The sequence below is a fragment of the Poecilia mexicana genome, unplaced genomic scaffold, assembly GCF_051168715.1.
Source record: "Poecilia mexicana isolate PSO_F unplaced genomic scaffold, ASM5116871v1 scaffold_4, whole genome shotgun sequence".
NCBI lineage: Eukaryota > Metazoa > Chordata > Actinopteri > Cyprinodontiformes > Poeciliidae > Poecilia > Poecilia mexicana.
Window position 1 is genome coordinate 19977349 of NW_028263373.1, and position 288358 is coordinate 20265706.

The 288358-nt window shown below is 37.0% G+C and overlaps 12 protein-coding genes and 1 long non-coding RNA gene across 16 annotated transcripts in view; 7 read left to right on the forward strand and 6 right to left on the reverse strand.

Annotated features, from left to right (window-relative positions):
- The first annotated feature begins 654 nt into the window (after positions 1–654).
- Positions 655–4024, forward strand: serpinb1 (serpin peptidase inhibitor, clade B (ovalbumin), member 1). The gene is made up of 7 exons (XM_014981192.2): positions 655–945; positions 1812–1994; positions 2536–2673; positions 2758–2875; positions 2979–3121; positions 3230–3397; positions 3507–4024. The coding sequence occupies exons 1-7, from the start codon at positions 826–828 to the stop codon at positions 3909–3911; spliced, it is 1275 nt and encodes a 424-aa protein (XP_014836678.2). The 5' UTR covers positions 655–825; the 3' UTR covers positions 3912–4024.
- A 754-nt stretch (positions 4025–4778) lies between these two features.
- Positions 4779–9276, forward strand: LOC106914415 (GDP-L-fucose synthase). 3 transcript variants are annotated; one of them, XM_014981190.2, is made up of 10 exons: positions 4779–4855; positions 5853–6004; positions 6102–6216; positions 6745–6873; positions 6966–7039; positions 7130–7263; positions 7367–7498; positions 7570–7649; positions 8059–8158; positions 8246–9276. In XM_014981190.2, the coding sequence occupies exons 2-10, from the start codon at positions 5877–5879 to the stop codon at positions 8299–8301; spliced, it is 948 nt and encodes a 315-aa protein (XP_014836676.1). In that variant the 5' UTR covers positions 4779–4855; positions 5853–5876; the 3' UTR covers positions 8302–9276. The 3 variants fall into 3 exon arrangements, with proteins under 3 accessions (XP_014836676.1, XP_014836677.1, XP_087861188.1); XM_014981191.2 differs by lacking the exon at positions 4779–4855 and adding an exon at positions 5092–5236; XM_088005062.1 differs by lacking the exon at positions 4779–4855 and having other exon boundaries at positions 5872–6004; positions 6083–6216.
- A 401-nt stretch (positions 9277–9677) lies between these two features.
- Positions 9678–15709, reverse strand: bmb (brambleberry). 2 transcript variants are annotated; one of them, XM_014981189.2, is made up of 13 exons: positions 15598–15709; positions 13671–13918; positions 13161–13289; positions 12880–13065; positions 12566–12788; positions 12220–12336; positions 11951–12130; positions 11310–11516; positions 11091–11229; positions 10846–10907; positions 10639–10766; positions 10426–10547; positions 9678–9837 (listed from the first exon to the last, which is right to left on the reverse strand). In XM_014981189.2, exons 2-13 carry the CDS (start codon positions 13914–13916, stop codon positions 9693–9695), a joined length of 1884 nt encoding a protein of 627 aa, XP_014836675.2. In that variant the 5' UTR covers positions 13917–13918; positions 15598–15709; the 3' UTR covers positions 9678–9692. The 2 variants fall into 2 exon arrangements, with proteins under 2 accessions (XP_014836675.2, XP_014836674.2); XM_014981188.2 differs by having other exon boundaries at positions 11289–11516.
- Positions 15710–16327: 618 nt separating this feature from the next.
- LOC106914413 (THAP domain-containing protein 6) lies at positions 16328–18647 on the forward strand. The gene is made up of 4 exons (XM_014981186.2): positions 16328–16467; positions 16701–16893; positions 17017–17124; positions 17650–18647. The coding sequence occupies exons 1-4, from the start codon at positions 16388–16390 to the stop codon at positions 17872–17874; spliced, it is 606 nt and encodes a 201-aa protein (XP_014836672.2). The 5' UTR covers positions 16328–16387; the 3' UTR covers positions 17875–18647.
- Positions 18648–20881: 2234 nt separating this feature from the next.
- pycr3 (pyrroline-5-carboxylate reductase 3) lies at positions 20882–25612 on the forward strand. Its single transcript, XM_088005064.1, has 7 exons — positions 20882–21109; positions 22115–22202; positions 22281–22345; positions 22619–22798; positions 22901–23113; positions 23306–23398; positions 23497–25612. The coding sequence occupies exons 2-7, from the start codon at positions 22121–22123 to the stop codon at positions 23677–23679; spliced, it is 816 nt and encodes a 271-aa protein (XP_087861190.1). The 5' UTR covers positions 20882–21109; positions 22115–22120; the 3' UTR covers positions 23680–25612.
- A 3870-nt stretch (positions 25613–29482) lies between these two features.
- Positions 29483–36439, forward strand: eef1db (eukaryotic translation elongation factor 1 delta b (guanine nucleotide exchange protein)). Its single transcript, XM_014981174.2, has 9 exons — positions 29483–30762; positions 31141–31258; positions 31666–31737; positions 32688–32750; positions 33027–33120; positions 33860–33972; positions 34040–34249; positions 34350–34544; positions 35924–36439. The coding sequence occupies exons 1-9, from the start codon at positions 29498–29500 to the stop codon at positions 35960–35962; spliced, it is 2169 nt and encodes a 722-aa protein (XP_014836660.2). The 5' UTR covers positions 29483–29497; the 3' UTR covers positions 35963–36439.
- A 5493-nt stretch (positions 36440–41932) lies between these two features.
- nos1apa (nitric oxide synthase 1 (neuronal) adaptor protein a) lies at positions 41933–189540 on the reverse strand. The gene is made up of 13 exons (XM_088005063.1): positions 189041–189540; positions 188640–188711; positions 140401–140493; positions 138149–138207; positions 117410–117518; positions 106433–106568; positions 100431–100603; positions 87719–87880; positions 74214–74379; positions 70836–71012; positions 51836–52032; positions 51606–51730; positions 41933–48279 (listed from the first exon to the last, which is right to left on the reverse strand). The coding sequence occupies exons 1-13, from the start codon at positions 189143–189145 to the stop codon at positions 47640–47642; spliced, it is 2214 nt and encodes a 737-aa protein (XP_087861189.1). The 5' UTR covers positions 189146–189540; the 3' UTR covers positions 41933–47639.
- A 7488-nt stretch (positions 189541–197028) lies between these two features.
- Positions 197029–201983, reverse strand: LOC106904549 (fetuin-B-like). The gene is made up of 7 exons (XM_014968940.2): positions 201668–201983; positions 201154–201267; positions 200399–200477; positions 199428–199594; positions 199063–199176; positions 197789–197923; positions 197029–197477 (listed from the first exon to the last, which is right to left on the reverse strand). The coding sequence occupies exons 1-7, from the start codon at positions 201863–201865 to the stop codon at positions 197211–197213; spliced, it is 1074 nt and encodes a 357-aa protein (XP_014824426.2). The 5' UTR covers positions 201866–201983; the 3' UTR covers positions 197029–197210.
- A 2855-nt stretch (positions 201984–204838) lies between these two features.
- fetub (fetuin B) lies at positions 204839–208659 on the reverse strand. Its single transcript, XM_014968944.2, has 7 exons — positions 208376–208659; positions 208088–208201; positions 207026–207113; positions 206697–206863; positions 206350–206463; positions 206132–206218; positions 204839–206015 (listed from the first exon to the last, which is right to left on the reverse strand). Exons 1-7 carry the CDS (start codon positions 208577–208579, stop codon positions 205002–205004), a joined length of 1788 nt encoding a protein of 595 aa, XP_014824430.2. The 5' UTR covers positions 208580–208659; the 3' UTR covers positions 204839–205001.
- A 32940-nt stretch (positions 208660–241599) lies between these two features.
- rgs4 (regulator of G protein signaling 4) lies at positions 241600–248014 on the forward strand. Its single transcript, XM_014968943.2, has 5 exons — positions 241600–241803; positions 242055–242162; positions 243523–243587; positions 245469–245632; positions 246242–248014. The coding sequence occupies exons 1-5, from the start codon at positions 241760–241762 to the stop codon at positions 246476–246478; spliced, it is 618 nt and encodes a 205-aa protein (XP_014824429.1). The 5' UTR covers positions 241600–241759; the 3' UTR covers positions 246479–248014.
- An 11981-nt stretch (positions 248015–259995) lies between these two features.
- LOC106904551 (regulator of G protein signaling 5-like) lies at positions 259996–267828 on the reverse strand. The gene is made up of 5 exons (XM_014968942.2): positions 267672–267828; positions 267110–267223; positions 265877–265938; positions 262653–262819; positions 259996–262481 (listed from the first exon to the last, which is right to left on the reverse strand). The coding sequence occupies exons 1-5, from the start codon at positions 267713–267715 to the stop codon at positions 262317–262319; spliced, it is 552 nt and encodes a 183-aa protein (XP_014824428.1). The 5' UTR covers positions 267716–267828; the 3' UTR covers positions 259996–262316.
- A 17743-nt stretch (positions 267829–285571) lies between these two features.
- rgs16 (regulator of G protein signaling 16) lies at positions 285572–287932 on the reverse strand. Its single transcript, XM_014968947.2, has 5 exons — positions 287274–287932; positions 286964–287047; positions 286790–286851; positions 286472–286638; positions 285572–286382 (listed from the first exon to the last, which is right to left on the reverse strand). Exons 1-5 carry the CDS (start codon positions 287315–287317, stop codon positions 286167–286169), a joined length of 573 nt encoding a protein of 190 aa, XP_014824433.1. The 5' UTR covers positions 287318–287932; the 3' UTR covers positions 285572–286166.
- LOC148159973 (uncharacterized) overlaps positions 286987–288358 on the forward strand; it is a 5628-nt gene continuing 4256 nt past the window's right edge. Inside the window, exon 1 of the long non-coding RNA XR_015762693.1 lies at positions 286987–287069. This is a non-coding gene — a long non-coding RNA (uncharacterized LOC148159973). The remainder of the gene's footprint in view (positions 287070–288358) is intronic.

Genomic DNA, 288358 nt, shown 5'->3' on the forward strand with positions numbered 1-288358 from the left:
CTCATTATGTGTACAACTGTTGGCGTATACTCCAATAAGCAGTTGCTGGAGCATCCAACATTCTGGTGTTAGACTTATCACAACTTTGTTACATTTTAAGTATATAGAAGGCAAGGTGCTTATACTATGAAACCGCCAAACACTGGAATATACTCTTTATTGCAGGTGCTTTTAAACTCAATGCTTAAAGGTCCAAATATGACCATCATGGTATGAGATGGTGCTGGATGCCCTCATTAAACGATTCCAAAAACAGGCCACTGTTACGCCTGCATAGTGCTAGATGCCATCTGCCACCACTGAACATCATGCTAAACCACATTGCGATCTCAATTACCAGGTGCTGGTAATGATGGTTCCTCTGGTGACTGCTGACCTAATATTGCTTTAACAAACTGTCAAGATATTCACTCTGTAATGAAATGCCAACTCTGTGCCATTTTAGACTACACCTACATAATAATTACACACCTATATACTGCACCAACATCATTATTGTGAGCTATAGCAAGTGTCTTTGTGAGACGGGATTTCACTGTGTTGTTTGTAAGGCAAACAAATCAGCATTTTCACCATCTTCTACTTGCAAAAAAAAAACAAAAAAACGACGTCTCTCATTTGGGAGTGGAGCCGAACAAGGTCCACTACTTGTGACGCAGCGTATCAACACAAACCTCATTTGGCACAGCTGGCTGCTGTTTCTTCTCTCCACACGACAATAAAGCCGAATGTTTTTGTCACTCGGTGAATCGCGCAGTCACGCGTTCCACCCAAACAGGGGCGGACTGTAAGTCTACTCTCTCCCCTGATAAAAACGGGAGTCCTATGATCGGCCGTGGTTCAGCGGAAACGAACGTCGGTGTCAGGGGGATTTTTGGATGTCTTTTGCTTTTCCTTTCACTTTCAAGTTTGAGCGACACCAGCTTGCAACAAGCCCGAGAAAAGGTACATATACTTAAACAAAAAAATTAAATAAAAATAACTCGTGTAACTCTGAAATTTATTTCGGGGACGCTCAAAATTAGCGTCTGTAGGTTCATTTCCGGGTGGGTACAATACCACGTTGTATTGCACAAAGTGGTATTGTAGTATTTGTGGTATTTCCGGGTGGGTACATTGACATTTTCGATTAAGCAGCGTTACATTAAGAGGTCTTAATACAAGCCCTCGTAGTCTGTGGGAGTGTTAGTGGAACATATGGGTTTAATGTAACGCACAATTGCTGCTCCGCCCACTTTACAGCTATATGATGTGCGAACGTTCTTGTCCTGCTCATTTTTGAGTCTTAGTTTATGAAATCCTTTACAGTTGTCCTAAAATACTTGTTCAAGTTGTTTCCAGGACATTTATATATTTCTTATATTTTTAATGGATGTTTTACTAATTTTATACGTAAACCAACTTGATGTAAATTGAGTTGGTCAATTTTAAGGTCTTTGTAATTATGGGTAAATTTAAGAATGGGGAAAAAAATATTAGATTTTTCAAGTTTATTTCCCTCATTCAGTTTGTATCAAACAAATGTAAACTGAAATTGTTTAATTTCTATTTTAATAATGACATCTTTTAGTTGGAAAACTTTAGACATCTTTGAAATTTGCTAACAAAACTGAAGTATTTATTCAATTTAAGTGTTTTGTTTTTTAATATGCTGAAAGTGAAAAGTTACAAAAGAACAATTTTCTTGCCTTTTAGCCTCTGGACACTTAATGAAAAAACATTGAATATATTTCCTTGTGCTTTTGTTGTTTGTGGGTGCAACAGGCAATAAAATGACTTGATTTCAATTCACTTGACTTCCTCTCTCCTAGCAAAGCCCAACATCATCAGCCATGGCGGTCACCAGCAACGCAGATTTTGCCCTGGGATTGTTCCGCACTCTGAGCCAAGCAAATCCGGCCAGGAACATCTTTGTCTCTCCTCTGAGCATCAGCTCTGCAATGGCAATGGTCTATTTAGGTGCTAAGGGAGACACTGCAACTCAGATGGCAAAGGTCAGCGCACCGTCAACTCATCACATGATAGTCCTCTGCAGCTTCTGTCTTTGTCAGTGGCTTTTGAAACACTTTATGCAGAGGGTTTTAAAATACAGTCAACCCCTCCCTATGTCCTATAAGCATTTGTAAGTTCAGACAGTTATCACCAGTATTACACCAGTTGTGTATCTAAGGTACAAACCGACAGGTGTGTCCTGGGTGAGGCCCTTACTTCATGGAATGAACCTGTACTTTGACCTCATTTAATAACCCTTGGAACAAGCTACGCATTGTTCGTAAAAGAGCTGAACGTTGTAAAAATAACGGCAGAACAGCTGAAGTTTTTGTACTCAGTTCCTCTGAAAAACTCCCTCCTGTCAGAAAGTACATTTAAGTCAGATTAATGGCCTTTGTGTTTGCCAAGCAATTTTTTTTTTTGCACATCCTTATATAGATCTAGATGGAGATATTAGACATCTTTTTGCTACTATAGCTGCTTAACCCTCCTTTTTTTGTTGTCTTGCATTAAGTTTCATTTTCCTCTCCTCATTTCCCTCAGGCCCTCTCATTCACTAGCGGTGAAGGCGTCCATGCAGATTTCCAAAACCTAAACGCCGACATAAACTCCCCGTCTGCATCATACATCCTGAAGGTGGCCAACCGTCTTTATGGAGAGACCACGTCTAATTTTCTCCCTGTGAGTTTGCATACATCTGCTCATCAAACTGATTTTAAAATGTGGCAAAATGAAATTGATTAAGCAATAATCCAATATCTGCAGAAATTCTTAGAAGACACACGAAAGTTCTACCAGGCAGACCTGAAGGCTGTCAATTTCATCGGAAACCCAGAGGACTGCAGAGCTGAGATCAACACCTGGGTGGAGGAGAAGACAGAAAGTAGGAATATTATGATTGTAAAACAGTGAATACTGAGATTTAGTCTCTTGGCTTAGGTGACAGTGCTGGATTGTGTTTTGTCTTTTTTTTTTTTTTTTTTTAGACAAGATAAAAGATCTTCTGAAGCCAGGAACTGTTAACGGCATGACGAGACTAGCTCTGGTGAATGCCATCTACTTTAAAGGAAGCTGGATGAGTCGTTTTAATTCAGCCAACACCAAGGAGATGCCCTTTAAAGTCAGCCTGGTAAGGTGATTTTGGATGAAGTAGATACTGTGACAGATGTAGAGCAAAGTTTCTTCAACAACAAGTGCTCTGAAAAATAATTGCCGTTTTCTGTTTCTTGTGTGTCAGAATGAGACCAAAACAGTCCAGATGATGTACCAGATGAAGAAGCTGCCCTTCAACTATATCCCTGATTTGGGACTGCAGATCCTGGAGCTTCCATATGTGGAACAGGAGCTCAGCATGTTCATCCTGCTGCCAGAGTTATCTACAGATGGCTCAGACCCTTTGCTGAAGGTACACACCCAGAAATAAAACACTGACGAAAACCTAAATGTAGTTTTCAAGCTGCAACTCTAATAGCTAGAGAATGAACAATGTAGTCACCAGATTTACTCCTTTGCAGCTGGAAAATGAGCTGACGCCAGAGAGGCTGGATGAATGGACCAACAGGGCAAACATGGACATCCAAACAGAAATCATCGTCCACCTGCCAAAGTTCAAGCTGGAGGAGGATTACGAACTCAAGGAACATCTGTCCAAGATGGGCATGACGGATGTGTTCTGCGCTGGCAAAGCTGACCTGACGGGCATGAACGAAGACGGGGGCCTCTTCTTGTCTACGGTGGCCCACAAGGCCTTTGTGGATGTGAACGAAGAGGGCACAGAAGCTGCTGCAGCCACAGCTGGCATGGTGTCTTTTTGCATGTTGAGGGAGGAGCACTTCCGAGCAGATCACCCCTTCCTCTTCTTCATCAGGCACAACAAGACCAAGTCCATACTCTTCTTTGGCAGGTTCTCATCTCCTTAAGAGAACTGATGTAATGAATTTGATGCTAAAATAAAAGCTGAAAAAGTTGCCATTTACTTAATCAAATAATCCTTTGTTAACTTTAAGTAATTACAATAAAAACATAGAAATGACACTGTGCTAAACTGTGATTCTTTCAAGAAATGTTTCACATTATTTTGTTTAAATGTTTTTATATAAAGCAAAGTTGAATTGAGTCAAGCAGAACCGAAACTGTTTCATTCAGAAATTTGAAGCCGTTTCTTCTGAACAGATCAAAAGTCATAATTAGGTTTCAGATTTATTAAATAATCAAAAGTAAACCAAATATTAACTGGGGTGACCGACGGAGGTAGCTAGAGCCGAGCCAAATGAAAATACTGCTTCAGCGACAAGATGGATACAAGAGCACGCATTTTTTTTAATCCACCAGAGGGCAGCAATATAAAGTAAATGTTGACCAAGGTTCTTTACAGTTAACTGTTAAACCCATTATTGGATGTGCTAGTACACATCTTCAGTGACATAACTCCGTATTTCTAGTCTTTTAATAACTATGCCATCACTAAGGTGAACAGTAGATCCTGGCTTGGCAACAAATGCAGTGGCCTGGAGGAACCTAATCTATTGATCTACTACAGCCATGTGGAGGATCCATGGTGGCCTAGAACTGTGTATGTTAAACTAAACCGGTAACTCCTTTATTACTGCTTCTATCAAAACTTTTTACACTCCAGATGCTTAAACTTGATATTATGAGGCAATTCCACCACAACTCAAAGACTTCGACTTTTGCTTGCAGGCAGAGAGCAGCACAATCTGCAGATAAAACCTCGATAGGTAAATTTCTAATTTCAAAAGAAACATTTATTTTGAAGTTACAAACCGGCAGTGAACATTCACGTTGAATTTCGTAGCTTGACACTGAAAGGTGACTTCCTGTTAGGCGTGTTGTTGGCTAACAGGTAAGAAACTGGTATTTTACGCAATAATTTAACTAACAATTAATGCTATTTTACCTCACGGAGTTGAAATCTGTAGAAACAAGACCGATAATACTTTGTTTCATACATTAGGTTTTAATTGTCTAAATTTCTTGGTAATTCATTGCAAAGGAATTAGCTGTGTGCAAGTTTTTGGCTAGCAAGCACAACTTTGGTAAGATCCTGTCTGTCTGGTTTTACTTGTCAGAAATGTACCTTAAACACTACTGACGTGTACAGTACTCTCATTTCTGTAGAGATTAGCAAGGTTATTTTTAACTTTCGGATCACAGTGGTATGATACAAAATATACATTAAGTTAGATTTTTTTTAACTGGATTTTAGAAATAACATATTGACATTGTAAGTGATGAGATTTATACCTAAACTTCCTATCTATCTACCCGTAGACAAGTCTGTGTGTCATTTCGATTTTGTTGTCCGGTTTCTAAAGGTTTAGGTATCTTTCTAATCACGTTGTTTTCTTTTCATTAATTTGTGATTCCCTCGTCATAAAGCTGGAGGACGATTGAGTATTACCTGACATGACGGATATGTTGAATTATGATAAACTGAGAAATGAACCAGCTTTATTTTTATTTACTTTTGTCCCCTTGAATGAACTCTGAGGCAAAGTAAGGGAATAAGAAATAAGCAACCAAGTGCCAAAATCATAAAAGGGAAATAACCTTTTCCAATTCCCAATTTCAATGTTTTTTTGTTGCGTTTCTGATCTACATTTGTGGCTTTGCATTACTTTTAGCATTATTGGTTGTTCCATCTGACATTGAAATAACGATTTTTGGTCTTGTTTTTCCCTCTTTGGTGTACTTTACTGAATTAAGCCTTTTTTTATTTTTGGCACTGGTGTTCTTGGGAATTGATTTTGATTTAAATATCCTAACCCATTTTAGTAAGGTTATACCATCTCTGATAATTATTCATGTGATGTTTCTTTGGTGTCTTCTTGTTTGCTTAGATAAACTACCAGTGTACTGGTCAGATGAAGGTGTTGGTCACAGGGGGCTCTGGATTGGTGGGGAGAGCCATACGTCACGTTATAGAAGAAGAAGGGGGAGCCAAAAAAGGAGAAGAATGGATATTTCTGTCCTCCAAAGATGCAAACCTAATGTGAGAATCATTACCTTGTAATGTCTTGTACAGCTTCAAATTTTTTTCTTCTTTTAAAACAGTCCACATGCATTTCAGTGTGCTTCTGGTTTCACAGGAACAAAGAGGAAACACAGGCTGTTTTTGAAAAACATCGGCCCACCCATGTCATCCATCTGGCTGCTATGGTGGGAGGTCTTTTCAAGAACATGAAGCACAACTTGGACTTCTGGGTAGGACACACAATTGATGACTGAAAAATGACTAACCTTCATAAAGGATGCATCATCAACAGCATTAAGCTAAAACAAATTATGGCTCTGCTCAAAATCCATCAAGTACTAATTGACAGAACACTTGTAAAATTTGATAATCCTCAGATTTAATGCCAATATGTTCTCAGTGAGCCAATACACAACACTTTATAACAAAAAAAAAAAAACATCTAGCAAAATCAAAAACTTTACAATGTTTCAAAACCAAACAATTTAAGAAAATAGTTAGTGATCAGAATTGTTTGGGGTACATCCTGCTAAGCACTTAGCTCTATGACTGCATACGCCATGGCAACAAAGCAGCAACAACGTCCAGAACAATTTTATTTAAACAGTTTGCTTCCTCACTGGTTGCCTCTCTGTTACTAGTGTCTTTAATTTTTGCACAGATTCATGCACCTTTTTAATCTATGTTCCACAGGGTTATCACAGAATGGTTCTTGTCTTTTTGCTTCCAAACTTGAACTATCAATATCTGTCATGCAGAGGAACAACATCTACATCAACGATAATGTTCTGCAGGCGGCACATGAGGTCGGGACTGTTAAGGTTGTTTCCTGTCTATCCACCTGCATTTTCCCCGATAAAACAACATATCCTATTGACGAGACCATGGTAAAAGCTCCCTCTGATCCATAATGTTAGAATAAATAATGGATTTTGGATTTTTTTCAATGGTGACCACATGTTCTTCTGTCTGCAACCAGATCCATAACGGCCCTCCTCATGAGTCCAACTTTGGTTATGCCTATGCCAAAAGGATGATTGATGTTCACAACAGGTCAGTTTTTGGTGCCGTTTTGTAACAACAACCCCACTTCTTTAATAGATAAATTGGGTCTGATTTTCAGTTTATGTGTACATCCCCCAGGGCTTATTACCAGCAACATGGCCGATGCTACACAGCCGTGATTCCCACAAATGTGTTTGGTCCTCATGACAACTTCAGCATCGAGGACGGTCACGTGCTGCCAGGGCTCATACATAAGGCATACATCGCTCAAAGTAAGTCTACTTTTTAGGAGAGTGAGGGCTCAGTGTTTTGGAGTTTGGAGGTGAAAGTTGAGGGCAGAGACTGAAATTTTGGTGGGATTTTTTTTTTGGCCAGAGGAGGGGAAGCCCCTGGTGGTCTGGGGCTCAGGCTCTCCTAGAAGACAGTTCATCTACTCTTTGGACTTGGCTCGTCTTTTTCTCTGGGTCCTGAGGGAGTATCCAGAGGTCGACCCAATCATTCTTTCTGGTGAGTTTCAATGCATGACATGAATTTAAATGGTTAACAGTGACGTTTACTAATTTGCTGTTTGGTTGCAGTTGGGGAAGAAGATGAGGTCTCCATTAAAGAAGCCGCAGAGGCAGTTGTTGAGTCGTTGAGCTTTAAAGGAGAAGTAGTGGTATCCTTTCAATTAAAGTAATCTGCTTCTGAAAATTCTAATTTACAGTAGGTAGTGATTCTGCATGTAAAATAGGACAATTTAAAGAAAAAAAACAGTGTAACAGCCTGATTTCATATGTTTAACATCCTGTAATGTAGCAGACACCTGAAGGTGAATGATATATTGATTGTTCAAAATCTTATCTAGTAATGACAAAATAATGTTTCATTGTGGTAAAACACAGTGGTGTTTAGTAAGTAGTAGTGTAATTTTCAGCCTCGTTTGATTTCCGCAACAAGTTTTTTTTCTAATACTGATATTTTAAATGTTCAATGATATATACTACTGACATATCAATGGGTTAAACATTGTGATTTTTTTGTACATGACTCAATAACTTCCAATTTCTTTGACTCATAATATCCAGTATGACACCAGTAAAGCAGATGGTCAGTTTAAAAAGACTGCCAGTAATGCAAAACTACGTCAGTACCTGCCAGACTTCAAATTCACACCCTTCAGACAAGGTAAGATCATATTCTTCTGTTTTGCATGCATTTGCTAAAGTCAGTAACTGTGTGTCATGACAGATGTCTTCTTGTTTTCACTTGTAGCTTTAAAAGAAACATGCGATTGGTTTGTTGCCAATTATGACACCGCCCGGAAGTAAGACGACCCCTGAACCGGTTGGGATCAAAGCTGTACATTGAATGACCGTTTCTGTAAAAAAAACAAAACTGGTGGGGTCAACAGTGGAGTGTTACAGGACACTAGATCATGTGCAGAAAGTAGTGAGCTAATAGTTATGTCTGATAATCATTAAAAAGCTTTGTAGTTTTAAGTTAAGAGACACCAGGACCAAACTGTAACATGACGTTTTAGATGCTTCCTTCCCGTTTTGTTGATTTCAGTTGCAGCTTTTCGTTTTCTTGAAATGACATTTGTCATTTTCATCTTTTTGTTTTTCCAATGGGTTTGGGTTTGTATTTTACAATAGTTATATTCCTTTCCTTATTCAAAGAAATGCAGTAAAGCATGAAAAAAAAAAAAAAAAAAAAAAAAAAAAAAAAAACACTGAAAGTTCCCTAAACATTGATGGAGCACATATCAAAGGCCATAACTGCTTGTGATAAAATTACATTCTGGTAGATTTTAGGAAGATTTTCTAATTTCTGTTCTGGTTCTGAAGAGCATTTTGCTGATGTTCACAGGCACCAGAACGATACATAATATCAAGCCAAGCTGTGGTTGTGTAAAATGTAATGGTGAATAGAAACAGCTGAAAGTTTCACTTTTATAAACATAAGTCAGGGTTTTACTTTCAGGGGTGGGACTTTACAAACATTGTAGCTGTCATTGTTACTCATAGCATAGAGCCTTATTCACACTTTTTCACAATTCTTGCAAAGGATTATTTTTGGTTCAGGATATTGTATACTCTTCTCCTGGCTTCAGTGAAGGTCACCCACTTCTGCTGCATAGGTTCTTTGAGAAAAATCAAGATTACTCACTTTGCTAGAAGTTCCAGATGAAACGTCAACCATATAAAAAAAGAAGCGTTCCACTTTAGAATCGGGAGCTTTTTGTAAAAGTTTCAGATTGTTTTTTTGTTTTTTTTAGAAAAATAAAGGTGGATTGATTTACATTTTGTATTTTGAGTTTATTTCCCCCCCCACTTCTCATCTTTTAAAATTTAATAGTTCCTCGTTACGTAGGTGGTGACAAACAGTGCTAGAATCGGTTAATATAAATGTTACAGGATGACCTTACTTTGTGAATGATAAAACAGTTTATGAAAAAAGACAAGATTTTCAATGTGTGGTTGTTTGAATTTATTAAATACTTATTAAATATTGACAAATGGTTTAAATATGCACTGCCTGCAACCTTTTAATTTCAGAAAATACATCAGTGAGAAATAATAATAAAAAAAAGCAGGTAAAAATTCAATTTCTAGTGACAAATATTTAAAATTTCTACAGATTTAGTGTAGTAAAAAAAAAAAAAAACTGTTGTAAACAGTTTTTGGAGCAGCGGCTCCAGTTAAAAACATAAAATGTATCAACATTCAACATGTTGGGAGTGAACATAAGAACTGTGTCCCCCCTCATGAACGCGGCAGAACTCCTGTCCTGGAACTGCCTTCTTCTTACAGGCTTTCCCTGCTTTTGTGATTCCATTACACAGGAAACGGCCCGACAAAGAGCTGCCACAGAAATCAGAGAGGGGAATGAGGCCATTCTCAGACTTTACTGGGTTACCGTAAACAAACTAAACATTTTATGTAGTATTACATCAGTAGTCATGGCAATGTTTGGCACGGTTGTGAAAATTATTCCTTAAAATTTATGAGCATTTCTTTTTCATGCAAGTACAAAAAAACTGTGGAGCCATGTCTATGTGTTTACAGTGCCAAATACCATAATTAGTATTCAGCATTGTGCAGTACTTGTTTAGAGTAAAACTAGGTTTAAAATGAACATATCTATAAAAGGAAAATATATCATTTTACATTAGATTTTAGGATGAAGACATTTGTCTTTTAAGACCTGTAGTGTTCTGTAATAGTAAAAAAAGAATTTGTCTGACGGATCTTGTGATGATTTACTCCATGAATATTTAATTGTCAGTGTTAGTGTTTTTCTTCAATATTAGGAGAAGAGCTATGTAAACACTCCAGCATTTAAAATCCCTAAAATAATTTAGAATGTGACTATTCTAGACTGACCAGCATGTTTAAAGTAAAAAAAAGAAAACATTTCCAGAATTTGAGAAGAATATTCAAAACACTAACCTGTTAGTGATAATTGATGGAGTAGGACTTGCACTTCTAGAGTCTCTGCCAAAATCATGAGACTCATTCGCTGAATCAAAAACTCCTCCCATGATTTTTTGAGGGATGTCATCAACTAGAGCCTGTAATGCAATAAGAATGGGTCAAATGATGACTCATGAAATGCTGAACTTTGTTACCTTTAGACAGAAAATGATAAGTTAATAAGCTCACCTTTGAAAAAAGTTCGTGGGATATCAGCCTGGGAGTGGACTGATTCGGTGTTCTAAATGTTGGTAGGAAGTTGGGCTCTGGAACGGATCTCCTTTTAGGGGGACATACTGCTGATATGCCAAGTTCACCTGAAAACAAAAAAGAGCAATTAAAGTTAATCCATTACAGTGAATATTTTCTACCGAACTTCAGGTTTCATTTTTCTACCTGATAAAAAGCTGTCATGATTCAACAAGTTGTCTCGCTCAAATAAGTCGCTTTTTTCACATCTGAAAGTCGAGATTAAAATTTACAACATGAAGAATTTAGAGGCGCAGTAATTCATTAACATAAGATTTGAAATGCAAAGTACAAATTTTAAGTGATCTGTAGCTTTTTGTGAAAATTAACTTTATTCAAATAGCATTTTGTACTTTTTCCAAAAGCTTCAGATAAAGGTGAAATATACAAACCTTTCTGGTGTAGATGATGGTGGACCCAACATCGTGTGCTTCTTAGGCTCCATGACATTGGATGGACCAAGCAGCGATGATGGAACTGGCTCTTCTTTGCTTGGCACACAAGCCCAAAGACGAGTCACAAACCAGTGACCTACAGAGACAAAGGATACCGTTATAAATATATTTGGACGCCTCATATTTGACTTGTACCTGGTCTGATGAAGCTAATACCCAGGGAAAGAGTCAGCAGCAGCACAGTGAGGCTGGTGAGGTGCAGCGCCGGCTGCTGGTTGACCTCAGCCACTGCATTCAGGGGAACCATGAGCAGCAACATGACTCTGGAGAAACCCGGACAGTGCAGGAACGTCAGAAGGACTGCACACAATACGAAGTAGGCCGTGTGTGCAACACAAGTCCACATAGCAGTCAGACTTAAACCTGCACAAAGAAGAAACCCAAAACTTTTATGCAAACATTTAGCAATTTCAAAATAAATCCTTCGACCTTCACTTTGCTCTGGTAATTCAAAGCTGGTATAAAGCATTAAAAGAAAGATTTCTACACTTTGAATTTTAAATCAATTTCTTTAATGAGTCTCCAATAAGAATCACTCAACTGAGGGGAAAATATATTCCAGTGGAAAATCTCAGAAGAACTTTGATTATTTTACTTTTAATTTATTCTCTTTTTGGTGGAAAAACCAAACAATATAACAAGTCAGTGATGTATAATTATGGAATTATACATCAAATACATCAAAGTATAATTCCACAATCCAATTCTTTACAGTCAAAACATTACATATTTCCTCTGATTCAAATTTCTTATCTTATACTAGTAGACATGAGTGAAGTTTAATTTGCCAAACTCACCTGCCCAGCCCAGGTAGCTTTGAATCATGTGAAGCCTCTCCTCTATCCGAACCTCCATGTTGTCCAGATACTGCAGCATGACTCCCAGTGTGCTGTTCATGCGCTCCAGTTTGTTCATCAGGTCAGTGTAGTATTGGGAGGTCTGGTCCTGGTACTGCAGAAACTCAGACATGCTGTGGTCTGTCGATTCACAGCAGCAGATACTTAGAAATCGATGCAGCTCAGTCGTTTACTGTGATTAGAAAAATGGTGTGAAGTTGATCAGATACCAATTTTCTGGTAGATATCCTGAGCTTGGTGCCTGACCTCTGCAAGGTCATCAGTGATTGCTTTGTGGCCATCTTGGACCTCTGAGCTTTGGATCTGCAGATGTTCGCTCACGTTTTCTAACATAAAAGAAAACTATTTGAAACTGGTCCTTTCAACTAACATGAAGTTAAATCCCTTTGTCATTCAACAGGCTGCATGGGTGATTTATAGGGATGAAAAGATAACTACAAGTGTTTGATTCTTCAGTGTTTTCTCATAGCATAGAGTGGTTTAGCACAAACTACTGGTAGTTTTGCCAGATTGAGTTCACTGTAATTAGCTTATAAAACACACCAAGCCTCTCACCCATTCTTTTAGTGATTCCCTGAATGAGTTGGGCTACCAGCTCCTGTCCAGAGGCAATGAGGGCCTTTTCCTGACCAAGACGTTCCAGGTTTTCTCTCAGTGAACCTTCCAACTGCTCCTGGCCCTCATGCAGTTTGCCCTGTTGAGCCTGGAGGGCGCTATGGCCCTCCAGCAGCTTGTGGAGAGAAGCTGAAGTCAGTTCCTTCAGCTCCAGCTGTCCAACCTGCATCAAAACAGCATAAGAAACTCAGGATCTGGCATCCCGAAGCAAAGAGTAGAAATGTTAGCTTAAATTAAGAAACCCAAAACTCAACCTTCAGGTCTTTCATTGCATCTAACTGGCTTGTTGCCGTGGAGATGAGAGAATTGACCGTAAGCTCTGCTCGGCGGCGAAACAGCTGCTGGCGAGCTGCGTAGCAAACTGAGCGTGCTCTGTTGCTCACTATGTGGTAGGCATTCCAGGTGTCCGGGTCCATATCTGCTGTGCATTCTTTAATGGTCTGAAACAACAAAAACGCCGTTACAAAACTTTCTAAGCTGTTCTATGGGGAAAGAAAACTTTTTGTAAAAAATAAATCTCATTTCACAATATTACCATTTCCTGAGTGCATGGGAAGGACCGGCGCCCTTCGATCTCCGCCTGGCAGTTAAACAGTTCCACTCCGAGCTTGGCAAGATTTTCCTCAGAGAGGCTTTCACAACTTGCCCTCAAACGAGCAACCACCTGCAGACATGTCCAGTGCTTCAATACGTTTTTCCTTCCTCTTATTCGTTTAATCAAGTTAAATTCCGAGTCTTTGGAATCTGTTTCACATTTTTGCGTCATTCCCAAATAAACATGTAAATCATTTCTTTAATCATGCAGATCTTTCTGTATTTTGGAGGTGTGTTTAAGAAAGTTACTGGTAATAATAGTGAATCAGGTCAGGTTGCAATTTACAAGGGATTAAAAAACAGACTCAATCCTTTGTATAATAATGAGATGGGCCAGTCTATTTATTGAGGGGTTTTTTGTGCATCACCCTTGTTCCTCTCCAAACAATTTCCTTTTCTTACAAGAAAAGCAATTTTCTGAAAATTAACTATGGAGGAAATCCATGTTTACCCTGTAGTGGCAGCTGTCCAAAGGGCTCAACTCCAGCTGCTTCGCCTCAGCCAGAAACTTCTCGTCTGAAGTCACCATTTCAAACTGAGCATCCTTCGCCAGGATCGCTGGAGCTACGGGAGGGGGAGCTGCCGCAGGGGGAGGCTGCGGGGTCCTCAACCATTCAAAGAGCCCGCTGACTGCAGGCCAGGCCAGCATGCAGACCGTAACCAGCAGGAGCAGACGGTGGATCAGAAGGTGGCCCATATCTGGATCACAACATGGATAGAGAGATTTAAACTGCATTTTTGTTCGTAGATTCAAATGTCTTGTGGCTTTATGGACCTCTTACTTTATTTAGCAGTCATTCAAAGAAATTAAATTGTCTAATCTGACTAGAGATTTTCTTGTATTAAACAAAATCTTTATTAATCATGCGATATTCACTCTAACAGTATTTATTTTTTAACAAATTAACTTGATCTATTAATGTGATGCAGATTAAATAAATTTTAAAAAATGTAATTGTCATATGAGGAATGGTAACTGAACAAACTCACAGGACAATCTATAATACTTAATAATCCCACATAGTTTCTTATTTTTAATTAAGCAATTACTCTGGGCTAGCTGCAACAGTGTATTGCATCACACCGCCCCAAAGGCATGCTGCACCTCAGAAACTACTTTAGGTCCTGAGGTTGGAGCATGCCTCAGACAAAGCAGGAAATGCATTTAGAGTCCTCTCTGTAATGCTGGCATTGGAAACACCACATACTTTGGCTACTATTATGCATGAAAATGGTAATAAGGTAAACTTGCTAATCAGCTTTAAAAAGATGTAGGAGTACTACATATGCCTTGGTTACAAGGATAGCAGGTTAGGCTGGAAACTTAATACTGACACTTTAAACAAAACACAAAATACTCTGCAGTGAAAGAAATTGCATAACCTCCAAGTGGAGTATGTTTGATTTATAGACCACGTGGTTCACTAGAGGAACAAATTTAGATTTTAAAAATAGTTTGATTCAGCTAAACCCAAAAATATTTTACAATAAAACATTCTGTGACAGACAACATTTATGAAAACTAAAAAAAAAAAAGTAAAATGTACAATGTACATTTGAAAGCCAACTGATTTACACTCTAGCTGACAGCTAGGCCACAGCTGTCATGCAGCTTTTAGGCAGGTAAGGTAATTTTATTTATATAGCACATTTTTAGCAACAAAGCAAATCAAAGTGCTTTACATGAATTAAAATACAAACAAAATAACAAACCAAAGGAAAAAGCAAAAGAATAAAGATAAATAATGTTGATAATCCATTCCAGTTCTGGGTTGCTGGGTAGTTTTTCTGGATTCTAAATTTGTTCTAATCCCCGTTCTGGGTTGCTAAAGTAAAAGTGAATAGGTATCACGATAGTTTAAACTCATGAATCAAAATATGCCAATTTGACATAAAATGAGGCGTTTTCTATACTAAAATTATCTCAGTGTTGATTATTGACTGTAGATGGCGACAGAGACGGATCAATCATTATGAAAGTAACGTCTGAAGAATGGAAGACAGCTTTCTAAATGCATTTTCTCTTCCTGCTAATTGATTCTAAAGAGTAAAAGCTTTTGTAGTAGCCGAGATTAAATAAATAATAAAAAAAAACTTAATTTGGTTGCTTATTAAGACCAAAGGTAGGAGGCTTGCCCAGGCATGTCTGCTCACTAAGAAGCACCAACTATACACTGATTTACAAATATATTTTCTAATATTTTTTTAGCAAACCCTTTTGTGTAACCATATAACAACAAGCATCTAAAAATCACAGTGCTTATTTTCTTGATAATTTATACAAACAATAAAAAATATATTGCCTTATCGTTCATTTGAAAGAAAGGATAATGTGAAAAAAATAAAACGAACATACGCTTAAAGAACATGCAAAGTACCTTATCTGAGTTTGAAGGAAACTCCTGCAGAAAAAAAGCCACCACTCTGGAGAGCCCACGGGCAATAACAGCTGATGGAGATAATGGCTAAATTTGCTCCACGGTCAGGCAACCAATCATATTTGTCGCATTTTTCAACGATGCCTTTATGGGTGCGCTCAATTTGTTTTTCGGCATAAACAAATTGCCGTGTGTCAGACGACGCTCGTTGCACCGCCCGACCTTCTCGGCAGGGCGGATAGATGAAATCAAACAAACTCACAAGTCAAATGGAAACAAATGATCCGTTCTGAAGATCCATTCACTGGATCCCCACTGTTCATTTGTCTAGAGTGAAACAGCGCCTCGTCCAACGCAGTGTGTCGCTTGCTCAGTTTTTTCAAGCTAAGCTAATGTTGTATCAAGCAACAGAAAAAACATACGCCCCAGTACCCATTACTTCAGACTTCGGAACAAAACACAATTGAACTCCATATAAAGTAGTCAGAAGGAATGATTGCAAAAGAGGAAGTGATAGGGAGGAAGAGGAATGTTTTATTCCACTTTAAGAAAAACAGAAGACATGAGAAGCTAAGATAATGAGGCCCAATAAGCATAAAAGAAATTGATGCGAGTAAATGTTGTTACACATTCGTGTACAGTAGGTGGCGGTATGCACCTTGAAGTTGTTTTACGATCCTTCATAATAGAAAAGAAGAAGAACGCACTCCAAGCTAGTTGGTGGCGGTAATGCACAACAGCGTCCGCCATCTTCTATGTGGCAGCAGAGCGATCGGAGCACCAGAGAAAGATGCCTCACTCATGTTCTGCATGGAATTGTACTAACCGCTTTTCATCACAAACAAGATCCATTGGCATAACCTTTCACAGGTAAGAATGGAAAGTGTATTAATGCTTGTGTTTGTTCATTACAAAGTCATTTTACATACAGATTTTCCTGATTTTGTGTTCAATACTGTTCATCACGGACGTAATACTGTGATATCCCTCGGTGAAATCAGTCTCCAAACAACCAAAGAAAGTATATATTTTTAGTAAATTCGACCGAAGTAGGTACTCTGATTATTGTGATTTACTTATCAAACGTTTGTCATACTATGTAGGTTTCCAAAAGACAGTGATCTAAGAAAGAGATGGGAAACAGCTCTCAGAAGAAAAGGGTTTTCTGCTAGCTTGTCCTCCATGCTCTGCAGTGAGCATTTCAGACCAGAAGATTTTGACAGGACAGGTCAGACAGTCAGGATCAGAACTGGAGCTGTTCCTTCAGTCTTCCATTTCCCAGCTCATCTCCACAAGGTCGGTGCTTCTAGAATGCCAAGATTCAGTGCCACACCATCCTGGAAACAGTATTTTCCCTTTTTGGATATGCTTGAATGTACTTGTTAGATAATTTTTGTTATCTTTTATCATTGGCTTTAGCATGTGTTTACCAGGACATCTAAGACCTCAAAGAAGGCAGAGGAGACCCTGTCACTAGACTGCTCCCAACTTGTTCAAGAGGCTGAGCCAGTGTCTGTGGCCACAAATGTGAGTAAATACATGATGACTTTGTCTTAACCAGCTGTTAGCATTATCCTGTGTATATGAAAACCTCTGCTCACTCCCACCTGCTCACAACACCTCCACTCTGTCATTTTTTATACAGACTCGCATGCACACAGCCAGCCCCAGGCATCAGCAAATTAAGCAGCTGCATGTCTTCTTCATCCCCCATAATAAAAGCTTGAATTCCAACAGAGACCATAGTTCTAAATTTTTATTTGTTTATTGATAATGAGAATGCTATTAAACTTGATTTTTCATTTTAATCATGAAGAGGATTTTTAATTAAATTTAATTTTAAATTTAAACTTGAGCCCCTCTCCCAGATTCGACTAAATATATATTGAAACGCTATTAGTGATGCTGATGTTCTTAACAATGCATCATATTCTTCTTAAAACTCCATACCATGACGAAACAGCCATGAACAAACGGTGAAGCATGTCATTATGGAGCATCCTTCAAACACATGCACATATATTAACAATATTCACATCTTTGTTGTTATAGGATCACTCCTATGCTCTGCCTTCATCCAATGATGATCTGAGGGCCAGACTCAGGGAAGCCTTGGCTAGGGTGGAGAGTCTGGAAAGGGAGAGGAGGAATGCAAAGGACAGAGAGAAGAGGGCAAAGAAAACTGTGAGTGGTCTTTTGGAGGATCTCAGGATGAAGAAACTAATTAATGAAGATTTGAAAGAGCAGCTCGATCTATACTCAGGTATAAACAAATAATTTCTTTTTTGGATTTTTAACTGTTTTAGATATTGGTTTTGTAGTTGCATTTAAGAATAAGATAAAAACAGACAGTTGTAATGCTGGGGAGGAAGCTGCTGGTGAGGGAGTGGAGGGGTCCATCTATCCCCTCTCTTACCCATTGGTTTAGCTCCCTGGGGCAGCTTGCTGCCTTAGAGGGATTATCTTATAGACTGTTAAATAGGGCTGAGGAGTACAACAGGAAGTGGTCCTGCTACTTCTAATATATGGGTTAAATGGTATTTCCAGCTCAGATGTAATTAGACAAGACTTATGGTAATGTTGTAATTATCTAAATGCATCAGGGTATAGGGCATTGTTATTTTATGTATGTCAATTTTCAGTTGATGTTTATGTGCCTTATCATTTTTTTTATTATTTATATATATATATATATATTTTATTTTATTTTTTTTTTTTCTTTTATTATTATTATTATTGCTTCAAATAATTTCTGTTAACTGTATTGGCCTCAAGAATCCACAAAGACTAACCATTGTTTAGCTGATGCTAAATTGTGACATCCTAAGTGTGGAATTATGGTATATTTTTCTGTTGGAAAATCAATAAAGTTCAAGTCATGAAAAAAAGATTATGTAAAAAAAACTAATAAAAAATAAATAAATAAAATCAACAATCATTAACCTACCAATAAACTCTGTAAGTGATGGAAAAAATATAAAGGAAACCAAGAATAAACTATCAAAATCCTAGTTGATAAAGAAATAAAGCACAAATCGCTCCATCAGTGACTTACTAATTTGCCTGTGCTAATTGAATTTCAGATCTTGTTCGCCAAATTCTTAAAAAGCTGTCCTGTGATGTGTGCTGTGGTAGTTTGGTTACTGATGCTGCACCTGGATCATTTGATCAGAGCTATCACTTGCTCACATTAAAAAACAAAGGAGGATTGATGACTCCTTCTGAGGGCACAGTAAGGGTGGTCAGATCAGCTGAGCGTTTCATTTGTTAGACAAGGTCAGAACAAGTTGTCAAAGTAGCCTTGATCTGTCAGTTCATTCTTGCAGAGATTGAGTCTCATAAGACCCATTTCAGGCAAGATGTTTGTCCACAATCTTCACACAGAAACCCAACTTCAGAAATTCAATATACTCCCTCTCAGATCAATTTCACAAGACACAGGCAGGGGGTACCTTAAAGTCTCATGTATGCATGTTTTCTTTGGTCCTTAATTTGGTTCAGTTATGTCTTGAGCAGTAAGGTTAATTTTCTCCTCTTTTCTGCTGAAGAACTATATATATATATATATATATATATATATATATATATATATATATATATATGTGTGTGTCTGTCTGGATCTGGAAGTCCCACAGAGCTAAGATCCTGTGGCACTTCCAGATCCAGACAGACAAGATGGTAATGGCGAACCAACCGGACATTGTGGTGGTGGATAAAGAACAGAGGAAAGCCGTTGTGGTGGATGTAGCAATACCAAGTGACCACAACATCAGGAAAAAGGAGCATGAGAAACTGGAGAAATACCAGGGCCTCAGAGAGGAACTGGAGAAGGCCTGGAAGGTGAAGACCACAGTGGTGCCTGTGGCCCTAGGGGCAGTCACCCCCAAACTGGAGCAGTGGCTAAAACAAATCCCAGGAACAACATCAGACATCTCAGTCCAGAAATGTGCAGTTCTAGGCACAGCCAAGATACTGCGCAGAACCCTCAAGCTCCCAGGCCTCTGGTAGAGGACCCGAGCTCAGAGGATGAAAGAGAGAGAGAGACCACCTGCGAAGGTTGAGAAGGGAATTATTTATGTATTTTTTTTAGATATACTTTTTGTATATATATAGATAATTTTTTTTATAAACTATTACTTATATATTTTTATTCTTCATATATATATATATATATATATATATATATATATATATATATATATATATATATATTGTTAAGGAAGAAATTCCAAAATAGGTTAACTTTGGAAAAAGTTTGGCTCTCTCTCTTCCTCTGGATCCCAGGTCCTCTCGGCGGGCCACGTGTAGCCACAAGGAAAACAACAATGCGTGTTGACGTCACAGAATTACAGAGTTTAATAAACTTACACCAGAAACTGCAGAACAACGGAGACATACATTCATTTACCTGACATAAATGGAAAAGAAGGAAAGAAAGAAAAGCAAAGACGTGCAAAGACATCTTTGGAGAATTGCAAGAGCAAATCTGATTCGTTACTTCTGTGTAGAAAGTTTTATCCTCTTGTATTTAATTTATTCAAATAAGGCGTATCTTTGCTCATCCAACCAGGAGCTATCTCTGACCCTCTCTCAAGCCAGAAACCCCTGCCGTGTTTACAGCCTTTCACAGATGAGTGTGAAAAGCTACAACTTCCACTGTATTGTTTTCCCACAGACAAAAGGCAGTTCAAACGATCCTAGCAAACCATCTGCTGTAACTACAGGTAAAATAACGGTCAATAGGCCAGAATAAGTTACTGATTTAAAACCACAATTTAGGCCATTTGAATCAAGACATGTTAAGTTTTAAAACTAGCTTATTTTAAATTTATTTTCTCAACAATATATATATATATATATATATATATATATATATATATATATATATATATATATATATATATATATATATATAATTTAATATATTGACGATATCTGTGTGTTTATATATGTTCATAGATGTTAATTACTGTGAATATAAAGACGATTTATCAGAATCAATTGTATCATGGGTTGACATTTATTTTCTTTATTCAGAAATTACAATTAAAATATGATACAATGTTGTCTTTTTTGATTGTTTAATTTCCAAGTATATGAACGTTTATATGCGAGTGAGTCGATGACGAACATTAGCTAAAAATACTTCGTAGAACGGCACTTTCTGAAGTTCGGTCCATTCACTCGAATTACTTTCACATAAGCCACATTCAATATGGCGGACGCTGTTACGTATCGCAGCAACGGGCTGACCCGCTCCATGAGGCGTCTACGTGTTCATGTCTATGTTGCCAACCACCAAAAAGCCGTTAGAAGAAGAAGAGACGCTGAACGAATCCCAGGACGAGTGAGTCAAAGAGAAAAAGTTGTATCTGGAGCCAATTTAGATGCGTTCGACATACAGTTGCATGGTGCAACATTTGCAAAGAAAAATTCTCAACCAAAGTCGGCTTTCACAGGAAGTATTCTTCGACATTTAAGACTTAAACATCCGACTGTTAAGCAGCAAGCGGTAATACAGGACCCTGCTCCCTTGACTCGGATTTGACAGCTCGATGAAATGATTTGCTTCAGTTCGTTCACTCGTATGATTCGAATTATTCACGAACGGTTGGTTCACGTGTTTCTTTTATTTAAACGAGCTAAACACATTTGTATGATTTCTAATCTAATTAAAACAAATTATCTCTCGCTGTCCTTAGATGCAGAAAGATTTACTGTCAGTGTATTACAGGGATTTGTCGGAATTGCTTGTTTAGATTATCGGGGTAGCAGTGCAGCGCTGGAGCATCATCAAGTCTGCAGAGTTTGCTCCTCCTAACTAGCCGCGTTAGCACATTGTTATTAGCAATATAGCCGAGTGAAGCTTCATTAGACCGACTTGGCTAGCACGAAGAAACAGAACTAGGAGGTAGAAACTAGATTAGTGACTGAAACTCTCAAGAGCATTACAACCAACTTCTTTGAGTTGGCACCAAAGCAGGGTGCCATCCCAGGATATGTGGGCTATTCGTCACAAATTTGGTGATGACTTTGTAGGTTTCTGGACTGCACAACACCTTGATCAAGAAACCAGCTTGAGATGGTCTGAGCTTTATAACATGGTGCATTATCCTGCTGGAAGTATCATGCAGAAAATGGGTATAATGTGGCCATAAAGTAACGGATTGCATCAAAATCCATTACTCATTTGGCAAGAGTCGCAAACTGTGCCAAGATAATATTCCCCCACACCATTGTACAACCACCCCTTCTACCTTTGATACCTGATAGATTGCATTTTTGCTTTCATGCATGTCTAATTCTGACTGTATTATCTGAATGTTTAAGCTCAAATCAAAGTTTTTCCAATTTGTTATGTCCCAGTTTGGGTGAGCCTAAGGGTAAATGATAGCCTCACTTTCCCTTTCTTAGCTGCTATGTATGTAGGGCCTTATACAAAGCATCACCTTTTTTAACAGGGGAGATAATATGACATTTTCTGGCTGCAATATTGGTTTATCTGCATTTTCCTCAGATCAAAATGAACCCGGACGCACAACAGAGGATCGGCTTTATTGGTGCAGGAAACATGGCTTTTGGCATTGCAAAGGGGATGTTGTCAGGTTAGTGTAGACTGACTTGTTGAAATACTGAAACAATATTTGAGTGTTAATCTTCATGGTCATTTTTTTGTATTGCAGGAAATGTTCTACCTGCAAACATCAAAGTTAGTGCACCATCCTCTACAAATTTAGGACGATTCCAGGTATTTATTTATTTCTGTAATTTATTTGTAAGGTAACTCAAGACGATGAGCAGCAACATTGAGGACATGCTACTGTTTCTAAGTTTGGTTTAGTTTTGCTCTATGTTTTCACCTGCAAACCAGCTGCTGTGATGAATTCCTGCAGATCTGAACAGAGAAAAGCTTAATCAGTTATTCCAGCACACCTAACTCAGATTCTGAGTATTTTATCTGTCAGTTGTATGGATAATTGTGCTTGATAAATCTGTTGTTGAACTGGTAAAATGTTTTCAGGAACTTGGCATTTCTGTGACACACTCCAACACTGATGTGGTCTGTGGGTCAGACGTGGTGTTTGTCGCCGTCAAGCCTCATATGATTCCACGTGTTCTCGTTGAAGTCTCTCAGCACATCACAAAGAAACAGATAATCGTGTCGGTTGCCGCCGGAGTGACGCTAGCTATGTTGGAGGAGGTGAGGGCCACAGCCGCTGTAACAGGTTTTCACTATACAGGTTTGATCTGTCTGGGTATCAAATATCTTGAATCTTTTTTTTTATTTATTTTTTATTTCAAGCTCCTCCCAGAAAACTCGATTGTCATCAGGCTGATGCCTAACCTTCCCTGTCTGGTTCAAGAGGGGGCCCTCTTGTTTGCACTGGGCACCAAGGCAAAAGGGGAGGATGGCGCTCTACTTCTCAGCTTGTTGCATTGCTGTGGTTTGGTGGAGGAGGTGCCTGAAGCCTGGATCGATGTCCACACAGGGCTGAGCGGGAGCGGAGTCGCTTTTGTAAGTCTCAGTGTGTCTTCATATCTACACACTATGAATTATATAATTTTTTACACAAGCTTTTGCCAATGTCCCACAAGACACCAGCTTACGTATCCATCATGTTAAATTTTCTTTGCCATTATTTATTCATTTATTTTGTTTGTTTTTTGCTGGGTTATTTATTTATTTATTTATTCATTTTTTGTCTAGGTGTATCTTTTTGCAGAAGCGCTGGCAGAAGGAGCTGTTAAAATGGGCATGCCAAGTGCTCTGGCTCACAGCATCGCATCCCAAACTGTTCTGGTGAGTCGTACAATATCTGCACTTTTGTTTTCCAAAAATGCTCTTGACTAGAAACCCATGTCCAAATTTAGTGTTTGATTATTTGTCATTTGCTGCAGGGTGCTGGGAAATTGCTACGCGACTCTGGGAAACATCCAGCTCAGCTTCGGGCTGAGGTCTGCACCCCGGGTGGAACAACCATCTACGGGCTTCACACACTGGAGCAAGGAGGCGTGAGGGCGTCTGTCATGAGTGCGGTGGAATCGGCCACTCAGAGAGCAAGGGAGCTTGGGAAAAAATAGGCAGCAGGAAGGGTCCGTGTGACAGTATACCTTTTTAAGAACTACATCTTGAACTTTAACCATGGAAAGTCTTAAAAATAAGATGGCTGTTTTTTTATTATTTATTTTTTTTATATTTCATAACTTGGTATTGTGAGAATTAAAAAAAAGATCATAATCTTGATTAAAAAAAAAAACACATCTTACACCTTTGTTGGATCTTTCAAAGGATGGGCTTATGTTTCACTTTGTGTGATGGTAAATAAAAGGAAATCTGTTGGATCACAAGTTTAATGTCTGCATTAACATGCAGAATAATCCTTCCCATGAGGGTAGATATGCATAATGAGATGTTTATAAATAAATAATATTGTGATAGAGAATAAATATATTTGCCTTACTGTTTTTCTAGATTGCTATGCGCTTGTAAGGTTGTGTTAGAGATGGTGGATGAATTAGCAGTACTCGCATAGCTCAGTCCCCGGCTAGTGAAACGGTCAGAGGTAATTTGATCCACGCAAACCATTGAATGGTATGTTGGCCTACATGCCAGCCTGCTACATGAAACGAGCACATGTAAAGTAAAAATATGAACCATTTTAAATTTACCTGCTCCTTGCAAACAGTTATTTACATACAGAGATAATGTTGTTCACCAAATGTTTAAAATTTGTAATATTTAATTGAAAATATCATAGTGAAAAATATAGAAAAAAAGGAAAAAGAAATGTAGCTTGAATCTTGCTGTCCAGTCATCCCTTTCCTGAAATATTGAATTACTCCAAACAGGAATCTGTTTTTAATTACGTTTCTTTTTCTTCCCAGTCATGATACAAAAGAAAGCACAATTCATGTATGTGTGCAAAAGCCATGAGAAAATCTGTCAAGAAATCAACCACTTTGTTCCTACATAGATGTATGCAGATATAAAGATTCAGCAGCTTATACAAACTACAGTTTTCACTGGAAGGTTTGACTCAGGATGCTGCATCTTCCTGTTAATCTGCCGATTTGTGAAGATAAGATGTGAATGTGTGTCCAGGGAATTGTTGTGTTAGTATTTAAAAAGAGGTCAAAACAGTTAGGGTAGTGTAATGATTTATTGTAAATTAATTTTAACTGGGCTTCACTATTGCCTTGTAGCAAGAAGGTACTGAGTTTGAATCTTAGCCTGGGGTCTTTCTGAGTGGAGTTTGCCTTGTCTTTCTGTGCATCCTCCATGGGTTTTCTTCAGGTACTCTCTCTTCCACCTACAGTCCATAACTGGTAGGTTAATTGGTGGCTATAAAGTTCTCAATAAAAGGTATGCATGTGTTTACAAGATTGTGTGTCTCTGCGTTGCCCTGTGATGGACTGGTGAGCTGTCCAGGGTACACCACATATCATCCAGTGATTGCAGGAGTTAGGCAGCATGGTTGGATAGATAATTGTAATTCCATAAATATATTTCATACTTTTAATAGGTTCCAAATATGATGACAGCCTTTGCACTGCCCAACACTCAATCTTTCTAGCAGAGACCCTAGGCGGACTGGTCCCCCAGGTTGGAAATCACTTATATTAAGTGATTTATGAGTTGAAAAATACTGTCTAATGCTTTCAATAATCTATCAGGGGCGCCATATTTGAGGGAGAGGGCACAAAAAAGGAAAAACAACTTTTTTATATATATATATAAATAGAACAAATATTTTAGGGCCCCTGGCAACTAAAATTCCCGGCGGCGTCCCTGGTGTCAGTAGTTGTTTTTGGATCAATTCAACCTGAGCATGTGGAGATATCAATGATTCACAAACATACCTCCCCCTTCCTCCAATTTCACACAAACGCTGCTGCTCCTTGCTTCTTCCTCCTCTTCCTCTTCTTCCTTCCCGTTGTCACTCACTCGGCTGGAGAAACACGCGTTTTACCCACCGGCCTGCGGCTACACCGAAAAAAAGACAAAAACACAACAGTAAGTAACGATGACGCTGACTGACAGACAGGGTTCCAGTGTGGGGAATGCTGTCAGAACTTGTTAACTGGACACTACTGGGTATTTATGAGGAAGAATAGTCGGTTATCGAAACTGATGTTAGCCAAGGCTAGCAGGTTGCTAGCTGGCACGCCTTCCGAATACCGGCTTGAATGGCCGCTGGTCCAGTTTTATGTTCTTCTCTAAATGTCGGTATTGACATGAGAAAACGGGTATGTTTTATGACTTGAATTATTGTTTGAGTGGGAGACAATAACCATTAATCATCAGTGTTCACATCGACTTGACACTCAAAAAAATATGGCTAATGTTGAGGTTAGCAAGACGCATGATGATAGCCCTGATGAGGCTCTTTACTGCAGCAGAGGACAGACCTTTGTTCGTTTTGTAGGTACATATGTGTTTCAGTTTATAAAACACGTTACATGTGCATCGGAATGGGTGTAATTCGGGTCAAAGCGCAATGTTGAGCTTTTACTTAAAAAATGTGGCTTAGAGCTGCTGAAAATCCAAAATTCAGTTTCTCTGAAAACTTGAAATTTACAAATGTTATTTGCTGCACAATCATGGTGAGTGAAGACTCCTTACTTCACAGTTGAGTAAGAGATGGTTATCACTCTTAACGTTATTGCCAAGATCATTCATGGCAAGTTTAGTGGAAGGAAGAAGGCGCTCAAGGAGCAGTGATAACCTTGATAGGAATGGAAAGGAGAACTGATTTAAGTATTTTGGGAAGATTCATAAGATGTCTACTGCACTTGGAGTCAGCATATCAATAATTGGTATACAGATGTATTCAGGACATACCCAATGTTTTAGAGGATTTTGTGTGTTGATAATCAAGATGCTGATTTCATCTACCAGCAGGGGTTAGCACCTGCCCATACTACTGATTTATTGACCATGCTGAATAATGACTGCTGGCTGTTTAATTTGTCAGCATTTTACCCAAATCCCACGGGAAATTGATATAGAATTGTCAAGAGGAAAACAGGCCAAAGATATAGATAAGTTGAAGGCCAACAAGCTTCCTGTATTCATCAGCAGTTCCACATGCTGATTGCCTCTGTATCATGCTACATTGGTGAAGCTATTCATGCAAAGGGATCTCTGACAAAGTATTGCATATATATACTGTACACAGACATACTTTGTAGGCCAAAGTCATCTTTATGTTTTTGAGAAATGTAATTTTGGGTTTTCATTAGCTCTAAGCCATATTCATCAAAATAAACATTTGAAATGCATCACTGTATTTAATGACTCGCTGCATTTAACATTTGAAATTTCTATTCTAATTCATTGAAATGTGTGTGTACACAGATGGACATTAATATTAAATGTGTCTTATACCAACATTTTATAAGGTGTTGAAATTCCTCCTTTTTCCCACCTTTTATCTTTTAATTGCTCAATTGCTGCTTCTTAGTAATCGGTGGCACAAGTGAAGTGCAAATATAATGAGTTGTTTCTTGGTTATGTTAATATATGCACTTCTGAACATAACATCTAACAAATGCTAATGGAGAGTATTAGTCAAGGTAGGCATATCATAAACAGGAATTACTCGTTTTGCACTGGTAAGTAATTGCAGCCGGTTCCAAATTAACTTGTCTGTTTGTTGAAACTCTGTTACACCCTAAACCTGCTGCTAAACATAAAGTTCCCAGCAAGAACAAAACAATGTTTGCTGATTAATACAAATACAGCTGGACATGACATTCGTAGCCCGAGTCAAGACATTATGTTCCTAAATATATTCCTGGAACTAGATTTTTGTAATGAACACCGTTTCAGATATCTTCTACAAGATCTCACAATGTTCAAATTTTATGAGGTTGACTATCTAATGAGGCCTAGCCAGTAGGGAGTTGTGAAGAATAAATCATGAGAGAGCGGCGATCAAGACCTGAACGATATGCAAGCACTAGAAAGTTCAGATGCCGAAGGAGGCAGAAAGCATTGCTTCAAAGACCGATGGCTGGACGTCTAGAGTACGTCGAGCTACATCACAATCACAGCTTGTCCAACTTAAAATGGTAAATGTTGTATTGCAGACCATACACAGTAGAAGCACTCTCTTAAGGTTTGAAGTGAATCAAAAAATCAGAAAAATACATCAGTTTGTATTTTTTGAAAAATTTATAAAAATGCCTAATAAAAGTCTGTGCAGCATACATTTGATGTGTGAAATTTTCTTGAAAGTAATATCTTCTCACGTTCTTATGAACTCGATATCGAGATACCCCTAATAACTCTTTCTTTCAACTGAATGGTATATGTGGATAATCTGAAAGTAACAGATTTTGGCTTGAGCATGACTTTAGCTTTAGCTTTAGTTTTTTTTTTTTTTTTTTTTTACACATTTGCATGCCATATATTTGTTATTAAATTTACAAGGTGGTGATTGTTAAATTTCTCTTTCACTTGCTTGCGGTTAACTGGATGAAAAGAACGTGTTGAGAGGTTCACTTTGTTTAATAGCTTGACAGCTACAACTTTACCGAGGAAGGTGAGTTAAGAACATAAAAATCATATGTGAAACTCCTGAACTTTCCAAAAGGGAATTACTGTTGGCTCCATATTAATGTTGTGTAAGTGAGTAAATGCCTAATTTTATTGTATATTATAAAACAGCATGACTTGCATAATATATAATTTATTACATGAACTTGCATGAACATTGTTCTTTGGATGCCCTTATATCTCTATTTACATTGTTCATATAATAACCTCTACAGTACCAGCAAGTGGATATAGCTTGCAATTCTAAACCTCATGCAGTGTACTGTAATAGTGTCCAGGCCCTATGGACTCTTCCACATTTTATGATGTTTTAACCACATGCCGCTGTGTGTTTTATTGCGATTTTATGTGATAGACCAACCACTAAAATAGTGCAGAATTGTGAGTAGAAGAAAGTTTTTTTTTTTCTTTTTTTTTTCCCCAATAGGACCAACTTTTGCTCCGGTATTAGCAGCAATGTCTCTTCTAGTTTTGCAATTTTAGGTTTTTCTTCTGCTTTCAGGCTCAGTGAGATTGAATGAAGAATGTTATCATTAATCTTCAAGTCTTTCCACTGATTCAAAATAGAATGAAGTTTTAAACTTGGACTGGGCCGTGATGACTTCTAAACCAGGTCTTACAATGTAAAATCCTGGGTGCTGCTGTTCTGCAACTTTCAGATGTCCTTTTGCTACAACAAACCTAGTTCAAACAAATGAGTCATTAGCAGGACACTGCAACTTGGGTACATGCTGCAGAGTTGCAGGACACTAGCCCACAAGGACTGAAGTTCAGTCTTCTGATATAAACTCTTCTGCTGGCTGTATATTTAGTGGTGGTGTCCTGCCTCAATTTCCACCTTTCTGGAGTCTTTTTTTTTTTTTTAGATTTGCTTTGTATGTGGCTTTAACGCTGTTCTCATCAGCTTTGATCAGATTCTTTCATTGCTGAAGAAAAGCAATTCCACAGAATGATGCTGTAACCAAAAATCTCAGTAAAATACACTGACGTTTGTGGTTTTAAAGTGACGATGTGGGAAGGTTCTAGGAGTAGTCACCCTTTGCATGTTAACTCTCCACTTTTTGAACTGAGTTATTATAGTGCTCTGTGATTGCTTACTGCCATAATTCGGATCTGCCAATTCATACCTAAAATGAACACATTAGTCTGCATGCTGCTTGTTTTTTGTTTGGACTTGCCTGTGGATTGTTTCTAGTTTGCGTATACTTCCGTTACATTGGAAAATATGCCATTGATGATCTGTCGCCTAAAAATGAACCTTTCTTTGTCTTCCTGCCTTTGTAACTAACCCAAAAGCTTGTACCTGTTATTCTCTTTTTGTCCTACAATTGCTCTAAGATGTCCAAGAAGATCTCCCAGTGCTCTGTTAAGGACCAATCGGAGCATGATCAGCCTCCCAGCCAAAGTCAGTTGGATCAAACCAACGGGGGCTGCAAGAAAAAGAGAGAACCAGGCCAGAGAAATGGAGAGACAACCTCTTCTTCTCCAGAGAGTGGTAGCTTGAATGGAAACGGAAAGCGCAGTGGGAAAAGCCGTCGCCGGAAGAAACGCTCATCTAATCCCGGGAGCCACCATGAGGGAAAGACGGATGAAGTGAAAAACAAAGAGAAGCCTGACGAACACACCAGCCAGTCGCCTGAGCAACCGGCTGCATTGATGGGCTTGCAATCGGAATGTGGCAGTGTGTGGTTTGAACGCAACATCTACGAACAAGCTGAGAGCCTCTACCAGTGCTGGCTAGTGAGCTCCGCTAACTGGATCTCCAAGCCCAACCGTTCACATCAGTCCTCAGGGAAACGTTCAAGCAATCCATCCACCGTGGCTCCATCTTCCTCTGGACCGGCTTGTCACCATGTTGATCAGGTGGCTTGCCACCACATAGTGGAGGAAGTATGGGTCAACAAGACGACTTTCGACCAAGCAGAGCGGCGCTTTGTTGAGGGATCTGCTCCCCCATCAGCTCCTAACTCCCTTGACCTCTCACCTCCAACTAACTGCTCCGGTGCCTCCAGAACACCCGATGAAGGGTATCAGTCTCAAGCCCCGACTCCAGCAACCCCTGTTGTCCAACAAGCAGCTGGTACGCCGGCTTCTCGACAATCGATTAACGGGCTGCCACGCATTCCAGTCGAGCTACTGAGAGAAGTGTGGCTCGACAAACCTGCGTACGATCGTGCCGAAGCAGCCTTTTACCAGAACCTGTATGCTAACAATTCCTCCAAGAGGCAAATCTGCACCCCCACCACCAGAGGAAGTGACCACCCTCAAAGCCTTATGGAAGAGGAAGAGGAGGAGGACAGTGAGGACATGGCAGAAGAAGAGAAACCACTGATCCTGCAGTGTAAAGCAGAAGTCTTTCATGCCCTTCACCCGATTCAGGAGGAAGAAGAGCCAGCCGAGTCCCTTGAGACCGAAGAACCTTCTGGAGTGTGCTTCTTCCTTCACCCGGACAGCGAGCTGGTGTGGCTGGACAAGTGGCGGTACGATGCTGCAGAGAACCGTTTTCAAAGCCGTGGTTTGGATAAAGTCTGTGCGGCGAAGAAGAATCGGAGGCCGGAGGCAGAAAAGTCATCAGCGTCCTCCAAGATGCCTAAAAGGGACAAGTATGACCAAACCGGGGGAATGGAACCGCTCCAGATGTTTCAGTTCATCGTTCATTACTTTTCATTATAATATTCCCGCCTTTCAAATTCTTTTTTTCTTCTTTCACCTTGTTTCTTTCATTCCTTCTAGATCATGTATTCATTTCTAATTGTTTTATTCTTTCTTTTCCTGAGTTCGACCAGAATTGTTTTTTCTCCCACCATCTTCCTTTCAACATTTGTAGAGTTGTACTTGGGGTGTCTGGTTGTATGGAAGCAATATAAAATGTTTGAGTTCATACTTGATACATTCTAAATCATAAGTTTAATGTAGTTGTTCATTTTCTTATCCCCTGACATTTTTTCCCCTACATTCCTTTTTTTTTCTCTTTTTCTTAGAAAAATGAGCTCAGTGGACTTCTTGGCTCAGGAGAAGATATGGTTTGAGAAGCCTCGTTATGATGAGGCGGAAAGACGCTTTTATGAGCGAATGAACGGCTCATTGCAAAACATACAGGTAATCCACTCAGACTGTTGATTTAGGTTTTTTTTAATCAATTTTCTATCTTTCCAACATCTCGTACGTCCTAAAGCTACAATTCTACCGTCCAGCCATTATAAAATGGTGATTGGGTGTTGCACAACGTTACAATTAAGTTCATTGCTAAATCATTATAATGCAAAACTCGTGAGTACAGAAAAAAGTCAATCAGGTTGTGAAGAAGCAGAGTGTAAAGACGGAGCAGATTTGCTTTTATTTTAAGATACGTGTTGAGATGAAGACAATAGGTGCAGAAGCATTAAAGTTTAAAGTGGCACTTTCATCGTGAAACTGGCTTTAAAAGTGCACATCCAGCTCAGGTCTTTTTGTGTCTATCTTTTCAAAGTAAACGATTCTCAAATATTTCCTTGTTTTCATTGTAGGATGTTGGAGCTAATGCCATCCTGCAGGACATTGCTCGAGCTCGGGAGAACATCCAGAAATCTCTAGCCGGGGTAAGAACTGAGACAATTCCTAAGCTAAAACATTGAACCGGTCTGCCTTTGCAGTCATCACTTTTGAATGAAACAAATAAACCAGCCTTGTTGTTTGTTGTCAATGGTAAACTGTGCTCCCGTATTTATATTCATCAAATTTAAGAACAAAACGTATTCATGGAAATATTTTAGATGTATATCCAGCTTTACTACTTGTAAAAGTTTAACATGTCCTACATCAAGGTGGCAGTAATACCCTAATATGTATTGCTTCCAGTTTCAAAATGATGAAAAACAAACAAAATGTTTGGAGTTGAGTACAGAAAGACACAGAGCAGATGAGAAAATACTCAGATGACGAGAGGAAATGTGCAGAGCTTACTGCCTCTGAAGGACAGATTGGATTTGACTCATGAAGCGTTTTCAAGGAGTTCCCAGGAGGCTTGGCTATTGGCTGCATTAGTAAGGGAAAGTTCATGGTCATCTGACTGCCGGCTGTATCAAGAAAGAAACACTTCCAACTCCAAGCCTTTATCTGGCAGAGTTTTGCAGAAGAGCAACTTTTCAGTCATTTGGTTTGAAAACAATCTGCTGAGGATTCTGCAGCAGCATGTCTCATTCAGCCAGACTGTTGCTGTAAAACTGGTCTGAAAAGGACCAAAGTGTGCTGAAAATAAACTTATTTTTAACATTTGTGATGACCATCTGATGATTGTCTATACCTCTGAGAAAAGTTGTTTCTTTGTCTGAGCAGATGTGAAAGGATAGGATTTGTTGATGGATTTCTCTGTTCCCTGCATGAACTGTTTTCTTATTCCAACTTGAAGTTTGGTTTTCCTTTGCTTTTAGACTCCCTCTCCTCATTGTTCTGTTTTTTTTATGTAGCTCATGCAACTTCCCTCTGCCTCATTTCCATTTCCCTGCCCTGATTTCTTTCCTTGTTCCACCCTGCACTCCCCTCCTCCAAGCTGAAGAATACGCTGAGTAACAAAGGGTCTTCCCAAGCTTCCCTGACCCAACTGTCTCATCCTGTAAGTTTCTGAGTCTTGCATGTCGCTGGAAGCATCTGCTGCTGCTCTCAGCAGGTAGTCTGAGCAAGCAAAATTTGATCAATCTGATTGCAAATTCAGTTTGTGGATGACTTGCAAAGTGGTAGCACCTGCTTATCAGTGTTGTTTTTCTGCCTGTTTCCATACATACCCTGTTTCTCTCCAGTCTTTGTTTTGCAAAAGAGGCTGTCATGTTGAATAACTTTTGTTTGAATAGTAACACATTTCTCTTTTTTTTTTAATGTTGTACCTCTGCAGAACTCCAGCAGCAGCAACAGCGGTGCAGGTGATCAGGGAGAAATCATTTCTCGCATCAAAAGCCTCGAGTTAGAGAATCAGAGTTTACACAAAGGTTGGTTGTCATCCACAGTCATCAGTTTGCAGTTTCTTGTCTTTAATACTTGGAACCTTTTATGTTGCTACTTGTATAACTCTAGGGTTTATGCTGAATTAGGATTTGAGTCGCCACAATGAAAGCTAATTTCTTTTACAGAAAATATGTTCTTTAAAAGAAGATCAGCCATATATTTTAGAATCTGAAGACTTGTCATTTCATAATATATTTACCACAAATGACAAAATATATATATTTATATATCCAACCGACGAGCACACTTTGGAAGGCCCTGTTTAAATTTCTTCAGAAATGTTCTTGTTAATAAATAAAAAGTTTTTAACAAAGCCCTTTTAAGAGTTTTTGTGGCCTCTATACCTTAATTAGATCAGGATTTTAAATGGAACCTGTAGTTCTAAAACTGGTTTAGAATAAAATAATAAAAACATTAAAATTCCTTTTACAATGTTTCACAGTCTGGTTCTTTTAAAAGCTAAATGACAAGCAATATGACATTTCTTTTGACATAAGAACTAATTTTGCGAAACTTTGGTAATAAGAGTGATTAATAATATTTCAGCATGATATTTATGATTTTAACATCCCTACTTATTTATAGAGAATATCTGATGTTTGTCAGTGCAAAGAAAGGATATGTCGATTTTGCTTTTTTTTTTTTCCTTAATTTTTTTCATTATACATTTAACATTATCTAGATTATATTTGCATAATTCCATAACTGGGATCTTGTTTTCAGTGGTAGACAACCTACGAGCAGCGCTCTCCAAACTGGAATGTCGAGTTGCTGTTCTTGAGAAACGTCCAGCATCAGTGACCCCGGCTCTTGCTGCCTCCGTCCCCTTCACAAATGTGAGTGGATGCTGAACGTTTGGTGATCTGTCATCAAAAAGTGCAAGTTCTCACTTAATTTCTCCAGGGCACTGCGGTCCAGCAGAAGGCCAGTGCCCCAGTTAAACAGGAGGAAGAAGACGACGACGATGATGACGACGACATCGACCTGTTCGGTAGTGACGAAGACGAAGAAGCAGAGAAACTTAAAGAGCAGAGATTGAAGGAATATGCAGAGAAGAAGGCAAAAAAACCTGCTATCATCGCCAAGTCCTCCATATTACTGGATGTTAAGCCTGTAAGATTTTCTAAACTTCCCACCCTAAAATGCTCTTTATTTATAAAACACAGGCCAACTTCATGTTCTGTTTAACTTTGTTCTTTCCTGCTCGCCGTAGTGGGACGATGAGACGGACATGGCGAAGCTGGAGGAGTGCGTTCGCTCGGTGCAGGCAGACGGCTTGCTATGGGGAACATCTAAACTGGTTCCTGTGGGTTACGGCATCAAGAAGCTCCAGATCGCATGCGTGGTGGAGGACGACAAGGTGGGAACGGATTTGTTGGAGGAAGAGATCACCAAGTTTGAAGACTATGTAAGTACATGGATTTATTTTGCTACCAGTACTGTGTTTCAGTTCAGCTTACTTTCTAAACAGGTCTCAGGGCCAGGTAATGGTGACCCTCTATCCATTTAATCCATCTATAACGTGAAATTAAGTCTTTCATTTGGGGAGATTTCACCATATTAATTTTCAGTTAGAATATTTAACACCTGTAGTTTAAAATCGGTCAATGTTTTCTGTATATTTCTGTTGGGTTGTCAGAGTTGAAATGGGCACTAATGAATCTTTCTTCACAAATTTGTCTCCAACTTGACTGAGCAGAATGATGAGCTGCGGTAAACATTTTCTAACCTAATTACTATAAACAGAAAGTTTCATAAGTTTCTGTGACCAAATCTGTCGCTGTGAATGTTTCAGTAAGGTTCATGCAACAGTTCAGTTTGGACAGATTCTTTTAATTCAACGTAAAGCCAGAAAAAAAAGACATTTACTCAGGTTTACCATCGCAAAGCTAAAAATTGTTCGGTCTTCTCCACCAACACATTTTGAATTAAGATCAATATGGTGACCTTGCATTTTAAGGTGACGGCTTAGCTAATCCCAAGATTAGACATTTTGGGATCACAAAGCTGACTCGGCTCGTTAAGTCAGTGCCAAATTCAGACTGAATCTCTGCATAAACCGTGTTGCTAACTGTCTTTAAAATAAAAATTATTTCAGGAGTAAATCCAAAGTTGCCTTTAATTTCAAATACAATATTTATCTCCGGTGCATTAAACTTTATTTGTTACCAGAAGGCTTGTAGGATGATTTTAAAACTGAAATCAGCAATTATTTTTGCATTTTGAGTCGTGGATGACGCAAAGAGCAAACTTCCACATTTTTTATTAAGTTTACAGTTTTGATTGGTTCCATGTTTGCAGACAAGGCGCTTAAAGATGTTGCAGAAGGGTTTCCAGAAATATAGCTGAGACTAGCTGTAAATGTCATCAGTTTACTTTTTTTTTTTTTTTTGTCAATAGGCGTAAATGGATATTTCAAGATCTATGCACCTATCCCAGAGCCTGATAGCAATTTTAACCTTAAAATTTAAATCTTAACTTTAGCTCTAATGCTCATTTTGGTTTTTCATGAGTTGAATGTAAGAAAAATCTACTTTTCCACTGAACAGAATTGAAAGTATTATGGTATGGCGTTTTACTTTAATAGTAACTGAGTCAGCTTCATTCTTTCAGTAGATTCTGTAATTAATACTGTTCAGTTACTAGTGGAAATTTGAAACAAGTCAATACAATCAGCTGTATTAGTCCAGTGCTGCCATCATGTGGCCAAAATATCAAGTTTATCTATAAGCAATCTCTGCAGTTCACTGAATTGTTTTTTTTTCTTTGCTTTCCTGCTTGTTTCAGGTTCAGAGTGTGGATGTAGCAGCTTTCAACAAAATCTGATTCAGCAGCAGCTCTTCATCACTCCCCGTTTCTCTGCTGATTGTGACAACGGTTGACAATAAAGCAATTCTTGCACTGACGTTATTGTGTTATGGTAACGTAAGCAAATCAACAACTAATATTCCATTATAGCGTATATGAGCAGCACTCCAATCTAATGTCAACTATTTAAACTGAATACTAAAAGTTCTGATCCTGCTACTCTGAGTAACCTGGGTTTACACTGCCAGGTACAATGATTTACACTTGATTATTAGAACAATGTTTGAATATTGAAATCAGTTACTTTTTCCAACTATAATCTTTGTTATATCAATCTTCAGAAATTATGTTTCTTTATATAACCTATGTTTCCTCAAACTGTTTTGGTAAATTTTATTCTTATTCGAACTGATCAACTGAAAACACTCATGAATGCACCATGTCATCAATGGTTTACGGTTCAGAAAGACAATAAAACTTAATTTATAGAATCCATGTTTTTTGTTGCCACATGCATTTAATTGAAGAAAATTTGAAGGACTAAAATTAGTTTAGGTTTACTTTAACGTTTACTTATGGGCTACAGAGTATAGGAGAGATTAATCTGAAACTAAACTTACGGATAGTTCATTTCTCAAAAGCAAATATTCATGCCAAAGTGTCAAAATGAAAGGTCTCTGGCACCATCATTTATGAACAAAATAATAAAAGTGCTTTGTCATGGTTTCAGCTTTAAATATTAGAAAATTTGTGCTATTTAAATTGCAACAATCCCATGATTTTTACCTACTGGTTTTATTTTACAAGTTTGACACTCACCTCTGCCGTCTGCCTTTTGCTGCATGAGGTTACTGCTTTTCACTGAAACACTGAACACACCTAGAATGAAAAATAGACACATGACTGACTTACAGGAGACACTTTGGGGAAAAGTACCTGAATTGTAGAAGGAACTGCAGAGTTTAGTCAAGTTATAAACCGGTTGCTTCACTGAGGCCTGATGAGCCGCTTTATGACACTCCAGGAAGTCCATCGGCTCCTGTTGCTCTGGCCCTCCACTGTAGGAAAGGCTACACATTCTAGCTAAATGCTTTATGCATTTATTGATTTTGAGGTGAATGAGTCTAAAAGCATCAGCAAAAAATGTATTTTCCATTCAAGGATCACAAACTGGCATCTCAAAGCTTCCGGAGCATCTTGGTGTCTGCCACAGGAGGCGTCTCTGCACTGTGGGGAGCTGCAGACCCTCTGTTCATCCCAGTTCTGCATCTCATCTATATATATATGTGGTGACATGAGTACATATGCTGAAAATTAACCCGTCACGTTTTAAATAAACATAAAGCTTGAGCACACTCCTGTCTACTGCAGCAGATGCTGTTAAAGCAGAACATGCGTTGCTATATTAATATTCTGACAAAATCTCTTGAGCTTGACTACTCAGCAGCAGAAGAATGTAATCCACCAACCTGACGTTTGGCGTTTTTCTGTGGAAAGGTGTGCCTATGTGAGCTGGAGGAACAGGAAACACTGGAAGCTGAGTTTGACACCTGCTGGTGAAATACAGAACTGCATGGATATGCTGGAGCAGGCTTTAGAGCTCAAGTTTCACAGAGTTGAGGAGAAAAAGATTGCACATATAGCCACAAAACAGAGTTATTAAGAATATCTATTCTTCCATTTGGGGATAATATATTCCATAAGACCCCTGATTTGCATGTTTTCTTCTCCCATGAACAATTTATGGATAAGAGGAAACCATATGAAGCAATCATTCAAATCTCTCTGACCTGAGGAAATAAAACCACTTGGGTTTTAAGGACATTGAAGCCTTTATAGACTAATGTCCCTTCAGTTAACAGACTGCCTGCCAAATTTTTCCTTCATTCTAAATTCATTCTTATTCAGAGAAGGTTTATTGACTCCGTGTTCCCATAAAGAAGACAGTTTCAGGTCCCTGAAAGTCTGAGGCGGCGCGCTGACAGCAGCAAGAACCTGGAGGTGAGAACATGATGGAGGTAGATCATCACATTACTTCAGCCAAGTAAACAAAATATGCCGAAACGAGAGCCAACTGGGCACTTTTGCTGTTAGAGAGAGAAGCAATTGCAGTTATTGACGTCATCTATCTTCAGACAAAGAACGGGAAGAGCAGAGGGAAATGAAGTGTGGTCAGGGATGTGGATGTGAGGATTCCTGCACCTCAACTGGATCTGAATGAATACATTTTTTTCCACCAATTCTCACATGAATATACCAGTGTGTCTATGTTATGTTAGGTGCATTTTCTTAAAATTCAAACACAGAACGATATCAAATGTATTTTTTTGTTCAAACTCCTATTTCCAACAGTATAAGAAGCAGTTCTACCTTTGAGATTAATACTGACTGCTGTTCAGCAGCCTCACTGTACCAAAGCGGAGCCACAAAACAGCACCGTAAAATACGACCATCTAATTTATGCATTTTTTTTATATTGTTAAAAACAAAAAAAATCTTAAATGGATGCTGCTTTGACCTCTAGTTCACTTTATTCATCATTGAGCGTTTACTGACTTAAAACTGAGGACACTCTGACTGCTATTCGCCTGTTTGTCTCTTTTGTTGGGTGTTTTCCAACTTGCTGTGGTTGGTTGTTGTCGCATTTTTTGTTCTCTTGCCAGACTTTCAATGGTTCTCATCGTTTTGGTCTGAAAGCAAAATGAATCCCTGCAAGAGCAGGGATTAATGATGATTTGAATCCAGATTCTTCTTCCATCTAATTTTTTATTTATTTTTTTCAATAAATCTCACTCTACATACCGACCAAGAGACTGGGATTTCTCTCTCTTCCTGTAAGTCTATGGATAAATGTTCAAAATTTGGCTAAAATCCTTTAAATTTGTTATTTTTGCATTGCACTGACATATTTGGACTGATGGAACACAAAGAATGTTAAATATCAAACTAAATCAAAAACCCTACCCAGTTATGCACACCTATCAAATCAATAAGTGCATGTGGTGATAAAAATAATCAGGATTATTGCAATTTGCAAACAAAACGGCCTCAAAACATAGTAAATTATATAATTAATCTAGATGGTAAGGAAACTGTGCAGAACAGCAAAATTCCTCAAAGGATCCTACAAGACATGAGTTTCTGAAAATCATTTTTAAACAGTAAACGTCAACATATTTAACAATGTATACCAAAGATAGCCACAAGAGGGCGGGCTTGGCTTAGTATATGAAAATTTATTTGCAAATTGACGATTCAAAAAGAATAAATTACTGTGGAAAGATAAAAAACAAAATATTAGGCAAGTACTCACTTGCTCCAGGTAATAGAATACAGAAATAGAAATAAAACAGAAAATATGAATATATTCAAAGTTTGACAGTTATAATCTGGTGGAAGATTTTTTTAGCTGCTCATTTTTTTTCAATCAATAGATTAGTCCACTGGAAAAAACTGAAGTACATCATAGGCATGTTGTGTGGCACTGTTTTTGTTGATAAGCGGTAGCAGCTGATTAGATTAAGGTTTTCCTTGCTGGTTGTCAATGTTTTAGGAATTTGTGGTGCACACCCGAGTGACTTTGTGTTGTCTTAATCTGTCCGTACAAACAGACAGAAACACGGAACAGCAAGTTCTCCCCACGCAGATCAATAAACCTGATAATAACTCAATCCTGCCAACTGGCATTGATTAATGTGCTGGCAGACATGCAGGTCGAGATTGCTGTGAGATAGATGAAAAACCACTTATCTGTGCCCTTGTTTTCTTCAGTAATACAACTACAGGATCAAAATTTATTCACAGGATAGAACCCAAGTGAGAATAGAGTGGGCTTGCAAACCTATAGCGGGGGTTAGTTTGTTTTGGACACCAGATTAAATGTCAAGGATTAGTTAGTGTTAAATTTCATGTAGCAACGGCATCACTCGTAGCTCTCTTGCATCAGAACATGTCCGAAGAGATGAGTTTGATTTTCTGAAAGGCTGAACTGCTGTGATGTTTTTAAAATACCCAACAGCATAAAATTCCCACAGACTAACAATGTGGCACAAGAATTAAAAAGGAAAAACAACAATCATGTTATGATTTACATCTACGTTTGCTGAATCTTAAAATGTTTTTTTGTCAACTCCTGTTGAAACTTTCAACATTTTTGCATATACAAATAGTTTTTGTGCATGAAAACTTTTAATTCGCAATGAACGCTAGTGCTTCCTGTTTGCACTACAGAGCTCTTGTTTGTATGAATTATCCCGGAAAATAATTTCAAGACAAACAAAGTTGAATAAACATTGGCTTTTCAGCTAATACTTGATATTCATTATGCATAGAGGCCCAGATTCCTTTTGTAGAGAATCAATATTTGCATCATGTTTGAGTCATTAAACAAGAGACAAGACCTGATTGGTTGTTTACAGCTCTAATGTTGCAGGGAGGTAAATAAAGCTTCTCATCTTGCAATCATCTCCATCCCTTCTTCACACCCCCGTAGGGCTTCAAACTCATTTCGGCAGAGTAAGAGGGCCAGCGACATGTGCCAAGAGGAAGAGCGGGATTTCCACGAATTAGGACAAACAGATGAATTAAACATCAGGACACTGTCGGTTTCTGAATCTCTTCGCGAGTTTGAAAAGAAAAGAAAAGAAACAAAATGGAGACGCATCAGACAAGGAGCAATCTGTGTTAAAGACTGGCAGAGTTTGGAGCACAGAGATACTTGGTCATAACAGGAAATGTGCAAGCGGAGTTGATGTTCCTAAAATTACAGATTTTGGTAACATAAATGAGATCATAATAAATTGTTACAAAACCTTTCCCTGGTATAATGTGACAAATGTCACAATTTCACTTAGCAGGTGGGAAAAAAATTGCAATAACCCAGTTACATAAGTACCTACTACTACTTTTAAATTCAGTTTTTTAGCATTGAGTCTAAGTATTGGATTCTCATATTTGTGGCAATATTAACCAACCTTGCACAAGATCTGTACTTTTGTCAAAATATGAGAGCAGTTTCTTCACAGCATTCTGTAGAAGATTCTGAGCAGGTCAGTCAAAAACCTTTCCTCTGGTTAAGCAGCTCTGTTGAGCACAAGGTTTACCCCAACCAACAGAGCCCAACATCTGGGTGCAAGACGCTGGCAGGCAAAATGGACATGGAATGCCATAATAATTGACGGGAACAGTGTACAAGAGTTTCTGTGCGGAGTATCGGTTAGAGGTTCCCCGATCAAAATAGGAGGCACCAGTGAGAGGGGTGGGGAACAGAAGAAAAAGACTTCCACGATAAACGGGTGATCATTAACAAACCAGGTATCGAAACCAAAAAGAGGACACTCAGGGTAGGAACAATTCAAGAACCTGAGAAAAAAAAAAAACTTAAAGCTCAAAGACAAATTAGAGAAGTTGGGGAGAGTGAAGGCCTCAGAGGAATAAGGAGTGGTAAGATAAAAGTTGAAGTTAATTAAGTAAATAACGTTTTTTGCTCTTGGACATGCTGATAGATAATAACAGTTTCTGGTCTGTTTTTGAGATTGTGTGATATTTTATGAGCATCACATAAAACTTTTGTCTGCCATCTGTTCTGTGACCTGGTTGCAGTTCGGTGTGACATCTGGGTTTCAGAAATGCAGCACAGCTACTGGCTGAGTTTCATGGCGTGAGAAGGAAGATGGCTGTATAAATGTCTAAATAAATGTCTGGAGAAAATTGTTATCTTGGACGGCTGAGCTTTATTTCTGGTTGATCAGATTTACTGTAAATAATGGCAGAACTCAGAAAAAAAATCAAAGATGAAATTAAATCAAAAGGTGCTTTGATAAAGTTTTTGTTTAAGGATGTAGATACTTTCGCAATCAGATCATGCTAACTATTTTATCGTTTTGTACTCCTTTGTTTTTCTAAGTGAATTGAATAGGATTTAAAAGAATATGAGGAAAAAAATAATAATTTGATGTTAAAAAGGACACAAGCAGATAAGACAATGACTTCAGGGTTAAATCAAAATTTATAAGATTACAGTGATTTTAGGAAATTATTACGTCTCCTCTTAAAACAAGTATAGTAGGAAAATACAAGGTAGAAATCATTCAGTTTCATCTTTTGCTTGATAAAAAAAAAATTAGCAACAGTTTAAAGATAAAACATCTGAAGCTTCCTTTAGACATTCAACAGTCCCTTGGTATTAAAAAGTCCATGTGTTACACCGAGCGTCCTTCATTCATCAATAAAAACTGGAATTATGCAGATTGGCTTTGCAGAGACAAAAACATAACATTTCAACATAAACATAAAGTAAATAGCTAAATAAAAACTACATTCTATAACTCCTTCATTTGTTGTTAGGAAAAAAAACTTTTGGTAAAATTTGTACATTACTGTAACTTCAACAAAAATGATAAAGTTAGTGGTTTACAGACTAAAACAAAATGCAGAATGCTTGATGTCTTCAAAGAATTTACTATTTCCAAAGAGGAAATAGAGTTCAGGTCTTCTAAACAGCTACATAGTGTCTTTTTGCCCTCATCTTTAGTTGATTATGTTAGTGTGTTATTTGTGCTAAAGTCATCTTAAATTAGACAAGAAAATTACAATATATATATATATATATATATATATATATATATATATATATATATATATATATATATATATGGGCATAAAAACATACTGCAACACAAACATCAGACAATCATTTTGGTAATTTTATAAAAAGAGAATCAAGCATAACAGCAATCTTGTGATATCATAACAAACTTGATTATTTTTTTAAATACGGACTCTTACATGTTTTAAACGTAGCTCAATGTTTAAAAATGGTTTTTAAGGTCAAGAAGAGGAAATGCAAGCATTCCAGAAAGGTACTTTTAAAAAAAAAAAAAAAAAAAAAAAAAAGCTCTCACTAAAATCAGGCTTCGGGCTCCGTCTCTAATTGCTACTCAGAGAATTCACAAACACTATAGTATTCTGCTTATCGTGTTTTTATAGATGTTCTGTGGATATGCTCATTATGTACATTATCCAGCTATTATTTGCAAAATCAACTAATCTTTGCTTATTTTTCAACATATTGGTTACAGACTTTCTTGTAATTTCTTGTCTTCAAAAAGGCCTCTCCAGGATTTCATTTGTTTTTGCTCTTTCACTCTAATCATTTTCATGCTAATCAGTTTCTCTTCCTTGTCTATGGCAGTGTTTTGTGCATTTTGAGGCTAAAATAATAATAATAGATAATAATAATAGATGTGGAAGTTGAACTCCCTAACCCACAGGTGGTGAGGCAGTAAAAAGGTTCCCACACAAGTTATGTTTCTAAACTATCATCCTTGTCCAGATGCATCTGTTCAAATGTGTCGAGGCTTTTAAGATCTAAGATTGCAACTGATTTGGATTTTTTTAAGTGTTTGAGGTTTAATATCAATGTGTTCCAGGTATTTAAAGCAGCAGAAGTATGTCACATAATTGTAATTGTGAAATGCAAACCCATGAAAGTTTGGGAAAGTTCATGTACTGTAAATGTGTGTGGGTTGGCTGGTTTTCAGTCAGTAAATTCAGACAGAATGTTATGAATTTATTTTGATTACCTACCATTATGTTGAAATTATGAAAATCTAAATTGTCATATAGATTTAAACTTGTTTTTTTTTTTTTTTTAAAAGTTTAGTCATAAAATGAAGTCATAGTAAGATGACAAGGTGTTAGCTTGACCTGCCACAACAGTTTATTTCTCTTATTATCTCAATAAAACATAGCTTAAGTTTGTTGAGATTATAATTTAATCAACTTATCTGAAGAAAATTAAATCTCAAACTGGTTTTGTTAGGATCATAGTTGATCTTGAAATATAAAGGCTAAAATTCAAATTAGGGTGATGCGGTCTACTGGCTTAAGATGGAAAAAAAAAACTGATCCTAGACTGATGTATTACTAAATTTTAAATGACAATTATTATTATTATTATTCAAAAATACTTTCACATGTCAAAATAATGAAATAGTCAACTCCTGATCTTGAAATGGTGCAGCCATTATTGCCGTCCATACATTTATTATAAATAAAAAAACATATCTAAGTATGGAAAGATGCGTCTCCATACTCAGTTATATTTTTTCACTCTTATGCAGATTCTAAACATGCTAATAGTAAATTGTATAATTATCAACAATGCACTGAAACCCTGAGTGACTTTATACTTCCCTTAACCTTCAGGATGGAGCTTGTGATGCAAACCAGATTTAACTGGTTAGCTACTCCCCACAATGAGTTTTTTCCACGAAGCTAAAATAGATATGACTAAGCAGACAGACTCACTGTGAGGTGGAGATACTGACTGGATGTTACCACGAACTTGATAACATGCAAAATCACTCTAATTGGAGATATCTTAGCTGTTGGTGTCATGTATAATCCAAAGTGGAAGAGGGAGAAGTTGAAGACAAAAAATTATTGAAAAAAAAAAAAAAAGATCCATGACAACCGAAATTGATCAAAGTTTTAAATTCGGTTAAATGATAGGAAGCAATTTTGTATTTATGGCAGGCCTCTGGTAAGAGAAAGCCCTGTCAACACACCACTGGGTTATCGCTTGATATTAGCAGCCTTATTCAGTCTGCATCATTTATTGGTCATGGTTAATAGGCTAATGTCGACTGAAAAAGAAGTAAAAGTTCAAATAATTATTGTTAGGAAAACCTTCAGAAGCCTAGAAACTACAGATCAAAGCCACTTCAAATATTACAAGAAAGTTTGTCTTATTCTGCAATTAAAAAAATAAGGTACTTATTAAGACTTGTGCATGTAGTGCATCCCTACAGGTAATGGTCAGAAACCTGGATATGGTATCTGCATATCCAAAGACTCAGTTCCCCGTAACTTTAAAGCTCTTTTTTTTTTTAGATATGTATAAAAATATCTCTCTTTTTTTTGGAGTGCTTTCTACTCAAACATCTGCAGCTCTGAGTAATTTCCCTGAAAAAAAAAAAAAGAAAAAAAAGGAACATGATTCAGAACCGCAGAGGAGGAGGAGGCCTCAGCTGCTTGGTTACACAGTTCAGTGCCTCAGACACATTCAGAAAAAAAAAAAAAAAAGAAAAAAAAACTGAGACAAAGCTAGCTTTTTTCCTCATAAGTACGAGCTACACATTCCTCTCATTCTCAGCTGGTGCTGCTTTTGGTCTCAGCTTCTTCTGGGAAATTCATGGTATTCTACACTTTAGTTCTCTGCTAAAAAAAAAAAAACAAAACAAAACAAAAAAAAAACAGAAATATATCCAGGGTGTTATACAAACATGCCTCACAACCCAGAAGCAGAAATCTGCAGAACATCTTCAGAATGCAAGGTTAGAAAATTACAGGTTTCTACTTCTTAGTGCTTGATTTGTGTTAAAGTAACCACGGCAACCAGACCCCGATTTACCTGCTCTGACAAACAGATGTGAATTAAGGCTTAATAATTTCTCTCAATGCCAGCTTACGTGTAACAAGCACCTGAGTCAGCATCTGTCTTTTGAAGAATAAAGACACGGACGTCATCTACAAAAAAATGGTTGAAATGTTCACACTTTGGCTTTCATCTTTTTAAGCAACAACAAAAAAATACTCCCCCATATTATTGCTTTTTTACTCCTCTGACAAGTAAAAAAAAAAAAGTGATAAAACAACCTCTCTGACTGAGCTGCTAATTTCCGTCTTTGGTCTGTCACTTTAGGATCCGCTTGAATAAAAAAAAAAAACAAAACACCTCTTTCATCCCTTCCTGTTGACAGCTCATTACTTTGCCCTCTCTTTAACTCAGAAACCCCTCATCACTTTTCTAAAAACTCTCCATTCAAACGTCTTTCAGTCCCGTCTCCATCTGTAGGGTGATGGAATATGAAGTCACGCACATTTTCAGGTCCGAGCAGGGAAACAACCTCTCATCGTTTGTTTCTGGAGAGAGGCACACCAAGCTGATCCGTTTCGCATTAAAGTATTAGCGGCTCATTCATTTATTGGGTGTGGAAGGAAGAAAACAGATTTATAGTCTGAACAGATGTTTAGTCGCTCCAGCTAATATGTGGAACAACCTGTTTTTGCACATCCTGGCTGCACAGACCGGCAATTACTTCAATATACGCTCATTCCTTGGCCTTTAGTTCCAGTATGGCAGCATATTTTAGCTCATACGGTCAAACATGTCAAATTTGTTTTGGTCCTAAAAATAGTCATCTTATTTATGTTATATTTTATATTTTAAGGCATTGGTGATTTAATACTGTTTTTAAATGATGAGTGAGATTTCTATAGAACTTCACGTATTCAGTCTGGTTTGTGGCAGAATCCAGGAACAAAACACAACAAGTTTTGATTAAAATTCCTCTCAGTGCTGGATCCATTAGAGCTGTGGCGTCCAAAATGTTTTCCATGTGGGCCAAAAGCGCCTGGTTGAAAATATCAGAAGGTTTTTACAGGAAAAAAGGCAAAATGTTTTATTGTGAAATTAGAACATTTTACCTGCTTAGCATTAAAACAAACACACAATATTTTACTGAAAACAAATCAAATTTTGCAAGTTTGCCCTGCTCAAGAAAAGGTTGATAATTTCTAGATTTTTTTTTCAATTGTCTTTGTCTAAAAAAAAAAAAAATCATAATTTGTATCATTGTTCAATGGTGGACATGGGCTACACACAATCATTCCGAGGGCCTCAAAATGGCCCTCGGAATGAGGGCAACACTTTGGACAGCCCCGTTGCAGGCAAAAACGGGCATCTTGATTTGCACAAGTTTTGAAAATAACTAATTCTGTGTCACTGATCAATTTCTGAGAAAAGCCAACTTCAGCACAGAACTCGTACAAAAAGCTTCTTTTGGAGAGTTAAATCATCCTGAAGTGAAGTTAAAAAACTTGGATTCAGAAACGATTGTTTTTTATGAACTGGAGGTTGCAGTCCTGCTGTGACAGCGATATTCACCCTACCTTCTCAAACTCAAACACATTCTTTTAAGCCTTTAATTCTCACTTCCTGCTTGGTTTTTCTGAGCATCTTTTCCAGAATGCTATAAACAACTGCGCAGGAAAATAAAACAACCTTTACCATGTAGTTTAAAATTACAAAATGTAAAATATATATTTCTATTTAACATATATACTTTTTGCAGTTTTTATCTGGCTTTAATGCAGCAGCTTAGTAACACACTTAAAAAATACAGCCTTTTATGCATAAAAAAAATGGTGTGGTTTTCAAGGATTGTAAGGTTTTGTTCATATCTATAAATCTTTAACCCATCTAAAGGCAATGTCGCCACACTAAATACATTCATTAATACGCAATCAGGTTGTCATTAAATTGTTAAAGCAGACAGGAAACCTTTAAAGGCTAAAGCTACAAAAAAATTGTTTTTTTTTTTTACTTAATTATTTTTAAAACTGAAACTGCAATAAAATAAAGGCCCTTGTTTTTTTTTTCTGTTATTTTTGCATCATGAGCCAGAAATGATGGCAAACAGCCAGCCTTTTACTGTGTACTTTTATGCATAAATATATATTTTATGTAGTCTGACCTCAAACCAGTGACAAAACTGTTTAAAATGCTGATATAAAGTTTGGAAAGCAGCAGGTCTTCAAGCATGCCTTGCTTGTGAAAAGCATCTCTTCCCTTTGTCCTAAACTAATGCAGGGTGGGTGATACATTTAAAAGCCACAGTAAAAATTTGAGTTACTCGAAGGACAGCAGGTCTGGGTGAGGCTCGGCCTCCTCAGTGCCTCCTCCTGAGTCTTTACTGCAGGGGGCGCCGTTACCAAGCAGGACCTCCTCCCCAAGGCTGATGCGGCAGGATGCCTTGCCCAAAATCGGAGAGGAGGCGAGCCTGGAGTCTGGCGAGGATGCCCTCTGCCAGACGTCGCAGGGTTTGGCTCGGGACTCCAGAGGAGGATCCTTGTTGATGAGGTCTGGCACAGAGAGCTGAAGCTGGTGCCGACGTTCCTCCTCACCTCCTTCTGAGCTCCCTTTTTCTTCCTCCCCTTCTTTGACTTCATCAGTCGTGGATTTGGTCTCCTCTGTCTCTGAATCGGCTTTGTTCTCCACCGGACTGGGCCGCCCTGTGATTTCTGTTGACCTCTCCTCCTGCTCCTCACTGCCTCCTGGTAGCTTTTCCTCACTCTTCCTCCCCTCGTTGGGGCCCTGAGATGTTTCGTCAGGGGAGGGCAGGAAGGGGGGAGAATCTGCCGGCTCTGGCGAGGCGACCACAGGGTCAGAGGAGATCATCATGTCCTGGGTCGTCTTCAGAGCTCGAGGGACGCGCTTCTTTCCTGTTGGCGGCGGTGGGTCGAGACGAGGAAAGGAGTCAAACATGTGGCTGGAAAAGAGGAGAGGGAAGAAGGGATTGATCTCAGGAGCTAATGGACCAGGTTTTACTACAAAAGCTGAAACTGTTAAAATATAATACAATTATTTACTGCTGTAGAATATCCAGTACAGGTTTCAAGTTTTAATCTGGTGCCCTCTTTTACTCTTTACTGTAGGCCTGAAGCCTCTAAAAAATATGGAAAATGTGAGAATAGGAAAAACCCCATCACGCCTGAATAAAAGCAACATTCCTTTTACCTTTACATTGAATTACAACCATTTAAAGCTTTTGCGTTGCTTCAGTGCAGCTGACTGAAAACACAAATCCTGCCCTACGATTAAGACTTTAAACCTCCTTCTGCCTGCAAATGACAGCATGTTGGGTGACGGAGGAGTTGGAACAAACCGACTGCTTTCACTTTACACCAACATTCTGATGATTAGTATCACAGATAATCAAAGCTCAGAGTATTCAGCAAACTAAATTAACGTAATAAAGAGGCTATGCACCTCTGACGAATAAAATAAATCTCATAGGAGTTGAAGGTTCAGACACCTGCAAACCTTAGCAACATGAAGTCAATTAGCGCTCTCCATGTACACATTTTTTAACCAAATTTTCCAACCATTTTCTTTGCACTCTCTCTGTTCCTTTTCCATAGTAAAAACTCCCTTCCCTATACTTTTGTGTTATCACGTTAAATCATTTCTCGATCAGCCACCAGCTGGTCGCAGCACATGGCTGCTCATCCCGACCGTCCCGGATCCGGTTCTGCTGCTGGACGTTTCTTGCGAGGTTTGAGGGAGTGGCTCCTCTCCACCGTCTCGAGACGTCACCTACAAACTGTTCTGGAGCAGAACAGCGAGAGCAACACACCCTCTGCTTTCATCAAGGACACGAGTCCTCCGTCACACAGTCAATATCAGGACTACAAAGAGGAAGATGCTGCTGCTGCTGCTGCCGCCACACATCATTTGCAGCAGTTCTGTTCGTCACCATAACGATTCATTTTCAAGTAAATGTGTGATAGAGGAGTTAGAACAGTCAGAAGCTGATGATTTTGCCCATTTATCACCACAGTTGAAATGACAGATTCTGCAGTGACATTTTCTCCTGACCAGCTTGTTCCAGCCACTGAGACATTTTCCACCTACTTTGACAAAGTTTGAAACCGAAGTCTGCAATGTAAATTTTACTCACGGCCTGCTGTAGGGACTTGCATGAATATAGTAAATAATATCTACCTGCCTCATTATTAAGATTTTTATTTGTTTTAATTAGAGACTATCTGTCTTTTTTTTTCTTTTAAATAAAAGTTGACAGGTCTAAATGGGAATAACAGCCATCGTACATTGGATTACAGTGTAATGTAATCTGTTCAGATAATACAGACATTATTTAAATCATAAATTTCATTAGAATTATTGAAATGGTTTATCATAGTAATTCAGAAAAATACGTAACAACAAAAATAGCCCTGGTACATAATAGTTTAGATTAGAGCACCTGAAATATTTTCTTACAGGTAGCAAAGTTGAAGTAGCAGAGGATGAAATGGGGATATGAGCTGGAAAACTCAAACAGCAGGAACTGATAGCAAACAAACAAAGCAGACACTTGCGCTCTGTTTACGCTTTTCGAGTCTCATTTATCAAAAACCTGGAATACATTTGGGCTCAGAAATGGTAGGAGGACAAGTTCCATGTGTGATTTATGAAACCATGTGTCTTTTGGCCAATCCCAGTTTCCAAACAAACAGGCGTTGATACGTTTGGCAGCAAGAAACGATTGTCAGTTACAATCAATGAACCCCTTAATTCACTGTTGCAGTGGCACTGCCCACAAACCATTTGAAAAATATACAAATAAAAGAGCAGAAAACACATTTTCAAAGAGCAATTCAGCAGACACACTAAAAGTCAACCAGTAATGTCATTCTTCACACGAATAAAGCAAATATTGTGATTTATCTGATACTACTTGCTGAAAACAAGTCTTGTAATAGACGTGCTGTCTCCCTCTGACTCATAGCAGTGCATCATGCAATAGAGCACCAAATTAAACCTGACTATCCAGTACAGTATTGCTCAAACAGGCCAAAATGACTTGCTTATTATTAGGCATGTAGAAATAAATCCTGCATCGAGTCCAAGGCCAACCCATCATTCCTTCAATACCCCAAAGGTGTCATTCCACAGGAGTCCATGAGCTTTAACTCAAATCTCCCACTGTTCAAAAACCTCAACGTGAAGAACAGCTGTGCTGATATCGGAGGTCGGATTTCCTCTCTCAAAAAGGGTTTCAGATTTTGGCATTGTGCCATAATGACAATCCTTGAAAGGTAAAATTGAACTAATAATTATTGATCACTCTGCACAAAAGTCTCTGTGCCATCCATGAAAAACTCACTCCTGTGAACGATTACAAGAATAAGCTCAGTCACTGCTAGTTATAAAAATTTGGTAATTCAAAAGCTAAAAGGAGATTTTTTTCTCTCTCTCTTTTGCGTTGTTCTCCATCTTAGCAAATTATTTGGCAAATCATACAACTGTAATGTTGTTTGGTCAAATCAATTAGGTTTGTTGATCCCAGCTAACTTAAAATACCCATGTAGTGCACAATCTTGCACTGCAGTAATATTTCTCAAACAGCTGCATCACAAATCCACACAGAGGATCTAAAACCAGATATGGGATTTCAGCAAATTCTACTCTGAAACATAACTTTAAGTGTTTTGAATTGAGGACACTCTTCTTTCAGCACTGTGCTCCTTTGATAAATATTACAGGAAACAAATAAGTCCATAAAAATATGTATATTAAAAAAAAAGAAGCTTTTTTTGGTTGTTTTTAAGCACCCAGAAGTATCAAAAATGTATTAACTAATAGATCACTAGAAAATTTCATTCCTAGCCTGGCGGGAGTTCTTCACCTTGTGGCAGAGGGAGCTGTACTTACCAACCTTTTGCCTGAAACAGATACAGGATAAATATGATCAATTTTAGAAGCTAAGTGTCCGAATATTGTCCTCTTATTACCAGCAATAAGCACAGTCACATCTGCGCGATTCCTCCTGTTTTTGCTCTGAATATGGTAGTTTGAGTGCTAACATCAGTGCTTGCTTTTAATTCACTGTTGGACTGAACCTTTGCTGGAAGTTTGTGATGCAATTCACCTGCCGTAAGAAATCATACAGCTGCTCATCTGCTAAATCTTACATCATACATGGGTAGCTGTCTACATTTTACACAATGAAACATAAACAAGTCCTCTATCATATATATAAATATAAATTGAATTGATACAAGTGATGACAATTTTTATGAGTGAATGCACCTGCTGGCAGAACTGTGGCCAAGTTTGTCCATGCAGCTCCAAACTGCGCCAACATTCTTGTTGACCTCAGTGACGCCGATGTCTCCAAGGTGGCTCGGCTCCTTTCTTCTCAGCAGGTCGTTGACCTTAGGGAAAAGAAAATTCTCAGCTTTGAAGGGAGATAAGCTATCTGGGTATTTTTTGACAACCCACAGAGGTTATTGTTACAAATCAGCTTATGATGCACTGACCTTTGCCCCAACTGCCTTGCCCAGGTTAATGGCATTTTTCAGCCTTTGCTGTCCTCCAGAGGATGGGGAGTCGATGAAGGTGGAGCCAGAATTGGAATTAGCTGATGCTGAGAGGGATCGGGTGGAGTGCTGACCTGCTCTGGCGGTCTGAGGGCTCTGCTTCTGGGCAATGGAGTTCTCAAACAAACTCTGATCAACTGGACAAGAAGCAAACAAAAGAGAGTGTTATAAAAATCGCCACATAAACTTAAACAGAACAAGAAAAAGTGTTTTAGAAAAAGGAGGTACAGAAAAGTTGCAAACTTTTAAAACAGTAAATGATGTAGATGAGGTTCCAAAAGAAATGAAAATGTTTTTTTCCCCATATTCCTCTGCATTAAGAATAATTAGATTCAGTAAATTATTTTAAGGTTCTTACACATTTTTATGTAATATTGCAATTATCTTTTAAAAAGTGTACAGAGTTCTAGAGCAATTTCATTTTCAAAGGTTTTGAATGCAGAATCTGCAAAACCACAAATTCAAGAGATTGCTAGATGGAAGGATGGATGTGCAAACTCAGCAAACAGGACATGGATTAAAATAGAAATATGCAAATTGATCCGTTTTTTGACCTGAAAAGAATTATCCTATTTATTATCTTTTCATTATTTTCAGGGCTTCTCAGAAAAAGTAGGAACCCATTTCTTGAATTCAGGCTACTTTTTATTGTTTGAGCTTATTGGGGGACTGAAAACTCTCTGGCTGTTGAGACTCAGCTGTGGTTAAAGCAAACTGATATTGCATCATCAAAGTAAGATTCAATTTTGTTCTGCAAAACTGAATTTAGCATGTGGGATTTAAACGATAAAGGCAATAGCGCCACTATACCGAGTGAGGAAAGGATGATTAATAAACAACATGTTAGATTACTGCAGTGGAACACAAAAGAAGCAGACAGTAGTAGCAATCATGCATGAATGAGTCAGAATGCAGACTCAGAAACAGCAAAACAGAAAGAAATTCAGTTCAGCTCAGACCACCAAATATCTTACCTCTGGGAGAGAAATATTTCTCGGGAAGCATTTAACGAGACAGAGAAGCATTAGATTTCAGATCAGTTTACCCCATAAATGTGCACATTACTCCACTGTTTCTGCTTGGGAATGAAAATGTTGCTCATCCAAAACTCCTCTAAACACAAATAAATGGAGGAAAAACACCGAAACGAATTCAAAATTAAAGGCTAACCTTGACACCTCTTTGCACTCAAATCTTCCATTTGCTGTTCCAATCAAGATATCTAGAAGGGCCCATTAGCCAGACGCTCGAGGATGTCTGACCCTTTAGTAGAAATCAATGTGATGTAAAGTCCATTAACTTCAAGGAAATAGAAAGGGATATGAAAAGGGAAAGGGAAAAAAAAAAGAATTTCTACAAACATGCAGCTACCAAGAAAGGACTGTAAATAAAATTCTGTAGAACAGAGTGAGTCCGCCATTAAAATCTGAAACACATCTGTAATGAGTGACATGAGGTAGTCGACTGACTAGTTGTCTGGTGAAACCCCATTTGTAGGAGATTACACTATAAAAGAAAAATGGCAAGACAAAAAAATTCATTCCACACATTTTCTGATCTGGTGCAAGTCGAGCAATCGACAGATTTGAGCTTATTTAGGTTTTTTTCTTTTTTCTACAGCAAAGACTGCAAACTTTTATTACAAAATAGTTGAGGGTTCTTTCAAAGTGACTTGCAGCTGTTTTGTTTGCAGATGAAACGGGCTTCATGTTCATATGTTTAATCTTTGCAGCTTCATCTTTTAGTCTCTTTATATCAGCTCCACTCAGTATGTCACCTGATGAGCAAACATCAGCAGAAGAGACCAGTCGTCTAACAGAAAAACTTAAGATTTTTTGCTTCTTTGGGGTAATATATTGCACTTTTTGTCTATTTCATTGTATTTAACCAATTTTTTTTTAGATTTAATGGTGGAATGAGGGTAATAAAAATTAACACATCAGTTCATGTTATTGATAGTTATATTGAATGTTCTATCACACAAAATTGTTACAGCTACTTGATTGGAACCTTGGGAGTTTTCCAGTCAAGGTTTGGTTAATTTAAATATTTTGTTATGCAGTAAACAGGAACAAGTCTTTGCTCCTGGAAAAAGCTCCAAACACACTGATTCCATCCAGAAATAAAGCTCCAACTTTAACTCGAGACTTAATGGCTGGCTGGAATAATTTATTTATATTTAACTGCTGATTCATCTTTTACCCATGTAAGTCAGCATTTATTTATTTACTGCACTTCACTTCATGTTGGCCATTCCTTCAGTTATTTATTTCCAACAATGTACATATTTATCTATTTACTAACTTACTGTTGAGCATCTGAATACAAATTGAATTATTCCAACAGGAATTTTTTATCTTGAAAAAACTATTCCCATATCCAAAATAATGGAAATCCTAGACATTCATTTTCAGAGGACAATTCATTATTAGTAGGGCAGTCAAGAAATATTCTTATTTGAAAAAAAAGAACAAATTTATATATATATATATATATATATATATATATATATATATATATATATATATATATATATATATATATATATATATATATGAGGTTCCTATCTAAATACATGTTCATTAAATTATATTATAACTCTGAATTTTAACATTCTGCAGCTTTTCTCTGAACCACTTCCTGCTTCAGCTATTTGGAAACTACTTGAAATTTCTTTGCCTGATTCATTTACATACAAATAGTGTCTTATCACTATTTATGTCCAATTCTCTGCTGGACTGTCCCTGAACCTTCACTGAAGGGTACGGTTTCCCAAGAATGAATGCAAATCTGATGTTTGCTTAAGACTACTTATTGTTCTGCATTCCAATGTCAGTATTCCCCAACTACAGCCACAGAGAAGTAATAGAAATGTTACACGAGTTAGCTGAGCAAATGCAAGTTTTATTTTTTTTTTATATTTTAGTTATGCTAAATCATCTTCGGTTGAATCGTCATTTCCTGATTTTTCTGTTTGATTAACATCAGTTTGATGCAGTGATGAGCAGATATTTGCCTTACTAAATTGAAACCACGTCTGATATTTATTCATGTAGGAACAACACCCAAGTACAGTCTGAGATGATTTTCAAGGGGGAAAAATGAACTTGAATAAATAAAAAAATAAAAATGACAAAGAGGCATATTCAAACACAGGAATGCTTAATTAATGGAAGACTACTTAATTTCCATTTTAAGAAATCAAAAGTAGTCTTCCACCTTGGCACAATGAGTCATGCTTTTGGTGTGTTTTTACATGCAAATACAACAGTTATGTAGTTTGTAGAGTAGCTGACTTAGCCAAATTTTAATAATGTAACATTCTGCAGAGTAAGTCTGCTTCTTAATAAAACAGACCATTACCATTTACTGAGGATCTTCTGCTAAATTAGGTGACGATTGGACCCCCATCACACTGTTTAAGGCTGCTATGTTCTGGGAAATAAAAAATATAATTAATGGGCACACACAGTACATTTGTCTCCCACTTTATTGTTGGCATCCTGAATATCAGCACAGCTTCTGCTTTACAAATATGCTGCTATTTCAGCAACGTAATTGCAATTACTAAACTGGGGCTGTTTAACAGGTGATTTGTTTGATTTGCCACTCATTGTGCTCAGGCGTACGACCATCAGTAACATTTACCAGGCAAATTAATTTCAAAAAACAAATTATTCACATCCTTGTAATTAGAGATGGCACAATCTTGTGTGCTGCAGCTTCTCTGTGGTTTGTGCAGATGAAAAAGGAAGCCCTCATTTTTTTCTTTTTGACAAAAGCATAAAAGAAAATAAAATGTAATTAACACCATGCACTGCTATTTAAAGTCTTAATTTTGTGCTATCCACCACTTCTATCCGTTAATCAAGTTTTTTTGTTGTGCAAGTTCTAGTTGAATGAACTCTGAAAACCTAATCAAAAAAGAAGAAAAAAGATTAAAAATATATTCACAAGTAAAATTGTGAAAGCATGTTAATTTCAACAATAAACAGCATTGCAATAACCGTGGCCACTTTTCAGAAGCCAAGTGGGACCGTGGCCATCTGAAGGGAAAGTCAAGGATCACAACATAGACAAAACTGACATGCATATACTGTGTAAACTTCAAGCACACACACCGAAAAGGAGCATAGATGATTAAAGAAGATGAAAATCAATAGAAATTTGAGATGCACAGAGAAATCCACTGGTAATAACATTCACTAGATTATATACTTCATTGGTGCCCCCAGTCAGTGAATGCACCACACCTAAGTGCTAAAAGTATTGGCAGCCAACAACAATCCTCTTGAGTTCCTGTTGTTATGGAGTGAAGAACACTCAGTAATTCTCATCATCAGTGAGGTGTGTGCAAATAAATTCAGGGAAAGCACAAAACCTTGTAAAGGCTCCTAGAAAAGAAGCTGTATCACTCAAACATGCTTGAGATCCTTCAGGCTGCCATAAGAGAGAGTGAAACATCAGCACAGAATAGGAAATTCAATGTCCTCCAGCAAAGTTGTTCTATTTTATCTTTTAAAGAGATTAAATCTGTCTGTCATGGAATGTTATTACGCGTAGGGATCTACTTACTCTACAGGAAGTGCAGACATAGACTGATGTTTAAAGCTTTATTTCCATCACAGTGTTTGTGACACTATCAAAATACTTTAATTTTGTCTGAAGGAAAACTTCAAATGGTCTGACATGTTGATTGACCTGCCTCTCCTCTATTCTTACAAATATATTGTTAAAAACAACTCTTGGAAGCCACAAACTGCAGATTGCCTGTTGACAATTTGCAAGGGCTTTTTTTTTTTTTTTTTTAACAATCAGTAAGAGATTGTTACTGATTGGCTGGCTGCTGCATCGCAGACTCTTGAACATTTTTATTTGTCTAGGTACAGAAAGCATAAAGGGTGCAGTAGGTATCTTAAATACAAAAAAAAAATAAAAATTTAAATATTCGTTAAAACTGTCACTACTGTTGTCACAGTATAAGATGAGACAGATCATCTGGGAAAAAAATCAAGGTCATCTGCTTCCTCCCTGTGGGCCTACTGCTATCTGTGGTAAATACCAATTTATTTAGAAAATAAGAGACAATACAAGAGAGAAAAAAACGAGAAATCCAAACTAACTACAAGTGAAATCAGCAGGGCAGACATCTGCAACATCGGCCCCTTAGACATCAGCCACAGAATCTCTTGGTGTTTCTCTAGCAGGATTTATGCAGAATGATCACAAATGAGCACCAAAAAAATAAAGTTGCATATCTTTGAAAACCTGCTTTTTGAAAAGAAACATCCTTTTACAGGAACTTTCTTGATGTTTCTTCAGCCAAAATTTGTAATGTAGCTGTAACTGCAAACATGCATGTCTGCTTGTTCGGATCTGATGGGAATTGGCCTTAATGGGCTACATGTCACAAACCTCTGATGGAGTTCAAACTGCTGACTGTGCTGCTGAGGGGTGCAAAACAACAACTACAACTAATTTCCTGGTGTTTCCAATACATCTCTGTTTACCTTTTGCACTCCCTTAGAAAGCACAAAGCAACAGCAATAGTACTGGAGCACTGAAATGTGCATTAACACAGATGTTAAGAATAATGCTTACAAATGGAAAAGAAGGTGGAATGAAAAGAAATCCAAACGTCTGCAGAGATTATTTTCTAAAACGATGTAGTTATTTTTGTGCTCTATGCACGAGTTGTTCTTTAAACTACAACTAGGACTAGGAGCTCTCCATATGCCACAATCTGCATTCATTTGCATTCGTTCTTTTCAAATGGCTGCTGATTAATAAGACAATAGTGAGATTACTAGTGGAGACGGCAAGATGTAGAGCGTAAACATGCAATCACTTACATCCTTATGTCATCATGTTCTTTCATAACATAAAATTTTGTCGCACGGAGAAGCAGGTCAAGGCGAGAATGAGAGCAGCAAAGTGAGACATTTAGGTCCACACAAAAAGTGTTTACCAAGGAGAGCAGAGTCTTTCGTAGGAACCAGACTGAATCCATTGTGAGGATAACGCAATCATCTGCAACACTGCAGAAAATTGTTAGCCTTCTCCAAAAGTAAAAGTGAAATGGGATTTTTTTCAGTGTTGGTCATTTGTAACATTAAAATGTTACTGTAATAGCTACTCAAATGAAGAGCTGCATAGCAACCCAATGGAAAAACAGAAGAGACTAACAATCTCTTTGGAAAAGCAAAGAGATTAACAATAAAAGCAAATATTTTATGTTTGTTACTGTTTATTTAAATGTACCTTTTCTCAACAGATCACATGTAAAAAACAACTTCCAATCACTTTACTAATTAACAGCTTTACATTTTCCTGCTTTGTTAATTTCCAAACCCCCGCCAACTCCCCCCCCCCAAAAGGTATCATTTGGCTTTGGAGAATCATAAAACTTTTATGTGTTTTTTGGCGTAAGTGCATCAATGTCTGACCTGACTCTTCCCGAAAACAAAAAGTGAAAGCAATCAGACAGTCTGGGGGAAAAGATGAGACGACGGCACATGGCACCCAGATGAAAATGTAAGCAGCGATCGCTGCGCTGAGAGGATAAGCGACCTGAAACACGCTCACTTGAACACAAACACCATAATCTTCAGGCCAGACAGGGTCATTATCGCTGCGGTATTCAATTACAGCTCTCACTGGGCTTCATTAGGATGCACGTGTGTCCTGTGAATCTGAGTGAGGAAAATATTAAACCACAAGTCAGGCCAATCTTACCTTAGGGCCTGTTGGAGGGTTTAGGGAGGGGGGGAAATAAAATTTCAAGCTCTTCCCTCTTGAAGATGCTCAGAGGATCTGCTCATCAATTTTTCACTCGGTTTCATTATGACATGAATGATTAAAGTGAGTGGGTGTGGGTCTGCCTCAGACTGATTAGCAACTAAAAAACAGGATTAATGGAAAATATCTCTGATCGACCTTACTGAACCCTGACCGACAGTTTGCTCTTGGCATAACATCTCTGTTTTTGTTCGATTTATCTTCCATCTACAGTTCAAACGTATAAAAACACCTTCATTAATTGTTTGTTGAGATGCCTCAGAGTAAACGGCACCTTGACCTGAACAAGCTTCTGACAAGATTCTGTCGTAATATTTAAGCCCTTTCCAGAACTCTGAAGAGGGAGGTTTTCATCTCATCTCATTTAGTTTTCTGGTTTACATTCTATATGCATGGATTGTCCACAAATTCTAAAATCAGAAAATGTGAAAAATGCTTAAAAAGCCAGGCGCTCTTCAGGAAGCAAATCAGTTTAAATGAACTCCACCACTTCTAATAAGCAAATTGGTCAAAAATCAAATCATGTGCAGCAGAAGCTCGCTGACGGGAAAAACAAGGGTGTGATTTCTCTGCAATATGCTAAGAGTCTTTTGTATAAACACTTTTGTAGAATATGTCTGTACATAATTGAGCCTCTATGTGTAACTTTGAACCAGAGTAGGTCAGAGAAATTCCTTTTTAAATTCAAACTTTAGCATGTGTACTGAAATACATCACTCGATCCGCCCCAAAAAAACAGAACATACAAAAACAAAGAAGCAAACAAAAATAAAGATGGAGATGAACAGAAATCAAGGCCCATGATGAGAATGTATCAACTTATTGCTTGAAGACTGATGTCTCTGTTTGCGAACAAATGTTTCAAATTTTAGAAGCCACAGTTAGGAGACATTAAAGTAAGCCATGAAAAAAAAGACATACAAGCCCTTAAATTAATTGACTTTTTTATGTTCACATAAACCTATCATTTGACAAATACAATCTTCTTAAAGTGCAGTCTCTTACTGTGACGATATTCACACAACAACTGGAGAGAGGGGTTCATAATCACAGCTTTTTAATATGAATCAGTTAAGCAGAAAAAAAAAGGTCTGCACTTTCCACGGGAAAGCTGCAGTGAAAAGGAGCCCCAAGTGTGAGTTAAACAGGGCGTCCTTAGACTGCAGACACAGTATGAATCCAAAAGAGACGGAGCAAGATCATTATCAGTGAGACACGCACAGCTTGCCACACCGCAGCATACTTCAGGTAGCACCTAAAGTCTCAGGAAGGTGGAAATGATTCCTTCGCTTCAACAATAGAAATGGCAAAAACTGATCTAGATCAACTTCTCATCTTGCTGCGGTTTGACCGGACAGCTGAGCAAAGCAGCCGCGACACAACACCCACCGCTCTCTAATTACAGAGGGAAAATGTTCATTTTTTTTTCTTTACTGCTTCCTTTCACTTACAGAGACATAATGGTGGGATATACGCTGCACACTTGAAAATAAAATTAGTAACACGGACATTTACTGGAACATGGTCTCACATGTGTGGAGAAATTAAATGCCCTGATTTAGAACAAAAGCCATGGAGATATAAATATACCTCAGAGTATAGTCAAATAATAATGAACATAGATCTTAGGAATAAGAAAAAATAAATACTGTATACGACGGTAGTGTTGAATCTAGCCAGACATGTTTAAGTGCTACCAGTCTGCTATATATCTATGCCACCAGATCAATAATTAACTCAGTCTTTTGCTAAATCACCTTCTGTCTGACCAGACAACTCCCTCCGGGGGTGAGGGCGAGGACAAATGTAGCAATAAAAAAAAAAAAAAGGTTTTAATTAAAACATGCAAACATTGTCCCAGGTTTTACAGCTTGAGTTTGCTCTTATCTGCTTCTATTTCTATCCGTTTTAGAGATTTTGACTCCTGCTCATATGAGCAGCTGCAAGAGATGAAAACAGCCATGGGGTTTCTGCAGGGGTGAATGAACGATCTCAAGATTTGTTGAATTGTAACTTTCATTTGATCTCAACATCACACAGACACAGAGGGGTTGGTATGCGCTCCTTCCAAAATGTATTTTCACAAAAAAATAAAATAAAATTAAAAAATTAAAGGCAGAAATTACTTCTGATATTATATGTAATGAATATTTGTGCTGGATCTTCACAGGCAGCAAAGTTCCTTTGAAAATAACAGTTACATCATACAGACTGAGTCTTACACACATGTGGAACACATGGTACCACAAAGGACAAAACTATTGGCAAGTCTTTTAACTCTTTATTACAAAATCTTCTTTTATGTTCAAGACTTTGTAAAAACCTTTGAAGCATGAATACCAATAAACCATATAAATAAAAGACTACAGCACTGTGCATTATGCATTTCAATTATTTATGCCATATAAAAATGAGCTGGATTGTTATGTGCAGTTATTAACTTTAGATCTCACAATAAAAAAAATAAAATAAAATAAAAACATTTGTAAAGCTTAGCTTTTAAAGGAAATTATTAGTAATTACCATCAACACGTGATGCTTTTAACTTTTTGGTGAAAAGTAATTTGAAGGTTGTCAACAAAAATCTCATATTTGGTGAAATCTTGCATCACACATTTATCAGTATTGTATTTTGTTGTTTTTTTTTTCTTTTAAAAGAAACTTAACAGCTTTTGAAAAGGTGACACTCCCCTAACTATCTACTTTGACAGAGATGCCAAAAACTTGAAGCCCAAACATGGCAAATTAAAATATACAATCTGACAATTTTTTATTCCATTGGCATCAACAAATTCAAAGTCATGCAAAAGAAACATGGCAAAACAAAGAAAGGAAAGCTGGCTCTTAAAACAGATGTGGCATACGTAAACACCTTCAGTTAATCATCTTTGCATGCTGGCCATTCACATCCTGAGCTCCACATGTGGCAGATTATGACTCAAGCTACTCTGTCATACAAAACAGGTGTCAGTTCTGCATCACAGCAACATCAAAAGCAGATTGCAACTGCACATGGAGCGAACACAGAGCAGAAATCTACACAGAGACATGCGGCACTGCTGAATATTTCACAAATGTAAAGAATCAAGTGTCATCTGACTGAGCAATACGTTGAAAGTATGGGTGGTGGAGGGAACATTCCCTTACATGAGGAGAATAAAAAGACAAAACATCCAGAAAACACAACTGTCTCTAGGTTAAGACTAATCTGTCCATACTCATCACATCAATCTAAGTAGCTTCTGACAAAGTTCTACCTCTTATCGTTAATGCTGAGGTCAGAGGGTTAATTACTTGCCTGTTTTGAGCACTTTATGCCTTCTGCTCTTCTAGCACAGACAGAGCCATTAATTCCAAGGCTTTAATGGTTTAATGTGATTGTTTGTTTACATGTGACCCACTGACTCCTCGTGCATCTCACAGCCATATTCCACATTATCGCAGCTAACTTAGTTGACGGCCTTTCAAACAGAAATAAATTCTTGTGGAGGCTCCTCCAGCCATTTCTCAGTGCTAATTCTTTGCTTTTTCTCCCCAGCAAACTTATTCTGTAATATTGGTTTAAAATACTCGTTTGGTAATAAAGGTGCACACATTTGGTAAACAGCGCTTATGTTTGTTCAGATCATTAACAGTATTCATTTATGTTTTGCTGAGAATTAAAGAACTGGCCGGGGGAGAGGACTTTTTGTGATGTCACAGCAGGAAGTGGAGGAACCCATCAGGTTGCTGGAAGACGTGGACATGACTCTGAATAAGCTACCAAGATAAAGTCTTATTATTAGAAACATTTTTGTGTTATTATCTTTTAGTTTTTGCATTTGTGTTGCAGTTATAATTTGTTGGCTTAAGTTAGTCCCCTTGGTTTACCCATTGTTTGGTTTGAACTCCTCTTCCCTCGTTTCAGGACAGCCATTGTGTGCAAATTCCCTGTTGTGTTCATTGTGAAGAGATCAGTTTTTTGGGTCCTTTCTTGTAAATTATTTCTATATTTGCTTTTATTGGACTGTTGTTGACTATTGTCTTAACATAAATGGATAATATTTTTATACTTATGTCCTCGTTCCTATGACCAAGCTAATGACAACAAATGCTAACACTCTTTTGCACAAAGAACCTCCACAATTCTGTTTGTGCTTTCGTGACTCTATGCTGAAACCTTGAATCAAACAGTTATGACTTACTCTAAACACATTACCTGATATGTAAGCAATCTACGGTAAACAAAACGGCAACAGATGCTCTGATCTATTTATAATAATGTCAGTCATTTTAAATGTGCTATTGTGAAAACGTGAGTTGTTGTTTCTATACTAGATTGGAGTAAATAGTTCCAGTAATTCAACTGCATCACTAGAATATTGAATCAACAGCTACGTAATGCTCCTGTACTTTGAAAGAGGAGGTAGAGAAAATTATTTTAGACAACCTTACCACTAGATGTCACCAGTACCAGTTGCTGTCTCCTTTAAGCATTTGACCACAATCTAATGGTTTTTCTGAGCTGTTGAATTAGTGTGCTGACAATTTAAAGGACTAGATTGTATTCATAAGCTCCAGAAGTTGTGGGTGTGTGCATCAGCTGGTGACAGACTGGACTGTATATTGATCTACAGTGCCCCTTTGCTGTCCAAGTCTTTAAACTCACTTTCAAACAACATGTGTCTGTGATGGAGAAATCAATGCAAGTCACCAACCCCAGTTCTACTCTGCTGGACAAGTTGGCAGAGTAGCTTTCAGTGGCAAACAACTTCTACATGCAGTTATGGCTGAGTGAAAGAAGAGTTTGAGATATTTGAGGAATTTTAATAATACCAAAAAGAATGCCTTTTGCAGTCTATTTTATTTTTATTTTTCATTTTTAGGATGTAAAAGCCAACATAGTTTCTAAGCTCGTCAACTACCATTTACTACTTTCTTGCTTTTCTGACAATATTATACACGATGTTGTGTACATTATTGTGTGCAATTGAATGTACACAATATGCATATTAAAGGGTTAATGAATAACATGATTAATGATTAAAGCTAATAGATTAACTAATAACACAATTAGCTCCTCTCTGTTATAATCAGTTTTAGCTTGAGTGGACCATATGTATCCCACGAAAAGATTGGTTAGTATTTTCTGACAGGCTGCTCTCGTAAGTCTGTTTTCCACAAGCATGATACAAAGTAATTACTATCTCCCCATCTGTCAAGGTGAAAGGCTGAGGGCTATACCTTTTTCCACAGTCACAAAACATGAATCACAAATGCATGAAGAAGCACAAGAGGCTGCATTAAAAATAAAAAAGGAAGTCTGACATTTTGGAGAGGTCAGAGGAAAAGTTGAGTTCAGAAGATAAGAAGAGAGTACGGTAAAGGTGACCCACAAGTTAAAGAAATACAGATATGATGAAATGAAAAAAGGCAAAGACAAAAATAAATTTTGCCCCTGAGGGTGCAGAGTCAGAGCAGAACACAGCCTCTTTGAATATGAAAATGTATATATCATGAGTGAAGAAATGCAGAAAGAAATGTTGGTGGCACTTTCTATTACAGCTAGGTAATAAAAAGTTGGATAGTAGTTTCAGGACATTTCCTAGAATCCGATTGCATTGGATCATTGGTTTGCCGCATTATGACAGGCAGCAGTCACACAGATGCAAAATATACCTTTAGTAGCTTTTTTGGGTGTTTTTAAAGATCTTCTTTATTCAATAATAACCGTTCCGTACCATCACATGTCTACATACTTTTAAAATGTGTTTGATCACAAAATGTTCTATCAAAAGTTTGAATTATTCAAGTAATAATTGAAAAAAAAAATGAACTCATGAAATACTAGAGTTGCAGTATGCATTGTGTAAATTTTTAGATGTTCGTTGAAATAATTCAAGTAACCTAAATGCTTTAATAACATTCAGAAAGACTGCCTTTCTCAGAACTCTAATTGCCTTATGTTCAGTCAGTGAGAACAGCCTTGACTTGAATGAATTGGAATCTACGTCTCCATTTGAAAAAAAAAAAACTCACATAGGGCAAAATGCGTTGGGAGCTTTAAATTAAATAAATTGAAACCTAAGACATTGGCAAGGAAAAAAAACAAAACAAAAAAAAAAAACAAGATGGGTGAGGAAGATGAAGAGAAAATAAAAGATGATGAAGAAGAGACTGAAGCATAAAGGTCGTTCTTTGCACTTTTCATACTTGGAACTGCCTGTCCCTAGTGAGTCCGAGTAATTTATGGGAAATTAATTTATATGTACGAAATGTGGCCTGTAAAACGATGATCCTGAACTTTTATGTCCTCCATCTGATTTCAATCAGGAATCTTTACTGTGCATCACTCTCCATCTGTCTCCCTTTAATGCAGGGGTGTCAAAGTCAAATGGACGGAGGGCCAAATAAAAAATTTAGCTACAAGCCGAGGGCCGGACTGATCGAATGTTCATTGAAATTTTTTTAAATGACGCATATAGTCTAGTGAACCTAATTGAACCTACTGAAAACCTAACAAATATATTCCAATATGATCAGATAAATAAAGCAATATTTTCTTATGGCTCTGTCAGTAATCTTTAATTTTCAACAGACACAACTGAAATATTTTTAAAATATAATTGGATTGAAATACAATAAAATAAAGTGCAAAAATCTATTAATCCACATATGTCAGAGTCAAGGCATTTAGATGTGTCGCCAGCGAATTACGGTACTGCAAATTTAGATGTGTCGCTGGCGACACATCTAAATTTGCAGTACCGTAATTCCGCCACACGTAGCGCTAAGTGGAAAAATTCCAACGGTTTCTGAAAGGGGAGACGTTGCACTTTCCAGCAAGTATCGGGTTAATACGGTAACTTCGCAGCTGCAGCTGCAGAGAATGTAATTAATCCGGGGGGCACTCGTTTAATAGACGGTATATTTCGGCAATAACTTGGTGGATATTGAAAGTTCCGGTTGTTATGGATACATGGGTAAGTACATCATCTCACAGAACATTTAAAGAACTACTTACAGTTCAGACGTTGTGCCGGCTTGCTGCGGTCTGCGGGCCGGTTCTAATAATAAATCAAGATCATCCCAGGGGCCGCAAAAAAACTTCTCGCGGGCCGGATGTGTCCCGCGGGCCTTGACTCTGACATATGTGCTTTAATGTCTTGTCATGACTTTTATAAAGATGTAAGGGTATCCAAGCAGATCAGCTGGCAGCTCAGACAATATTATTTTTCTTGATTCACAAAGAAGAGAAATCAGAAAACTATGACATAAAATCCTTTTAACTTGTAGCATATTTTACTCTTCTGTTGGTATCAGTTTGTTTCAATTACATTTGAGTCAGAGCACACTTGAAACTCATTGGCTCACCTGCGAGGAATGTGTAAGAATCCAAAAACAATGAATCCCTCCAAATTGCAGTAGCTGAATGTAAAAAAACAACAACTCATTTTTAATCAAATTAATTCAGTGATGAAAACAATAATATTAATGTATTTTGGCTGTGGAAGAAGACAAAGACAAGGTTTGTGTCCAAAGAACTATTTCTATGTTCATATTTCCATATGTGCAGATTTTTTGTTTTCCAAAAGACCCGGCGAAAACCTGCTTTCTTTTTCTGGACACCGTATTTTATTTAAAACAACCAGGTATATCAAAAGGTTTATGATGTCAGGCTCTCTCAGAACTTGACAAAATGTAATGTCTGTTAATGGCTTCACAATTGGAAGAGATATTTCTGATGATTTTATGTCTTCATGATGTAAAGCACTGTGAATCGCTGAAATACACAAATAAACTTTATTGAAAAATTTTGGCTTTTGGAAGAGAAAGAGGCCCACAGAATGACAGATCCTCCACTACACTTAACCAAATTCATCTTTTGTTTCATGCTAGATCCACTTGGACAGATTTTTGCTGAAATCTTAATCGTATTCTCAATGATTACAACGCAATGCAGTTAAAATCTCAGCAGCATTCATCAAGCTTCACACATGGGGCATTTATTAAGGTAGCAAAGAAAAAAGGCCTTTTTTGCACCGTCTCCCCGACAACAGGTTGACAGGTAGACAGCATTCACTTGGTTGTGGTTACCAAGAGATTTTGTGGACACTTGGTAACCACTTTGAACTATTTGCTACATTTCTCACTCAGCTCTGGAGTTACTTGAGAAACTTTTTTCCCCCAGGTCTCTTTCATCAAAGTTTTACTCCAGAAAAACAAGAGCAATTATAACTTATAAAACTAGAACTTACGAGAACTATAACTTAAAAGTATAAAGTTTAAGATGTTTCAGCATTTACTTCATAAGGAGTGGTAGGGACACATGTGATTCTTTCCAAACACCAACTATTTTTTTTTTTTAACAGGAATTATTTCTTTACGTGAGATTCTGTCATTGGGTTAAATGTTTATTGTAATGGTTTTTGCATAGTTTTGTCAGGAGTGCCAGTACGTGGGGAAAGAGCTGCATTACCAACTTTGTACAATTTTATATACAACAAAATCTCTTTCATTCCCAAATAAGAACAGATTCAAAAGGCAAGCAGTTACATAGAGCTCAATTCACTGGTTGGTTTGATCACATCAGGCTAAAGCTCTGTGAAAGAGACGCTGAGCGCTTAGAGATTTGGCCCGACCCCGTTTTAAGTCTCAGATGAGTTATTGCCAAAAACTGTAATATTGCTCAGATAAACCAAAGTGCAAAATGAAAACTTGTTAGCTTTCAGCATGAATCGAAATTAATACTTTAATATAGCATTGTGCCCTTAGGCTTTACCCAGAGCTGGATATAAATAAATGAGACAACTCTTAGCTTCAATCTGTGAGCAACTATTGTGAAGTTTTGTGTTTGTGTTCAATGGAGGAAACAAACAAGCAGTGTTCCTTTAGATCTAACTAATCCCAGCTTTACATAAATTACAAAAGAAAGGAAATAGCGGACAATTGAAATGGGTAGAATCTGTGGAGAGAGAAAGAGGGGCAGACAAAAAGGCAAGTACAGAGGTTGGTGTGGGATGATGCAGAAAACTGGATACAGATACACATCTCTATTGAAAAGCAACCAGCAATTATAAACTGGGTAACAGCGACTCCACTTCCTCAAATTGCAGACGGCAGCAAAGATCATCAATAAATTGGAGCCAAGAGTTGGCAATTTCATGACAAAATTAGTTGCTTTCCACTTCATCAAGAGATACAAGTTCTTCAGCCTCACATCCTGCTTCACCTACTCCCTGGGCTAATTGGGTTCCCCCCTGATCTAACCTGACAAAATGTTGTGAAGGTAAATACCAAGCCCAGAGTATCATGTTAGGATATAATTTGATTTCACATAGGATCATTGCCTATTCAAAAACAGATAGAAGAAAATAAATGCACACAGGGACTCTCATTTTAAAGTTTTATCTGCTAAAAATAAATAAATAAAATAAAATTCAAAGCTCAGCTCCTGAATCAGGAAGCATGTCAGTGTGTCTGATGAGTTTTGAGAGTAATTAAAAAGGGAGGCACAGAAAAGGAAGGTGAGACTATGTTAGATTTTAGCAAACAGACGTATATGCTTGAGTTTGCAAAACTATTTACTCTCTCAGGCTATTTGCTCTCTCAATATTTCAGTTTGCTCTTTTTAAACAGTGTTTCCTGCAAATAGATTTGTGTCTTAGGAGTCTCTTATTTTTGTTTCTAGTTATAATATGTTTGTGCACTTCCAGGATATTTATATCCTACATTTTAGATGTTTCAGATTTTAGGGGAACTCTGAGTGAACCTCGCCTGTACAGAGATGACGAACCGCTGCAGTAGAAGCATGACTCAGTCTAACTCTTTTGTTGAAAATGTATGCATTAGAGTTAATGTACCGACTCCAGTAAAAAAAAAAGAAAAAAAAAGAAAAAAAGAAAAAAAGACTGTTTTCTCCTACGCAGGACTCAAGTTAGTCTGACCAGATGTCTGCCTACAGCTTTCAAACATTGCTTTATCTTAATATAATGCTTTTTTTTTTCTCATTTTTGTATCCTTAGGCCGTTTTAAGATGATGAATGTTTTTGACAAGCCAACATATAATGTAAGCCTGTCTCTTTGGTCACGTCTCCATCAAATTTAAGTTTTTCTTATTTCAGCGAAAACCAAAGAAAGTAGCGACCTAATAGTAACATAACCACATTTTCTAAAGATCCAGTGGTTTTAAGATTGCTATAATTGGACAACTGGGAACTTAAGACAGATTCTCAAAGAGAATCTGAAAAGCACAGTGATACTGCAAAACACCCAAGAGCTCCATCCCAGAATCTGCATGCCACAGTTAGCATGTTCAACTTTGACATTTTATGACATGACAATTATGACAAGGCTAGACGAGAATGCCAAAATGTGAAAGCTTTGAAAAAGAAAAGGTGTCCTCTCTAGATGAATGTGGCAGCAAAATTTCTGTCTGAATCAGCCACAAGATTTCTTGAAAAATGTTCTATGAACAGATTGCATACAACAAAGTGAAGATATTTAGTAAAGCGACACAGCACCATGTTAGGAAGAAAACCCAGTAGAGCATTTCGACACAAACACCACAAAGTGTCGAGCACAGTGGCAGTGGGTCGATGAGTTGGGCGTTCTTTGGAAACACGAACAGGCCATCTTGAAGCTGCTAAAAATGCCACAAAATTAGAAAAGCAAAGCATTGCTTTTATGCCATAAATAGTAAGTTATTATATTTCCAAGAGTGATGAATTTCTAATAAAAGAATTGCCAGAGATGTGAAGAGCTTTGCTAAAGTAGCAAACATGCTAAAGCATACAAAGGGTGTCGACATTTTGATTACAAATTAGGTGTTTGTCAAAAATCTTACTTGTTGAACTATTAAGTATTGGTGCAATAATAGTACACGTTCTCCTGTTTATGGAATCCTATGTCCAACTGAGAAAAAAACAGATCTGCTGCTGGTGCTTGGAAGATCTGGCAGCCTCACTTCTGTCCTACTGTTCCAGGGCAACTCTGGCTTTCCACAATCAGCATGTGAATGTGTGCATGAATCGATAAATACCTTACTGCAGAATAAAGCGCAAGATAAAGTGCTGTACAAACACAGGACATTTGCCATTTACCATTTTGGGTGTTGAGTAGAAAAGACGATGCTTTGCTTCAAACCAGTTACAGTAGCAGTGTGCTTGAGGTACTTAACATTTTTTAATCACACAATTTACTTTAAATTTGTGCAACCTTTAGACTGACGTTCTGACATTTTACATTTGTAAAAGCAACCAGCTCTATTGTTCTTTACTATCAATAGTTTCAATTGTTCTTTTACTCTATTCTTCGTTGACAGAAGGTATGTTCAGCTGACACATTCTGCAGACCAAATCACTGTGCTACATCAAGACAGTAAGAAATATTTAATTTGATTTATTTCAATGATAGAAATGACATATCAAGATGAACCTAACTAATAGTTTTGCATAACATGTAATGTCGGATGACCTATTTCAATTTTATGAATGTCACAGTGGTATGAATGCTACATTTAAAATTGAAAATAAAAGAGAAGAAAATGAATTTAGAAGCTGAACAAACTGAAACATCAAAAACACAATCTGTAACTGGAAAACTGTTATTCATTATAAGTACATGAGGTATAACTATATGAATCTCATATAAATAGTTGTGCGCACCTGACAGAGGTTAGTCCACAAAATGTTAGCCGTACAGAAATTTGAAGTGAGTAAGACAGGAATAGAGGAGTTTTCATCAAAACAGGAAAAGTCTCAAATGGCTATTTCATCTCCCAGGCAGTCAGGAGCTCCCTGTTTGTTGAGAGCATTGAGCAGTCTCAACGTCTCCCCATCTGTTCCCCAGCCAAAGATCTCCATCTCCTCATCCTCATCCTCATCGTCCTCCCCCTCGTCTTCCCCGTCATCGCTGTCGTCTGAGTTCGACTCGTACTCTGAAGCGATACCTGACTCGCGAAACCTGGTGAACTCCAGGCAGTCCAAAGATTTCACTTCTCTGGATAAGATGCTCGCTGGAGTGTTAGGCACATCTCGACCTTGAGTCACTGGCTTGTTAGGCTTGAGAGACGGGGGAGGCGAAGGGAGTCGAGGAGGTGGAGGCCCCGGCGGTCCCGGGAGGAAACGGAAACACTCCAGTTTGAGTAGACATTGGTCCCTACCTAGTGGGCTTCCCAGAGTCCCGTTGGTAGAGGAAAAGGCGTTGCTGGTTCCGTCACCAGTGCCGAGTGCAGAGAGGTTGATGTCCGACACCTCGGATTTGGGTGTGGTAGCGTCGCAGATCACTGGAGGTACCGTGGAGCGGAAGGTGATCTCCAACAAACTGTCCTGAGAGCCCACTGGAGAAAAGAGGCAAGTGCAGAAGATGGATATTAGGTGATCAAGTAATGACTTGATTGGTTGATTCACGTTGTTCTCCCATCAGTCATCTTCTCAAAAGACAACTGTATGTCATAAAGACAAAAATGAATTGCTGGAAACAGAGCGATATAAATTCTAACAACATAAATCAGAGGAGTCTCTTACACAGCAAGAAAGGTCAGTTGTGGCCTTCAGTATTTCATCATCATCATGTGGCGCTCTGAAGTATTTTGTGTCACTGTTTAGAAGCACACAGTACTGACATGAAGCAGGAAGTGGCTCTAAGGAAATTGTCCATGTTTTCAGGTTCAAATTTAAAGTTCAATCATACATTAGAACAGTGCTTACAAAGTTTCCAACTCTTGTTTCTTAACCAAAACTGAGATTGGCTTGCTAAATTATATATATAGTCTGTGTCTCACAAGAGGATTCACTTGTCTGCCTACATAATACAAACAGTTGAGAAGCACCCCATTCTTTATCCATGGGGTTTCTTATGATATCAGGCCAAATCATTTTAAGCTTTAACTGCTTGAAATCCTATGAGAAGGCTTTCCACAATGGTTAGTAGTGTGTTGTAATGAGATTTTTTTTCTTGCCATTCTTTCAGAAATATATTTGTGAGGTCAGGCACTGATGTTTGAGTAGAAAACCTGGCTCTCACACCAAACTTTGTAGTTGAAAGAATGTGATTAGGAAAGTATTATTCTCCAGTTAAAGTCAGAAACCCAGATTTGTCCATGTAACTGTATCATGTATCTACATGATCCTAGACTTATGTAGACTCTTGGGTCATTTCAACCAACATTTTGTAGTATAATTTGTGAATTAAACATTGGCAGCAGCGCCTCAATTATGGAAACCCATTTCACCGAGATCTCTATGCAGAACTCTTGAGCAAATCAGAAGGTTATGTACAGTTTGGAGATCTCTAGTTATTGTTGCGTTCGTGACCTCTGTCCACTCTGTGGCTGGGCTTCTACTGGAGCTGCTCTGTGTTTTTCAAGGCCTTTTGCTTTGAAAAACACAGGGTTGCTGCCATTCCCAGTCACCTCCACTGTGTTACAATGCCATGTATTTGACATAAGTGGACTTAATGTTGAGCTGGCATAATATCACAGCATTCAGATTGAAATTACTGAGCTCCTGAGTGTCCAATTCTTTTACAAAAGTTTGTAGAGGCAGTTTGCATGTCTATGTACTGAATTTATCATGGCAGTAATTGAAGCATATGCCACAAAACTGAAAAACAACTCTTTAAAAGATGGTCTAAATCTTTTAAATGCTTCAAGTTCTGATTTCTGTTAAAGAGAGCGCCATTTAAAACTAAATGATGTTACCTGATTGTACATAGTTTGAATAGACCTCTCATCTTGGTCAAGCTGCCCTTCGATTTCAGCAAAATGATTAATAATGTTGATTTAGATTAGTGCAATTTCAGCTCATCACTGTCAATACACCAAAAGTAAAATGGGTTGCACTATCATGGCAAGATGTGCCCATCTTTAATTTAAATGGTTAACTTGCATTAGCTGTACTAGATCTAAAAACGTTCCACGTACAGGATTGGACTTTGAGAGCTCTTGAGTAGTAAATGTGGAAGATTAGTTTCCAGCACCTATCTCTTCCATTTTTTGTATCAGAAAAAAAAAAAATAAAAAAAAAAAAAATGTAAGCATGTCTGCGGAAAGTTTTCAAGTGTGAACAGAGAAGCATATTAAAAAGTCCAACTTGCCTAGGGAGTAATAAGCAAAGCTTCACGTTTGAAATATTTGCTGAAAAGATTAAAGATTGTTTCCTGCAGAGTGACATTTGGAGGGCAGACTGGGCTGTGGTGTTGCTGAGAAGATTGTCTGTCTGAATAGTCAAAGAAGAGGCTTTAAAATGCACAAAGCTGCGAGGAGAGGCATTGGAGAGGACAGAGGGGGGTCTGCGACAGCTGAACATCAGTAGGACGTGTGTTGAGTCTGAAAAAAAATTAGAAAGCTAAGAGTCCAATAGCAAAACATACTCAACTCTCTTACCATGAATAGCAGCAGCTTCACAAAGGAAGAGAGTTTGAGTACTGCCATCTTTCTGAGCACCAACAGAAAGATGACTAAATACGTATTCACTCGTGGTTTTTTAATCCTACATTTAATGCGCTTGATTGTTAGTAGAATTTCTACAACTGTGGCCAACTTTATATTGTGACTTGGTCCAAAGCTAATCTCTACTCTAAGCCCTTTATGCACTCTGCAACTGGGCTGCTGAATATGGACAATGCCTAAAGGTTTTGTTGTTATTTGTTTGGGGTCTTTTGGAACATTTCTCTCTAGCATGTTTCATGAATCTTCAGTTTTGACTGAGCAGAATAACCTTAGATAAAAGACTCATCTTGTGAAAGCATCATTCAAATGTATTACAGTACGGCAGGGTTAATGGAGACAAACCAAATGACTGCGATTTTTGAATGAACCGAAAGAAAAGAGAACCTAATTTCCGTGCCCACGATTGTGCAGATACTTATACTAATCGCAATAAATTTGAATATCTTTTTGTTTTCATTAGTGAAGATTAATGCTTGACTGCTGTCAATAAGCATGCATAAATTTGACAGTTATAAAGTTTTTCAATATTGTAACATTGATATTTTAGCTAAAGGCTTACCAGTGTGTTTTCTCTCTTATTGATGTTGCAGCTACTGGCTGTCTTTTGAAAAATAGGATTCATGGAAAATCCGTATCTACTCTAGTATCTTGAAGGACTAATGACAACATAATGTAAAATTTGCCAGCTGAATCCGCCCAGTAGGATCGGCTTGAGGTTTCTGCTGACATTCACACGCAGCCTGGATTAATGTGACCGCACTGTCTGCACGTGGTGGCAGAGACAATAACTCTACCAGCCCGAGGGGCTACTAAAAGAAGTTTATATCTCTGTGTGTAAGGGAAACTTAAGAGATTCAGGAGGATTCGTCGTAGGGAGAAACATGTGACCCAGGGACAGACTGAGGAAGAGGTCAGACTGGGAAGAAGTAGCCAGATGTAGGGAGGAGGGTAGCTTACATGTCAAGGTGGGTTTCTATCCTGCTTAACATACATTTGATGACCATGCCTGACTTATCAACAACTAACTTATCAACTCTAATCCACTGTAAGCGCATAAGATCAGACATAAATAATGAGATATTAACTTACTGGAATTTGGTCCAACCATCTTGGATTCTAGCTCCTGGATTTGTTTAACCAGCAGGGAGATGTGCTGCAGCAGGTCTTTGTTCTGGAGCAGCAGCTGATGGACTCGAGCCTGGGCCTCCAGCCGAGCCGTGGCCTCGGCGCTCAGCTGGTCCTTCAGGAGATGGACCTTCATTGATGGATGAAAGGGAGTGAGATTGGGGGACAGGTAGTAGAAATGAAACAGAGAGAGAAAATGGGTTGATCAGACAAGCGTTGTTACAGAAATCCGTTTGACATAGCCAGGACATAAACTACTAAATGTGAAGTCCAGCGCCACACCAAGCCTAGGACTCTGCTGAGGATTTAGCTTTAAAAACTTGGCTGAGTCTGATTAACAGGAGAGAATGATTGATCCTCTGCAGTACTTAAACTGCACTGAATTTAATCAAAGCAGTTTGGAGCTAATGTCACAAAACCATCTGAGTTCTCTCGCAGCCAGAATCGAAGAGATCAATCGGTGATAATCCAGTGGGGACTACAGAGGTAGAATCATCGCTCAAGATCAAGATCAAGAGCACAATACCTGGAGTGGAAGAAGTTCTACATTTGAGAAACATTTGCACTTAGAAGAGGGCTAAAATTACTGAAAAAACCAAAAAGAACATACTAAGCTTTTGTTAGGGGATCATGCCAGGTAAAACACATTTATCTGTGCTACCCTCAAAAATTTACATAGTATTACCAGAGCAGGGGTGTCATGTCTATCTTAAAAAGTCTTGAACACCCGGCTCTTAAGAGTGGATCTCCTCATTGTGCACTTTTCTTTATGTCTGCACTCTACAGTACTTTTACGATGGGAGAACCTGACTGGTGGTGTACCTTCTAAGTAGTTGATCGTTAACACTGATTTAATTAGGTTTTTACATCCTTATTTGGCATTTGCTTTGGATAGAAAAGCATCAGACAAATGCATAAATATTACAAGCAAATGTGTGGGGTTTGCCTAACAGTTTTGTGACTTAGGGTTTTAGGTGGTAAACATTCCTGCTGGCATATAACAAATGATGAAAATGTGGAGAAGCACATCCATCCATTGTAAAGGGTAGTCCAAACTGTGAGCCTGCTTTTCACCCAGAAGCCCTGGAAATTTTGCAAAAGGCCAGAAGATCATAATAGAAATAGAAATAAAACTGTGGCATAAAAATATAACCCACAGACATAAAACCTGTGGTTTGAGGAGAGCAGAATGAAGTGATCCCTTTCGCTCCATGCCAAACTTATAAAACGGTACATGAGCAGAATAAATGGGTAAGGGGCTTACACAAACTGTAACAGCAGGGCAGCTAATAAGCGTGTTGTGGCTTTGTGAAAAAAAAAAAAAAAAAAAAAACATTTTTCCCAAATAATATGACTGTTTTCTGGACTGTATTAATGTGTTTAAATTAAAGGTTAATTCTTTTGCATTTTGGAGAGCTATATTATTTCAGTGCAGTTTGCATCTTTTATTTGGACAGTTTTGGGCATGTGAACTAAATATTTTATTAGAGTATTAATTTGAAACTGAATATTTTAAAAGGCTCATCTCTATGTGTAGAATATAATATCTTATATCAGCTATACACTTGTTATTGCTAGTGCAGATACAGACTTACTAATGATGAAGAGTGAAGTCAAAAATGATATTGCAGTAATTGATTAGGAGATGTAAACAGCTTAATTATGTTCTCTTTAACATCCTGTTTTTATCTATAAAAAATATGCAGTGAGTATTGAATTTCCTCTCAAATGCTCAAAGGTCTAAAATGTTGAACGACTGCAGAGGATTTGAAGGAGATTCTCGTAATGTGAAAATCGGGGAGACAAGATGCCAGATGCAAAAAAGACAAGTGACACATACAGCAGCCAACCCACTGCTTGATGCAACGTGATGTGCACACAACTAATCTTGACTGTTAGGTACATTTTTGAACTCTTTTTGATTAGATTAAAACTAACTTCAGCATTCAAATAAAAAATGTAATAGACTGTCCAAAGATGTAAGATCTTTGTGCTGAAATTATTGTGCCACTATAAAATGTTCAAAGAGCACTCATGGTGCTCGAGTGACAGCTCTGATCCTCATGTAACCTTAATGTCATAGTCTGCTGTGGTTTGCCAGATTAAAGCAGACTCCATTTCAATTTAGGTATGAAAGGCTACACAATGAATCATTTATTTAAAAACTGAGGCAGGGGAGACGGACACCCTTCAGTTGTTGCACACAAAATTACAAATACACACTCGTATTTGGTTCCTGCGTGAGCAGCGACTACCTTGTTTTCACAAATGTTTGCAGCACCACCTCACATTCTAACTAGACACCTTTGCAGTCATGTAACTGCTTTCAAAAAGTTCAAAGGAGAAAATCTCAAAAGTCTGTAATCTGAGAGAAGTTTAAAAGAGGCTCAGCATTCAAGAAGGCCACTTATTAATGATTTTCTGACAGAAGAGGCGGCGTACTTCTCAATGATTTGATTTGGATTAACCTTGGAGCTTGGTCACGGCCCAGCAAAGCTTCAAACACTAGTAGACTAGGATGCAATGAGTAAATGAGGCAAAAATAGGGGAAATATTTCCAGAGATCCATGTCACGAAGAAAAAACATCTAATTTTAGGCTGTAAAAGTCAGGAAGGGCTCATTACTTTTAATATTACCTTGTTTCCTGATTTTCTAATAGATTCTTGTCAGTAAGACATTTTATGTGCTGCTTTGAATGTAAAAATGACTAAATCATAACTAAGCCTGGCTGAAGAGAAACCCACCAATACTTATGTGAAGAGCAGACAGGTGCGGCAAATCAAGGCTTCTCATGTAGAGATACAAGTCATTGAAAAGCATAATGATTCCCTGTTTTTTTCCTCATTTCAGCACAAAGTGGTAACATGCAGCTGGTTACCGTGGCAGCACGAAGGCTCTTTGCTCCTGACGTCAAGGGTAACAAATATCAAATAAGAAGACAGCAAAAAAAAAAAAAAAAAAAAATCAACTACACAACAAAGTATTTGAAAATGGAACAATACACCAAGGACAGCCCAATATTCTGAAATGCTGCTGTGCTCTGAAACGTGGAGGATGGGCTTAAGAATTTGGCTTGTTCTGAGAAACACCGAAATAGCTGTAAAATGATCATGAAAATAATTTTTGATTCATTCAATCACTTGGTGCGCTGGCTGTTTACTGAATAACCTGCCACATTTTAAGTACACCTGCTACCAGGTTGGACACTTTTAAAATCAGACTTACCTCATAATTTGATGTGGCATAAATTTAATATTCCATCAAAGCCATTTCTAAGAAATCTTGTTCCGTAGACATCAAGGAGTTACTGCATATCTGGTGCAGACTTTGGAGGACATTGCAGCACTATGAATAAGTTGTAATGCTTTGGAGCATAGGTGCATTTATCCTGTCAGAAATAGCCATCATAAGATGGATAAATAAATTATGGGCATAATCAGCCACATTATGCCCATTTCTCTTCTTCTCCATTCTGATACTTGTTTTAACTTCTGAAAGTCATGTTTGCCACATCTCAAAAAATATATTGCTGAGAATAAATAGTTCTGTTTCTTCCTCTGTCTCTTAGCTATTTGTATGCTTGTATATATACATACATGCACTCACATCGAGCATGCACGTGCAAAGCTAAGGTTAAAGGATACATCCTCAAAACTAGGGTTAAAGTAAATGACACATTAGGGAGCGCCCTCTTAGGGACATAGCTTAGATAGGGGCTAACAAAGAGAAGTACAAACTGCTGCTTGATGCTGTTTTGTTCTGTTAACCCATCAGGATTAGCATGAACAAATGGACCAGCTGTATTTTAGTCTTAATTAATGGAATTCATGAATTCAACTCACTGACTCTTCTTCATCCTCATACATCAAGAACCTAATGGAAAAAAGGATAATTCTCCACAATATCAATGTTTAACTGCCAAGTGATTGTTAACACAAATGGAGAAAAGACTAACCGATTTAATATAGAGACTGGTGTATAAACATTCTATGATCAATATTATGAAGACTTTAGTCTGTACACACACAGATACTTTGATGATCTCCCATTGTTACACAGGCTTTATTTTCCCAGTTAACTCGCCTACTGCAGCTTCAACGCTTCTGGATAAGCTGTCCACAAGGTTTACGAGTGTGTTTACGTGAAATTTGACCATTCTTTCAGGGGGGAATTTATGACTTCAGGCAGCGATGATGGATGAGAATGTCTGGCTCACAGTTTTGGCTCCAATTCATCACATATGTTCTCTACTGAGTTGTGGTTGAGGGCTCTGTGCAGACTATTCATGCTATTCCACACCAAGCTCATCCTTATGGACATTTCTTTATGCACTTATGTGGAGTCATGTTGGTACTGTCCCTCAACTGTAAAATGAAATTTCCAAAAATATTTTAACAATTACGCCATCTGCGTGCAATTAATCTAGACATTGTGTTTCACTGTGAATTGAGCTAATGGTATAAATTAACTTTTCAATAACATTCTGATTCATTGAGTAAGTCTGTATGGATCCAGCACTGAGAGTTTCTTTCACTGGGATTGAGCCCCAGAGGACCAACCTCAACACTATGTTTCCCTCTCTGGCACTTGGCACAATTCAGTCAGACTGGAACTGTTTTCCTGGCAACTGTCAAACCCTGCCTGATTCATCCGAATGATTAACAGAAAGAGAAACATGATTGTTCACTCCAGAGAACACTGTTCTGCTTTAGAGTCAAGTGGAGATGTGCTTTACACTCATTCGTCCAATGCTTTTCATTAAACTTGGTGAGCTACGATTTGGGGATCCAGCTGCTCAACCATGAAAAGCCCGGTCCTTGAAGCTGTTGGCATCACAATACACACACAAATGTGTTCAAACCCTCTTTAAGATATTAAAGTAAACGTAGAAATGATTTTTTTTTAACTTAAGCACTTTAGTAATACATCTTAATAGTATTAAACCATTTACGAAGACAATATAGAGGAAGGTGCAAAACGTATGCAGCTCTTGTGAGTAATGGTATTTCTTAATTTTAATTTTTTTTTTTTTTACCAAACAAAATATTTGCCTCAAATCTTTTGATTTTGGGTTCCTTTAGTAATATTTTCTCTCACTTTCCTTTTTCCATTTCTTTTCTGCTGTCCCACATTTCACTTGTCTGAGTGATTTTTTTCTTATAAATCCATGTTGCTCTACTCCTTGTTTAACAAGGAGCCATTCTGATGCAGATGTAGGGGACAGACTCAAAATTCGCAGCTGAGGGAGAAAATGATCTGCTTTTATTAATTCTACAGTTCGCAACAAAAAAACAAGGAGTGACCTTTGTAGAATTCATTTGTAAAGAGCGACACCCCAGTGATAACAAGGCTGGCGCGGACAGGACCCCATCTTAGATGATAAAGAGAGAAGCTTTGCTAAGGACATCAGTCTCTGCTCTGTTTTTCATACATAATCTGCTGTGTATGTTTTGTAGTCATCCCTGTGGTTAATGCCTGCAGTGACTACAATTGAGACATTGATTGATTCTTGGTAGAAACGTGAGTAAACAATGCTACAATCGATAAAAAAATATATATTTATTTTAAGAGTCTTGCCTATGTTTTAATGTGAGGATAGCACAATGTCTTATAAGTGAAGAAGCCAACCAAAATCAGACGTCAAAACAAGATAAAGCACAGGAAACTTCTAATTATTGTCGCTTCGGGTTGTAATTAGATTTAGTCAACCCACTGTGTCTTAATGCATCACAGTTTCCTTTTTATGTGCTTTGTATTTTCATTATTGCTCCAGGAAATAACATTAAGCACAAACATGAAGCATGAGTAACATTTTCTTACAGAATTACCCTTTTATCCCCAGTGTATTTAGATAACATACTATGGCAATAATTGAAATTTTTTACTAATTGTCAGTAGTAAAGTTTTATATTGCTCAGGACAACATTAGCTGAATCAGCAGACAATTAACCAATTCAGTGGTTGGAAAAATATCATCAAGTCAGCACAGCAGAAAGTACAAACTCTGAAAACTTTCTACTTTCTAGAGTGTCACAGTTTGAAGACATTTTGCAGCCACAGGACTTAACCATCTTACAATCAAAAGAATCCACAATAAAATAAACTGAGTGTCAGACGGTGTTTGAGGCCAACACAGCTTATTTGTGTAACATGGATAATGGATGAACAAAACACCACAGTGAGCAACAAAACAAACCAAAACAAAACAAAATACAGAGGGTTAAGTTCAAACATAAAAACTCCTGCATGGCCTATATCAAAACTCACATGTAGGCAATTTCCTGCTCATTTGGAAACAAATTCCTTTCAAGCTGAAGCTGAGAAAATGACCTCTTTAACTAAAAACAAAAAGTACAGACAAAGTGCCAATTACAAAGGTGAATGACTTTTGTTTCACCATGATTGTTTCCAATAATGAACTTTCTGCAACCCGTAACCGTCTGTTCTCTTATCAGTGTCCTAAAATTAAAGAAGCTTGGAGCACCTGAAACAAGTCGTTAAAGCTCTAATTAGGGAGCGCTTTCATCAGTTTCACTGTTGAAAGACTATTTCCCAAGAGACCAGTACCAAGGACGGTTTTTGTATTCCTAATACATCATTTTCTTTTCAAAAGCTGGGAAATTGTCTATTAAGCCTCTTCTCTCACTGTCAACAAAAAAATATATAAAAGAAAAACTGACCTCTACTTAAGTTCATTTAATTAAGATTCAAGGATTTATTCTATTCACATTTGGTCAAAAAAAAAGGCATAATGATGTTTAAGTTTGTTGTTGAAATAATTTCAATGAAATAATAAAGTAAAATGTTATGCAAAAGTATGCAAAATTCATATTTTGCAAATTTTTCATTGCTTCTAAAAATTGCTCATTGCATAAATAAAACCATCCAGTTGATTTTTGGCAATAAGCTAATATTTTTTGGTGTCTGGATCCAGCTTGGGTTACCTAACACCCCACGCTGAGCTCCATAAAGTTTGGTCAGCTGTTTATTATGTTTTTTCCCACTGTATGCGCTGTACAATGGCTGCTGGAAAAGACAAGTGTTTTGTTGACTTACCATCCAGAAACCACTTTATGCATTCTTGTTGATTGTGCATGTGGCTACAGAGCAATAGTTTTCAAAGATGTATGGTTGTATAATTTGCACAAGTTTGCAGCCATTTTTATGTGTAAGTGTAAATATTTAGTGGGGGCTGTGGCCAGTAGTAGCTTTTTTGGATTTGAAGTAACAAGAGGCCCTAAAGCAACTAATTGTGAAAGGCGCTCAAAATAGGAAGAACTGAACAGACTAGGATCTCATTATCTAAGAAAGATTTTGTGGAAAAAGTGTAATGAGTTTTCTATAGCCCATAGCCCTATCATAGTCTATTCAGTGAATCATGACAGGTCACATTTAAAACCAGTTTTCATTATCTAGCACTTTAAATCACATAAACCAAAGTGCAAGCCCTTTTCTGAGAACTCTGAGGAGCAAGAGTCTTGAATGAGCAAAGCATAGGAAGTCATTTATAGCGAGCACATTCTGCAAAACACAGATTAAAAAATAAATAAATAAATAAATAAAAGAAAATTTTATAAGCTACCAGATGAGAAGGATTTTTAACTAACAACAGTTCCTTATCAGACAAAACAGAAACACAACGACAGAGTACAAGGGATTAGGATTGGTTGTGTGTTATGACTCAACAGGCTGAGGATGCACTCCTCGTACAGGATTACCAGCACTGCTTTGCTTGCCCATGCCAGCTCTCTTTGATCTCAAAACGTTTGAAAACCCTCCAACAGCCGCTTCTCCTGTATTTCTGTCAATTTGGAGGAAAAGCTTGATGGGAAAATTGTCATTTTGCTCTCATGACATGGAAACCATTAGGAATGTGCTTACAGAGCAACTGAGATATATGGAATATCTACACAAGGTGTGTTGGAGAAACAGTTAATGAAATGGAGAAGAAAATTGATTGGACCTTTAATCTTCTAACTGAATATAGCACTGCATTACAGTGGCTTACAAAAGTGATCATGTCCATTTTATAGATTTGACCAAGTGGAAGAATAAACAAATGCCTACCATATCTTTCTCATAGTTTGTCTTGCCAGACAAGGTAAGTAGAGTACACAAATTGTGGAAGTATTCAGCCCTGTCTGAGTTAATACCAATCAGTATGTTTGAATAAGCGGGCTCAACAGATGGAGAGCTAGCGTTGCTCATCACCCTTTATTCCCCATCTCCACTTTCAAACATGATGGCTTGAACTATTTTACAGAGAAATTTTGAATATTAAAATTCAGTCTATGGAAGCACAATGCTGGGAGCAAAAACTTCCAAAAAGTCAGCTGCAATTACATTTAAAGATATTTCTACAAAGGACCGCATCTCTAATTCTGTTGAAAGACGAAAGGACTTCTGCAACTTTTGTAGCGCTACCTGGAGAACTTTTAAGAATAGCCATTAGTGAATACGGCAGTTCTAAACTTTCCTGAAGCCGAAACGGAGGGCCTGGAAATCCTCGCTGTGTCCTCGTGCATTGCGGATGTTCCATTTGAAGCAACCTCTGGTAAACTTCAGGTTTACCCTGCAGGGAGCTAAGCCGAGCCATGGCACCGCTGACTCTTCCAGAGAGTCTCCAACTGCACATCCAACTAACTTGGTTTGCTGTACCGCCCCTTGGACATAATTTTAAATCCACTTGGGGTTGATCATCTAACAGTGAGGTCAAGTGTCCTGGCTGAGATAAGTTAGTTAAATAAGATGACTTAACCAACATTTTTAATGTTGATTTAAAGCTTCTCGTTGAAGAGTCATTGACTGAATGCTCTGTTAATGTTGCCATGTGCTTGAAACAATTTGTATCCAGCGGAGTTTAAACAACATTGATTTCTGCTTCTCTCTCTCCTTTTCGTGTTCCTCTCACACAGTCACTTTGTTGTCATACAGTAAACATGAAGAATATCAGAGGAAGAGAATACTGTCAATGTAATGTATGTCCAACTATGTAATACGATTTGCTGTGAAGATAGAGGGTGCAATAAGTTAAACACTCAGAAAGAAATATGTGATTTGGAAGTTATTTGGTACAGATGCAGACCAGAGATGTATATGTAAACAATTTCATGTGCAAGGAGCTGGCACATCCAGAATAGAGACCAGAGGGGAGGAATGATCAAGAGTCAAGCCAAGTACGATATGCTATTACTGGGGCATTTGACACCTAGTCCAAACTGTGAGTGAAAGGTATTATCATACATATCTCCGACAGTATCATGAGCTCTTGAAAGAGTTGGATATGATTCTGCATGAGGTTGAAGGACAAGTAAAAAAAATATATAAAAGCGAGAAAATGAGACAGAGTGAATTTCTGAAAATGTGAACTAAGACATGAGCTCCATCATGCAGCGACAGAGCAGCAGCTGCACTGCCAGCTTTCATCATCAAACAGGTAACCATCACACCCCCTCAATTTCACTACTTCATTAAAGATCTCAATTTCCACTCATCTCCAAGTGAGCTGTGGTTAGGGCTGGCCATCTCACTAATTTACTTCCATTTACTGTGACCTCTGCCCAGGCTCCTCATCGGGTCTCAACAACAAAAATTATTCCAGTTTTCCTCTCAGAGCCATAAAATCAGAGGCAGTTTCAGCAACTGAGGGTGTCCACAGTGAAAATAGCCCCCTCAACACCTCTTATGATAATTCGTTTCATAATGAGCGAGCAGAAAACACTCTTCCTTTTTATTTTCATACAGCACTTTGCAGCTGGTGAGATTAATAAGCCAAGATTTGTAAGGCAAAAACCGGAGACAAATGTGAAGGAGGTTATAGATGCAATGATTTGCATAGTGCATAAACAGGCTTACTGATGTAAATTGTGAAAATGTTCATTCATTTAAACATCTTAAAAGGTAAAAATCCTTTAAAAAAAAAAAAAAAGTGGTAAAAAGCTGAATCAGAAGACAAATGCACAAATAAGTTATTTATTCATCCCTCTGTAGAATTTGGTCACAGACTTTAAGTCAATGGATGGAGCAGGGATACATGTATGACTCTCTGGAAACCTCTCTGGGATCAAAAGCGCCAAGCTATGAGGGAGTCTTTTGGATCTTTTAATCTGAAAACAGGATTTGTATCGTTTCTCTGTTTAACTGACATCTTTCTGTCCAAAGAAATCACAGATGACTCGTGGTTTTCTTCTTGTGTAATACAGTTTCTTGTCATATTTCCAGAGCCACAGGAAAACATTTCTTTTTTACAGAAAACTACATCGATATTATTGCCCAAGATAAATCAAATCAAAGTACCTAAATGAATAAAGGATTCAGTCAGAAATGATGTTTTAGAAAAAGCTGTTTTAACCTGAGTAAATTTAGAAACAAAAATCTGTTTTACAAGCATATTGGAAACCTCATGATAGTGTCTCATTGCATTAGAAAAAAAAGGTGTCTGTGCACTTTCTCTTAAACAGATGACGTGAAGAAATCTTATTTGACATAAAATAATTTTTTTGTCTTATTTATTACAATTCTTTGAAGTTGTTTTGTTATGATTATATAAGTCGCTAGAGCCACCGTCTCTGTAAAATCAGAGGAGACTTGGTGTTTAAGATCTATAAATTATAAATTAAAGGAACATCAGTCTACAGTGTTTTCTGTGACAAGCCGAGAAAAAAAAAAAAAATCTGAAAACCCAGCAGATCCAACCCCATCTTCCTGACATAAAACTAACACACACTTCAGGGAAACATGTTTTCAGGGGGAGCAGTTTGAACTTCATACGTTTTAGTTCTTCAGAAAACAAATAAACAAGAAAATCCCAAAAGCACAAAAACTCGTGCTTTATGTGCAGTATATGTGTTCCTTCTTTCTTTGCATCTATAATGCAGACAAAGTGTGAATACATTTATAGGGATGGATCTCTGCTTCTTTGTTGTTGCTGACGCAAAGAAGTCAATGGTAACTTTACTCTGACATGTTAGGAACGGTTTGTCTACCAGAGACTATGTGGACCCCGGATGTTTTAGAGCCTAGACAAACAGCTGTGGATTTGGCTTTGTTCGCCTCCAAATGTGGAGGCAAACACTTCGGTGTTGTGTGCATCCAAAGTAAATTCACCTGTCTGAAGACATCTGCTGCACACGCTTTATACCTGAAAATTCTGGATGTCTGGGAGGTTCTGCAGCTTGGTTTTGTGTCTGAACTGGCTCTTAAGGAAAGATGACAAGTTTAAAAATGTACTGAGCTAAAATGGATGCAGTTGAAAGTGAGATGAAAAGAGTCTAACCCAGTGATCCTCAAAACAGGTGCAACCCACCTCAATCCAAAAAAAAAAGTAGTACACAAATATAAAAATATTTGACAGACTCAGGGGGGGGGTTGAACATTTTTCATGAATCCTTGTAATAATGGGACTAACCTTCAAGATTTCATGCTTGGTCTTTTTTTTTTCTTTTAGGAAATAGTAATTGAGCAACAGACTGGAATTTTGGTTAAAAATATGTCTATAATAAAAAAAGCATTGCTATGTTTGAAACAAAGTGCTGTATTTTAGTAAAAAAGAAAATAAAGCGACTGTTTAGATTGTATAAAAATGTTCACTTTACACATGATGTTAATCTATAGAGTGAGACGAGGACAACAGCAGTTGGAGATGAAAATGTCAAAGTCCAAAGAATAGAATACACTACAATAAATGGGCTTCTTTTTATCAACTCCAACAAATTAACACATTTTTACACAAGTAGTCCGTATCCTTCTCAACACACTATTAAAGAGGACCGTTCACTTAACAGCTTAGGTGGAAAAAAAATGAACGGAGAGGTGAGCTACGAGCTCCATTCGTTCTTCATACTCCAAGTCAGCGCTACTGACTTGATGTATGGTTTACTTGAATAAAGCAGATTACAGACAATTCTGATCTGAGGATCCCACACCTATATAAGCCATTGATTACTGTCTGCCAGGGTATACGTGCTACTTCTTTAAAAGTAGATACAAATGAATACATGGCCTCACAATGAACCATTGTGTTCATCTATGTAAAGAGGACATTTGCAGCAGACTATTAACATTTACTTCTTTTCTCTCCCACATGGTTTATTCTAACGTTATAAATTATCATAAAATAATAGAGAAATAATATATTATGTAATATTCACCTTCCTAAAATAATGGAGTAAGTTAAAAGTGATTTTTTTTTTTTGCCTAAAACATCTCTTGGAAGGAAAGAAGTGGTGACTTTTTGGCCAAAATAAATTTTCACAAAAAATTACGTAGGCCATTATTTCTGGAAGGTGACAATATGTAAAAAAAAAAAAAAAAAAAAAAAAAAAAGTAGGGTTATTGCTTACATACCACTGTTAATATCCAACTTTTGGTTCATATCATAGATGTCAACTTTACACCTTTAAAGCTAGATATCCATGTATGAGAGATCAAAGTTTATAGGTAGAAGCCTATAAACTTCATTCCTTTTTAAAATTTAGTTTAATTGAGTAAAGTGGACAGCGAAGATGTTCTAAGCAGCAGATCACATTACAGACTCATCCATTTGCTAAATGACATGAGATCCGAGGTCGGCCTCAACCACCTCAAAATCATGCACACATTTAACCTATTTAAAGGGAAGTGAAGCACTTCGCCTCATGTGCCAAAACTCTGACTCATTAAAAAAATTTACACGGGTATCGCTGCCAGTGGACAGCAACCTCTGGCTTCTTCTCTCTTATAATTAATGACATTTATGTATTGCTCTGCTCACACCAGACTTGTGAGCTATCAGCTGTGGCAGCAGTTTGTTCACAGCCAGTCAGGTAAGAAGCTCAACAACTTCAGCGTGAGCAGGCCGCTTAAGAGCGCCTGAATCCGTTTAGGCGTGAAGCAGAAGTTTCTTAGCCTTAAGGTTTTTTAGATGCAGAATACACGCTCTGTCACTGTGGGAGTTGATTCGACTCATGAATCAAAAAGCAGTTTATTCACCCTTGTTTCAACTGTAGATGCTCAAGCTGTAAAATCTGTCAACTCCTCAGTACACTTCAGTCTTCTTTCCATTTCAATTACTTATAGTATCATGCTGTAGAAGTATCTTAGCAATCATAAAAATAAACATTTAAATAATTATACATTTCCCCAACTTCCCTCAATATCAAAGGTGCAATATGCAGAAACTCAAGTGTGTTCAAATTGCTAATAAGGCTTCTTTCATGTTTGTACAGCTCATGTGCACCACAAGACTGAGTCTTGTGGTGAAATGAAGTCATATCTGAAATTTCTCTGAAATGTCTCTTTTTGTTAGTTTTAAAATCTAGCTTTACAAACGTGCTTTGTATAGCAAAGTAAAAGGTTCTTTTACTTTCTTCTAAAGTAAAACAACCTTTCTTATTTTACTGTAGAAGAAAGGTTGTCATGACTCCTCTTGCAAACCTGCTCATAGTGACCACGTCTAGATTTTTAGAGGAATGCACATAAATAACCGCACCTGTGCTACAGCGACGTGAGTCTGCTGCTGCTGCTGCTGAAGCTGCTGCTGGAGCAGCTGGATCTGGTGGTGGACAGACAATGGAGCCCCAGGAGGCAGCGTGCCCGACGCTGGGAGCAGCATCCTGGGACTGGACATCAGAAGAGAAGGCTCCTCCAAAACCTGAGAGCAGGAAGAAGCCAAACACATGTCATTTCTACCATTAAAAACAATAAAAAAAAAACATCAGGGTCTAGTATGAAAAAGCATTTTTTTAATGGCTGCTTTTTACACCGTTTCCACAGACTTCTTATACCTGATAATGTGCACGTTTGTGTGGTATCATCTGCTATGCACACCGTATTTATCTAGTAGCATCTAGGGATTTAAGGTGCTGCAAAAATCAGATTTTCTGTCCATGTAATCTTTGCGTTTACACTGAACTGAAATGTGTGATAAATGTTGAGGTAGAAAAATTGTCTAAAGAAAGAAAACTTGTCTAAAGATTCTATTTAAATGATTAAACTGGTTCTTTTTTGTTTCCCTCGACATTAAGAGTTTTTTCATGCTTTAGAGGTTGGAGGTAAGAGATCTAATAAAAAGCAGTTAACGGGACAAATTTTACCAAGTGGGGAATATAAAAAAGCTACATACTGACAGTAATTTCTTAAATAACGAGTGGCTAAATGAGCTTCATAACAAAAACATGCTTGCAAAAAGTTTCACTTGAGAATGCCTCTAGGTAAAATAACAAAGCAAGTGATTAATGAATCAATAAAAAGGACATGCAACAGGATCACCAAAATACCTTACAAAACAAAAAAAAAATGACTTGGAAATGTTGAGATGCTGATTAGCTGCTGCAGTGTGGATCAGTGGAACACAGAGAATTGAGATGAGGATCACAGAAATGCTTCACTCCGGTAATAATGAGCAGTGGGACTCAGTTCTCATCCACTGAAAGGTGTTTTCCTAACTGTCGTAAATATTTCATTAAAAGTCCAACATTGTGCTTTTTCCATCACTCAACCTGTCAAAAATCATTTTTAGTTTCACAAATCTTTTGCTTTAATCACACCATAGCAAGAGCAAATTGTTATCCTAGAGGGTATCTACAGAATACAAGCCTCAGAACAGGGAATATTACTAAATAAATACAATTTAAATCACTGGTGCTTTAATTGCCTACCAAATAAGGACAGGCGCTTTATCTTCCTATGGACACAATTAGTTTTAAAATTTTACACAACCAAAATAAAATTCAAGGGATTTCAAGCATAGAATGGCATTAAGCCATTTAATTAATTCTTCCATATTTAATGTCATGTATTTTGTACAATTCAGTTGAAAAACAATTGAAAGTATTGATGTGCACACTCTTGCACTAAGACTCCATTAGACCACATTTCATTCAATGTCTGGTCATTGCAGAATGTTGGTTATGCTTTTACTTGTGTTTTTTTTTCTTTTCATAAGCAGTCAATTCTGCAGACTTTATTGCACGTTGCTGAATGAACCTCAAAGTCCCAATCCCTAATAAGGAAAGAACAGGTGCGTCAAAGTGACTGGAACTGTGACTCTGGCTAGAGTCAGCATAACAACTCGACACCTGATTATATTAAACCTTGGTCTGCCTTAAGGAACCTGCGAGAAGCCACATTAGCATCTGTCGCTCCTTAAGCACCTTCTGGCAACACGGCGTCAGTCATCTGCGCACACACATAAAACACACACTTGCACACAAGGAGCCAGACAGACTCTGCAGGAGATGGGTAAATGACTGATGGCCTGTCAGAGATGGCTCTTTCAGGTTAGTAGAGGCTAATTATCCGTCCTGACAGACTGCTTGGAGACATGATGAAGGGAACAGCACAACAGGATAAAGTCTTTGTTCTGCGAGTGGACACCAATCCATTATAACAATAAAACTACAAGTTGAGTACCACATAGCTTCCTGTGACTGCTACCAATACAGGTATAGAACTCAAGGGTGGATCCTGATTGGCTGGATATCCTTTTAGTTCAAACTCTTCACACCAGATTTAGACAGTCCTGAGACCATTCAGAAATAGCTTGAATGAAAATTGTGAGGCTACTATAATGTTATAGTCCCAACCAACTAGGTTTTTCACTGTTTGCAATCCAAATCATATTTCCACAAAGCCACTCTTACGGGAATCATGTTTGCACAAAGATGTTTCTTTAAGCTACTCAGAATTTCCCCTTATGTGTGTGAAGTTTCTGCACCTCTGCTATAAGAGCTGCATACCATCAACCCCATGATAACTGTAACTTTAGCAGGTGAAATCAGATCATTCCAGTAGTTTTTATTTATATTTGTGAGCCAATCAAACCGAGGCTCTAAAGCCTGAAGTTATTTTGTTATGAGTACCACTCTTAAAAATCATGTATTGAAAATTTTAAGGTCAAATTGCTTGTAACAATGTAGCCTAAAAACTTTTCTACTCCTCCAAGTCTTGCAGAAACTAACACAGCCGAGCCTGCGTGCTGTTTGCAGTTGAGCAGAGCCCTTCCAAGCTGAAACTCTCATTCCACTGCTGAGTGAGGTCCATATCATTTCTGACCTATGTGTAAAGTGCCTGGGGGTGGCACGGTACGCATTGATTTGTTTGTTGCGGCTGCTCAGTGGGATCCTTTTGTATGCATCTGTAGAGCAAAGCTAGAATGGCCAATCTAGCAAAACATTCTCAAATAACCAGGCTGGACAGGTTTGCACTAGACCGATAAAATCATTTCATTACATAGGAGCTGGATGGGCGAAACACCGTAGTTAACGGCAATCACCTTTTTCCATACAAGTAGTTATAATAATTAGATTTGTTTTTTTCATTTGACTTTTAAAACTTAAAAAAAGTTTCTTCTAAGTCTTTGCAAATCTCTTTCAATTGAGTTCTTGTGAACTGATTCATTACATCAGATCTTGAGGTTTCCCCAAAAGAACGCAGCAGTGTAGCTGGATTATGTTGTCAAAATCCCCTGTCAGAGATTTAAATATTCTTACAGATCAGTGTGTATGTGCGAATGACGGCTATAGATCTGTCCTTGGATCAAATAAAACGTTTGTGTTAAATTAAGTCTTTAAAACCCTTTTTCTTTCCTCTGAGTTACCATGAGATTCCTGAGCCACATCTTGAGTGTGAAATAAAGGATGTTAAACAGGATTACAGCTGTGATGTCGAAGTTGACAGTGGTATAAGATAAACTAAGATTTAGTAAGTGGAAATGTGAGTCACATGAGTCAGCACTCAATAACAGAACTAAGTTATGACATGTTTGACTTTTAAGCGTTATGGGCACAGAAACAAATGCCATTTTAAGTAGTAAGAGGAATAAACACAGACATAAACGCAGTGTCAGTGAAAGTAGTACAGGATGATACAAAACAGATGGAAAATAAACACCTTCACACTCCTCCACTTTACTATGCTTCTATAAAGGCAACATCAGAACATTCTGTTGGTTTTATAGAAGCAACAAAATGAACTAGAAATGTAGCCATCTACCTGTAAAAGAGCAAGCCAGTTTGACAACTGTTTCCATATGCTTTATGAAAGAGATGCAATTACTAAAGCCAAAATTCATCATCCAGGCCAGAGGAGAAAGTTCAAACTTGGACTTAACACAATGGATCATCTGAGGTCTTGGGAAACTCAGACAAAACAATCCCAGGTCCAATTTTTACAATGCAGTAAAGGCTGCAAAAAATTTTAATAAAGCAAACTATCATAATCCCACTAACAACTTATTTTTACTCCACATATATTTACCTTTAGTATTCAGTATGTAAATGTGTGCGCGAATGAGTAATTGGCTGAATGCAGTGTAAAGTGGTTTGGGGTCCCCCTGAAAAGATTTCTAACATTTAGCATTACTATGTTTTTATGTTGTTCAAACAATATTTAAGTGAAAAAGAAAACAATAAAAAAAACAGTGCAGCATTAATCTCTCAAAAAGTTGTTCCAAATCAAACAGAACTGGTATGGACTTAGAGGAAATTAAATTGGATTCCAGTTGTTTCCATTCTTGTTAGCAAACAATCACAATGTAAACAATAGTAAATGAACGGGGAACTCCAAGTGTAACAATACACTTCTGGTTTCATTCACAATTCAGATGTCTACTACATTTAACCAGTCAAATTGTCTTCTTCTCCGAACAAACTACTAAGTTATTTTATACCAATCATTGTGAATCTGGATTCTAATATAATAAAGAAAATATCCAACATAGTAGCATTTTTTCCCCAAACCGATTAACCCTAGTTGAAATATGTTGGCTTACATGTAATTATCAAACTTTCTTGAGCCAACTGCCATAACTCCTAAAGTACCAATTATTCCAGAAACTGCATCAAGCTTGTGGTGCATAAAAAAAATGTTTATTAGAAGCAATGATTTAGACATTTCCTTTGATCATGGGAGGAAAAAAATAAATACTTAACAAGGAAAAAAACTGAAGACAAGCAGTGATGCACACCCAAAAGCAGGAAGTGAGAAGTTGTGCATACAGAACAGCTTCTCCCTCTGTGTTTTATATTTGCTGTTTGAAATGAGAACCAACGATGAAACTCCTCTGGAGCATTTCCTAATGTTGTTTACCAGGTAAAAGCTAATCAGGGAAGAGATGCAAGTCAAATTTCAAACTGAGAATTGAATTTAAATAAAGTCTGAACACCACCAACATTCCTCATAATACGTCTCCCATTCTGCTATTAGCATACAATTCCCAGAAATGCAGTACATATACCGAGACTCACTATTTCCAGGTCACAGGAATCTTTATTCATTTTATTAGATTGTTTATGTAAGAAAGGGGTGAGAAGGAAAGGTAAATAAAGATAGATGATGAGGAGGCCTAAAGGAAGTCGTTATTCCTCCTCCCACAGCCGCGATTACACTAGCTGCTCCCTGACTGTCAAACAGCCTGCTTCTTCCCACGCACACTCACAAACACACAGGCTAGAAGAGAAACTTGTCAAGTTCTGGGTTTTCTCACTGACGACAGCCTTGGGTAGAGATTTACAACTTTATCAAGGGCTCTTAAGAAACAGCATGCCGTTTCATTCTATATTGCCTTCAGTAACTTTATAACAAACCATTAAACATTGAAGTTAATGAATTGGAACACAAAACCGAAGATCGTTCTTGAGTTAAAACATGTATTTAACACCTTTTCTAAGATTTCTTGTTTCCAAGAATAAATAAGTGTTCCAGATTTCTGTTTTTTTTTGTTTTTTTCCAAAAACAGCAAGACAAGCAAACATTGTAAACTAGATTTCTTGTGGGTTTAAGACTACATTAAAATTCAGAGCCACTATTTTTTGATGCAGCTAAATAATAAAATAAAACATAGAATAGAAATACAAATAAAACATTAAAAATGTTCCCTATTGAGGGTTGATTTAATTGTGTTTCCACTTCAACTTTTTTCTTCTTTGTTTGTATATGTAGTTCTGTATTTAAAGTACTGCATACTGTTTTTTAGTGTATTAAAGAGTCATATTACATCTGTGATGTTAAATACCATACTTTATTAAAGTCAAGCCAATAAGTCTAATAAAGGTAGATGTATGTTGGTTTTCATAAGTCAGTAAATAGTTACCGGAAAATATCACATTTTTCCCAAATCTGGAGTCAGACCAATAATGCAGGTGTTAGCTGTGGTGAAGGATGTGAGATTCTGTCCTTTAAATCATTGTTAACGTGCATTATAATATGAACACCTGAAAAACTAAAATATCTGAAAGAAAAATTGTGTCTTACCTCAGAACCTAAATAGATAAATTGTTCAATCAAATTTGGAGTTTAGGTTCAACATTCCAGCTGATATTGTGAAATGCATGGAGTTGCTTGCTTTCCTTCTCTTTACTTACAATTCACCACAAATTTGAATTTTAAATATGTTTTGTTGTGTCTTTAAGTTGTGCCTCAAGTTCAAATAACATTGTCAGGGTTCTTTCTACCACTGCGGTATGTGATGGCGCCATAATCTCTGTTCAGAAATTTACGCTGGCTCTTGATCCCAACAACACCACATTCAATAAATTCCACATATGGCAACATCTAAAACTGAATGTGTTTGGAGAAGCATGTCTAATGTTTGCAGACACTCATTTTAGTGACTTGACAGTGATTTGTAAATTGTATTTGACTAGAACTATCAAAGACAACTTTAGGGAGTGGTCCATCAGAAAGCACAGGCTTCAGTTCATTTTACATATAGTCAGAATAGGATTTCAGAGAGGCTTTACAGCTGAATCTAAATACAAATATTTCAATTCTCCTTTTAGGTTTGCTGGTTTGTCAAAGCCTAATTTTCCTCTCTCCAGGTGACCGCCATGAATGATCTCCTGCTGATGAAAAAAAAAGCAGCTCAGAGGGCAGTGGTACTTTTCAGAAAAGGGTTTTTCATTTCATTTCCATTTTCAATCTGAAGAGACCAGCATCAGGTGGTCATTTTCTGAAAATGCAGAGTCTCAAACGTTGAAGCTGCACAGGAAACATCTTTCTGCCTAATAGACACCTCACTAGTATTTAAATGGCACTTACATTTGAATTATAATTTGCATAAGGTGCTGTGAGGAATACTGGGTAAATTTAAGCTGTCTAAAAAATAGTGAAAAAACAGCAAGGATGCAATTTAGTACATTTGAATAAAAATATTGTTCTAAAATCTATGGCACAAAAAAGGCCAATTATAAAGAAAATATGGCCTTAATAACAATTCAGATCAGGCTGGATGAAATTTAAAATCTCAGTGAGCATATTAGTGTTTGTGATAAACAGAAGTGTCTCTATACTTGAATGATAACCAATACACACTGACGGTTTGCTCTTTTGGCTACAAATCAGAAGTAAAAAGTGTTAAGGAGAAAAAAAAAACTCTTCATGTATCAAAATTCACAAGATAACATTCTTTCACTTTTGTTAAGTGTTAACATAAGAACATCCACAAAGGGAAAGGCTAAGACAGGTCAGCCTTACTGGGATGAAATGAAACAGGCATATGAGCAAATTTCTAGGTACTGTATAAAGTGTTCATGGACTACAAACCCTTCAAGGATGAGGAATGCAGAACTTTGTACAACAGATGAGTATTTGTCACCTGACCTTGTGAGTCCTTGGGAGTGGGCAGGCTTTGGTTTTATAACACCGTTACAAGTCTGCAAACACAAACATGCACATGCATCCACATACACACACCTAGAAATAAAGTCTACAAATTAAAAGGGTATCAGAACAAACTTCCTAAGGTGCTGGTGCCAGCAATAAAAAAGGCTCAAAAGACAGTTTCATAAAACCCCACTGAGTTTGTAGTCTTAGGAGCTGAGGGGCTGCTTTTTTTATTAGCTGCTTGAGTATTGAAAAGATAAGTCTTTGTCTGACAAGACTGAAGGGGGTGGGGAGGACACACATCTTTCTGAGTTTAGGAATGAGGAGTAAATGCAGCTTTTGCTCCGAAATAAAAGGGCAGAGCATCTGAGGGAGACTTTACCAGTAAAGACTTCTGTCCGTCAAACGGAAATGCAAACAATGGCTTGCACACCACTGTTAAAATGATGGATGTCTGGGATTGAGATTTTATATTTGTATATTTGTAAATAAACAAGGGAAATGCTTTTTTTTTAAAACTCATATCTCAAGTGCTTCTTCAATCCATGCAACCTGAGAATTTCACATCTCTATCTCCTCAGTCAACTCCTCCAGCCATTTACAGGGACTTTGATACGTTTCCAAACCTGCCCTGAAGCACGATCTTTACAGCGTAACCTGGGTGTGCCCCCAGGCCGTAGTACCTGGCCTCTGTGTATTTAAAAAGATGCCAAAGCCAAAGCAAAGTTGCATTTTTCAGCAATGTTCACCACAGCACCAAGATGACTGCATTAATTTAAAGTGGTTATATTAATCTGTACTATCACCTAAAACCTCTGACTTTCCAACAAGTATTAAAACCGGTCAAATCAAACGCTGACGGAGGTTTACGAGCTTTTGCAGGGGAATGCTTGTTCATTAATCTTGCTGATGGTAGGTCTAAATCCATCAAGGCACACTAATGATGGGATGGGAGGAAAAGACGAGGAAAGGGTGCTGTGAGTCGGGGGCTGCCAGCCTGTAGCACTACACTCGTAGATCAGAGAGCTTACACCTGCCTGACAGAAGCTTAAAATGGGCCAGAGGCAAAACCTTGCAAAGGCTTTTGTTGTACAGTCTCACTTTAAATGCAAGAACACTTGCCTTCTGTTTTCTCAGTCACACTGAAGGCAAACAGCCACTTTCATTCAAGGTACATTGCTATTCCCTAAAGGTATCCCAAGATCCTGAGTGACCACTTGGTCCTTATTTGTGAGACATCATGGCAGAAGTAACAGTATTCACCTTAAAAGCAGGACACTCTCTTGATAAACCAAATGTGTATCAATTGTGAGTGATTTTCAATTTAAAGGGGCAGTTTTATGTGTTTTCCAGCCCCGTAAAATCATTGTATAGTACAAACAACAATGTTACCTTCAGTTATGTCAAATGTGACTTACAAGAAATTTGACTTCCCAATCTAATGCCTTGAAATTGGGCCTCTGTCAAAAAGTCCTGCTCTTCCCAACAGTAGGCCTTCATAAAATCATTGCTCATCTATTAACCCTTTAACAATGTTTTTACCAGTGTTGCACTGAGAAGTAGCTCGTATAATGAGCTCAACAGATGCACAGCTCCACCAGGTGTATGCTAATTGCTCCCAGCTACTCTGAAGGAGTTAAAGGTGGGGGTCGCAGGTATTTGACCTACTTGACCCTTACCTTAATCCCCCCAAAATGTGGACAGTCATTTAAATTGTAAGGTGGAGAGATAGGGCACAGTTATAGAGACTAGTGGCAATGTGGGATTTGACCAGAAACGATTATGTTGTTTTATTTTGTTGGTAACATGTCAGGGATTACAAAATTGTTTCTGCTTCAAAATTAGGTTAACATTTTGTGTAATGTGGTGTTTTTTTGTGTCTGCACAGTGCTCACTTATTAAAGTAATCAATAAGCATGTGTCTCTTGCCAGAATAAAAAGGTGTAATGTGTAAACTATCTCTAATCTTTGACTTTTGGCTTTCCAATTTGTCTTGAAGTCATACTGTTCCTGATCCCAAAGGTGATCACATCGGGAAAAAATAAAAAAACACCTTGACTCAATCTATGGACAGGACGTGAAAGGTAGGATTGATGTGCGCTCTCCAAGTCCCCTGGGACTGTTTGAACGTGGGCCGCTGAGGGATTTGTCAGTCTAATGGGAGCTGACAGGAAGAGAATGAACTTTAACACTCGCAGGCTGCTTTCCCTTTCATGAGCTTCCACAGAGCCCCTGCAGTGAATCGAATCCCTCTCCTCACAGCTGAAAACGCATACAAATGGCTGCTAATGCAAAGGCACAGCATACGTGCAAGCACCCACGTCTTATTCACAAATACATTTCTCCACTTGCCCTGGCTTATTTCTATTTAATCGGTCAAGGTGACAATGTATTAAAGAAAATAAATCTGAAACCCTACATATGGTGCATGTACAGGCGCAAGACAAAGCATCACATACAGACACATGACTCCAGTGGTGACCTGAGAGTGCAGGTCAGTGCAGAGGGCTCATTTTCACAGTATGTTGCTTTTAATCAAGAGCTATAAGGAAAAAAGTCTCATTACAGTAGAGTTATTATCAGAGGTTGATAAACAGCTGAAGAGATTCGTGTTGAGAGTGAGTTGGGATTCAAATTAGGTTCTGATTTTTTCTTCCGAAACCCTTCCATTTAGAAAAAAAACATGTACAGTAGTACATAAAAGTATTCATATCGCCTGAAACTTTTATTTACATTTTCTTCTGTTATTCATTAATATTCCACAGAGAATATTAATGTACTACTTGCCATACCTAGTACATAGCATGAAGTGGAATAAAAATAACCCGACTTAAAACTTAACAGCTCCCCTGAATCAATACATTACCATACTGTATTTACATAGCCCTTTAAGAACAAGACATGGCCAGCCAAAGTACTGTACAGCAGAAACATAAAAACACAAGGAGAACAATAAATATCACAAAGTCAGTTACCGATATCTGTCAATACTTTGTAGAAAAAGCTTTCACTGCAATTACAGCAGCAAATATGGGGAAAGTCCAACCAGCTCAGCACATCTGGAGGCTGACAGTTTTGCCACTTCTTTGCAAATGACCTTAAACTCAGTCACAGTGATTCTCAACTGGGCTTAGGTATGAGGTTTGGCTTTCATTTAAACTATTTCATTTTAGCTCTGGCTATCTTGTATAGCTGAAAGGTGATCATCTGCACACAGATCAATTAGATCATGAAATTAACATGCTCAGCCTGCAAAATCACTTTTCTTATTTGCATATTTGTATTTTTGTCAATATATTTTGATGATTTATATTTAAAATAAATATTTTAGGATTTAAAAAAAAACCTGCAATGACACAAACACCAATTTCCCAAATGTATTTTTTTCCAGCTAAAGTCAGGAAAACAAATGAAGCACAGACAGTCCTCTTATAGTGAACTGGTGCAAAATTCTCAAGGCATAGAGTAGCATAATATATTCATCACACATTGCTGTCCTCCCACTCCCACCTTGATCAAAAACACAAATCCCTACTGCTGAACTACAGTAGTAAACAAACCAAGTAAACAAAAGTTACTATGCTGCTTTGCCAACTGAAACCACACAGTTGTGTTTATAAACCACCTGACAGTGCACAACACATTTTCCTAGTTTTAAATAGAAGCCTGTGAAGAGCTCCCAAAGGTCTGAGAGCAGACAGTCTGACGGAGCTGTATCAAATCTCTTACACCACGCGGCCACACAAATACAAACACACACACTGGATTACTTTTCTTGGCTTAGATGCCAACACGCTGCAGATAGCCGCTGAAAAGCGAGAGCTATTTCTGCAGACGTGCCACACGCATACACAGAAATGGCTTTAACTGGATTAAACTGTGGTTTATTACAGGCATGTATCGTCTTATCACCAATCAGCGTAGGAATCTGCAGATTAAGTTCCTTTCCTATTTCATAAAAACTGCTCATCCAAACTACTTAAAGTGGGTTGCTGTGCTGCTGAGAAGTAATGGGCTGTGTCTTCTTTGAAATTCACTTATGGGTTTCTCCTGTTGGAGTAAATGTTGTTTTCTCCTGGGTTTTCAGAAATGTGCAATATTGTCATAAGCATTCTTTCATTTTTGTTAACGTATGAGCTCGGGTTATATCCAAATGTTAATGCTTCAGTTCTTCTGGGAAGGCATCTCCCAATGTTGATTATTTCTTCTAAAAGTGGATTTGCAAGAATGGACGAAACAGCTTGGCTCACATTTTCCATTCTAATTTATTCCAAACATGTTCTATCAAGCTGAATTCAGTACTCTGTCCAGGTAAGTCAGGTTTTTCTACACCAAAAATCAGTCATTTGTATCTTTATGGACCTTGCTCTCATGTGCGTTCATAATGTAACAAGGAGTGTCCATCCCCTGATTGTTTCCATGGAGTTAAGAACAGCACATTTACAAGTTTGCTCTTTCTGCAATTGCAGGACTTAGCCAGATTCCTGAGCTGCATCCCCTCTGCACCAAACTTTTAACTTGACAAAATGCTGTCATGAAATCCTGTTATCCTGCCAACAGCTAAATCAAGAATTGTCAGGCAGTGAGACATGATTCATCACTCTAGAAAACATGCCTTCAATGCCCTCAAGTGCAGTGATGCTTTGCGCCACTGCATCCTAAGCTTTGCATTGCATTTGGTGATGCAAGGCTGGAAAGCCTCATTAAAACGGATGCCTGCAGCTGTGACATACACCCGCATTAATATTTGGTTAAACATCTCATAGCATGTTGTCTCTCAAGCCAATACTTTGTGTAGACATTAACAGGTTTCTGGCTGGACTTTTTAAACTGTTTTTATTGCAGAACTTGCTGAGTTTATTTGTGGTGGATATTTTCTTGGCTTTCAGGCATTGCCTAAAAATATGGTTGTGCTTAGGGCTATTGTAAAATGTATCTAATCTGATATATCAATTGTAAAACCAGTTCTCCTTAGATCCTAGTATGATAAGCAAATAACTTAGCATTCAGTAAATAATTTTGCATGTTTTTGGTAACACCATTTCCTTGCAAAAAGCCGTATGCTTTTGAAAAGCGTGTTTATTTCTGTTTAGATTGTGACACAATTGAAGGAAAATTAATTTGTTAGTTTAAGGAACAGAGTTCAGTTGTCCCCTTAGAAAATGTGCCAGAGTCCATCTGCCAAAAATCCAGACCTTCATGGCCAGAGGAGGCAGAGCTTGAGCTTTTTGCCCACAAGAATAAGTCTTCTTTCAATTTCCTCAACTTTATATCATAACAGCAGATAAAAGGGTGAAACCTTGGCAAAAAATACTGTTTTTTGTCAAGGTTTCAACTTCTGAAACTATGCCATTTTCAGTATCATGTGTGGCATTTGAAAAAACTTTAACAACATCTACTTGTAATCTGGACATGCATAAAATATCTGTATAATAAAATTATAGAAAATTATCTCTTTTTTTTTAAACAACTTTTACAACTTTAAGATTCCTTTTATCAAAAAACTGACTCCCTATATAAACACACTGTGTGATTTTGTGGCAATTGCGTCTGCCCTGAGGCACATTATCCCCAATTGAACATCTGCAGGTGTGATTTACCTTATTTTCTGACTGGGTTAAGTCAGGTGTCTTGGCAGTGGCATCGAGATCTGTCACTCCTCTGTTGAGGTTCAGGTCCTCGGCCGTCGGCACCTGGACCACGTCTTCGGCATCAATGTCCGTTTCCTCCGCGACGCTCGCTGGAGCCTTCTCTGCACCTGTTAGCTCGCGAGCTGGGCCGAGGAAAGTACACACACATACAGGTGGATAAGCACGCACGCCTACACACACGCATGGAGGCATGAGCATGTAAACACACGCACACATGGGTACACACACATAAATGCTAGTAAGAAACATCATTGATACCGGAACAAACACATACTGAAAGTGAAGAGTCTAACAAAAGTTTTCCAGAATTGGAGTATCTTAGAAACTGCTGCGTACACTCATCCCACCACATCAATGTAAATCTCCATAAGCAATGTTTTAAGTGACAACAATCCAGATTCTTTATGTCTCCTTTCATTTGTTTCCACAACTGAGAATACTACTCAGATTTTTTGATCCTTGACTGGTTGCAAAGACTGAAGCTGGATTGTACTTTGTACTGTAAAAGTTCTTCTGTTTTAGGCAGCTTTACCACGATGATACAATAGTCCTCTTTCAAACAATACATTGGAGAATTTGTTAAGTTCAGTGAGACGTCCCCAAAATTAAAATTAGCAAAATTAGCACCTTGTGCTTTCAAAGTTCCATCTTACAAAACCATAAAAAAAACAATAATTTCTTAAACCTATGATGTATTTGTTAGTCTATTTGCTGTTTGATTTGCAGTTGTCTCTCAAACTGAGCTTTAGGTCCATTACTTCAAAACATGCATGCTTCTGACTCCCAAAATAAAAGCAACACTAACAATCAATGGTTGAAGAGGAAATATTGTGCATGAGTCAATAAACCACAAACAACCTCAATGAACATGACACTAATGTTGTAGTGTGAAAACTAATGATTTAACTCTAGTAACAAATAAAATATCAAAATGTACTGAAATAAATGATTTCTAAAAAAATATATATTTTAATTTCAATAATGGAGATCATCCCAAGAGCATAGATGTCAACCCAGCTTGATGTTCCTGATCCTAACTTCAGCAAACACCTTTCTAGGTGGGTCTGTCATGGCACACTGACATTTTTTTATTTTTTTTTTTATTTTTTTAAACTCTCACATAGTTTCATCAAAGTAAAAAAAAGAGGGTGATTTGGAGTGAGAAGCAGCTTTATCAGCAGCAACACTGTTTTCAGAAAATGTCTGATTCGTTTAGTTTCCTTCTTTTCAATAATCCAGGCAAATACAGTGTAAGTTATTTTTTAAATAGCTTAAACCTGATCATGTAGTGGAGTTTGTGTTTAGCTCTCCGATCCACATTTATGTCTTTGCCTCCAGCTACAACAACCATCCACTATTTTCACCCTCCTTCTTTCCCACTGATCCTCTACTTCCTTTTTAAAATGACCACTTCAGTCCTCCCCCTCTACTTAAACCTAATTTCCAACAATTTGACAAGCAGCTACAGACTTCCCTCAAAATCATTTCATTCTTGATAACCTGCTCCCAGCTACGCTCTTCTCTTTCTCCATTATCCCACCCCGACCCCCACTCTTTTTTCATCAACCCTGCTATCAGTGTTGCGCTCTGCTGCCTGTCTCTGTGCTATCTGTTGCTGACATGATTGCCTGCTGTTGTCTGAATTTTCCGGCTCAATTTTGCCTCTAGTCCACCAACACATTCATTACATTGACAGAAGAGCTTATTTTAGGTGTTATTTGGAGAAATAGTTATTTATTCAAAGCTCGCTGATGAAAAGTTAATACAAATATGAGTGTTGATACTTTATAAAGTAATACAGAATTGTTATTTGACTCTCCACTCTCCACTGGCCCTGCATAAATGCTCAGGAGGAGGAATTGCTGCAAAGTCAAAACTTCAACCAATGAACTGAATTTGACTCCTTTGTCTAATAACTATGACCAAATCGGAATATATGTATTTGACTTAGAATCTGTCCATATTACTGTATTGAACTGACAATATATGAATTGGATTTGTTTGTCTTTTACAGTTGTTAGAAGCAACATTTGTTATCTGTGAATGAATTGCATGGAATTGAACAATAATGTAGGCAATTTTGTGCACTTTCCCCACAACTGCCCCACATTGTCCTGCGACCTTTTCTATCCCAATTCAATTGAAAGCTGAAGATGGTAATGTGCAAAAGGAAAGGTAATTTACATAAATGCAAATATATTTTTAAATATGTATCTAGTGGAGTGTAGTACTCTTTCCACAGCGTAGTTGGGACTTTAACATGGCACAAGCGTATAAACACCTTGATTCTCTACAGGATTTAAGAACAATTTATTTTAGGATTAAATAATTAGGAGTAGACGGGAAGTCACACATTCACATTATTTATAGTGCTGTAAGGACAAGCCAGTAAGCTGGCCCTCTAGTTGGAGAAAACCAAACTTGTTCTTTTAAACAACCAGTTAAGAATTGAATCCAGTTCCAGCACAAGTTAAGAAATGGGACTGCCTTAGTGAAAAGAAAAAAAGAAAAGAAAAAAGAATGGAGTGTACAGTAATAAAGAAAAAAGTTAACACTACAAAATGACTTTTGGCTTAGAACTACTTAAGTGGGGTGTAATATCACATTCTTGTCGTAGAGCTAATATATTGTCTTTCTTCATTCTCATAATTGAGTTTTAAGACTTTAATTAAATGTCTTGTTCTCAAAGCAAAAATTACAATGTCAAGTATCATAAAAAATAGGACATAAATTTTCATTAATACTGATGGCAATGTTTAGCATTTCCAATTTTGTGTTCTTTTCTTTGAAAAGTTAAATAAGATTGTATTGTTACCCGGGATTCTGTCTGTGCTATTGTTCTCGAATGCTTCCTCTGACAATGAAATTTAATCTACTTTCTCCACCGCTCCCTGCTGCTCAACCCAGTTTTCCATCCCCTCTTCTCTTTAATCAACTTTTACGTTTCTTCTCTTTTTACCCAGGCCCGGTTCCTTGCAAAATGCATTTCTTCTTCCTCTTCCCCTTTTTTTAAAATTCTCTAATCCGCCATCTTCCACTTTTCTATCCCCTCTCCTTTTATTGCTGAGATAATTAGTTCTCCAGATAAGCTCATTGGCTGTGCACGACGGCTCTTGTGCTATTTCACGCAACCAGTCCGCCAGTGTGAGAGAGAGCATATGTAAAAGAACTCTCTCTGTATGCATGTGGGGTCCTCTTACATCTGTGTGGATGTACAATCAAAACCAGTGGGTGATCTCTGGGCTCATCAGCATGTGAAATATGAGCTTCCCTCTGGCGGGTTTGGGGTTCTGAAGATAACACATTGGGACTCTGCTCTATAATAACTGGAACGGCTGCGGTTAAAGAGTTTGTGGACTTTTTCTTCTGCTAAATCTCCATGTCCGTTCTCTCAGAACTCATTCAGAGCCGCATGCCGCGGGGCTCCAGGGAAAGCCCGTCATGTCCAGGAAGTCAGCAGCAGATAAGGAGAACTCAGCCCATCAGTATTATTGTACAGTAAAATAATTTGTAACATTGACCCCAGTGTTACCCTCCTCTGCATGTCGCGATTAGATACTTCTATGTCAGCATCAAAGCATTTGGATCCAGATTATAATGCATATTGTTTTCTCTGGGCTGATAGCAACATGGGGGTACATAATCATTAGTCAAACAAATGAGTTGGTGTTCTGAAGAAATCAAGAAGCTAGTAAAGCACTGAGACATATCTGGCCAAACAAAAGACAACTTCTTTTCAGCAACAAAGATTTAAAAATATGTCACATGACCACCAGAGGCAGCCCAGAATGGCAAACCTGCTTAGCTGTGGAGATGAAGAATACATTGGAAAATGATGAGTTACTGGTTCCTGCCTCTAAGCAAATAGCAAATAGCAAAGTGCTAAAATTAGTCATGATAATTTAAGTAACTAAATTCAGTTTACTTTTCCAGCACAAATCCACAATCCTCATCTCATCAACTTTACAACATAAGTGCATCCAATCCGTTTTTGCTATACAAATTTAGTCTAAATTTATTAAAAATCAGTTTAATCAAACACAATACAACCATATAGTGGCTCCATAACATATCATGGATATGTCATCATCGTTATCCTCCTCATCATCATTACAATATCAGTTTGTGTAATAGTCACATTACAAAGAACTGCTTAGAGAGTATAATAATTGCTGGTTAATATACTCAAAGTGTTCTGAACATTGTTTTTGCAAGCCAAGACCAGACAAGAACACCGACTAAAACTAGAGCCTTAAAAAGGAAGTGGGGAAGTGTGGGTCTTTGGAATCATTAGACGTCGAGGTAGAGCAGACTAACATGGTCTCTAGGGTAAATACACACAGACTTCTATGTAAGTAAATGTCTACTGAAAAAAGTTTTTGTGGCATAGACTTAGGAAACTGCATTAAAAACTGTGAAAGATTTTGAAATTTGAATTGTTTTAAAGAGGCATACATACATTATTGAACTGCTCCCCCCTCAGACAAGCTGTTAGTTCGACTCTTCCGTCAAAACCAATCTCTGTTTATCCAGACTGAGCTGCCTCTGATCACTGACTAGTGCAGGTAGGCTTGTTTCAACATCTTCAGAAAGCTAATTCAAAAAGCAGACCCTCTGAAATATTACTCTGAGAAATACACTTCACCTTTGAATCTTGGATTATTTGATGCAACTGCAGCATAAAAGTAAGACTGATTTTAGATGAGTTACTTTCACTCTGGAAATAAATGAAAAAGTTGGTGTGGAGTTTAGAAAAAAAAAATCTGAATTGTGCAGAGAATTAACTGTATACTGTTGCAAGCAAATGGGTCCGTGTATATTCAGGCAGTTCGTTTTTCCGTTTGAAACAAACAAAAAAAAGCACTTGCTTTTCCATTTTTTGCTGTTTAAACTGAAATGAAAGATGGGACAGCAAACCTTTGACTGATTTTGTGCAAAAACCGAAAGTAGAAAAATGTGATAATGAGCGTTCGATTTGATTGTTTTTTATGAGTCAAGTGGTCTGAGTGAAAAGTTCTCTGCTTACGCTGTGGCCGTGTCACACATAGTGTTACACACTGTCTATATACAAACTATAGACATACAATCTTGATAGTTTCATGCTATATACTGTAGTATTTTTTTGCAAACTGTAAGTCAGTTTAAGTTGTGCTCCTGTGAGGGACAATTAATACCAGTCACCCACGACAAAGAAAGGTTAGCCTGAGTTTTTATACTACAATGAGAGAAGAAACTTCCTTCCTCCTGAAAATGTCTATGTTTTTAGGGCAGCATCTCTTGCACTGTCAGACCTTTGATGAAGAGGAAAAGACATGATAGAAACAGAGCCACTTTATACCGAGGCAGGGTGCTCAGGGTCAGAAGTTCTTATCGGAAGTGATGAATGGTACGGATAAACAGACTAGCTGGTGCCAGAGCTTCTGACCGGCTCATATCCCAAATGAGCTGATGACCTCAGCCAGCTTGTTTCCTCCTCAAGGTTAAGGTGCAACAATGAAATTTACCATTTCTTTCTTAGAATGCTGTTAACACTAGATTAGATGTAATTTACTCATGTTACAGTCTAAAATGTCAGGCTTTAATTTTTATAACAAATGTTTACTAGGTTTGGAGAAAATGACAACATACCAGTCTTTGTATGACAGACTTGAGAAACATGAGATGTCTCTCATTCTTACCATGACTTTACTTCAAGGTGCTTCTGCAATTGCATGTACGCCTTTCAACAACTTTGATTAAAGCAGCACTAACCCTGAACTCTGTAGCTCTTTTGTACCTCCTTTATTTTTTATGAGAAACAACTGAACAGGCAGTATCACCGCTTCTTTATACCTTGAAGCAGGTAATAAAAAAGTCAAAGCAGCATTAAAAAACACAATGAGTATCTTTGCTGTGCAAGTGATGCAAATTGACCTTTGAATGTGTGTGTTGTGTGTGTTGTGTGTTTGTACCAGAGGAATCGCCACCATTTTTTTCACCGTTGCAGTCCGCCTTTCCATCTGCATTTTGCTGTGTATGCTGTAGACTCAGTTTATGACAAACCTCAAACGCCTGGCCAACTGTCCGGACGATGCGCATGGCCTGACTCTGGTTGGGGAATGAGAAAGAAGAAAAAGCAAAAGAAAATAAGTTGGGACTTTCACAACAGAAAAAAACAAACCTGCTTAATTTTAAAGACTGTGCTTTGATGCATGTAGGAACTCAAACTGAGCAATAAACAGAGAGACGTTTATTGCTTTTCTCTGTGATTTGGTCTTGGTAAAATCACAAGATTTTACCAATCTTGTGATTGGTAAAATCACAAGATTGGTAAAATCTTGTGTAAAATCTTGGTAAAATCTTATCAAAATTTGGTAAGACCAAATCTTGGTCTTACCAAGACCAAGATTTGGTCTTGGTAAGCCAAGACCAAATCACAACTGGTAGCACCGATGGATCTAAAAACTGTGGTTTGATCAACACTCTTAATGATAAAGGCTGTTAGTCAAAGAAGCGGATTATTCATTTATATGCTGTCTACATTTGCATACATTTGGTTCCATGTAGTGTTGCAGAAATTCTTTAAATGGAGACTACAGTTTTTTTTTTTGTTTTTTTTTGCTGATCAACTGCATGAGACCATGCCTTTAAATACAGCCAGTTACTCACATGGTCCTTCTTATAAATACTTAAACTTTTGAAGCAGCGTAAAGAACATACTTTCATTTCACAGTCTAGCCATGAAAAAAGAATGAAGAGAAGCAGCCAAACATTTGTCATTCATCTTGGCCAATTTCTGGTTCCATATCTCATAAAAGGTTTTTCAAAATGTCAGGTTTTCAAGCGATTTTTAGCTACAGGTCATATTGCTCCAGCAGTACAAAGCACTGTGATTCGGTATTGTCTACAAAAAGAACTAGCTGCCCTGTGTGACGGGCTAAACAGGATGGGGACAAAGCCAATTAAGGCAAACTAAGATCTTTGTCTAAACCATCCCTAAGCCAGTGGCATAGGTTTCTGTGTACAAAATCAAAAGTTTTAAAAAAACATTCATTAATATCAAAGTAACATTTAATATACAGAAAGATATATTTCTCTATTTATGTTGCAGAATATCTTAATTTCACAAGTCTAGACACAGTGAGCCTCATTTCCATCAGGATCAGACACTAGATTCCTCCTGGATCACCTTGTGTTCAGGAATCTGTTGTGGATTCTGTATCATTAGGTCAGATAATATCACTTTATGATATTCCACACAGAAAGATTGTTTGCGTTTACATTTTAATCTCTAAAATGTCACAGTGCGTTTTGATGGAGTTGTTTCTTTACCCACAGATGCACTGATTTGGCTGTGTTTGCTTGTGTCTCACTTTTCTAGCTGATGCCCTGCTTTAAATTCACATGCCATGTAAAAAAAAAAAAAAAAGAAGGGATGATATCCATTTGGTATCAGGTTTCCCCCTTTACTTGTTTGTTCTTGTACAGCGGAAAAGAAAAGGACATTATTTTATTTTTAGGCACTGAGCCCAGTCAACAAACTCCATTTATCCTCAGATTCAACACAAACTAAAAGTCAAGCAAAATGTATAGGAAAATACATAAGTTTGCTGCTAACTTTAAAGCAAGCTTAAATGTTGCCCCATGCAGTGTAAAGGACACACGTGGCTGTGCAACCCCAGGCTCTGTATCAGATGTGGAAATTTAAGCTGGCTTTTCCAACATCAAGGTTTTGGGATGCAGCTTCAGGCCGAGGATACATTCAGCATAAAGTCATAGCACTTGATCTCCATGCCCTCTCTTGCAAAATATAGGCAAGTTTAGGTAGAATTGCAGAATATCCATTTGTCCAGAAGGTGTTTAGAACAAGATGATCAGAGATTAATCAGCTCTGAAAATATATTTTTTTTCCAAAACATATTTCTGATTTATTTTTTGAAATTCATTTTTAAACAGGTAATGTATACATTAACTGTAAGTGATACCACACACACACCGACAGCATGAAGAACTGGGGACTGTTTTAGAGAGAAAATAAGCTTGGAAAATACTTACTATATTCATATATGATAAGACTAAAAGTACATATGATTTGAATGATATTTTTGGAGTGTGGGCACCACCAGATAATACATATATATTTCAACACCCAGATCTATATCTAGAACTGATGTAAAATATGTTCCGAGGATGGAGATGCTAAAACTAGAGTGCAAACCTTTGAAACCAAAGCATTATCCTTTACAACACTTTAGCTGTGCCAGAAGCATTGTGCAAGCTCCAGATGGTTTATGTGCTCCTTTGGGAAAAGGGAATGATGAATTAAAGCGGTGAAGCTTAATTGTGATAAAAGTATGCACACGCGTATCTGTGTCTCTGGAAGAAAGAGTAGATTTGACCTTTGCATTTGTCCCTAAATTACTGCGCTATGTTGACAGCACACAGTGGAATCAGAAAAAAGAGATTGCAGTCAGTGATAAAAGTTTTACTTTACACCTCTGGTTAAATATATTTTAATGGGTCCCTTTATCATGGGGCAAAGGATCAACAGCTCAGAACATTTGTTAGACAATGCAGCTCTGAATTGCTGTGACAAAACTTTATTATAACATCTACAAACTGCTTAGGCTGCTCTGCCAAAGGTATAAATCCAAATCCTGAGCTGACAGTATTATTAATACTTTTTTCACAGCTTGCTGGCCAATTAAAGCACTACATAGTGTAATTAATATACCAATATACCAAAACCTTGAATTACCCCTGACGTGTCCAATGAAACCTTGCTAGAATGTTCCCAGTGTTGTCAATGTTGAAAGGACACTGGCTCACAAATCACTCATCTTTTATAGTCAGTTAATTTTTGATGAAGACAGTTGTCCCCTTTCTAAACATTTCTTCCCTGGGCTGGTTTTCTCAGTGATATCTAGTTTTGGCAGCTGACAGAACCACTAAGTGATTTGTCACTCACATGCAAAGTCTCTTTGCTCCGCTGCAAAGATGTGTAATAGTTTTTATGCCGGACATCTGTCACTATGTCTTTTTCTCTCTGCCTATTACTTTTCCTCTGTCAGCGAGACTGAATAAATGTACCTTCCCTCTATCTCTGTTATTTTATCTCCCTTTACTCTATACATCAAGCTGGCAGCAAGCTCGATTCTCACAGCGATGAATTCTCTCAAACTATAGGACAGGGCCTCGTCAGAGGTGTGTTGCATTATTTATCCTGAAAAATCCACCAAGGTTTAGTCTTGGAATAAACAAAGAGAAGGGGACAAAAGGGAACACAATGCAATCCAGGACAAAGGCAGGGAAAACAAAGGGAGAGGGGAAAGGGATTCACCTCTGATTAAAGACATTGCCATATTTTTCTGCACCAATGATGAGCTGATTCATTCACCTTCTCTATCCAATGTGGAATTAATTACACTTTTTTAAAAATAATTGTATTAAGGATCTAATCAGTTAACAGTTAAACACTAATTCATTCACTGTTTTGTAATAATAACCTTGATCAAATACAGAATATACATTAAGATTTCAATTTAAAATCAAAAATTAGACGGCAAAATAAGGGTTAAGGTCTTTAATTTATCTGCAGAAAGGTTAAGGATAGATATTAAAATATAGATCAACTTGAGCAGAAGGAAAGTCTTAAGGAGATTGTTGTATGGAGTCATGCTGACAAATAAATGTGGCAACATATTGATATATTTACTGGCTTACTTCCCAGCCTCTCTCAATATTACAACTCTTGTTATATTTTTAAGCCAATGGGAGCTCAAAAGAGCTAAATTGCAAAAACTTAAATCCAGTCCTTACAGAAAAAAGACTGCAGTTATGACAGGTAACAGCAAATTAGCCTTAGAGAGAGAGATAGGGGGTAAAAAAGAAAGATAATTTAACTGAGAAATTGTTAATCAATAAAAAGCGCTGAGAGGCCACTAAATTCTATCATCTTAACTGGGCTGTATCAGAATAAGACCCTGTACTGTGATTATATCTGGAAAAAAAACCTACTCACTTTCTGGTTTGTCAGTTTTTTTTGGTTTTTTGTTTTGGCCTAGCTTGATGCAATATGATAACTGGGGGGCTTAGCCTGTATTTTACAGAGACACAGCTATGGCAGTGTTCCAGATCTCATTGAAAGCCTTTATTTGCTTTGGATTAGGAGAGGTCAGCCAGAGGGCTGTTGTTCAAACTGCTTTGGTTAAACTAAACTCGTATACCACATACAACAAGGAACATCTTCCAACAGTCCTAAAACCATTAACTTTTTATATCCAACTACAGAAGCATCTCTCACCGCAGCTCCAAAATGTACCACCCCGAGCTTTCCTCATGCTTTGTGGTCGCTTCAGTTCTGAGATGTCTCATCATACTTTCATTCGGTTTGTAACCATTCCTGCCAGTGGTGACAAGGTTTTGGCTCTGCTATGTGGAAACATCTGTGGAAAATACCCACAGAGGTTTCTTTTCATCATGCAACTCTGTCATGAACTTTTCAAGAAAATGCAAAGATAAGGGTCTGCGGGTATGTCCAGAAATCATTTGGTGAATATCATGGAAGAAAAGTTGGGCTGAATTTGCATGGCATAGAATTTGCTGCAGAAAGACACCATGTGAGGTTCAATAGGAATGGGGACCATCAAGTTTGTACTACATGTGCACCATAGACTGAGAGTGTCTTTAATAGAGTGATACACTGTGAAAAGAATGTGACAAAGACATGCAAATTCCTTGAGCTTTTTCTCATTTTGCCTTATTGTGTCGACAAATTGCAGCATATTTTATTGTTGTTTCATGTTGTTTCAGACCTCTTGTCTACGTTATGGTATGAGAGTATATTTTTTGAAACTCTTAACTATTAAAAATTTTAAATGTGTGGTGTGTATTTGTGTTCAGTGCTCTTTACACCGATATGATTACATCAAATCTTGTGGAAACAATTACCATAAAAAGTCACCTAATTATAGAATAAATTCAACTGTTATGTGAAGGAGTCAGAGGTTTCTTAGAGAATATCTATGAACAAACAAGATTATGAAGACTTTGGAAAACAGCAAGTAAGTCCTGGAAGAAGTTGTGGAGGGGAAGATGAGCTGGGTAACAATTTCCTAAACTTTGAGCAGAGAAAATGCCTGCTACTGAAACTTCATGTGTAAGTGCCGTACATGAGCGTGATCAACAGCGCTAAGCTCCTCCCCCTGCCTCTGATTGTGACCGAATGGTGCATTTCTGCAGATGACAGTACAACCACAGGGGAGAGGCAGAGAAAATGTATTTTTTCCAAAAGTTATCTGACTCATACAATGTTGTCAGGACAGTTTAATTTTTAACTTTTTTTTTTTTTACAGCCAGAAACTAGATAACCTATTGTCTCACAGAATTCCAATAAAATCAATTAAACATTAGTGTAAGGCTACCACTACGGTCATGCAGTTTTAAAAATATCCTGGACTCTTCCCTCTTGTTCAATAAGAGGACAGGTGCAAATGTTTCAGGAGTAAAATATATTATATTCTAATTTGTATCTGAAAGGAAAGCACAAAGTCAACAGTCTTTCAGCAAAAGCTCTGGTCTTTCTGTCTGGTATAATGATGGGAATGTTTAAAATGGAGGTGGGCAGCATCATTTCAGTGGAGTGGTTTGCTGGTTTGGAATTTTGGGGATCAATAACTTGATCCATCCATAGTTTATACACTCTTGTCCTTTGAGAGTTTCAGGAGAGATGGGGTTAATGTTACAGGACTATTTTTTTTTAATTGCCCACCGAGAAATCTTTGGGTTGCAATATATTGGGATTTTAATGAAAATATAGAAACATTTTTGCTGAAACTATAGGACTTTGACAAATATTTTTTCATTCCATATACAAGTTCTCTGAATAGAACCGAGTTGCACCAAAACAAAACACTGGAGCTGAACCCAAAGAAAATGTGTCACATGTCACTAGTGTGTCTGCATTTGGGAGTTTTCTGTGATCTGTTTTATGTGCAACACACTTATTCAAACAAGCTGTGCTCCACAATGTGCCTCTGTTTGTTCTGCTTTGCTGGCCTGATTTTAGAGAGATATTGATGACTAGATGCATTGATGTATGTTTTTATCTTTTTTTTTCAAAACCTCTTTCTCTTTCTTACTGTTTATTCAACGTCACATGCTGTTCTTATTTTTTTTTCTTTAATTATATAAAGCACCTTGAAATGCCCTGCTGCTGAAATGTGCTATACAAATAAAATTTGATTGATTGATTGATAGAATCATGATTTGTGATAAACCGGAGGCAGCTCAAATTGAGGTTGCTCTTGGCTGATTTATGATTAAACTGCTATGTGAAAACACAGTTTCAAGGTTGTTTTTACCCTGAAAAGTAACAATTATTTGAGTTTGCATTTGACAAGATGATTGGTTTCACACCTGTTCTTATTTCTGATGACAATATTGGTGTAAGAATAATGAAGGTTGTTTTTAACCTGTTTTTGTTTTGTTTTTGTTTTTTTTAGCTTGCATGGGTTAATTTGGCACTCATTCATTCTTCGTCCATATTTGGTCTCTAGAAACAGATGTGCAGAGTTCCCTCTACTTATCAGCTGGTAAGGCTCTTAAATCCCTGAAAAAATATTAAATACTCAAACATGAGTGACCTTTAGGATTTTCAGGTAAGCAGTGAAGAGACTTTCAACTCCTAATTCACTAAGAAAATGCTTAGACTGCAGTGCAGATTTATCTTGTCCTGCCTTGGCAGCTTCGTCCTGCAGGGGCAAAAAAACAGAAGCTCCAAGGGTGCCTTGGCTCGATAACAAAAGGAGATGATCCTCTTTTGCCCTCAGGGTTGCTAGGAAGAGTCTGTATGGAGCAGGCTTATTCAAGAACAATGCATTGATGCTCAATTGGGTTGGGATATGGGGAGTTCAGAGACTTTGTCAATAACCAACTCTCTGTGTTTGTGCTGCTTTTTTATTGATTCTTTATGTTAATAATTTTTTTTATCCCATTAAATTTGCAAACAAATTTGCTTTTCTATAATATCAATATATTTCAATTATCTTTTTGTGTAATCTCCATTTTTTTCTCATAAAATATCACCCTAAGTCCTATGTAACGTACAAGTGCAAGTGTCTTTTTAGCAAATTGGGTAAATTAATGCAATCTTGTGATTTTAGCAGCAGGATCCCTGCTTATGCTCTGGTAAACAGAAGGCATGTGCTTATCAAAATACTTGTTGCATAAGCTGAATTTGGATATTTTAATCACTGTAGCTATGGTCAAAGCTAGGCATGATGTTGTGTGTTCTCTCTATGCTTCTTTTGTTCTTCTCTCATCTCCCTCTTTCCCTTTAAACTTTATCCACACAGAGTCTCACAGAGTTTTATATCAAGTGAAGCAACATCGCTAAAGTTGTAATGCTTACTTTCTCAGTACCATACTGCTGAACAGGACATTTTAAAAACATGAATACATATAAAATAATAATAATAATAATAATAATAATAATAATAATAATAATAAAAACTATCTGAGACAGGGAAACTAATCTTCAGGGATGCATGGGTAGTGGGGAGGTCTTTTGGAAAATTAAATCTAGAACTGACCTGATCCTTTCATTTCTGAAATGTGAAGTTCAGAATTGCCATAAATGCCAGAATGCCAACAGGGATCACAGACAATCTTAACCTTATAAAATATCAAATACTATCCTGAAAAGTTCACTTTCATAAACCGCCGGTACGAAGTCCCATCACCCAGACTGAGAAACTCTGCTCTGACCCCTTGTTTGGAACTCCACCTCTGACTCTGTTCTGAGCTCAAACTCCCTCTGCAGGAGAAAAAGCACTACAGTGCACAACCACACGCAGGCAGTGACCTTTCAGCAATGGAAGAATTGAGTATTTGGATGAATACTTTACTGCTCTATAACTAGCACTTCAATTCTGAATAATAGAGGCCAGCCCATTCATTAGATTCTATTAAAGTGTTAATGAGAAGCGATGGGGGGTGAATGAGAGAGCATTGGGGAGAAGGAGAGGAAGAATTTCACACAGGCCCAGTAAAAGTGCTATTGTGATTTAAATCAGATACCCTTCTACCTGGCAGAAGGAAATACATTTTTCTAAGTCTTCTACTTAACTGCTTCGTAACTGTAATCGACAATTATCCACTCAGAACACACTCATGCAACGTTGACTGTTACTGGAATGAGAGTAAATGCATGAATGTATGTACAGCTATGATTATAAGTCAATTCTGTGGTGCTGAAATAAATTGGACCAGTGCAAAAACTGTTGCTAATTTAACTTAACTCAGATTTTATCAAACTTCTTAAAAATAATTACATAAATCTGTACTTGAACAGAACCCTATAACAGATTATTAGGGCCACTGCAGATAAAAGAAAAAAAAAAAAAAATGAAGCATGGAGGAATACATTTCTACCAAAATATGCAGAATTTTGAGATTAATTTAACACACTAAAAAATTTAAAAAATGCATATTCTCTGATGTCAAAAAGTTATAAATTAGCAAGTAAAATAATGCAGCTTTACACAACAAAATACATAGATTCATTATATTAATTGTGGCATATTTTTGATACTGAAAAGTCAGAAAAAAAATATTATATATATTACGATGTCAGATATTTGTAAAAAAAATAAAAAAAGTGACAGACCAAGGTGATCAATTAAAAGGTACACGTCTGGAAAAGTATTATTTGGTGCACATAGGCACCAGTAACAGAATGAAGTCTCCCAAGAACAGGCTCACCATGAACAAGATTCACAATACACACCAGAGATGATGGGAGAGAAGCTACTGCACGGCTGCATCAAATAATAATATTATTTGTACAGCTCTATACAAAATCAATATCTCCTAAGGCTTATGGACAGAATTGTATAAAAAAAAAAAGATTGAAAGAAGTTAAAATAGAAACATTCTATAAAAGACTGAAATGCTTTACTAAAAATACAGATTTTTGGTTCTTTCTAAAAGCTGTGGCATTAGACAGATGAGCAACAGCGGCACAGAAAACTCATGTTGAGCTCAGTTGGGATCTCAACACTTGAAGAAATTTGGGGTGAGTGGAGCGGAGTGAGAGGGTTGTGGTTTGTGGGTTGAGAAGTTCTTTGAGTTACAGAGGGACATTTCCATATGGGCATTCATGAGTGAGGAGAGAGATTTTGAAATCAATCCTGAAGGAGATGCAAAGCCGGTGCAATTGTTTTGCAATCTCACTAAGATAGCTGTAAGGTTTTGGACATATTGAAGACTCTGAAGACTCTTTCTAGAGATTCCTAGAAGCAGTGATTTACAACAGTCCAGTCTGCACTTGGGAGATGTCGTTCTGGTATACAAAAAGACGCTTTGGAAAATAGTATCCAGATGTGCATCCCCTACATTTTTCACCACAACCAATTTATCAATCCATCGTCTGTCGTCAGGGTCAATGGCGGGCTGGTGGCCATATATTGTGGTCAATGTGAGATGTGGGACACACCCTGGATGTGTAGCCAGTGCATCACACATTGTATTGTTAATACAATCAACAATTTTCAAACAAACAAAAATAAATAAATTTGCTGTAAATCTTCACCGTTCAAAGTTAATTTGTCTGTAATCTTTGACACAAATTCACACTGACAGTTTCTTTAACATATGGCTTCAAAATCCTGGCTACCCAGCAGACATTTGGTATGTGACACTTTCCATTTTTCTGCTCAGACTGTGAAACTGCATGCGTGCGTGTGTGTGTGTAGGGGTGTGTATGTGTGTGTCTGTGCCCGGATGCTTATGGGTCAATGTCAGTCTGTATGGAAGAGATAATGAGGCAGTGTGTGCTTCACCCAGCTAACCCCTGGATTTAACTGACAAGTCCTCCGAAATTGGCTGCAGAAGTGGAAAACTGGGAGAGCATTGTCTAACTATGTGTTGTTTGTTCTTAGCAGTATTTTTTTTTTTTTTGCTGTAATTTAACCCAAAGGACTCAAAAATATTTTTCTCAGACCTGAGCAATGACAGCTTCACATCGAAAACAGGAATTACAGCTGCTTCAACTAAGTATGTCTTTGTATGGGATGTCACAACTTGACAGAGACTGAGGAATTGCTTTCAACTCTATTGCACTTACACACCAAGAAAATACTGAAAATAACACTCTACTATCTAATTATTTCCGGCATACAGCAGCAAAAAAGCTTGAAATGAAAGACATGACTGAAAAAAGAAAACTAAATTCTTTCACAAAACAGAAAAATATCAACTAAGGATAGCCAGTGATTACAGTATGTTATCTAATCTATATTTTTACTTTAGACTAATTAAATAAATCTGATAATAAGGTTGGGCGATTGGATGATTTTATTGACCATCGACTACAGGCTGCACCCTTCTATGGTTGTTTTTTAAGAGCATTTTTTTATTTTATTTTTTTTAACTTTCTTAATTACCATAATAACAGTGCTAGATTGAAGCCAAATTATAGGCATTTTCAGCACAAATCATTGCTGATAGTTGCTTCATACTGAGCAGCGTGGTGACGGCCATTTTCACAGTTTTTTTTTTTTTTTTTTTTTTTTTTTCCCCAACATCTGGACAATTTTAGATCAGAAAAAATCTGGACTGCCTTATCCAAGATCCAATCCAGATAATTTAAGAAAATAGCCTGAGTGATCATACTAGTATTTTGCAACAGTTGAAAAGTAGGCATATCAGTGGTTTGATAACTGTCTCAACCATGCCCAGTTGAAAAACATTGTGCAGACTCCATTTAGAAAGATTTAGCTGTGAAAACAGCACTAGTAACATCTAATTTGATATACAGCATACAGATTTCCATTTGCATTGATAAAACCTCATTGATTTAGCAAATTTAATCTATATTTTCATCAAATGAAAATGGTAAACTGGTAAAACTCATGTTTTTGGCAAACTTATGGAAGGGTGTGTCTCACCTTCTTCTTGGACTTGAACACATTACAGCGGAAAACATTGCTCTGACCATCTCTGGCAATGTAGCTGAAGATCTTCAAATCTTGTGAGTCATGAGAAACGTAGAATATTCTAAACAAACAAAAAAAAACAGCAAAATGTGAAGTAGTTAAGAATGGATGTACAAAAAAAACCCAACAAATCAAGGCAGCTCTTTAAAAACATATTTTGTGGTAAGGAGAAATGAGGTGAGAGCGGTCTGATACATTTTTTTAATGTACAACTTGTTTCTTTTTGTAAGAAACAAACATGTTAAGATGTTACTTAATTTGGTGGAGTGGTTATTTGAATACATCCGAAAGACAATTTTTATTGCTTTTTGTTCAGCCAGGAACAGGAAGTTCACAAAAACAAAAATAAAGTGTAAACATAACCGAGGTTTAGGTGCAAAAACGTTCTGCTGGTGGGGAAAGATTACAGAAACCAGTTGTGAAGAGATAAATAACATCCTGCAGAGCATGTAAACACAAGAAGAGAGAAGTCGGAAAAAAGAGGGAAAGGCAAAAAAAACAAAACAAAAAAAACCAATAAATAATAACCTGCAGGAGGAAGAAGTGTGTATGTATTGGGATCCGCACATACTAATTCATGACAGACTATCGCTGGAAAAAATAAAACATGAAAGGGAGAAGAAAATGTTGAATGTATGCAATAATAATAATCTAAGAGACTGTGAATATGAGGCTGTTTTTATTTTAACTTAAAAATATACAAAAGAAAAAGAAAATCCCAACAACCTTCTGATGCTTTACATGACACCAGCCACAATTTTAGAAGCTTAAAGGTCTTTGTACACAACTCAGACCTCTTTTTGAAACTCCCAAGCAACGTGAAACTAATTTGCATGCTCTCCACCCTTCTGTGAGATGCGCGAGACCGGATGAATATTTTATTTTGTTTTTGAGCACTATGTAATATGATGGTCTTGTGCAAAGCCCAACATTGGCTCCATGGCTAATTGATAAAGAAAACAAAAACAAAACAAACAAAAAAAAATTCTTAGTTGTTTGCCAAAACCTTAAAACCTTATAAACAGACATCTCCCCACAGGGATGCTCATTAAATAATGCATCCAGAAGTGCACTGGCCTCATCTTTAATTATCCCAAATAAAGGCCAATCGTTAATGTAAAAACCACAACCTAGCAATAATGGTTTCAATCCCTACCCCCAAAACCACGGCTTAACTCTTAATCAACTTGGATGTAAGTACATACATGTATTTTTTTCCCAAAACCTCAGTTCAATAACTTAGAAAGGTGACACCAATGTGCAGCATAGAATATAACACCGTGTAAAATCTAACATCTGCTTGGGTTTACTTAGTACTCTAGTGATTCTTGATCCTTGACTAAGATTATACTTAATATGTGCTTTCAGAGGTCTTCCATCTATTAACGCCCTAAGGAAACAGGTTTTTTTTTTTGTATTGATTTCAAACATTAGTCCCATTTATTGGAATCTTTGCATGTGTTTTCAATCTCTCAAACACAAAATTTTAGCTTTATTCAAGGGATTCTTTTCAGTTTACTCTTAAATATTCTTCAAATCCAACTGAAACTGAAAGTCCCAGTTTCAAAATTTTGAGCGTGATGCATATTGTCACTAAAGTATAAAATTTTACTGTGTATGTCCCAACTGTCCCCTGAAGGATACCACAATTAAAAAAAGCACACATTTGCAGTCTGAAAGCAGGATTTCATGTCTCTTGTTCTCATTTTTTTTTATATTTGTGCTTACATTTTCAGTGTGAAAAAAACAAAACAAATGGCAATAATAAACTTTTTGTTATTCTTATTGTATTCTCTTGGAGGACTTGGCGAGAGCCTTCAGTAAACCAATCTGCGACTCTATCCAGATTCTTAATAGGCTGCTTATTCCTTTAACTTACTGACTGTTCTTAATTGCTCTATAAAGCCCCACTAGAAAATTCATATGGATCCTTAAAAGCTATTTATTATGTCTTGATATGTTTACATATTTTATGTGCAAACTAAGCACATTGATTAAACTACAACGTCCTTGTTTATATTGCTATTACCGTCTGTGACTTGATTCTGATTAGGTTTTCTTATTGTTCTTTTTATTACAGTGAATCTGAATATCAACTTACTGTAGAGAGTATGAAACACATGAGGCAGAACAGCTTTGTAATTGGGTAATTAGAGTCATAATAAAGGACCTAGTATAGGATGGCTTGAGTAATTTATCACACTGAGACAATGAAAAACCAGACAAGAGTAAAAAAAAAAAGAAAAAAAAAAGAGGGGGGTTACACAAATAAATACATGCCTCTGGCAAAATGCACATCTAGCTGTTTGGCCATGAGCATGTTGCTTTTTGTGCATGAGATTATGTACTTTTAATCAGGATACTCATCTGTTCACCCAGTGACATTTCTGTGGTATTTATTTGGGTGTATTTCCTGGAAGCCAGACTGGCTGAGGCTGCGTCGTATGGATGGTGTTCTTCGTCAACACAGCTTAGCAGATGGTCAAATGCCAGACACGGCTCACTGCTGTGACTCATTCAATCACGCATACAAACACCACTGAACCAAAGAACCGGTACCTGATTTTTCTTTCTGAGTGATGCTGTCTAAAGGCTGTTCAAAGAGCTGTTCAAATATATTAATCTTGTGGTCCTCCAGTTTATTTGAGCAGAAGCGAGTTAGGACTGTGGTCTGTTGTCATTACTGGGGGTTCTGTTATAACCCTAAACTTCTCTTTGACAATTATTTCTGACCTTTAAAACCACTGTGTGACAGCCCTTTGTTTACACTGTAAATAAATATTCTGTCATATCACATTTTTTGGATTATGGGCAAGCAGATTTTTTTTTTTTTAAATTCAGTGTGATGTTGATCAACAAACTCAGTTTTCTTTTGCAGATGTCAGCAACAAAAAAACATCAGTGTCCAAAACGGGTTTTTTTTTCTGTCAAACAGAGCGAGACTGAATGTGAGAAATCCCAAAAACGACAGTGAGTGAGTCTGTAATAGCTTAGAAACATAAACTACAAGGACCTTACTTGCTTTGTTTTAACCTGCTGGTTTCACATCCTGTCTTTATTATAAATATGTGGCTGCAGTGTAACACGAATCTGAATGATCTATTAGTTTGAAAACTGTAACAATGATTAAAAGCCCCAATGAAAACTACTTACTGATTCAACAAGCATAATCAGGCCTGTTTTCCAGCACACACACAGATAGTGAGAGAGTAAATAAATTAAATAAAACTTCAAAATGTTCTACCTAAGACGCTGACTAAATTAGAACTGTCACATTTGTTTGGATGAAAATGATTTTTTCTTTCAAACAAAACTTTCAGAAATCCTAAAAAACACTGAAGGATAATGATGGCCAAGTCAAAGCCAGCAGATGGCAATGAAGTGAAAGAAAACTAATTCTTAAAACAGGCCTATTTTTTTTATTATCTTGATCTAGACCTTGCCCATTGTGAGGCATGTACTTACAACTATAACCTACTACTTCTGAATGGCCATGTGTGATACAACTCAAGACTATGACCAACGAGACACATACAAGAGAGAAAGCCAGTGAGTTTCCTTCAAGTTGCAGTTTACCCATATCATCATAAAATATCCATAGAAAAGTTTTGCCCAGATTTTTTACAAATAATGCAAAGTTATGCTTCTTGTCAGTCAAAAGCTGAGCATCTCTTAAGTTTCAAAATGGCACAATTCTGCATTTCCCGGAATCGCTGTTTACCTTAGGAAAGAATGTAGTCGTAGTACTTTTTATTCATTGCTCACATTAATTAGAGTTTCTAAGCACTTGTAAGTAGAACTCAATGTCTTCCTGTTATCTTGGGATATAGCTATGAAATTATGCAGATGCCCATTTTATTTAGCTATTTTGCCACTGGAGAATCTTGTCTTTGTGTCACCACAGACATTGAGCTGGGAGGTTGTAAGTGGCCTGTACTTGTATAGCGTCCTAAATCTCTTCACACTTTATTCAGTCATTCACACATTCATGAACATATTCGCACACAGATGATAGCAAGGCACTACATTGCAGCTGCCCTGGGCCAAAGTTGCCATGCACGGGCATGACCTGGTTCACTCACTGGCAACCCACCAACTACAGGACAAATCAGTGAAAAATCTCGAGCTGGTTTCTTTTCCTCAACCTTGTTGGAATACATGACGTAAAAGACTCCTTGTTGTACCATGGGATTGTTGATGGGTCTTAAAAGGTAATGCTCCAAAACCAATTCTCAAATCTATAAAGAATTTTTTCAAAACAAATAATTTATGGCCATCTCAGTTCTTCACCTAAATCTGACATAAAACCTGTTGGGTATCCATCAGAAGAGTGCCTTATTGCTATAGATTATGCAAATAGAAATAAAAATGCACCCTCTATATGTTTCAACCATAGTAAATGCTTTAAAAAAAACTGAGCTACTATATAATTGGTATAGTCTGGTACAAATTACTATCAGCAGCAAAATTAATATTTATGTCAACAGAAATGTTTTTGAAACATAAGCCTCTTTATAAACTCACAATTTCATTATAACACAGAATAGAAAATGTTCTTACCTATAAACAACTTACTGAAACAGATTCTATGGACATTAATGAATTACGGAGGAACAGAAAACTAAATTGCATGAATAGCTTTAAGGTTTATGCTAACAATCACAAACAGAATACTAACACAACCTTATAAACAATCATTGCTATCCAATGCTGGAATACTGACCATTACAGTACAGATAGATTTTAACCTTTTTATCTGTTTTGTGGCCTTCACTTAAATCCTGCACAGTGAGTCAACAGGATAAAAGGAAATTCTCTGCTTTTTCTAAAGCTGGGGACATGCTCTTGTGATCTGCCCAACTCTTGGTTACTGTGGAAAAGTCTCAGAAAGATACAAAGCAACATTACTGGCTGTCAGACTGCTGAAGCGCAGCTGAGAGTGAGTAAAAGTGAGCTTAACTGGCTGGCTTAGCTGACAAATCCCTCAGTGGAACACAGATGACGGCAGAGATACATCTTTATCCACCGTCTCTCGGAGGAACAGCTGCCAAACATCCAGGTGAAGACACATCAAACAGATAGCAGCTTTGAAAAAGAGAGGTAGTCCTGACATAAATGCTGGTTAAAAGTGAAAATAAATCAAACTGCAAATACTGCTGGCAGCAAACTTCTTCATCTTGAACTTAAAGGGGTAGTCTGCCTTGTTTTCAGTCGTGCTGTCCTCTCTTGAGGATATGTCACTATTTGCTGTTGCTGACAAAAATCACACAAGAAAATGTCAAATAAAAAAACATAGTTGATTGAGGAAAAGTTTCACAATTCAACCTTGAAAAGTATTCTGTGAATTAAAGAATATGGGGTCAACTTGAACACCTTTCTGCTAAATATAATTCTTATACTAAATGGGATAAACAAATCAATAAGTTTTTTATTTTATTTTAGATCATTCAGATATTGAGGAAAAAATCTAAAAATATCAGATTTGAATCTTTGGCTCTGAGAAACATTAAAAGCAAATGATTTCACAGGAATCAATTATTCGTTTTTGTAATATTTACAGTCAAACACAATTGAATGTCTTACAGAATAGATGAAAAGGTCAAGACTCTTCATCTGTAGGTGAGGACTTGAGCAATTATTCACAACTCTGATTGGCTTTTTTGAGCAATTTAATTAACATTTCATGAACCCTAAAAGGCCAACTTATTGACTAAAGGTTTTTAAATGTCGAACTTTTCTTTTCAGCATTGCTTGACTGTGTAGAATGAAAATAATTCTGACCAACAGTAAACATTGTGGAAGGAAAAGTAGATTAAAAGTCATGCATAATATAAACATGCTGTTAAATTTAATTAAATATGTTTTTTTTTTCCTGCTTAGTGTGTATTAACAGCAAATCTGAAGGATGATTACAATTAAAACATTACATGTGCACAGTGTCTCCAAAATATGTAGAAATTATTATTTGAAATTTGGTTTTGCACAACCGGAAAGCTGGTACTTTGGGCAAAGTTGGAGGCATAGGAATTTAGTTTCTGAATCTAAGACAAGGGACTTGAATAAGGAATGCATGGGTTTGATCCCTTATTCTGTTTTCACGAGTTAACATTACCTCTAGTTTCTTCAATCAAATTGTATTTCTGAGTTTATTGCTCCAAAAAGCAGACATCTATTGATGTATTTTTAGCACATTTAGTCACTGTCCTTGTCTAAGGAAATTGTGTATCTTCTCTGCCTTTTCAACAAAGTATTGTTTGAAAGTGGAACAATAGATATTGTCAAATCATGGACACTGTTTGACAGACAGCACTGTCAGACTGTAACAACTGTATTTTACAGATTACTCAATCTGTGAAAATCATTATTCAAAAAATAAACAAACTGAATATTTTATGATTTTTTTTTTATTTAATTGATTTACTGTCGATACTAGCTTTGGATAGATTGTATTTGTGTCAGGACTGGGGCATTTTGCACTGAAAATCAATGAATGACGTTCATGTCTATGGATTCAAATTCCGAGAAGTTGCATAAAAGGGAGCAAACCATTCAAAATAGGTATGCTAATGATGGAAATGAGACATTTTCATACATTTATTTAAGATACACAAGAAAGGAAACCGAAGGGCACAAAATTATCAGATTTGGTTTGAATAATTGCTATTAAAGAATTGTGCACAAGATCTGACAAGCAGAATGAAAGAAGACATAAAAATCTGACCATAATTCACAAAAAGAACAGACGATTCTAACTTGAAGTGAACCAGAGCAGCCATTTAACGGAAAAGGGAGCAATAAGGCAGAGTATGCGTGGGTGAAGTACACCTAAAGGAAAATACTTATTTGGAGATCCTCCATGAACTGTGAGAGAATCAGAGAGGGGAACACAATAAGATTCAGTGAGTTTAAGTGTTGAGGTGGGAGCAGGAAAAAAAAACAATCTAACTAGGTCATATTAAACTCACTGAAGTCTCAGTAACACAAAACCAACAGACCAGCCAGCTTCTGCTGTACAAATGTAAAGCACCTCAGCCTGGCACTGAGTAACTATTAACAGACAGTGAAACGCCGGATTAACCAGATTCTCAATGACTGCACACTCGTTCACACTCTTAACAGCTAACCATGGTAATAAGCCCTTCCTGTTAACAGGCTGAATCCATCGCGCAGGAGGCCTGCGATAGGATGTTTGAGTAATGAAGTGGGGTTGCTGCAGAATGCCTCGATCATTTTTCCTCCGATAAATTGCTGCCCGTGAAAACACAGGAGCTATAAATCAAAAGCAAAGAGGCAACACACACATACACACACATCATCACCAGTGGCACAGTTACTTACGATCGATACAATATTGCGCCTGTGCCAGATCAGACTTTAGATGTCTGTGTTTGCCTGTTGCAGCACGAGCATCATGTTCGGGCATGAAATCTGAACTGAACGGTATTAAATATCTCTCCACATTAAACGTCCTCCTATTGGAAATCATTGAAAGCTTCAGTTTCTGCAACATGAAACATGTGGAACTACAGCATAGTGTCACCCTGAAAGCACAGGAGAATCTCGTCTCAGAGCCATGAAAGCATCCCATTTTGGTTGAAGTAGAGAGGCTCTTTAATTGTTTGAGTCTGGTGGAAACTGCTTACCATTTTATTATATGGTGCGAGTAATATTTTGAGGCATAAACCATAGCATGAGTGATCAGAAAATATTTCTATATTTATATAAGCCTTGTGGCTTGTCACCATCCACTGTGGCAAATTCCAGTCTCACTTTTTTATGCTGTGCTTTCAATATTGGTGTCCTCCTTGGTCATCTCCCATGAAGTCCACTTTGGCTCAAGCAATGGCCGATGTACCTTGACCTTGGAGTGCATCTTTAATTTCTTTGGATTTTCTTCTGGTTTCTATGGTTGCCATTTGTATTGTCCTTCTCTTCAATTTGTTATCATTTTTCCTTCTGTGGCCTAAAATTCTGAATAATATGTGCAATTGTAGTCAAAGGAGCATCATGCTGCTTGGGGATGACCTTACAGCCTATACCTTTACATACCTCTATATAATTTTCTTTCCAATTCTCCTGGAACACCTCGCTTCTTCACTTCCTGTGGTCCATGTTCAGTGTGGTCCACACCATGTCACCACACAGCCTAGTGACAAGTCACCCTTTAAATAGGCACACTGACTGATTGCAAGCTTAAAAACACCTTAGTTTAACATGTCCCCGTGGTTTAATTAGTTTCAATCTTTTCTAAAGGTACCATCATTTTTATTCATGTCAGTTTCATTTGTTTACTTCTTAAAATGATTCTGCTGAGCCACGTTTCAAAAGAAATAGGCTAATTTTCAGTAAGTTATCATTATGTTATCATAACACTTGGAATATAAAATGAATGTATAAACAGTCCCTTCCTATATTAATACTGTGTATGCACATGTGATGATTCAGTCACAATATATTGTACAGATCTAGTGTTTTAACACTTGAACACTCAGAATCACTGTTCTCTGAGAAAAAAAAAAACAAGTAATTCTGAACAGACACAAAGCTCCACACCTCTTCCTCTACATTTTATTCCTCAGCCCAGTTAACGGCCCTGAACCTAAAATGCTGTCCAGAGCAGGATGCATCTGACACAGATGTAACCTAACCACACAGTACAGACAGAGCAGTATTTTGATTAAAGAGACAAAGTGGCAGAAGTACAGGTTCATTATCAGAAAAGATGTTGTGTCAGCTCAAACTCTGCTTGCCAACATAAAGAAAAGCATGGAAATTTTATTGCACAGACTTGGCAAATCTGAACAGGCTTAATCATGGAGCAGACAGCTGGATGATTAAATTCATTTAAGTCAAGGAGAAAGGTTAGCAGCTCAGCTTTATTTTAATATAAGAATCTTGCAATCTTCACTAAAATAACACATAAATGCCTGTGCCTGGATAAAAGCACATTCTGAGCTCTCGCATGTGAAATGAGGTCATTAAAGTTATATTTCTTCTGTACAAAAGACTGAATGAAACTTTGAAACACAAACCACAAAACTGTTCAAGAATGGAGGTAATTATTTATGCTGGTGTTTTTCCTCAACGGAGCTACAGGAGTGACTGCGGTGGATCTCAACTTCCCATTTCTATGCATGAGTTTAAGAGAACGGGAACAACAGTCTCTAGTTGATAGATGAGCACTGTGCTTAAGAATGCTAATTTTACAAACACATAACATGACCTGTATTTAATCCATGTTTAAAATCAATTTCATTGTAAAATGGAAGAATAAAAGACATGTACCGTTGTCTTTTTCTAGGCCAAATCTCCTAGAAAAAGTGAAGTAAGGGAAGAATAAATCATACTTAACTGGATTAGTCACATTTAGCTGGTGCTCACTAGGAAATACTGACCCCATTCAGTTTAGAAGAAGCACAAATCAAAGAGTCAAAGTGAAGACTCTGCTCACAGCACAGAAAAGAAAAAAGCAGCACTTTAAGGCTGAAATAGCCTTATCTTGAACAAAGATTAGTTTCATGGAATATGCATGTATATTTATCAGGAATACTGTAAGTTACGTTGAGGAGCTGCAACAGTAAAAGAAGAGAACTTGTCAAGCAAAGTTTGAAATTTATGTTTACCAGCATATTTCAAATCTAGATGCCCTCCAAAAACATTTAATGTTGTCTGTCATCAATCATTGCTTTCTGTCTCTGTGCTGGTTACTTAATGTTAATATTTTTTTTCCATGCTAAACGGAAAAATCAGTCATCATGTTAAACAAATAGTGTCTTTTTAATAAAAAAAAATAAAAACTTCTACAACTGATTGATTTGTTGGAATTATGAAACTTTGTTTTATTTCCAAAGAAAGAAAAGAAAAGAAAACAAGTGGTGCTGGTTTATTTTGATAGCAGGAGAAATTCTGAATCCAAAATACATAAAGTGATTATGGTATAATTCTCATTTGTGCATCAAGTATATAGTTTGAACCTTAATCTTATTTTTTACTGAACTCAACAAGATCAAACTGGTAGGAGATTTTAGTTTTAATACATTTCCTAGAAAGGAATTTTCAATATTCAACCTGCCAATCACAAGTCATACAAAACTCACCGACTAGAGATCATGTGCACCACAGAATTTAAGAATAGACAGGTTCTCTGAAGGTCACCAGATCAAATGTGTGGCAGGAGTTTTAATCCAAAAAAAAAAACAGGACTGATGAAACAGAATGGTGCAACTGTCTTTCTTTTCAGAAGAGCAGAGAAATGAAAGGCAGAAAGAAGAAAAACAAATCTTATAAAACATCAGTTGAATACGGGAAAACAAACGGAAGAAGCAACAAGCCATGAATAAGAGAAACAAAGCTGATGTGGAGCTTATACATAAGATCACAGGGAGAGAAGCGGATAAATCTGTTGACATTCCTGCAGAGTGTGCTCCAGTAACAACTCCAACCTCTACCAGGATCTGAGAAGAACAAGACAAAAACATGCAAAAAAAAACCTTCCCTGAATGTGAAAACATGAGTATTGAGGTGTTTTTATGGTAATATCAGCTTTTATTATTAATCTCCTAACCAAAACCCCCAATATGAAGTAAAAAACCTTGGTTATCATGGGTATTTACTCTAAATAATTTCAAAACCTAATGAGTTTAGAACAGAAAGAAACATTAGATAGCTGCACTGCAAATACACATTGCTGTGAAAATGTCTTGGTGACGTCAAACTGCAGCACAGTTTAGATTTCTCATTATCATTGCTCTCTTATCTTCCCGAGCTAAAGGAGAACTTAAGCAAACTCCTTCACAACATTTTAGATCTCCTCTTTCACTACGTAAGCTCTCCTTTCTTATTGAATACAGGGGATGTCAGTGATTTAAAAAATAAAATTAAATCTTTATAAGGGAAAGAATAATAATTTAAAAAGACTAATAAAACAGTACACATTTGTGTCCTTCTACACCTTAAATATTTTCTTAAATATTTTCTCAATTTCGGTATACAGAAAGGTCAGTCTCTGTTAGTAACTCAATTGTAAAATCTAAAACAAAGTCAGGGGTGTATTCTAAGTGTCTCTTTCTGTTTATTTGCTGATAAGTCTCTGTACATTTGAATCATATATAAGATGAAGCAAAAATAAATACAGCAATGTTAGTCCAATAAAAAAGTCTCCCCACGTGGTGTTCAGCATGCACAGTCAATACTTGGTTGAGGCTCCTTCTGCATGAATTACTGCATCCACGGCATTACATGGAGATGATCAGCTCAGGGCTTTCCAGAGTGGTTAAGGAAGCCAAAGGTGCAGATGAACTAAAGTAGGCTTTAGTTCATCTGCATTATTGGGTTTTGGTATTTTTCATTTTCCCACCAATTTCTGGGATCAACCTTCCAGAATGAAAAGTAAAAAAAAGTAAATAAATAAGTAGACTTTGGACAACTAAGCAACAATCCAGTCATTCAACCATTTATACATTTAATGTTTTATTAAATTTCCGGCCCAGGATTTGGTCTGAAATCCTCTTGAGGTTGCAGCAACACTCATCCCTGTTGCTGATGCACCTCTGTTTTTTGTTCAACAACCTTTTCTTTCCACACAACTTTCCACTATTACAGTTGGATACAGCAGAGAGCAGCCAGCTTATTTAGCAATTATGTTTTAGTATTAAAATATTTTTAATGACTTCTCTTATGCAATATAATTATTTTAAATTAGCCTTCAGCCATAAAAATCAATGTGAATAGAAATTAACGGTTGAAAAATCTCACTGTGTGAAAAAAAAAATCTATATCATATCAGGCTTCCTATTAAGTTGGAAGGAAAAAAAAAATGTCCAACGTTTTCCTTAGTGCTCAGTAGTGCTTTTAAGTTTCATCACTACTGAAATGAATTAACTTTTTAATGGCATTCTAATTAACTAGACCTGAAATTCTCTGAATTTACTTTGTATTTTTGATTAGAGAAGAGGACTAAAGCAGAGCTGCTCAATACCTAATCTGAATTAAACCTAAAATTGAAAAAAAATAAATAAATAAATAAATAAATAAAAACAAAATAAAACAAGGGTTTGTAATACTAAATTCAACTCTTGGTAGTCTCCAGCCACAAATACCTTTTGCAGCTTGCTCAGATGTTGCACAGCTTTCCATCCCTAGCCTGGATTCCCTCCCTTTGTTTTTCTGTCTGGAACAAGTATGATACCATCAGCCTATTCTCCTGGTGAGTTGGGCTTCCACATCTCTGCATTCAGCTCTGCTTGGCTTCTCTCAGCTAATCTAAGCTTTATTCCCTCCAGCTTTCAATCTTACATCAGTTGCCCAGCGTTTGGTATTGCAAAAACACAATCTCAAATCAGAAGCCAAACTTCTAGTCTCAAGTTCTAGAGTCAGTTTCACATTCTGAAACCAAACACTTTAATATTACTGTTTTGTTTTTTTTACGTTCTTGCATGATTATTGTTTCAATCAACACCATCAGAATAAATATATATAGAGTATAAAAAATGAGTTCAAGCATGTTTTCCATTTCAAAATATATAATTTTTCAGATTACAGTTTCAAAAACATTCAAATTTCAATTCAATAATTTTCTGTCCATTTCACATGTTATTTTTTTAATTTCTTTTATTTTAGTGTTTTTTGTTCATGGTTTTATTACAATCTTGAAACAAAAATGATTAAGCAGAGAAGGGGACTGTGTTTTTTAAAAAAATATATATTTTTCTTGCAAGTTAGATCAGCTCTACTTCAAATCTTGAAACATATTTGGCAAATCTGAAATTAATTATCCTAAAGATTATTTAAATAACAGTTTCTAAATATTTTGTACCTTTATTACATCAGTCCACACTGAACACTGCCAAAACATGACATTTTTAATTTTAATTAAGAGATTGGTGCAATAACTACTTGTATGTGTGCTTGTGTATTATTTGTCCATCTGCATTTATTACAAACTGAGCGACAATCTTTAATGTTATGTTATTTAGACATGAAAACTAATTGATTGAGTTTCAGTAATTTGACAAACACTGAAGGTGTAATGTGAAAATTCAAAGACACCACAAATCAATTGAATATATAAAAAAACACTGCACAAAGTCCAAGAAACTTTTTTTTTTCTTTTTATATTACACCCTCCATTACTTATCAAGCCTTTCCAGTTGTGACCTTTCCATTAAGACTGAAATGTTTCTTTAATTGGCAAAAGATTGATAATGTGTGTTGAATTTTCATTTCAACTGATGCAAACAAACAAGAAACCAGCGTCCTTCACCCAGCACCCTTCCTTCTAAAGACAAGCAACCAAAACACATTCTTGCTGATTAGTGTCCAAGTTGGCTCCAAACACAAATGCTATTCAGCTGCCGCACCCAGTTTCATTCAGGAGAATGTGATGCTGTTGCTAATACAGACTCACGAGCCAAGGTCACCCAAACTCTCACACGTGAATGCAGACAGAATGCCCAGAGGCAACAGAGAGCAATCAGTGGGCACAGAGGAAGGAAACACTCTTTGAAAACTATCCGTTGTCATTTACATTGAATTGAGAGCTGCTGCTGCAAACTACAAAAAATTGGAGTCTTGTGGTAGAAATAAGTGCTTCTATACTTTAAATCTTTGGCTGGCTGTAGTCAGGGAAATGATCGTTACCCAATGTCATTGTTGTCATGTTATGTCAATTCATATGAATTTTCTTTCTAGTCCTTTACCTGAAGCTAAGCCTTAACCCTTAAGAGTAACTGTAAATATTTCTATTTTTAATCCTCGTGGGGACATGCACTCCTCACAGGTACAGAAATACAAAACAAACGTATACATACACACACTGTAATTATGGCCTTTAGCAGCTGAGTGCCTTTCAAATGACCACTTATTCAGTTCCTGGTTTGTACAGTATTTTTTATCCACTCTTCTCACTTTAACAACCCACTCAGGGTCACACGATGTTTTTAATTTATTATATTGTATTAAATTTTGTTGAGGTAATTTTACATGATCAAATGATGATTATTTAATCTTTATCTTATTACAGATACAATGTTTTAATTGTAAAGCAAGCATTTAAGGAGGAATACATTGTTTTATTGGTGACTATATATATATATATATATATATATATATATATATAAAACCACCTTTTGCTTTCCAGATCTTAATCAGTTAGTTACAGTGTACTGATGTTAGGTCACGCAGAAAGGGCTGAGCTATTTACATGTTGATGTTAGAAGTAATCTTTAATTTTCAGATGCATGCTTTGCAACAAAGGATCAAGCGTACATGAAGGAACACTATGTAATTGCATCTTAGGCAAGGAAATTTTATACTTACAAAGGAATTGAAATGTTTGTTTATTTGCATTTCTAATGTTCTATAAAAAAGGCTTAAGTGGTCAAAAGAAAAAAAAAATCTGCACAATGTGCTTTTTAAAAGATTAAAAAGCACATTCTAGATATGATGAGTAATTCTGATTGGTCATCAGAATAACTGACAGAATAATCAATTACTGGTTAATTGCAGTCCTACTTGCAAACATGTTGGACATTTGGGTAACATTACGTTTATCTCTGTCAGGCAAACAAAAGCAGATGCCAACTCTAAAATGTCACAGTAATAATCATCACTGTTTTTATGCTGCGATAAAAGCTCTATTGTTTTTCTTCGTGATGATTGTTTTTGTTGAGCCTCCATTACATTGTATTTTGGATGAGTACTTTCCTGTCATGCTTTTTTTTCTACCATTCTCAATCTAAACAAGAAAGCAGAAAGATTTTGAAATTAGCCATTTATGAATAAAATTGTCTAGTTTATGTTCAAATAAAGGAAGAAATAACTGATATTAATTTTAATTCAACCTACTTACCCATATTACCTAATGTACCTGAAAGTCTACTTCTTCCTGCACTGTGCTTCAACAAACTTACACAGAGAAATCAGTTATATTGAAATGTTGGTTTGTTTGTCGTTCCTCTAACCTTTGTAAGTTTGTTGAAAAAGTTTAAAGAAGCTAAGAGAAAGCAACTTTTGGTACTGAGTTCATATATTATTGATTAATTTAAAGGGACTACTTTTTAAAGCTTTGCACTACTCAAAATAATACATAGACCTTTTATACTTTTTTCTGGTGTATAAATCTATCAGAAGGAAAAAAAAAAAACTTTTATATACATATATTGCTCCTGATTTCCATTACACTAAAATTGTGGATACAAAAACTGCTTGATTGTTTCTGTGTGCATTAGGGGAATAGAGCTATCAGATGGTATCATTGAAGGGTGTTTCAGTTCAGTGGAAATCTCTTGCTCTTTCCTTCTCTCCCCTCCCCCAGAGATTTACTTCAGTACAGTTAATACGCTAAAAGATTTCATCAAATGTAGCCCGATTAGGCTGTGATCTAAAAGTACAAAAGGCTGAGCTTCAGCTAAGACAGAGACTGTATTAGGTAATACTGCGTCAGGAAAATCTTCATGGTGTGCATTTGTGTGTAATAAGTTCAAATATCAAAGCAAAATGTGCTTGTGTGTGTGTGCATACTTTACATCAGAACATGTTTCAAATATCAGATAATCAGGGAGTTTCTGACATACACACAAACAGAAGTTTGACTCTAATTGGCTGGGTGTGAATTTCTCTCTGGAAGGTTTGAAGTAAGAAGGAAGGGGCAGAGCTGAGCAGTTTTAGGACAGACTGTTCACAGGCGGCGAGGGCGGGCGGCTTCATGGAGGCTGACGGCAATTACCACAGCTGAAGCCCAGGGAAGTTACAACCAGGACTGACATGTACACACACATAACGAAAAAACCGTCCAACCTTTCCCTGGTTTTTACTTTCCATCCAAAACAGTCACTTCCTAATTCTGTTCTAAAATGTTATATCTAGGATTTATAGTGATTACAAGTGATAGTCGATAGACTGTGGGGCTTCATACAAAAATAAGTTCAGCGATGTCAGTTAAAAATCTGACATCGCTGAACCTTGGTCTCAAACCCAACAGAAAAGAAGATAGCCATAAACATTTTATATCCAGTCCTTTTCGTTCGAATCGCTTCAGGGTTTTTGTTTTTCTTTTACCATGCCCTCCACATTTGTTGATACCTCGAGGGAAAATGTGTAAAAACCCTGTAAAAAAAAACAACTAACTTGTTTTTTATATATTGCTGTAATATGATATTTACGTCAAATACATACATTTTGTGGACAGGACTGGACTTGGGTAAATGGGATGTTGGGGATGTTATTACTGGCTATGGAGGTTCTGTATCACCAGAACAAGAGCTGTCTTTATTCTTGTCTAAAATTTAAGTTTGTTGCCAGTGCAGTGACTACATAATTCTTTGCCATGATGGTTGGGAGCAGCAGCTACACTGTGGGAAATAAGATTCAAATCTATCTTTTCATCTCCTGCTCTATCTTACCATAGCTCATGAAAAAAAGACAACAATATTATTTAACTCCTCTACTTGAGGAAGTAAATCAAGATAGACAGATATGTGCAGCTAAGAAGTCAAGGACACATCTATTCTCTCATGCTGAATCTCATCTTTAAAACAAATTACAGCTCATCTGCAACAGGTCTCATGTCTAATTTCAGGAGATCACATCAAGCACTCAGCTGAAAACAATATGCAAACAAATTGTGTGAAACCAATTTAGATACATAACATCGCCATACACCGAAGGTCTCACTTTCATCAGTTAGGGTCTTTGCTTATGATTTAACTTTAAGAGAAGGATTGAGCTAAAAAAAAAACAAAAAAAACAACACATTTAAATCTGATTATGATGTGACATGACATTAAACAAACTTTATGCACATGATGTGCCTTAATGATGTGATTTAAATATAGCATTAGATTAATAAACACATTTTAGAGAAACTGCAACTTTTCTCTATAAATGCATTGTTTTAGCTTGAAGGGTTTTATTATTTAATTTAAAAGATTTTGTTCAGAAAAAAAAAAAATGAAATCCGACAGTCAGCACGGCATAGGATGATATGAAAGTGCTCTGATTAAACAGCCGTTTTTGTGTGACTGACAGCCAAAACTATCTAACATGCTGGTTTAGAGTGCAGCACAAAGCAGACAATGGACAAAGCCAGTAAAAAGATCATTCTATTATATTGTATTACATAAGCAATGATGAATGCTACAAATCTAAAAAGAGAGCTTTAGTCACTTCTAGAAGAGGAAACTCATGTGACCTCAATACCATTTCCATGTTCCCAAAATCATCATCGAGCATGATTTATTTTGCTTATTTAACATGGCAGCCAAAGATTTAATCATGTCTATCTGTTAGAAAAGCAATTGCAAGCAACTGTCCACAGTAGTTTCAGTATGCACATCAACCGGAATATAAAGCCACCTTTTAAAAGGAAATCTCCACAGTAGCTCTTCCTGATTTTTTACTCTGAAATTCCAATATAGTTTCTCCGGATCCCCCAATTATCTGATATTTAATACCAGGATGATGGACAAAAATCTGCTTCTGAAGACTCTTGGCTTTAAATATCAGCTTTGTATTTTTTTAAGAATTACCAGCCAATTATCAGACTACATCTATCGGTGTTGGAAGGGCTTAAACTGAACAATAGATCTTACTGAACATGATGGTAGTGCCACCCACATACCAGCAAGCTTTTTCTTTTTCTTTTTTCATATGAAGTGATGGACAGATTCAGTGTCAGGCAGCTTTCAGCTTTAGAAAAAGAAAAAGAAAGAAAAAAAAGAATATTTAGAAAAAGAAATATGCTAAGCATTTAGGAAACCCTCACAAATAATTCAGATTTAAAGCATCCAGCTCTTCAGCAACTGGAAAAAAAACAACAGTCCCTCACAGGAGTGTTTAAAACCACCCAGGGTCTTTGAAATGCATTTTTTCCCTCACATTCATAAAAATAAACACAAATGAATATTTATCAGATTAGCCTTTTGAAACATATTATTCATACTTTGAGCCAAAAGGTTTAATTTACACAATGTTTTATAAAAATGACCCTATGAAGCCTTCTAATTAATTCACAGCCTTTATATGGCCGTATCTCCCTTTTACAATGAGGGGTCAGCATTTGAAATTAAGCTCTGAAACACACCACTCAATACCACACACAGGAAATGCAATATTTACACAACAGCCTGAATGGATCTAAGTTTGAAAAAGGTTGTTTCATTGCTTAACTTGTACACATGAAAACATGGGTGTCCAACGTCAGTCGTCCTTGCGTGTTTTAGTTCTCTTCTTGGTGCAACTCAGCTGAATCAGTTGACGGCTCATTAGCAGTCCTCTGCAGAAGACTGCTGAGGAGGTGGTTACTGCTAGGGCGTTGAAGCAGGAAGGAAACTAAAACATGCAGGTTACGGACATGTTAGGACCAACTTTGGACACCCTGTATTAAGAGTTGGTGCATCTGACAATTCTCAAACTAAATGCAAGGAAAGATCTGCTCCTGAAATCGCACTGCTGAGTAAATGGCACATTAGGAGTGATGTGTTTACTCCGTAGATAAATTAAACAGTATTAAGGCTTCTAGAAGAGAATCTGTAAATCACAGCTATGGTAAAATGCGTCACATTTTCAAAGATCAGCACTTTTTACAAAAGTTCATCCTTGACATATAATTATATTAACAGACTAATAAATAAAAGACTAATATTCCCCCGTCAACATTTTGCTTTATCCAATATGCAAAAAAAAAAAAAAAAAAGGAAAGCTAATATGCAATAAATGAGTCAAACTGGTTAAAGTGATGACAGAAATTTGACAGGAAGAGGTCAAAGTCATCATGAACCTGTCATGGAATTGCAGTTACAAAAATGAATGCAATAGCAGACAATTCAGGCTTCATGGTGCCCTCTGTCCATACAAATCTACTCATTCATCCATCAAGACCGTTGTTATTAAACTCCATTGTAGAGAATTTTTTAAACTTGGACAAACTAAAGACAATCCAACTCATGTCAGCCTTGGAAATATGTAAATGTCTTCAAGCCACTAAAGAATGACTTTAGAGGTCAATATTGAAAGAATAAGGGAATAGTGGAGACAATCATCCTGTAACTCACTCAAACAGATCTCAGGACATGTCAGACTCACTTTAACAAGAAACAGTGACTGATGGATACGGCATACCCATCACACGCCGCCTCACTCTCTCTGTCCCTGCACTTGTCCACCTCTTTTTAGAGAACTTTGTTACTGTAATAGTGAAAGAGGGAGAAAAAATGTAAGAAAAATGTGTGGCGCAAGTCACAGTGTCTCCAACCAAACAAAACTCCCAAGTTCAGAGATGTTCACTCAGACAGCAGGGCTGAATCCATCTTTCTGACAGAATCATTTCCAAAAGCCCCAACCCCCAACGGGCTCCCGGATGCGCTTCAGAGCTGTACCGGCTGGGAGGGGTGTGTCAGTGTGCGCGAATGCAGAATTTAAAGTGTGGCACAAACAGGTTTCAACTTTATTCTTTCATCTCTATGGAATATAAACAGTATTTACTGCTTTAATCGTACACTTCCGTCCTTCCATCAAAACCAGAAAGGTCACAACGTCTTTGAGTTGGACATGCTAAAACACCCATCAGTCATTTTTATATAAATATATAAGCATAGATCCATCATAAACTGCGTCTTGGGACGGTGAAACTTTATGCTTGTGTGTATTGACAGACAACAGAGAGCTGATTTAAAGGTCAACACCCCTGCAGCAAATGAATTGAATTAACTCAAGATTATGGCTACAGCCATAGCCTTGAGTTATGAGGACAGCCTGCAGGCATGTCAGGCTAATGGATATGCCCTCCTACTACATAAACACGCTTGTAATTAAATTCTCATGACATGTTTCCACTAAGTGTACCTGCTCATCTATCTCTCGATCAGTCTGAACTCAGTACATGGGCTGCGTTGTTAATGCAACTTTAACACCTCCACAAACTTTTGAATACAGATTTTAACATTTTCAATCAAACATTCATTTCATATGCAGCTTGCAGATAATGTTGGAGTTGTGCAATAGCCGTTTACATAAGTGAGACACACGGCATCTGAGAAAGGCTAACTGTTTTCTGTCAGATGTCTGACAAAATATGACTTTACCCCGATAAAAGGATTCAACAAATTGCAGAACTCATGCAGAGAAAAATTTGGAAGTGAGACAATAAGTCAAAGGAAAGGAAATACAGAATTAAAACATTGTGGAAAAGTCTAATGTAAATAAAAAAAAGCTACAATTTTCAGTCAATGAGTTCCATCAGATGAAAGGTTTTAGTACGTTTATCTGCAACAAATCGGAGCTTGCTAAACACATTTTCTGAACATTTTCATATTTGTATTTTTTTTTATTTCTATATGTTGTAGTGATGTGGTATTTTTCAGTGCCTTAGTCAAAACACACACCCACAAAATGTATTGTGTTGCGTACAATCTCCTCCACAATCTTGAGTGCTTCAATAAAACATTGTTCTAAGAGATCAGTAAAAGTGAACATCAAAGAGCCACCATATCTTTGTTTCTCCAAAATGTCAAAAGGTAGGTGTGAAAAAACGCCTACATTTTTGAACCAGCACAGAATGTTTAATCAAGTTCAGATAAAATTCCTTTGGGGAAGGAAAGCAAAAGAACTGCCGCTGTTTGGAAAAGCTTTTAAAAACTCCACTTATTAGATGAGGTTAATTTAACGTTATGCTAGCAGACACTCAGGTAATCTTACCTGTAAATTGGATCCTGCATTACAATCAACTTGCTCTCATCCCAGGTCCACTCTTTCTTCTGTAAGCAAACCAGAAGCTTCATTTAGGCCTAATTCTAAAACCTTTTTCACATTTTATCACAGTATAAGGTAGCACACTCTTCTAAAATGAAATTTTTAAATGATAATGTGCATTTTTACCCTTTGCATTCACCTCCTGGCTTCTTTCTGAATAATAATCTATTTGGTTGGGCTGTCAGAGTAGACGGACGGTCATGTGCTTGTGTGTTTGCAGTTGTGATGCATTTCATTTTTAAAAACTTTTATCATTGTTCTTTAGTTTCACAAGTATGCAATGCTTACAAAATAAAGTAGATAGTACTTGGTAAATGTAATGTGAAAAAAATAAAAATAAGGGTAGCATGAGTCGCAGGGACAAATGCAAAGACGCGCCCCTAATTACATGTAATAGAAGAAAACCAGTGTAAATAAAGAAATATACTTAAGAAGAGTTGATGTGTGCTTTTCATTATTATTTTTTATTTGCGCATTTGATTAAATCCACCTTTCAGTTTAAGGTCACAATCAAAATGTCAACCCACAGGGACACAGGAATTATTCATATTGATTTCTGTCTCCACAGAGAGCTTTGTTGACTTGAGTCATTCAATAGCTCTCATCCACAACCCGTCAGTCCTCCTGCCATCCTCTGAGATGTAAATAGCTCACTGGCTGGAATGTGACATTTCAGATTTTAGAAGGCAAAAGAGCAGGTTATGGGAAATCATCTATTAATGGCTTTAATTTGTATTTTTTGTTTGGTTTGTTTTTTTTCTTCACATTTTGCACGTTTTTTTTTAATACCTACCAGATCGTTTTACCAGATATTTTTTTGACATTTAAAAAAAAAGTGAAAATTAACTGAGTATTAAAATTATATAATGTAATTTTTATGATTTTTCCAAACACTGTAAACTTTGTGTGGTGTGCTGAAAGCAATTGTTCCAACTCATTAGATGACAATAAGCACCACCACTCCTGTTTCCTTTAGGTTTATTGGCATCTCTGAACTCCTTCAGCTCCTTTCATTTCCGCTCTTTCACTAATTTCAACGAAGAGCTTAAACAAAACATTAATCATTCAGTCTATAATAAAAGGAATTCAGTAAATGCTGCTCCTCAAAAACGGCAGCCCAGCTGATAGTAACCGTGGACGAGACATCGTGCACAAATCCAGCAACGTCTCCCAACTTCAGTGTAGGTGCTTTTTTTTTTTCAGTTCTCTTTAATTGGGGAAGAAATTCTGAGCTGCATATTTTGTTAATGATGTCTTTATTTATATTTGTCAAAATACTGAACAAGATCAATATTAGAGATTGAAGTTTTGTCCCATTCCTTTAGACAGAAAGTCTATACAAATTGCTAGACAACCTTGTTCAGACATACTTCCTCAGCTCTACTCACTGATTTGTGGGATTGAATAAAGGATAAGTCCATAATTCTGCTCAGTCTGTTTCTGTCCCTGTATGTGCTAAAATTTTGAATAAATAGTGTGTGATTAAATACTTATTCAAATGGGTAATACATATTTTACAAAGTTTTTAAATGTCTAAGGATAGACGTGCTCAAAGTTATGTTTTTGTAACAAACATCAGAAGACGTAGACATTAGAAACTGTCCGACTCAGGGCTGCCGGTGGATTAAAAATATGAAATTAATTATACTCGTTTTCTATGCTCTCTGTTGTTATAGACAAGTTGTACGCCTGCTATTTACCCATCTATGCCCCATGTTTGACTGATTAGATGCCTGCAAGTATTAATTATCAGACACATGCAGACATCTAATCAGCCCAAATCATTTTTTTCTGTATTTTGTTGTAATCAAATTTGCATAATTAATTAAATTAAAACAGGACAAATTCCTAAATCATACATACTCTTAATAACTACTACTCAATTTGAAGTTATAATCATAAGGATTATATTCCAACTGAAGGGTTCAAGAGAAAAAAAAAACTTGCAGATAAATAAAATGTTTGTATATATGGTAGGGTTAAGGTAAAGACAAGAAGTGGTCTTCAAATATATATATATACAGTAGTGGTGTTGCTGAAGTTCTGATTTTTTGGAATTTAAAAGGCCACCACTTCATGTTAATAGAATCCAACAAAAAACAGAGCAACATTCACTGATCCACGCAGATGTTAATTGAATTATCTCTTGCTTTCAATGGACAAAAGCAAAAGAGAGGGACAAAAATAAAATCACTCACCTTTTTCTTTTTTCTCAAGGTAACCTTGACTCCGTCTGTTGACACAACGATGTGAACTTTCTTCTTCTTGATGTTTTTCACCTTAAACTCATACTGCAAAAACAAACAGATGGATGGAAGATAGTCAGGTTGGTTCAGCTAAATAATGACAAAACGAGCAAGCAAATGAACAGAGTCCATTTTATTCAAGGTAACTTTGTGTAGCACAATTAAGCAACAAGGCAATTAAAGATGATTGGCATGATAAAAACATAAAACAAACAAACAGCATTAAATTGCAGTGACATAAAGAAAAAAGTAAAGTTAGAATACAGACTAAAATTAATGTTTCAGTTGATATTAATCAAAGGCAACTCAAAAAAAGTTGTAACTTTTGTAGTAATATAATTATATACCAGGGAAGTAACTGAAAATATCAGAAAATCTAAACACAAAGCTAACCAATGCCAAATTATTATGTGGCTACATAATAAATTTAAGGTACGTTTGTGTTCTTCATTGATGATGAATTCAATCAACCCATTTCATAAATACAAAAGAAAGGTGTATATATTTTTGTCTTTCAGTCCATCAACCCTAGCTACTAATCTTCATTCACACTGCTTTGTGTGTTCACTTTGTGTATTACATATTGATTTTATTTTATTATTGGTTTTCTCTTTCTCTTTCCAAAAAAATGTTCTGTTCTTATAAAAGCAGTATTACACAATGCTTTATGTTTGAAGGTTTGTCTTAATAATAACTGCTGCTCTACAGAGAACAGATTCAGTTTTAAATATGTGCCACATTTAAACACGGAAAATAGAAGTAAACAAAAAAAATTGTACACAGCATGTTCAGTTTTTAGGACAAATGGACATTTTGTCGCAAAGTGTCAAACAGTGATTTTATGTCTGTCTGCGGATATATTGAGGATTATGGACGTGATAAGAGGGTACAAAATAACTCAGTGGCTTGTTAGCGCTGCTTAAGATGGAGCACAATAAGCTTGAACATCACAGTGAAGCAGCCCAATCAACTCCTTGCTGTGTTTGCTGGGAAAGTCCTGACTGCTACAGTTATGAGAATCAAGGTGTGTTTGTATGCGGCTCTGCCTGGATGTTTCAACCATTTCCAGAAGTGAAAAGAACAGAAGGAAAATATTCTATTTTCAGGTTCATGTACCTGATATAAGGTGCTTTTGGGAGGCAGTAATATTTTCACAGTTCTCATATGCTTTTACAGCATTGAAATTGTAAAATCATATAAAAACAACAATTGATATTTACTGGTAATGTATGTAAATTACACCCAGATCTTTGTGCTGCACTCCAGCTAGCTGTGTTGCACAGACTGCATGGAAACAACAATGTGTGCTGAAGGATGGTTGCAACTTTGGTGTAAAAAATACATTTAAAAAACATTTTAAATAACCTGACATGCCAAGCTGATGTGTTTACACTCTGGAAATTATGTGGATACTGCTGTCCTTTGCTTCTAGTTATGTCTGCCTGATATTTTTGTACTTAAAAGGTTATCTCTTGCCTGCAATGTGTCAGTAAGATGTACTGATTGATGGCGTCTGAAGAACTACTTGTACCTAGCGTACATACCAGCAAATTAAAGTAACAGTGTTTTCTTTAGATGCTTGTCTTTGAATTTTTAAAATAGTTTCATGTCTGGAATTTTCTTCAGTCGTGTGAAGAAACACAGCACTATGCACTTATATTTTCTGTAATATCTTGTCAGTATGAGAGATTTGTCACAGCAATTTCTGATTCTCCAATTTTAATCTACAAAGATGTTCTTATGACTTTGATACCTAGTCTAATGAACGTGTCGGCATATGCTGCAATGATGATTGTGCTGCATAAACATGTTTTAAATGCCTGATAGGCTGCATGAATGACCTCCACTGAAATGATTACAGAAGCAATTTAAAAAAATACATCACACAACATTTGACTGGTTAAGTGTGTGCGCCATAATACAAGAGAGAGCACTTATGTCTAATAAGCCGTCTATTCCTCACTGAACAGGCAATATCCCTGGATCCATACCGACCATCGCACAGTCTCCCTGGTGCCTTCGGCTTCCACCGCAATAACACAGCAGAGATGTGATTTGTATTGCAACTGCTGCAACACTTGGGGAAAGCGCAAATATTCATTTCACAACGACGGGGGTTCATTCCAATGGGGTTTGCCCCTCAAACGTAGCACCTGAGTAACAGGCAGGGTGCTCAGAATTTTTAATGAGCCATGAAGATGGATTGCAACACAGTCCAGATCCATATCTACAGCATGGCTCATAGATGGGGAGCTGTTGCTGCCTAAATACGTCACTGCTGATGGTGAAAAAAGAAGAAACGAAATGGGCTGCTGGTCATTATAGAAACGAGTTTTGCTAAAAAGTGCAAAAATGTGAAGGCCCATAAATGCCCTACCATGAAAGATTATCAACGTTTGTGCAAACAAACGGAAATTAATGGTGTAAAGGAATAAGCTCATCCATCAAGCTAACAAGTCAACAGCTGCAGTTCCTGTCCTTGGACCACGTATTGTAATTGTGGATTCTTGAGAGTCTATTTCCTGTTTCCATAAATGAGGCTTCATTTTGGAACCCTCAGTGATCATCCCACGTCCCAATGGGGTCTTTTGGTAAAAGCTCCAACCTGCAGTTCTGTTTATTACCGCAACTCATTGAGAGAAATAAAGGTTCATGACTCCGAGGACAAATTCACATGGGAATGAAGACACAAGCAAGAAAGCCAGCAGACAACTGAGATCATTTTACAACAAGACAGAATGAATAGTGTCTATTTCTGTTTCTCCATCTGTTTAGCTTTTGTTGTAATATTTCATTAAAGTAATCAAAACGTATGTGAAGGACTTGTGTCATAAAAATACTCAAATCTCATGAAAGGCGCTTAAATTGAACGTTACTGTCTGAAAACTTTGAATTACACTCCATTCCAATATAATTTCGATCCTGTCCCTGCCTGGCCTGTTTCAACCCTGATATATGAGAGATTTTGATTCATGCTCAAGCCACAATAAATCTAAGTTTCCTCCAGTGGGTGTATATCATTTATAAATACACTTTTCCTTAACCCCAACTCCAGTCTTCCAACAACCAACTTTCAGATCTAGTCCTGATCAAACGCATCTAAACCAATGGATATCTCTGTCACACTTGGAGCAGTGATGTATTTAAAAGTTGCACCACAGTAATTGTATTTCCTTGTTTTTGAAATCTTCAACTTTATGCATGACTTTTTGTGCTATCATGTATGATCCAGTCCTGCAAAAATTCATAAAATTCTGTGCCACTCAAAAAAATGCAGGGATGATCTTCACACCCTGGTTACAAACCACAAAAATAAATAAATAAAAAAATCAGGTCACATATTCGTTGCAGCTGAGCGATTTCTTCGTGTGGCTCATGAGCACCACAAGAACAATCATGGAATTTGCATCCCGTTTCTCGCACTAAATCATTACACCTACATGTCTACTTCTACTCCTTATCCTTCAAGCAAAAAACAGAGGGGAAAAGAAAGGGAAAAAAGACAAGAAAACACATTTTTCATCTTGAATTAACCATCTAACTGATGTGGTTCAACAATTCTGTCCCAATGCAGTAATCCTCCTGAGTACAGTGCAGACTGTAACTCCGGACCTCATAAATACAATAAAATACACTGAGTCAATTTGTTCAAAACTGGTGCATTTTAACCATCAAGGTTTTCCCCTGACCAATCATGAGCACACATCTATCTCAATGACATCCTCTCTAGATGGAGGGAATGGGAAAAAGAGGAGCTGTAAAAAGAATGAGGAGAATGTGATGAAAGGAGACGAAGGAAGACAAAGAGAATGCCGAGGAGGAATAGCCTAAGGTAGATGGAATATGAAGCTTAATTAAAGCTCAGATCATTAAGTTCACTATTATGCCAATTCAAATTCTTAAAAGTGTATACTGTTGCACTGCTGCTCAATGAGATGAAAACCACAAGCTGTTAACCTCTGCAGAGAATCCTCTGCTCAAAATGTAGAGCATGGAGAATATTTCACAGAAGGAGCTTGGGAAACATGTTCAAGCTGCATACAATAACTGAAGGGTGGGTCATTTTGTTTGATTAGTTTGTATTGCTTGAAGAAATGGCATCCATGCAGAAACAAAGAGACCTTTTTTTTTAATTGTAGATTAATGCTACATGTCTAATAATATGAACAGAATTCAATTTAAAGCTTCATAAAACCCAACTTAAATTGTTTTATTTGAATTTTATTTAAATTTACACCAGGTTGATATTGAGATTTGGTCAAAATACACCACAAAAAGTTTGTCTTTATAAACTAAGTCCAGCTTTCTTTTTTTTTTCTTTGTATTGGCTCAATACACAACAAATTGCAATGACTTCATGAATGTTGTGAACCATTTCAGGGCAACTGAAAGCTTTCAAACAGACAAGACAAAATAGCTGTTGAAAGATTAGGGCATAGGGTTATTAGACGTTACCCAGGGAAAAACTTCAAATGGCATGAAGAAGCAAAAACCACACCACAATCGAAGCAGTTAGTGTACAAATTGGGCCACTAGTACAATAATAAAGCTTTCTGTCTCTATTTTTCACCTCAGGAAGAAACTGAACGACTCCTGGAGAGAGAAGAGGCACATTTTTAAACTCTTTTACCCCCTGCTTCACTACAACCTTTATAGAGATGCTTTCTTGTTTTGCTGTTGTTGCCAGCTACTTCTATGTTCCTCAGTTTATCTTTCATGTTCAAAACAAGTCTATCCCTATGACAAAAAGTTATAATGCTAGCTGTGTGTGCTATGTGTTTATCAGGATGCTGACATTCAGAAGCACTTTCAATGATCACTTTACATCTACAGAGAAGAAAAACACATTTAGAGTCACAAAATATCAATTTCACTGATCTTTTCAGCACTAGTGCTATATTCACCTTAGATTTGCAGTCTGGGTCATATCTATCCAGTTTCTTTATTTCTGCTGCACAAAATCAAACCATGCAACAACAATATACCTTTGAGTATTGCAACAATAATAATTTAATTCAATATTTTTTTTTCTATTTTCTGTTATCATTATCTACATAAACTGCAATATGTACAGTTACAATGTTCTTCTGATTGGTTTAGCTTTAACTTCTAACATTACACAACTTTTATCAGGCCACCGAATAAACCTATAATGTTTATTCAAATAAATCACTCACAATCAAAGCAACATTGTGGGTATTTTTTTTTAGATACACATATTTGATATATGTTGTTAAAATTTACTGCACCACTACTCTTATTTTTTTGTTAACCCAATATTTAATCAATATTTTCTTATGAAATCACATTCTTTTACTGCAAGGAGAAGAAGTCAATGGACTGAAATCAGTTACAGGATATTCTCACAAAGGCCATTGCTGTGCAATAAAGACCTGCCTCTGTATCTGTTGATTAAATCCATTTTCCACGATGTACGAAGGAAGCTCATATATCTTTTCCGCCATCTCATGTATCTCTCTCTCGCCAAAGAGAAACTTTCAACATTTTCTCTTAATTTCATATGGTCAACTTGAACTGAAGTTTGTCTTTTTATCATCCGTCTTGAGATTTCATTTTAAATGCTGCACATTCCAGTGAGTCCTTGCTAATTTGCCCTGCCTGACCACTCAGTCATTCTTAACACTTGTTCCCTGGCCCATATATACAGATACAAATATGATGAAGTGGCTGGCTCCTCCTGTCACATTCTCGCTTGATCATACACTTCCTATTTTCTCTCTTGCTCCTTACACACTCCTCACCTCCTCTTATCTTTTCTTTACACATCTCTCCTTCCCTCCCCTCTTCCCATTTCCTCCACAGGCCGCTGGCTGATTCAATCTCAGGCAAGGTTGTTTATAAAAGGCATTTCATTTTCCAAAACCATTTGTGTTCAAGATGCTATAGGACCCATCAAGTTTCATCAATCTTAGTAATGCAGTTCTGTCATGGAATCAAAAACAAAATTTTCTCCTAAATGTATAGAGTGGTTTTGTCAAACATGAATGCGCACACATTAATGTAATAATCACATATGAATTCGCAATCTAACAACAAAGGTAATCATGAGTTAAAACTATTTTAACTACACTATGGCAATGCAAAACATTTTCTTCCAAATATTGGCATAGATAAAATAACATGCTTTTACATTTTATGTTTTTTTACACCAAGTTAAGAGCTAGTTATTTTTCTTTTAAAATGATGTGAAATGAGCAACAAAACCTATCTTAAATCTGCGATTAAAATTTAGCGGTACGCAGAAATAACTTGTAAATTAAAGTCTAATCATATCAAGTCTTCACTCAACCAAAGGAAGTTATAAACTTCAAAACTAAAACAATTATTTATCTGCATATGACAAAAATCCTGTGATTAAACAGAACACATTTGAGGATTCTGCCCACACAGGACAGGCGTTATGTGAATACATATTCACTCAGTAGAGGTTTTTATTGTTTTGATATTGAACACAACCTTTGAGGAGTGCCAAATGTTTTTTTCAGGAATCATGTAGCAAAGCAAAATAAATATCATATTTATTATTATCAGATGTGGGCATTAAGAACAGTTAGAGTTCATTCAATGTTCCAAATACAATATCATCATCCAGAAGATGAATTCCCTTGAGGTTAGATATAATATATATCTGACCAAATATTGCATCCAATCAATTGCTTATTGCAGTAATGAACACACTGATATTGTGAGGACAACTTGAATTCAATATATTACTCAGCTCTTTGTCAGAAACTTTGAAAAAAAAAAAAAAGATTGTTTGGTAAAAATCCAAAAGACAAAAATGTATTTTCATGCCGTCAGCACTTCAAAACAAAGAGGCATGAAATCTTCTCAACTAACCAAATAAAATGAAAGAAACCTTTTGGGTGAGGAAAAAAAACAAAACAAAACAAAAAAAAAAACTTGTGTCGCCAAGAAAAAGAATTCCAGCAGTTGTTTGATGAAAAGGTTCCACACATTCACTTGAAAACAAATGCTCAGCCTGAATCAGCAAATGAATGAAACCATGCACACACAGACATGCAGCTGATTTCTGCAGTTTTGGGGAAACTTTCGATCTTGCAAAATATAAGAAAAGGTCTCGTGAAAGAAAGAAATTGCACCTTTTATTGCTTCAGGGGCATGATGCAAAGAACTACAGGGATTTGCTGCTGTAAGCTCCTCTAAGCTTGTTCAGTCAGTTCTGAGTTTGACGTATTGTAGCTGCCATTTGTTGTGTTGCTCGGCATCAGCATGTGTTCATCAAAACTACGCACAGCTGGCAAAGAAGATTTCTGAGATCCTGCTTCAAAAAAAAAAAAAGGAAAAAAAATTCAGACTTGATGAATTATAATACTGTCTAGACATGTTCACCACATAATGCAATCCAGAGAGAGGAAAAAAATGTTTAACTGGTGACTTCTGAGGTTTTAAAAGCATTTTTCTAATACTGTGCTACTTTCCAATAGGCTTCTTGTCTCCAAACTTTTCACCTGACGTGTGATGGAGCTCTGTTCTTCTTCTGGATCTGTGCCCATGTTGGATGGATACATACAAACCTCTAAAGTGACATATGCTCATTACGACTTCTAAGGACTAATGTGTCTCTTTTTCCCTTTTACTCGGGTCATTCTTGTCTACAAATTAGACCAATTCTAGACTATAGATACTCTGATGAGTCCATTTCTACTTCTTCAATGATTTATTTTTCAAAGACAAATGGGGGCTGCTAATGCGTCCCATTTGTCAAAAAGATTAGTTTGTTTTCATGCTTAACGATTTCATTTCATCAACACATCTAAGACAAAACACAATCAGAGTGGATAACCAATAGTTTTGAAGCTGCTTTGACATTATGAAATTATACATCCTTATTCATTTTAAAAATATCAAACCTTACAAAATCTAATATTTCTCCAAATCAGTAGTGATACATTACCAATGCATTTCTTGATACTGGGCACAAGATAAGAGAGCTAAGTAATGAACTTGTAATTCTAAAGATAACTGTCCATAAGTCTTACTATTGCCTCTGATTTCCAACTTTTTTTTTATACATAAACCTTTCAATTTTTTGCAAACATCCAAGTTTTGCCATAAGCACAACTAATTTTGAAAAATGCACTCCAGGATAACACAAATAAATTCAGGTAAAATAGATTAGGATGTAAATTAGATAAATTGACAAATTAGATGTCAATTTATATTAAAAATAACTGACACTTTGTTGAATATGCCAGGGAGAATTAGGGCAGCTCTGAAGGCAAAAGGGATTCCAACCTGGTGTACCTATTAAAGAGGCCAGTGTGGATTATATACATCTATCCTCAGAATAGCTGAATATTGTGCTTGAACATAAGCCTTCTTACACAATCAACAAAAAAGGATGAATGCCGCCCATTGCCTTGAAACTGTCAAAAAACAGTATGGCTTGAATGGCTTCCAGCTGGACGTCCTGCCTTTTAGACCTCAGGTTATACGAAAGAAGACATGTTTAGGCCACAGAACGGACAGTTGCCCTTGTCATGCACTGAAGATAACGAATGGCTGACTTACACACTGTGTGGCATGAAAAGGTAACCGTCTGATCCTGTCTCCTGATCTTCTAGTTCCTGTGCTATTTCTGTCAATAAATGTGAAATCTTAAGTAAACTGTCTTTATTCCTTTGACCTTTAAAGGAAGATGAACCCTGCCAAAGACAAGACTTTGAATTCAAAGGCTTCAGAAATCTACAGAGGCTGCTTGGGACCATAGATGATGTTGAAAAACTTCAAAAAGAGAAAGAAGATCTTCATTTTTTTTTTTTTTTTTTTATGCACAGGTGGCAGCTAGTATGTTCAACCAAAAACAAATCCCTTTAAAATGCTAACAGGTAATGACAACGAAACATATAAAAAGACAGTGAATAACAGTCTGTGAATTCTGATTATAAGATGTGGATGCATGGAAATGGACTTCCTCCATCAAGACTCTCCTCCTTATCTTTTCCTTTTATGATTACCTACCGTTACAATCAAATGTTACATTTATCTAAAGTTTAGACGGATGACTTTATTTTTTATTTTTTTAGTTTCCGAGACACAGAAACAAAATATGAGTAAATCCTAATCAGCAGGTCAAACCTAAAAGAAAAAAAAAGAGAAAAAATCTTAATAATAACCTTTATTTAACCAGATAAAACCCGTGAGATGCAATCACTTTTTAAATCTCTTTGAGTTCTCTCTCTGGTTTAATGCACCTGAATCAAATGAAGGCTCATTAGATGGCCTAAGAAGAACATTGATATGCTGAAAAGGTTGTTACTACCACCAGGGAGAGAATTAAAACTTGCAGGATGCCGACCCCTGAGGACCGATTTTGGGCACCACTGAATTAAGCTGATATTTTTCACCACTATAGCACACTCAGAGATTGCATAAAGAGCATTCAGCTTTCATCAAAATATGGTCAGACAATCTTTATAGCATATTATGAATGTTCATTTCTCATCCTGATACACAATGCCCATAAAAAAAATCAGGGGTGCCCCATAGGGAATACGAGATAACAGGAGTTTGTTTCACAAAATGCCTTCAGCACTTTTCACACTTAGATCCTCATACAAAGCAAGATAGTATGTATGTATGGATGCATGTATGAAAGTGCAGCTTTAGTACTTCAGTCTTTCATATTTCTTGCAAATAAATGGAAGAACAACCACAGCAGAAAGTGTTTTAATTTAAAAGGACATGTAATTACAGGAGGTCAGTCAGAACAAAAACTGTATTCTCCTTAATTACATATTAAGGAGCGTCTACTTGTGATCATAGAACCCAGGAGAGGTGTTAATTAGTCTAAAGATTAAATTAAAAGACATTTATAGATCAACTTTTTCTGATCACTCTAGTCTCTGAAATTTCAATGGGTTTTGTTCAATCTTTCATAATAATAAAAAAAAGGAAAAAATGCCACACAAGTTCAACAAAAGCAGAGTTACTGTAACTGTTGAACCGATGATCACCCGGTCCTCAGGGAGCGATATTGCCATTTGAGGAAGTCATGGATGGATACTGCATCAACACCGAGTTTTCTCTCCTCATTGTTGTTCATTTCAAATTACTGCACAGCTCTACACATTTCAATGCAAAGCTTCTCCAAGACTTAGCCATAAGCCTCCCCTAATCAAACCTCCAGAGAATGATGCCTAAAGCAAAAACAAAACACACACTGAGTTTTCTTAGCTTTGCAACAACTCTTGCATCGCAGCTCTATTCTCATTAAAACAGAAAATGCATGTAAAGAAACACAATTACAAACATGATGCAAAATAAAGCAAGAGGGCAGACAACTAATTACAAAGAGGAGCCTCTGCTGACAGTCTTGGCTAGAATTCAATCACAGCGTGAGGGGAGTTCGTTCTGACTGACTGTCGTAATACAAACTGATAGATGACAGAGAAAAGGATTATATGTCCTCACAGCTTTAATTGGCAGTTTAATTAACTCAACCGCAGAATATATGGCAGACAGTAATGACGAACATCCTGACAGTGCACATCAACGAATCACAGGAGGGCATCATTACAAGAATTAATATTAATTAATGTTTGAAACCTGTACAGAATGTCACGTAACATTGCTATAACACTGTTAAAATATAATTTTAAATAGGGAATTGGATGTTAAGAAGAAAAATCTCAACATAAAAGCAAGATGTAAAAGGATGGAGCATTTAAAAACTGGGACAGTAATTTACTTAGATATGACTAGTTTTTAAGTGCACATTTCTATCATTATGTCACCTACATTACAATCTGTGCTTCCTTATTAAACAGTTCATTTTTAATTATCGTCCTTACCTGGACAGCATAGAAATAGACGGTTATGAAAAGGTGTGAATTGGGCAATTTATTCTGAACAAAATGGAAGTAAAGGAAATATAACTTGTGTTGGAATCATTACAAAAAGTTGCATTTTCTTAAAAACTGGTCTGCTTTGTTTGAACCACTTACATAATTCATGTTCTATACATTTCTTTAAGACACTATATTTAAATTTACAAGTTAGACACTTTATCAAATGACTGCATTCATCAAATGATGAAGGGAGTCCATGTAGAAGCCGTTTATTTTAGTTGTTTTATTAGATACATCATATTTTAATTTAAAATAAAATATCTATTTAAAATAAAATACAACTTCAATTAAAAAAAATTAAATAGTATATATTTAAATTTTATACAAAACAAGCTTCAACAAGAGACAAATAGTAACTTCCAAGCTTTAAGATAACTTTTGTTATGAAATGGTGCCTTCCATTCATCCATCCACCTGCAAAAACATTTATCTTTGTATTTCATGGTGTACACAGAATAAAAAAACTAAACGTGCAAATTAAAGAATTACATGAACTTTAATATTTTAAATTTTGGGATTTCGAATTTCTGCGAGTAATTTCTGTCTAATTGCTGAGTACACATTCCTAAAAATACTGACCTTATTCACCATCTCCAACATTGCTATAGATTCAAATTATCCCACTGCCAATTCCACTGGCACTTAGTGTTATTATTATTATAGTGCAATAAAATAAAGGATATTTTAAATCGGGTTCCCTTGCATTTTGAAGTCTTAGTGTTCGCTTTGCCATTCATTCATTCACCATTACTGCTAAATCCATCTCACAAGTCAGTGCTGCTGAAATGAGCCAATAAAGCTTGATGCTTCCACCAGCAGAGTCATACGGCCCAAATGACAGCTTCTGCATGCACGGCATCATTTCAGTGAAGTGTTCTCATCTTCCCAGACGCGAATAAACGACAAAGACACCATTAAGGGTCTGAACACATCCAGGTCTACTGTTCCTGCCAATGTGCGGTGAGATTTACTTGAACAAAGCACACCCTGGATTCATAAATGTGTTGTCAGTCTGGCACAGAACTGAACCTGTACTTTAAAGCTGGACCAGACACTTAATGAGTTGCATTTATATTAAATATTCATTTGTAATGAAAACAAAAAAGTTGTGCGTCAGTTTAAAAGCACTGCTTAACAAGCAAATAACTCCAATACTTATTGAACTTTACTTTTTTTTAACAAGTAATAATTAAACTTTGAAAAAACAAAGGTAAACCATTTCAAGATGTGTTTTCAAGTTTCCAAAATGCCTTAGCACAAAAGATTGGTATGTAGTACAACTACGAACAATTTGCAATCCACTTTAAAATAAATCACTCTTTCTGTCCAAATACTTCTTTATCTCCATATATATCTGTATCTCTTCAGAAAACAATGTAGAAATACATAAAATGAATAACTACACATATTTATCTATCAAAGTATTTCACTGCCAGGACAAAAGAAAGTGATTGTGGTGAAGAACACAGGACAACATAATTTACTAAAACAAATAAAATGAAAGCAGGTTGAGATAAAGCGGCAGTACGACTCCACTGGGAACCGGAATCTCTAACTGGAAGACAATATTACTTTCCCAGGCAGTTTGGGGTGCGAACCAGACCACAGAAGGACAAATAACAAATAGATGTTATTCTATGATGTCTCTGTTTTGAAGTGCTATGTTATGTTTTCTTTTTGTCTGTTGTATATATATTGGTAAATCACATGCTTGATTTTACAAATACAAAGTTTGTTTTTATGATGTAATCAAACAGGAAGCTTATCGTTAACAGCATGCAGATCAATTTCCCATGTTTCATCATTACTGGGGACAAATGCAAATAGCTCAGCCATTATCCCATAATAAGTAGGATGTTTATATGTCCTCTTAAAATCACTCCTCCCTTGGTACATTCTTCTCAGTAAGGGGAATGAGACAGCAGAGGAAAATAGAGCAATAAAATTCAATGTTGTGTCTGGCAGAGACCATTTGTTCATTATTGTGGTTCAGACTTGTTCAAATGTGACAGCAACTGTTATTTACCTCCAGACAGAAAAAATTGAGAAAATACCCATTCTACTCAGCTTTGTCCGTTCCTCACCATCACCACTAACAACTATTACAGCTCTCTCATGAAATCTTAATGCATCAAGCTCCCTTATCAGACAGGGATGAAAACTTGTCCACTTCCAGATATGTATCGTACAGAAAAACACATAACCATGTTTTTCTCACTACCTGGCACCAAATCAGACCAAAGGCTTTCTGTTTTATGTCAGTTAAGAGTATGCCTTTTTTATATTATTTTCCTAATGCCAGACAAATGACAATTTAAAAGTTTTTTTTTTTTTTTTCATATATGTATTATTTTTACTTTTTCTGAAAATTCCTAAGATTAGAAACCTTTCTGTAGTTTTTGGTATTGTTTTGGTATTGTTGTATTTTAATCTCTGCAACTTGTGTCAAACATGTTGGGTATCCTTCCAACAGCTTGACAATGATATGCTGGAATATTGGTCCATTCCTCTTGACACAACTGAGTCGAGAGGAATGGAAACAAATAAGGTTTGTAGATCACCTTGCTTGGACACACCTTTTCATCTCTGGAAATAAATGGGATTGAGATTAGGGATTTGTAACAGACTCCAAAATATGGATGCTGTTCTCCTTGCAACACTTTGCAGCTATTTTGGCGTTGGTAAAAACCAGTCCCTTATTCTACAATTAGCTTTGTACAGAGGTTTTTTTTTGTTTTTTTTCACAATGTCACAAATGTAAGCAGTGTGTTGAGCTGGTATTTTACAACACATTCACATGTACTTCCTTTATGAATTAATCAGAAGCTTACAAACCCATGAAATCATCAGTTTTTTCCAAATTGGTTAGAAGGTTGTATAAAAAGACCATTTGTGTACAAATATGTATTGACAAATTCATAAATAAAATCTTTGTAAATCATCTCATAATTCTGGCATTTAGCAAATAGAAATGATTTTAATAATCCTAAATGACCTTTGGGATTTGCTGGAAAAGCCTGTGAACAATGGATAGACTCTCCCATCATCAACGCAAGTTTTAGGAAAAAATGTATGCAATGCTGAATGGAAATAGATCTTGTGACATCATAGAAGCCTATCAAAACTATTCCACAGCAAATGTGTGCCATAATCAAAGTTAAAGTACATATGTGTGTGTCTGTGTGTGTGCGTGTGTGTGTGTGTGTGTGTGTGTGTGTGAATCTATGTGGGTGTGATCTGGAAAATACGGTGGATCTTCTCCAGCTGCTGTCTATTTTGAGTGAGATCATCCCACCCAAAAATAATAATTAAATCTTCCAACAACCTTTCAAGCTGCTGGAACAACTCAAAGAGTCTTGAAAGCTGTGGTGTCTACTACAGACAGAAAAAAAAAACACATTACTGTAGTAATGTGCTTTTTTTTCCCCCAGAATGGCTCCTGATATCCCTGACTCTACAGGCAGAGAAGTCTATCTGTTTCTGTTTGTCTTATCTCATGACATTTCTGGCAGCTAGAGACCAGCAACCACCCCGTCAGCTTCACAACAAGAAAGGAGAACGTGTGTGACTAATGCTGGCCAGAGGCCTCATGTTCAACAGTCTTATCAGCTGTAACATTGACTGTTAAGCTTCTGGTACAGCTGATTGATTAAGTGGTGCAATCAGTGGTGCATCAAGCTGCCTTAGAATTTAATTAAAGCCCCATTCAGACAAGCACTGCTTCCCAAAAATCAGAGTAAAACAGCATGTCAGTGTCATGTCTGGATTGTTCTCCTGCCACACATTTAACACATTCACAGAGTTTGTTGAGGTGATGCAGACAGAATTTTTAGTCAGCCATCAAACCATGTTTGTGTTTTTTTTAATGGATTTCTAACAAAAATCAAAGTGTAAGGAAGCTTATTTTTCTGCCCCAATTAAAACCTTGGAAAATGAGATTCCACTCACTGATGGCTTCAGGGATATTTTATTTCTATAGAAAGGGATTCAGTTTGTTTTGCATGTGAGGACAAAATATTCTTATTGTTTTGTTCTCACACAGACAACCCTACAAGAGTAGGATTAATAATTAAAAAATAAGATTCACAAAACCATTTTGGTAGCATACCACCCAGCCCACACAGAGATTACACTCTGAACAGCACACAGAACAAAAGAGACTGGTAATAATCACAGAATCCATAGCACTGGCCCATTGACATTATGTGGTCCTAGGGAGGAGGAGTTCCCCACAGCTGAAATCCATGTAATGTCAAGGAGATGGAACAGAATGAGTGGAGCATTATTCCTCTTTTCCTGCAACATCCGCTGCATAGGGGGGACCATCTGTGTGAACATCTTGATCTTGTTGGCCAAGTAAAAGACTGCATCTTTGAAAAGGAATCTTGGATAGAGGTTAAAGTACAGTCTGTCTGCATATCCAGAGACAGTATGTTGGCCAAAAATAAGATCATCACCTGAAATTGTCTGTCTGAGCTCCTGCAGAAAGAATCTGAGAATATATTCTCCAAGAAGTCAAGTCTCTCCTCTCATTAGACATCCTGAATCCTCACACCAGCCAGTAGGCCGAGAGCAGTCATCATGTCTCTCTGTCCAGTCGACATTATTAACCCTACATGATTCACTGAATTGAAGTATCAAGGGAGCTCTCGGAGAAAACTGGGAAATCTCATCAGCCAGGCAAAACAATATGCGTTTATTTTGTCATACAACAATTTTCCGAAGATCTAAAAATATATTTTTTTAAAGTAAATATGTCATTGAACACCCAAGTTATCCTCCAACATTTACTTATTCTCTATTTTCATATGTTTTAATTTTTCATGGCGTTCACTGAGCCATTTTCCGCCTCCATTATCATTATGTAATATCCACATCAGTGGAGCATTAATCATCATTTTCTGACTCTTTTCTGACAAGGCAGACCATTTTCCCCAAACACTGCAAGCACATAGCCTTCTTTGTTCTCCTTCTCTATAAGCTGGTGGGTAAAATTTGACACCTTGGAAAGTGGAATGAAAACAAAATTACGAAACTGCTGGAAACGGATCAACAAAGGTACAGTGGGTGACTTTGTAGAAGATTGAATTTAAATGGCCTGGCACTCAACAGCGGTGATAGAGAGGAGAAAATAAAGCCTGGGAAAGAGTCTATAAAGCTAAAATTCATCAGGTGAATCCGTTTCTACAGAGCAAACAGTGCTTCCAGCTCAATCTGGCACAAGATGGAGAGGAGAAAATTGGAAAAGCTTGTCAAAGATGCGAAGAGAAATGTATCCATCTCTCTTGCTGTCAGCTTCCTTTCCTCTACCCAGACAGGTAATATTAGATACCAAATGGGGAATATGGCATCTGTGATAGCGATCCTCTGATCACTTCTACTAGACTAGAGTCAGCCCTAGAAAAAGCTTTTTATAGAGAAAAAACTGAAAATGAAAGTTGGGCCAATAAGAAGAGAAAAGGGTCAGTGTGGAAAAGAAAAAAAAAAAAGATATTAAAATTCTTGTGCAAACCATCCCTGCTTTCTTCAGATAAATCATCCCCAATAAACTATTCTGGATATCTTTTCCTTCACAGTCAGATATTGAGTACTACATGCAGAAATTTCCACTTACAGAGGGCATGGTAAATCCACCCCGTCAAAGTTTCCCGCGAGAAAATCGGCTGTGATTAAGAGAGTTCTATCAAAGAGCCTTTGTGCCAATTAAAAATTCCTTCAGTGCTGCAAACTGATTATTCTGCATCTACACGCCGAGTAAAGTAATCCAAGTTTCAACAACTCCGGAGGGTTTTAGTCCTTTTTAATCTGAATCCAAATGAATTCCCAAACATCTGGTGACGTCGACAAACAAAAACTGTATGCGTGTGCTGCACTGTGGCATTAAGCACTTGACACGTGAATGCAAATTCGCACATTTGTAGACAGCTTCAATCAAACGGATGATTTCCATGCAAACATCACCTTTATTTGCATGACAATGAACAAACTTTATTTACTTGCTCTTTTGTTACATCACAAAGTTTGACTGCTGCTGTAGCACATCAGCTTTTGGGCAAAATAAATATTAATGAATCAAAATATTAATATACTATGATACACAAAAGAACAAAGATATATATATATATATATATATATATATATATATAAAACATAAACAGAAAAGAACTTTCATTGTAACATTTTGTCTGCACTGACTATACCACCAATGTGTATGCAACACACTCAGCTAGCCATGTCAAAGCTAAACTCCAGACTTGTGTGGATTGAGCTTCACTTCAGATCTCATACACCAGATCTGGGGTCCTACTCTATAATCACAAACACTCAAATTGGTATAACTCTGATGCAACAGAAAATAAAGACTATAAAAAGCAACTTCAGCCTCAATATCTCATTGAATGAACTTCTTCTTTAATACTTCTGCTCTGGAAGTAAAGGTTAAAACATTAACTCTGCTGTCTGTGACATGCATGGCAAATAATAAGCAGTTATTAATGGATACTGGGCATGTTCATTCTGGTCATCGTCATCTTTTTATGAAGCAGAATCTTGACTCATATTTGTCATCTGTTATGTCAGGAGGAAAACTGCTGAATTCATAAGGAGCATGATAGAAGTGTTTTAAAATGTTTCCTTGGAAGAATAATTGTTACAGTCACATTGCTTCTAATGCTGCCATCATATCAAACTGTTTAACTTTGTTACATTTTAAAAATGAAAAGTTTTTTGTTTTTTTTACGCTAAATAGATCTGAAAAGCTTATCATCCACAAAACAGTTGTGTGAGGGAATCCCTGATATCCCTGCCCCCAGTAATGCTCTCATTCCCAGGGATTCTGAGACATTCAAGGGTAAAAGTCACATAAAGTTCCTTAAGTAGGTCTGGGAGTGTGTGGAAGACCTCAAAAAAAGGAGGGATCCATGAGCCATCCTGATCAAATGCCTAAGCCATGTCTACAAATTTATTTTGATATGGAAGTGCAGCTGCTCTACTTTTAGATTCCCTTAGATGACGGTTCCTACCAGGCTGAGTCACCCGGGATGTGTCTGGGACCTTCTTTCAGTGACGATCAATATCTTATGGCCTCAGGTGAGGAATGTGGTCGAATCAGTATTAAGTGTCATGTTTTGGCTCTTTTTTCACAACTCTAGACTGAAGTGACCTGTGCTCTGGTGCCACATGCAACAATGTTTACTAAACTTCTCAAAAAATTTGGGGGCATGCTATTTAATGTGGTGATAAAGTCATGCTTGCTACAGTAGGTGCACAACAAGGCAATACAGAAACATTATTTTACCGTTTCTCATGGCCTTCAAATGAAAACAGGATGCACAACAGCATGACACGGGTATTTGTATCAAGACTTCTCAATTTTACAACACCCAGGGCATCTTTTGTTTCAGGTAGTCAAATCATACTTTTTAGTGCTTCTTCTAAAACCAGTAGCAATTTAATACATCATAGCAAAAAAAAATAAAAATAAAAAAATTGTAAGAACAAATATAAGTTGCTTAAAATACAAAACATTTTTGTACACCTCAGTGAATGCATTCAGTACTAGTTGAAGCCTGCGACAGTCCAATGCTCCATCCTTACTTGATGGTGATATGACTAGGCAGCTATTATACACATCCACTCTGAACACTTCATTTCTGTCACCAAGTACTCAGACAGCCAAAGTTAGACTGGAACTTAGCCCCCTTCTTCACAAACACTCGAGTCACCTTGTTTACAACCATGCTCCGACGGCTCTCTTAAACCGATAAGAAGTAGATGATACACAGAGCATTGCAGTGATGAAGTCTTTGCTTTGTGAGGGATAGTTACGGTAATTCCAGTGCCTTTCAAAGACTCCACATCAGCAGAAGGAATGGTATCAAAGCTGACAGCCTGTGCACAGACCAGGGGTTAATGCACTCTGGCTTGAGATCAGCATTAAGCAATGACATTGCCGTCTTTCCTTTTTCTAGCAACACAAACGCTTATCAAAGTGACTAGTTTAGTAGAGCCCGAAGGAAAAGGCTGCAATGAATAGATGTCTTTGCCTTCCTCAGCTTTCAATATAAACTAGTATTTTCAAATTTTCATAATAAATAGACCATGTAATAAGTGTTTATACGCTGAAGCAGAGGATCTGTTACATAGAAATGTAGAATTTTTGGCCAATGTTTTAAAATTAGTCAAACATTGTTGTCAGTGATCCGCTCCGTTTGTTTTGTAGATTTTATCAAGACAAAATCTACAATCCCCCAAACAAGCATCCACAAGCACCTGTCTGTAAAGACATAACATGAGACATAAGGAAACCAAATTTCTTTTCATCTAGATTCATTTGTACTTTTTTGTTGTTTTTTCACTTATCCACATATTTTTAATAAAAGTCCTTCTGATAAGGTGTTTGCTTGAATTTTGTATGGCTGCAACAAAACATCTGAATCATAAGTGAGAACATTTTTTTTAAAAGGTTCTCACACATGAATTTTTAAGAACAATTGTCTGGCTTAACCTTGGCGGGTTTTCATGGCCCAGTAACTGAACAATACTGTTCACGAAGTACATTTTTGCTATAAAGGTCAGACTTCAATTGGCTGGTGTCACATCTGTGGTAGGCCGCGCCAGGACTGCTTGACTAATACCTTCTAATGAGTTCAGTTTCTCATGGGACTCCTGAATATTTGTTTTTCATCCACTCTTTATTCAGAAAAGATTATCAATGTCTCGCACTTATTTTCTGAAATTGCTGTGGATTCTGCTTCAGAGGCCTCAGACAGAAGCAGTGATATTTAAATAAACTGTCTTTACCTCGCATGATAAAATAACTGGAAGTGTAATTAAACATGCAGATACATTTTCATCAAAATCCTCCAACTTTAATGGAAGTCCAAAATCAAACAAATTCCTGAGTGTGCAATTCATTTTATCTAAATATACCTCACATCAGATAACCAAAGCTGTCCTGTCTTCCTATTCGTAATTCAGTTACACCTTTGCCATCCTCCTATGACTCCAGCTGCTGCCTGCAGAGATTTGGCTTGGTAACAATGGTAACTAAACCAATCTCGTAGCTAAACTAACTTGGTTTAGTTACAATAACTAAATGAACAGTGTATTCTTCCTGACACCATTGTCACAACTGAACACTTCCCCCATCTTCTGACAGAATCTGCATGACTGGAATTTTTTTTTTTTTTTTACCCTGAATCAAAAAATGCGATGGAGAGTTGGAGCTCCATGCTGTAAGACTAGTTTCTCTGAAAAGAATGTGTGTTGTTTGCTCCTGGGAGTTTTTTCATCTTCTGAACTGACAACCAGCAGTGATGGAAATTCTTTTTGTTTTTGCTCGTCGGTGTCAGCCCCTGCTTCGATGTGTTTAGATGCCCCACAGTAGTCACACTTGTCTACCTTCAAGCATCACTGTCTCGAGGGGAAGTGATGATATAAGAATTTTAAAATAAATTGCTCTTACATTTTAAAGGCTGAACATAAGGAGGCCTGTGCCCTGTCATGACGGTAAAAATGCTGCAGTTAATCTGCACAGCCTGAGGAGGTATTTTGCATTCCTCTGTCCAAATGGTGCCCACAGTGGGTCTAATGCTGCTTTGTGACAGTCTTGAGAATGCTGCTTAAGTCGTTCATGAGAAAAACACTAAATGGAACCGTACAAACTGTGCCAAGAAAATAATTCATGCCAAAATTGTCTTCTTAAATCGCTCCTTCAGGGTACATATGTATATTTTTACACATGATCCACAGTGAAAGACTAAGAGAACATATAGAAATGCTTGGCATGCTGGTCTATAAACAGACATCTAACAGGATATATAAGCATTACTAAATCTGATACTAGAATACTGTAAATAGCCCAGAGGAATGCTAGTAAATCTGGGCTCAAGGCAAAGCAGCAGCTTCAACTTTTTTGCTTATTTTATATTTAGTTTAATTTCACTGAAGTCCGTATGCACTTTCAGTGCCTGACAGCAACCACAAAACTACAGACAGTTGGCTTTGTAAGAAATATTTTTTTGCACAACCAGACATTATTTTACCCCCACTTTGTTTCAGTGTTCTACTGCTGCTGTAAGGTTATCCTGCTCTCTGTGTGTTGTCATCACTCTGTAAAAACAGAAGAGCTGAACAATTGCAGGAAGACATAACATACTGCACAGTTACACACAGTTGAAGTATTAAGGTATGTGCAATGCAAGTGCAATGATAGAAATGAAAAAAATAATAATTTATTGTAGAAGACAATATACTGGAAATGCACTTATTTCACAGTGTGATGTCAGTTCATACAATACACACAATCAATGACTGCTCAGAGATGGAGTCTGACTCCAAACACTGGAAATGATCCAAAAATGTGTTTTTTATGAAGATGTTTTCCTTTGTACTTTCATAGCGACATCAGATATGCAAATCAAGAACAACTCATGCATGCTGACCTCTACACCTCAACTTGCTCCTTAACATCCCCTTTAGTTCCCAGCAGTTATCCTGCTCATTAGCTGCCTATGATATGCAGAGTGGCTTCTCTTTCACACTGGGGCTCGGTTTCAGCAGAATAGGTGATGGATGAACTGAGTTAACAACCTAACCTGTGCAGATCATTATGGCCATCCCATAATAAAAAGCACATTATTTCTGATTCGACTCAGCCGACTGGTCTTGTTCTGATGGATGGACACAGGCCTATATAAAGTTTTGGCAACGAGACAGGGGGCAGGAAATTGAAATAGCCATGGACAACTTTGTCATTAGCTAGCAGTTCAAGACAAAGTTCAAAACATTTTAGAATTAAGCACTATGACAAAAAAAAGACTTATTAGTGACAAAGGGGTATTAATAGGAGTCCAAATGGTTTTCAGTCTGGCGTTAGGGCAATGAGTCTTCTAAATGACAAAATGGGCTCTTGACGAGACTGGATAATGGCAGCATATATAAGATGTATTTAACAATTGGAGACTATCAATATTTCAAAATGAAGATGTTGATGATCAAAATTAAAGTCTCTGCAAGTGAAATTATGTTACAGTTGGTGAAAGAAGACAAATAATTAGCTCAGTGGTTTAAAAAAAGTCAAGGACAAGTAAAAGATTTCTTTGTTGTGATTAACAAGAGTTAAAGTGAGAAGGAGGCATTCAGCTGAAAAGTGATAATTATATGGTTCAAGCCACTTTATTTATTTATTTTTTACCATTTTTCATTTGTGGCTAAAGTAAAAATGCCTGCAATGATGGGATAGATGTCTCATGGCTCAAGACTGGCAGGTGGTGTCACTGCTTCTATAACAAAAAAAAAAACAAAAAAACTTGGCAGACAGATCAATCCTAATAAAGAGGCTGTGAGCATCCTGCTGTTTATCAGCCCAGCATTCACCCAGGGATCCAGACCACCCAGGTGAGACAAACTCTTAAAATTGGATTTCATTTAGTATCATGTTAGGATAATATAGAGCTAAAATGAATGAGGACAAGATTTAGCAAAAGTGAGAAATGAACAACTAAGGCATGAGAGGTGAAAAACTAAAAGAAATAATTATTTTGTGGTTATGAAACATAATTGAAACACATTATGTGGCAACATCATTCTTTAGTTCACAGAGCTAATGTTCAGTATGTTTCCTTTCAAATCAAGGTTATATGAGTCAGAATATTTAAAAAAAAAAAAGCGTTAAATAACTTCTAATGAAGGACGTGAAGAATGACAACATCATAAACTAAGTATTCTTGATAAATTTACATTGCTTAAAATAGTTACTAGAAACAACTTAACAACTGATTGTTTAACTGATTAACTGCAAATACCTAGAAAAGCAGTCTCTCCAGTAACGTTTGCTCAAAAGAATTTTTGAAGAAAGAGTGACTCAAATCATGATGGTCATTTTGACCCATATGACAAGTTTCAACTCCACTGCTTTTGCAAATACCAGGCCAAATAATGTGTGTTGAATACTGGATAAGGAAATGTTGGCAGTCTTTTGAAAATCTCTCATAAAGTCTGTAAACTCTACAGGGAAAACAGAGACTGCTATTAATTATGCTCTCTCTGTGCTAGTCATCCATCCGTCCTTTATCCAACACGCGGGGTACACCCTGTACAGGTTGCCAGTTTATCGCCGGCCTGTGCTGGTCATGCTTACTGTTAATATAAAATGCTAAAGACTGATTTAAAAACTGCAAACAAGATAATCTTATAATCCTTGTTTTGAAATATTTTTAATTGAGATCATTAGTGTACAGTACAAGGCACAATATGCCTGCAGCCTGCACAGGGTTGGTAACAAAAGAGGAAGAAAATACAAACTTCCCTTCTCAGCTAGCAGAAACGTTGTTTCAATAATTTCTCCTATCGGTTTGCAAAACAGGAACACTAATCAATTCTAGAACATACACAAAGCCAGAAAGAGCAGCCATAAGTCTTTTTGCAGAAACAGTAGCTCTCCCATGCCAACCATTTTTAAAATGTTGCCTTAATTGCATCTGGCTTTACTTCATCTGTGTTGGGGCTGAGCTTCCCACAAAAACAGCATGATCAACAAGCTGTTTCTATTAAAGAAAAGTAAAAACCTTCACTAATGATGTTTTGATTTACTAAAGCAAAGAGGATGCTCCTTATCTGCAAAAATGTAAGGTTAAATTAAACTTCAGCATTTATTAGAGCTCAGTATTTGGCAGTTCTATGACCTTTTCGAAGCACCCTGAGGAAAAACCATCTGCCCTGTTTAAATACCAACTTAATCTTTTTCTTCAGAAGGATGTTTCACATGTTTGAGCCATACTGACTGGGACACTTTGAAGTCTTTCTAGCAAAATAACTCTGGAGGTAAAGAGTTCTTGCATGACACAATGTATACTTTGAGTTTAAACATACTATATGTCAAGAACTTTAAATCATGTTCAGTGTTCACATTATTTTTTTAAGACTGGAAAAAAGTCTTAACTGTTACACATTTATAATAACCACAACAAAGGTGGCTGACTGACTTCAATTACAGTTGAAGATTCCTTTACTTTCTGATCAGCAGAGATATCACTGCTTGTATCTAAAAGTGATTTAGAATTTTTCTGCAAGCATTTCATCCTACTTGACATGTTGCATGGGGAGCAGAGAAGAGGAGAAACTAAATAAAATATAGCTTTATGTGAAACATGTATATTGTATGAGCTCACAACTGCTGTCTCGTAACTGACGCTGTGAGCACTTGAACTTTAATCTCTGAGTATGTTGCCACCTACACAATACTAAGTGATTGTAAAGCAAGCATAAGCTTTAAAGAGCCAATTAGCATAAAGCCATAATTGTAAAGTCAAATTCTCTTAAGAAAAATAGATAATTAAGATCAGTTCAAATTATGTAAACCAATAAGCACAGCCAGACCCTGAAAATAAAACCTAACTAGCCATGAATAATATTTGTAGTTGTTGTCATTGGGTAAAATATTCTGTTGAGCATGAGTGAATATTTATTTTGTGTATTCCCAGTGATCACAGCTCAGTATATCAACCAGGTCATCATCACTATGGGAACCTGGGGCTGAAGATGCATCCCATATACCTTACTAGTCGTGATCAATGTTTGATTATCATTGCTACATTTAGCACACAGGCGCAAAAAGCCAGTTAGGACAGCCTTTCACACACATAAGCAGCTGCCCTACAAGGTGCATGAGAGGGCATGTGAATAGTTTTACAAGCCTCAATGTTTCCTTTCAATCTAACAAACATGTTGTACCACTTATAGCAAGGATTAAAATAAAATAAGGAAATTGACTGCAACATGTGGGAAGGACTCGTTGCCCTGCACGCCACCTTGAGAACAGCAAGTTCTATGGTTTGAATGAAGTGCGCTAAATATACTTGTTAGGTTTGTCAGCGGTTAACAAGGCTCTGGTAGCTGCAGTGGAAAGATAGGTGGAGGATTTTGGCCCAAAAAAACAACCCCTTTTTTGGCTACTATCTCTGTAGTCTATAGAAGTCTACAGTGATTTGTACTGACTGGTGAGCCAAATAGTCTTAGGTTTGAATATTGTCCAATAGAAAAAAATGTTTAAATGCTTGCAAAAATAATGAAGCTGATAACATAAAACTATTAGCAAGGGAACTGGCCATTGGTCAATGAGAAAATTCATCCAGTTTTTCCACCAATTGGCTCTAGCAAGCATTTGACAAGTAAATTCCAGAACAATCTGATAATTTTTCCTAATCAATCGATCAAACAAAATCACAATATTTTCGGTTCATACGTACATTGAGTAAAATAACTTAGGTTGAGGAAATGTGCTTCGATCCGCAAGTTTTTGAATATACTTAGCTATTTAGATTTTAATGTTATTCCAAAAAGTAGTGGTCTAAAACTCTGGCCCTTATGGACACTGCAAATTATAGCTTCGCCAATGCAAACAATCCAGATTCAACAAAGATAAATTTGTTCCTCCAAGGCTTTGAGTTCACACTCATGTTTTGGAGCAGGAAAACTTCAAAAAAGGTGAGAAAACAAACCACAGAGGACTGAAGTGGAGGACAAGTAGTGTAGAGTAAAATGCCTAAGCAGAACAAATCCAGGCTTCTTTAGGGTTGTCTGATTGCCAGGGTGTTTAAAACTACAAGGCCGTTATAAATAGTAGTTTCATATGAGTCATAGGTGTGTCCCTGACCAACAGCTCATGCTGTAAGTGAGTCAATGGCCACCATGACAAACACTTCAAATCCCTTGATCACTTAATTCAAGTTGAGATAAAAGGTGATACTGGTGGAAACCACCATTGTTTAGCATAATTAGTCCACTTCCACAGTTTCCTGACCATTCTCAGAACAATTCAACAAGCCTGCAAATCCCAATGTTAGCATGCTAATGTACATCATCAAACATAATAGAACGCTAAAACAGAGCATCGTTCTTGTTTATTTTATTGCCTCACAGTTAGCTGTCTGTGTTCATTTGACTTGAAGCACATTAACTTAGAATTCCTTGAGGTCGTATAGTTCTGAAGACTGTATATCCTCAAAGCTTAACACCATAACCCAGTGGTAAAATATTTATAAGTCTGCCTTGGGATAGCTTTGAAGTGTACCGTCACTGGTTGAAGTAGCTTCTGTGAAGGAAGTGGCTTCTGTAACTAAAGCTGAATTTGAATTACTGCTTTATTAGTATCCTAAATTTTCATGTGTAAGGAACTAATTCTTCCAATAGCTTTCAACATTTGAATAAGAAATTAATAAATTATGAGGAAGGAAAACAAAGGTTATTTAGTTATGATTGTGCACATATCCTAGTGAAAACATGCAAAAAGGTGTTTTTACAGTCATGCACACATTTTGTACAACTGCTTTATAATTCTGACTCCAAGTGGTCTTATCTAAATTAGTGTATATATTTATACCTGGTAAACACAGCCAAGAACCACAACAAAACTTATTGTAATTCCTGTATATTGCAAATAAAATTCCCCTCATTGTTTAAACTGAAAATGGAATTGTGGAACATTTTGACACTAGTATGAGTATGAATAGTGTTGCAAGGCTGTTAGCACCAGTCAAAGTGAATATGCATCTTCACTGCATAGTCACAACTCCCCTGTGAATATGCAATAATTAAATAAAAGGGATTGATAGATGTGGAGCTAAAGTGTTTGTCCACTTTGAGACAATTCAAAACAATGTTTGAAAAATCCCTAGAAAATCAACCAGTCCTGCTTCAGACAAAGAGACAGAAGTCACACACAAAATCAGAAAAATAAGAGAAAATTGAATAACAATGTAAGGAGTTTTAGAACTAAAACATTAAATAGTTTTATTTCTGTAATTCAGAAAGATTTTCTATTTTATAGCACAAATTGCGCTACAGTTTATATGAATTAATTTTTCTCGCCGTATTTTCACTTTAGTAAAGTACAAATTTTCAATCACCATAAATTAAAAAAAACTAATTACTTTCTTTCACATATAAGCTAGATTAAAGAAGAAAACCTCACAAGCTAACACCTATGCACATAGCAAAAGGCCAGCTAAAATAATTCTTTACCAGTGCTGAAATAATGTGATATTAGACCTAGAATACAAGCCAACTCAACATTTGACCATATATCTAATATTTGCGGAAAAAAGAAAATGTTATATATTGTAACACAGAAGGAACATCCAATAAACCATAGCAAAGAAATGGTTCTAAGAAATTAGGCAGGGGCTTTAAGCCAATTACTCAGGAATTTTCAGATTTGTTTCATACACGGTCATACAGTACAGCCATTTTGTCTTACTGATCTGAAATGAGCAGTGGCCGGAAGGTAATCCTTCGTTGGGACTAATTATCCTGAGTCTCTGGTGAGACAGCAAATTAGACTAGCTCCAGAGAGCGCAGAGGATCAGACCTCTAACAACATTCCAAAAGCTCATTTATGTGACAGTGCAGTAAGAAACTACAAAACACAATTTCAAATATGTTTGAAGCATTTGGAACAAAGAGAATATCCCAAAGGACGCTTGAAATAAGTGTCATTCTTATTAAGCAAATCTGACTTAATTGTTCAAATCTGTTATCTCTTCAAGCATCCAAGCTCAGATTAATTTTAGGTTTTCATTCAAACTTGATGTGTGGTTTCCTTTTATTCTTGCTTCAGGGTTCAAAGAAACAGTCAAATCAACTTTGAATGCTGTGTGAACTATAGTCAAAAGTTAGAAAGACTGTTTAAGTGAGCATACAGTGAATTTGGCAAGCCAATCTATAACATGGTTGCACATATAGCATTGCTCTTACTATATTTAAGTTTGTATCACATCATTTATCAGCAATTATTTGAGAATCGTGTGAATTCAGCAGTCCAAAAATTATTGCCAAGTTAACTTGTTGGGGTGAAAGGTGATGAAAATGGTTGTAATAATAATAAAAGTTTCTATTCAACATAACACAATACATTTTAATCACGCAACTTATATATTTTATAAGGCGAGGCAGCGCAACATTGAGAGGGTGACAAAACCTAAATGAATGCTGAATTGAAAAGTGTTTTTCTATGAACAACAAAAATCAAACATAATTTATACAACTACTGTCTTTATGGTTTTGTTGACCATTCAAGTAAATTTTTCTCATTTTCACCTAAACTTAGCTAAACTTAGGGACATTTTTGCAGCTTGTCTGACTAAACAATCCAAGAAGTCCCCATGGTTTCTCCTACTTCATGCATACACTCACTTAACAACAATTGGTGAGTTCAGTGTCTTGCTTAAAAATTTAAGATGTAAACTGAGGAAGCTGAGACTAAGATCCATGAACCTTTACTTGGTACCGACCACTTTCCCTCCTCAGCCTCTATTGCACCATGTAAATCATTTATATTTATTGTGAATTCAATACTTGAGGTCCCTCTTTTGGGTTGCAAGATGAGTATCAGATTCAACAGAAGCTTTAAATATAAAAAGGATAAGCAGCACATCACAAAAATAACAGTATAAATTGTAGCCGTATCTAAAAATCACAATCTGTACTTAAGGTTTAGAAAGTTTATCATTATATACTGATTTTGGACCGGCGACATGTCCACGCTGTACAACTTCTCTCGTTAAATGACTGCTGGAATTAGAAACCTTCCCCAACAAACTCCCACTAAGCCTCATAACCCTACAAGGAGAAGCGGGTATAGACAAGAGATGGATAGATACTGATTTCGGCAACAAATAATCACAAAACATCGTATTTCTCAAAAAAGTTTGCCATCTTTAAAGATTTTTTTAGACTCTAGTGGACTTTATTTAACAGTTAATGGACAAGAAATAGGGGAACACAAGCAGCAAATGTTCCGAGACTGGGAATCGAATCCAGGACCACCATGATGTGGACTATAGCCTCTGCACATGGTGTGAGCATTCTACCAACTGAATCATCCCACCATTTTATTATTAAAATTATTTTTTTACAATAAAGATTTCTTTTTTTAAGGTCTCTCACAGTTAGTTCCAGCTTTGTATCCCTTTTAACGAAAAAATTAGATGTGTTTTATCAGGACAAAACATCTCAAAGACCGGATCAAGTTGTACCTGGAAAAAGTCAAGTATAAAATTACTAAAATGCAAAAGAATAAAGTGATGAACAGTAAAAAATTATTAATTGCTGCAGCTACAGCAGTAGCAGTAACATTGGTAAAAAAAGGAAAGGTAGATTCAATTGTGTGGGGACACATTAGGCATAAGACTGGGCTTCTTTAAGTACAAGTTCATCCATTAGCAGAACTTAAGCACTTTGTATTGTCTTGTTGCTGAAAATGTGCTATATAAATTAAATTACATTTACCTTTAATTTCGATGCACTATTAGATATATAGAATCAAATTAAAATGTCACTGAATTTGAAATTGTATACATTGTTGGATTAAGCTGGGTATATTCTATGTGTAAACAAGATGCATTTGTCTTTGAAGCACCTTGAAAATTACATACGTTGTTAAAATTGTTGTAATCGTATGGTATATTTTGGCAAAATTAGTAAATGTACTGGATCTTTGGGAAGAAGCACTAAAATCTGAGCAAATGATTTTCGATGGTAAAATAATTATTTATATTTTATTTCTTCCTTTGTTTATTTTTCAATTACATTGTATGGTAGGACAAACATCGAGTTTGTTTCATTAAGTATTTTACTTAGTAAAGATTGTAAAAGTCAATATAATTTGTTTATTTTTACAAAATATCCTACGAAGGGGGGGATATGTAGTTTTTTTTTTAGTTTTTTTTTTTAGTAAAGTTCAACAAGAAGATGTACAAGAAAATTCATTTTCAAAGCCACTCACTATTCTTCTTGCAAGGTAGATGCATTGTTTTTTTGTTGTTTTTTTCCAAACTCAGTGAGTAATCATGACTAGGGTACCAAAATAAATGTACTTAGATATTTTTCCATCACCGAGCAGCCCTCATTGTATTCCTAAGATTGGTGCAAATCTGAAGGCAGCAGTGAGCAGGTAAGCTTTATGTGTAACATTTCTTTTGATCTAGTGAAAATCCTGCCAGAAGGTTATAGCTTCTGGACAGGTACTGCAGTGAATTTGACTCAAAAGGTATGAATAGTCATTCCAATGTTGACACCACATCTCGCCAAAGCTTTTACCAATGAATGACAATAAGTCGCTCATTTTTCTACCAGATAAAAAGCATCTGAAAGAACTTTTGTACAAGAAATATGATAAATTTAGCAAAACTTCAATATGCTGCTGGTTTAACAATTTTGCATGATGAGTTAAAACCTGAAACAGGTCAATGTGTGCATCAGCCACTTAACTTTTAGAACACTTATGTGATTGAGGCGAAAGAAAGAAGTATAAGAAAAAGCAAAGCTGATTAGATAATGCAGAGAGGCAATGGTTAATGAAAATAAAATACTCCTCTTTTTCTTTTTTGCTCCCCTTACTCACGTTTGGAGCAGGCTGCAAACTCTCCTGCTGAGGGTGATGCTATGCAAGCTAAATCCTAGCTGATCAAGTTTCTTTAATAAAAAGGAAACTTGTGCAACATTTGCAGTGAGTAGCACAATGAAATAAAAAACAGTGCTGACCGGATATTAAGGACAACCTGTGATAAACAAAGTGTGATATTCCATGCCCTCTTTCCTTGTGCACCTCGCGATCATATCTTTAGCAGGAAAGTTTGCCATCTGCTTCGTGTAAATTAAAAGATTAAAAACTTTGTGCTCGGTCTTTCAAATAAGAAAGTTGGGTTGAAATCAAGCCTTTAAAAAGCATATGTTACAACCATCAGGAATAGTAACACTATATACCACCTAATGCTTAAAAGACTTTTCAATATTTTAGAAAAATGTATACAGCTGACCATACTTTGACCAGAAAATGACAGCTTTGCCAAGATATTCTGTATGGATTGTATACATGAAGTCTCATAATGTAACAGCATGCTGCAATTACATGGCCTGAACACATACAAGCTCGAAAGAGAGTTATAATCATGACTTTTCCACCCACATCAACCTCAGGAGAACGGTCACAGTTTCAGCTTGAGCTACAAGCTGTTCACAGTGTCTTGCAGCGCTTTTATTTTGCAGGTTTCTTGTGGATATCACAGGGTCGTGGAGCCACTGCAGGAGAATATTGCAAAAAAAAAAATAAAAATAAAAGAAAATAAAATAAAAAATAAACTCAAGCAAAATAATTCTTCAGTACTAACACACTGCCTAGCTGTCCAGAATGAGCTATGCTAAAGCCCGACGTATTGTTCTAAATTTCCCCTCCAAAAAAAATCTCCTTCCTGAACACATTATACAGTCACACACACACACAAACACACACCCGCACACTTAAAGACTGTTGCTCCCTGCTCAATTATGATTAAGAATTCAGCTGAAATGTAGGCTAAGCCCATATGTTGACATTATAAACATTCAAAGCATTATAGATACAAGTAGACCTGAACTTCTATACTATTCCCAACACATACACCAACTCTTGTGCTCTTGTGTTCGCTGGATTGTATGTTTTCTGTTGTGAGCTGGGCTTTGTTCTGTGCCAAAGATATGACTTCTCAATGTTCTTTATTCAAGCTGCACAATCTGTACGTCATTTGGAAATATATACACAGATGGAAAATCCTGTCCTTACCAACACCATGTAAATTTTGTTGCTATGGGACTTGTCAGAGAAAAAAAAAAAAAAAACAGGGGAAAACAAAGAACATATGATTAAGTTTGATTGATTTTATCAGAAGTTCTGAGAGTAGAAACGCTCTCAGAACTATTTGACTAAATTCTTCTAAATTATTACTGTCAAGTGTGAGATGATTTTTATTTAGTCATGCACAATAATTAATACATTCAAAATCACAAGAAGCATATTAGAACAATGCACTCATTAGATATTGTATTAGCTACACCTTGCTAACAGAAGGGTTAGAAGCCCTTTCCCTTTCAAAACACCTTAATTTCTTACTGTAGGAATTCAGCAAAGTGTAAACTTTTTCTTGCCATAATAGCCCCATGGTTTGGATTTTCACATCCATGATAGAAATCTCTATTGGAAAAAACTTTATTCTTTCTTCATTGGACTAAGAACTGGTAACTGTAGTGGCCATTGGAGAAGAAAAGCTCATAGTCAGGTTGAACGCAGTTTCAAAGGGTCAAGTTTTGCTTTCTGCTGAAGGAAGCCGTCATGCATGGATAGTCACTGTCAGACACAATATTCAGGGATGATTTGGGGTTTAAATAATTTTCAATGGGACACACCGGAGCAGAAAAATGTCCCACACACTACTGCACTACCACCACTTACCAATTGACACCAGGTAGGAGGAGGATGCATGCTGCAGCCACTGCCTGGTAAAAACTAGCCTCTTGTTCTATGCTTTGCTTCATAAAGAGGGGTTGGACAGTGAATTGTACATTATGTTTAGTGACAGTGTTTTCTGTCTGCTAAAATTCCAATTGGCATATCTTTCTTAGAATTTGTTATCAGATAGGGTTATGAATAATCAGCTTAAATGTTAGAGCAGAGAGAAATATCTGCAAGTTTTACATCCTCATATGTTAACCATACAACACCTTTTTACCATTTCCTTCTCTTTGTTACATTTTTTTTATTACTCATCAACTTGCATGTTCTCCTTGCATTTCACATCCCTTTTAAAGACCCTGCTTTACCCTCTGACCAACTACTGCACAAGAAGCTGCTCTTTGATCAGTAAGAAAGTCTCTGACACATAAGCACATCTTTCTTTCATTTCAAACATGATTGATCAAATGTGCAACACAGTGTACTTGGCCTCTGCTGTTTTTGCTTTCTGGATCTGTCCTGTCAACACAGCAGCAGGCATGTGAAGGCTCAGAAAATTCACACCAAAACCCGAGTCATTACAGTAACTTCTGGAAGCTTGGCAGAGGTTACCAAAGTACAGCTGGGCTCAGATTTCACAAGAAACAAGGGAAGCAACTAACAATCATTGGATTTTTAATGTTGTTTCTGAGTCCCTTGTTTTATATATGCAACAGGAATTTAAAAAAAAATAATTTGAATGGATGTTTAGAAATACAGTGCCAAAGCTTCTTTATAAAGAATAGTTTTGAACACTACAGAAAATTCTGTTTACAGACCGAAGTAGCTGATTTTGAGAGGGTGGACGGGTGCACCTCCAGTGCATTTTAGATATAATCATAAACTCAGTGCTATTACGGCTTAAAATATTTTGCAGATCTGAGTAAGAAAGGAGTTCAAGTCATGTAATCATGTCATCATACACAAAGCAGTAATTGCTGAATTGGGTCATTATATTTCATTACTTTTTTTTGCTGACTAGAAAGTGTATACAGAGGGAGTGTATGCGGTGGAGAAATATATAAGACAGCTATATGTAGAACAAACAGAGAGTAAAACATAAGTAGAGAATATGGGAAACAAAATAAATGCAATAAAAAGCTGTTTGTAGGGATGAGTCTTTTACAAGAGCAGCTTATCCACACATTCGCTGTGTGGATAAGCTGACAGACCACAGAAACCTGCAGCTTTAATGAAAGTGTCTGAGGAGAGGGAAAAGGTTTCATTAAAACCATATTGCAGGGCACCATCAATTCATCTTTGCAGCCTTCACATACAAATACAAACACATACACACACGTGCAAAATCCAACAATCCCTAGAACCGCCCTGTCCTCCCCCATTTCCAGGAGTTTCTTTCATCTGTCCTGATCTGAAAGGCAAGGAAATTATTTTAGGTGACACCTGGCAGATGTGTTCTGATAACTTGAAGGGGATTTTCTCTTTTTCATATATTATATGTTGAAAAAAATCTGACACCTCGTATGGCGTTAAAGCCTAAAACATATTTCACAGAAGAAAACTAGATAGTTTCATTCAGGGATTGATGCATGGTTCACAGCAACTTCCAATAAAAAGTGTCTGGATTTGAAACAAAAACACAATTAATGTTAATACAAATCACTAGACACCACAAACCAAAGAAGAGGGTCTTTGGAATCACCAGAAACAGAGCAAGAAGGCAGATTAAAAAGAGATGGCTGACTGCAGGATTAAGATGGAACCTGCATCTTAATCCTAGATACAAGAATGTCTGGTGTTAGTGCTGAGATAACTTTGAGGTCTTGGCTGATAGATGAGAACAACCTCAAGGTCAGTTCAGGAGCAGCCATGACAAGATGATTTTTTTTTTTTTTTATTATCATCTTGTGTTGGCCTTTTATACTCATCCCAGTCAATACACTCAATATTCAACTAAATTCCTAACCGCACAAAGAAAAGTGCAGACTCAAACGAGATTCCCTCCACGTATAAGTAAAAAAAAAATCATCAAATAAAGATGGACTAAAATCAAAAGAGGAGACAGAATAAATGAGCTTGAAAGAAATAACTGCTGACTCCAAGGCCCGACACCACAAGAAGTTTTCATTTGAAACACTAAATGTTCAAGAGCAAAACTGTTCCATTTATTCTTCTTTAGCCGTTAGGTAAAATAAAAGGCAGCCTTTCAGATTAATCTGCTAAACTCACCATGGTGGTGGCCCCACATGGGTTTGCCCATGTAGGGCCCACGTAGGCTGTGGCCCTACATAGGCAAACCCATGTGGGGCCACCGTGGAACTCGCGGACAAACCCATATGGGACTCATATGTCAGCCCTCCTCTCCCCCATATGCGGCCCACCTAGGCATGCTGGCAGGGCAGTTTGTGTGATCGGCAACAAGAGACCATGATCGGCGATCACCAATCATACACTTTTTCACAGAAATCGGCCGATTATGATCGGTGGCTGATTGATCGGCACACCTCTACTTATGATCATGCTTCAGCTCATCTCAGTTTGCTTAGTCAGAAATTCAGTATAAAATGTTCTTCAAGAAGTGACGTCTCAAGTGACTTGCTGGTCTAACAGCCAGCAGGTTTAAACTACAAAGAAAAGGCACTGCTCCCACACAGCAGGCCCACTTTCACTGCCTTTCCACTGTGTAATCAATGAAGGGAACAGGGAGGGGGCCCTGGGATAGGGAAAACAGGAGCAGCACATGGGACTGAACTGTTGAGACAAGGAAAGTAATTTGCTTTCCAAGGTTTGACAAAAAAGAAAGTGGGTGGAAAAATATTTAGGAATATGACTTTTCTTTCTCTCTGACAGAGCATATTTAATATCTGAAGTAAAAAAAAAAACTGCTCATTTTTATGAGGCCTTTTACAGATAACATCGTTAATTATACACACATAATTACAAAACATCATAAATATTCAAATCTATTGCATCAACTGTGTCAGTTTATCTATATATGCACCTCTGGTAACCTTTTATCTGTCTAAAAAGTATGACAGCAGGTTGGAGAGTGGGAAAATACAGAAGGATGACTTGAGACTGTGTCGGACTGAGGCAGTCTGACAGAAGGGAGGCTGCCTGTGCCACCGAACCATCTTACCACCACCAGCAGGCAAGGCCGGTTCTTGCCCAAGGACAATGACTGAGACAAATGGAGTGAGCGTTCAAACAGGCAACCCACTGGTTACAGGAAAAACTCCTACCGTTGTCACCACCATATAAAATTAACAATTATTTATAAACCCCCAGAAATACATGTTTAATAAAAGACAAAAAAAGTAGTAATACTGGATATGAGACTGGAGTATTTGTGACTAGTAAAAGAAGTATCCATTGCGTGACCTGAGTGTAATAGTTTGGACTGCTACAAGCAAATAGTCTACATATCTGACCTACAACATATTGAACATTTTTTGGTTAAAATTAATATACAGTAGTTGAGTGTACAGTGGAAAGAAATGGCTCTTGATAAGAGCTAAGACAACCATGCCAAGTGTGAAGGGAGCATACAGGAATGTCAGGCTCTTCAACAATATAAGACACTGTGGCAGGGTCGTGAGGTGAAAGGAGGTAATGGAGGAGCACAAAGGAGAGAAAGGAGAGGGGGAAGGGAAAGGTAGAAAAATGTGGAGGGGGGACTGAAGAGGGAAGAACCAGCAAAGAAAAGAAATACGGACAAGTATAAGACACAACACTAGAAGAACAAAAAGGAGAGTGATAAGGGGTGAGGGGGATGGTGATGAGGAGAAAAGAAAAAGAGGTGCAAGTTGAAGGAAAAGTAAGAAAGAATGACATAAATTGGAAGCATGGGTGCTTGAAAAGAAGGATGAGAAATTGTTCATAAAAAAATCTCTGGGTACAACATGAATAATGAAGGAATTTTACATTAGGTATGAGGTTCTCCACCTCCTACAATCTATCATAAAAGATTTCGTGGTCAAGCTTCAGCTGTAAAGCAGATGCTGTGTAGATGATAAATAGGTCAGTGGAAATGAGGAGTGGGAGAGCTCTAAGGCTGAAATGTCGAGTGCTGAACCAAGTTTGTAATACAGTTCCTCGGGTCTCTTATATGGCAAATCAATGTCAAGAACTCACAACGACCCTAGTATGTCTTAACTTCAGCAGTCTTGAATTGGCTACATCAAAATACTATGACTTGAACCAATCATTCGTTTAAAAATGCAAGTTTTATTTCAGAAAACTTACCTTCTCAGTCTGATTTTTAAAAATTCTATGGACTTTCAACTAAGGTAATTAGGAGAAAAATGCCAATACTGGCAATCAAGAATTTTCATAAGACAATGTTCTTAAATACAATATATAAAAGCCACAGTTGGACAAGGTCATTTCCTCTTCCTCCCTCTACCTTTGACTACCCAAAACAATCTATTTTTATCCCAATTCACTTTTTTCAGATGTTAGTGTTCTTGTTTTGTCTTGGCATGGCTTGCCTGGACCACCTACGTATTTCAAGTATTTGCTTTAATGACATTTGAATCCCAGAAGTCTGGATTATATCTGAACAAAGTTATGCTTACAATATTTAGAAGTGGTTGGCAAAATTCCAATGACCAGATGGTGTGCTGTTCTTTATTATAATTTCCTGTCTACAAATGATAGCTAGAACCACACTACCTAGTATTCATGTGAAGATAAAAGACAATGCTTCCTTTCCCTTCAAAATGTTTGTATTAACCCTCCTGTGGTCTTAGTGCGACGCTCAGAAGGAGCGCGGCAAATGTCGCGGAAAGAGGGGTAGTTGTCTCGACAAACCGTCAGTTTCCGAAACCACACACACACAAAAGATCTTGTAAAAGCACACATGGGGTGAGTCCGATCCCGCTGGTCCACGCACAGAGGAAAAATCTCACAGGATCTAAATGACACAAAACTCTTAAGGTCATAGGAGGGGTAAAACTTAAAATTTGCCTAAATTTTAAAGTAGGCTATCTCTGAGCTACATCTGTGCATAAGTTGTACTACTGGCAATTTTTTTCCCCACTTTTTGCATCATGAAAGAAAAAAGCTGTGCCTTTTCATGCATTTTGTCTCGAGGTGCATTTTGTAACTTCAGTCAAAATCAATACATTGAAAGAGATAGACAAAATGTTGATGTTGCTGTGAAGTGAAACTTTTCTCAGCCTTCAAGAGCCTGTATCTCTGCCAGGCAAAGCATCTTTTCTACAGCACCTTCTCATGTTTATGCTACAGGGCAACTGATGCAGAAATGCAACCGGCTCAGCTCCCCAACATCCTCATCCAGCTCTCCTGGATCACTGTTCTCTTGCCACCCACCTCGGGGCACAGCCCAAACCAATTTTTATAACTTGCCTCTGACATTTATGGGTGCATGTGGGGGAGGGGTGCATGGGGGTTGAGGTATGTAAAAAGGGAGGGTAAGAAATACATCTCCAAGGAAAAACTTGGATGTAATCTTGCTTAATTTGTGTGCTTTTACTTTATTATCTTGTCAGAGAAAGACAATGTGCAAGAAAAGCATTGGGCTGTGAAAAGCAGCATGAGACTATGACAGGAAATGTTTGGAAAAAGTTAAGAATTGTTACTGCAGTACAGGTAATGCTGCTGACAACTCAGTTTGAGGATGTTTCCCTTGTTTGTCATTGCCAACTTTGTGGCTTAGGAGCACATCTGTCATGCACCAGATTTACGTACCTGACAGAGCCGGGACGTAAAACCCTTAAAATCTTTGAGATGTGCATGCATGATGCCCCTAACTTCTTTTCTTGGAATTGAAGCATCCACCAAATCATGTTTTTTTTTTTTTTCTACCATGTGGATTTACAGTTACAGCATCTGCAGTTTCTGCAACTTTTGGTATATTTCTTAGTTAAGTATTTACTGCTCACAAGATTACAATATTAAAATTGTGTCTAACCAACTGTTCCGTGGTATGACAGATGTAAGTTACGAGAGGCGGGGGGTCAAATTAAACTAGTGCCTCCATTAGTTACAGTTGGGATTGAAAAGGGCACTTTCAGTTCTAAGAAAAGACGCCGTTAATCAGCTGCAGTTAAGTCAGCTTCTGATGAAGTGCAGGGCGAGGTGACAGGCTTAAAAGATGGTTCATGGAAAAGGAGGCTCATCGCCTTGAGCCAAGAGATGGACAAAACGAAGAGGTTTGTAAAAGGCTACGATAAGTAAGGAACAAGAAAAAAATAGGTAATTAGTGAAAGAGAGAAATATTCTGAAATAATTCTGTTTTATTGTGGAGACCTTGCATAAGGGACATCTAAATCAGCATCTAGACACAAAGACAAACAACTTTTAAGATGCAATATAGAGTTTCCATAGAGTTTCATGGTGGTAAATTGCTTTTGTTCAGAGTATATGATATGCATCCTTGTTTTCAATGGGTACAAAGAAAAAGAAGCGTAGAATCCATTATTTTACACCAAACAGCATTTTGGAAATCCAAATACAAAATTATAATCTTATCTGAAATTAGGCAAGACTGGTGCTGACATTATTTTGGCATGCTCAACTAAATAAAGCTATTGTTAGCAACTGCCATTTCTGTTGCCATTTTGTAATACTTTTGGAAGAAAAACAAAGGATCATAGTCACCAAACATATATATTGTGTCCAGTGTGGCATTGGGGCGACTCGGAGTTCATCCAACCAGCCAAAAATACTTCTGATATTACTGCAGTGATTACTGTGATCTGATGTAATATCCAGCTATAATGAAAATTGAATGAAATTAAGATTTATGGAATATCAAGTTCTGGCTTGTCTTCAAAAAGTCTGTCACTTTTCATTTGTTTTGAAAGGTGCATATGTATTGGAAACAAGGTTGCAAAAGTATGAGATGTTTTACTTTTGCAACAATATCACCATCTTATTTTTATTCTTATGTTTAGGAGTCAACTTGAAAATTAGGTTTTCATGTTCTGACATTACCTGCGAGTGATCAGATAATTATTACCTAAACGCAGTAGGTCACTTTGACATTCAGTTTTATGTACCTGGCATTCTGAGGTAAATAAATCTTCCTCAGTGCAGACTAAGAATTTGCATCATGAGATTAAATTACTCTTTTTCAACAATAACATTCACTGTAAAGGCTACTTTACTTTTCACAATAATACAAGAAAGACAAATTCAACTGTTTGGAAATTGTTTGAGTTACAAAAAAGAGAAAAAAAAGAAGAAGAAGCATGGACAGTGATGTTGCAGAAACCAAGAGCTACTTGTTACTCCAAACAAACCACACAGCAGTATACCAAAAATCTATATTACCAACATTTTTGTTAAATCTTTTGAAAAATGTCTAGAGTTTCTGCATCCCAGTTACCTTGTTGATTTGCTATGTACCACTCCTTCAGTCTCTGTTTTCAATTGTTTGAGCTGCGTCACCATCAAAGTATCAGATCTTTTTGTGTTCACAAACTCACTGAGTGTATCCTTGACTCCACGACAGGCATTTTTAGTTCAACTTCAGGAAGCATCTAAGGTAGTAGTTAGAAATAAGAACAAAAAGCGAAAGAAATTTAAATAATTTCAGGAATGTACTGTCATTTAATAAAATGAAATATACATTTCCTTGAGGCTTCTTTGTCAGATTAAAAGTAAATATTTCAAACTAATGTTAAGCTATTTTTTAAATATGCCTTTTTATTAAGATGACATTTCTGTAATAATTTAATTCTTAAATGAACATTTCAATTATTCATCTGGTTTTTGGCAAACACACATAAAAAATCCTTAGTGGATGCTTATTACACTAAGAATTATAGTTTGTCTAAAGACAGTTTTAGCAAGTTCTCAAATTTACACAACCACTTTTAGATTCACTAATCAAAAAGGTCTTGCAATGAAACAGTATGCTAAATAAATCCCTCATATTGCAAAGGATTTATTTAACATTTTTATTTAAGGCATGCATTTAAGCCTTTAATAAAATCTAAGTTAAATAATGCATAGTGCTTGTTCATAGATAAAGAAAGGGAGAAACTCTGAGAAATCTTTCCTGTCTGAGCGCAGGAATATCAACGGCTCACAAACACATTTACAACACGCTGAACAATGCACCAAGTTAAAGATTAGCTGCTTCTTCAATACTTTCTTTACAGAATATAAAACATGCCTTCTATACCTACACTGAATGGAAACTGCTTAGATAAATGTGACACTCAGAATGTGCTGAGTTACACATTAATGAGATTTACAGAAAGACCCATCATGGCCAATCGATCTAGCTGTTCAAGAGTGTCCAGAGGAGAATTTCAGAAGAAGCGGAGCAAATGGAGAGTTAATGAACCACGCATTGGCCATTATTAGTCTTTTTCACCTCTCAACTATGACCTTTAGTTAGGAAAGAGAGTTGAACAATAAACCTGTACTTTGAAAAGAGCAGATGAGACTTAAACACAGAGTCTATCACCCTTAAAGAAATTGAAAATGTAACGGAATGGATCAGGAAACCAGTCGCTAGTACATAATGCTTATATTAAAAGCAACTACTGCATGGTCCAGTGGAAGTGATTTAATCTACATTTCGGTCAGGTCTAAGTTAATAAATATCTGCTTCTATTTTCGTCTTGGCTGTCCTTCCTTCCTTATTTTTCCTTTTGTCTCTGAATCTTCCCAGACAAATTATTTCAAGTGTATATTAGAATAATGTATTGCTGCAACTTTCAAGCTTATCTCCAGAGATTTGAGATCAGTTTTAATACACCAGAGTATAATGGTGTAAAAACTAAAACTCAAATTAAAAAACCTAGTTTTTTTTTAATCATGTAAGATGATAAAAAAGAAGTATTTTACAAAAGTGTGTTAATTTATACTTGCATAAATCTATAAGGTTTTGATTAGAGAAAATCCAGTTGGTTGTAAACACTGACAGGTTCTTGGTCTTTGCAATGTCTGTCCAACATGATACAGTAAAACTTGCTTTGACAAGAGTTGTGCAAATATGTAACAGGATGCTAATGTCTGGGATGTGTGAAGTGTCCACACCAGTACGACAGCAAACAGTTTTTTACGAACCAGTCTGACAACGTCTGTTGACATTCAAAGGTGGCTTGAGGTTAAAATCGTAAACAGTGCTTACTCAGACTGGTCGTGTAACAGATAGATGGGATCAGTGTGCAAGGTCGTGTTCACAACAGAATTACAGCTCTTACTCAGAGTGACATGACATATCCCTCAAAATGCCAACCACTTAAAGAGGAAATAATTAAAACAGAAAAGTTCACATATTCTCACCTCTACCTGAAAACAACTCATGTTTGACAATGCCATTAGTTAAATCTTTGTTGTATGTGTATCTTTCACAGGGGATTGACTGAAACACAGCCAGTGAAAAATAAACTGTTGAGCTTGTTTTGGTCTGACCTGACATGGCGGCGTTACTCCTCAGAGAGGGACTCTGTCTCACCTGTTACTCACATGTGGCAAATAAGAGTGCTGTTGTTTCAGTGTTGCCGTGGTGAAGGAACATTTCGTCTTCACATGTAAAGAGAACAGCAGCACAGTTTGCAAAGCTCTCAATGAACTGTGTGGTTTCAAGTCACCTAAGTGGTGGATGTTTTTAGAGAAAACCCTGGATCTATGAGAAGTTTCTATTTTGGATTTAGAATTCCTTTAAAAAGAGTTTCCTTTCTGCATTAAGGTAACATAGAACATCAGTCATAACTCATGATTCTTTCCTAATCTCCTTGCTGTGGTTTGATCAGGAGACTGCAGCATTCTGTGCAGTTCCAGAATACTGCATATTAATCCAAGAATAGAGCTACATAAACAGCATACAGATGATTAGACAAAGTAGAACATAAGCCTCACTCAAGTGCTACATAATTATACAATTGTAAATGCAAATTTTTGTAAGTATCGTTAATCGCCGCACTCATAAATGATAGGACAGACTAAACAGAATGTAATAAAATGACATCACTAAATAAATAATCGACTAAATAGCTTACTATTAACTTGAACGAACAAATTGCTAAGATCACACATATTTTAATGTCTACATTCAATTTAAAATACCTGACTTAAAGTGCATCTGGAAAGTTTTCACATTACTTTTGTTCCACATTTTGATATGTTACAGCCTTATTCCAAAATGGATTACACTTATTTTTCCCTTAAAACACCTCATAATAAGATTGTGCAAAAACAAGTCATATAAAGGTCCCACAGTTGACACTGCATGTCCGAGGTAAAAAAAAATAAAATAAAATCCCTTAAGACCTCTGAGACAGGACTGTCGCAAGATACAAACCAATGTACAAAATACACACATATATATATATTACTGAAGCTCAAAATGAGCACAGTGGCCTTCACAATTCATAAACAGGAATTCTTTTGGAACAACTAGGACATTTCCTAGAGCTCTCTGGTCGTCTAAACTGAGCAACCAGGAAGAATAGCTTTAGCCAGGGAAGTGAACAAGAGTGTGACGGTCCCTTTGTCAGAGCTGCAGCATTGCTTTGGAAAAAGAGGGGAAGGTTCCAGAAGGACGTTTCCAAGGTTCTCCAAGAGGAATGAGGTAAGATGCCCATCGATAGGTGTGCCAAACCTGTGGCAACATATCCAAGATGACTAAAGGTGGTAATTGCTCTCAAAAGTGCAGCAACAGGTTTTGAACAAAGTCTGTGAATATGTATGTGATTTCATATTTTTTGTTTTTTTTTTTATTATCACATTTTTTAAAATGTAGGCTAATAATGTTAATACTTTCTGGATGAACTGAATTCTTCAAAAGTAACTAATTCCAGCAGAATTGCAGTCTCCACTGTCCTCCTTCCGTCATTTAGCTCTGACAGCCTATGAGAGGAACTAACATAGGTACATATAAACAGCGTGTGACCTTTTCAAAGAACACAACTTCAAAAATACCGAACAATCGCTCAACCAGAAATACTCCTGAACAGCAAAGCTTGTCCTTACGTGAGAAAGCTGGCTTTCTTCAGAATGCTTACTGACAGAAGGCAGCAACACGTGGGGGATGGGGGCATCAATTGGCTTCATATGACCAGAGAAAACTCTGATCCTTTCTCTAGACTCAGTCTATGATATCAATTTATGAGGAATTTATTAAAAATATCTGAACGCAGTTATGGTTTTGATACTCTAAACCCACGCCACACATTGATACCACAACATGATCCATGCCAAACAAAATCGCATGATTCAGTTGCTCTCAAATTATGCCTGAGTTTGCACCACCGTTTTTAAAAAAAAAATCTGTGTGAGTCAGAATTTTTTACAATCAGCATATGAATCTAAATTGGAGTCAATGTGCTGTGTACACAATTGCTGTAAATGTGGAGGGTGGCGAGGTGGCTGCCTTATAAAGACTAACAACCATCTAATTAGTTCATGGCATGGATTAGCTGAGCTGTCTTATGTAACTGTACTTTCTAAAATGAATACTCCAAACTGATGAATACAATTTGTCTCAGTCTTTTTATAACGAGCTCCACTTCTTCCCACCGGAACAAATATGGCAGTTCATGTAAACTTTTTGTGACTTTCACCAAGTTTCGTTTTTCTTCTGTTTCTTATAAATGTGAACTCAGAAAGGTGCCAGTTCAGTCTGGCAGAGAGGGAGATGCACAAATTGCCGTTTATCTCTCACATCTCAGGCCGAGCAACACTGCTGTGCTCTGGCAGTCTCCACTCACAAATCTTCAGACAGATCTAATCTTCTCACCCCACGCTGCTCAATCTTCCTACATACAGTTAACCCAGCAGAGACAGATTAATGAGAAATTAATCCCTTTAATTCATTGTAAAGGTCTCCCATTCTTTTAACCAGTTAAGATGCCTTTGCTCTTTGCCAGATAATGATAATAATAATAAATGTAATTTACAAAGACATTTCTGTAAGAAAAGCTCTTCATCTGAAAGTTCTTTCAAGATAAAAAGGAAACATAAGACAGAATTGTGATGGTATTTTTAATGATTAGAGTTTGAAACTCTACAAAATCTACATCTGAGAGAAATGGGACTTAATCTGATCCTGCTAAGTTTCCTGCAGTAGTGTGCAGTTTGTTGCCATTTCCTGCTTTGCTGTCTCCTTAATTCATTATCAGCTACTGGTTCACAGCTGACTAATGCACAGAATGAACAATGACGGCAAACGTTGAAATGTTTCCAGCAAGCCTGCATGACTCAGAGTCTACTGACACAAAGGCAGTTAGAGATATAGAAAAAAAAAATCACGTATTTTATTTTAAAAGTATATATTGTTAAAAACAAGCTTGCTGAACGATGTAACCACAAGCCAGTAGTGATGTCTCTTTGCATCAGTTGTCATCTCATTAAATTTAACCAGATTTTACAGCTGTCCATGAGTGCATTACATGAACGACTTGGCGCCAGTACAAGGTGACAAGTCAAATTCATAATCTTACATGAACAAACTTTAATCTCGGACTAATATGAGGCTATCAGAAATAAGATCGATAAATTAAACTGCAAAATGAGCCTGAAGCAAATGGTGGAAAAAAAATAAAATAAAAATGCTGACACTTTGATTGTGTACATGTATTAGCTTATCAATATCACTGCTCCAACATTAGGGCCTGGCAAGATGTCACAGCCGCTAAAGTTGTGTGTTGCACTGAATAGATGTGTTGTAGAAATCTTGTCTGAAATAGCAGTCTTATAAGAGGTGAAAATGTATAACATAAGACCATATTCTTAAGCGTGTTAAATGATTTTTATTGCAAATCATGCCTATTTCTAGAAATTATTTTTTTAAATCATACGCTATTCAGATCAAACTAAATTTAATATCAGATGAAAACAACCAAAGCAGCTACCAAAACCAGTTTTCAAATGATTTCATTTATCAAGTGAAAAATAAAAGTAAAACAAACCATACCATGAATTAATCCCTTTTCCACTATGTTGAATCATGAATAAATTGATTTTCTTGCTTTATGGAAGATCTGCAAGATAGATGAATTATAGAAAGAAACTCTGCCATCCTCATCAAAAATAATATATGAACATCACTCTGTTCATGGGGAATTAAGTGTTTCACATGTTTTATTCTTTTTGTCTTTCTATTCAGAAACCTAATGGGTTCCTGTTTTATGTTTCATAAATAAGTGGACGTTTAATAATTTGAGAAAAAAAGACAATGTGATTTAATACAGCTGACACAGAAAAGTTGCTAAAATATAAAATTAAATTCAACATTTAATGAAAAATGAAAATAAAATAAGAAATATAGCCCTCTGTGTTATGGAAAGTTAGTCGGCCCCCTGACGCAAGAGAAAACTCAAATTTGATTTTCATGAAAGTGGTTCCTTATCAACAGATCTGTTGATAAATTAACTTAGTCGAGAACTTGCATCCTATTTCTCACATATTTTTTTTTCTTATGTTATATTTTTTAGATCATCAAATAGTTTTCATTACCAGCAAAAATGACCTGAGTAAAAGAGAATAGTTGGTTTGCATATAATTCAATTTAATGTGTAATTTTGGGGGACAGAGGGATCAACCGAGCCCTATGTAAACAGTTAACTGACACCCTTTTTGAATCATAAATTATAAAAGTCCATCAAACGTCAAATTAGGTATAAGTAAGTATAAATATAGTATAAGTAAGCAAAAAATCTTTATGCCCATCAGTTGCTCAGGACAAGAAATATATAGAAAAACATCATTAAAGATACTGACAATAAATTAGTATTTTTTTCCTTGCAAAAAAAAAAAAACTAAACCAAGAGTCTTTGTCAAGTCACTAGATAAATCCCAAAAATCTGTCTAGCTTACAAACGTCATCATGGCTTCCCCACTTCTCTCAAGATTTCCATTTCGACTTCCTCTCCGAGTTAGATACCTGTGGCTTCCTTCCATTGTGTTGTCAGGCCAGTGTCAAACCATTTTCATGCAGGAAGGGCCAGACCGAGGCCTATTTTCCTGCCAACAACAACAGAACCAGCAAATGCTGCTATGGTAGCACACTTGGAGGTCTGCTTCATATAAGCAGCTCGCTGCTTCTAGTAGAGAAGTAAAATGTTTTTCCAGGCGGCACCTAAGCATTCTTAGGCTTAAGCCGCTAACTGTTAATGCATTTCATTGGGGTTTTATCATGTGTGTTCTGTGTAGATCTCACAAAGAGCTATTCATCCATCAAATGAACACTGGAAATGATCAGTGATACAGTCAGAAGGAGCTACAGAGGTCCACACCTTAGGTTGAAGCATATGTATATGGGAGAACTATTTCTTGAGAACTCCATAATAAGTCGTTCCATATACAAAAGGACACAATACTTTTTTGACCATTATAGAAAGCACTGTGTTTACAAAAAGAAACTACAATTGAACACCACCCTAAACACAATTTGTTAACAGACATACTCCATCCAATCTGACAACATCTGAGTGGTTTTGCAAAGAAGAATGACTGCAAATGTTTAAGTTTTGGGGCGTATGGTAGAGCCATACCCCCAAAAAACCTAGAGTTGCAACTGCAGCAAAAGACGGGTTAAGGCATCTTAAATCAAGGAGATTTAATACAGAATGCACACCACACATCTCAATATTAAATGTAATCTTTTTTATTTATTTATTTATTTATTTTTATCTTGAGCATCATTTCACTTAATTTGACCTGGTTTGCCACATAAAATGCCAGTACAATACTTTAGAGTTTTGGGATTGCATTGTGACAAAATGTAAAAGTGCATTGAGGTAAAAATGTTTTTCGCGAGGCACTGTACATTCTGCACTACATTGCTTCAGACAAAAACAAGGGCAAATATGAGGAGAAGTGGCTTATGTGGCTTTGTGTGAACATGCGTATGAGGTTTAGAAAGAATCCTCCATTAATCGTAGTAAACAGCTGAGGTTTGCCATAATCCTTAACATCAACACCACTGGCTTCACCTACAGCAGCTTGCTTAAAAAAAAAAAGTCTGCAGTCAAATTGGCCCTGATTAAGATTAAGTCTACTTCCTGGAATTGAAAGCTGTAAAATATAGCTTCAGAGAGCAGAAAAAAAAGGAAAGAGAGAGAAGGGAGGGAGATCACAGTCCAGTGCACAACTTCAAAGGAAACCTTCAGAACAGTGATGGAGCACATGGGAGACCAAACCTCCTGCCAGGCAAGCCGAGCACAAGACAGTGAGCACATTTAGTTTACAACTAAAAAACATCTAGTCATGCACAATGTTTCATCATTAAACTTTAATTCTGGATGTGGTTCGAAGTATTAAGTAATACATTTATTGAATAACAGATGTCTTAATAAATATGTTTTCTATTCAAGACATACCAGCAGAGACAAACTAAAACACCAACACTTCGATTCTCAGCCCAGTTGCTTGGCTCTAAATAGCAAAATCCAACAGTTCTCAAACTGTGATAGAAGTCCCGCTTGTCATATTTGTGATGCTTTAAGTGGAACTCAGAACAGGTTCTGGTTGGAACTGTTTGCAAGATTCAATGCGCTGTGGAGTAGGACTACAAAAGCAACAACAACATGAGTTGTTCAAGCACATAAACTATTGCTACATCAGAAACCTCTTAAAAGAGAGGTGCAGGAGAGGAAAAACTCAGTACAAACTGAAGTTTAAACTGCTTTCCATTTACCCCTAAATCGTGACACCAAATAAGAGTGTATATACACTAAACTAAAATTGAATGTGCTGTAAAATTGAGTGTGCAAACTGTTTATCTAATAGGATGGAGTTAACAGTTTGGAGGTCACAGGAAGGAAGGTTTTCCTGTAAAACTGTAAATTACTGGAGTGATATTGTATTATATTTCTAAAAAAAATCTGAGGAAAATCTGATGCAAACAACAGTTTGTTAAAATGGGATCAAAAGTCAGCTCAGCACAAAAGTTGACGACCACACTGCATCCAATTATTCCAAATGTAGATCCCAAGCTGTACCCACGCACATATCTGGAGAGCGTCGACATTAATAATCACAGAATTAAACAGTTTTGTTTTGTTGTTGTTGTTGTTTTGATTTCCCCCCCCCGGTTCTGCACTCACCCGGATCCGTCTCATGGCAGCAACAATCTCCACTCTGCTGCTCGGCCGCGTCACATCCAGACTGCCGATATACTGCCGCCAGGAAGGTGAAACATGACAGGTACAAAAGGTGTGTTAATGACACAACAATTGGAGTTTACTTTGTTTGTATTAACCACAACACGTCAAGAATCTAATTGAATTATTACTTCTATGGGCACAAGTTTAGTTTGTTTGTTAAGATCATAAATGACTTTCCCTGAGAACAAAACCTCACAGGATTTGTTTCCAAAGTCGCAAAATGAGATTTCTATCGTCAGTTGTTCATGTTTTAAGGCTTCTTTAGAATCAAACGCACACTTAAACTCGACAACACTGCAACACTGCCCTATTTTCACTTTGAAGGAGTTGGGAAAATTCACCTTTGCTTCGAAGTTGATCCCATGCTGGAATGCTTCCTCGTTGTGCAACGGGATCCTCAAATCGTGTCCGTCATCAACGAGGTTATACTTGGTTTTCCCAGGCATTTTCCCAACTGTTTATATATCCACACTATAGGAGAACGCGGCCAGGATAAAAGCCAGGTCGATTGGAAAGGGATAAATCCAAGAAAAAACAATCCGAATATTCGGTCAGTTAGGTGTTCTTCATAGCAGCGAGGCGTCCCGAGCGCAGCGACGCTCCGACGCCGCCTAAACAGCAGCCCGAGCGGCGGGGAGAACTTCAGCAGCGCTCCGGTGAACTGCAGGAAACGCTCTGAGGACACATGCAGGCCAAGACAGACGGCGTCATGCGGGGGAAGATGTGTATTCCCGACTTTTCCTGTTCGCAACGTAGAAGTTGGTTGGGTCCTGCCTCCGGTTGTGGACTTCTGCACTCTCCACCCTGCTCCACAGCACACGGCGGGTTTGATTGGAGAGTTCGGGAATCCCACCTGTTTCCATTGGAACAGGGGCGCACCGGGGCTCTGCTGGAGGAGTGGCTCAAACTCCCGTACCTGCCCCTTCTCCATTCCACCATCTCTTCCTCTTACATTCTCACACGTACACAAACATATAGCTGGGGGAAAAAATTAAAACCTGAATAAAAGACAATTATTGTTTTATAAAAATTTAGCAGACGTTACAAAATCTACACCCCGTTGTTTCCAAACTGCACTGTTATTAATGAAGAATCCATCAATCTATCTATCTATTCATGATTTAATTATTCTTGTTTAATAATTTGTTTGTTAGTAAAAATAAAACTAGCCATTATTATTATTGTTATGACTATTATTATTGGTGTTGTTAGTATTATAAAATAAATAGGAGAGAAGATGTTGACAATTATGGATATAGATTACTCTAATTAATACATTTAGTTGGGAATAAATACTGATGGTAGAATCAAACCAAAACCCCTGCACATCTGGGAAAAATATAAAAAGACAAGGCTGCCAACTAGTGGCTAAATGTGATATTACATCATTGGTGCATCCTGCGCTGATATTTCATTGTAAACATTTGAGGGTATAAGTACCTCATTTTTTTCTGCTGCTTGTACCTTATTTAAAGAACCCACCGCCAAAGCAAAATAAATAACTAAATAAAGCCATAGATCAATGGAATTCATGCGAATTAGTGGGGCAAGAAGTGTAGGCTTTGAAGTCATCAAACTGTAAAAATCCCCTTAATTCTGTATCTCTTTTTTGCATAATTAGTGGAAAGGCTACTGGGATAGTAAAGTATCTAAGGCAGAGCTTTCAAATATATCTTCTGAGCTTTCACTTTTCTCATTTTGGATTATAATGGCTTTATTTAAAACTAATCCAGTTAATTTAGAATTAATAAGAAAACTTTAAGCAACTTTAAGTTGAAACTTCTATTCATTACTAAATATAAAGAAAATAAAAGCCTACTTTGCCTCATTTATATAGGTTTATATTTTTGATTAATATGCTAACTTGTCTGAGAGGAGTCACTGGTATTAGAAAGTATGTGTGTTGGTGTACAAAGTGCCTTGCTAAAGTATTTGTGCCATTAAATTTGTATTATTATTTCATTTTATTACCAATAAAATCTGAAAAATATGGCATGCTTTTGCATGCATTTCCTTTGACTCAATGTTTTGTAGAACCATCCTTTGCATTGACACATTAATATACACATTAATATGCTCTAAAAAGAGCCTTTGGGGAGTTTGACAAGGAATTATTAAGGTTCGTACAGAAACAACTCAAAGTTCAGTTTAGAGACAGCAGCTGCAAGAAGAAGCTGGAGAGCACAATACAACTCTGATCACAATTCATTTCACACAGGCTTCAAGCAAAAGGAGGATGGGATAGATGGAAGTCTGGACAAAGCAAAAGACCTGAAGACATTCTTCAACAGATGTAGTTCAGGAACAACATAATAATCGCCCTCATCACCCTTAGTCAAACAAATATCCTACCCTTGTTTGCCCCACAGCTTTCTTGTCAAAGAGTAGATGTTTTATCTTCCTCCACAGTCATGTGACAAACATCAACAAGTTCATCTTAAACCAAGTCAGCTCCTTTTGCCTCCCCCTCTCACAACCCTGCAGGTTCATTAACACCATGGAGTTGGATTGAAGATGCAATCATACACTTGCTTCAACAAACCCACTGTCATCAGGGCAAAGCGGGCAGCACTATGAGGATCTTGTTAATTGATTTCTCCAGTCCATTTAACACAAGTCAGCCTGATTTGCTCTGTCAGAAACTGACAGAGGAAATTGACTGAAATACTCAGGTGGAGGTCTCAACAGTTGCCTAAATCTATGACTACCTGACAAATGATGGTCAGTGACACAGAAGCACCACAGGGGCCTGTACTCCCGCCGTTCCTTTTCACTCTGTACACTTCAGACTTCCAGCACACGTCAGACACCTGTCATCTGCAGAAATACTCAAATGACTCTGCAGTCGTCGGGTGGATCAGAGGTGGACAAGAAGCTGAGTACTGAGAGCTGGTGGACTGCTCTGTGACATGTTGTGGAAACAATGATCTCATCTTGAATGTGTACAAAACAAAGGAGATTATGTACTTTGTATTGGAATATCAGATTAAATCCCCTCAAAATATTTTGAAGCTTATGACTGTAACATGAATATTTTTGAAAGGCACAGTAAAACATATCTTTCTATCAAGCAGGGCTCACAGATATGCTTAACTACTGTGAATGAAAATCCTCATCACTGGAGGCACAGCTTTTTGTGGTCAGTAGATGCAGTATGGCTCAGTTTAATGCTGCTGTTATGTTTTATTATGCATCAGTCATATGTCTTGTCCCATGAGTAGAGATGCTTTGCTCCCTGTACGGTACTCCCAGGCGAACAGACAAGAGGAAGTGGGGTGGAACAAATTCACTTTCTCACAGCCTCTTTTAAAAGATACAAAGCATTGCTCCTAACAGCATCTTCAGGAGTGAAGCCGTGCATGATTTGGCCCAGAAGCAGTTGGCTTAAGAGGTCCATCTAGTTACCGAATTTAACTCAGAATCCCCTGCCTTTTTAGGCCATTTTTGGTAACAAAATTAAATTAAAAGGACCAACATGGTTATTTCAATTATTTCATTACTCAACAAGAAAGCTTGTGCGGATGTTGTACTTTTAAACAGGATAAACAGAAATATTGTGAGATAACATCCAAGGTTTAAATGATTGACATGACGTTTTTAAGTGCATGTTGCCTTTCAGGCGATTACAGACCACAAACAGCTATACAGGGGTTCGCAAAGAATCCATACTATGGAACTTATCCGAGTTTGATCACTCTGCAACCATAGCGGTCGGTGATTTTATTTTTTGATTTATTGTGATGGACCAACATAATACAGTGCATAGTTATGAAGTGAAAGGAAAATAATCCATATGTTTTATTTTTATTTTCTAATAAAAATCTGAAATAAGTAGTATTCATTTTGATCTGAGTCCCTTTAATCCGATACTCCTAAATGCAATTCTAAAGCATTAAACTGCCTCTTCAAGGGTTCAGTAAATAATCCCCATTGGTGTGTAATATAATCTCAGAGTAAAAACAGAGGGTCTGTGAAGGCCTTAGAGATTGGAAAAAGACCAAAGAGCACAACAAGAAGGTTAAGGTGTTTTAAAGCAGTAATAAAATATAAAACATTCCAAACCTGTAGATATGGTAAGCAGCACTTTCAGTCCAATATATTTAAAAAGAAAAGAGTTGCAGCTCCACTCTTATGCCTATGATGACATACTGGGTAAGGAGTGCATAATAGTCAAAAACGCATCACAATAAGTCTGGAGGAGTAACAGGTGATCTACAGCTAAGCTAGAGAAATCTGTTGATCAGGACAAGCAGTAGCCATACACTCAACAAATCAGACTTTTTTTTTTTACGAAAAAGTAATTGCGGAACGTAGAGAAAAAGAAGTACTGTTTGCTCTTTACCACAAACTATATAGGAGACACATTCAACTTTTGACTCAGTGGAGCAGAATACTAATGCATACCACATGTCTATGATTTTGTTCTTTACAGATTTTAAAGACCATGTATCATTTTCTTCCCATGTCACAATTGCACACTCCTTTTTATGTTAGTCAGTCAGACTAAATCCTAGTAAAATTCAATTTGTAGCAAAACATGAGAATATAAGAAATTCAAGGGGTATCAATGCTTTTGTAAGGTACTTTAAATGTGAATATGTGAAAGATGTTTCAAGAAAAAAAAAATCATTACATCAAACTAAGTCTTTAAGCCCTTGGATAATAACCTTTCTCTCCTTATGACAATAAACAAGGTTCGAAGCAGACAGGAACAGCTGCTGTCTCTGCATGAGCAGTTATTACAGAATAAAACCAGTAACCCTCCACAGTAACCCCGTGTCTTCCTAAGACTCCCTTGAAAGGACACGGTGTAAATCATTCCTCTTCAGTTTATTGAACACATGGCCGCCTGTTGGATGTTGGCTTTTAAAAATTATTCTCCTTGTGAGCCAGCTTGTGGAGATCAGTGTACAGTCTCAGCAGGGTTCCAGTGGAAATGCCGCAGGGGGACAGACCGCATGGGGCTACAATCTGAAGAAAACAATTAGTTTATAATTCAAATCCTCAAAAGCTTTTGAAAAGACCAGACTGTCTCTACATCTGCAATTCTTTGCACAGTATTAGATTGGATCATAGGGATAACTGGTCCAGGAAGCGAACCAGGACATTCCTTTTCCCAGTGACCTCGGGCCAGAAGTCTGCCCTGAGTTTGCCTTTAAAAATCTTCAAAGGGAAGCATCCTGTCCTCATTTGATGCTTGGACCACTTTGGTTCAAATCAATGCTGAGTTGCTGCCAATGTTTGACACTCCCAAGCATAAAATGTATCCCCACCCACACACTACCCCCAAATAGCATATGTGAGAAGTGGAAAAAACCCTTATTTTATTTTCTGAAAATGAACACATAGCATAGGGTGTGGCCCATGTCAGAAAATTCATTGACATTTCCCATGTACAGACTTAAGGTAATATTCATTATTAAATTGACATTTTGCAAATTAATATTTTTTGCTGATTTACCAAATGCTCCAGGAGTTTTTAACAATTTAAAAAACTTCTGTCAAATTGTTTTCTGTCAAATATGGGGATCATTTTTCCAGTAACACACAATTTCAGATTTATTTAGCAAATCATGTGATGATTTTGAGTTTTTTTTTCATATTATTTACAAGAAGGTGTAACCTTTCTGCATATGATGCAAATTATTTGTGAAAGATTAAAAAAAGATGTGAAAATGTCAGTTAAAAAATATTTGCAATCATTTGATACCTTGATGTGCACTTAAGTATTTTATTGTTGATTCTGAATTACAGCTGCAAAAGCATTATTCTGCTTTGCTGAGGGGAAAAAAAACGCAGCTGCCTGCATTCCCTTGCTCTTAATCAACTACAAACACATACCACTGTGTGGGGGTGTAAACAACTTCCAGTGTGGTTTTCCAGGCATGCACACACACCTAGGGGTGTTTCAGCTACAGTAACAGTGGTGGTTTACAAAAAATGTGGGACACACAACAATGTAACCAAATCCACTTTTACTTTCAGAAAGACTGAACACAAAAATGTAAACAGCAGGATGGATAATGATTTCAATGTGATAACAGAACAATGAAATAGGTGGCTACAGCATACAGTCGTGGATAGATTAGATCAAATCAGGCTCTAATTCACATTTCCCCCAATCAATTCACATCCAGGGCTGATGCAGCAGTCCTAATTAAACAATATTTGATCATGCTAATGAGAGCTAAGACAGAGGACTCCTTCAATTAAAAAGGTGCACAGAAAACCTCCAGATTCCTCAGAAAAAGCAGTTCCTTCCAAAAGTATTCACAGCCCTGAAACTTGTTCACTTTTTTTTTTCCAGATTTTATTTTTAAGACAAAAACATTGGGAAAGTGTGATGTGCCAAGGTGTTCAGTTCTTCCTAGTCTATACTTTAATTGCATTTACATACATACATTTCACAGTTTCAAATACAGCTGCTATTCTTCGTGCTCTCTGCCAACTTTTTCATTTCCATAGACTCAAATTGATTTCAACCTGATTTGAAGTGAAAGGCAGTTTATCTTAATTGAAGCTGGAATCAACTGAACGTTCTCTTTATTTATTTTACCCAACCGGTTACTTAGTACAAGACAGGCAAATATGTTTGCTGAGAGACAAAGTGGGAGAAAGGGGGACACCTTGTGGACAACAGTCTGAAGCGCACAAAAAGTACGAACATGAAAAGACCTATGAATATAATTTATTCATATATCTGCCTTAATAATACAAGGTGATAATAATAATAATAATAATAATAATAATAATAATAATAATAATAATAATAATAATAATAATAATAATAATAATAATAATATCATCATCATCATCATCCTTTCATAGCAGAATCTCAGCATAATTTTGAAAAATATATAAATTATTTGGATTTTCTTTAAGACTTAATTTGTGGGTTTTCAAATTGTGGTAAATAAAATACAGCTGCTACGCCACGAATGTGTTGAAATTCTCTTTTCACATAATCTCTTTCTTATCATTTTTACTGCTCAAACCCAAAATAACAAAAAACAAACAAGAACACCTGACATTTGAAACCCCATCTTAACTGCCTGCAGTTGCATTTTTTAATCCTAAACTGGTTTGGTGTATGATGGAAATATTGTACATTCTGTTGAGACTCTCAACTAACAGATAATTCTTGACTCAAGAATTATCGGTTAATCTTTTCATAATTGATCTCATGCAGGGTCTACGCAGCTATTCCCACAGCATCAGGCCAGTAGTGGGCATCATGTGACAGGAAAGGCAGAATTGCCATTAACAAACCTTTTGTCGAACTTAATACTGGCTGAATGCAGAAGTGGGAGGTCAGGCATTTCAATCAGGTGAATGAAAGCAGGGGAAAGCCTAGGATATCTCCCAGGAGCTGTGATTGGTTAAACACAGCTTTGGCCAAAAAATGGGAACATTACCCAGGGAGGAAATGATAATGAGGGAGAGTGGGAGGAGTTTTTCTCTTAAATGAAGATTAAATTCTTTAGAGAAAGGATGAGCTTAGTGACAACCTGTCTGATGCGTTGAAATTTGTTAGGTAATTAACTGTCTTCTAAAAGCGATTAAACATTTTGTCTGTCTACACAAGAGCTTGTGTTCCTGGACTTTTCTTAGTTTGATTTGCACAAAAAATTCATATGCCCGAGTTTCTTTAAATGGTTCAAAAGCATATTTCAATAGTAACATCTGAAGATGATCTGGAATTGTACGGTGTCATAATGAAACTAATTATAGAACATTTATTCATTTCTTTGCATTTAGCAATACAGTTTTATTGTTTTGTGTAAAAACATTGAAGGATAGGCAAATGTTTTGTGTTTTTGCCTATGTTTTTTTTTTCTGCAAAGTGCTATGAGATGACTTGTGTGGGATCTGGCACGAGATAAAAAATAAGAGTCCTGACATAGATCTCAATATTGCAATGGTCATCAAGTGATCTCATCATTGCAGTTTGATGACTTAATGATAAAGTTAAATTAAGATTTTAAAACTGTTTTACTTATGTAAAACAGCTTATTGATAATTGACCTCACTTGCAAGCTATATATATTTTGGTATCCTTGCACAATTAAAACATAATTACTGATGCATTAGCAATTTATGTAGATCGTTCTTTCGTCTCAACAGGGTACTCATAACTATTGCTACTTTACTGAGAAGATTTTTAATGGACATTTAAGTGCAAAACTATGTTTAAATATATTTGTATATGGTTAATTTTCCACCTCCACCTCTCTGAATGCAACTGTGCTGAGGAGCAATAATTTTGATTGAAATGTGCATTTGAACTGTGAAAACGTAAGTCAAGTATTTCACATTATCAGAAAAAAAATTCAGTGTAAAACATTCTTTAATCAAAGAATTAGTGAAATGCATCATGTTACAATAATGACTAATAACTCAGGTTAATGCCATCCTACTTTTTAGTAAAAGTTCTTTATACCAGTTTCAAATAATTCCATCAAAATATAAAACGCATAGTATGGGAGATTAAACAAAGATGAATCCAGATAATCAGAGCAGGGGGCTGCGTAAACCAAGATTGTGTCTTCTAGCACTGGGACAGGAACTGGCAGTCGGGGCTGATCTGGGAGTGGCAGGCTCGAACACAATTCTGCCAAGAAGGCCTTTTGGGTTGGAGACAGTGACGTCTGAGCCTTGCGTGACAGAGTGCACATGCTCATGGTGGTGCAGGTGTGTGTGGTTGTGGTCATGTTGCTCTGGGTGCCCACTAACTGCTTTAGCCACTAATTGCTGGGCCTGCTCCTCCACAGTGGCAGCCTACAGAAAGAAGAATGAAAGAATAATGGCTTCACAATTGAACATCTACAAATATCGAAGACAAGTAAATAATAGAGTTCCTCCTTTCTGGGGTTTGAACATTTGTTTTTTACAATTTTCGTATCCATGGTGGTTTAGGAGTGAGGGGCAGGGGCGAAGTCTCATCTCTTTCTTTTAAGTAGTAGCTGAGATACTTTAGCATTTTGTAAACTTTTGGAAGTTTACAAAATGCTAGGGAAAGGTTTCGAATACATTTTTTATTCAATAACTAATATTTTTGTTATGAGCATAATAATGATCAAAGAAAATACCTGTGGTTCATAGATTTCACATTTCACCTCAACAGATTCTGCTTTCTGAAAGGAGCTGGCGTCTTTTCCAACAGGGTTCATGTTTTTAAACGCCTCCTCGTGAGTCATGTGTGAACCAGTACAGAACCCCCTGTGCTAAAAGAGAAGTTAAGAATAGTTAGTATGTGATTTTTTTTTATTAATCAATTGTCTACATTCACATATTCTTGCAAAATTAGACTGTGAGGTAAATGTGCAGTACATCCAAATTTTAGAATGTTAAAACGTTTAAAGTTAGTAGCGATTTGCACATTTGTAACAGGATTATATTTGTTGCTCTGGTCATTTTGCTTTGGGTGCCTTTTTGAGTGTCATTGATCATATTATTAGACCTATTGAAGCTGTGGGCTTATGTAGGGATCAATCAAATATACTTTTTTTATTTTTACAATTTTAGTGCTCCTTTAGGAGGTCTTAATCTTTTGTTTTGGTGAAAGTCCAAAATAATTTTTTATTATTATTATTTTTGCTAAGAGCTAAACAAAAAAATAAGCTCATCCAAGTGCAATCTTTTGAAATGCATGATGTTCAGCCAAAAACAATAAATCAGACACAGGAGGAGGGTCTTAATTTTGTCAGTCATGCCTGTGTATGGGATGCTCAATGTGCTAATGGGAGAAAAACAACTTACCATTAACAAAACAGTTTTTTTTGCCATATATTTGTTTTTCAGATTAGACTAAAGAAGATCAGAAGGTTTGGCATTTTAGAAGAAAAATACAAATAAATAATTCAGGTCTTATAAGAACATGCTTTTCGTAAGCCTGATATTTCTGTTTAAAATATTCTTTTTTAAAATTGATCTTACTTTTCCTGATTTCTCAAGAATATTGAAGTTTTATTGTCTGTAAGCCATAATAATACAAATTTAAAGAAATAATGTGTTACAGAGAAAGCACAACATATGTTGCGGACCCCAAGAAGAATAGTCTTCTGCGGTAGAGACTAATGGGGATCCTTAAATAAACAAATAAACAAACAAATAGAACAAAAACAGACTACTTATCCTTCCTGTTTTATTATACCAAATAAAACAGGAAGCAGAACTTGAAGTCAAACAACCTAATGAACAGAACAAAACCAACAAAATTAAACTATTTTTTTAAAAATGACAAAATGAAGGATGACTAAAGACTTTTCTAACTGCCACATGTCTGTCTAGGATTGTGAACAGACTGTCTGAAATTAAGATTTTGAAATTTAGCTAAATTGCGATGTTTAAATCTGTTACTCACAGCAAACTGACAGTTCATTGGTTGGCAGTGGGTCAGCTCACTGAAATCAGTTTCTTTTGAACACTCCGTTTCCAGAACAGTGAACTCTACAAAGTAAGATGGTCCAACAACCCACTGGCAAAACACACAAAAGCATAGTACATATGGAATTAAATTGGCATTCATAATATTTTTACTGACGCAATCATATAAAATTAAAAAATAAATTTTACAATCGTGTTATTGTTTGGCCTCCGAAAATACGTTGAATTTTGAGGTTGAAATATGAATATATGATGAAAAAGGTTTTAAGGGTAAGAAACTTGGCCTGGATCTGAAATTTGATTTATTTGTAAATTTGGAAAGGTCCATGCACTTGTTTTTACCTGTGAGCTGGCTTTTGTAATATTCCCTAGAGCAAAGTAGTTGGCAAGATGACTTTCCTTATTAAACTTCTGCAAAGCGAGCTTGGCTGTCTCCTTGATTACTGGTTCATTCAAGTTGTCAGCCGTAGGGCAATCCGGACACACGTGCACAATAGCAGTAGCTGCAACTAAACAAGGATTAAAGGTACAAAGTCAAAGAAACATAGCAATAGAAACCAAATGCACCACAGTGATAGGAACTCAAGTCTGAAAGGTTAATTTGATTTCTCGTCTCAGGAACACAAAACATGAATAAATTCAACACAAGAAAAAAGAAAGCTACCACAGTCCTACATTGCAGATTCATTTTTTTAATCAGCGGTTGCAACATTATGGTGAGCTCACACTTCCGTTGCTACAACTGTTAATCCACAAAAGTTTTGCACACACAGGGGCATTTTGAAGAAATTCTGTCAAACTTTGTAATTTCTGTTTGACAATTGCAAGGTTTGGCAATTGAAAAGTAAATTCAGTGGGTAGAAAGGAAAAACAAACAAACAAACAAAAACAACAATCCAGAAATATTTCCTATTATCATTCAGAGAAGGAAGAAGAAAAACAACCCAGAAATGACCAAAAGATGCTAAAACCCTAAAATACTGTCTGTGGGAAGACAAAATATTTTACTAAAATGATAAACTAAATAAAACAAATCAATGCTAAATATACATCTATTACTATTAATAATAAAGCAAAAAAAAAATGGCAAAAGGCATTTTTCATGTTCTGTTCACTTACTGTACCTTGCTCATCTAATTTATAACATTTTTTGGGTCAGTAAAATGCAGGGTCTTGACAAACTCAGCAAATAAAACGGATTCTGATTCTTTTCATTCATTTTAATGCAATCAATAGAATCATGGATCATGAACGGATCACACATGTTTAGATTATTATTTTTTTGTTCTTTTTCTTACGATCATTTCACCCACCTTCTCGCAGGGCACAAGAGTAGCTCTCAAGTTTGACCTGAGCATCAACTTGAACAGATGCCTGACACTCTCCATACACCTGAAGGAAGCAAATATATTTACACACTTACTTTGTATAAAGATGATTAAAAGGGAGACATTACAGAATTGTGCAACAGTTTTATTATTATTATTATTATTATTATTATTATTATTATTATTATTATTATTATTATTATTATTATTATTATATAGCAACTCAGTTTACATACACTGTAAAAAAACAAACTTGTTTATGGTAACATAAACGGACAGCTGTGGTTGCCAGAATTTTACTGTATCTACAGTATATGGTTAAATTCTGGCAACTACAGCTGACAGTATTTTACCATAAACCAGAGATTGTTTTTTCTTTTTAGAGCATATGTTTTTGTATTTAATCTTGATTAAGGCAGTTTTAGGGCTACGTAGGATCAGATCGATCAAAATAATAATAAAAAAAATCAATTAGAAATATCTGAATTTTAATTGTATTTTTAGGTATAACAACTGAAAAAAAAAAAAAAACAATTTTTGAATAGCTGGATTGCCTTACAATCAATAACGGACAACAGAAAATAAATGGAATTTGAGGACAAATGCTAATCAGCACATTAAAAAAATCAAAACACAACAGTGTTGGATATTTTTTGTGTGTGTGTATGTGTGTGCATGCGTGTGTGTCTGTGTGAGCTGTAATTTTACTGAAGTATGACACAAAACAGTTTTGGACTTACAGGGATATCTCCAAGACCTCTGACTTCACATTGTTTCCATGGTTTTTTGCTGATGCTGTGGCACTTGGTCTCCAGCACATCAATAGTCAAGTTGTAAACTGAACCACTCTTCTCCTGGGTACAACAATAAGATGTGTATTCTACAATTAAAAAACAAAAGTGAGACAGAGAAGGACAGAGAGAAGAAAAGGGGGAGAGCAAGAGCAAGGGTTCCCAAGTTGGAAATTGAACCCAGGATGGCTTCATCAAGGACCTTCTTTATGTAGGGTGTCCGTTTTTCCTATACGCTAGTGACAATCTATTAGGAGTATGGTTAATTAAAAAATATTGCAGATTGCAAAAGCAGCCAGACTAAAAATGTAAATAGTGCCATTAAATTCTCCGAGTATACTTTCTTCTGCAATATACTTTCTTCGAGAACCCAAAATGTTGTCAAAATGCTAACAAAGTTGTACATTGAGACCCCATCTACTGTACATTAATTCTGTGCACGCATGAATATTTTCACCCTAACCTGATTTGATGTGCTGGAGAGATCGTAGAGTCTGTTGAGAGTTAGGATGTATCCATCAGTCCGGTCCTGGTTGATCTGCTGCAGGACCTCTTCTGCCGTTCTCTCAACATCAGGGCTGTGACAGCCTTGTGACTCGACTTTGGCTTTCCCGTTATGGAAAAGTAATCCCAGTAACAGAACTAGAAAGGATACACTCATGTTCTTCTACACATACACAGTCTCTCTCACACAGGACCAAACATACAATTGAAAAAAAAAATCCTAGTTTTCACAAAGACTGTTCTGACAGACACAAGAAGGTAAATGCTTCTTGTGTCTTTCACCCCTCCCGCAATGGGATGAGCAAACAGCTGATTGCATCTATTGCATGAAAGGCCAATGCCTGACTGACTGAGCGGTCATAGTTCAATGGGATATAAAGAACTTCAAGCCAGTGATTAAATAAATATGATACTCAACTCTGTCATTCAAATAATACATTACCTCCTTTAATTTTGTCACCTGATACTGATTTACAAGTGATATTTCAGTCCAACTCAAAAGTGCAAATTGTATTTTAAGTCACTTGCTCAATCGACTCACAAGGATCACATCAGGAGCAATCATTTAGAGCAGAGCTGCAATCAATCTGAGAAAAATCTTGATGTTCAGAACTAACTGACATGTCTGTTTTAAACCAGGGGATTTGAACCCAAGTTCTCAAGATCTACACGCCTGCAGGTTTTAGACTGAATAAGAATTCTTATTTTTAGGGAGATCTTGGTGTTTTTTCTTTTAATTTCTCTCAGAGGTTTGTATATATTAAAGTCTTCTTAAACTTTCTCTCTGAGGTTTATTTTCTAGGCCAGGGAAATTGTACTCCAGTCCTCAAGTGCCTGTGTCCTGCAATTTTTAGATGTGTCCATTGTTCAGCAGAGCCGGGGCAAAGTGGCAGTTCTGTTGAACATTTGTGCAGTTGTGACGGTTTCTTGAAAACAACTTTGTTGTCTTTCAGCAAATTTGATACTAATTTGATGTTTCATAATGGTTATGATCCATTTACACCAAAACCTTTTGCTTCAGTTATGATGCAATCTACTTTTAAAATTAAAACTTTATTGTGATTGTTTTTTAACAGCTCATCACGACCTTTAACTTGAAATGACTCAATAGGTCAGTCTAGGGAAAACTTTGTTTTTCAATTTTGCAACTGAAGAGGCCCACTGATAACGACTATTTGCTTTGTCTGGAAATCTGATTGCATCAGTAAAAGTTCACAAAGACAAGGTATAAAGACTTTTTTTCAGTTTTAGCAACCTAGAGCAGATGTTCAGTCTGGAGTTGAAAAAAGTAGAAATTATTCTGTTTTGGATGTTTTTTTTGTTTTTTTGTTTTTTTTTTTAGCAAAAAACAAAAAACAAAAAAAAAACAAACAAACAAAACAATAACAACAAACACACAAATCAGTTTCAATATGATTACAACGAAATGTTTACAGAAACACGTTTCTGTCAAGGTTTGAGTCCTTGTGTGTTGTTCATTTTTGCACCCACTAGATGGCGCCAGGAAGCGTGGAGGGGACCTATGCAGGTGTGCTTTTATTATGCTGTATATGAAGAGCTGGCTGCCAGCCCTCCTTTACCTTATTAGAAATTAAGCCCAGATGATTTAGTTAGAGGTGGCATTGGTATTTAGTTTTGTTATGTACCATCACACAAAGGAGTAAAAGGCAATGAAAAGGCAGACAAATTAGCTAAATAGGGCTTTAGAGAGCATAATAACTATTACTTTTCCTTTTTGGGAAAAGGGAAGGCAAATTAGTTAAGAGTAAATAAATAGAAATATGGCAAAAAAAGGTGGAATGAAGATAAGAAAGGAAGGTGTTTAAACAAAAGCCAACGTGAGTTAAAAATATTAATGAGAGAAAGGGAAGATTAAGTTATACTTGTCAAATGTCATTTTATGTGTTATTGGTCGGAAAAGTAGTGATAAATGTGAAGGATGTGGAGAAAAAAAATGTAGAACGTGTATTGATGAATTGTAAAATATGAGACTGAAAGAGAGAAACTGAGAAAAAATAGAATTTAATGAATGTAAGGCAGCATCGCTTCACATTCGGTGGCAGTATTCACCTGAAAGTTGCTTGTGATTAGCCTTAGCAGAAAAGGAGAAGAAGAAGAAGCAGCCTCCGATGCCTGAGTGTTATCCTTCATGATAAACCAAACCCTCTGTGTTCCTGAACTTTCCTTGCTTGTTGAACCTTTTCAGGATTGCTGTGCTCATTTGGTCACCCCATTTGAAGTATTCTGGATTCCTTTGTTCAAGACCTCATCTGTACCATAAATGTTGGAACCCATCTCTGTGTCTGGCAGTTTTTACTCTCCATCATCCTCCTGAGTACTTAACCTATCTTTCCACGATCACCGCTTTCTGTCTTGTCATCTGTCTGGCTCAAGAGTCATCTGTCATTGTCAATACACAAGGAGAAACAACACCTTCCACTCACTTGTCCCTGGTGGCTCCACCTACAACTCAAAATAAGCTTGTTTCATATTTTATCGTGCATCTCAAGTCAATTCCAATCTAACCCCTCATGTCTCAACACAGTGTTCTCGTTAGCGACTTCCAGTTCCTTCTAATACAGCCTAAGATTCATTATTAATTTTCTTGTAATAAAATCTTTAGATTTTACTTGTCTCCTCCATGTCTGTGCATGTGGGTCAGAAGATTAGATACTAACATGACAGTTTGACATACTGTATATTTACTAGACTCTGGGTTAATCTAAAAAGGTCTGAAATACTCCATTACAACCATTTAAAAAATGCAAACGTAAACACTGCAATTCAGAGTTCAAATGTTTTCTGCACAAAACAGATTTGATCATGCTTCTTGGGGACATTGAACCAACACGAAACAGACAGCAACAAACTAAGCAAACTATCTGTTCAACACTTTTTGTGAAAATTATCAGTTTTTTGAACCCTTGAGAGACACTGGATTTCTTTTTTTTATTTAAAATCTCTGGCACACAGGATTAAAAAAAATAAAAGGTCTAATGATCCTGGTTTTGTCAGTGAGCTTAGTTCAAAAAGACATTTAGGCACAGTCAGCTATACAGTTGCCATTTTTACCAATGACCCATTTACAGATTCTGATCTTTGTTGTTCAGATGGCACAAATTAAAAGAAGTTTATTTTTATACACTTTGTCTTTATTAAATGGTCAAATAGGTGGCATTTCACAAGTTATGTCTTCAATAATGACCAGGAAAAGTAGTTGTTACAATACTTAGACAATTAGTATCTGAATTCTCTCAGAAGTTTTGCTCTATTTCAGGAGCAGTTAAGTCCCATCATGCAGCAGGCTTGAACAAGGGATCCTCTAAAAAGAGTTTGTTCACTAGACTCTTTCCTTCTGCTGGATTGGCACACTCTGCTGAGCGAGAGGTAGGGAAGGGCAGGATGGTTGGTTCAGTCTGTCCCGGAATACTTGGGTCAGGTTTGAGGGGCAGAGTGACTCCAACTTCAGGCCCAGCTGCGGGAACGTCGGGGAAGGAAGGCAGGATCATTGGTTGGTCAATGGCAGGCAGAGTCCTTATCAAGCCTTCTGGTTCGTCGTGTTGTTCGGTCTCATGCTCATGCAAGTGGTGATGGTGGTGATGTTCATGCTCATGCAGGTGAGCATGGTTATGCTCATGGTCCAAAGCATGCTCATGGTCATGGTCATGGGTGTGTGTGCCCGCAGGATGGGTGTAGTTATGGTGCTGATTGGGAAAGCCACCAGTGTGGTTTTGTGCCTTGGCATGATAGGCATGAACGTGATCATGATCGCCGTCAATTCCATGGTCATGTGAGTGGGCATGCCCATGCCTGTAGGCACTGCCTGGCTTATGATCATGGGTGTGGTGATGTTTGCTCCCATCAGGGTGTGGGACATCATGGTGAGAGTGATCCTTGGTGTGGTCATGGATGTGATCGTGTTCACTTAAACGTAAATGGCCACGCCATTGTCCACGGCCATGACCGTGTTCGTGGCTCCTGTTATGATGACCGTGTCCGCGGCCCCCGCCCTGACCATGTTCGTGGCTCCCGCCCTGACCGTGTCCGTGGCCCCCGCCCTGACCGTGTCCGCGGCCCCCGCCCTGACCATGTTCGTGGCTCCCGCCCTGACCGTGTCCGTGGCCCCCGCCCTGACCGTGTTCATGGCTCCCGCCCTGACCATGTCTATGCCCATGTCCATGTGAGTGACCTTTGCCATGCTCTTTGTCATGGTCATGGCCCTTTCCACGTTCATGTCTGTGTGTGTCATTGTGTGGGTGGTCAGTTGCATCACCCAGCTGATGTTGTACTTTTTCTCTTTCAGCAGCCTGTGGAAAGTCAAGAAAATCAAGATTTGGATCATGTGGAAGATTAGAGAAACACATTTGAAGCTGGTATAAAAATGATACCAATAAAAGAGCTTATTACAGAAACTGTAGGTTACCTCTTGCTCATAGATTTCACACTCTACACTAATGTCTTCATTAGCAGTTGGGGTCTTTATGAGAGATGCCTTACAGAAGCCCTTGTGCTGAGAACAGAAGCATATTTTAAATGTAGTTTTCCACTCCATTCAGGTCACATAGTGAAAGCATATGTAAAAGGACCAATACAGATTTATGACCACATAAATTTTAAGGAAAATATTTTGATATGACTCACTGAGAATTCGCATGTCATGATAGGACACTTTTCACCTGCTGGTGGCTGTTTATACTTTCCGCAAACAGTCTCCTGAATAGTGTACTCCACATTGTAATACATGTCCATTGCCATCTGGAGACAAATGCAAGAAAAGATAAAATGTTTTTAAAGTAGGATACAGCAGTAGAAAATATATATAATCATGAGATTCGTATAAAGTGTTCAATTGATGTAACTTGTCAAAATTTCAACTAAAGGCATCTTTTACCTTGCTTTAACTAGAACACAAAATAAGATGAGATAAATAGTATACAGTGCAATGTTTGTTTGGAATTATTTTTATTTTATTTATTTATTTTACTTACGCCGGCAGAAGCGCGTAAGATTTTGAGCAGAGCAAAATGATTGTTCAGTCCACTTTCATTGTTGAACTTCTCCAGTGATCGAGACACAGTCTTCTGGACCTGTTCGCTGCCAAAGCTGATGAAAGTTGGACAGTCGGGGCAAATCTCTGTCACCCTGGCTGCAGGAACTGAGTAAATATAAAACATCCTTTTAGTGATTGGATGTTGTAATAATGTGTTGCATTTGCTAATGCTAATCTCGCAAAGTTCTTTTTTATGAGAAATCTTAACTTTTAGCACAAATCCACACACACACAAGAATATTTAATACAATATATTTTTTTTCATACCTGGCCTAATAACACAATCGTATTTGTAGAGACGAACCACTCTGTGTGGCTTATTGATGTAGATGGCAGCCTTGCATTGCCCATACACCTGCAAAAACACAGTAATATATATATATATATATATATATATATATATATATATATATATATATATATATATATATATGTATATACAATATATATTTGTTTGAATTTTTTCCCCAAACATGGTTATTTCGTATTCCAATGGATTAGGAGTAGAGTCAACCTTATCAATAGAAAACAGAAAATATTAGTTTTGTTTTAAACCCTCAATTAATAGGTTGTTTGACAAACAACTTTAAAATTAGAACCATGGTGTCATAGCTATTTTTATTTTTGCTTGAGGCATGCATTTTCATCCAACAACAGCAGTGCTTTTACTTTAAAGATGGATAGTGGAAGGAGTAGTTGTGAAGGAATTACCTTCATTTGTTTCCAAAGTGGGAATTTGGGTCTCAGAAGGATGTCAAACCTAACTTAATCACGTTCTGGGTGCAACTTGCAATGTAAATCTATGTTGTTAAATTTTTTTTTTTGGGGGGCGGGGGGATTAGTTAGATGTGTTATTTTAAGTATTGTAGCAGAACAATAACAAATATTGATTAAGAAGTTCTGCATATACATCTGAATTAATGAAGTATACACTAGCTGAAGTGCAACAAAATTGTTTTCTACTGTGGTTATGATCTAAGAAACAGCTGCTTTTCTTTATCTACCAGGGTGTATCTGATGAAACCCATCACACATAGTGTTAGATTAGATTTTTTAAAATCTTGATTTAGAGATGCTTACGTTTTACTTCTCCACAGGCAGAGGAGTAAAGATTATTAATTTCTATGCCTGTTCTGCCTATGTACTTTATAATAATTCCCTAAGCTGCCATTAAGTTGCATTAGTTGCACCTTAAACAGATGATGTGAAAGGAGCCTGTTTCTGCTGACACCAAAAGTTAGCTATGAATGAATAAGTGATAAAGAACAAGTTGAAGGACAGAATTTACTTGTGTGTTTATGTGTTAAGAATGAAGATTTGAGTTCTAACCGGCATCTGAGTTTCGGGACGAGCCTCGCATTTCTTCCAGTCCCTCCTACTGATAACACTGCAGTTGGTCTCCACTACATCCAGAGTCAGATAATAAACTACTCCGTTTTCTCCCTGTAACACACAAATAACAATATATAAGGTAACAATGTGTGATTTGTCATATCTCCAAAGTTTTATCTTTCAATCAATGTAAAAAAATAAAAAATAAGAATGAAAGAAACTCACAGTGCATTATATCTTAGGCCAAGAAATACTCATCAGTGGGGCTCAATTGGTATTACTTACATGTCTATCCAGGTGGACATTGGAAAGCCGGTGCAGGCTGAAGACGTAGCCATCCACTCGATCAAGGTTGATCTTGCTGAGAGCTAAATGAGAAGCGCTCACAGCTGATGGATCTTCACATGAACCTGGCTGGATGCCACCCTGCTCAACTGGCGCACTGTAGACGCTCCCCACTACCAGCAGGAACAGGACACAGCTCTTCATCGCAAAGCCCTGTCTTGACCCTATCTCTGTCAAACTTACTATGCCTCTTTCTCACACACCAACCAAACAGAGGAGAGATGCCAGGAGAGAGGAAAATGATGACCCTTTATATTCTTGCTGACTATCATACCCACTCACAAAGGCCATGTATCTCCTTTAACCTAGAGTCAACACAACCCTCGACCTCTGTTTCATTCCTAAACAGATCGTCACATCTAAGACTTTACTCCTACCTCTCCACCAACCAATCAGCTACAGTACAGACTTGCACAATGGAGTTTATCAGCCCTGTCTCCTCTTTAGGATCAATATGGTCGGGTGGTTCGGAGACCTTTGGTTGATTGGTGGAAGTCACATGATCTTCTCTTGGCACTAACATTTAGTTTACTCAATGGCAAGGCTGATCCTAAAGGTTTAAAAATTAACATTTGCAGAAAGTCTTTAAAGCTTTAGTCAAAATTCAAAGAGAAGCAAACTGAAGTCTATAGAAGTGACATTTGGTAGTCAGTTGGAACATGAGACCATTTTGGTTCAGCACTTTGTCAAATTTTGAGTTATTCCTTTTCTGATTATCATCTGAATTTGGAAAACGAGTTTATATTTATTTTCAGATTTTGCAGAGATGTCTTTGACCTTTGTCCAAATAAATAAACAAGACAGAAAACCATTTACTAGAAAGTAAATATTTATGTGCAAAAGTACACCCATGTAGCAAATTGGTCACAAAGACCTGTTTATATGAATTTTTGAATGGCTCAATGTTGACTAAAAGATAAACCTCTGAAAGCAAATAGCCTTTGTACATTCCACCATCATCTAAATGACAGAATAGTAGAACATCCTTATGGCACTATACTCGTTTATCTGTTCACAAAATTATATTAGATATATTTATTACTGAGTCAAAATTTTTCAGTGGATAAATGCTGAAAATATAATTTAACTTTATTCATTTAGCAAATCTGCCATTTAAATCAAAGCAAAGATTTAGAAGGTGCAAATTTATGCTATATACAGTGCATCCATAAAAAATGTGCATTGCTTCAATTTTTCGACATTTTATGGGTAAAATTACATTTTATTAAAATTGTAATAAATCAATCTTTTTCATCAATCTTCTGACACACAAATACTCCATTATGACAATGTGGAAAAAAGCTTTTGAGATTTTTGCAAATTTATTAAAAATACCAAATCAAGACATCAAATCTAAGTGAGTATTCCCAACTGGAGATCAAAATTTAGCTTCTACTGATCGTCCTTGAGATGTTTCTAAAGCTCAAATCGGTACCACTTGTGGTAATTTCAGTTGATTGGACTTGATTTGTGAAGGCTCACACCTGTATATAGATGGTCCCACAGTCTACAGGGCAAACAAACAGCTCCAAAACAGGATTCTCTTGAGGCACACATCTGGGACAAAGATTGAACTCTTCAGTGTGAATGACAGGGATCATGTTTGAAGGAAACAAGGCACGGCTCATCACCAGACGACATACCATCCCTGCAATGAAGCATGGCAATGACCCAAATGACAGGGGCCACTCAAAGGAGTGGCTTTAGAATTTGCTGGATTGGCCAAGTAGGAATCCAGATTTGAATCCGATTGAACATTTCTGGAGAGATCTGGCTGTGTACAGATGTCTACATGAAACCTGATGGAGAAGTTCTGCAATGAAGAATAAGCCAAATTGCCTTAAGATAGGTGAGCTAAGTTTGTGGCATCATATTTGAAAAGACAAAGTATTGAGTAAAGGCTGTAAATATTTATATAAATGTGAGTAAGTGTTTCTATATTTTTAATAAATAAGTAAAAATCTCTAACTTTTTCCTACATTGTCATAATGGGGTATTTATGTGTAGAATTTTCAGGAAAGATTCATTTATACAATTTGGAAAGGCTGTAAAATAACCACATGTGGGAAAAGAGAAGTGCTGTGAATACTTCCAGAATGCACCGTAAAAGCACAAATATAATTGGAAAAAGACAAATCAACATGACCTTTTATAACTGTGAAGGCACTGAGTGCCTGAAGCTTGGAACCAATGTCCTTAATCAAAGACCAGGTTTCCTCCTCTGTAAATCTTTCCCACATTTTCTGCAGCTGTCTTCAGTTTTTTTTTTTTTTTTTTTTTTTTTGTATGTTTGTTGGTGTTTTTGCTGTTCAGTGGAAAAGATGCTAAATAAAACTCCTGCAGAATATTTTCATTCATCGTATACCTAAATTCTAACCTCTTAGCTTGTTTGTGGTAATTTCTGTTTATGCACACACACAAAAAACAGTTTTTAACTGTTGCACATTTTTTGTTGCTCATTAACTCAAATAAAAAAAAAGCATACCAACTTTGCTAACCTAATCTGTAAAAAGGCTGCTGTTTGTACGTGACTGAAATCACAAACTTTGAGATAAAAGCTGTACAGAGTTAGAATTGCTCAATGGCCAGACTTTGCTCTTTTCACTGATCATTGCGTTGTTCCTCCCTCTTTCATAGTTCCATTGCCTAATTTAAGCCTGTGGTTGTTTGTCTGTTCTGTTTCCATCATTCCCACCAACTTCATCCTAGGCCTGAGCAAAAACACCGCTTCATCAAGAGCTGGAGGTCATTTGCATTGTGTGTTAGTTTCCTTCCTTAATTCCTGCTTCAAGTCCATTCAGAACCAAATTGGCACAAGGCTGTGTTTCAACATTTTAAAGTATTCTGAACAAAATAAATTAACTCCTTTGTCTTTCCTTTGTAATGCTGGTCATTGGACTGCAAACACCATAAACATGTATCAGCTTAATAAATATTACTTGCCCTCTGCTTGTATTTTATTATAAATCAAACTCAAAAAATTTACAACATAGATCACCTTGTTCCTTCCTTCTGTCTATTCGTCGATCTGTCCATCCAAGACACTGCTTTTGTGGATGGATAGATAATTTTGTGAAACTTGTTCCAGAACAGTATTATATCTGGGCATTTCAATGGTATACATACATAACTGTATGAACAGATGAATGTGGCACCTTGTCCAAACATCCGTTGCCTGCTATAGTATCATAAAGATACAAACACAACCTTTTTGCTTTCCTAACTTCCCACTGAATGGCTTTCAGAACGTCCTCCACATAAGCTATCCGAAACTCACAAAATAATGACAGCATCTGTTTTTGCTAAACAGCTTAAAAGCGTAGCAGTCATTGTAAACATCTCAATTTAACAAAACTAATGTGAAAATCTAGGTTTTTTTTTTTTTTTGGTCATATCATAGGGATATAGCTTTATTTTCAAAGACACTTATTTCAAACACAAGATGGTGCTGGAGTCCAAGTCCCTGTGAGACATGCATTCAACATGTTGCTGACAGATTTAAATCAGTGTTGCAGTGAAAAATGATACGTTTGTTTAGGTCTACAATCAAAACACACTGAGCAATATTCACTCCAGAAAAAAATGACAAATAGTTTCTGTTCCACTCATCAACATTACTAGTAGAGAGACCAGTGGTCATCTCAGGAGAAAAACACAGACAGAGCCTAAATTTTTCCCACTAAAAATTATGATTAGAATCGTTTGAGTCTACACCAGTCAGCATATGTTCAACACTTCAAGCATTGAAAATAGAGGTAGCATCGATGGTCAGCTGTGATTTGCAAAAATGGTCTGTGTTGAAAACAGAAATAATGATGAGCTCAGGGGCAGATGAAGAACAACTGTGGCTCTTGGCACAAAGTCTTGACTGTGAAACAGTTTATCTCATCTGAGTTTCAGCTCTGGCTGCTTGTACAGGGAGTATATAATAACCCCCTCATTGTGCCCAAGACTGGGACAGTTTTCAGGCACCTTCTTTGCAGTTTATACATCACACATTTGGTTTTCATTGCTTTGTGTTCAATTTAAAAGCTAAAAACCCTTTCAACTAATATGAGTGGTAATATGAGAGGGAACACATACATATGGAGGATTGTTTCTTAACCCACAGCTCAGATATTTAAATAAAGACTAATTCCTGCCTAACCCTCCAAAAATATTTACAGTATTGCTGATTGTGAAATGACGGCATAGCAATCTGAGAACTTCAATCAATCCAGCAAGACTCCTTATAAAGACATTGTGATGCTATCGCAAAACCTTTAGGCTCCAATTCTTGCCCAGATGCCACAAAGTCTACCTGACAGATTGTTCTAGGAAAAGAAATAATCAAATTATATCCTTGAGGCATATAAAAGTAAGTAAATGTACTTTAGAAACTAGTGGTTCAGTCTGTGTTCCATTCTATATCAAAAGGAAAGCTTCAAAATATATCGTATGAGGTAACATTTTATTTGAAGGGGTGTGCATAAGACTGCATAAGTCGATCATAAAATGAAAGCAACAAAAAGGCATTTATTAAGATAATGCTTCAATTGTTGACTGTATGTTCTATGACTTTGTATTTTTGCGTTTTTATGAGATAAAGCACATTGAACTGTCTTGTTGCTGAAATGTGCTATACAAATAAACCTGACTTGACTTTAACTGTACCATGTTATGATTAGGAGCAAATTGGTCTGTATGCATGGATTTAATTTGCACCAGATTGAATTCAATAAAATGTGAAATCAACCCAATTGTCTTGAAACATGTGTTGGGACTTACTTTATTTTTTAATTGGAGGTTTATAATAAACTAAGTAAAACTAAAATTATAATTAAAAGCCAGTACTGTTTGGCTGTTTTTTTTTTTTAAAGAAGCCAAACAAACCAGAACAATCAAACAAACCCCCTCACATCAGTTTAATTTTCTTAGAGGAGCAATGTCATGTAAAATCAACATTTTTTGAGCTTTACATCGCATTATAATGTCATTCCCTCATCGAAGACATACCTGGAGTATTGCCTTGATTCTTTCATTCGTGTTTGAGAAATCCTCTAATCTCCCATGACAACGATTCAGCTGTGCAAAATGCCTGGAGGAAATTAGCGCCGCCCTCAAGAAGCAGCTCCTCCTTGGAGCTGCAGTTTCCAAACTTCCATGTTTTCGCCTCACTGAGCAGTCCTCCCCCAAACCTCTCCCACTACTGGTTACTCTGCTCAGACTACCCAGCAGAAATTAGCAAACACCTGGTGGAACCGCACATCTCCTGAGCTCAATACACAATCTACTTCTCAGTGAAATCCTCGTAAAAACATAGTTAAAAGGGTTAATAGAGGAGCAAAGTTCTGTTAACTTCCTGAAGACTTCCTGAGTTTAAAAACTCAGAAGAACATGAGGTTTTAAAGAGACAGAGGCCCAATTTCAAGGTGTTAAATTAGGAAGTAAAATTTATCTTAAATCATATTTGATATATATAGCATTTTTATAACAGCTGAAGTTAACATAGTTATACTTGATTATGCTATAAAATGACACTATGTGCTCAGATAATAGTTGTTTACATACAACTTAGACACTCGTTTCAGTTGCAATACAAATTTAAATATATATCTACTACTTAGACTTTAGAGCACAATATTTTTTTGAAATAGCTACTGTAATCTGTTAAGGCAGGTACAAATACAAATTTGTAGTTGAGCAACTATGCTGACAATATTTTGAACAATTCTGATCTTTATACTAACCTCTACATTTTGGGCACACTGTCCAAGTTAAAAGGTATGCAATACGATTATGTATCATGGCACACATTCATTTGAAGAAAGTCAATTGGTTCACAAAAACAGCTAAAACTGAAAAACCATATGGTGCAGGACTGCATGACATCTCTTTTGATTACTATTGCTCCTTCATGATGTCCCTTTGGGATCTGGTGTGCTTTGTGCTGGTGGACGCAATCTGTCCCCCAAAGGAGACATAGCACCGGTCATTGAATGTTCTCTCTATGTCACTAAAATATCACTGAATCCCACACAGCTCTTATGAATGTTATATAAAATATCTAGGCTCAAACTGAATTTATCCATGTGACTGTGATTAATTTCATTAGCCCGGTGACGCACTGTAACTGTAGCCCTGAGCATAATGTGGTTATCTCCCATGTGACTTTAATAGAAGAAAATCTGCCATAAACAGTGTATAGTGTGCAGTCTGCATGTGCTTCAGATCATTTCCACATGCGCTAATTAACTGAAGTGGTGTTTACTATTAGCAGTTGCTTACCATAAAATGTTCAGGTCAGTAGTAAATAAAAAAAAGGTAAACCAACATTTAGTCTTGAAGTTAAAAAATGTTATTTAAATACAAAAATGTTTTTTAATTTAATACCCCTGTATTGAGTATCTTTCTTGTGTTTTTAATTATGTTTATCTAAACACAGCTGTGGGCAAATAACTCCCCGTCTCCCTTTGTGTGCACCTAAATTGTAGCATGTGTAATGCTACTAATCCAGGAGCCACAGATTTTTTTGGTCATGTTTAATTGCTTGCCAATTTTAAAAGTTACAATTTTGTTGTTTTGTTTATTTGAATTGCATTTTAGGACATTCATAAGAAACAGTTCTTTGTTATGTCAGCAGTTGAATCTAAAATGATTGATTTCCTAAGAGAAACATGTCTTTTTTTAGTTCATACTCATGAAATGTACATCACAACTCTCACTTGTATAATATTAAGCTAGTTAAAGTATTTATTTTACCATCCGAACTGTTTTGCAATGATATTCACCTCCTCAGCTCCTCTGAGCACCTTTAAAGATTTTGGAGGAATCCATGAGTTGATGGAAGAAAGGAAAGTGGACTTTGTTCTATGGGGTTTAACATAGATTTAAACATAAAGACATTGAAATATTTTAAACATATTTAGTCACATTTGATACTGTTTACACAATTATGTTTTTGGATATTGTCTGTTAATTAAGATTATTATAATGCATAAAATAATTATGCATTATTTTATGTAGCTCTCTAATTCATAAAATTCCCATATATTACACTTACATTTGGGGATTAAACATGACACAAAAGACAGCTAAGAGGATTTGTTTGTGAATAATTTTTTACGAACAAACAACCCAACATTTCTTTCACTTTACAATGTTTAAAATGACTTTTTCAAAGTTGTGTGTTTTGAAGTTGCGTTTAAAATTAAATATATACTGTTATATAACATGTTCTCATCCAGGTCATTAAATGTAGATATTTAACAAGTGTTCGGAGGAAAATGGGCTGAAATAGCTTTTTTCCATTACAACAAAAGAGAGCCAACATCATCACTGTGGCTTAATGTTCCAAATTACGCACCTCATGACAGGCTAATGGGGGACTTTGTGTGACTATTTAGTTGATTGCAAATGGACAGACACACACAGCAACACCTTACCTTCAGAAACATGCGTAGGAGCAAAGAAGATGTTTAAATGGCAATTTCCTTGAGAAAAAAATTATCCCAAAACTAAAATGCATTAGACTTTTTGAAAAATAGCACTTATTAATAATCACAACTTCAATAAAAGTTTGAAATATTAACTATTTCTTAGATCTACAACAGGTCAATGTTGTTTGCAACAGTTGCGAAATGAGGTTTCTGCCACTGAAATTACCAAACTATTCCCTGACGTCAAAGTTACTGTGATTCAAAATCTTGGCATTAGCTATGTGAGTTACTCCCGTCACTGTTCCTTTCTGTCCCAACATGTTTGCTTGTTTTTAACCTGGAGATTGATCTTGTGCTGGTTAGACCTTCTGTTTAGCCTGAAGACTTCTGAGACAACACAGCCACTTTACCAGAGTCGTAAATAAAGACAACTGCATTTTTGTGTGTTCATTGTTATTTCACTTTGGATGCCAACTGTTTGCTTTTAAATATTTTTCAGAAGTGTTCCCAGTCCTCTTACTTTGTTTACACCACAGTATTGTGTCTGTTTCCAAAAAAAATGCTTGTTTGGAATAATAAAATTGTTTGGCCTCTTACCCCAATGAAAACATTTTGTTTTAATTTTCTGGTTTTCATTATGATTCAATCATCAACTCTTTTTTGCAATCTGATGAGTAGTATCTTTTGTTAAATCCTGAGTTTTTGCTTCTGAAATACTCCGAATTTTGTGGAAGCTCTTTTTATCTCTGTTCTTTTATAGAACTTTCACACTGGTTTTAAAATGTATTAGATTTAGTTGTTTGTTATTACTACCCATTTTTCCTGTCAACAAAATATATTTGACACCCATTAAAGAACAAATTCCTCCAGTAATATCTTATCAAACAAAGACGATATATTGCAGATAGCTTAGTTTTGTCCACAAGGGTTTGACAATAAAAAAAGCCACATTAAAAATGTGAAAGTTTGCAGACTTGTCCCCATTTTTTATATGATTCATCACCATATAACAAGTAAGCAATGTGTGCATATGGTTTTGGGAACGAGATAGAATTCTCTTTGTGGCACTTAGTCTCTTTACAAACACAAGCAATTACACGTAATGCTTCCTGGCAATTTTGAGGCTTTTTAAAACATTTTTATACACAGCAACATGTACTTAAAATTCACACCAATTAAGGTTGCTCACTAACACTTTGACTCATTCGTCATCCCACTGTCGCCACGTGAGATCAAAGCTGTGAATGCAGACCATTCCAGTAGCAGCACTTTTTGATAACTCAACCTACATGCTGTTCCTCACGTAGCCTCATCAGAGCTTATTATGGACGGACATGAATGACTTACTGACAGGGCCAGTAAATAATCACCACAGTCGCCCTGTGTGCAAGCACAGTGATTTCTATGCCACAGGTCATTTAGCCGAGCCTGGAAAACTGTATCCCGTTGTTTGGAAGTGTTTGTGTTCGATATGCCTCTTACAGCTGAAAGGGCAGAATGTACCTTTCTAATCAGCAGCTGTGTTTCCCTTTTCTCACAAAAAAGAGAAAAATCCTGCTCCAACTGTGTCCTGATATCTTCTGTCGCTCCACCCACATGTATGTTAAAGTACAGTGCAGTAAAACTAAAAGTAATTCTTCGCACCAGAATGTGCCTGTGCTTAGGGCACCAAAATGACTAGCATTGACCCTGTTAGTACAGGTTACATGCTAAAATAAAAAAAAAAAAACAATAAATAAATAAAAATAAAACATAGATATTAGAGAGTAGCATATTGTGCCAATATGCTGGAAGTGCCCTGCACATCAGGGGTTAATGTACAAAGGCATCTGCAAGGGATAAATATTAGCACGCTTGAGTTTCAAAGTGGATTAGAGTTTAAAACTAGATTCAAAGGCAGAACTGCTCCTGAAGTCATGGCTCATTGCACTGATACACTCTGTTCACATGTAAATAAGGCACCATCTGGATGAAAAACTAACAATATTTATTTCAACTGCAGACAACTTTTTATCATTCTCGCAGATGAGAGCTGTTTGCATAATTCAAGTTGCACAGAAATAAACAAACTTTATCATCAACATTTTTGATACATTTTAATTCCCTTTCTTCCTCCTTGTTAGCGATTAATGTTTGCAACTTTTTTACACGCTGATAAAAAGCTGAACAACAAAAAAAATCTTTAGATTCTTTTGTAAACCAAACACCAGGACCTCCTCATCTTCAACTAGCAATGTCACCTTTTCCATGCACTTGCTCCCTGGAAACTTTTTCTCTGTGTGTTGACTGAGCTCTTTTCCTATTTTTGTTTTAGCAGTACCACAACTTGACAAGATTAGATGTTAGGTTGCCTAAGGCTCTCTCAGTTTTGCAGCCTTTGTGTCCTGTCAGAACTCTGCAGTCTTTAAATGTCTCTCTTGTTTGATCATTTTGGCCAGGCGTTCCTTTTAGTATAGGCTTTTTCTTTTTTCTTGAGATTGGAATAAACAGGTTCATCTGTTTACAATGCAGTGTTTTTCTGTGTGTTTTCAGCAATGTGAAAAATCTAGTTCTAACTTGTTTCATCTGACAGTCCAGACAAAAACAACAAAAAATCATCTTGTGGCCATTTCATTCCTTTTACTTTCTTTTAAATATGTAAAATAGGAAGACGCATTATTCCGTGACGTCAGGATGGATGTATTATGAAAGAGGATAATAAAGTGCATCATGCTCTGACGCACCTTTCAACTGTGTCATAGGTGGGGAGGATGTACAGCACTCTCAACATTTATTGCTTCCTTTGCTAAAATTGTGTGTAAAAAGCCTTAAACTACATTCATCCTTCATTGCAGTAACATAATCTCATACTGTTCAGTAGGTAAAGAAAATATAATTGTATGAAATAACTGAAATATTGTCTGGTGGCTCTATAAGCACCAGCTCTTAGGAATCATATTGCCACGTGTAATATTATAGAAGAGGAAATACAATTGTTCCATAGTGCAGAAATTTCAGTGTAACAGCAACACCTGTGATGAGACGGACTATGGCAGAATGTTTAGGAAACTTCTGAAAACAGCTAATTGGGGACCTGATGGACATGTCCACAGAGTAGAAGCTGAAGAGGAACAGTGCAAGCATAATTACCTTCAGGGCCCCCGTACTGCAGACCAGCTTGTCTGAAACACAGACCTGTGTCCTCACATACTGTGGGTAGTTAGTGGGGCAGGCCAGGCTCCACTGGCTGGTCGTCCACTGCTGACATCTCCAGCTTGTCTCTCAGACTGTGGGTGCTGTGCAGGGGCGGACTGGACTGCAACCAAAAAATGGCCCTGGCATTTTGGCCATGGTGGCCCACCATAATTATTTACATAACTTGCAAAAGTACATGACATACCAGAGGATACGTGTTGTTTCAGCCTACAAGGAGGTGAGAAGCCACGTTAAAAACTCGACGCACTCTCTCACCACACTTTTCATCTTGGAAGAGATGGCCACAGTGTCACAATTCTCATCTTGAAATGGATGTCAAAGAAACTGTGCAAAGATGTCTTGTCAATGTTATATGAAATAACTGAATGAGCATAACTGGCATATAAATACATTACCCCCCTCAGCAATAAAATGTCTTAAGTATTGCTCTTGCTTCAACTTTAATTGCCTAGTCATGGCCAATATGGACAGAATAGCTTCATTGATTTTCTTCTCTGCCATTGACCAATCTACAACCATACAGGCAGACTAAAATTCTAAAGCAGCACAGAACGTCAACTACTATAACTTCTCCTCCAAATTCAATCTGAAAACTGAGCACAATGGGAGACATCCAGATAGAGTAGTGAAGAGAGATGAGAATCAAGCAGAATTGCATAAGGCGGCAATGGCTAGGCCGACCAGACTAGTGAAATGAAGTGATAGAGAATGGAAGCAACTTTTAAGAGTGTGATCATTCTCTAAATGTAAAATAAATACACACACACACACACACACACATATATATATATATATATTTTTTTAAATCAGTATTTTTAAATTCATTGTATCTAAGCTGGAATTTTAACATTACACTGGAACTTGTGGTTGCGTTTCTTTCACTTCCTCATTAATTCTCAGTGTTTGTCTGGTCCTCACTATTATCCTTTAATATTATCCATTCTCTGCAAAACTGATGACAATAATGTAGCTTACAAGAGAACTCCATCATGGCGCCATGGAGGAGCAGTTGAATTGAAGAGAGGCGTGCCAAAGATCATTTATTGAGACAGAGCGACTTTACCACGGCCATCCCTTGTCACCTGATGTTGTTTATGAGAATCTATGACCAGTGAGTGAAGCTTCAATGATTGCTTTTGACCTTTGGCACCATTTAATATAATACTAAATGAAATGAGACCCTGCAGTCTCCATCCATTAAACAAACTGTACTTAAACTGATACCTATTACCAAAAACAAGTCCATTGTTCAGTGACAACAATTACTCTGAGTTCATTTGTTTTGCTCAATATATCAAATCCCGGGATGGTTCATCAGAGATCCTTTGCTGTGGATGGACAACCGACTGCAAATCTCTTCAAAGTCACACTTTCGAGTATTGGGAAATATAATGTGATGATTTACAAAATAATGATTTTGCTAAACAGTGCCCCAAGTTTTGTACCACTAAATATTAAAGGTGATCCATAATTAAACAATATCTATGGGGAAAATGTATATTTCCCTTTTTTTAGGGATTGCTTTGTAATAATTCATCCAGGGTTCAGATGTACATTAGAAAGAGGTTTGTCAAAGAAGTTAACCTCTTTAGCCTTTCCACGTTTTGTCCAGTTACGTGCATGCATTTGTATTTTATTCAGATGCACAAAGTAAAGTCAAGGTTATTTGAATAACAAATTTCATCTATTAAGGCAGCTCAAAGTGCTTCGCACCATGAAAACATAATACAGAAAATGAGCAGAGCAGTGAAGGCTGCCGTGAGCCGTCCTAAGCACTGCAGTCAGTCTGACACAGTCGTCCATCCTGTAGCACACTGTCGCCAGAGAAGAGACCCATTCCACTCCATGTCAATATTGAAAATGAATCGCTTAATTGCAAAGCTGTGTAATGCCATCGATCAATGCTCATCAAGGTCATGCTATTTCAACTCCTGACTCGCCACGGGGTGGGCAGGGCTGTATGTCTGAGTGAGATGGTTTCCGAATGCTGGACTATGACAAAGTTGTTCCAAACTGTCGGGCTGCAACCAATAGGGGAATTCAACTGGTTAGCATCATTCTACATAGCTCAAGTCTATGGGCTAGCAGCCACAGTCATTATAAACATATCATCGGAATACATATAAGAGGCAGTGTGGGGGTTTAGTTAGAAGCATTATTGCCTTGCAGTTGTGTTTGAGTCTCAACCTGGAGTCTTTCTACATGGAACTGTTCTCCATATACATGTATGTGTTCTCTCTGGTTTTCTCCCAAAGTCCAAAAAGATGACTGTGTTACAGTGAAGAGATAATAGAATTATCCTTGGGTATGAGTGTGTGGTCTTGTATGGTTGTTTGATGTGCGTGTCTCTGTTGCTCTTTAGTGGACTGGTAGCCTTTCCAGGGTGTACCCTGCCCTCAGTGACCGCCAGAGAAATGCACCAGAAAAGCACCAGATAACCTACAAGGATAAGCAATTGTAGATAATGGATAGACTAATAGGATAACTGTGGGGGTAAATTTTAGGGAGCTATAGTCTGATTGTGCAAGGCTCGTTTTTTTCCACATATTCAATATATTTTACTTGGGTTACATTTGCTACAGAAATATAACAAGTAAAACCTCTTATTGATTTTTGACTTAGTTTTCATTTCAAACAAGTGAAATAAGTACTTTTTGGCACTGGGTTTTTTTCTTTTGGGATCAAACCCACACTTTACCAAATCAAGGTACGTACCAAATGTTGAGTATTTATTTACCAAACCCAGTTATTTATTTAGTATTTATTTTATATCAGAAAATTAACAGAGGAAACTTAAAGTCCTGTTCAAGTTCAAAATTATCGGTTATAATTATTCTGTTATATAATGCTAATCCATCAAAACTGAATGATAATCCTTATATAAATATGAATATAACTTTTTGCAAATTGTATCATCTGGAACATTATGATTACTAATGCTTTATTTCCATCTTTTGTTGACTAAAATTAGAATAGTTTTTTCTTCTTAAATTGGATGTTTTTCCAATTACTGTCCTGTTACACCTGCATGATTGTGTGTGACTTTGTAAGAACCACAACCACACAGAGGCATCGTCGTCTTTGCCTGCTGCGACTGGCTGGCATCTGGGGCTCTAATTACATCCTGCTGTCTGGTTCAGTCGTGGTCAGCTGCAGGGGGCTGCAAGACAGAATTCATAAACAGCTCTGTTGTGGTAGAAACTAAGCAGACCTCCGTTATTTGGGCCCTTCACATATATTTTGAATATCTAACCAAAAGACTGTGAAAAAGAGAAAGTGGGTTGTAGACTGTCTCATACAAAAACACGCACAATTCATCTAGACCTTGAAAGGCTTTAAAAGTAAAAACTCTTCTGTAGACTTGCTCTAAAGCTGGTGATATGTTGCACATTGTGACACAACAACATAGGAGAGATTACAAGAAAGACCAAATAAGGGAGAAAAACTGAGAACACGGTTTTAGTGAGCTTCATGGGTGATACAAATCTCTGTCCAGGGTGCCAGCACAAAAAAAAAAGAAAAAAAGAAAAAAAAAACTTTGTCATTTACGTCCATACAAGCGTTCATTTCTTATTTCCATTGTCAGGTATTTGGGATAGAGTGATCAGAACAAATTGTACTCTGGCTAAGGAATGATGCTAAATTCAGTATCTGAAATGTGTTGTCTAACTCAGGGGTACTATTGATTTCAATGTACGTGCTTCTACAGTCAGAAAAGACTGCACAAGTTTGACTTTCATGGAAGATGTAGGTTAAGAAAACATTCTTCCTTGATGATACGCTTGACAGTAAGGCAAATATTTACCACAAAGAATAAAGACAAACTCCGCACATTTGAAAAAAAAAAAACAAAATGAGTTTGAACTGAATTATTTCAACACCAGTACAAATTACTGATGTTGAAAATCAAAATACAGTCTCCCAGTTCCTGGAGTCAGTGCCAAATCAGTTTGACACTGACATTTCATGTCTGGTTATTACACAAAATGCAATCTCTGTCCCAAGGTCGCATGGCCAAAGTAAAATTCTGAGCCATTCGTTCTTGAATGGTGCTTATTATTGACCTTTGGCCCAAGATGTACTGGTTTTAATCAATCAATTAATCAGATTTTATTTGTATAGCACATTTCAGCAGCAAGGCATTTCAAAGTGAAAAAAACCCCTTTTCTAACCCTTTAGGACTTTAGTTGAAACGCCGTCAACTGGGACTCTAACCCTTACTTAGCCATAAGTAACTCTGAACAGGTGGGTTTTAAGTTGAGATTTAAAGACACTCAGTGATTCAGCTGTTTTACAGTTTTCTGGAAGTTTGTTCCAAATTTGTGGTGCGTATATGCTTAATGTTGCTCCTCCTCGTTTGGTTCTGGTTCTGGGGATGCGGAGCAGACCAGAACCAGAAGACCTGAGGGGTCTAGACAGTTGATACAACAACAGATCTTTAATGTATTGTGGTGCTAACCCATTTAGTGATTTATAAAGTAACAACAGTATTTTAAAGTCTATTCTCTGAGGTACAGGGAGCCAGTGTAGGGACTTTAAAACTGGTGTTATGTGCTTCATCCTCCTTGTTTTAGTGAGAACGAGAGCAGCAGCGTTCTGGATGAGCTGCAGCTGTATGATTGATTTATTGAACAAACCTGTGAAGACACTGTGGCAGTAATCAATGTGGCTAAAGATAAACACATGGATGATTTAAGCACACTTATGCACTGCCTTTTGCTTGTATGTAAAGTTTGTTATGAACAACCCATGCCTACTGCAGAAGTCAAATTACAAAACACAGCTTCAATTCAGATTGATAAGATTTTTTTTCCCAGTCACACCAATCAAACACCAACCTTTCCACATGGGTATAGTAATCCCTCAGGAATACCACAACATACCTAGGTAAAAGTTATTTCAGGACACATTCAGAGACTCCAAGAAGCCGCTATTATCTGAACTGCTGTGTGGTACATAAGCATGGACAAGAATCATAGCCATCCCTCTTTTACTATGAAGGAGCAAAGTAACAACCCTCTAGCTTATTGGAGAGAACTCTAAATACAAGAACAGTGACCAGGGGATTTGTGAGTTTTTCCACACCCAGGTGAGGCAACTTTTCTTCTCCTACTCATGAGTTGCCCAATAAGCCCCTATCTATTCTTCTTTCTCTCCTCTGTCTTTTTTCTATCTCTCCCTTTTAAATTATTACTCCACCGCCCTTCCTTTATATTTTCTTTATACCTTTTTTTTCTATCCTTGTGTCGATTGTATTTGAAATAAGCCAAAGCAAATTCTAATCAAGTCTTTAATATCAGTGCATATCAAGTGGAGCATTATAGTGAAAGTAAAATGTGCAGAGGATTATTAAAATGTAAAAATAATAAAAATAACTAGAAAATTCCGCAGAAATTTTAAGGGGCATGCCAAAGTGTGCCCGTCGGTTTTTAATCAAGCGTTCTAATGCAAAAAATTAGCATTAATGCTAAAGAAAGCTTCAATGTAGTCAATAACCTGTGGTGAGTCAGAAACATGTTGACTAAACTGCACCTGTACCATTCAGTATGTTGAAATTAATGCATAAGCCAAAATGCTAATATTAGCGTGAAGACTAATATTCATGTAGGATGTTAGGATGTGCACTGCCTTGCGCAGCAAGGCAGTGCACTAGTGGGGGCAGTAAAATGCTAAACTTGTGCTAATGTTAATGAACTGCCTTGCTGCGCAAGGCAGTTCACTATCCTGAGGAAAAAAAATGCGAAAAAAGCTTAATATTATTGCAACGCCTACGGCGTTGCACTAGCATGAGAGGAATATGCAGACTTTTATTTTGAAACTTTCAGTAGGCTTCATTTTAACCACCACACCAATTCAATGTGTAAAAGTAGTTTGTTTAAACATTTCACATAAAGCCCAAAGCTGATGTGAAAAATATCAAGGCTTTTATTTTGAAATTTTCATTAAGCTTCATTTTAATTGACCACAGCAATAAAATGTGTAACAGTGGTTGGGTTAATCCAACTATATAATGCCCAAAACAGCAAGTAGTTCTAAATGCCAGTTCAGCCCTAATCTGTGGTATCTGAAAGTTCCGCCATGTTGTAGTTCTGACCTTCAGTCATTGTAGTTCTAAAGAGCAGCTCAACTATCATGTTAGTGAGACACACAGGGAGAGAGAATTCTAACTGTTTGAAGCAGTTAGTTTTTCTGATCAAAGCGGCTTACTGTTCAGCATCCATAAGAGCAATCCGAAAACTTTTTGAAGCATATAAGAGGGCAATTTCTTGTCTCCGATGGAAACACGATTTAAATCTGTAGTTGTCTCTGCACTAACCTGAGAGAAAAACATAATAAAGGCCCAAGAGGAATATTCAGGCTTTTATTTTGAAATTTTCAGTAAGCTTCATTTTAAATGGCCACACTAATCCAATATCTAACAGTGGTTGGGTTAAACCAGTTTATATATAATGCCCAGAACATTCTGCCCTGTCTGTAGTTATAACATTCTGCTCACCTTCTTTCTGTAATAAGTCAGAGTTCCACCATTATTTACTTCTTAACTGCCAGCTCAGCCCTCCTTTGTAATGATTGAGGGTTCCACCATGTTGACCTTCCGACCTTCTGCTCAGGCCTCTGTAGTAAAGTGTTCCATCGTGTTTAGAACTACAAAGATGGTGTGTGAGGGTTCTCACATTAACCAGCCAGAGAGACGCTGAATGGGATTCAAAAATAATCTTAATTTATTACAAAAAAGTTCAAAAATAATCAAACAATGAAGAATTGGGCCCAAAAACTGAGGTCAACATAACAAACTACAACTCAGGTGTTAACACAAAGAACTCAAGCACAAAACTGACCTAACTAACAAGACATGAGGGGAACTTAAATAGTGGCTGATCAGACCACTGCTGACACACAAGGGGTAATTTAAACATACAAAAACTTAAATAAATACAATACCAAATCTTTAAATTAAACAAACATTAGACTGAAACTACCAAATAGAAAAAGCATTAAATGGTCAAATTATATTAAAGAAAACCAAATTTCCCCATTCCCTGGCAAACAAATGGAACGGCCCGCTGAGGAGGTTTGCCAGCCATATAAGGACGTCAATTAGCTGGAGTTGGTCTGTGACTCTCCAGGAGCAGCTCCAAAGGAAACTGGGAACTCAAAACAAATAAATTAATTTGTTGCTTTCAACAAAAATATAAAGAACTGACAAATAAGGTTAACTAAATGTGTGCACTCCAAACAGTTAACCAAAAAAGTCAGACTAATGAAAATAATTAACAAAAATCTAAACTATTCACTAATTAATGTCTAAATTAATGTAAAGGATAAAACAAACAAAATGATTACCATTCAGGTCAGTGTGACAGTAGGGTCAGCTGTCACATTCCCCCTCCCTTCAGAAGGGTCATCACACCAACGAGAGAGGTAGTCTGCGGTCACATTCAGCTTACCAGGTATGTGCTGGACTGTAAAGCGGAAGGGTTGCAGAGCAAGAGACCATCTTGTAATGCGACTATTTGTATCCTTCATTCGCTGAAGCCACTGGAGAGCTTTGTGATCTGTCTGGAGGATGAACTCTCTTCCCAGCAGATAATACTTTAGGGAGTCCAGAGCCCACTTTATGGCGAGGGCCTCCTTTTCCACTGTAGAATAACGGACTTCTCTAGGGTGTAGCTTACGACTTATGAAAGCTACAGGCTGTAAAGCCTCATCACCTTGCAGGAGGACTGCGCCAATACCCCTTTCTGAGGCATCTGTTTGTAGAATAAAACTTTTGTCAAAGTCAGGACACTTCAGGACAGAACTCTGACCCAGAGCTTGTTGAATGTCATGAAATGCTGCAATTGTCTTCTCGGTCCACTGGACTTTACTTGGACATTTAGATCCAGTCATATCTGTCAAAGAGGCAGCTCTGGCTAAAAAGGTTTTTATGAATCTGTGATAGAAACCTGCCATCCCTAGAAATGACCTCAATTGCTTTTTGGTTTGAGGCAATGGACAGGATTCAATAGCATGAATCTTGCGAACTTGTGGCTTGAGTTCACCATTTCCAATTATGAAACCCAGGTATTCTGTCTCAGATTGTGCAAAAACACATTTTGCTGGGTTAATGGTCAAACCTGCGCCTTGGATGAGGCCCAAAATTTCTTGTAAATGCTGAAGATGATCCTCCCACGAGTTACTATATATGACAATGTCATCAAGATAGGCACAGGCATAGTGATCACATCCACGCAGTACCTGATCCATGAGTCTTTGGAAGGTAGCAGGTGCGCCATGCAATCCAAAGGGCAAAACTGTAAACTGGAAGAGTCCCCAAGGGGTCCGAAAGGCCGTCAACTCCCTGGACTGCTCAGAAAGGGGTACTTGCCAGTAAGCTTTGCACAAGTCGATAGTTGTTAGGTACTTAGCTTTGCCCAATCTATTGACCATGTCATCGATGCGAGGAGTAGGGTAGGAATCAAACTTTGACACAGAATTAAGGTACCTGAAGTCTATACAGAAGCGCATCGTTCCATCTTTCTTCGGCACCAAGACGACAGGATTACACCACTCACTTTTTGAAGATTCAATAATCCCAAGGGACTGCATCAGTTCCATCTCTCTCTTCAGGGAGCTGAGAAGGCGTTCTGGAATCCTATAGCTCAGACGTTTAACTTTAGCATCACTTTTCAACACAATCTCGTGTTCAAGAATGTCTGTGCGACCTGGATATTCTTTAAATATCTGAGGATTACATAATGCTCTAACCTGAAGTTGTTGTTCACTTGACAGATGTTTCAGGTCAAGCTCCATGGGTGTGGTTGAGGGCAGGAACTGATCATCAACTGCTTCCTCCTCTTCCACAGCTCTAATCAGCATGACTTCTGCCCCCATTTTAGGTCGCTCTGTCCACTCCTTAAGGAGGTTCACATGCAGCACTTTGGTGGAATGTGGTCGTCCCACTTTAACAACTTTGTAGGTGGTAGGTCCAAGCTGTTTTGCTACCTCAAATGGCCCCTGCCACTTGGCCAAAAGCTTGCTCTCACTGGATGGTAGCATAACCAGAACCTTCTGGCCTGGGACAAAGGTCCTCTGCCGGGCTGACTTGTCGTACCAAGCCTTCTGGTACTTTTGGGCTGCTGCCATGTGTTGCTGGGCCAAAGCTGTCATCTTTTGTAGCCTCTCTCTCATCTGCATAACATAGGAGATAACATTAACAGGCTCTTCCCTCCCCTCTTCTCCAGCCCAGGTCTCCTTTAATAGCGCCAGAGGTCCCCTCACCTCATGACCATATAAAAGTTCAAAAGGAGAGAACCCGGTGGAGGCCTGTGGTACTTCTCTGTAGGCGAAGAGGAGATAAGGCAACCATTGATCCCAATCGGAGCCAGTTTCATCCACAAACTTACGCAGCATCTGTTTGAGTGTTTGGTTGAATCTCTCCGTGAGCCCGTCGGTCTGTGGATGATAAGGGGTAGTTCGAACACCCTTAATCCCCAGCAGCTGATATACCTGCTTTAGGAGAGTAGACATGAAGTTAGTGCCTTGATCTGTCACAATTTCACAGGGAAATCCAACCCTTGAAAAAAATTGCACCAAGGAGAAAGCCACAGCTCTTGCTTTAATTGTCTTTAATGGAAACACTTCTGGGTACTTGGTTGCATAGTCTGTTATCACCAGCATATATCTGTGTCCATATTTGCTTCTTTCAAGTGGACCCACAATGTCCATACCCAAGCGCTCAAAAGGTGTGTCAATTAGGGGAAGAGGTTGCAGTGGAGCTCTAGAAGGGAACTTATTAGAGGTTAATTGGCACTGAGGGCAGGTCCTACAGAACTGTGCAACATCAGTCCGTAATCCAGGCCAGTAGAAATGGCGCTTGATGCGAGCCAAGGTCTTGTGGCTCCCTAGGTGGCCAGCCCAGGGAATTGAGTGGCCCAAAATGAGCACCATCTCTCTTGCTTCCTTAGGGACGACAAGTTGCTTAAATGCCCCCTGTTGGCGGTAAAGGATATTTTTCTGTAGAACAAACTCTTCAGCACCATCTCTGTGGTCACCTTTCTGAGGTTCTTTGGCTTTCAGAAAAAGAGCAGCCAGACTGGAGTCATCACGCTGGATTTGAGCCATATTTAAAGGCACTTTAAAACCCTGTGGCAGATCCTGAACCCCTTCTGTAGATGTAACAGGTGTATGCAGAAACTTTTCCTGTCTCTTTTGTCGACATGATTTTCTAGATTTTCCAGGCTGCACGTCTAAGTCTGCATCATAAAAAGGCAGCACACTCAGAGTTGGAGGAGACTCTTCTGGCTGTTTTGCTTGAGAACGAGTCACTACATTGCAGTTCTGTGGTTTATGTAGCAAATCAAACAAAATGGGTAAATCACTACCTAATACTACTGGAAAAGGAAGATTTTCTGCAACACCAACATTCAGTAGGTATAGTTGTCCTTGCACTTCAATATAAATATCCGCTGTGGGGTATGGCCTTTCATCACCATGCACACATCGGATAGGGATTGTGTCAGATGTACAAATTATATTAGATGGAACCAGCTCTCTTTCAACAAGAGTCTGAACACTCCCAGTGTCAATTAAGGCTTTCACACTTTTCCCATTAACTTTAACATCACTCAGTTTCACCGACTGTCCAACACTGATGCAATTGTCACTTTTAAGTGGGACAACACACAGCTGAGTGAGTTTGGGAGGGTTTTTTGGACACATGGGTTTTGTATGGCCTTCTTGACCACACAAATAACAAACAGGCACTTTATTATATTGCTTGGGTGTTGTGCTTACTGACTGATTTTCCCTTAGGAAGGCCTTACCCACAGCAGATACACCCTTTTGGTGGTGTTGTACAGGTGCAGCTCTGCGTGTGTCTTTAGCTGCCTTCCAAGAGGAGTAACTCCATGGTTGTCCTTTCCGTCTTGCAGCCACAAACACCTCAGCCAGTGAAGCAGCTTTGGAAGCTGTTGGAGGATCATGTTCCCGGACCCAAACCTGAAGCTCAGGAGACAGCATACGGAGATATTGCTCCAAAACAATAACTTCACCAATGGCTTTCACTGTTTTACCTCTAGGTTGGATCCATTTTTCATACAACTCTTTTAACCTTACATACAGCTCCTTGGGAGTTTCTCCAGGTTCCACTTCTGTAGAACGAAATCTCTGGCGATAGGTTTCTGGATTAATGTCATATTTCTTAAGAATTGCCTCTTTAACAGATGTATAATCATCCACTTCATCAATGTCCATATGCACATAAGCGCTTCTGGCTTTTCCAGTGAGCAATGGAACCAGACGGAAGACCCAGTCATTCTCTGGCCAGTTACATGAAACTGCAATCCTCTCAAAAGTAATTAAAAAATGTTCAATATCATCAGTTTCTGTTAATTTTTCTAATTTAGGCTCCAAGAAGGAACGAAACTGACCTGAAGTGGAGATGACTTTGCGGTCCCCTGGTAGCAGATATTTATCCTTTGGTTCTGGTTCATCTGAATCAGAGTTTTCCAGCTTAGCAGGTTCAGGTGTTGGAGAAGTTTGGGCCTGCACTTCTGATTGCAAGAGACTAAATTGGTGCTGGAGAGACCTGAACCGTTGATCTTGGCGAGCTGCTTCCTCTCTCATCATTCTATTCTGTTCCTCCTGCTGGCTCATGTGGGCACGAAGAATACTGACAAGATCTGTATATGTTGGTTCTTTTACCTCTTCACCCTCAGTGCCTACATGTCCTCCAGATGCTCCTGCTTCAGTGCAATCAGCCTGCTCATCAAGGTCTGCTGTTCCTTGAGACTCCACCAAATTGCCTCGTTTACTCCTTCCTCCACGCTGCATGTTTCCATCAGGGTTGGTAATGGGGGGAAAAAAAAAACTTTGTACTCCTGGCTGGTAAGACCCCACTTCTGACACCAACTGTGAGGGTTCTCACATTAACCAGCCAGAGAGACGCTGAATGGGATTCAAAAATAATCTTAATTTATTACAAAAAAGTTCAAAAATAATCAAACAATGAAGAATTGGGCCCAAAAACTGAGGTCAACATAACAAACTACAACTCAGGTGTTAACACAAAGAACTCAAGCACAAAACTGACCTAACTAACAAGACATGAGGGGAACTTAAATAGTGGCTGATCAGACCACTGCTGACACACAAGGGGTAATTTAAACATACAAAAACTTAAATAAATACAATACCAAATCTTTAAATTAAACAAACATTAGACTGAAACTACCAAATAGAAAAAGCATTAAATGGTCAAATTATATTAAAGAAAACCAAATTTCCCCATTCCCTGGCAAACAAATGGAACGGCCCGCTGAGGAGGTTTGCCAGCCATATAAGGACGTCAATTAGCTGGAGTTGGTCTGTGACTCTCCAGGAGCAGCTCCAAAGGAAACTGGGAACTCAAAACAAATAAATTAATTTGTTGCTTTCAACAAAAATATAAAGAACTGACAAATAAGGTTAACTAAATGTGTGCACTCCAAACAGTTAACCAAAAAAGTCAGACTAATGAAAATAATTAACAAAAATCTAAACTATTCACTAATTAATGTCTAAATTAATGTAAAGGATAAAACAAACAAAATGATTACCATTCAGGTCAGTGTGACAGTAGGGTCAGCTGTCACATGGTGTTTTTGTAGTCCTAAGGAGCAGTTTGGCTTTTGTCTGTGTTCTGTTGCTATAGTGACCAAGCCTCCCCCTGTGTTTCTCCAGACAGGGGGAGAAACAATTCTATCTGTTTGAGCCAGCCAGTTTCACTCCAAAAAGCTGTTCGAACAACTCCTTTCCATTCGGGAACCGTGATACGTATTCGAAAACCGTTTGAAGCGTATGAGAGGGCTATTTGTCGTCTCATTTAGTACCGCGATTCATATCTGTAGCTCATTCACAGTAATTGCAGTGATGAGAGAAAAATGGTGTGCGCTGAGCTCAGAACTTTTTGCAGAAATGTATGTAAAAAGAGCAATTACATGATGTAAAAATTGTCAAGGCTTTTATTTTGAAAAATTTCAATAAGCTTCATTTGAAATTGCCACACTAATTTCATGTGTAATAGTGATCAGGTTAAATCAGTTATATAATGCTCAAAGCACAAGTTGTTTATAATACCAGCCAACTCCTCCTCTGTAATAATTGAGTGTTCCGCCATGTTGTAGTTCTGACATGCTGGTCAGGCCTCTATTTTAACTGAGTCTTGGCCATAGATAGAACTACAGTTATGGCAGTTATGGCTGCTGGTTTGTAGTCCAAACCAGCAGCCTTTCTCTGGATTCTGTTGCAATCTTTAAGACAACCATGAAATGCTAATGTTAATGAACTGCCTTGCTGCGCAAGGCAGTTCACTATCCTGAGAAAAAAAACATAAAAAAAAGATTTTCATTTTTGCATCGCCTACGGCGATGCACTTTTGTCAGTGCAATTTTCAGAGTTTTATTTTGAAACTTTCAGTAAACTTAATTTTCATAACCACACTAATCCAATGTGTAACAGTGGTTTGGTTAATCCACCTGTATAATGCCCAAAACAGGAAGTAGTTCTAACTGCCAGCTCAGGCCTCCTCTGTAATAATTGAGTGTTCCGCCATGTTGTAGTTCTGACCTTCTGCTCTGCCCTCTGCATTAAAGTGTTCCGCCATATTTAGAACTACAGAGTCTTTGTAGTCCAAACCCCAGCAGTTCTCCCTCTCTGCATTCTGTTGCTATAGTGATGAAAGTGCCCTGTGTGTGTCAGACTTATCTATCTTTATGAGACACCCAGTCAGTTTTAATGGAAAAAGCAGTCCGAACGACTGCTTCCCGTTCGGGTTCCGTAAGTCCGATCCAAAAACCGTTTGAAGCATATGAGAGGGCTATTTCTCATCTCATCTATTACCGCGATTCATATCTGTAGCTCAATCACAGTAATTGCAGTGATGAGAGAAAAATGGTGTGCGCTGAGCTCAGAGATTTTTCAGAAATGTATGTAAAACACTGGAGAGGAGCGTCAGTTATCCTGTCCCAAAACTTTGCTCTGAAGCACCTGGACCGAAAACCATAAGCCCTAGGGAAATTTTGAAAACATTTTACCGGAGCAGGCATTCGTATCAATGTCATGACCGACTTTCATACCAATAGAGCAATTTTTGCACCCATGAGAGCGATTTCAAAATTATTTTGGGGTCAAAATTCCACTCTTTTTCTCACTCTAAAAAGCGGCAGTTGGTTTCAGTTACACTCTAAGGTTTCGGCAGTTGGAAATTTCGCTCGTTTTTCGCTTTTTACGTCGCCGTCGTAACTCCGATCCCCAATAAAAGTAATAGCTCCAATGCCGGGATCGAGACACACGTTTTGATACCACTTTTGTGGGTGGGCACGCAGCGGTACGAGCCGCATTAACGGTAATGGAAGAAGTTGTTATAATAACTAGAAAATTCCGCAGAAATTTTGAGGGGCATGCCAAAGTGTGCCCGTCGCTTTTTAATCAAGCCTTCTGATGCAAAAAATTAGCATTAATGCTAAAGAAAGCTGCAATGTAGTCAATAACCTGTGGTGAGTCAGAAACATGTTGACTAAACTGTACCTGTACCATTCAGTATGTTGAAATTAATGCATAAGCCAAAATGCTAATATTAGCATGAAGACTAATATTCATGTAGGATGTGTGGCATCACTAGCATGTTTTCTGTCATTGATTTACTCCATTCAGTATACTGAACATCGCTAATAAGTAAGAAAATTATCTAATAGCTACCTTTAGGGAAAAGGCTAATGCTAATGCTAATGCACTGCCTTGCTGCGCAAGGCAGTGCACTAGTGGGGGCAGTAAAATGCTAAACTTGTGCTAATGTTAATGAACTGCCTTGCTGCGCAAGGCAGTTCACTATCCTGAGGAAAAAAAATGCGAAAAAAGCTTAATATTATTGCAACGCCTACGGCGTTGCACTAGCATGAGAGGAATATGCAGACTTTTATTTTGAAACTTTCAGTAGGCTTCATTTTAACCACCACACCAATTCAATGTGTAAAAGTAGTTTGTTTAAACATTTCACATAAAGCCCAAAGCTGATGTGAAAAATATCAAGGCTTTTATTTTGAAATTTTCATTAAGCTTCATTTTAATTGACCACAGCAATAAAATGTGTAACAGTGGTTGGGTTAATCCAACTATATAATGCCCAAAACAGCAAGTAGTTCTAAATGCCAGTTCAGCCCTAATCTGTGGTATCTGAAAGTTCCGCCATGTTGTAGTTCTGACCTTCAGTCATTGTAGTTCTAAAGAGCAGCTCAACTATCATGTTAGTGAGACACACAGGGAGAGAGAATTCTAACTGTTTGAAGCAGTTAGTTTTTCTGATCAAAGCGGCTTACTGTTCAGCATCCATAAGAGCAATCCGAAAACTTTTTGAAGCATATAAGAGGGCAATTTCTTGTCTCCGATGGAAACACGATTTAAATCTGTAGTTGTCTCTGCACTAACCTGAGAGAAAAACATAATAAAGGCCCAAGAGGAATATTCAGGCTTTTATTTTGAAATTTTCAGTAAGCTTCATTTTAAATGGCCACACTAATCCAATATCTAACAGTGGTTGGGTTAAACCAGTTTATATATAATGCCCAGAACATTCTGCCCTGTCTGTAGTTATAACATTCTGCTCACCTTCTTTCTGTAATAAGTCAGAGTTCCACCATTATGTACTTCTTAACTGCCAGCTCAGCCCTCCTTTGTAATGATTGAGGGTTCCACCATGTTGACCTTCCGACCTTCTGCTCAGGCCTCTGTAGTAAAGTGTTCCATCGTGTTTAGAACTACAAAGATGGTGTTTTTGTAGTCCTAAGGAGCAGTTTGGCTTTTGTCTGTGTTCTGTTGCTATAGTGATCAAGCCTCCCCCTGTGTTTCTCCAGACAGGGGGAGAAACAATTCTATCTGTTTGAGCCAGCCAGTTTCACTCCAAAAAGCTGTTCGAACAACTCCTTTCCATTCGGGAACCGTGATACGTATTCGAAAACCGTTTGAAGCGTATGAGAGGGCTATTTGTCGTCTCATTTAGTACCGCGATTCATATCTGTAGCTCATTCACAGTAATTGCAGTGATGAGAGAAAAATGGTGTGCGCTGAGCTCAGAACTTTTTGCAGAAATGTATGTAAAAAGAGCAATTACATGATGTAAAAATTGTCAAGGCTTTTATTTTGAAAAATTTCAATAAGCTTCATTTGAAATTGCCACACTAATTTCATGTGTAATAGTGATCAGGTTAAATCAGTTATATAATGCTCAAAGCACAAGTTGTTTATAATACCAGCCAACTCCTCCTCTGTAATAATTGAGTGTTCCGCCATGTTGTAGTTCTGACATGCTGGTCAGGCCTCTATTTTAACTGAGTCTTGGCCATAGATAGAACTACAGTTATGGCAGTTATGGCTGCTGGTTTGTAGTCCAAACCAGCAGCCTTTCTCTGGATTCTGTTGCTCTAGCGATTGGCCCTCAGCCAACTGCTGTGTGTGTGAGACAGAAAGCTGGGGAAGGATTTCAATCTTTAAGACAACCATGAAATGCTAATGTTAATGAACTGCCTTGCTGCGCAAGGCAGTTCACTATCCTGAGAAAAAAAACATAAAAAAAAGATTTTCATTTTTGCATCGCCTACGGCGATGCACTTTTGTCAGTGCAATTTTCAGAGTTTTATTTTGAAACTTTCAGTAAACTTAATTTTCATAACCACACTAATCCAATGTGTAACAGTGGTTTGGTTAATCCACCTGTATAATGCCCAAAACAGGAAGTAGTTCTAACTGCCAGCTCAGGCCTCCTCTGTAATAATTGAGTGTTCCGCCATGTTGTAGTTCTGACCTTCTGCTCTGCCCTCTGCATTAAAGTGTTCCGCCATATTTAGAACTACAGAGTCTTTGTAGTCCAAACCCCAGCAGTTCTCCCTCTCTGCATTCTGTTGCTATAGTGATGAAAGTGCCCTGTGTGTGTCAGACTTATCTATCTTTATGAGACACCCAGTCAGTTTTAATGGAAAAAGCAGTCCGAACGACTGCTTCCCGTTCGGGTTCCGTAAGTCCGATCCAAAAACCGTTTGAAGCATATGAGAGGGCTATTTCTCATCTCATCTATTACCGCGATTCATATCTGTAGCTCAATCACAGTAATTGCAGTGATGAGAGAAAAATGGTGTGCGCTGAGCTCAGAGATTTTTCAGAAATGTATGTAAAACACTGGAGAGGAGCGTCAGTTATCCTGTCCCAAAACTTTGCTCTGAAGCACCTGGACCGAAAACCATAAGCCCTAGGGAAATTTTGAAAACATTTTACCGGAGCAGGCATTCGTATCAATGTCATGACCGACTTTCATACCAATAGAGCAATTTTTGCACCCATGAGAGCGATTTCAAAATTATTTTGGGGTCAAAATTCCACTCTTTTTCTCACTCTAAAAAGCGGCAGTTGGTTTCAGTTACACTCTAAGGTTTCGGCAGTTGGAAATTTCGCTCGTTTTTCGCTTTTTACGTCGCCGTCGTAACTCCGATCCCCAATAAAAGTAATAGCTCCAATGCCGGGATCGAGACACACGTTTTGATACCACTTTTGTGGGTGGGCACGCAGCGGTACGAGCCGCATTAACGGTAATGGAAGAAGTTGTTATAATAACTAGAAAATTCCACAGAAATTTTAAGGGGCATGCCAAAGTGTGCCCGTCGGTTTTTAATCAAGCGTTCTGATGCAAAAAATTAGCATTAATGCTAAAGAAAGCTTCAATGTAGTCAATAACCTGTGGAGAGTCAGAAGCATGTGGACTAAGCTGTACTTGTACCATTCAGTATGTTGCATACGGTAAAATTAGCCAAAATGCTAATAATAGCATGAATGGTATCAGTAGAATGTGGGGTATCACCACCATGATGTCACCCATTGACTCAGTCCAATCAGTATTCTAAACATGGCTAATAAGTAAATAAATTGGCTAAAAGCTTATTTTAGTTAAAATGCTAATGCGTGCAAGGAAGTGCACTAGTGGGTGGCAGTGAAATGCTAATGTTTGTGCTGATGTTAATGAACTGCCTTGCTGCAAACATAAAAGAAGAAGAATATTTTTGCACCGCCTGCGTCGGTGCACTGACGTGAGGGGAGTATGCAGGCTTTTATTTTGAAACTTTCAGTAATCTTCATTTGAAATGGCAACACTAATCCCATGTGTAACAGTGGTTTGGTTAAAACGGTTTTCTAACACAAAAAAGAGCAATTACATGATGTAAAAATTGTCAAGGCTTTTATTTTGAAAATTTTCAATAAGCTTCATTTGAAATGGTCACACTAATTTCATGTGTAATAGTGATCAGGTTAAATCAGTTATATGATGCTCAAAGCACAAGTAGTTCAGAATACCAGCCAACTCCTCCTCTGTAATAATTGAGTGTTCCGCCATGTTGTAGTTCTGACATGCTGCTCAGGCCTCTGTTTTAACTGAGTCTTTGCCATAGATAGAACTACAGTTATGGCAGTTCCTTTCTCTGGATTCTGTTGCTATAGCGATTGGCCCTCAGCCAACTGCTGTGGGTGTGAGACAGAAAGCTGGGGAAGGATTTCTATCTTTGAGACAACCATGAAATGCTAATGTTAATGAACTGCCTTGCTGCGCAAGGCAGTTCACTATCCTGAGAAAAAAAAACATTAAAAAAAAGATTTTCATTTTTGCATCGCCTACGGCGATGCACTTTTGTCAGTGCAATTTTCAGAGTTTTATTTTGAAACTTTCAGTAAACTTAATTTTCATAACCACACTAATCCAATGTGTAACAGTGGTTTGGTTAATCTACCTGTATAATGCCCAAAACAGGAAGTAGTTCGAACTGCCAGCTGAGGCCTCCTCTGTAATAATTGAGTGTTCCGCCATGTTGTAGTTCTGACCTTCTGCTCTGCCCTCTGTATTAAAGTGTTCCGCCATATTTAGAACTACAGAGTCTTTGTAGTCCAACCAGCAGTTCTCCCTATCTCTGCATTCTGTTGCTATGGTGATGAAACTGCCCTGCGTGTGTGTCAGAGACTTTATCTATCTTTATGAGACACCCAGTCAGTTTTAATGAAAAAAGCAGTCCGAACAACTGCTTCCCGTTCGGGATCCGTAAGCCCGATCCAAAAACCGTTTGAAGCATATGAGAGGGCTATTTGTCGTCTCATTTAGTACCGCGATTCATATCTGTAGCTCAATCACAGTAATTGCAGTGATGAGAGAAAAATGGTGTGCGTTGAGCTCAGAGATTTTTCAGAAATATATGTAAAACACTGGGGAGGAACGTCAGTTACCCTGTCCCAAAACTTTGCTCTGAAGCACCTGGACCGAAAACCGTAAGCCCTAGGGAAATTTTGAAAACATTTTACCGGAGCAGGCATACGTATCAATGTCATGACCAACTTTCATACCAATAGAGCAATTTTTGCACCCATGAGAGCAATTTCAAAATTATTTTGGGGTCAAAATTCCACTCTTTTTCTCACTCTAAAAAGCGGCAGTTGGTTTCAGTTACACTCTAAGGTTTCGGCAGTTGGAAATTTCGCTCGTTTTTCGCTTTTTACGTCGCCGTCGTAACTCCGATCCCCAATAAAAATAATAGCTCCAATGCCGGGATCGAGACACACGTTTTGATACCACTTTTGTGGGTGGGCACGCAGCGGTACGAGCCGCATTAACGGTAATGGAAGAAGTTGTTATAATAATAATAATATCCAGGCGTTCTATTGGGTGTAGATTAATAGGTGCCTGCCATGCAATGCATGGAGGCAGTGACTGACCTGCTTCGCAGGTCAGTCACTGCTCTCCCTATGCATTGCTATGGCATGCCCCAATAATAATATCCAGGCGTTCTATTGGGTGTAGAACAATAGGTGCCTGCCATGCAATGCATGGAGGCAGTGACTGACCTGCTTCGCAGGTCAGTCACTGCTCTCCTTATGCATTGCTAATGGCATGCCCCAATAATAATATCCAGGCGTTCTATTGGGTGTAGAACAATAGGTGCCTGCCATGCAATGCATGGAGGCAGTGACTGACCTGCTTCGCAGGTCAGTCACTGCTCTCCTTATGCATTGCTAATGGCATGCCCCAATTAATGTACTCTTCCCTCTGTTTCCTGTTTAAAAAAAGAAACAAGGAGAAAACACAATTCTTTTAATGTATATATATATATATATATATATATATATATATATATATATATATATATATATATATATATATATACTGCTCAAAAAAATAAAGGGAACATTTCACTTTAATTTTGTGTGTGGCTCCAAATCCAGGCCTCCATTGGTTAATAAATTTGATTTCCATTGATGATTTTTGTGTGATTTTGTTGTCAGCACATTCAACTTTGTACAGAACAAAGTATTCAGTGACAATATTTCATTCATTCAGATCTAGGATGTGTTATTTGAGTGTTCCCTTTATTTTTTGAGCAGTATATATATATACACTATTTTCTTTTTAAGCATGTATAAATACCTGCACGCTGCTTATTAGAAAGTTAGATTTCTTATGTTATTTAGATCTCAGAATCAAAATTATTTCACATCAAATAAAACGGGGCATAGAAAAGGATAAAAGAAGTCATGCTTACAATAATATACAAATGTATTATAAAACACTTAATCTCACCAATCGGCGCATTCCATGCATTTCTTCCCTGGACATGCAATACCCAATCGTCCAAGCGTCTGCCTCACAGTTCAACCCTCAGCAGCACCTTTCCCTCTCAGCTCCTCCAAACTAGTAATTAACCAACCTACTGGACATCCAGTTCTGTGCAGCATTTTATGTACTCCTCAGTTCAACACTCTGTTCGTAAGTGGCTTAACAGAGAAATGTTGTTGTATTGATGTGTTGATGTGCAGAGTGTCAGAAAAAGTAGGAACTTCTTAAAGATACAGAGGCCCAATTTCAAGGCCTCAGATTGCTAAATTCCTTTTTTTTTTAGTTACGCTTGATATTTACAGCATTTTTAAAACAGCTGAAGGTAAGCTATACAATGTTACAGTGTTCCTGGAAAATACATATTATCATTTTAAGTAATTTGTGTAGGAAGCATATTTGCCTTCCTAGACAGTTATGCTATGTTTAGAGCAAAAATGTCAATGAGAGTATTTACTTATTTTCCAGAATAACCAAAGGCATAGTATTTACAGGAATAGAGGTTAATTAAAGAAGCCTCTTGTGATCTTGTGATCATCTTTAGAGGATGATATTTGTTCAGTTGTCTTTGTGAATTGACCCACTTAGCAAAATAAATAGAAAGAATCCCCATCTGCATTATCTGTTAGACTTGTGATTTTGTAAATAGATTATTGACAGTCAGGTGGTTTGTGGCTTACCTGAAATGTGTGTCTTTGCATTGCAGCATAGTTTTTAATGATAAGCAAACAAGACAACAGAAAACCTTCAGGAACCTACAAAAATACACAAAAAAGCAAGAAACTAAACACAAAAGAACACAAGGCCAAACGTTCCTAAAACTAATGAACACAGAAAATTAAACTGTATACTGTGGATCATTTTAAACAATAAAGAGCTCAGAATTAATGAAAACTCAAATCAAACACAAACACCAGAAGAATAATAACAAAAACATCCATTTCCCAGTTATTTCCCAGTGACAATTTTTGGCGTCAGTAGAGACAACACATTCTCAAGGACTTCTACTGTGGTTGTAATTGTTTTTCATAACACCGGAAACCCTATTAATTAACCATATACATTCATATGGGTCCAATCTTTTATACAGTGTTTAATATTAAACAAATTCCATTCAATTTATTTAAATAGTGCAAATTTACAACATGCTATCTCAAGCCACATTCATCACCCTTGCTTTAAGTTTATTTATAGAAAAGCAGATTTTTGCCGACCATTTGTTCCAGACCTATTATTGACTGATAACACTTAAGATGAACAAATAATCAGACTGCTAAACTTACGTGGGAGTGGAAACTCAAATGTAAATATACAAATCAGACATGTGATAACAGAAGAGATTTTAAACAAATCTAATATGGTTCAATAACAGTTTTATGTGCCTTTTGAAATGGGAGGATATTAACAAGAAAGGTCAGCCAAATGCTCTAAGTTAACATGCTTTTTAGAATGGATTACTCTAACTAATGCACAGACAAAGTTATTGAAGGAATTTACCCTTATGTATTTAACTGTGAAAGTTCACTGCAGTGACATTTATTGAAAGGAACTCTTTCAATGAGAACAATTGACAATGGTTTTGAAGAAATACCTTGTTAAGTGCAGTAAAAAGAGCACAAGCATATGTCACTGTCAAAGCCCAGGTTAGATTTATGAAGGAGATAAATACTTTTTGCTTTTTCTTTCTCCTTCATATGAACACCTTCACAAGTTCCTTAAACACCCGAATGACCTCAATGGGAAGAAATCACCTTTTGTTCAGGTTGATTTGAATCCCATCCGTTTTCAGTTTATATTGTGTCTTCTCCCTTTTGTTCCTCCCTCTCTCAGCTACTACTTCTCTGTCTCTCTCTTTCTCTCTCCATCTGTTGTGATTGGCTGCTTTCCTCTCAATGCTTTCTGCTGGTATAAATCACTGCTGGGGGTGGAGATAACTTCAGCTTGCTGTCTAATGCTGAAGGACAACGCTATACAAACTCTGCTGGTCACAATTGCTCAGTTTCCTCTTCTGTGATTGAGAAAAACAAGTTGTGACTTTTGGATTTTTAGAGTTCCATCATGTGTAAAGGACTTGCAACACTCCCTGCAACCTGCTTGAAAAGGTAAGATCAGTGTAATTAAAACAATAAGAGGGAATAAGTTGTTATGCTAACGGAAATCAAATCAAATACTGTCTGCTCTTTTTCTTTAACTGTATATTTTTAGAAACAGAATACTACTATTTGAAACTAGGTTGTATATTATATTTATCAATATAAGAGCTCTTGAACACTTGTATGATTCCTAGCCATTCTTTTAATGTTTTTTCTTTGATGCAAACAAACTGAAATCTTTGAAATGCATGTTTCCACAGTGCTAAAGACATCAAGCACAAAATAAGCTTCTTACTACAGAAGCCTGAACCTCAAGCCACGGATCAGAAGGAGATAAAGGAGAAAACTGCAACGGCTGTGACAAAGAGGTCAGAAAAATTCACATGGTTTTGTTTTCTCTGTCTTTTTCTGTTAAATTTGATTTGTCACAAAGTTTAACATGTTCCTTTTCCAAAAGATTAAAAAATACATCCTAGTGCTCATTGTAATACACCTGTAATACACCTGTTGCATTAAGAACAATACAAATATTCATGTAGGAGAGAGTAATGTGGATAAACATATGTCTTGGTTTGTTTATTCTATTTTATTTCAGTCTAACATTGTTTAAGCACAATCATAAAACATTTGTTTTATGCACTGTAAAGTGCTTTCAATGATTTCTTATCACACAAGATATATATATATATATATATATATATATATATATATATATATATATATATATATATATATATATATATATATATATATATATATATAATTTTTTTTTGCCTCTTTCAATAAATAATTGAAACTGAGAATTATTTTCAGTTGTGAGAATGCCTTTTATTTTGTAATTTTGGAAGCAATAAAGATAATTGATTGATTGATTGATGTGCTGATTCATGTTACAAGAGACCTTGCAAAGACGTGCTGAGCCAGAATGTCATTTCACTTAATTAGAAAATCATTGCTCACATGTCTGAGGTTCTTTACATTCATTTAGTCTACTTAGTCTTTTGTAGCTGTTTGGACCAAAAATACTCATACCTTTATTATGATTGCTGGTGTTTTGACTGGAGAGTTAAATTTAACATCAACAACTCGCGGAACAACAGCTCTTGTTTTGACCCTGATCTGCCCGTAGGTGTAATTCTCACGGGAAGCTTGTAATTGTCCTTTATGAGAAGGTCATGGTGCTGACCTTTACTTTCCGGTAACGCCTAACCAAGCCATTAACAGTCATAAATAATCAATATTTAGTCCATGGAGTCATTTATATGGATACAAATCATGCTTTTTTCCCCCCTCTGGACATTGGTATTATTATTCTTATGACTTTTGGTTTTGCCAAGGCAGAGAGATTTTTGTGGAGGTGGAAGTTTCCATGATAGAAAGGTCAGATGTCACTATCACTGGTATCAACACTGAATACTGAATAATACACTCAATAATTTATAAATACTCGGGGACAAAAAAAAGCATATTCCTTTATGCAATATTGAAAATAAATCATTCATTTTAATCATAATCATATTAAACCTTATTTATTGAGATGGTGGTTATAAAAATGAAGAATTTGTATGCGAGATAAAACAAGTCTAAAACAAAACAAAACAGCAGAATCTTAAGATAAACCTGAATAAATATGTACCAATAAAAATCACATGTATAGCTGAATATTAGTTTTTTTGCACATATATATTCTCTGCTACCTTTACAAAATACCTGTTTGTCATCTTTCAGAGTCCCTAACGCTGCTGAGGTGGAGAAATGGAAGGAGTCTTTCTGTCATGTAATGAGCAGTGAAAGTGAGTATAATATTACAGTTTCACATCTATAAAGAAAAGAATTTAAAGTAACAAGGCAACATACAGGAAGTGATACAGACATAAATCAAGCTGAAAGGACCTGATTTTATCCCAATTACATTGCTACTCACTGTCATGCTGGACTCATTAGTTCTCAGCAGGAGGTCCTTGGGGTTTATGTAAAATAATAAACTCGTTTATATAAGTTGAGTAATGTTTCTCATGAGACACAATGGTGCTTCAGTCATGAGAACACTATCAGACCGCAGCCTGACAAACACTTTACTCATTAACGGTCGTCAATAAGGTTTTTGATGAGAGCAGCATGCGTTATCTCTGTTCCACATTTTAAAGATTTTAACCTGAAAAAAAAAAAATAAAGTGGAAGTTTGTTTTTGTTTTTAGGGTTTCATTATCATAATTATTCATAAAGTGAACAATGAAACACTATTTTTCATCAAATAGAACTTAGACTTCACGATGTTAGAGGAACAAATTAAGTACAAACACGTACAGGCACTTCCCAGTTAATTCTCAGGCTCTGGGCTTTTGCTACGTGTCACGAGGCACAACTGGATGGCCCCTCAGGGCGTTGTGACTAGTGCAGAGTTTGTGTGTGTGTGCTTGTGTGTGTGTGTTTGTGAGCAAATGTGTGTGTGTGTATTTGTGTTTGTGCATTTCAGCACTCTGAGAATCTCGTCAAGAGTATGCAATAGCCAGTAGAGCATTGGCCTTGCGGGAACCAGCTGAGTTCTGACATGATGCATCCCATGAACTTAGCCACTGACCTCCAACATTGTCATGTCTTCCTTCTGCCTCCAGCCGTCAGCTTCCAGTGAACTGATCTTCTTTTAGAAGACTTTGTTTATCATAAACGGTTTCCACTATCTGTCATTTTAGTTGTGCGGAGGTTTGAATAAGCACAGCTGCGTCTGTTAAGTTTTATGGTATTATGTCTCCAACAGAGGCTCACATCTATTTGCTCTGCAGTCTTTAAATAGTCTTAAGTCTGCAGTCACAATCAGCTGATATTTAGAACACAGGTTAAGCAAATGTTGATGCAGATGTATTAGTCTTTGTGTGAATACTAATTGATTATGATCAAACGACACTTCATTTTATTCCTTTTGTTTGAACACAACTGATCAGTACTGCATGATCCTACATGGTTTCCTCTGGATTTTCAGATTTGGACAGTAGCAATGCTTTTACTTGCCTTAGATATGGTGCAAAAATTCAAACTGAGGCTGTAGCACATAGTTATAACAATTACGTCTTCAATACTTAATAGCCAAATGTCTCCATTGTGCAATAGTTAAAGTCAAGAATGGCTTACCTTGTAAAGTGTGAGATTTTCTAACGAGGTCTATATGATCAATTTTAAAGGGTTTCATTTCTGTAATCAAAATAGTTTTTAAGATATCTCAAAAAACTTTGTCAACTTTTCTAGCTTACAGTACACTAAATATGACGTTGGTTTGGATAAACTGAAAAGTAGATACAAGCTAACTGCTAATTTAACCTTTATTTGACGAGTTATGACAATTAAGAACTAGTTCTCATTTACAAAACCAACATGGGCAAGGACTAGCACCAGACATTTTGCCATCTTAAGCTATTAAAAGTGTCATTTTGGTTATTTCATTTAATTTGGCATTGGCTATTTTTTTATTGGTGTATTAACAGATATGATCTTTTAGTCATCAATTGCATTTTTATTTTGTAAAATGATCCCCTGGGTACTCTGGCTTCCTCCTACAGTTAAAAAAAAATTGGGCAGTCCAGAAACATAACAGTTATTGATTATTATTTCCCTTACATGTTAGTGTGTGTCCAAATGGATGGATTAACAAGTCTGTATCTTTTCTTTGTTACTCCTAGTGGGTCGCACAGTCTTTACCAGCTTCTTGAAGTCAGAGTTCAGCCAGGAAAATGTTGACTTCTGGATTGCTTGTGAGGACTACAAGAAGACTCCACCTTCCAAGATGGCAACCAAAGCCAAGCAAATGTATCAGCAATATGTTGAGGCAGATGCTCCAAATGAGGTAATGATTTTTTTTTTCATTATTTGATAAAAACACTTGAATGAAACCAGTAAGATTGCTTGTTATGTAAATATTATACAACACATACTGTCTTAAACATCATTTAAGACAATAAGTTTTAAATTAAGACTTATTGTTGCACATTTGTGAATGAAGTCTATAAAGAACGAGAAAAGGCAACTAAATGAAAGGAGAAATGCACATAAATGACATGGTTAATTAGTATTCAGTCTATCTAATTAAAACAAGAAAATCTGATCATTAAGAAGGACTTTAATTGCCCCCAGGAACTTCAACAACGGACAGTGTTACCAATCTTGGTGAAACCAGCTTTCTGCTGAGCTCATTATTTTTCTTTGGCTATTTATTTTTTACTACATTCTCCGAAAACATAGTGTTTTATGACTTAGAGCGAATAACTTTGAGAATTTTTTGCCACTGTTGCAACCTCCCCCCGCCCCCTTTAAAACACAGTTTTAAGATTTTTCTGGATATGGTTAACAGTTTACCAAGAAGATGGCGTTCCATTTGCCCTACACCTGCACCTATAAAATTTTATCCAAGTTTCCTGATTTTTACTTTGCCTCTTTTTTTTTTTTTTAATTCAAGGTAAACTTGGACGCAGCTACTAGAGAAAAAACAAGGCGGGAAATCGAGAGTGGCGGCCCGTCCTGTTTTGATGAGGCTCAGAAGATGATCTACAATTTGATGGAAAAAGACTCTTATAGAAGGTTCCTGAAATCCAAGATGATTCAAGAAATATGCCAGAAAGAGAGTTGTGCTGCTCAAGAGAAGAAAGGCTGCGACTGGCTTGACAGTAGGCAGGTTTTAGCTGGTGGGGCCTAAACGCTGGGGTGACAAAGATTTAAAGCAGGTGCCAAAGATGGAAAGTGCAACAGAGTACTAGACTGTGAGGGACAGGTTATCAGAAAGAGTTTGCTAATGGTGACTCATGTAGGTTTATATAGGATGACTTTTTTTTTTACTTATTCAATTTGCTGTCATTCACTTGCAAAGTTTAGTAGTCATATATTTGATAAAATGTAATGTTTTCCATCTCTGAATTCACTATCTGCTGTATTGTGGTTTTCTGGAGAGATTGCTATGGTCAGACCTTACATTCTATTTCCATTAATATTAAAAATACAGTTTTCACAAATATATGTATAGTGACTCCAAATTACAACCCTTGTAGTAACTATAGGTCAATCTACTTCCAACCAACGAACTAACCTTTCAAAAGCTCTTTACTTTGAAAGACTTTGAACACTTGAAAAAAAGGATAAAAAGACAAGTAAGTTCCACAGACTGCTTAAGCATGTCCATGTAATGTTCACATGCGGTTTGAATTTCAGTGCAGCTCCAGCACAAATTTAGTACAAAACTAAAAGTCGATTCAGTTTATCAACCTGCCAAGACACTCCTTTGCACTTTAGCTACTTTTTGACTTTTCTTTGGAATTAAAAAACCTAAAATCTGGCAAATTTTGAAATAGAAGCAAAAAGAAACACATCAATCAGATCTTATGACATTATTACTATTGCCATATGGTCTGATTAAGTACAAAACTTCAGTATTTCAGGTACAGCTAAAAGCACTGTGCAAATATAGGTTATCACACAGTGATGTTTGAATACAGCCCAGCATAACATTATAACATTATTTTTGTGTTGACAAACACAAATATTAAGTATTAAATATTAAGTTGGTTGGTAACTATTCACAAACAAAACAGTATTATGACTTAAAAATATTAGCATAGGGCACCTTAAATGAATGCATTAGAAGAAACATAAAGCCACTTGCTTCAAAATGAGTTTTAGTGGCAACAGTAAGCAGCAGAATGTAAGATACAAACACTCTCTATGGCTTAACAATTTAAGTTTTTCATTTTTATAACCTCTTTTTACTCCATAATCAATGTTTATGGTGGCTTGTGCAACAGCAAAAGAATGTCTCTGATGCCTGTTCTCATTGTTTTGTAATTCCCAAAATTCAACAAAACTATCAATTGACTGTGCTGTATGAACATCTGGACATGAGCTCTACACTGTGAAAATAGCTTCATCTAATTTCAGAATGTCATATTTTCATGCTGTATACTCTCTAAACATTTGAGATAATAGCTAATGGCTAATTGTTTTTTATTGAGGTGTTTCAATCATTTATATGTAAGCCATGCTGCAATGCCAAAAAAAAAAAAAAAATGGATGGTGACTTGCTAGATATAAAAGGAGCTCGCAGAAATGCATGTTAAATTAAAATGTATACAGTGATCATTTTAAAAACTATTGATTGTGTATGTTGATATTATTCAATTATGGTATTTCCCTATTTATCTGTCTGTGACTGTTCAAAATAAAGTTGTGCTTCAAAAGCTGCGATGTTTTGTTTGCTGTGTATTATTCCATTTACATTCCGTTCTGCATGCATGCTTTATCATTTAGTTACCTGACACATTGGGGACATACCTGTGGATGTATTTTTAGGGCCACACCTGCAACACGCTGCTTTCTTGTTAGACATAATGCGAATGTCAAAAGAGGTCAGCCAAGATATCAAGAAGAGAAATGTGGAGCTGCACAAGTCTACAGACATTTCACCCACGCAGGCAATGCAACTAAATACTTAGGAACGTAAACTTCTGATTTTGAAAGAATTAAAACACTAACAGTAAAATTGTAGCAGTTACTCAAAAAGAAACAGGCAGCCAGTGTAAAGTAGATAAAACAGGGATGAAGTGCTCACATTGAGAAAGGCTTCATTTTGTTGATGAACCTCAAATGCTAAAAACTAGGCTGATATATTATAACTATTAAGTACCTACAGACTTTTTGTCTAATGGCTGGTAACTGCAAGTCAACTTGAATGCTCCGTTAGGCTGATTGGAAACAAAACCATGGCAGTCTTAGTTATAGGTGAATGTGTGTGTTCTTGAAGCTGGTAACAGCCCATCTTGTTATCCAATTGACAAATATTAATAGGAAAACATAAAGATGTGCTTTGTTAACTTTGCCAGTTCAGGCAATAAGCTCCTCCTGACACTCAATCATGGTCGGAGACGAGCAATAACAAAATTAATAAATAATAATAAATTATAGAAAATGTTACCGTAATATTTAATCAACATATAAAGAAAAAACAGAAAAGGGATTGAAGGTTTTTGTATTATGTTTTCATAATGGGCAAATCAAAACGTCTTTAATCTGTTACTGTCAAAACACGTAATTATGGCGGATTTCTAATGCAATTAGGATCCATAATCATAAAAACACATTTACCACAGCCTATTCATAGATTTGTTTGCTGCAGGAAAGTGTCTAAACAGGAGACTCTTTGATGTTTTGACCAATTTATTAGCATAAAGTGTGTGTGTGTCCATGTTCATGTGTATTTAATCAGTTTTATACTTCAATACATCAGTAAATATGGGTCTGATTTGTTTACTTGAAGGTCTTAAGTAAAATTATTCTTATTACAGTAAATGTCTGTGATTTGCAGACCTACATCATTTCCAGTAGTGACTGTGCAGTGTTTTCAGATTACAGATCATTATCAAAATGTAACAGTATCACCTGATGATAAGCAGGGCACAGGGCAATTTTTGTCCAGAGGAAAAGGTGTAGGTGTGTCTGTTTGTGCATATCCCTGACTTATACATATCAGTTGGTCTAATGTTAGCACACTAGCTTAAGGACAGTAACAGTGGATTGACTTACACTTAAAGCACTGGTTTCATCTAATTTCCTCAAGCCGGTTGACCTCTGCATTTAATTATATGTTAAATATGGCTTGTGTTTATTTTCAGTCACCCGGGTCATGTCTACTACAACTTAAACAGAAAGCAACTGAAACTGAGCAAAATACTACTCGACTTTGAGTTTAAGGCTGTTGTAATGTCTGATAGAGGAATAATTCGATAGGAGAGGTAAAGTCTTAAAACATGTTAAAGAAAGACAAGGACAAAAAAAAACAGTAAACGATTTCCTGGAAAGCGTTTTATTTATTCAGCAGCATGTATCGGAACCCACTTAGAGAGGGACACTTGGGGTGGATTTCCGTGTCATTTTCAAGGACACTGTGACATTTTCAGAATGGTGGATGGATAATTTTATATAATAAGTATGATGAATGCTTTAAACCTCCTTAGAAAATTAAATAGAGAATGACCCCAATCCCCCATTGAATCCTTGATAAATGTATTGTAGATGGTGCAAAAGCTTTTTATAGGACCATGATGGAATTGCATGTCTACACAGCTATGTAATTGTCAATTCCTCATAAGAAAAGAAACAAAATAGCTGTTACTAAGAAACAATAAAACAAAATCTCTCTCTCTCTGTCTTTCTCTTTCTTCCTCTTTGTCTGTTTGTCTGTATAATGTTAACTATTAAATGCTGGTTTACCATCAGGGTAGGTTCACAGACCAAGCTACATTTCCAAAAGCCCAGATGTACCTCTGTTAACTGGACCAGTAACTTTGTTACAAAAACATAGCAACACTGAAGACCAACATGAGTTATAAATAGAGGTAATTCTTTTTAGTTGATGAGGTCAGATTTAAGCAGGTGCCAAACATCTCACCTCATTTGGCTTCCTATACGCCCTTTAAAGAGGCAGAAAAAAGGGATTCAGCCTAAATGGTTTGCTTTACTTTGTGACTAGGCCAATTCATTTCTGCGTTCTGAGCCTCAGCTCTGAGTGGTACGGCTTGTGTAACCCCCGAGACTAATCTTGCGCAACTCCTGCAGAACACCACAAAGGAAAAACCTCTGATGACCAAAGCACAACAGCAAAGACTAAATGAAAAACACTTTTACCTCAGGCAAAGTTTGGCCCAGAGGTTATCAGTCAATGGATCTTGTGAGGAAAAAAAAAAGGCCTACAGGAAAAATCTGTAGGCTTGAGCAAAGTTCAGAAACACAAAACAACATCTAGTTGCTGTTTGGGGGAGATGGAAAGCTTTACAAAGATATGCTTGTAAGAGTTGACATATGGGGAAGGGAATGTTGGAGACAAAGGTTACATTCCAATAGTAATACAATGATAAATTGACAAATACGTCATACCAAAGAATTTAAAGATACCAAGGGAAAAAAAAACAACAAATAATTTTTAATAATGCCTACCTGTATGTGGTAATCTACTCTATTTGTTGTTGCTGTTTTTCAGGAATGTAAGCAATTTAATATGAAATTGTAAAAAAATTCAGATCTCATATGGTCCTTTTTCAGATTCCACACTTCAAAGTACAAGATAAACAAGCGAGAGGATTAAGTGCAAGTGATGTTGTTTTAAAGAATCATCCACTATCTTGACGTTCGGTCAAATGCACAACAAATATTGAGAGCAGCTGTGGATTTTACTGGAAGAACAAAGAAAGTAAATGGTATGTGACTTGAAATGAGGGGTGGAAAAAACTAAGTTTAAAGGGAAATAATGGGACACAGATGTGACTGTTCAAGGCAAGGTCAAGCAATCATGGAGACATAAAGCACATAAAGTGAATGAGTGATTAGGTCTTATTAGCACTAACAACACAAAAAACAATAAACCCAAAAAGGACAGAAGAAGAAAGACAACATTGAACAGGAGACATAGAAATTTAGCTTTTTCAAATGCCTTAAGATTATAGTATGCTTTTTTTCTAAATGTTTGTGCTTACAACTAAATAGTTCAAAGTCAATTTATCCAACTGAGAAAACTGGTTTAGATTTTTTATATATTTTAACATCTACTTGTAAAAACACTGCCACATATCACACTAGACAGATCGTTGTCAGCTTCCTTTCCTCACAAGAATCGACATTAGGCAATTTCCCTGGCAGGATATTGGAAGCATCCATACATATAAAGAGCCATGCAAGGTTTAAAAACACAAAGTGAATATTACAAATTAAAAAATCATGTCAAGGAACTGTTGACATGCTGTTGTCTGAGGATCCAACCTCAGACAACAGCAGGAGGTGCATGACTGAAAAAAAAGATTTTGCTAACCAGAAGTCAGAAAACAATATTTACACTGGAAAGTCTGGTCCTCAAGGAAAACATACGTTTTGGATGTTTCCCTGCATCAAAACAGGCTTTTGCTGAACTGGATTAATCTGAATCAGGTGTGTTAAAACTGGGGATGATCTAAAACATACAGGGCAGTGTGCCTTGAGGATCGTGGTTGAGAAGCTTTAGAGGATTTTCAAAAAAACATTAGTGAACAAACATCATCATGAAGACCAAGGAACACATTAGACAGATAAGGGATAAAGTTGCAGAGCTTAAAACAGTGCTAAAAAAACATAGCTCAGTCCGACTCACTGAGAACAATTGTATCCATAATTAAAAAACAAGAAACAGACAAAGTAGTATGCAAGTTTGCAGCTGCAGTCCCTTCAAAGACTCTGCCGTTTCTGAAGGGACTCCAGGGATGCTGGCAATATGAATTACACCTGCATACTAAGTATATGTATATATTGACTTCCTTGGAGGCAGTGTCTGCAAAGCCTTCTATGCAAACCTGTAAAAAATCTATTCATCATCTAACATGCTTAACCCTATCTGGGTAGCAAGGGGTGCTGGTTCCGACCTCCATCGCAGGACTGCACAGAGACAGACAAGACAAACAATCATGCACAGACATGATTGTTTGAAGCACCAAAACCTAAGAAGAATTTAGATCAAGATCAATCAACACTCATGTTTTTGGGAAATAGCCGTGCATGCACAGGGAGAACATGCAAACTCCATACAGAAAGATCCCGGGCTGGGATTCGAACCCATGTTTGCCACTGTGCAGCCCCTGTAAAATATCCATAAATGCTTCTTAAATTTTTTTTTTAATTGTCAGTCCAAGACCTTTCAAAGCTTTTCCCCTACTTCCTGCTTTTTTTTTTTTATATTAAAGCATCACCAATTACATTTTTAAAATCATTTGTTGCAAGTGTCAAAGAAATCTACACGGAGGACTTCACAATCATTTCTGCAGGCTGTGGCATAGAATAACTGTCGAATAACTGAATAACTGTACTGTTTCATCAACCAATCAAATTTAGAGTTAGTGACACCAAGGCCTTCTAGCAGGCGTAATGTGACATCAGCTTATTCACACCCCTTGATTGGATGGTCAGAAAGTGTTCTAGCCAGAGCTAAAACCTGCATGTGGAGTGAACAAACTTTCAAACAACAGTTAATGACTTTTGAGGGAAAGAGAGTAGATCTACAGTTGAGCTAGCAGGTGTGCAGGAAAACAGATCTCCACAATGAAATGGTGAAGTGAAACAGATAAATCTTTTAAAAAACTGAAAGACTCTCACTTCTTTATGTAAGGAGGAACTTTCATTTTGGGGACACAACAAAAACGTTAGATCCAAAAGCAAAGGAAACTCTGTGGACCTTCTTGGTGTCATAGATGTACACAGAGCAGATTTACATTCCCAGCTGTCCACTAGTAAAGTGTTTAGTGGAACATCAGGCAAATGAAAAATGGCCTTACTGCTGCTATTGCCGAGGTGATGGAAGAAGAGATCATAAGGGCAGTTAATAAAGCACCATTTCTCTCTGTTATGGTGGATGAGACAACAGATGCGAATAAAGTAGTGCAGCTGGCATTGGTCCTGCATTGCATAACGGACACAGGTGTCAAAGAGGGCTTTGTCGGATTTGAGCCATTGGAAGCGAGTGGATGACATTGCAGGTCTTATGATCCAATTTATGGTGGAAAATAAATGTCTGGGTAAAGTTGTGGCGCAGTGTTTTGTTGGTGCAGGAGTCATGTCTACTGGACTAAATGGGATGCAAGCTAAGGAAAAGGAAGAAGCACCTTTGGCATTATTTATACACTACGGTAACAATTTAGTACTGACACATCAAAGTTGAAGGAATGCAAGATCATTTTCTGCGCACCTCAATGGTGCAGTTTTTGTCTAGATCACCAAGATGCACACAACCGCTGGATGAAATCTGCCAGCGGACGTCTCAGTCGTGTGGCAATTTACATCAGGAATGGTCAATACAGTCTTTGAGAACAAACTGCTCTGAAGCTCTTCCCCCCTTTTTTTCCTGAACATGTAACTGTTCTGTTTTTGTTAGGCAACAGGATGTGTCTCGAAAATTAACGTCTTTGTTCCTGAGTGCATTAGCAAACTCAAAATTGTTTTACATCAGGGGTCCCCAAACTACGGCCCGCGGCCGCCACGTCATTTGGTCCGGCCCCCTGAACAATGCCGGATCTGGCCCGCCTCCTCATACCAGAGAGCATTCAGTGTTTTTTTTTTCATTTATTGTATTTTCTGGTTTATATGTGGATTTTCTTCAACCACCAGGGGGCTTGAGCAGATGTGAAACTAATTTTCCCTCAATGGAATATATACTAGTCAGTCCCAGTCACCGTTTCACTCACGGTATTTTCCATTTGCATTCTGGGTAAAAAAAGCGCAAATGTGTCGTTGCGCGCTCAACCCCCCCCGCTCGACAGTTTCACAGTTTCAAAGACAGAACAGCCTCCTCCTCCTCTCTTCCCCCCCGCCCCCGTTGACAAGAATTTTCTAAGGTTTCTTTCTCCAAAAACTGAGACTAGCCCCCGACCAGAGAAAGGAACAGCTATGTGGCCCTCGCAGGAAAAAGTTTGGGGACCCCTGCTTTACATATTGCTTTTGGTTCAATGAATTCCCTCTGTGGGGATTTTTAGGCCACCCATATACAGGACTGTTTTTACTGCACGTAATGACACTCTTACCAGCTATAGCCTGTTATCTTTTGCTATTGTTCTGGGATTAAAATCCTTTTTTGCATTTCTGTGGGTGTTGTATGCACTTTATGCAAATACCTGGTTTTATCTGTAATTACTGTTCATTTTTTCTGATGACAAATCAGTTCCCTACAACATTTCCTAACGTTGTAGGAAACTGTTTGACCTTTGTTGTAATTTTCTCTTTTGTATTTTGTAGCATTCTCCATCTAATCAGTGTGCTCTGTTCTCCTCCTCCTCTGTCTCTGACTGGTACTGTGATTAGATTAGCTCCTCTGTAAACACCACATTGATAAAAAAAAGTCTGATTTAATAAAATCAAGTAAAAAATCTAACAATAATCACCAGCATTAGTTTGTGGATAAGAGAAAATAGTATAATGTCTTTAAGTATGTTTTCCTCTAAAAGAAATAAAATAAAATAAAAAATAAAATATATATATATATATATATATATATATATAATTCTCGAGGTTTTGTCTTGCAAGTATGTGTGTTTCTTTGCTCGCAGCTGTAATAATGCCCAGGTCCTGGACGGGCTGAGACACTCTGGCCCTAAGCGGTACTCCATTTTGCATTAACCTGCTTATCGGTGGATTTTTTTCTCCAGGCTTTCAAACGCTGAGCAGCTGTGAGCTTTGATAATTGAAACCTGTCAGGAGGGTCTGGAGCTCTAATGTCATCAGGCGCACAAGAAAGCACGTACCCTCTGATACACATGGACACAAAAGCACTTATCTCTACCACACGATTATGCATGCACCAAGTACATACAAGACACACATCCCTGTTGCCACATGTCTGGATGTGTGGTTTAACATCTAATGATGTTTCATTTATAAACGTTACAGGATAAAATTGATCTTCAGAATATGTCTGCACCTTCTCATTAACTATGGAAGTGTTGCATAACGTGCTTGCAGTCATATTTGCTAAATTAGAACATTATTAAAAACTTTAATTATTCCCACAACTCATTGCTTGAGGGGGAATAAATGATCTGGATGGCATACAGACTATTGTTTTCAAGCCTCTAGTTTTCTTTATTTATTCAATATGTTTAAAATTAGAATATTGCCTCAGACTTACAATAAGAAAACATTTGTGATGATGTAGCCTCACAAGTATGCTTAATAACACTCAAAGTTTTATATTTTACTTCATACAGAAATAGAACTGAAAATGAATTACCTGGCATTGTTGGTGGCATCAGCATAGACAAGGAAAAATGTCAGGTACTCTCTATGTTAGGAGTGTAATTACAGGCATTTTCTTTGAAATACATCTTGAAGTATTTTAAAGGGTAGAGTCATCAAGTGGGAGGTGGTGAGGAGAGACGCAGGCTGAACCCAGGTTGTGGTGAAAATGATGTGATTTAATGAAGGAAGCTCCAAACAGGAAGACTGAATAGGAGAGCTAAGCTTAACCAGGACTATCCAGTTCAACTGCCCAGCTCTCAACAGACAAAACTGACATTAGACGAAGACCCAACAAGAGACAAAGACAACAGGTGGGCTTAAATACACAGGGAGGGTAATCAGGTAACTAGAAACACCTGGGAAGCAATCAACAGGGAAGACAGGACAGGAACAGGAAACACAGAAAACCTCAAAAATAACTACACAGAAAACACCGAACATAACAGGTAGAAGTAAGCCACTGGCATTGTAGATCGTTTTTCTATGTCATAAGCACAGATGAAAACAGTCTGGACTGCAACACATACAGGGAAATCAGGCCCACAGGATCTTTCAAAGTGGGTAGAGGTTTACAGGGAATACTATACCAAATCCATCAGTTTAGTTTGCATCAAAATAACCTAATAATCATGGGATGGTAAAGATTTTTTTAAAGGGGCAAGTTAGTGAGCAATTGCTTTTGAGGAATTGGCCAAACTTTTTTAAAAGCATAGTTTTGATAATAAACTAAATGCCTTTTAATCATGTTTTGAATCGTAATAATAATAACAATAATAATACCAATAGTCAAATGTGGCATGCCATGCTGACTTGTGGAACTTTATGTTGTGCAACTGTGAACGTTGATACTTTCGAAAAATGAAAGAGACTTAAATGAAACTTAAATGAACATGTTTAAGCACCCACAACACGACCTCATAAGGGAGTCAACGGCTCCTATTTTTTTGTTTCCATGAAGTACATTTTCAAAACAATCTAAAATTCCTAGCATTTCTTTCTTTTTTTCATGAGATCACTAATGTTCATCCTGACAGAAAAGGCTGCCATAAAGCTATGGTTGCAACAGAAATTAAACCTGCAAGCGTTTGGATGGGTATTGCAGGTCAGCGCCACTCCTGCCTTGTGGCGACCACACCACAAGGCACCATCTCCATCATTGTCTCCCTTGTCAGGGTTCTCAATCTTATAAGTTGTTATAATACATCAGTGCTATTCCTGAACCTGTCCACAAGGTGGCTCTTTTAGTGAATGTTCCAAAACACCTTCAGTCCAGTTTGGTACAGACCCAGGGCAAGCCTTAAAAGACTGAAAGAAATCCAACCTTGCATTTTTGTCACCTTCTGCTTGAGGGCGAATGATCGGCGAGGACTTCCTGTAGGCTTTGGAGCAGATGATGCCATCACGTTCTCACTAAAACGAGAATAGAAGAGCACATCACCCCAGCTCTAATGTCCTTACATTAACTCCAAAAACAAACTTTCAGAAAACTCCAAAACAGCTGAAACACTGACTTCATTTACATTAAAAAACCCTCCCACTTAGAGTTGCCTTTGATTAATGTTAATATATTTGATGCGTACTTGCTTGATGATGGCATTTGAAGCAATGTAATATTTATTGCTTGTTTCAGAATTTGTTACGGTATTATATTTTTATGATGTAAAGAACTTGGAATTCCCTTGTTGCTGAAATATGCTATGTAAATAAACTTAACTTGACTAAAATAAGGATGATGGAAATTAATCAAGCAATGTTTTGGATTTGGGAGTATTTATCCCTTGACATTTAAGCTCAGACAAACTTAAACGGATTAAACTGAGTGTATTATGGGCTTTCTTAGAAGACACATGAAGCTTAATCAGACAAAGAGAAGCAGCTGGGTAAGCTGTAAGCAGTCTGAAGCTGATAAGTGGCAGGAGTTAACAGGCAGGTTGACAAACAAAGGACAGCTGGTCAGCAGGTGAGACATGACTGAATATGGCAAACAACGTATCTGCTCAATGCTCTATAGAACGTCACTCCAGATTAGGTAAGATTCACACCTGTGACTATCAAGTATTGACTGTCAGCATAGAATCAACAGATTAACAAGTCATGTTCTGCACCAAACATGAATTATTTGTCACCATAGAAACTGAAGAATATTGCACTCCTGATCTTGAGTTTCATAATGTGCTCTTTGATTGTGATTGTGTGATTAACAGACATTGTTCACAAAATTTTCAGTAAAATATTACACTGATCTTCACAGAATGAAAGTGGAATTTAAATTGGGCTTGGCCGTCTTCGTTTTCTAGGTCAAGTACCTTAATTACTGTGACAGACAAAAATGAATCGTGTGAATGAGGGCCGACGTCACTGTTCACTGTGTAAGGGTTTTGAGTTCATCCTATCCACACCATCTGCTTTCAATAAATCCTGCAAACACTAAATAAAGGGAAGATTAGACATGGTGTCATTCTAAACCTGACTGAGCACAAAGACTCTGTGAGTTTCATAATTTCATGTGAATTTATTAACATGAAGACATGATCCTCTGACTAGTTTGGGGAAAGCCAGTGGCTTAAAGTCTGAATGGACTTGAATTCAGACCTGAAAAAAACGAGATAATACAAACAGAAGACAAAGAAGCATGTCAATTATTTAACAACATACATTAGAAAACAGAATAATAACAACAACAAAATACAGCCACATCATTCATGTGACAAGTCAACTTGTTTTTAAAAGAAGGTACATTGATAACATACTATGGATTTTACTAGGTTCATAAAAGTCAACAATAAAATTAAGGTTCTGACATTTTTTTCCAAGTTCCAATCATTGAGTGCTTAAAAATTGAATTAGGATTGCCCGTCTGATGTACTGTTGTGACTGATGAATATATATTACAGATTAGAATGCGTAGATGTACAGATGACATCTAGATGATAAATGGTGGTAGATTATACAACTATGTGGTTCAAATATTGTGTTGAGAATGGCAAATTAGTCATTATTATTGTGGGCATAAATTGACACAAGATTTGACGCAAGAAATCACCACCTCTTCAGTATTAGCATGTTATGTTGCATTTATGTTTTAACTTTACTTTTCCAAAAGGTTTTAAATCTGACCATAAGTCTACTAAGCCTGATATTTTATACTTTACAACCCCTCCAACTACGCTGGAGGGGCTGGCACCAAGGGCGTCAAGGATGGAGGGGGCTTGGAGTGGGCTCATGTGGTGGGCTCATGGTTCATGGTTGTGTTGGGTTTGGAGCTCTCTTGTGGGGGTATGCCCTTGTGGATGGGAGATTTGGAGCTTTGGGTGTCTGGGGCTCCGATTTCACCATGTCTACCTCGGGGACAAGTGTGTCGATCTCCTTGGCAGTCAGGTACTTCTGAGAGCAACACTCCCAGACAGGAAACTTTAAAAGAAACATACATTTTGTGATATTTGAATGATGTTTACTTGTAACAAAACACATTTTGTATTGCATAGTGAATTCAATAATATTTTTCATAGGAATTAAATGTATACATAAAGTTTATGAATGAATGAACTGTAGACAGTAACACGAGTGCTATGGCAGTTTCACATGCCTTGCAAGCCTTAGCAAGATAATAGTTATATTGTATACTGGTAAACACAATTGATTTATATATATATATATATATATATATATATATATATATATATATATATATATATATATATATATATATATATATATATATATATTCAGCCTTTTCACATGACATAACTTTAAGACTTCACATTACCAGGTTTCTGGAAATATGTCAAAGTATTGTATGTTATGCAGCTAAACAAAGTTTCGGTCAGAAAGTCACCGACCTCCTTTGGGGACTAAAAGTATGTGACCTTTTCCATTACGCCCAAGAAATCTTGCAGTAACTGATGGGTCCTTGGAATTTGTGACACTGTTTGCAGCCAGTTCTTCAGACGCGTCTGCTTCCGCTCTGCTCTTCAAACCCTACTGACGTTTGAGTTGCGTACTTCTTACATGCAGCCTTGTGCTATGTGCAGCTTTTGATTTTTGTTCTGTCCAGTCCACCATTTAGACAAAACTAAAGGAGGTCTTTAATTTATTTCATTATGTTCTGACTAAAGTTGTCATACGATTTGCAAAAGACATCGTTTTTTTTCTCTTTTACTATTTTGAGCTGACATTCATTTAGAAACAAGTTCGGTTTAGTCTCCTTGTTGTGAGAGTAAATGCTGGCGTCTGCCTTCAGCGGAACAATAGCCTTGAAACTCTTCTCTAGGATTTTTTTCTATTTAAGAAAAAGCTTTTTCCGTTTGAAGATCATCTCACCAAGTCTTCCAAACCCGCTATAACACTTTGATCCCCATGACAAAAAAGTAATCTTTGCATCCACAAAACTTTATAGTTGTCTAGTGAAGAAAAACAGTGACAAAAGAAAGTCAAAGTTTGTTTTTATAACAGTAGAAAGATCCTATGAGCTCTCTGCAGCTCTCCATGAAAAGAATCATTGACTCCATTGTTGTATTTAGAATAACTTAGATGGGTATTTACAAATATAAATAAATACATCTTCAACAATTGTATGCATTATATATATTTTATGTGATCCACTACAAAACATACATGCAAGGCTACATGCAATTACATATATTCAGCATTATTAAAGCCCTCACATTATATATTTTATGATATTCCAATGATTTATTAGCTTGTAGTTCTAGGGTTCTGGCACCAGACTGGTCAATCTGTGCCCCTATGGACCCTGTCGACAATTCTCTCCAAAATGATTGGATAATTGATGTACTTGTCATCTAGTGCAGTATATAGGAAGTTTAAAATTCAGTTAATGACTTGAAAATGTTTTTTTTTTTTAAATACCATCTGAAATTAGTGAGCTGTATTGGTATGTTAAGGGCTTAAAATGCTGAATATATTGAATATAGATTTGTTTTCAGTGGTGGTTAAAAAATAATTTCTAAATTTAAAAGGAAAAAAGAGTACATATAATCACATTTAATGATGAATACATTTGTCAACAATCAACTCATTGCAAAACACTTTACACTTAAACATTGCACTCTTACAACAACCTCTGCATTATATCAGATTATCTTGACCAAGTGTACCTGGGTGATTTATGATTTCTTGTAGCTTAAAAAAATTGATGTCTTGTGGTTTAAATGCTGTATAATGGAGATAATTGTAAAAATAAAATAAAAAAAACTACAGGATTTGTAATTTTGATAATGTTTCTCCTGTGGATATTCATTTGAGTCTTAAAGTTAACTTGCAATAAGTGGATTTACAAATATAATTGCCTACATGGCATGGTATTATCAAGTGCTGCAAACCTTTAAGTTCCTTCTCCCATGTTTTTATTAACTGGACCTCTTAGGGACCTGGCATGTGTACTTGCAGTGAAACTTTAGTTTTATCACATGGGGAAATAAAAAAGAACTTTCTTCATATGAACCCACAACTCTGTTTATGCCGTTTATAAAATTGAGATTCCCTCCTACTTGGTTTTCCCATCTTAGCAACTTGCATTTTAGTGGCAACCTAAGGGTTGAACCACTGAGCCAGCTAGTCAGCACTGTTCTCATGAATTGCTCCCACAGGAGGAATTACAACTAAAAGGTGGGTTTGGTAATAATCCAAGTGTGCTAATAATGGAAATGTGAAACAGTTATGTGGAGAAACAGGAAAATCCATTTTTGTGCACTGATACAGCTTCATACTTATAAGTAAATTATGATAACAAAGGATTTTAAATGTTTTGCCCTTGACTTGCAACAGCTTCCTTTGCATGTCTTTTTTATAGATAAATGACTCATTTCTCTCCCAGACACTAAAATGTATGTAAAATAAGTGTTTATAGAGTTTTATTGTTAAAATCACATAAGCATGATATAGTCTTACATTCAGTTTTAGAAAACTTTTAATGCATTTTTCTCATGAAGACTATCTAAACTGGTCATCATCTGTTAAGAAGAATTTTGTTGGTCAGTAAGAATGAAAATAATAACGTTTGTCAGTTTGCATGCTTAAAGTCTGTTTTGTGAAATTACTTATTTCATTAATTATTTGCTCTGAAATTAAACCAACGAACACTCCCAAGGCTTACTTAGAAATGCAACTATTTCCTCATAAGATTAAGCCATCGTCATCGTTTTTTTTTTTTTTGTATATATAAATGTTTACAAACAAAATATTGATGTAGAAAGTCTTAGAACTTAAAGTTCTATGGTAAAATTGATGGATTTGTGGCAAAGCAACTTTTGAAATATCTCATAAATTTTGACAGATGTAACATTTGTTTTTTTTTAAAGTGTATTCAGATGTTTTCTCATCCCAAATTAAAGGAGCAAATTGAAAAATGAAAATGTTCCTGCTTTCTAATCTTTTTTTGTTTCAGTTACTTTGAATATTGAGGAGATATATCTGACGAATATACCAGGGGAAACTTTAACAATAACAGGTTCAATCAACTTCCCCAAAAATCTCTAGTTCAGATAGAAATTCAGGAACATGTGTTACGTGGAAAGATGGGGCTGTTTCAAGATGCAGTTTGTCATTTTAAATAAATTTAGAGCCAAATTTTGAAACCTAATTTTGAGAATAGTTAAATTCTTTACTCAGTCATATGCAGAAGTGCTTTATATATATTTGCTTGAATCAAATGTGTGAATTTGGCTTCATTTTTAAAAATCAGCTGCTGTTTGAAACCTCCCCACCTTCCTGGCCTCTTTCTTGGCTTAGTTGACCAGAAGCTCCTGGTACTGGTCAGAACGGAGGAAACGACCAAAGGAGTCTTTCTCCATCAGGGCATAAATTCTCTTTTGAGCCAGATCAAAGGTAGAAGATGACAAAGCCACCAGGTTCCTCAGGGTCACATCCTTGGTGAAGTGGTCAATGTTCACCTGGTGAGGAAAAGTTATAAAATATGCAGTTAGCAGAAAAAAACAGACACAAATCGAGTCTAACATTGCTTAATGGGCACATACAATATAAATAACTTATTCTATTCATATATAATATTAATATGGAATATTATATTATAGAATATAACATAGGAATGGGCATTCTCTGACCTCTCGGGGTCCCTCTGACTGGATGAAGTCTTCATAGATCTTTTTGGCCTTGGCAGCCATCTTCATAGGATTCTTTGTCTTCTTGAAGTCCTCGCAGGCCATCCAGAACTCGATGTTTTCATCACTGAACTCAGACTGAAGGAAACTGCGGAAAGCAGCCAGGCCATCTGTCAAAGACAGAGGGAGTTAATAAAATCAATGAGGAGAACACAATAATAGATTTGCTTTAAGCATTAACTATACATCTGCGTGACACTTGAGCAAAGCATATCAGTTTACAGCCACATTAATTACATCACACGAGGAAGAAAAACGCTAAAAATCTTTGGGTTGGTTGCTAGTTGAATTTATATGACAAAGGAATTACTTAAATATAACATCTGTTTATCTATTTAACCTCTACTTACCACATTTAATAGTCACTTTTAAAAAGCCACTCATAAGGTTTTGGAACTCTATGACTGTATTGCAAACAGTTGTAAAAATTTGGACCACTGATGAACCTTCCTAGGAGTGGCCAGCCTACCAGTCTAATCCAGGAGAAAAAGACAACAAAACAACATTCAGAGCATCATGGACTCATTTGCCAAACATTAGGTTATCAGTTATCCTCAATGAAAAATAGAGTGGGCAAAAAAGGGCATTTAAGGGAAAACACCAGGGCCAAAATTATTGTCAACCAAAAAAATGACAAAGACTCTCATGTTATCTAGAAAGACATATTGAAGACTTCAAAGCTTTAGGAGAGTATTCCATAGAATGACAGAAGTGGAATGTGTTGTAAAGTGTTTCATCTCATTGTTCTTACCAAAACATATTTACGTTGACCAAAGGTTTCCCAAAGACGTTTCAGTTTTCTTCACTTAATACAAATGAGGCCCAAAATATGGTTGCTCTTAATAACTGCGCTGTCTTAACACACTTTTTTTTTTTTTTTAAATCACTGTCTGACATTAAATCAGACATAACGTTCGATGTTTAGGTGACATGGGTTACCACAAATTCTTATTATTGCTGAACGCATGAACTGCATTCTTTTCCATTTTGGAAGATTTACCTTTTGTTGTTACTTCATAGAATTGCATTCTAACTATGTACTTTCAGGAACGATTTGTTACTTTCAAAGTAAATGCGCTGTGGTTATCCCAAAGCATAAGATCCACACATCTCAGCCAGGGTTATTGTGATTTTACACAATGCCGGTGAAAGCTCCCATTGTCTGAACAAGCCGGTGTTGCAGATGATAAGCATTCTGCTGTGGCCTTAGGCTTTTATCTTCCATCTAAATGGCGGCTTGGTCCAAAATAGCTCTGAGTCGCAATCAAGCTCCAGCTTTTCCTTTTTTTTTTTTTTTGACAGACCTTTAGTACAAGGACACACATATGAGGAAGCACACATTCACAGGCACAAATGACAAACACTTTGTGTATATCAAAAATTAAAGACTGTTTAGCTCAACGCTTGTGTCAGCAGAATTTTGATTTTATTCTTAGTATTGGTTGGTTTCAACATTAAGTGAAAGAAATATAATTTTCCTGTATGAGCTACTTTGCTAATGTTGATGGAAAGTCATTAAACGATCATGACACAGCGGGTAGCAGCAACTGAGATATAAATGAGCCCTGTGGACTCTGTCTGATGTCTCCCTAGAGACGTTACCAACACACGAGTAACCTTCATGGGCAGCTTTAAACACACAAGCATAAGTGCGTACACAGACTAACTCAAGCATGCAAAGGCTATACAAATATATCTTTGAGCCTCAAACTGTGCTAAAGAAGTCACTTAGGAAGGCCTTTTGCCACCCACTGAGCCCCCCAGAGAAGATGTTTCAGTGTACACAAATCAGCTGCTCGGTGACATCTCTACGTGGTTTTAACACAAATGACTTATTAGCAGGATAGTTTACATGTATGGATAAATATCATTAACTGTTAGAGGTAATCATCCGTCTCTCCAGTTAGGCTTTCTGAGCACTTTGTGAGGTAAACAGTGGAGCAGGAGGTCTGCTTGTGGTATGCTCAGAGAATATAAATGTGTTTTCCCACACTGAGCGTTGCGAACATTTCTCCTAGTTTAGATTGGCACCTAAACTACTCCAATGTTAACATCATCTTTTAAGATATTCCAATCTAAATATGGCCTTGTAGATTACTTTTTTGCAGGCTCTTTACTATGCTTACATTTAGTCACGGGTCTTTGTTTTTCTGGGTGGTTGCATGGAGTGAATGTTGCTACAACAGATGCCTGATTATTTTAATATGTTGCCGAGTAATAAGAGTTTCTAAAACTTTGTTCTTTCCTTCATCATTATGTCCCTGTTTTCATAGTACAACTAGAATAACACAGAACTTTTTACTTTTCGAAAAGTTTCTTTCTTCCTTCCAGCTGCTCATCAGTGGACACAATTCATAGAGCCACATTGAGCTTTCACTTGTTTGAAACATTGACCCAAGTTTTATCTTGTTTATGAAGATGTTAAGCTACTTGATCAATTGCACATGCAAATTTATTTAAATGGTTAGATCTAAAAGTGTACATGAACTGGTTACAAATCTAGTTTTTAAACTTTTTCATTGCTGGACCATTTTTGCACTCACAAATTGAAAATCTGATCTTTTTAGTCCTGTAAACCTTAAACAAACTTACTTGGAAGAGATACTAAAAGAAAATATCCTCATCATTATATTTTCCATTACTAATTTCAATCCTAACTACTATCATTCAGGCTTTTAAACAAGCACACAAGCTGTAAAAATGTTTATGGAAACCAAGCCTTGCTTGGTGTGCTGAATCTGTTTAAACAAGACAGAGACTGGGCATCAGGAGAGGAGTATATGCTGTTTAGACATCAGTGGCTCTAGATGCTGTGTAATGGTGTGAATAGAACAAAATAATGATGCTTTTTGCAGCATCTTTGCTTGGCTGCACTCCCAACGACTCAAACCCGAATGCTGCAATGTGTCATTTTAAAATTGCTGTTATGTGCAATTTTTAGATTTCAGACACCGAAACTGTTGAGATAGAATATGCGAGTCACGCAGTTTGGGGAAAAACAAAGACAAAAAAAAAACTAAAGTCTTTATTAACCAGTATTGTCTCTTTAAAAACATTTGTTTTTAAAGAGACAACCTTTCTTTCTACAAATCCAGTTGTGGTTACAAATAAAATCCACAGCAACTAACATAGCCACTGTTAGAGCTCAAGGAAAGAACGGGACCTACAGCTGTTGTTCAGGACTCGCTCCAGACTCTCACGCCACTGAGCAGCCTCCTCAGGAGTAGGCCTGCATGGAGAAAAAGAAAATAAATAGTAAGAATTGAATTTATGGATATTTCTGGTGGGGGTGCTTAGTAAAATTTTTAGTTTTTTTTTTTTTTTTTCCTCAATTGGAGAACAATTTCAAGAAAAATCTGATGAGAAACCATAGATCAGTGTGAGTTATGAGTTTTAAAATAAAGAGAAGCAATGGAGGACATGTCTGAAATTTTGGTTTTGAAAAGATGTCTCAGCTTCCACACTTAAGTGTTGTGCCTGACTCTAGTGCCCTGTAATTTCAACAGAACACCAAGGTGATATTATAAAAAAAAAACAAGCAAAAATAAAATGTTCAGCTCCAGAAGGAAATTCTGAATTTATTAAAAAAATAATAATTAAATGACATAAATATTCACATATGTAGCGCACGTATTTCAGATCCACAAAGACTCCAACCTCAGACATGTTTTTCCAGTTGATTAAACTCTGGGAAACATTTCCCCAAAGCAGGTTCCATCTGGTATTTGGTGTGCGTCACACCAGTAACAAGAACGATTTCAACTCTGACTTTAATCTTTAAAACAAGTTCAAAGGGGTACAATGGATATCTAAGTTTGTGTTTGATCTTAACATGTTGTGACATTTCTGCCCCCTCTATGCTCTGTTTTCTGCACAGTTCTTCAGAGCTTCAGGTCTTAAATGCTTCTGGAAAGATTAGCGACAGAACTGTAAGTATTGCAATCAAACAATTTGTCAACAGCAGCCTGTGTTTATCTGAGCATTCCAGTTCCATGATTGCTCATTAGGCAACTACATCCGAGATAAATTTTGATGGTTTTTCTTGTCGTTTAGCTAAGATAAGTACAAAAATATTTCATACTTACACGGTTGTAATGCGACAGAGTCGAGGCAAAGAAAAGACAAAACAAAAGAAACAAAAAAAGGAAGGTCGAATGTCTCCCACACAATTTTATCTCCTAGAAATCTCTTCAAGGTATCTGCTTTGTAGCATTTGACATCTGAGCCAAATCAATGTCTGGGCAGGTCTAATCTCTTTTGATCAGCACCTCTTTGTGAATGCTCAGGGCCCTGTTCTTCCACTTCACCTTCACTTATCTGGTTAAGGCAACAGGCAATACACAGGCCACCTAGCAGGCACAGCCAATCATTAGTCTTGTAGAACAAAACAGAACACTCACTTCTGCAGCTTCTCCGGCTTCTTGTCAACCTTCTCCGGGTATGGGATGATGAGGTCGATGGCATTATCAGGCTTCTGAAGCAAAACTCCCAACTTTGACTTGATCTCTTTGGCCCTGGGTTAGGCAGATCAAGAGCAGATGTTACGTTTTTGGTTTGACATCTTGGAAAAAGTAACAGCGATCCAGTCAAAGTCCTCGGGATATAAATCACCATCATGCCATTGTGCTGATAACGTTGTTTAAAACCAAATGGTTTTGTTTTATGATTCTGATAAAGCTATAGTAGACAAACAGATTGTGTTGATCTCGGGTTGTTGCAAAGTTACTTTAAAAAAAAGAAAAAAAGATATTAACTTTCATGCTGTTACAAATAATAACAAAATTAATTTGAAGAGCCTCATAAAACCAGAAAAAAATACTTGGGACAAGATGTTAATCTGAGATAGAAAAAAAAAAAAAACACATTTGAACTTCCCTCGAAACTTTTCAGCACCCAAACTGAGTAACAACACAGTTTACATCTTGTTTTGCACAGTTAAAAACAGGTGAATAACACTCTTACCTCTCAAGACAGGTTTGCGGTAATGCAGCTAATCCTTTGCACATTTTCAGACGCTTTCAGTTGCGGCACTTAGAAGAGAATTGTTATTTCCTGTTAGCCCTTTGCAAGTCTCCTTGAGCTTTGTTTGCTGTCTGTCTCTGGATTTCACCACTTGGGGAGTTTTTATACAGACGCCCTTTGGGACGGAGGCCAGCAGCTAAGCCAATCAGACTGGAATGTCTACAGCATGGGCAGCTAAGCATCCTGGCTGAGGAAGGGTGGGTTTTCAGAAGTGAATGGATGTTTACCTAAAGCTTTCAATTAGCCAAAATCTCCTGGACACTTCTGCGGGATAAAGAAACAACATTAGTTTGCACTAATGTTAATTATTCCAATTTTACCTCTTGTGCAAGACACATGCTTTGTAACAATTGCACAATTTAATATTTATTTAACTACTAAACTAACTTTATTTATACATTACTTTTTATATACTTCCTCAGAATCAATTATAACACAAAGTGTTTTACATGACTGCATACATGAATACATTTTGAGCTCAATATGTGTATTTTACTAGACTTTTTCTTCTTTTTTTTCTTTCTCTCCATATTTCCTTATAATTAGACTACCTCTCCATCTTTAAAATGCAGATATAATTATTTTAGAAATACCTGAAATGATTTCACTCAATCTCACCGTCACATAGGTAGATCTAATTTAATGAACAAAGAAATGCAAAAATATCTTTACCAAAAAATATTTTCTTTTTATTACAAATAATCAAATCATAAAACACTTTGTAATGTCAAGTATGCGAAGCTAGAACGTTTTAAAGCAGCAAACATTTTAAAGAAGTTAATCAAGAAAGAAATCAATCTTGCTCATGATGTGTTGGGTGCTTTTAATGCAAACCATTTTGAATTAGAGCATTTGAGGCTGCAAGCTACAAAGTGCTGTGTTCTATCCATGATCAGTATGTGACATAATTATATAGAGGCTCTCTTGACCAGATACATTAGTCAGAGCACATTATTATTTTTTTCTGCATTCTGTGACATTAAATCTCTCAAACTTTCAACAGTATTTATTTTGATATTTGCCCGTTTTACTTCCATCCCCGTTTGGAAGTAAAAATATTTTGAGAACACTTCCACATTTCCAAAGAGTGTAAAACCTAGTCTAAACCTGACAGTCCTCTGACCCTGATAGTGGCTGTGTTCATGCATGTCTTCAGGCCTTTCTACATCACCTAAGTGACTCGAGAAGTATTGAAGGGAGCATCAAACTATGTAAATAAGATCTCTTGTCAAGCACATAAACATCTGTGCGTTATTTAGTTTGTTAGTTACTGGACACACTCATTGAATGTGAGAAGGGGAAGGCAGTGGCTCAAGTGAGTAAGGATTTGTCCTGTGACCGGTGGGTTTTCTCATCCGTTGTGTCCTTCAGGAAGACACTTCACCTGTCTCACCTGGAGCTGGTGGTCAAAGGGCCTGGTGGTGCAGATTACAGCATCCCTGGTTCCTGTCAATATAGCGTACTACCATAAAGTGCTTGGATGTGTGTATGAATCTTACACCCTGAATGGCAAACTATGGTACACTTTATATTTAATATTTGTCATTATTTAATAAAATGCAGACCTTAATTCATTTCCTTCAGACAGCAGAACTTTTCATTGAATTTAATCAACATAGTTCCTATTTCTCAACATGATGGGAATGTCTTGACTTAATCAGAGATAGTTACCACATTTAGATTCTTAAACACCTTCAAAATAAGCTCTTCTATGAAATTTAGAACTTTCTTTTCTAAAATACAAATAAGTAATTTCAACACTAGAAAAATGAGACACAATTTTCCTTCTAATGCCCATTTTTAACACTGGTTATAAAATAAGTAAAACATTTCTGCTAGTCTGGGGAAAATGGTTTTCATTTAACATATTAAAATCAAGACTAGCACAGCAATTACAAGTTTCTCACAATTACACATACTGTTTAACGAATGTGTAAATGTAAAATCTCAAATTTAAGAAATCTGGTTTAATGGCAGAGATTGTTACGTTACATGGCTTTAATTTCGAAATGAATTGTGTTTTGTTACTTTTAATGAAACAAGACAAGCACATTTGAGTGTTGTTAGTCACTGGTCTCTCGACTCTTTTTTTAAACTTTGTATTCATTACTGAGCTATATTATCTTGGTTGAAAGTGCTGCTCATAACAAAGATACAAGTGAGAAAGCAATTATCTCCCAGCTTCTAAGCCAATCAACATTTTGATCTTTAACAGAATTATTAAAAAGCGGTTTTGATATATCTGATGTCAAATTTCACCGTGTGTTAGGTGAGTATGTTATTGCACCAACTTTATTAAGATGCAACTCATTAATCTTTCTTGTAATTTTTTTTTAATTAAAGTGTCTCCAGTCAACTGAGGGCAGACAAAAAAAATCAAGCTTTTAGGAAACAAAGGAAGATGAGCAGGGCTTGATGCTGCTCATTACATGGACATATATCTTCTATAAATATGCAACAACTTTATTTCCCACTTTGTATCATTCACTGCTTATTTCTGACATTGGATGCACTGAACCTCTCACTCACTTAAGGTGATCTTTCTATTTGGGTTGCTAATTTATATGCAACACAGAGCATTGAGAGTAAACCGTCCTTAAAATTTGCTTCAGGGATAAACCCCATGAGATGGAAATCCAAACATATGAGCCAGAACACCCTCGGAAAATTTCTAATTTCACACAGTTTAACTTTCCTATCAGATTAATAAACAACACCCTGTCCAGAGAACATTTGGGACCCTGCAATAAGATGTAAGTTCAAGCTCCTCAAATTAACCTTGCCTGTCTTATTAGTCATGATTTGTAGCCTTGAGCCTTAAAGGGGATCAGCTTTGTGGGCACAGTGGTTTGTTGGGAAAGTGCCTACTCCAGCACTGCCTGTTCTGTAGCCAGACAATAGACTCTTGTCAATTACGTAACAGGAGCACTTACAAAAATTGAACAAAATGTCAGGGTGACTAGGTGTCCTTTAACTCAGGACCATGCAAAAAGTCTACAGGTGATTTCTTACACTTTCTTTCATTTTTTTGTAGGTTGGCTGCAAATCCCTGAAACACATAAATATGTGAACAAGCTTTTTTTTTTCTTTTTTTTCTACATTTTGTCTCCAATTTCAAAATCTCAAAAAGTACAAAGTACTTCTGTACACTTAAAAAGTTTGCAACCCTGCATCTTGCTCAGACTGTTTTCATATTGGTAACCTTGAATAAAATAAATAAACAAATAAATAAATAAATAAATAAATAAACAAATAAATAAATAAATAAAAGTTTGTGCACATCATAATTTGCGTCACTATGCTGAAAGACAGACATGTGAATACATTTCACTTGGAAAATCTGATGAGTGCTTCCGTTTTGTGACTGCTTTTGTATTTCCTTTGCAGACGGCACATGCAAAGATGGGAGATTTGCTTTCTTTATAGAATTTCCTGGAAGCTACGGTCCCGGAAGGGCCAGCCCTTTGAGTGAATGAATGAATGCTAAAGCCAATGGCAAGAGCTGGACCGTTGTTCAAATAAACCGGCAACAGCTGGCAACCGGGTGCTTTGTTTATGATGTTGACAGAGGCTTTATTTATCCAAATTAACATTCAGAATAGACATGTGAAAGTAGGGAACTCTCAATAAAATCTGTTTTTCAGAAGTAATTGACTCAAAATGGCTCAATAAAAGTGTAACACATGAAACAGTAGCTGGCTGGTGTCAACAAGCATTCTGGAGTAGATATAAACTCATTGAGCTGGGATGCATTATAGGTCATACAGTTTCAAAAGGTTTTAAATTCATATTTAGCACGACTCAGTATACCTGTTTCTTCTGACTGAAAACACATATGAAAACCCTCTTCAACTACTTCCAAAACAAATAAACTCAGCACAGATGTTAGACAGTAAACGTAGATATTTTTTTATGTTTAAAATAACAAACATCTGGTTTTTGTTACAACTTTTTGAATTTAACTCAGTGTATTTATTGCTACATCTAAAAAAGAATGTTCCATTTGAATCATTTATGGTTTGCTTCAGCGCATCCAAAAAATGTCAGATAATTAGAAAATAAGCTAGAAAATAGATTATGGTAGTAAGATTTTTTTTTCTTAATAGAAATATGGATTTAGTAAAGTAGAAATGATTAGCTGTAGGTTTAAATATTTATAAATCTGCAAGAAGCAGTTGACACGTTAATTAATATTAGTTTAGCCCATTTTAGCTGAATCATACAAAGCTTGAAGAAAAAACACACAATTGGACATAAATGGCCAATGAGTGGACATTTTTTTAGGAAGTTCTCTGCTTACTCTGCTTACAAGCAACCTGTGGCTATGAACGAATTCAAAGGTCAAGAGCTTCCTCCAATTGATCATTATTCCTTACTGGAAGACACAGCTCAACAAAATACAGAAACAGCTGTTTAATTAGTAACAGGAAATGGGATTCCTTTGAGACCTATAACAGTGTACTGTATCACCAGCATCCAGAAACAAAGCTATGCAACGGACTTTTCATGGTATGCTGCTTAATAATGTGTTGTTTTTATGTCTGTTTGTTTTGTTTCTGTGTCTATAGTCTATATCTAATATTTTTTGGTTGCTTTATTGCATATTGTATTTATTTATTTGTACAGAAGTTGCTACTGATTCTGATAACTAGTTAAAATAATTCTGTGGGTTCTGAGCTATTGGAGCACTGCTGGGTAAGAACAAACAAACAAACAAACAAATGATATATTCATCCTATGTGTTGGGGAAGAAAGAAAGGACGGAGGGTGGTGAGAGTCAAAGGTCATCAATAAAAACATTGAAGTTGTGACACATTCAGTACATTCAATTTAACTTAATGTTATCTTCATGCTCTGATTTGCCCTGTTATGACTTGCCAGATCAAATCTATATTAAGAGCAACTTTTCCTCTCTGTTCTCATACTGAACCTCACTTCTCAGAGACCTATGCACATAGTCAGTGAGAGGAAATTAAATCGCTTTTCCCACAGCTTCATTAATTATTTTTTGTGAAGTTGTTTATTTGCTGGGGCTTTTCCGGTGAACCTGGCACTAACACGGGGCCGAGTAAGGCTACAAAGTCTGTTTTCCCTTGCATCATAAAGGATTTGTCTGTGACTGACTAGTGCTCTAAACAAGCAGAGGGGAGAGTCTGAGGATAAATACGCATGTATCCGTTAGCATTCCAGCTTTAGAGAAATAAATTGCATTCTTCTTTATGAGAGAAAATGGATTTTCCATTGGAAGGTCAGCACTGAATGTTAGCAATGGAACTTTTGCTAAGCTGCTTCTATAACACACTTCCTCAAAGCTAAACCCAGAGCTATTTTGGTAAAAAAAATACTGGTGCATTTCTACATGTAAAATTACAAATATTCATCTGAACAAAACATTGTGAAATCATGAAGATTGAACAAACATTGAAAAGATTCAGCATGTATCTTTTTCTGTGCGCTTTCACAGTAAAGAAGCTTCCTTATCTGTCCCACCAGTTAAACTAGCAAACAAAGAAAAAAAAACAAAAAAAAAACATAGCTAATGACGTCATTTAATTTAGTACTGTGGTTTATTTGGTGTTTGAGAATATAGCCATTAAATCAGACCAAATAGCTTTAAAACTGAGAACATAAAATCCAAACCAAACATTACAAAGTTAGACCATGGTAAAAGAAACATTTGTGTGGTGGGAAAGCCTGTTTCCTATAGAGCTCACGTACTTCATGTTTGTCATGTTGACATTTTGGCAAGGTTAATGCACTGAGGAGCACTTCAGGACGGGGTGGGGGGACAAGATTGCGACAGATGGTGGCTTCAGCACTCACTGTTACTTACTGTAGGCGTGTGTGTTATTGCCTTTGCCACTAATGGGCTTTAAGACGGAAGCTCAAACAAGGTTTTAGAAAAACACTGAGAATTGTTTTTTTTCTCTTACAGAGACATACTTTCCAGTTATATGTCTTGTACAATGGACACTTCAGTAAGCTTGCTCACATCACATTTTACAACAATTTTTTTTACTTTAATTGAGGTTTTAGCTCTGTTATTTTTCAATGTCTTGTTAATGAGGTTCTAAAAGTACAATGAACAAACTAGACAAAATGGTCTAAATGATAACTTCCCAAGAATGAGACAAATTATAGCAATGCGTTTGTGTGCATTTGACACCTTACAAGTACTTATGGTTTACTTATTACATAATTATATTTTTTCTTTCTTGTCGACTTGATTCCGATTATTACATAAATTTGAATTTCAAAGAAATAAATGTAATGTTCAGTTTCCAAATGATAATCAGATTATCAATGGAAAATCTACAGAGTAGCATTTTTTTTTCCCTTATCTGCTTGTTCTTGCCTTGTTTTTAGAAACTGCCTCATCCAACAAGTAATGAGAATGAATATGGCTCACACAGGAATAATGGAATTAGAGTTTGTGAGCAACAATCTGTCAGTTCTGGACACAGCCAGATGGCCCAGTATATTTGCAATTATGGAAATTTCTGTTTTGAAAATGAACATTTTAAAAGAAAAGAATTGGTAACATCCTTGAACTACATACTCTAAAACCTAAGTAAAAATATAGTGATAAAATATGTATTTTTCTTTTTATAAAATGAGAAAATTATCTTTTTTTCAAGGTCTAAAAAGTAAGCAAAGCAAAAGTGAGAATCCAAACCTTAACGCCCTCTGCTGCTTTCACTGGAATCTGGAGACCACTGCACAAGCAGATGTTACTAATCAAATGTAGTGATTAGCAGATGCTGCTAATCAGTTGTATTGATTAACTGATTATCTAGGTCTTAAAAAAAGACCTGTCAGAGGTCTTAAAAAAAAACAAAAAACAACAAAAAAAAACAGCAGTTCAGTTTATCTAAAGCTTTAAGACTATGCTGCTGTTGTTTGAAATGGACTGGGAGATTACAACACATGTGGCAAAACAGAACAGATAATCTCACAATGAACTGAAATAGAACTAGTGCAAGTCTTTATATGTTAGTGAACCCAAAACAAAAGAAAAAAAAATCTCTTTGCTCCAAAAAGAAATGTAAAAAAAAAAAAATAAAAAAAAAAAACGCTAATTGCTCTATATCAGACTTTACATGTATGTGTTAGTCTGTTAGATTTTAAAGCTCATTTATATGTTATTATAAGGATTACCACAATTCAATCTGGGGAGACTCACATGTAGAAAAAGCAGCAATTAGAGTTTAATTTTACTTGAAGGTAGATTTCTTTGGTACTCTGACACTGGCACCAGCTTTATTGGATAGCCTGGTGCGAGGAGTAGAGTCAAAGAACCAAAGAAATTGGCACAATAAAAATAAAAAAGTCAATGTTGAAACATTTTATTTTACAGAATCATAACTGGTACTTATGTTACAGCCCAGAGTCTTGCACAACTTCGAAACACTTCTCAGGTCAGATGCAGGGCCGTTTGTCTGACATCCTGGATGAACACTGCTGTCAGTACAGTACTATCTAATATTGGCCAACAAAATAGCTAAAAATAAGTTAAGAACTACAGTTTGTTCTGTAAAGTTCATGCTGTGGTGTGACCTCAAGAGGTCTCTACAGAAACAGACATAGTGCCACTGTGGAGGACAGTGAAGCTAAATTTCTTCTTAAAGGGGCAATATTATGCAAAATTGACTCTTTTCAAGGTCATCTACCACTCAGCTCCTTCAGAATAGCCAACAGCAATTAGCAAACACCTGGTTGACCTGATTGTTTCTGCTGAGCTCATTATAAGACCTATTTCTGAGTATACCGCTGGGAAAATTGTTGTTAAAGGGTTAATAGAGGAGTGATTTGTGGAGATGACAAGTAGACATTTCAGAAAGAGCAGGAGTTTTTAAAGTGAAAGATTTACACAAATTACACAGTCAAATTTCTTTTAAGTCACATTGGATATATACAACATTTTTATAATAACTCAAGGTAACATAGTCACTTGTTTGTGCTGTTAAATGCCACTATAAGCCTGGAACATACATAAAACTGCTCCTTTAGATAATAAAAGACAGACACTGTCTAATTGTATTGTCCTTTCAAGTTTCACCCGCTTTTATTTAACTTCAAGGCATATATTTTATTATGTGCTGAGACTTAAAAGCTGTAAACTGAAAGAGCGTGTGCATACATTTAAACATGCTCAATAAGCATATCGTATCCAGAACGCTGCAGAAGAAATGATATTACATTGTCCTCATTTCCCTGGTAGAATTCCACTACTGTCCTCATTTTTTACAGACCACTGGCCAGATTATGTACATAATCATGCATTTTTATTAACTAAATAGAACTGCAGACAAATTAAACAGTAAATGTTTTGACCTTGCCTGGACTTTTCCTGGATGATGGCTGTTTAAAACCTCTTACACCCTCAGGGGGTATAAATAAATTTAAATCTTAACATTTTGGGCAAAACCTTTATGCGGAATAGTTTTTGAAAGATTAAAGCCTCTTTTAGCGGATAACAAAAAATAAAAAAAAATTTAAAGGCACGTGGAGCCTTTGTTTACAGAGCGAGCCGAGGTCACGTGGCAGCTGGACCCACTGGTGGGTCCGTCGGGTTCTAGGGGTTGCTCACTTTACAAATTGCTGCGTTTATTTCCTGTCTGACCCGGTTTGTGTCTTGATGTACTAATTGTTTTCTTTTTTTCTGATCTTGAAGGAATTCAGCACAAATATGAAATAATGAGATTGAAAGAGCTCTTTATTCTGTCTAAAATCTCTCATAATCATAAGACATGTAAGAAAGGCTTGTTTATTATTGCGCAAATATGTCATCTTTGTTACTGAAGTTTCAGGGACAGAATGTATGTAAACATTAGCAATGATAAACAGCTTGTGATTAGATTTGTTACTCAAGACTGTTCATAATGTATACACGACCGCTAACATTGTACACAAATTGTGTAAAAATATCTTTAAAAATTTTGTAAACATTTCCAGAACATTAGGAAGTTCAGAAAAGCGTAAAGGTGGAATGTAGGGGAAAAGTACAAAAAACAATCTCGGATGGAGAAACACTGCAGCTCCATCCAAAGTAAACTGGATTACATCATGGAGATATGGTAGATTCCTGCATGTGGACTGATTTTTAATCAAGAATCTGTGAAGGAAAAGGGCTTTTTTTTCTCTTGGTGTATTTCACAACTACATTTTACTTCATTTCATTTTTCTAAATCTTTTTTTGATAGCTTTGACTTTCTTTTGTGTGTACAAAAATGCAGTTGATGTTTTTGCCATTTCTAAACACTGATAGTGTAAAATGCTTGTATAATATCTGTGCTTTATAAATATTAGATGGTTACAACTTGTGAAAAATAGGAGAAAAAAATGAAAACACATTTGTTTTAGTTTTTAATTGATAATTACTTTATCCACTTTGTACATACAGGTGCTGGTCATAAAATTAGAATATTGTGATAAAGTTCATTATTTTCCATAATGTCATGATAAAAATTAAATTGTCATATATTTTAGATTCATTGCACACCAACTGAAATATTTCAGGTCTTTTATTGTTTTAATTTTGATGATTTTGGCAAACAGCTCATGAAAACCCAAAATCCCTGTCTCAAAAAATTAGAATATTATGAAAAGGTTCTCTGAACGAGCAATAAAAATAATCATCTGAATCAACAAAGTAACTCTAAACACCTGAAAAAGATTCCTGAGGCCTTTAAAAACTCCCAGCCTGGTTCATTACTCAAAACCGCAGTCATGGGTCAGACTGCTGACCTGACTGCTGTCCAGAAGGCCATCACTGACATCCTCAAGCAAGAGGGTGAGAAACAGAAAGAAATTTCTGAACGAATCGGCTGTTTGCAGAGTGTTATATCAAGGCACCTCAGTGGGAAGTCAGTAGGAAGGAAAAAGTGTGGCAGAAAACGCTGCACAACGAGAAGAGGTGACCGGACCCTGAGGAAGATTGTGGAGAAGGGCCGATTCCAGACCTTGGGGGAAGCAGTGGACTGAGTCTGGAGTAGAAACATCCAGAGCCACTGTGCACAGGCGTGTGCAGGAAATGGGCTACAGGTGCTGCATTCTCCAGGTCAAAGGTCAAGCCACTTTTGAACCAGAAACAGCGGCAGAAGCGCCTGACCTGGGCTACAGAGAAGCAGCACTTTGGACCACTGTTGTTCAGTGGTCCAAAGTACTTTTTTCGGATGAAAGCAAACTTTGCATGTCATTCGGAAATCAAAGTGCCAGACTCTGGAGGAAGACTGGGGAGAAGGAAATGCCAAAATGCCAGAAGTCCAGTGTCAAGTACCCACAGTCAGTGATGGTCTGGGTGCCATGTCAGCTGCTGGTGTTGGTCCACTGGGTTTTATCAAGGGCAGGATCAATGCAGCAGCTATCAGAAGATTTTGGAGCACTTCATGCTTCCATCTGCTGAAAAGTTTTATGGAGATGAAAATTTAATTTGGTCTGGAATCGGCCCTTCTCCACAATCTTCCTCAGGGTCCGGTCTCCTCTTCTCGTTGTGCAGCGTTTTCTGCCACACTTTTTCCTTCCTACTGACTTCCCACTGAGGTGCCTTGATATAACACTCTGCAAACAGCCGATTCGTTCAGAAATTTCTTTCTGTTTCTCACCCTCTTGCTTGAGGATGTCAGTGATGGCCTTCTGGACAGCAGTCAGGTCAGCAATCTGACCCATGATTGCGGTTTTGAGTAATGAACCAGGCTGGGAGTTTTTAAAGGCCTCAGGAATCTTTTTCAGGTGTTTAGAGTTACTTTGTTGATTCAGATGATTATTTTTATTGCTCGTTCAGAGAACCTTTTCATAATATTCTAATTTTTTGAGACAGGGATTTTGGGTTTTCAAGAGCTGTTTGCCAAAATCATCAAAATTAAAACAATAAAAGACCTGAAATATTTCAGTTGGTGTGCAATGAATCTAAAATATATGACAATTTAATTTTTATCATGACATTATGGAAAATAATGAACTTTATCACAATATTCTAATTTTATGACCAGCACCTGTACATTTGGATTTTCCAAACACATCTATCTAAGCCAATCATCATTCAAAAAAGAATGAATAACATTCAAGCTTATCTGACTTTTAGTTAGAAAATGTACCTAAAAATTATGAATGGCCTGCACAGTGGAGCAGTTGGTAGAGCTGTTGCCTTGCAGCAAGAAGGTTCTGGGTTTGATTCCTGGGCTGGGGTCTTTCTGCATGGAGTCTGCATGTTCTCCCTGTGCAAGTGTGAGTTCTCTCCAGGTACTCCGGTTTCCTCCCACAGTCCAAAAACATGACTGTCAGGTTAATTGGTTTCTCTAAATTGTCCTTATGTGTGTGTGTGTGTGTGTGTGTATGTATGGTTGTGTGTCCTGTCTGTCTCTGTGTTGCCCTGTGACAGACTGGCAACCTGTCCAGGTGACCCTGCCTCTCGCCCGGAACATTAGCTGGAGAAAGGCACCAGAATCCTTCCGACCCCAGTAGGGATAAGGGTCTACAGAAAATGGATGGATGGAAATTATGAATGGTCAAAATACTCTTTAAATAACTATGTGTTGCCTTAGATGTTCTTTATAAAAAACTTAGCAATGACATTACCACATTTAAGTTTAAATATTATACAAATAAGGGAAGCAGTAACTGAATGTCCAACAGCTTGCTTTGCCTCCAGAGCTGAGCGTAGTCCTGAGGGGACAAGAGGATGTGAACCCCGAGGAACTGAAAGTCATCAGAAAGGACAGTTTTGTCTTTTCACCAGGGACCCACACCAGGAGATTTCCCACGTTTGCAGGATAATAACTGTTTCTGTCGCATCCCTTCACTCTTGTCTCTCTCTTCTCACCCACTCGTCTAATATGGTTACCATGGAATCTCTCCTTATCCTTTTCTTCACCTTTTAGTCTCATGTGCCTTAATTTGAAGTCTTGATTTCTTTTTCTAGCTGTAACAATCAACTAATTGTATGAAATGTTCCCTCAACATTTCTTAATAAAAAATGAAGGAAAAATATTATGTTCAAGGTTTTGTGTGAGTTTGTCAATTCAATTCAATCTTTGTAAAATAAACTGTCATGTTGGAAAGAAGTACCTTTTTTTTTTCTAAATAATTCCACTGTATTCCTCTATGATTAAAGTGAAGCTGTGTAGTGTATTTAGGCTACATGTCAAATGTCGTGCCAGTGTCTATAATAGATATGAGGGATAGGTTGAGGGCGCAGACTAAAGGTCCTAGGAGGTTCCGGCCACACTGAGGTACGTATGCAGTGCACATGTCTGCCCCTGGGGGAGACAGTGAGGAATGTGCACACAGGGTCATCTGCTCCCAGTTTGTTAATGTCTTTATGACCACGATGGGAGTCGCGCTGTATCCCCAATGAGAAGTATGGGACTCTCTGTGCTCTGCATGAGCGACACCTATTTTAATCTCAAGGACAAGGGGTTCAAGCAAAGCCAGTTGAAGATGTTCATGGCTTCCATTATAATGGATATGCAGTATGTGTTTACAAATACTGGTTAAAAACAGTCAGCATATGAGTGATTCTATAATTGCAGATACATTTGATGTCCAGAGTGATTATTTTTGGTCTGGTATATTAAAATATTTCAATTTTTAAATGTTTTAGTAATTTATTACTCATTTTCGTGGATCATAATATTTAACAAGTAAAAACATTTAAGTAAATACATTTAAAATTGTTTTATATAGCTGAAAAACCAAGACTTCTTGTTGTCCGAGTTGGGTACTGTCTTTTTTATTAACCTGAAAAATGATGCTAAAACCTATGTGTTATTATTTTTCTTTGGTGAATTTGTTTTTTCTATCTTTTTTTAAACTGCCTAAATGGTCAATTTAATAACAACATCACATTAAATTAACTCAAAATACCCTTATTTTCGAAAAAATATGTGTCAGAGAATTTTTTGTTAGCTCTGTTACCATATGGTTTTGTCCCTGTAAATCTGTGAAATTGCCTTCTACGGCTATATAAACTGCATAAAATTAAGTCATTTACTGATAAGACACAAAGAGGTCTATGTGTCATTCTCTGGGAAATATTTTAGTCTACAAATCGCAATCACCAGGTGTTATTGTTTTCAACGTCAATCTTGTTACCAAAGTATCATGAGAAAAATACCACAGATTTTTGATCAGAGACAAGTTTATTTAATGGTTTTTAAACCATTATCTCAGTGGTGTCATGTTTTTTCAGAATTTCTACTCACAAGTGGAGTTTTTAATAAAAATATTTTAAATTGTCAATTCTGTTACCATCAACTCTGTTACCAAACAGGGTAACAGAGTTGATGGTAACAGAGTTTTCAGTTCTAAATTATTATGGTCCTGTCAATTCTGTTACTAACACCAACTCTGTTAGGTAACAGAGTTGACATGTTTATGACATACTTTCACAAAAAAAAAAGGAAAACTGTTGTCCAGAGCACCGTATACATTGTTGGTTGACTTCTGCTGTGATTTAGTATTACTGACCAATTTTATTTCTAAAAGAATGATGGTTTTCAATGAAAAATATTTGACCCTATGCGAATAACTCTCTGAAAAGTTGAGTATCTTTTGACTTTTTAAAATGTATTTTTAAGTAAAACATCTCAATTTAAAGTATTTGGGTAGTAGGACACTTGGTGTAATGGAATAAAAATATTTTAGTCTGCTAGAATTTATTGTTTTTTTCACTCACTGTCTATATTGTCCATAACAGAGTTGATGTAACATACCGCAAAACATACGTTTTTTCTAAGAAAAAAATATAAAATATGTAGCTAATGTTTGGCAATTACAGATTTGTTTAAAGTTGAATGCCTTTTCAATAGACTACCTAAGAAACTTTTTAAGGAATGAATTTTCTTTCTTTTTTTTTGTCATTTCTTGAAGTGCCAAATGTATCTCCAATTATAGAATCACTCATATAACTAAGATCCAGGTTTCTTTTTAATGTATATTCTCCTAACATAAAAAATGATCCTGCTGTGGTTGTTTTAAAAAAGAAGTCTGCAAATGTTTTCCCTGTAAGATTGAGCTCTCAAAATACACACTTTGTTATTATACTTTATTAATACACCTGTTCAATTTCCTACCAAAACAATGGCAACACCATCCAATATGGTAGCAACTTCAGGTATTTCGACATTTAGACGAGGATGGTGGGATTTAAGAGACATTAAAGATGGCAGAGTGTATGGTGTGAGTGTAACAAATAAATTGTTCACTCACACAACAAATTCTTGTGTGAAGCTCATATTTCTACAGCAGTTCTTTTTATTTATTTTCTGTTTGAGATGTATTTTGTGTGTCCTGTCTCTGTTCCTTCGTTCCAGCACATTGGATAGCCCTGTGTGTGAAAACTGCTGCACAAATCAATATTCCTTATACATGTTGGACAGAAATGCATATTTGAGGTTAAGTAAAACAAATCAAATGCTGCCACCTAGTGGAAATCATAAATATGGAATTTAAAATCCAGTTTGGACCTTTTTCCCATTGGGGTTGCGAGGGGTCCTGGTGCCTATCTCGAACCCAGGACCTTCTTGCTGCAAGGCAACAGTGATACCAACTGTGCCACTGTGCATTTAAATTCACTTAATTTTTTTTTTTTTTAAATATTACTCAAATTCTGTAAGAAAGCATTTTCTATAAGGTTTGCTAACATTAAAAATGTGAAAGATTTTTTAACAAAGTTATTTTTTTCATAGTTTGGCATAATTTTATATAAACAACTATTATTTTATTCATAATTTGGTACCCAGAGAGCAGATATACATATTAACTTTATTCCTATTGTACAAGGTACAGTTCATATGAAACATGAACTTTTTCAAAAGCCCAAATTGGACAGTGATGTTTGTGTAAGCAAATAGAGGACCTTCCTCCATTATTGGCACTTCAAGTAAAGATGAGTAGGTAAAGGGGGATATTATATATTGTCATGGCTTTTTACAGCAAGATCAAGTAAATGTGTGATCTTCAGTTATATAATTACTTTACATATCAGATGTAACTTGCTTCTGTCTCTTTAAAAAGCTCCTGCTCTTTCCAATGCTCCACCTTCAACACGTCATCACAGCAGCCTGAATGGCTGCGACCAAAGTTTCAGGGATTTTTCAAACACATATGAAAGAATAAAGGCGACACTCCTGGTATTTTTTTGATGTATGAGTAATATTATAATATAAAGCTAATTTTCACAGAATTTTTTTAAAGAAATCATTATAAAAACCTCTAAAAGTGTCTCCTTTATTAAATTGTGTCTAAGCCTTTAATTGATCATACAGCTTTTAGCTGATAAAGTGGAAGTTGAATAATTATAAATTAAACATACTGTCTTCTATTTAATCTTAAAATGACAAAGGGTTATTTTGAAAGCAGAAAGATTCGTCTTTCAAACGTGTATAAACCCATCAAACCACTAGATGTCAGTAAAACGCTACATTTAAAAAAATCGAAGTTTTTGAGTCAAATCAACATACAATTTGGAAAAGTATTGAAACAGCTCTGTAAAATCATGTCATTGAAAATGCAAGGTTTATAAAACTTAAAGTTGGTTTTCTTCAGACATAAATGTTACCCATTTATATGGACAGAGCAAGTGAGCTTGGATGTAACTTTGAATTACATTGGCTCCATGTACCTTTTTTTTCTTTTCGTGCTATTTTATATAAGAGATAAATTAAAAGCAAGACAAATTTACAAAGTCTGAGGTCAGTCATGAGATTTTAGCTTCTTGTTTGGAGACGTCAGGTCAGCTGTGTATTAGCTTAGGGCGCAGTGCTATTTTTATTCATGTACTCAAAGAGAAGGGGGAAAATGTTTCATTGTGTTGTATTTATTACACTTCTCAAAGTATATGGAAAAAAAACAACTTATATTTTTACTGGTGTGGGTCGTCAGTGGATACAAATCCACCACTTTTCTTTGCATCTATATCAAATTAATCTTAATATTAATAAGAATGTAAACTGTATTTTGTAAAACTAGATGAAACTGGTAAGGACTAAGAGGTCTGCAGAGCAGTGAAGGAAAATGCTCCTTCCTGGATTGGAGGGATTCTTTCTGTGGAAATGAGATCTAGTGACATCTGTCCACATGAAGCTTGTGGATGGGTTGAGGTTTAGAGTTTCTCGAAAGAGATCAAACGCTTTGAGCGTCTCTTAATTAATTTCCACAGACATGAGCAGAAAAACCTCCGTGGATGAAGTCACAATTATTTGGAAGAAGGAATTGTAAAAAAGAGCTTGTTCGTGCTTTGAGGAGACATGTTGCAACTGATCAATTACTAAAAATGTTTTGAGGCAACAATAGCTGCAGAGTGAGTGTGTGCATCCCGCTGCCATGCTGCTTCACAGCAGAAACTATAGCTTTTTTTTTTTTTTAAATGTTGAAACATCTTGTGTACATTTTAATTTAATCCTGATTAAGCCACATTTTTGGGACTTCTGGATGAACCACTCAAAAACTATGAAAAAGCAGTAACTTTTTCCAAAGTATAGCCAGATTAACAAAACTTGAATTGCTGCAAAATTGTAGCAGTAATCAGATGAATATGAGTATATATGTATGAGACTGAGCTTAAACTACACTTGATGGTTGTTGTTGCCCCCATGGGTGGTACAGGCAGGTGTTAGCTTTATGATAAATTATGTTTTACCTACTGTATGCCCAATTTGGTTAAATAAGGTTATTATTATGTATTTATTCAGATTTTGTTTGATATTAAACTTGATAGACTGTCTGAAACAATTACATGTAAGTAAAAAAAAAAACAACAAAAAAAGAAAAACAAGCAAAATTAGAAGAAATCCTTTACATTTGTAATAATTTTAGGTTGTGTTCAGATAATCTACTAATCAATTACTGCTCTTCTCACATTATATTGTCTCTCTTATGTTGCAAAGAGCTGTATTCAGAGGTTGTTATGCATGGTGCTTGCAACAGTATGTATATGCTGAAACCCACGAGATTTGGAGCCAGTATTGGATGGTCATTGCTGTGCATGGATCTGGACAGAAATGTCAGAAGGTTACTATAGGAAAGCAGGCAGCATTATGAAATGTACATATGGATGAGGCCCCATGGACCAGCTGTTGTCCACCTAATATTGGCTCCACTCTACGCTGATGACATCTGAATACACAAACCTGACATTCAGCCTCTTTCTCTCTGAAGAAAATCGACCTCAAAACAGACACAACAGGAAAAAAATAATATATTTTATCTAAGAAAATTCGTGGGAATGCACCTTATTCTTTTGCGCTATTTTGTGGTTAGTGTGAGGCTGTGCCTGTGTCTCATCCTGGTGGCAGCTTCACTGTTATATATTGCCTCTTGTTGATGACCTGTGCAAACAGTCTCTAAGGTACTGCTGAAGTTTACAGCCATTCCCATTACGTTATTGCAGTCACATCATCAGTTCTTCTGCCAGTTTGCTAGAAAGCTCCTTCTTATTTATAAGACATATGACAATAGCCCATAGCAGCAAAGTGCCACTGTCTGAGTTCTTTATGGCACTGAGTTGAGCTGTTTCCAAGGTGAACAACAGCTATGCATGACACCATCGACAGAATAACTCGTAAAAGTTAGTAAATAATGGATGTCATTGTCATTTCTTTATCAGATAATATGAATGATTACATGGGGAAGTCTCTGGATATTTGCACAATGTGCCCAGTCAATATTTCATCTGTGTTACCTGGGTAAGCGAGCTACTTAAATCAGCCCTAAACTGTGGTATGTTTTAACAGTACTGCTTCTCTGTCAAGACTAAATATATAGCCCTGCTAAGCAACGCAACTTAGAATCTGTAGACGCATTTTGAAACTGTAAGTTTGTGTAATGAAGACACAAAGATATATTTTTTCACAGTTTATTTTCCAAATAACTTAGATGATTTGTGTGTATTTTTAAAAAAGACGATATAAAGACAATACAATTGAAACAGACATTTTTTTATCTTTGTTTTGCAAAAGTACAACAATAACATTGAAGGCAAATAAATACTAATAAATACAAATTTATAAAGTACTGTACAGATTAAAAAACAATGTACATTTCATTGCACATCACTACCAGAAAAAAAGTTTGCCTAATGGCTAACAAAAGTGCTTTTTCCTCGTTGTCCTCTTTTATTGTCATTCAGCCAGTTTAGTTTAACTTTCTAATGACAGTGCTTTTAAACTTCATCTGTGTTGACTCATCAGTCAACTTTGTGACAACAGCGCTCAACTTTTCAGTCATTTCCTCTTCCCCTTTCAGTGTCATCCTCTCTTTGCAAGAACAGAATCTGCACCACTGGCCCCATTTGGTGACACTTTCCTCACAGCAATCTATGCTGCCATGTCAAAGCACTATCTTCTTTATACAGCAACAAATGCTGCACATTTCATGGGTGCTTAAATTTTAAGGATGCTTAAAGTCCCTTGTAAAATCAGAAAAAAATTATTGACTTCACACTTTTTTGACCAGATGGGGCAGATTGGTGGGTTTTGTGCTCGGTTTAGCTTGGCACAGTAGATCCCTATAAACTGGAGAGTGGAGGAAGCGAGGGTAGCAGTCTTTGGCCATCAGCATGTAGATCCTGTGCTGGGCTTGGTCGAAGCAAGACGGCGACGGGTCCTGCAAGTTGGCTTTGGTTATGTCACGGGTTTCATGGTCAATATTTACCTACAAAAGACACAAGAAGACAAAAAGTCAGTTTGTCAGTTTTTCTCTTAGACATTTCAGAGACTGTCATTGAATCTGTCTCTTCTTACCTCTCGTGGAGCTTCACTGCTGATGAATTCAGTGTAGATCTTCTGGGCTTTGGTGAGTAACTTCGTAGGACACTTGGTTCTTCTGTAATCTTCACAGGCAAAGTAGAATGCAATGTTCTCCTCGCTAAACTCAGAAACCAGGAAGGCTGTGAAGGCACACAATCCATCTGCAAATGGAGGAAATTTGATTAGTAATTACATCTGATGGAGCTGTGGAGGCTGCATACGTAATCATGTGTATGCGAGTCATTTATGGGAAACCAAGCACACTGTTGTGCAAAAATATGATGAAAAGCATTAATTCAGAAGTGAACTTACATCTACTGGACAGTAGCTTTTCAAATGATTCTTTCCACTTCAGGCATTCCTCCAGGGTTGGTCTGAAAATAGTGAGAAACATGCTTAGATAAAGCTGGAATTTTGTAAAACACATCAAGATCTTTTTTTTTTTTTTTTCAAAATATAGCAATGCCATATTTGTGTTAAGCTTACTTGTTTTTCCCTATTTTGCAGCAGGATAAAGTCCAAATGGGCTTTTGCAGAAGAATTCCCAGCCTTGCTTTCAGCTCCTTGGCTCTGAGAGGGAAAGAGGCAAAAGGTTGGATACAATTTTCTAAGTGACATCATTTCATATTCACAGAAAAACCTACATTAGAACTCAACAGCTGAAAGTGTCGGTAGTATAAAACAGCTTAAAATGAAAATCCCATCTGAGCTTCTCAAATGCCCACACGCATGTTGCAAAACCTGCTCCTCTAACACATAATCCAAAGAATCAGTCTTTTCATAAAAATGAATGTACCTTTCCAAGCAGCAGGCAGGCAGCGATACGAGTCCTTTACACATAGCAGCAAGTGGGAGCTGGCGAGGGGGGGGTTGTCTTGGTTCAATGGTGCTTAAGTTTCCTTTCAGCAAAGCTCAGCCAGGAATGAAATTGTTTGTCTGTGCCTGAGTAGAGACAAGGCAGAGGTTTTATAATCCTACCGCCCACACCTTCTGATGTGTCATCAGCTCTGTCAGCCAATAGCAGAGAGGGTCACAGGCAAAGAGAAACAGAGAGGGAGAGGGAGACATGATGAAGTCAGTGTATGGGGGAGAACATGCAAGGTCGAGGCTGGGAAATTACAGTTTAATGATAAAAGCCTCTGATAGCTGATGGATTGTTTTTTTTTTTTGTGTGTGGTTTTTTTTTTCTACTTCTAAAACAACAACAGGATTTTTCGGTATTGTTTTCACTATTTTTGTGGGTTTCTTAATCTACATACAAAACCCACAATATATTATTATCAACAGATCCCCCTCTGCTGTTTATGTAGTTTATCATGTAAAGTTTTCATCTTGCCCAATTCTTTATCATTTCCCTTTGGGTTTGTCACATAGTAATTTTTAGCAAAAAAAAAACAAAAAACAAACTGTTATTTTAATTATATAAATTCTCAAATAATTAATCCACCCATCCATTTTTTATACCTGCTTGTTCTTGCTGGTTCAGCTGGAGCCAATCTCCTGTTTTATAAAAACTAGTCAAGTTGACTCAAATATGAAGCAACAGAGCAGATTTGGGGGAAAATCAAATCCCTCTAAATATGTAAAGTGCATTGATCGTAATGTCATGTTATATAAATTGTAAGTGTATTGGGGTGGATGAGGTAAAATGTACAGTATGCATATGCTTATGGACAGAATAAGTTAATTTCATCATGACATCACCTTCTCAGTTGTTCATTTTTGTCCATCAAAAGACTGTCTGAACTGCAGGCTGAACAATGAATGCATATAAATGTAAATATTCCTGAAAGGTTTATTTATGTTAGTAACTCAATTCACTATTCACTTTTTGTTCATTGCTTTCAGCACAATTTATGTTCACAGCTATTACACAGCTGT

Coding starts and splice junctions, on each gene's coding strand:
- serpinb1 (XM_014981192.2), top strand. CDS start 826: ATGATCGGCCGTGGTTCAGCGGAAACGAACGTCGGTGTCAGGGGGATT. Junction 2,674..2,757: donor CCACGTCTAATTTTCTCCCT/GTGAGTTTGCAT, acceptor CAATATCTGCAG/AAATTCTTAGAAGACACACG. Junction 2,876..2,978: donor GGTGGAGGAGAAGACAGAAA/GTAGGAATATTA, acceptor TTTTTTTTTTAG/ACAAGATAAAAGATCTTCTG.
- LOC106914415 (XM_014981190.2), top strand. CDS start 5,877: ATGAAGGTGTTGGTCACAGGGGGCTCTGGATTGGTGGGGAGAGCCATA. Junction 7,040..7,129: donor ATGATTGATGTTCACAACAG/GTCAGTTTTTGG, acceptor TACATCCCCCAG/GGCTTATTACCAGCAACATG. Junction 8,159..8,245: donor ATTCACACCCTTCAGACAAG/GTAAGATCATAT, acceptor TTTCACTTGTAG/CTTTAAAAGAAACATGCGAT.
- bmb (XM_014981188.2), bottom strand. CDS start 13,916: ATGGGCCACCTTCTGATCCACCGTCTGCTCCTGCTGGTTACGGTCTGC. Junction 10,908..11,090: donor CCATCATCTACACCAGAAAG/GTTTGTATATTT, acceptor CTCGACTTTCAG/ATGTGAAAAAAGCGACTTAT. Junction 10,767..10,845: donor TCATGACAGCTTTTTATCAG/GTAGAAAAATGA, acceptor TTTTGTTTTCAG/GTGAACTTGGCATATCAGCA.
- LOC106914413 (XM_014981186.2), top strand. CDS start 16,388: ATGCCTCACTCATGTTCTGCATGGAATTGTACTAACCGCTTTTCATCA. Junction 16,468..16,700: donor ATTGGCATAACCTTTCACAG/GTAAGAATGGAA, acceptor CATACTATGTAG/GTTTCCAAAAGACAGTGATC. Junction 17,125..17,649: donor CAGTGTCTGTGGCCACAAAT/GTGAGTAAATAC, acceptor TTGTTGTTATAG/GATCACTCCTATGCTCTGCC.
- pycr3 (XM_088005064.1), top strand. CDS start 22,121: ATGAACCCGGACGCACAACAGAGGATCGGCTTTATTGGTGCAGGAAAC. Junction 23,114..23,305: donor GCGGGAGCGGAGTCGCTTTT/GTAAGTCTCAGT, acceptor TTTTTTGTCTAG/GTGTATCTTTTTGCAGAAGC. Junction 23,399..23,496: donor TCGCATCCCAAACTGTTCTG/GTGAGTCGTACA, acceptor CATTTGCTGCAG/GGTGCTGGGAAATTGCTACG.
- eef1db (XM_014981174.2), top strand. CDS start 29,498: ATGTCCAAGAAGATCTCCCAGTGCTCTGTTAAGGACCAATCGGAGCAT. Junction 31,259..31,665: donor GCTCATTGCAAAACATACAG/GTAATCCACTCA, acceptor TTTTCATTGTAG/GATGTTGGAGCTAATGCCAT. Junction 33,973..34,039: donor CCTCCGTCCCCTTCACAAAT/GTGAGTGGATGC, acceptor TAATTTCTCCAG/GGCACTGCGGTCCAGCAGAA.
- nos1apa (XM_088005063.1), bottom strand. CDS start 189,145: ATGCCTGGGAAAACCAAGTATAACCTCGTTGATGACGGACACGATTTG. Junction 87,881..100,430: donor TAACCCAGTCAGAAAATAAG/GTAAATCACACC, acceptor TCCTGCTCTCAG/GTTTTGGAGGAGCCTTCTCT. Junction 52,033..70,835: donor GACTCTGGGAAGCCCACTAG/GTAGGGACCAAT, acceptor CTTCTTGTCCAG/TTGATCAGAGTTTGTTTGAG.
- LOC106904549 (XM_014968940.2), bottom strand. CDS start 201,865: ATGAGTGTATCCTTTCTAGTTCTGTTACTGGGATTACTTTTCCATAAC. Junction 200,478..201,153: donor GAGGTCTTGGAGATATCCCT/GTAAGTCCAAAA, acceptor TGCTTCCTTCAG/GTGTATGGAGAGTGTCAGGC. Junction 199,177..199,427: donor TTACAAAAGCCAGCTCACAG/GTAAAAACAAGT, acceptor GTGTTTTGCCAG/TGGGTTGTTGGACCATCTTA.
- fetub (XM_014968944.2), bottom strand. CDS start 208,579: ATGAAGAGCTGTGTCCTGTTCCTGCTGGTAGTGGGGAGCGTCTACAGT. Junction 208,202..208,375: donor ATGTCCACCTGGATAGACAT/GTAAGTAATACC, acceptor TGTGTGTTACAG/GGAGAAAACGGAGTAGTTTA. Junction 206,464..206,696: donor TCTTACGCGCTTCTGCCGGC/GTAAGTAAAATA, acceptor ATTTGTCTCCAG/ATGGCAATGGACATGTATTA.
- rgs4 (XM_014968943.2), top strand. CDS start 241,760: ATGTGTAAAGGACTTGCAACACTCCCTGCAACCTGCTTGAAAAG. Junction 241,804..242,054: donor CCTGCAACCTGCTTGAAAAG/GTAAGATCAGTG, acceptor ATGTTTCCACAG/TGCTAAAGACATCAAGCACA. Junction 245,633..246,241: donor AGGCAGATGCTCCAAATGAG/GTAATGATTTTT, acceptor TTTTAATTCAAG/GTAAACTTGGACGCAGCTAC.
- LOC106904551 (XM_014968942.2), bottom strand. CDS start 267,715: ATGTGCAAAGGATTAGCTGCATTACCGCAAACCTGTCTTGAGAG. Junction 267,224..267,671: donor CCGCAAACCTGTCTTGAGAG/GTAAGAGTGTTA, acceptor TGCCTAACCCAG/GGCCAAAGAGATCAAGTCAA. Junction 265,939..267,109: donor AAGCCGGAGAAGCTGCAGAA/GTGAGTGTTCTG, acceptor TTCTCCATGCAG/GCCTACTCCTGAGGAGGCTG.
- rgs16 (XM_014968947.2), bottom strand. CDS start 287,317: ATGTGTAAAGGACTCGTATCGCTGCCTGCCTGCTGCTTGGAAAG. Junction 287,048..287,273: donor CCTGCCTGCTGCTTGGAAAG/GTACATTCATTT, acceptor TTTCCCTCTCAG/AGCCAAGGAGCTGAAAGCAA. Junction 286,639..286,789: donor AAAGCTACTGTCCAGTAGAT/GTAAGTTCACTT, acceptor CTCCATTTGCAG/ATGGATTGTGTGCCTTCACA.